The sequence below is a fragment of the Pectinophora gossypiella genome, chromosome Z, assembly GCF_024362695.1.
Source record: "Pectinophora gossypiella chromosome Z, ilPecGoss1.1, whole genome shotgun sequence".
In the NCBI taxonomy this organism is placed as follows: Eukaryota; Metazoa; Arthropoda; class Insecta; order Lepidoptera; family Gelechiidae; genus Pectinophora; species Pectinophora gossypiella.
In genome coordinates, this window is record NC_065433.1 from 10,644,974 (window position 1) to 10,933,331 (window position 288,358).

The 288,358-nt window shown below is 37.6% G+C and overlaps 19 protein-coding genes across 32 annotated transcripts; 9 read left to right on the top strand and 10 right to left on the bottom strand.

Moving 5' to 3' along the window:
- Positions 1–415: 415 nt before the first annotated feature.
- On the bottom strand, positions 416–1,396 carry LOC126379930 (prefoldin subunit 1). Its single transcript, XM_050028947.1, has one exon. It carries the CDS (start codon positions 1,285–1,287, stop codon positions 919–921), a length of 369 nt encoding a protein of 122 aa, XP_049884904.1. The 5' UTR covers positions 1,288–1,396; the 3' UTR covers positions 416–918.
- A 787-nt stretch (positions 1,397–2,183) lies between these two features.
- LOC126379925 (WW domain-containing adapter protein with coiled-coil homolog) lies at positions 2,184–11,170 on the top strand. The gene is made up of 10 exons (XM_050028939.1): positions 2,184–2,377; positions 2,489–2,522; positions 3,010–3,274; positions 3,738–4,058; positions 4,940–5,104; positions 5,183–5,340; positions 5,416–5,671; positions 5,904–6,049; positions 8,032–8,159; positions 8,296–11,170. The coding sequence occupies exons 1-10, from the start codon at positions 2,337–2,339 to the stop codon at positions 8,369–8,371; spliced, it is 1,590 nt and encodes a 529-aa protein (XP_049884896.1). The 5' UTR covers positions 2,184–2,336; the 3' UTR covers positions 8,372–11,170.
- A 3,449-nt stretch (positions 11,171–14,619) lies between these two features.
- Positions 14,620–63,135, bottom strand: LOC126379931 (dynein axonemal heavy chain 6). The gene is made up of 68 exons (XM_050028948.1): positions 62,985–63,135; positions 62,630–62,714; positions 62,330–62,417; positions 62,027–62,237; positions 61,772–61,913; positions 61,203–61,442; positions 60,800–61,017; positions 60,537–60,720; positions 59,880–60,451; positions 59,568–59,800; positions 58,904–59,052; positions 58,502–58,630; positions 58,169–58,275; positions 57,894–58,044; positions 56,957–57,166; positions 56,327–56,539; positions 55,719–55,865; positions 55,171–55,347; positions 54,607–54,861; positions 54,155–54,301; positions 53,604–53,857; positions 53,320–53,438; positions 52,831–53,004; positions 52,300–52,459; positions 51,741–51,886; positions 51,362–51,513; positions 50,317–50,509; positions 50,012–50,151; positions 49,165–49,350; positions 47,912–48,067; positions 47,052–47,279; positions 46,474–46,694; positions 46,032–46,243; positions 45,593–45,705; positions 45,057–45,199; positions 44,439–44,631; positions 43,764–43,987; positions 43,393–43,648; positions 42,876–43,066; positions 42,432–42,604; positions 41,613–41,796; positions 41,110–41,275; positions 40,695–40,856; positions 40,144–40,320; positions 39,574–39,770; positions 39,048–39,210; positions 38,813–38,895; positions 38,278–38,389; positions 37,114–37,239; positions 36,292–36,452; positions 35,611–35,752; positions 35,101–35,286; positions 34,587–34,759; positions 33,751–33,931; positions 33,284–33,463; positions 32,698–32,931; positions 32,459–32,605; positions 31,764–31,954; positions 20,576–20,777; positions 18,803–19,040; positions 18,408–18,608; positions 17,976–18,217; positions 17,590–17,880; positions 17,359–17,511; positions 16,156–16,353; positions 15,743–15,872; positions 15,525–15,632; positions 14,620–15,377 (listed from the first exon to the last, which is right to left on the bottom strand). The coding sequence occupies exons 1-68, from the start codon at positions 63,080–63,082 to the stop codon at positions 15,256–15,258; spliced, it is 12,240 nt and encodes a 4,079-aa protein (XP_049884905.1). The 5' UTR covers positions 63,083–63,135; the 3' UTR covers positions 14,620–15,255.
- Positions 22,304–29,058, top strand: LOC126379929 (uncharacterized oxidoreductase YtbE-like). Its single transcript, XM_050028946.1, has 6 exons — positions 22,304–22,419; positions 22,598–22,773; positions 24,647–24,727; positions 27,497–27,604; positions 27,814–28,100; positions 28,194–29,058. Exons 2-6 carry the CDS (start codon positions 22,692–22,694, stop codon positions 28,545–28,547), a joined length of 912 nt encoding a protein of 303 aa, XP_049884903.1. The 5' UTR covers positions 22,304–22,419; positions 22,598–22,691; the 3' UTR covers positions 28,548–29,058.
- Positions 63,136–76,900: 13,765 nt separating the features above from the next.
- On the top strand, positions 76,901–86,476 carry LOC126380036 (ras-GEF domain-containing family member 1B-like). The gene is made up of 12 exons (XM_050029137.1): positions 76,901–77,062; positions 79,358–79,612; positions 79,737–79,856; positions 79,971–80,228; positions 80,357–80,502; positions 80,632–80,776; positions 80,863–81,123; positions 81,306–81,449; positions 81,533–81,612; positions 81,872–81,973; positions 82,623–82,789; positions 83,464–86,476. The coding sequence occupies exons 2-12, from the start codon at positions 79,439–79,441 to the stop codon at positions 83,547–83,549; spliced, it is 1,683 nt and encodes a 560-aa protein (XP_049885094.1). The 5' UTR covers positions 76,901–77,062; positions 79,358–79,438; the 3' UTR covers positions 83,550–86,476.
- A 1,958-nt stretch (positions 86,477–88,434) lies between these two features.
- Positions 88,435–89,839, bottom strand: LOC126380039 (uncharacterized). Its single transcript, XM_050029142.1, has 2 exons — positions 89,174–89,839; positions 88,435–88,572 (listed from the first exon to the last, which is right to left on the bottom strand). Exons 1-2 carry the CDS (start codon positions 89,753–89,755, stop codon positions 88,561–88,563), a joined length of 594 nt encoding a protein of 197 aa, XP_049885099.1. The 5' UTR covers positions 89,756–89,839; the 3' UTR covers positions 88,435–88,560.
- A 5,938-nt stretch (positions 89,840–95,777) lies between these two features.
- On the bottom strand, positions 95,778–98,344 carry LOC126380034 (uncharacterized). The gene is made up of 3 exons (XM_050029136.1): positions 98,003–98,344; positions 97,762–97,896; positions 95,778–97,591 (listed from the first exon to the last, which is right to left on the bottom strand). The coding sequence occupies exons 1-3, from the start codon at positions 98,099–98,101 to the stop codon at positions 95,948–95,950; spliced, it is 1,878 nt and encodes a 625-aa protein (XP_049885093.1). The 5' UTR covers positions 98,102–98,344; the 3' UTR covers positions 95,778–95,947.
- Positions 98,345–98,477: 133 nt separating this feature from the next.
- LOC126380038 (uncharacterized) lies at positions 98,478–100,194 on the bottom strand. The gene is made up of 5 exons (XM_050029140.1): positions 100,101–100,194; positions 99,699–99,817; positions 99,530–99,610; positions 99,059–99,267; positions 98,478–98,984 (listed from the first exon to the last, which is right to left on the bottom strand). The coding sequence occupies exons 1-5, from the start codon at positions 100,110–100,112 to the stop codon at positions 98,596–98,598; spliced, it is 810 nt and encodes a 269-aa protein (XP_049885097.1). The 5' UTR covers positions 100,113–100,194; the 3' UTR covers positions 98,478–98,595.
- A 4-nt stretch (positions 100,195–100,198) lies between these two features.
- LOC126380037 (uncharacterized) lies at positions 100,199–108,934 on the top strand. 2 transcript variants are annotated; one of them, XM_050029138.1, is made up of 11 exons: positions 100,199–100,480; positions 100,561–100,739; positions 102,976–103,093; positions 103,305–103,478; positions 103,871–103,995; positions 104,202–104,399; positions 104,868–105,106; positions 105,459–105,671; positions 106,633–106,787; positions 107,341–107,424; positions 107,518–108,934. In XM_050029138.1, the coding sequence occupies exons 2-11, from the start codon at positions 100,692–100,694 to the stop codon at positions 107,547–107,549; spliced, it is 1,386 nt and encodes a 461-aa protein (XP_049885095.1). In that variant the 5' UTR covers positions 100,199–100,480; positions 100,561–100,691; the 3' UTR covers positions 107,550–108,934. The 2 variants fall into 2 exon arrangements, with proteins under 2 accessions (XP_049885095.1, XP_049885096.1); XM_050029139.1 differs by having other exon boundaries at positions 107,341–107,412.
- Positions 108,935–111,811: 2,877 nt separating this feature from the next.
- On the top strand, positions 111,812–115,986 carry LOC126380237 (uncharacterized). Its single transcript, XM_050029503.1, has 9 exons — positions 111,812–111,964; positions 112,332–112,464; positions 112,550–112,675; positions 113,295–113,434; positions 114,176–114,343; positions 114,465–114,502; positions 114,601–114,675; positions 114,796–114,885; positions 115,135–115,986. Exons 1-9 carry the CDS (start codon positions 111,875–111,877, stop codon positions 115,337–115,339), a joined length of 1,065 nt encoding a protein of 354 aa, XP_049885460.1. The 5' UTR covers positions 111,812–111,874; the 3' UTR covers positions 115,340–115,986.
- On the bottom strand, positions 115,710–130,896 carry LOC126380236 (ER degradation-enhancing alpha-mannosidase-like protein 3). The gene is made up of 10 exons (XM_050029502.1): positions 130,574–130,896; positions 129,854–130,000; positions 125,171–125,323; positions 124,451–124,604; positions 121,370–121,539; positions 119,501–119,722; positions 118,575–118,740; positions 117,746–118,134; positions 117,188–117,389; positions 115,710–117,097 (listed from the first exon to the last, which is right to left on the bottom strand). The coding sequence occupies exons 1-10, from the start codon at positions 130,672–130,674 to the stop codon at positions 116,252–116,254; spliced, it is 2,550 nt and encodes an 849-aa protein (XP_049885459.1). The 5' UTR covers positions 130,675–130,896; the 3' UTR covers positions 115,710–116,251.
- Positions 130,897–134,244: 3,348 nt separating this feature from the next.
- On the top strand, positions 134,245–144,258 carry LOC126380217 (MOG interacting and ectopic P-granules protein 1-like). 3 transcript variants are annotated; one of them, XM_050029474.1, is made up of 10 exons: positions 134,245–134,338; positions 134,445–134,577; positions 135,122–135,604; positions 135,794–136,793; positions 136,873–137,600; positions 137,694–137,948; positions 138,074–138,324; positions 138,405–138,525; positions 138,623–138,923; positions 140,717–144,258. In XM_050029474.1, the coding sequence occupies exons 3-9, from the start codon at positions 135,155–135,157 to the stop codon at positions 138,920–138,922; spliced, it is 3,105 nt and encodes a 1,034-aa protein (XP_049885431.1). In that variant the 5' UTR covers positions 134,245–134,338; positions 134,445–134,577; positions 135,122–135,154; the 3' UTR covers position 138,923; positions 140,717–144,258. The 3 variants fall into 3 exon arrangements, with proteins under 3 accessions (XP_049885431.1, XP_049885430.1, XP_049885432.1); XM_050029475.1 differs by having other exon boundaries at positions 134,309–134,327; XM_050029473.1 differs by having other exon boundaries at positions 134,290–134,577.
- A 2,798-nt stretch (positions 144,259–147,056) lies between these two features.
- Positions 147,057–149,824, top strand: LOC126380416 (uncharacterized). The gene is made up of 3 exons (XM_050029803.1): positions 147,057–147,164; positions 148,997–149,057; positions 149,136–149,824. The coding sequence occupies exons 1-3, from the start codon at positions 147,057–147,059 to the stop codon at positions 149,714–149,716; spliced, it is 750 nt and encodes a 249-aa protein (XP_049885760.1). The 3' UTR covers positions 149,717–149,824.
- A 1,680-nt stretch (positions 149,825–151,504) lies between these two features.
- On the bottom strand, positions 151,505–163,663 carry LOC126380273 (sodium/potassium/calcium exchanger 3-like). Its single transcript, XM_050029554.1, has 11 exons — positions 163,300–163,663; positions 162,939–163,084; positions 161,360–161,462; positions 157,806–157,993; positions 157,265–157,412; positions 156,282–156,383; positions 154,629–154,718; positions 154,060–154,275; positions 153,126–153,227; positions 152,724–152,845; positions 151,505–152,543 (listed from the first exon to the last, which is right to left on the bottom strand). Exons 1-11 carry the CDS (start codon positions 163,463–163,465, stop codon positions 152,331–152,333), a joined length of 1,596 nt encoding a protein of 531 aa, XP_049885511.1. The 5' UTR covers positions 163,466–163,663; the 3' UTR covers positions 151,505–152,330.
- Positions 163,664–164,888: 1,225 nt separating this feature from the next.
- LOC126380272 (sodium/potassium/calcium exchanger 5) lies at positions 164,889–177,378 on the top strand. Of its 2 annotated transcripts, none has more exons than XM_050029552.1 (10): positions 164,889–165,085; positions 170,745–170,927; positions 173,009–173,196; positions 175,002–175,188; positions 175,312–175,377; positions 175,455–175,786; positions 175,868–176,030; positions 176,132–176,233; positions 176,336–176,457; positions 176,639–177,378. In XM_050029552.1, exons 1-10 carry the CDS (start codon positions 165,067–165,069, stop codon positions 176,864–176,866), a joined length of 1,590 nt encoding a protein of 529 aa, XP_049885509.1. In that variant the 5' UTR covers positions 164,889–165,066; the 3' UTR covers positions 176,867–177,378. The 2 variants fall into 2 exon arrangements, with proteins under 2 accessions (XP_049885509.1, XP_049885510.1); XM_050029553.1 differs by lacking the exon at positions 164,889–165,085 and adding an exon at positions 165,307–165,439.
- Positions 177,379–187,283: 9,905 nt separating this feature from the next.
- On the bottom strand, positions 187,284–192,012 carry LOC126379725 (sodium-coupled monocarboxylate transporter 1-like). The gene is made up of 12 exons (XM_050028539.1): positions 191,690–192,012; positions 191,411–191,570; positions 191,212–191,329; positions 191,013–191,080; positions 190,620–190,774; positions 190,397–190,537; positions 189,801–190,019; positions 189,547–189,674; positions 188,922–189,064; positions 188,472–188,656; positions 187,833–187,953; positions 187,284–187,502 (listed from the first exon to the last, which is right to left on the bottom strand). Exons 1-12 carry the CDS (start codon positions 191,869–191,871, stop codon positions 187,332–187,334), a joined length of 1,791 nt encoding a protein of 596 aa, XP_049884496.1. The 5' UTR covers positions 191,872–192,012; the 3' UTR covers positions 187,284–187,331.
- A 212-nt stretch (positions 192,013–192,224) lies between these two features.
- Positions 192,225–209,636, bottom strand: LOC126379797 (voltage-gated potassium channel subunit beta-2). Of its 9 annotated transcripts, none has more exons than XM_050028686.1 (20): positions 209,487–209,636; positions 209,292–209,383; positions 208,698–208,799; positions 208,048–208,182; positions 206,565–206,676; positions 205,881–206,013; positions 204,974–205,039; positions 203,161–203,234; positions 201,339–201,572; positions 200,737–200,830; positions 200,036–200,163; positions 199,685–199,764; positions 199,465–199,597; positions 198,412–198,548; positions 197,514–197,610; positions 196,836–196,951; positions 196,186–196,319; positions 195,340–195,499; positions 194,607–194,673; positions 192,225–194,357 (listed from the first exon to the last, which is right to left on the bottom strand). In XM_050028686.1, the coding sequence occupies exons 2-18, from the start codon at positions 209,298–209,300 to the stop codon at positions 195,391–195,393; spliced, it is 1,893 nt and encodes a 630-aa protein (XP_049884643.1). In that variant the 5' UTR covers positions 209,301–209,383; positions 209,487–209,636; the 3' UTR covers positions 192,225–194,357; positions 194,607–194,673; positions 195,340–195,390. The 9 variants fall into 9 exon arrangements, with proteins under 9 accessions (XP_049884643.1, XP_049884642.1, XP_049884641.1 ...); XM_050028685.1 differs by having other exon boundaries at positions 200,036–200,184; XM_050028684.1 differs by having other exon boundaries at positions 200,737–200,863.
- A 1,339-nt stretch (positions 209,637–210,975) lies between these two features.
- On the top strand, positions 210,976–222,012 carry LOC126379793 (uncharacterized). The gene is made up of 10 exons (XM_050028680.1): positions 210,976–211,794; positions 213,549–213,689; positions 214,105–214,237; positions 214,368–214,530; positions 214,612–215,464; positions 215,798–215,942; positions 216,066–216,229; positions 217,941–218,065; positions 218,273–218,488; positions 218,598–222,012. The coding sequence occupies exons 1-10, from the start codon at positions 211,399–211,401 to the stop codon at positions 218,668–218,670; spliced, it is 2,409 nt and encodes an 802-aa protein (XP_049884637.1). The 5' UTR covers positions 210,976–211,398; the 3' UTR covers positions 218,671–222,012.
- A 362-nt stretch (positions 222,013–222,374) lies between these two features.
- Positions 222,375–231,564, bottom strand: LOC126379807 (secernin-2). Of its 2 annotated transcripts, none has more exons than XM_050028718.1 (7): positions 231,397–231,564; positions 228,562–228,729; positions 226,453–226,649; positions 225,489–225,795; positions 224,645–224,839; positions 223,496–223,630; positions 222,375–223,369 (listed from the first exon to the last, which is right to left on the bottom strand). In XM_050028718.1, exons 2-7 carry the CDS (start codon positions 228,721–228,723, stop codon positions 223,148–223,150), a joined length of 1,218 nt encoding a protein of 405 aa, XP_049884675.1. In that variant the 5' UTR covers positions 228,724–228,729; positions 231,397–231,564; the 3' UTR covers positions 222,375–223,147. The 2 variants fall into 2 exon arrangements, with proteins under 2 accessions (XP_049884675.1, XP_049884676.1); XM_050028719.1 differs by having other exon boundaries at positions 231,511–231,529.
- Between the last annotated feature and the right edge of the window lie 56,794 nt (positions 231,565–288,358).

Consider the following 288,358-nt stretch of genomic DNA (forward strand, 5'->3'; position numbering starts at 1 on the left):
CCATCATTTAATGAACTCTGATTGGATAAGAATCGGAGTAGTGCGTGCAGTAGGTAGTAATATTACATGGGCAATAAAGAATTTCATATAACATTAAAACAAAGTGTGGTGATAAGATTTATTTTATTTCTATACAAATGAGAATAAAATCAAAAGATAGGTTCAAAATCCATAAATATTCTATCTAAAGAATACATCATGAATACATACATTTTGTAATGTAGATTGTTGTAATTCTGAACTATGGCATGGTTAGTTTTAATTATTTATTAAAGTAACAAATTGTAACTTTTGCATTTAGCATTCATAGAGTCCAAAGAATAGACATTTGATATTGTTTAATATATTTATTATGCTGACCTCAAGGCTTATTAGTTACAAAATTTTATGGTTAATGAAATCAAAACTGATAGAAACAGTTTATCTATTGATGCTTATATTACAATTCAAATAAAGGTAACATGTATACTGTATAGTCATATGAGGAATTTTATGCATCAATTAAAACTTGAACCCAAAAATGAATTGAATCGAATCAAGTCTGTTTCGGTAATGGCTAATTTAAGTTATCATGTTAAAGATACAATTCTGAAGGATGCAGCTAACAACTGATGATACCATTGGTCAGCATGGGACCGATTCCGACATACGCGGCCAGTTGACGCCGAACAATGCAGACGCCAACGAATGTGTATGCCAGGATTGGTCTCATTATCTCATTACCTTTGGATAACCAGTAGTGCCTTTGTGGTCATCGGCCACATACTTTGGAATTGCACCTAAATACACAACTAACAATACTATAATACAATGCCATGAGACTAACTCGATTCACTTCATTCAATCAATCTTTAGGATTTAAAGGAAACTCCTCATTTACATTAAACACCAACAAATAAACAAACAAATTCTATACTATCAGTTAGTGTTCTTCGTTTCTTTTCGTTGCTGAACCATTTCTCTGATGTTGTCTTCAAACTCTTTCAAATTCTTTTCTAGATAATTTTTATTCTTATTTAGTTCATCCATGCGTGCTGTTAACTGGGCTTCTCGATTCTTTAGATTTGATTTGACTTCTTCCAAATCAGTGTAGAGAAACATTCTGCCGACGGATTCATAAGTTTTCGTGCCAGGTGGTAAATTATTCATCTCATATTCAGTAACACCTGCATGTTGGAGCACCCGTTTTAGGACACCAATTTGTGAATCTAATATTTGTAATTTCTTACTCTTGAGATGTAGTTCGTTGAAAGCCTTTCGTAATTCCATATCCACTGGTTTTGCCATTTTTATACCTTAGGGAATTACAATTTTGTGAAAACGAAAAGCAAAAGCAGACGGCACACACGACGGGCACTGGGCAGGTTATTCTTTTTCCTTTTATTCATTTCATCATATCATAGACAAACACTAAAATGACAGTTATGCAGGCTCACCACCATGCTAATATGTATGCATGCAATAGTGCTGTGCCATTTTTGTAGATGTGCGACTATTATTAATTTACATAATCTGGATAATTATATTATATTTGTTTTCATAATCGAATGTTTTAACTAATCGGTGTTACTATTGGTAATTTGCGTCCATGCCATTTTTGTTCTTTAATTATATTCGCCTTTCGCATCCACAATATTCATATTAGCAATTACTAATGGTTATAATAGTATCTTTCAAATGTATAGAGGCTACAGATAGACATGTTACTAAATACTTTAATATGATGCTAATGGCTAATGATGGCTAGGCTAACATCAAATCGCACAACCGCGTCGAAGTGATACAGCATTATCAGTATACCATAATAAAGATATCAAACAGTTTAACCAATATCAATATTTACAATAATATGTTAGCAGGCATGTCTCTATAAATACAGTACTTAACATTATACATCAATAATTTGTGTAGTATTTCTTTTTATTTGTCTGTGGAGACTGAAGAGTAAAGGCCTAATTACATTACGCGATCTATCACGCACGATGCATTGCATCAAATGTACGGCGAAAAGTTGGATTTACTCCGTCCACTCGATGCATTATTACGTCATTGATCCCGGCTCCATGTGCCCGATCAATTGTGTAATGTAATAGGGCCTTTAAAATATTTAGTTCACAAGTCAGTTCAGCTGAAATATGTCACCATAGACAAAAGTATTAGTAGTTGCGACTTTTTCTCTCTTTCGCGTCTCTATTGACTCTTTCTTCAGTGTCTTGCTTGAATGTGACATGGCGTCCATCAAGATATATCACGGCCTCTTGTAAAACTGTTTTCATGACAGTGGTCTCTTTTTGCATTTTATTACTGAGGCCGTAATAAATCGTACATTTGCATTGATGGTAATGCATGCAAGGAAACCTCAGCGAATAAGCGATGGGTATGATACATTTCAGATGCTTCGGCAGTAGTAATCTGTAGATGGCGGTCGCCGATTGATAGTTTTGATGTAATTTGGGCGACGGCAATAATATCATTTATCTGCTTTCAGGTACTTTGAGAAGCACCAGACCCATCCGTATCAGGTAAGCGTACTCGGGAAGTTTGCTCTTTTATAGAGTAATATCTGTACCATTTCCAGGGAAAATGGCTATCTCTGGCTTGAATTATGTACTTCTCGACGTAATAATTATTCTTGACTATGCTTTTCCTGTTTTTGTCATACGTATGCCATTAGTACAAGTTATAGTTACTCGTAAAATATCGTATTCAACTAGAAATAATAATGTTAATGCCCAGCACTAATGTAATTACATAGGTTGGTTTACTACATTAATATTGATGAACAATACAGTTTGTTATGTATACACCTACTTTTTGAAAATAATTTTCATATTAACCTGAAAATAATTAACAGATGTCAATAGTCATGAGATGTAGGTAAACATGCATAGCCTAACTATAATAGGCACTAACATTCTAACTTGTAGAATACAGAAAGGTTTTAGCTGATATTAGTTAAGCTGATATTATTAGTGGTGTTGATATGTATTATAATTGTTTTGTGCACAGAAATATTCCAATTCAAAGAGTGAGAGACGGGCTACTGGTGAATATGTTTCTTCTGACAACCGGTACACACCGCTCCGATCCCCCAATGGCAATGTGTCATCACATGGGCACACTGCACACACTGGTCACTCGGGGCATGGCCACCATCACTACAGTCATGTGGCAGATGACAGAGGATATGCGACATCTAGGAATTCTTACCTGCCAAAAGGTTCAGAAAAGGAGAGAGATAGAGACTACAAATCCTCTAGAAATAAGTACACAGGTGAGAGAACTAATTAAATTAATATATATTTTAACTTTCCTGTTGAAATTAATGACATGAATTCTGAATTTATAACCTTAGACTTACCTTGATACCTGTTACATTTATATTGACAATAGTATCTCTATGGTTGTAGTGGCAAAGCTGTGCAAATTTCTGTAGATTTATGTTATAAACATAACAAAATGCCTTAATAATAACTAACATAGGTGTGATTCTATGTTATGTTTTTGTACAAACAACATCATGTTTATGCTGACCTCAGCCTTAGCTATGTAATTTTGAAGTAATCAATTATTTTTCTTTCTATGAAACTGTTTTCATTGCTTATTTGAGCAGAGCGAGTGCTGTTTATAATACATTTATTTTACTGCTATGTTTATAGTGAACTTAAGCGAAGTATTCTTTGACAATAATTGTTTATTGTTATGAGAACAATATTATAATAAATATTTTTTTACAGTTTCAGATGGTGTCAGATCACCAAAGGAGAAACGTAGCAAAGATAGTGAAAGGGAGAGAAGTAATCATGAACGAACTGACTCTGATAAAAAGAGTAGGACTAGTGGCATGAACATTAGTGTTAGTAGGAGTAGTAAATATGACAAGAGAAGTGCCCCTTCATCTAGCGCGCCCTCTGGTAGTGAGTGGTCAGAACATATTAGTTCATCTGGAAAAATTTATTACTACAACTGTATTAGTGAGGTGTCACAGTGGGAGAAGCCTAGGGAATGGGATTCAAGAAGGACATCATCCAAAGATTCTACATATTCATCCAGAAGTAGTAAGTGTTTGGCAACTATTTTATTGATCTGATATCATATTGTTTTATTTCATGGTATGTCATTAGTTCACACAATGAAGACCAAAAACTGGGAAACATAATTTGTAAATAATTTGTGTAACAGTGAATTTTTGCATAGTTGTAGGGAATGCTGTTTTAAACAACATCTTAAAAATTCTGTATATATAAGTGGTGGGTTTTGGGGGTGTAGTCCCTTTTTTTAGGTTTTTGCCTCTATCTCAAATACATTTACAATGACTTCTATACAAATTTGGTCTTGGACATTATTCAATATAGTTATCCATTATAATAGCAGAAAGAGTGTGCCATTTGTATGACAATCTTTCAAGGCTGTCATTTATGTCCTGCAATAGGTTTCCAGTTGTAATTTTCCCTTAATATGTGTTACTATAGCAGATATCATAATAAGTAATTACAAAGTTCATAAAATAATACATAGAACATGTTCTCAACATTTTTGTTTTGGCTATCTCATAAAACGGCAGTAGAGATACAAGCATCAAGCTGAGCGCAATTATAAAGCAAATCCTAAAGTGAAAAAAATGATCTAGTGTTTGTTAGGCTTGTGCTACATATCCAAAACTGAAAGAAAAATTGAGATTTTTACGTAATTTCTGTCCCTTTGATAATTACATTGGTATAACTAGCTTTTAATTACCTTTACACTCTCCCTACCCACTAGCTTCACCCCCACCCTACAGCTATGCCAAAATTCACTTTTACACAATTTTTTTCCCCTATATTTCCTTCATTGGGTGAGCTGAGAAATGTTCTGTAATTTTATTGTTTAATTATAAATATGTACATATTCATAGTTCATTACAATTAAATATTTTTCAATACACTACTACTATGTTTAGATCAAGATAAAAGATCAAGTTCCCGGTCAGGGAGAAGAGAATCAGAAAAACCTAGTAAAAGAACAAATAGCACATCAGATAGGTATTGGAACAATAGTGGCAGAGAGGAAGATGGACATGATCGGACAAGATCAAAACATTCAATGGCAACACATGAGGGCAAAGGTATGTGTCAAAAAATATAGTATCATTCATATGCACAGAAAGGTATATTTCTAATGTATGTGTAATATATTCATTTAGATGGCCAGTCACTTCAGGATATGGACATATCTCCAGACAGGAGTACACCACTTTCTGAAAATTCTTATGGTGTTAGAGAAGCAAATTCTACAGCTCGCAACAATTCTGAGAGCAATACAGTTCCTCCAGTGGTTGTGTTGGATAACTCAAATCAAACGGTGTGTAAAGATTTATTATTCCTTAAGTAAATTTATGAAGAAAAGGAGATATTATTGTAATAACTGTGTGTACAGAGTGGTTCGCTGCTGGCCGCAGCGCTGCCTCGCATCGTGGCACCGCCAGCGACCACGGCGAACGTGCCGAGCGGACCGAGCGTGCCGGTGACGGCGCCGAATGTTGCGAACAACGGCGGCACGTCCCCGGCAGCGGACGCCAGCAGCGGCAACGACACGCCGCACCGCGACGCCGGCCCGCCCACGCCCACACACTCGGAGAATACGGACCCCCATGCGCCCCCGCTCCACCTCGATACAGCTCTACCTAGAAAAAGTGTGTAATCGTTCTACTTACCCTTTACTTCAGAGGCCACATTGTATCATGTCACACTCTCATCACCCATAAATATCATAAAGCTAATTTAACATTATCATTCTGAAATATGCGAATATTAAAACTGAAAATGAATTAATCGGTTTAGTTTTTGTGTAGCGCACAGGCTTATTAGTACAATTATACTCTATATTTCGGTAAAGTAATTAATGAATGTATGTGTTTGAAACAGTGGAATGCCTGGGTAGTTACTCGTCGGTGGTGGGCGGCACGCTGCATCACGCCCCGCCGATGCTGACGCCGTCGCTGGTGAACTACGTGCGGTCGGACCTCACCGCACACGTCACTGGCTGGCCAGCAGACATACTTGAAAAACAGGTATCTGTTTATATATAAAATCATGTCTGTCTAGATGTAACATCGTCTAATGAAGGATGTTTAAGTGCAAGTGATTTGCAAGTATTCTTGGGTGTATAACTTAATTCATCCAAGATATTTTAAATATACTTGTACATACGGCTACAGACGCTCTTAAATTGCTTAGCGACAGTCAGACCCAAAAGTCGTCTACTGACAAATCTGCAGCCAGTTTTGCATTAGAACGAAACCTGAGAAGCTGGTTATTATTTGAAGCAACTCTCTTGTCGTCATTCGAAAGTTATAATCCAAAAAAATATCTAAAAAGAATCTATGACAAATAAACTGTATTCTGCGTATACTTCATAAGAGCACACGCCAAAAATGTAGACAATAGGGATAGTTTCCAACTAGTCAAATCAGTCACTTTTTACTAATCGTCAAAACACGAAATTATTATGAAATTTGTATGAAAAAGTGTGACAAAATGTCTCACTCATTGTTACATTTTTCTTTATAAAAAATCATAAATTAAATAGAAAACTTTTTACACCTCTAGATCCGTCTTTATTTAGTAATCAGAATTTCATTTTTTTGGCTTTGACCTAGGGGTTTTCCATTTCAAATATTAGTCCGAAAATGTTTAGTTTCTCATAAGCTAAAATAAACTACAATGCGGGCAATGCTATAGTAACATAAGCTGTAGTGGCATGGGTTAGACATAACGACGCGACAAACGTAACGCTTATCTACGTCATGGTCGTATATATCTCGCGTATTTAACAATAGCGTCAAACTATTATTTTATCAACTGATTAACTTAAGACGACACGCGTGTTTTTCATACTTCTATTTCATTTTACTACTTCAATGCTGGCACAGCCAGCCATTACGTAGGTACTTTGATTGAATACTGAAAATAATATCTTAATAAGCTGAATTCAATTTCTCATTCATGTTCACCACTTTTTATAAATGCTTCTATACTGAAATAAATATAGAACAAGTTCAGCTGCTTCACAGGCATGGCGTAAAAACCATACATTTAGATTTTTTTCGCGCTTACGGGGAGAAGACGAACACAGCGTGGAAATGAGAAATCATGAGTCGTTGTTTAGGCAACTGCGTGTGTAGTTTAAAATTATATTTAAAAGAATAATTTGATAAATTTATGTTGATAATTGAAAAAGAAAATGTGTTATACATATTTATGTTGCATTCCCGTATGAATTGTAATATTATTTAGTATGTTGTAGATGTACTTTGTGTTACAAAATGGTTGTTTACATTAGGGCTTGATAAGCCGATACCGATGAGTATCGATATTAGATATATATGCAAAACTTTATTATGTGTATTTTGTTGTCTGTAGCATTTTATTGGATGGACTCTGTACGCGACCACGCTCATTTCCGCTTATAAACGTTTTGATTAATCGTCTACAACTGCACAAACAAAAGTTGGAATAAAACTTTCAGAGCCCCTGAATTTATCGCTGTTACTTGTATTGTAAGCTATATTGCTATTACACGCTTGTCGCGAATTTGATAGCAAAATAGATGGTGCACTCACCAATAGATGGTGGTGGTGGTTATTTGAGTGTACATAATGAAACTTTATAAATAAACAATATTTTTTGACGGTTTTACTTTGGTTGGTTAAAATTTGACTTTTGGTCAGGTTAGTTCCTCTAGTACGTCTAATAGATTACTACCTCAATATAGGAATTAGGAATGTTAAAAGTTATTGGGTGACATTGTCATATCATGATGTACATACATATCGATGATACCTACCTATACCGATATTATTTAATAACATAAGGAATGTAAACAACACTATACACATACACATTTATTTTATGGTAATGTCTTTATATTCGCATTATTGTATATCTTGTACATCCTAAATCTATGGTAAAAACCGACAGATGTTGATCCTTTCTAACATTATGGGTCATTATGGCGACCTATTTATAAATAATTTACTAAACGACTTTTCAGGCCAATAAATTCACGGAAGAGGCATACCAGTTGGGATGTCTCCAGTGCACCCGAGTGTCTGCTGAGCTGAAGTGCTCGCGATCGTTGGTCCGCCACACGGAGATACAGGCCACCTTACAGGAACAGAAGTGAGTGCTAACGATTGCTTGTGTATTATACATATACGACTTTGAGCGAAGTTTATTACGTACAGATGAAGCTTACAATGATATATTATGTGGTATAATATCGCGTGAGGCTACAAGTAGTTGTGCTTGCCGACAGAATAATGTACCTGCGACAGCAGATCTCGCGGCTGGAGGAGCTCAAGTCGCAGAACTCGTTCATGTCGGAGGACTAGGATCCGAGAGGGGGGTGAGGGCCGCTGCACCTGCGCACCGCAAGCCCTGCACCTCCAGCGTAAGCGCGCTGCATTTCCCACCCTCACGAGGGCAGTTTCACCCATCAATGCTATACGTTGTTCATTCCGTTCTTTTTCTATGTAATTTAGATCGAATGATTACTGCTGTGTTGTGTGATTTGATGTTAAATTTTAAGCATGTGTCATTTGCCAGAATTTGTCACTTTGAATTATGTATTTGTATCGGTCTATTTTTCATATTTCGTTTTACCAAATTTATTACATAAACAATTTGTAAGTTATTTTGTACATGATTATAGTTTGTGAGGATAACTATTAGGCTCAGCGCCGATTAAACGTAGTTTAAGAATAGCGATAAAGCCACTGACATCGAACTTTAAGGCTGAAGTCTGCCTGCACGAAACTGAGCAGAGTGGAGATTTTTATCAAACAATTAATAGTATTTTATTATTTTAGTATCTCTGCTCTGTTTAACTTCAGTGGATAGCGTAAGGCGGAAATGAGCGCAGATTTATCATATAAGACTTGTTGCAGCCATGCTGCGCCTCTCGGACCTATTTTAAGCGCAGGCGTGTGTAATCATTTGCGTGTCGTTTGCGATCGACGCCTAGGCTGATAAACACTAGTATTAACTAAAGACCCTACTTAATTTGACTGTTTGGCGGTGCCCTTGAGCAGCCAAACTTTATTATGTGTATTTTGTTGTCTGTAGAATTTTATTGGATGGACTCTGTACGCGACCCCGCTCATCTCCGCTTATAAACGTTTTGATTAATCGTCTACAACTGCACAAAATTTACAAAAGTTGGAAAAAGACTTTCAGAGCCCCTGAATTTATCGCTGTTACTTGTATTGTAAGCTATGTTGCTATTACTTGCTTGTCGCGAATTTGATAGCAAAATAGATGGTTATAGTCGGCGCTGAGGCTGACTGCAGTGAGCTGTAGGCGAGTCTCTGGTGTCGACAACTCGGCGTCGCGCCGTTACGTGGCTCAGCAACTCATGTTGCGCCGCAAATGTTGACGCTGAGAAGAAGGCTCTTGGAGTTCCTTCTCTTTCGTAAATATATTTTATCTTCTAATTAATAATGCATGTTTGTGTTTAAACTTCAAATGCAAAAGGGGCTTAACATCTTTTTCTACTCAGTTGAGACAGTTTATTAAGATAATAATGTTCATCGGTCAGTTTTAAGGGTAAAATGTTTGTAATGTGTTTATTATGGAGAATTAAATTATTCAACTAATACTTTGGTAGAAAACTATTGTTTTCACTAGTTCTTATATTAGGCATTACATAAAAACAGTTGTAGGAAAGGAACCATTAGTACGAGTAAATCACATTTACTATTGCTCTCATTTTTCATATACAACAGGGAAGATAATCTATCGCTACAAATATTCATTTTTGACCAATCGATGTATAAAGTTTGTAAAGATCCAGGTATTTTGTAATAATAATTATTATAGTAACCAGAAATTCTTGTAGCAATATTAGTTGATTTTTATTGGAAAATCATATAAGCTTAAATAATCTTTGATCACAATATTTTGCGTCCTTTGTGATTTGAGAAGTGCAACAGAAAGAAGCGAATCCCGAGCGAAGTCGTGTTCGTGTAATGAGTAAAATAGCAAATCATTAGTTAGGAAAAACCAACTCCGGTCTAGGTCTTTTTATTTTTCTAATAATTTAGGGATAATGTAAATTTAATTGAACTGCAAGAATTGGACACCAATTGTATAATATTATGTACCTACATCAAATTAACAGAAGTAAGTACTGTGATATTCATTCACTTTCACACATATTAAATAATAATAATAATATGTATGTGGGTCTGTGTGGAGATAATCTAATTTTGTAATTATTTAGGTGCACGCTGTTTATATAGATCACTTAATTTATATAATTTGGAGAGCAGTTGACGCCGGCGGCACGCTGGTTAGAATATTTCGTTTCATACACATAGAACTTTGTAGAAAAATTGGTTTGGATTTCATCACACCTGACTCAACTAACTATAAAACAACTAATTAAAAAAAATACCACGAAGCAACTTATATAAATTAGTTTTACATAGTTTTACACAATGTAGATGAGGACAGGCCGTATCTTAAATAAAATAATTCCCTTGGTCAACAGCCCATGAGGAATTAAAAATAATACTTACGATGTTTTGCTGCGTCTGTACTTTATTAATTCACCTTTGTTCATTATTAGTAGCGGAGCGGTAGCTCGAAGTTCATAGCCGGTTCTATACCTTTTCGCAGAAAAATATTTCGCTAATTTTAACCTCGCAAACAATTATATTTATTAGTTCATCAACTTCCATCATCCTGGAACATTCTTAATAGGCGTTATATTAATTATGTTTGGGCATCGTATGTTAGGATGGGCAGCGTAATAAAAATTAATATCCATACTGATAATCTGTCTGTCAATTTAGTTGGGGAATAAAACAGACAGCAAGCATTTTTACGCTAAACTTTGGTTGCCAAACAAAACATTTTTAGGGTAATTAATATTTTTGTATAGTTGATAGTTCGGCGAAAAGGCTAACATCGCCTCATCTCCAAGGGATAGTATAAAATACACTAAAGCACTCACACTTAATGAAATTTGGTTAGCAAGTAGTAATTAAATTTATATTGGCTTGCGTATTTTGTATGTTTATTGTATATTTATTTCCATAATATTAAATATTATTTTTATTATCTTACGCGTGGTAGTTTAATTAATTACTAACTGGAAGTTGTCGTAATTGTCCATTTTTATTTTAGTTATAAATGTCCGTATACACAACAGGACCCTTCGTCTGATTCGATCGACAACCAGAGTTTCACTTTCGTAATATTTAGTACCTTCCGAGTAGTGTAAGAAAAATAATAGTACCTTTACAGTTAAACAAAAAACTTGAATTAATTTCCAGCAGGACCCTCCGTGGTTTGAAGGTCTTCAGACCATTGGTGTATATCCCTGTATAGCGGTGCATTAGTACCTTCAGATTATCTTCGTTTTCTTTTAAAACAAATATTAGTTTATAAGAAATAAATCTACAAAATTTTTATACTGCCAGCAGGACCCTTTTTTGTTTTGGTGCTTTCAGTCCAGACATTCATATTTCCTAGCAGCAGTATATTAGTACTTTTCAAAAAAATATCGCTTAATTAAAAAAAAATGTATTAAAAAGTAATAAGACTGATTCTTTATCAGAGAAAATATTCTAACACTTTTATTTATGTGATGCAACCAATGAAATAAAAATCAGTTTTCATGTTATATTAGGTAGGTACGTAGTTTAATATCGTCAAAAAGGAAAACACAATGAAAATTATAACAAAAAATAAATTATATTTACAAAAATTTACATTAGGAATTATCAATCAAAATTACAATTACCAATCAAAATTACAATTACCAATAGAAATTATCAATCAAACGTTGTTCAGCGTGGGTTAATAAAGATCATAGTAGGAAAATTTACAATAAATATGAAAAAAACATCATCGCGTTTAATTTATTTTACATTTTACCTCACACGTGTATATAAAACACAATGTACTTGTATTTTTTCTGTGTAATCACTATTTTTTAACGAAGCGATATTTTTTTGAAAAGTACTAATATATTGCTGCTAGGAAATATGACTGTCTAGACTGAGAGCACCAAAACAAAAAAGGGTCCTGCTGGCAGTATAAAAATTTTGTAGATTTATTTCTTATAAACTAATATTTGTTTTAAAAGAAAACGAAGATAATCTGAAGGTACTAATGCACCGCTATACAGGGATATACACCAATGGTCTGAAGACCTTCAAACCACGGAGGGTCCTGCTGGAAATTAATTCAAGTTTTTTGTTTAACTGTAAAGGTACTATTATTTTTCTTACACTACTCGGAAGGTACTAAATATTACGAAAGTGAAACTCTGGTTGTCGATCGAATCAGACGAAGGGTCCTGTTGTGTATACGGACATTACCTATTATATTTATAATACAAACGTTAAATCACGCCGGCAATCGCTAATCGGGTGGGCAGAGTCAAGTGGGTAATCAGGATACCACTTGCAATTACTTTTGATTGAAATTCTAAGAATGGACCATATGGTGACATGTGAACAGCCCGTCGCCTATATGGTCCCTCATGTCGGAACTGATACAATCCTTCGGCCGGTTTTTACAACATACCAGAACGTCTACAGTGTGATCAATCTTCTTCTATCGTGTGGGTTGTGAGATGGATGACCAACCTCATGAACCCTGGTGTCAGGGTTATTATTGAACCGCCAAAGGCCCCTGACACGACACATGTAACGACTACTTACTTAGGAAGATAATCTAAGATTAAGAAGATTTTAGTTCAGAAGTGGAAATCGAACTCACGCCCACTTCTCTCCTAGACCTTGATTAGAGAGATGTATATATATATAATATATCAGTGCACGCTACTACAATACTATGACGTCATTTTCAAACTGCAGCGTGTCCTCGTTACATTAATATTTAATGTTTTAATAAAATAATGTGTCTATACCTCCTGGCGAATGACCATATCCTATGAGGTAATTAACTAACATGATTTTGTTTATTATTGGTTACTAATAATAAACATCAAGATGGCGGGATCACAGCTTGTTTTTAACAAGTTCACCAGCGCTTTCTAGCACTGTTAGTAATATTTAGCACATCGAAATTAAAGTTCCAGTTGAATGGAATGACTCTAGGCGTTTCGCTTATTTTAAATGCTGAATTTAACATTATATATTTGGATAATTCTGCCATGAAACAAAACCATAAGTACGAATAATGCTTTCGTAAACTTCATTTTAGCTAGTCCAATCGGTATTTTAATCAATGTAAAATTGACGATTGCTCCGCTGAACACCCAAAGTGTGCTCCTGGTGGTAGAACGGGTAAATTCTAATGCTCTGTTGTGCCCCTTTAGTGGTACAGAAGGGAAACTTTTGAGTTCCTGTCGTGCTCCTTTTAAGTTATGAACACATTGGAGGGACTACTAAAATGAAATAAGTACTTGAAATATTTGTTTTAAATGTATAATGTTAAGTATTTAAAAATAGTCATCATGTGTTCCATCCTTTGTAGGGGTAAAGTGGAACCATAAATATAACGACATAAGATGTGCTCCACCAAACCACCAAAGGAGCACTACGGATCATACAAAATTTACTCGTTCTACCACCAGGAGCACACTTTGGGTGTTCAGCGAAGCAGTCGTCGTAAAATTTAATGTTTATAAAAACCAATAATATGTTTATAAAATCGAATATCCGCATAACTACTTTGAAAGATGATTCTACAATAAAAACAGTATTATTAGTGTTTTTTGTTTCTAGGTATCGTATATTATTATAATAATATTTTAATGATGTGCATACAAATTTTAATTTCCCTATTTTACATATTTGACGGGATCAGTATACACGATAAATATTGTCCAAACTAAGCAGGCACGGCACCTAAATCATAAAGTTATCTACTAAATAAGCTAATTCCTAAATAGTCAAATCAGTTACTTTTTACTAAACGTTAAAATAAATTCGTATGGAAAAGCACACTGACATCATAGAAAAACGATAAAATGTCGGAGTTATTATTAGGTTTTTACTTAATGAATATTTATAAATAAGTTAAATAGAAAAAATAAAATGTTTTTCGTTAGTTTTAGATCTGTCTTTATTTAGTAATCAGAATTTTATAATTTTATCTAGAACCTAGTACATGATCCAATTGTAATATATGAAATATATATATATATATATATATATATATATATATATATATATATATATGTAGCAAGCAGTGATCCTACCATCTTATGTTTATTAGTAATAGAATATCGATTGTTCGATCTTCGACCCCAACTAACTAGTGCCACCTGCTTTGAGTTTTCTAGATTAGCTGCCATAATCAGATACTTGTCAGATGTGATGAAACTCAAACTTACACTCCAGTGTTTAGAAACGTGACGTTCAGAGCAATGTGCGGCGGTGGCTGTCCCTGGTGTGTAAGTCGGCAAATGTATAAAGTGCGACCGTGTAGTCGCCTCCACACAGGGCTCATGGATTTTTATAAATTTTCTTTCCATGTTCTACATAACGTCATAACTTTGTTTTCTGATAATTGTTCGAAATACGAAGATTTAACCAGTTTAAATAAATCAGTTTCAAATAACACCATTGGTATTAATTGTTCCATTTTAAAATAAAACTGCTTCTTTATAATAATGACTTATATTTTTTAAAAAGGTAACGCACGCGCATGTAACGTGCATGTATACATACATGCCGCAGATATCATACATACATTAAGCATGAACATACAGTATCGTTTTAACAAATATATAACACTGGCAAATAATTTTATTATAATTTATAAGTTGTAATAAAAACTGATCATTTTATTGATTTTATTTAAACGGATCAAAAATAAAATAAACTAAAACAGCTTTAAATAATAATTACAAATATAATAATGTGCATTCACTACGACATGCGTTTTGCATGGTGATATTCTTGTATTTTATTTTTCGTACGATTTATGAATATTAAATGACGTACGCAAGTGAATGTAAAACTATATGTACCTTAACATAATACTTTGATGATCGATTCAAACGACACTGCAAGTACACAGCTAATTGAAAAATTTGTCTTTACAGAGTAAAGTTTGATTAGATTAGGAACACGATGGCAAATTGCTTGTTCCTTTGCTTAATTGCGTATTCCACAGTGGTAACCATGGTCGTGCCTACACGCCGCGTACATATTGCATTTGTCACTACAACAAAACTGACTTCAGGGTAGGTATAACATTTTCACCACACCACACACTTATTTTTGGAAAACTATTAATCAGTAATCATGGTCAAAAGTGCAGTGCCGCGAATAATCCAGAAGTCAGAAGGCTTGACAGTATTGAGCAGCACCGGCAAAACGAAGTTCGTACTGTGTCCCGTCGTAGACAGTATACCTAATAAAATTAAAAAGGGCCTAGATAATTTATCTATAAAATCGTAAGTATAATATATGGATGTAAATAACTAGATAATGCGCAAGTTACATCACTAAAGAAATAAAGAGAAATTGTTCCAAAAATATGTGAACTTGGATGACATACCCGCACGTTCAGATGTCTTATACAAAGGTGCGTTGTAGCGTGGGTCAGGGCTTGGCAACTCCAGCACAGGTCGGAACCATATCACCGGCAAGGGAGGATTCATTTGACCTAATGTCAATGAGAAAATAATAATTATAGAACACATACTTCAAACAGACCCACAAGTAATCGTAAGACAACATGATAAAGACATCATGGGGATGGGTACAACAAGATACCTGGTAAGGCGTCCACCAGCATATTCGAGCCCATATCCCAGCGGCCCGCGTCGATGAACAGTCCATGAATGTTAACACCGTCTTCTGGTACAGCTAGTGTCCCGTAAACGTTGGGTTCCTTGTCATCGTCCTAAGGAGCAATAGACTAATATTTTACAACTCGTTGAGAATAAAGGCTCGTTATAATTTGTACGAGTGATTGTGTTTCTCCAACTACGTATTTGGCAAAGTGGCAAATAATATGTCGTGCGATGTGGAGCGAAATCGCTCAATGTCTTCTGGGGCACATGTCGTTCGAGTGGGGACAAGGTTTAATGATTAATAATAAGATGGTAATTTAATAAAGTTAAGCTCGGAGTTGCACATGAACTTGACGGCTTACGTTTGGCTTTAAGTAAGAGAGTGTATTGTACCTTGGTTTTCCTCTTATTGTACTTATATACGTCTTCTTGCAAGAGTATCATAGATATCGGCGTGAAGTCGAACATGAGAGCATCGATGGGGACGTGGTAGCGGCGCGCGTAAGACTGCAACGAACCGGTGAGCAGGCCCTGCGGGAAGAACAATCCCGACACCCAGCTGCTCGGCTGCCCGCCCTCCACCAGCCACTTCTGCAACCATCACATTTTTTCTTACATACCTACATAAACCCACGAATGTAAGCCGTATTGAATTAGTCGCATCATAAACCTCACAATAGTCACAAATCAGGGAACATCTTCCAGATACTCTTATTTTTTACGTGACTGCGGCGAAGCAAAAAGGAGGGTTATGTGTTTAACCGCTATATATGTAGTATGTATTAAGTGTGCATGCGCATCTGTTCCGGCCGAACTTTTACACCACCTGTCAGAATTTAACAAATTAGGTATCACACGTGTGTTGATTGTCCGGTGGCTTAGAGAAACCAAGTCTGTTATAGGCTGTGTGACGTCACGCTAAATTCAATTTGGCGTGGACAAACTGAGGACGAAATATTTTTTATTATTATAGTGTGTTGGTGTCAAGTGAAAGGGCTTAATTTGCATATTTCAAATGTGTACATATTACTAGCTTTTATTTGCGGGTTTCCAAGTATTTACTCGATAATTACGTTGAATTTATAACATGGCTCCTCAGACATTCCGGATAAGTTTTATCTCCAAATCTTGCATATACTTAGGGAGCACGACATGTTAATAAATAAGACCCCGAAATATTTATGTTTTATCCCATTTACCTGATCCTATTTTTGTGTAAATTTCCGTTCCCGATTGTCCCGAAATTTTCCTTTTAGTTTCCCAATCTTTTAAAACTTGACATTGGCACAAAGCAGCACTAGTGCCATTACAAAAAAAGACCCCGAAATAATATAAATAAAAAAATAAGTCTACAAACTAAAACCAAACTACGTAAAACTCACAGAAAAATTACGCTCTAAAATTTGGAAGAATTTCAGAGAAATAAATCCTTGTTTCATACTTTTTAGACAGTGATTTTTCCGTGAGTTTTAGTTTTATTTTTTAAGTTCTGGACCGTGAACTGTTACACATGTCCACTACATGCAACAAATTACATGTTCATCCTTCTAGTACGTTTATATGTCTAGACTACTTAATTTGTGTATAATATCGTACCTCTATAAAGTCAATCCTGAGAACTAGGTCATGGATCCAGCTACCTAGTGATTTGAGGGAATTATAGCCCTTTTTATGCCACATAGCTGGTACTCTATTATTTATAAATGCCGTAAACACGTCTTCAATTGCTTCAGACATGACAACTATACCCTGGAGACAGAAATGATTCAAATGTGGATTAGTGTAGCGTCTTGCTCTATGATATTACTATAGTCCCATATTGCTTACCTTGATAGCTTTTTGCAGTTCATTTAGAGAACTGTGTATTATCCCGAGTAGAGTGTTGAATCTATCGGTTTCATGTATCAGCACGGTTGTGAGAGAATGCAATTGGCCCATGTCGTCGGGTATAAGAAGATCGCGATTTATTAGCGACTTGTCAATTTTGTGTGGTACAGTGACGCGAGTCTGGTCACAGACTCGCCACACGATCTGTTCCGGCGTGTCGCCCGAGCCCCCGCCGGACATACGTGGCTGCACCTCCACTATTGTTTGAACCAAGGAGTTTGTTTCTTTGTTCTGCCGATAAAACATGCTGATGAATTGTTTATATTTTGTATAGTAACTCTACACCACTCTGGGATAGATAAAGTTAATAACTCATAGAAAATTACCTCAAACGCTATATTTGCGTTGTCATGCATGCCGAAAACTTCAGGATCTTCTATGACAGGCAAGCTATCTACATACTCGCGATAGGCGTCAATTCGTTTCTCTCGGGGGCAGTAGTAAATGCCTGAATTTGAGTATGCATAGTCCTCCTCCAAGGTGGGTGGCGAAAAGAAAACCTTGAGTACAGTCGCCAGACATCGCTGGTCCCACATGTCGGTTACTCGGCCACCATACGTGATTTGGCCTTAAAATTTGAATTTGTTTAATTCATTTAATTTAAAATCATTTTAAAATTGTTTTATATAAGGTTGGGGTCTAAGACGCAAAACTGATTAGGGGGTTTTTTGACTGCCAGAAAAAGAGAACAGGCCAGTGTCAAGCGAACATATCTAAGTTCGTAAATGCTTAGACATTAACTTCAAATAGGTACTAACTGGTAATATATTCGAGCGCATCCCAAGGTATGTGTCCGCCCTCGCAGAACATCTGCAGGTTGAGCATGGCGCACTCGCGGTCGCTGTTGTTGAACTCGTAAGTAATGTTCCATCCCAGTGGACCAAACTTCTTGCGCTCCTGAATAATTGCATGGAAGACACAAATCCCAAACAACATAGTTCGCCAGTCCTGGCCGAGCACTGTTCAACAAAGAATGGCAAGTCCTGAATATAAATAATAAATTGCAATACATGGTCGGTTACAATTAGCATCAAAAGGCTACTACTATGCGACTATGAAAGAGAGTAGTGTTTCAAATACTACTTGTAACAAATTGTGTTCAATCTCAAAAAGTTATAAGTTTAGTAGTAGTAATCTTTAAAACGCTGCAAACCGTGATCTTCGAAGAAATCTTCATCCATTTCAATTAAAGCTCTTTTAACGTTCGCCTTGAGACCTTTAGGTGGTTCGTTAGTAACTTTCACAGAATTTTGTAAAACAAAGACTGGAAACTTTGGCGTCGGCATAGAACTCAAGAAGAGCCTGAACGACGCGTCTGGAGGGTGTTCACTTGACAGATTGATCACCATCAATTCTAAGCTCGACATCCAAGAAGCAGCCAAATGACAATTCTGTAAAAAAAAACATACTAAGCGGAGATCCAGTAATTACAACATCTAAACTATTAATTCACGAAATACAAGAGGTTGGAAAAGCCCTAACGCGCATTTTGTTGAGAACCTCGTCGCCGGTTCAACCCCACTCTCTTTTACTACTGCTCCTATGATAGCTCTAATGCTTTTCAAATTCCATAGCCACTTTACTGGCAATATATATTTTCACCTCCCCTAGGACATAGTTTAGTCTTCAACCGTATGGCGTCAGACGTAACACACACAGATGCGCTTGTACGATAACATCAATGTGTGGTGTCTGTGTAAAATGAGGTTGTTTGTATGAAGTGTCCGGGAGTGACTAAACTACTGAATTCGACTTTGGTACTTGAATTTATATTTGATTCACAGATACGTAATTGATATAAACTGGTTTTCAGGAATTGTGCAATTGCAATAGGCGCGCCCCCTATTACATGGTACAAATCTGCCACTTCATGTATAAAGACGCGATGCTATGTTGATAATTATGTAACTAGGGGAAGGCTGGGCAAAGTGAATACCCCGGGCAAAGCGAATACTCCCCACTACTCCTAAAATATTAGATGTTAATTCAACACACCACTACTGTTACGTCGGGCCATCTTGGTTTAATACGCGGCAAACATCGAAGCGAGGGGCCGCGTCGTGTCCCGTCCGCGGAGTGGAGATTTGTGTTTTCGTAAATAAAAGATTGATTTTACGCGGTAAGTACATTGATTAATTCTCCTATATTTCTATTTCTTGATTCTTAGGAATGTTTTAATTCAGTAGCATACCAAAATAGGTTTTTATGGTATATTTAACAGAAAGTCAGAATTATTAGTTTTTGCATGAAATGTGTTAACCTCAAAATTTACCTAGTGGGGCAAAGTGAGTAGGGCAAAGTGGATACCATATCCACTGATGACTTATTATCAAAAACGGTCTTTTACTTGTTTCAGATGATGAATAAATATAATAAAGAAACTGTTTTCACCGAAGATTAGGAAAATATATATAAAAGAAGACGGTAAACTAATTGAAAATTGGATTCGATGTGACATTTGTCAACAATGGTGTCACGAAAATTGTTCTGCTTTTGATGGCACTTAAGGGTATACCTGTGACAATTGCCAATCTTAATTTTATTATTTTATGGTCAATAAAAGTTATTGTTTCAGTTTATCAAAGTTATTTCTATATTTTCAGAGACTGATTATGGGTATTCACTTTGCCCAAGTGCTGTATCCGCTTTACCCGGGGTACCGGGCAAAGCGAATACAATCGTACTTTTTTTTATTTTAACTGCAGTTGATTATTGTTTAAATATTCTTGGTTACTGTTGTTGGTATTTGTAAGATCAATAAATAAAGACTAATTTGTGATAATTATTTTGTTTTTGTATTGTAAACCTTTTCTGCTATAACCTTAAATACCTTAAGGTATCCACTATGCCCGGCCTTCCCCTACTTACTTAACGGGACGAATAAGGTAGCTACTAAAAATGTATAATGTACCTACATGGTACATACCTGTAAGAAAACCCAATCGCCTTTTGGCTTCGCATTATTTATCATCTTTTCTGCAACTGGTCCTTGACCTTGGCCTAAAGAGATGCTGTGTACACGATCGCGCATTGCCATTTCGACAGCAAACTTTTGGAATGCGCCAAACGGATCAGAACCGGTGCTAAGGACGAACACGAGAGGTATATTCGCAGCCGTGTCAGCATATCTGGAAACAAATGCAACCAGTGGTTTAGGGGTTAGTGTGTTCGGCTAACTATCTGGAGGATATAGGTTCGGGTTCGATTCCCATGGGACATTGTCGAAATCAATTTATTTTTATTTGGAAACGGAAGACACGTTAAACCTTTGGCTTTAGTTACTATTAGTTACGTTTACGTCCTAATACGTTACATGCAATAGTTGTTAAATAATAGGGAAGTAGTTTTGATAAGTTTAAGGATAGGTGCGGTGCAGCATTTCAAGCTCCACTCATGAACAGTGTAGGTAACTCTAGAAGTATTTTAGATACACCGAATGATCTTGGTAGGTAGGTAGGGTGCAAAAATTAGGTAGGTAGGTCTATACCTACCTAATTTTGGAACACCGGCATAGAATAAAGAACAAATAAAGAATAATACCTATTACATCGGTGCTCCATTCTATTACTAAATCTAATATTAAATAAAAATATCCTAAATCTTTGGTCTTTTTGCAAATATCCAGTTAGGACTTTACCTATTGGCGACTGAAGTTTTAACTAAATATTTGCAAAACTACAAAAGATTCGGATATTTTTGAGTTCACGCACGCCATTGGTTCTTGGTTCACTATAATGAAATCAAGAATGATATTGACTTCCGGTGTTCGAAGAACTAACTTCAAATAACTACCCATAACAAAGACCAAGTACTTGCTTGGTCTTTGACCCATAATGTCAAGGAAGTCTGAAGAAAATCTGCAATTTCCCAGCTGCAAGGAGGGACTTTTCCAGGCTACGTTCTTCAAAAACAATATAGACGGCGCTGTACATATTTATATCCGTCTAAAAAATACGACGTAGTAAAAAATTATACTACGTCGCAAAAGCGCACTTTGAAATGACGTGCATTACATTCATATCAACATAAACATTACTTTTATCGCTTCACTTCAGATACCTAGGTATTTAAAGTTAAAAGTGAGTACGCGCTACTAATATGCTTCATTGTCAAGTATACTTCCCCTGAGACTGATGTCAGATTGATTGTGTAGTGTAACGATTGTTCTATATTGTAAATCTGCTGCCTATTATATTATATAAATGGCTAAATAGGTATATATACTATGCACGGTTAATAAACCGTAGCATGCTATAGGGACTTAGAATATTTCATAAGTATTTTACGACTAGATGAACCTTTGAGATGAACAGTTTATCTAGTTTAGTAGGTACCTACTTTATTTGAAAAAGGTCAGTGAATCTCATTGTAATTTAAGTGCCTGGTAATTTCACGATTTTCTAAAAATATTTCTGAGTAAAGTAGGTAGGTACCTAATTTTTTTCTTCAATTTCAATAATTATTGATGCGCCGCGCCACCAGATTGATGGTATAGGCTACCCATTATCTGTCAAATCAAAATAATCCGATGCAGTGTAGTCGGTTGTCCGTTTTTCGATAAAATACTTAGCTACATGTCTCTTTTTCTCTCGACAAACAGAACCGTATTAGAAAAAGACAGACATCGAATAACCAAAAAAGCTATAAGCTTGTGCAATAGTAGTTTACGGTTGCTCTTACTTAATCATGTACGTTACGTAGACGAAGTTACTACAACAACCCTAGACCTCAAATAGGTGTTCCGGCGAACTGTATTTAGGTCATATCTAGGTAATATAACGGGCTATCAATCGATGCAGCTAAAATCTGTGTCAGTCAGTCAATGTTAGTGATCGGTTGAGCTACACTTGTTTTTATGTTACGAATTTAAATAACTAACCCATTGAATTGACTATTTTAAAGTGTAAGGCACATTGTGCCTGTTTTAAGCTCCAAAGTTTTTTAAAAGCGTCAGGATACGGAGACGGCGAGTAATCCGGAAGCACCACGAGTGGCCCAGACCAGAAACGTCGCCTGTCCCCACCAGGCGTGAGCAAAAAAGGATGGCTGAAGCGCCCGCCATCGAGTCCTTCGGGACCATAAAATTTACCCTCAACAACGGCACGCACATGCCTGCTGTTGGATGTAAGTACCTACTTAATTGTTTTTTGTAATTTAGTCTCTTGCCTGCTACACATTTTTACTTACAAGTTTTAGGCTTAATATTCAATAAGGAAAATTATGTTCATATATCTATCCCTTTCTGTTTGATATTTAAAACATTTTGTGATAATTAATGAAATGAACAATCAATCTAGGTTCATTTAGTTCATCTTTGTGTGTGTTCAGCACATTTTGCTGTACAACTGATCTAACTTAACAGCTATCTAAACATATTAAAATGTTGAATAGGTTTATAGGTATAACTATTCAAGTGTTTTATTTCTTAATTTATATAAAATTATCAAACTTATTTTTACTTTTTGTTCATAAAACCATATTCCAACATCAAAATTGAACATGTAATTACTCAATAAAGTCATCGGTAGTCGAGTTTGAGTTTATTTCTCCACAGATTTGTATCATATTTCTTTTGTCTTATTTTGTGCAAACAAGTTTTTTGTTTTTTAATTATGATTTCTTCTTATTTAATTGATTATGGATAAGTTAAGAAAACATTCGGTATTTATGGAGATTTTTCTTTTGAACTAGGTATATTGATCTGCTACAACTACTCGTATTATTTACTTATCCAAAATTTGTTTTTAAATAATAAACATATGCTCTAGAACCAAGTTCAGAGTATGTGCAATAGCTTTACGTATTGTCAAAAACAACAAGCATGAACTGTTTCTAGTAGGATCCTTGTAGTAAGGTGAAGGATGATTGATATAAAACAATAGCCTTTTGAAGGTATGATGCTGCATTTTTATTTGGGTTTATGTAGATTCTCCTTAAGCAAAAACAATATTAAGCCTAGGCAGGCTTATAAGTTATTGGTGATGTATTGATAACTGTCACCATGAGGTATATCCATCTCGGGATGAATATAGAGTAGCTGCAGGATGTTCTTGAAATTCTGGCCACCCCACAGGGATACAGGTGTGACTTTAAGTATACGAAGGCTTTTTCCAGACTAGAAAATGTATCCATCATCAGATGAAAATGGAAGTTTTATGTCTATTTTTAAATGTTGCATTGATTTAAGCTCTGGGCCCAGATAATACCGGGAAAGGGGAGTGAAAAGTTACGCGCATGTACCTGGCACATGAAACGAAACTAATATTATGAATACAAGAGAATAAAAACTTTATAAGGTAGTAGAAGTACGAATGAGCTTGTTTTTGTTACTTTTATAGCTTTAATTTGACCACACTCTCCTGGAGTACCTACCTACCTATGTAGTATTATTGTTCAGTAATGCTATATAAATGCAACATAGTCAAGAGTAAGTTCAGCTAGTCTTATACATTAATGATTTAATTTGGTATTGAATTAGGCCATAAGGTTCATCATATCCAGCTTACGACATCGTATCAACAGTGGCTGCAAGTTGTCTTTGATTACTTGTGGCTCTGCCCACCCCATTAGGGATTACGGGCGTGAGTTTATGTATGTATGTATGTAATTAGGCACCTGATACTAGCACAAATATAAATTACACCCTTACCTTATTTTTCACCCTGTTGCTTGCCCTAGACCATTAAAGGAACCTGTTGTAAATCGTAACACGACATATCCCTTTGTCTCTTTCATACTAAGCTGTATACCAATGACCTATATCAAGTGATGTGCTATATTTCTGTCCTACTTAAAGACATTATAATCGTTTAGTCACAGAAAGTCCTTTTCGCAAAACGTGCGGCAGGCGCAATACGTCCTTTTCAAAGAATATACTTTATTAATAGTAGCTATGTCCTTTTATGAAATTGTGTTTTTCCCATAATTACCTTTTGTCAATAAATCATTTTTATGTTTTTATCTTTTTATATCTTTATGGTGATGTGTTTTGTTTCAGTGGGGACATACAGGGTGAGGCAAGAAACTGATATTATGAATGCCGTCGATTGGGCATTGGACGCAGGCTACAGAATGTTTGGCAAGCATTTATTATAATTAATTTATTTAACATTTGACCCTCCAGGTGATTAAGGAGAGTTGCCCAGCTATGGAACACATTTTTTTTTATTTATTTTCTTATAAAAACATATAAACTGTTAAAAAAATAGACTTCTAGCTTAACTACAAAGGAGATAATCGGATTTCGGCCCAGAAGTCAAAGTGCCGGCCAAAAAATAATTTTGCTATATTCCGTTAGACCTTATCCGTCTGAGTATTTATTACTATGGCACCAAAGCTGTAGGGTCAATATCTTCGGTTTTATTCGAATTAAAAGAACTGTGTTTTTCATACATTTTTGGTGAAAATGTAAAGTGCCGGCCCAGTAACAATAATGGTATACTGGGTGTTAGTGACATCGTAACGAATACTGAGGGGGTTGATTCAGACCATGATTCCCAGTTAAAATCAAGTGGAATTTACCGTCGCAAAATTCATGATTTTTTTTTAGTTTTTTAAAATTATTTTCAATTCTATACTTTTGCGATGGAAAATTCCACTTGATATTAACTCAGAATAATCTGATGAATCATCCCTCTCAGTATTCGTTACGATGACACTTACACCCCGTACAAGTACATACGGTAGCCATATAAGTAGGTATGGATGTTAGTGACACCGTAACGAATACCGAGGGGGATGGTTCAGACCATGATTCTGAGTTGATATCAAGTGGAATTTCGTGTCAAAAAATTCATAAAAATTTTTCTTTTCTTTTTAATTATTTTCCAATCCATACTTGCCTGAACCACCCCTTAAAGTTTTCGTTACGATGTCACTAACACCCTGTATATCCTTAGATCTTATCCATCTGAGCATTTATTACTATGGCACCAAAGCCGTAGCGTCAATATTTCTGGTTTTATTCGAATTAAAAAATAAACTTGTATTTTTCATACATTTTGGTGAAAATGTGAAGTGCCGGCCAAGAAACAATATTGGTATATCCCGTTAAAACTTATCCCTTTGACCATTTATTATTATGGCACCAAACGTCTATGACCATTATTTTGGCTTTTATTGGACTTTACGTTTTAGTTTCTAAGTGAAAAGTGCCGGTCAGCAAAAACACATGCCAAACTATCGAGAAGATACCTGTAAACATTATTCACTATGACAATAAACGTGTATGACCATTAGTTTGGCTGTTGTTGGATTTTTAAAATCTCGATTCTTGATTTATTTTGTTATAAAATAAAATATGACAGGCGCGTTATTTAAAGGATCGTCAGAATGTTTATTACTATGACATTAAACGTCTATGACCACTATTTTGAACTCAATTAGATTTCTCAAAAATCTGGAGTTTTCATAGATACCTACACTTTGGCGAAAAAAGTTTTATCTGGCGATAATGCAGGTAAAGGCGTAATATCGTGGTCGTCTTTGGACACATTTTTATTAATCAAAAATAGGTTTTCGTTTGACCACTATCTCACTTGATGGTGATACACGCTTTAGAAGCTTATTTTTTTTTTAAGAAAAGTGAGGCACGATGCTATGTCGGCCGAGTAGCACCAGGACATTGTGATCGGCATACATGCAAAGTACAACTGCCCGACTCCTGTCTTCCCTAACAGCTACTTCAGATGTCATGCCAAAATACGAGTTTCGTCACTAGATGGCAAGCATATCTTTGGAGGGTGGTAACCATCTACGGACAAGATGAATCAATACCATAATTCGACCTAAACTTATTCCGTAACGTTGAGTCGAATGCAAAAACTACAGCCAACGTCATATCTAAAATCAGATAGTATTAATATAGAAGTTCACCTAACAACACACAAAACAAAAACACAAAGTATTTATCTGACTAATAACTAGTCATAGGGAAAGCTCTACTTATTGTCATTGTTAAATTGTATATAAAAAAAGTTTTTTTTAAAAAGTCTAATAAAAGCCAAAGTCGATATTTGGTAATCTAGTAAAAAAATACGTTTCAAGTCGTTTACCAAAAGATTTGACTTATTTTGTTTCCCATTTGAACCAAAACGGAAAGAGAGACGAATAAAAGTCATAATAATGGTCAAAAATGTTTCGCGCCAGATTATTAAATGTTCTAAAGGTCCTTTGTAATCCGCCGTACCGCAAGTTTTGCCTAAAGCACTTTATTTTTAAACAAAACAAAAAAAATCAAGATTTTTAAAATACAATAAAAGGCAAACTAATGGTCATACACGTTTGGCGCTATAGAAAAAAATGTTAACAGGTATCTACTCGATACTCTCAACATGGTATTTTTGGTGGTCCGCACTTTTCACATTTGAACTAAAACGTAAATTCCAATAAAAGTCAAAATAATGGTCATAGATATTTGGTGTCATATTAAAAAATATTGAGAAGCAACTATTAGACAGATTTGACGTATTTAATTCGATGGCCGGCATTTTAACATATTAACCAAAACGGAAAGTCCAATAAACGTCAAAATAATGGTCATAGAAGTTTGGCGCCATACTAATAAATGTTCTAACGGTCCTTTGTAATTCGTCTGTATCCCTTTTATTCCCAACGGACATAATATTTTTTTTTACAAAATGTATGAAAAATCGAGATTTTTAAAATCCAATTAAAGCCAAACTAATGGTCATACACGTCTGGTGTCATAGTAAAAAATGTTCACAGCAATGTACTCGAAAGGTTCGACACATTTTTTTTCTCTGGCCGGCACTTTCGAATTTGGGCCGGCCAAAGTATGGAGAGCCGATGATCTCCTTAGATGTTTATATTGTATCTTTGGTTATAGATACGGCTGCTGTTTATGGCAATGAATGCCATTTGGGAGCAGCACTCCGAACGTTTTTGCCCAAGTACGGGCTGGATAGAGACGACATATTTGTTACAACAAAACTTTGTAAGTATTGAACCCTTCTATTTTACATTGAATGATCAAGTTAGTACAAACAGGGTGCAGCGTCAGTTTACGAACGTCTTCAGCAACCATCAAGCTCTGCGTTTGTAAACTGAAGACGCTCCGAATTATGCAAATTTCCAACGACGTAAACATTAATTACATAGGTGTGGTATAAGAAATTATTAAAATTAACAATATTATGTGCACAGCGCCATCGGAACACGGAGACAAGGAGATAACGGAAAAAGCTTACTTAAAGTCGCTGAAAAACTTGGGTCTCGACTATGTCGATCTATATTTGATTCACTTTCCTGGAACTGCTCGTCTGCGCTCTGACGATGGTAGGAACAAGGTGCTACGCGAGAGCACGTGGTCGAGCCTTGAGGAGATCTACGACGAGGGCAGGGTCAACGCCATCGGCGTCTCCAACTTTACCGTGCGCCACCTCTCTGAACTGCTGCTTACACACCACAGCGTCATACCAGCTGTTAACCAGGTAACTAATGAAATATACCTAGATAACAAACATTTTTGCCATAATGATTATTTTGTAGTTTAATATGTACAATACAATACGTAATTTTAACAGGTGGAATGGCATCCATATTACCACCAAGATGAGCTTCTTAAATACTGCAAGGAGAAAGAAATAGTGGTGCAAGGATATTGCCCTTTCGGTGGAGCATCAGCCGCAAATAAGACACTGCTCGAGGATCCAGTGGTCAAGAAGATCGCCAAGAAATTGAATGTCACCTGCGCCCAGGTATGTCTGGTGTGGGCGCTGCAGAAGGATGTGGCCGTTATTCCCAAGTCCTCCAATGCTGCGCGCATTAAAGAAAACATCTCTTTAAAATTCAGGATCCCAGAGGAGGATATGAAGGCTCTTGATGCCCTAGGAGAAAAAAACATTAAGTACGCCTGGGACCCGAGTATCGTAACTTAAACAATAACTTGTAAAGAACAACAGCTCCATATTATAAATTGTAACAACAGGGTGTAAAAAATAAAATCATTTACAGGAAGCAAATTATCTTTCGGGTCATAGATTTAGGAAGCATTGTGTGGTCGATAGACCATTCTAAATTACTATAAAGTTAATATTATCCGCCTATAGCGAATTTTCTATCATAAATTATAAACAAAAACTATTACCTTAGAGCAACACGGGGAAAGGAGTAGTCATAGGCAGGCGCTCTCTGTCTGTTTGCCCCCCATGCAAAAACTGGCAGAAAGTTTTCTAGGTATCTAGAAAAAACGCTGTGGCTACTTCCGTCTGATCCTCCGGAGACCCGTGTTTCTCTATGCTACTGACCCATGTCCATTTTTTCAAATGTATGAATGTTGAATATTGTTAAAGGATATTTTTAACTACACCTACATTTATTTACGACGTTAAGGTTGTGTGGAACTCTATTCTACGACAATTTAGGCGGTATACACGGGTATTTAGGTAACAAATACACTTCTCATCAAAAAAATCGAAACACTTCCGTTTTCATTGTTTCTGTCCGAATTTAACACAAAAAAGAATTCATACGATGAAAAAAAATACATAAATGTATAGCTGGCAGTTTGGCCATTACAGTAATAAGCGAAAATTCTAAATTCAAAATTAGAATTTCATTTGTTTATCTTATAAACGAAATGAATCACTGTTTTGAGACAAATGTGTGTTTAGGGTTGGAGTACATTTAGCGTTTAAAAACTAAAAATTGGCGCCTATCCTTAAACTTTTTGTTTTTTATTTCAATACTGTGACTTTGGGACGTCTGAAAAAAGGTTTTTTTTCTAAAACGTATGGATACTTCGCCCACAGAAGCCGCCCAAGTTGTGGCATTGCTGGATTCTGGCCTTAGTCAGCGTGTTGTGGCTGCAAGACTGCATGTAAGCCTGTCATCTGTTCATAGAGTCTATAAACGTTATCGGGAGACTGGTTTGTTCACGCGCCGTTCAGGATCTGGCAGGAATCGGGTCACTTCTGAGCGAGATGATCGATTTATTGTAACAACTTCTTTAAGAAATCGACGCCTTAACGCTTTTCAACTGCAGCAGCGGCTTCGTGTTGTACGAAGGGTGGCTGTAAGTGACTCTACAATTAGAAGAAGGTTGAAGGATCGTGGACTGGTACCGCATAAGCCAGCAAATGGGCCGAAATTAACTGCAGACCATCGAAGAGCGCGCCTTAACTTTGCACGTGAGCACCTAAATTGGTCATACCTACAGAACCGCCACCATAGCTGACCTTTTCTTCAATGCAGCATTGTGCATAGCGTTCTCCGTCTCTTCTGTAGACCTTGTTCCTTCCGTCGTTACCATACAGCATAATTTTACACTCATCAGAAAAGAGAACTTTGCTCCACTGTAGGTATGACCAATTTAGGTGCTCACGTGCAAAGTTAAGGCGCGCTCTTCGATGGTCTGCAGTTAATTTCGGCCCATTTGCTGGCTTATGCGGTACCAGTCCACGATCCTTCAACCTTCTTCTAATTGTAGAGTCACTTACAGCCACCCTTCGTACAACACGAAGCCGCTGCTGCAGTTGAAAAGCGTTAAGGCGTCGATTTCTTAAAGAAGTTGTTACAATAAATCGATCATCTCGCTCAGAAGTGACCCGATTCCTGCCAGATCCTGAACGGCGCGTGAACAAACCAGTCTCCCGATAACGTTTATAGACTCTATGAACAGATGACAGGCTTAGATGCAGTCTTGCAGCCACAACACGCTGACTAAGGCCAGAATCCAGCAATGCCACAACTTGGGCGGCTTCTGTGGGCGAAGTATCCATACGTTTTAGAAAAAAACCTTTTTTCAGACGTCCCAAAGTCACAGTATTGAAATAAAAAACAAAAAGTTTAAGGATAGGCGCCAATTTTTAGTTTTTAAACGCTAAATGTACTCCAACCCTAAACACACATTTGTCTCAAAACAGTGATTCATTTCGTTTATAAGATAAACAAATGAAATTCTAATTTTGAATTTAGAATTTTCGCTTATTACTGTAATGGCCAAACTGCCAGCTATACATTTATGTATTTTTTTTCATCGTATGAATTCTTTTTTGTGTTAAATTCGGACAGAAACAATGAAAACGGAAGTGTTTCGATTTTTTTGATGAGAAGTGTATATCAAAAACACGTGTGTGCTGTTGTCCTTCCATATTGTAATTTACTCTTAATGTTTACGTCGTCGATAGTATTAAAACCGTTTAAAGGTTGTTTAAACATGTTAAATGTTGTCAATATTAAATGTCTACTATATTGGTTGGTATTAAATTATAACAGGTTGGATTGTCTAGGTTTAAGCGATGTTGTGATCTTAGACTTAGACTATTACTATTTCTGCGCAGATAATTCTGGCATATATAAATAATTTTAAAATATTTTAAGCTTACGTGTTCGGTGCTCTGTCCAAAATTATATATTTGATTTAGTCGTATATACCTAATATAATTATGTATAAAAAAGATCATTCCACTATGTAATAAAAGTACCAAATTTAATACCTAAATGACGTTTTTCTGTTATGATGTTTGTCGTAAGTCATCGCCCGAGCGTTTACCTATCCCGTAATATTCCGGGGTCGCTTACCTTACCCGTAGCATGTTGCCCGCATATCGCGTGACGTCGTACATAATTACATAGGTATGTCAACTTAATTGGTTACGTAATAAATTCTATTGGTTATAGGCACAGCGACAGCGCGCGCGATATGCGAGTTATAGACATTCTATTTTTTTTACTGCTGCGAGCTCAGAACAAAAAGCTGCGACTATCAATGTGATATTCTAACCCGAAGGACCATCAGGCCCAATTGCAGGTTTTTTTTTATAATTATGGCTCAAATACACGTTAGATGGTAGAGCGAGATTCATACAAGGCACTCGGCGCGCCGGTTTAACACACACCGGACACTCCCATTTCATTTTACCGTGTGCTGCCTAAGGCATAAGTGCGAGCGAGACAGCAGGAAGACCCAGTCGGGGGTGATACGAAATTGCGCGTGGCGGAGAGTGACTATTCTATAGGTAGTACGTAGTATTATTCTTTATCCTAAGTCTCCGAAGTACCTGCTTCGAACAGAACCACTCCCGTGAGCTCGATAGATTTATTTGGCACCTTCCTGGGCGTAAAGACTTCAACCAATGCTAAATAGTACTCACAGTGTGTTCAGTTGTACAGTAGGACTCTCGATGAAGACCTGGCCCAGGCTAGTGCTCACATACTGAGCTATGGCAAATACTAATTTCTCCTCTCTGAGACATTTCACTATCATTAGCTTCTCGAACGGTGTCAGTATGGTATTCCAATCTTTTGTCAGTGGCTTGTTATTGGTCTTGTCCACGTGTATTTCCTATGATGAATAAAACATATTTCGTAGGTTACTCTTGTAATATATTTAATAGCAGACTAGCGAAATAGCCATTTGAAATTACTAGATATGTGCCGACTAGTCAGGACAGCCAACTAGTTGGCCGATATCATAGTCTGCATTGAATATAAAGATTAGCTTCAAAATGCTGAAAATACCAGAAATAATAGCTCAGCGAAAATTAATTTAAATTATAATTACAACAATCAGAATTAATAAATAGCTGATGTTCAATACGTTTTTTATAGTTCCATGTACATATCCGATGTTGACGTAGTTATATATCAATGTTTTGAAACTTCAGTAACAGTATTTTCTTTCAAATTACTGGGACAATTGGCCGACTAATCGGCCAAAACCGTAGACGGCACATTTCTACTAATTCGTTTTAGGAAAAAAATAAGCTCATTGCGATGGTGCTTGACAAGCACTCCTATTATAAGCAGGTAACTCTGCTGATAAAGAAATTATAAAAGATTTGCGTACCACACTAAAAGACCCCAGAGAAATGGGTATTTTTTTCAGGCAATCCTCGACTATGCCTTGAAAAGATTCATCACATTCCTCCAAATGGTGTGCTGCCAACCACATCTGATCGGTCATTGCTTCTAGGAGTGGCTTTTTCGGTGGTACCTTAAAAACAACATCAATTGATTAAGAAGTCGAGTCTTGTTGTCCCTGTATTGAGATCTTATAGCTTGTTTTAGAAACAAAATGTTACTTACCACTTTAGTGCCGGCGGCTCCGCGTAATATGAAATTCCATTGATCCTGCTTCACAAGTCCGGCGTCGATATAGATGGCCATATTTAGCAAGAAGCTGAACACCAGCTTATGCCTCTCGAAAAGGCCCCGCGACACGTTGCGGTACACCGACAGAGTGATCTCACGGTGCAGGATTTCCAACCTCTTTTCTAAACTTTCGGCCCTCTCGCTTTTCTCTATTACCAGATTAAATATCTAGAATTGTAAACATTAACATATCAATAGAAAATATTAACTATATATACTATTATTCATGGTGGTGAAAAGGTTGACGTTCAAAACGATAGAGGGGTCAATAGCTACTTAGAACATCCCCATGTATGTTCCACGATCATGTACGGTTTAGGAGATATGATTATATGACCCATTTTTACTTTTTTCAAGATTTTCTTCTACCTTACTTCTGAAAACATTATTTTGCCGCTATCTCTTTTATAATAGAGATCCCATCTCTTAAATTCTAGTAGGGGGAGACCACCGCGCGACATGGCTGTTAGATACTTATAGGGACATCATGAGTTGTGGTACAAATAAAGAGTGTTCGTGCCTGGTTGAAGTATTTGAGCGAGAACTGGTACATGGGGTCGATGTCAGCGAGCTGCGCCACAGCGAAGTAGAGCACCGCGCCGCGCGTGGCCACCGTGCGGTACTTCTCGCGCGCCGCTGATATGCTGATCTCCGTCGCTTCAGTCTCCTCCAGACGAGCGTTGATAATTTCCGCAGTTTCCTATCAGCATACTCATCATTGTGAAAACTCTATTTGAAATACAGGTGGTAAGGGATTATTATTAGTTGTTCCTGTAGCTGCGGAGTATCTAGAAGCGTCCTTCAAGACAACTTCTACTCAAACTTCTAGCAAATTCGGCTTTGCGTTGATGAGTCAGACATGCGAATAAGGCCTTCCTTTTTATAAAATTAGTAATACATGTGGCTTGGAAAGCATTGACTGCATCATCGGGAGCAGTGATTCAAACAGAAGCTTCATGCAATTTTTTAGGGATTTAACATTGGTACCTTGCTCTCATTGAGGGTCTCGATGAGTTCCTCGTCGTCGAGAATGTTCCCGGAGGAGGCGTACAGCATGCGCAAGATCTTGTCCTCGATCTCAAGCAACGTTGCCTTGTCCGTATTGATGCGCACGATCAGCTCCGTCCGTAGCAGCTCCAGGTCTGGCCGCTCTAGGCGCACCACGTCTCTGTTATAATCAGATACTCCAAAAATAAATCTAAGCTCACAATTATATTCCCAATCGAGAGAATAGAGCACATACGATACTGTATTTGAACATAGCTTCAACAAGGCCAAATTCAAAAGTGTAATGCCAATGTAATTGGGAAGTAGGTAATTGACCGAAACTGAAGAGTAGTAGCTCTCTTCGTTACCTGGCTGATGTGAAATGATCACGAGTTAATAATCAATTCCTTTCAAAGATTGTTTTGTTCATGTGCCAAAAGTACGTGATGCATTTCATTTTACTGTTATGTCTCCGTGCGTCAACTATGCGAGCTATGCTTAAACTGACCTATCTTGCAGTCCGCAACCGGCATTACCCTATAAGAAGTACGTGAAATGGTTCAGTACTGAGTTCAGTACCGTAAAGTGCTTTTAGAACTATTAAGACTATGAAACTACCAACTCTCAATACTAGGGTGAAATTAAATTTGTTCGGCCAAGTAGTAAATGTACTCCGAGGCGTTGGTGTGTGTTAGTAGCTAAGTTACGTAAAAAAAATTATGTAATAAAACTAGCATACTTTATGAAAGTTCGTATTTATTGGTAAGTGCAATGTGAAAAAGATTGACAAATTGCGAATGATAGCAAAGATGTGATTGAGAAAGAGATAGACTAACGCAAGGAGTTGGTCTTCTAATCCGGAGAGGGTGACGGTGAAGTTGACCAGGGTGACTTGGATGCAGATCTCGGGCAGGTAGTGGGGGTTGGCGAGCTTCGTGGTGAGGTACAGGCGGAAGTTGGTGTCGTACTCAATGTCGCTGTCGCCCAGATGTATCAGCAAACGCCCCGCCTGTACAAAGTCAACCAGTGAGAATAAGCACCACCGAACATTAGGGTATTTGACTGGATCAAAGATGAAAGAAGCCAATCAAAGAACAAAAATCAATTTCATTATAAATCCCGACTTGTTTTCGAATTTTATTTATGAATTAAAATGAGTTCGTTTGACCGCTTTTATTGATCACATCCCAGGGCAGTATTTCCATACAAACTCCAAAGAAAACGTTCGTTTTGACGTTTTGTAAAAAGTATCTCGAATACTGACTAGGCTATCAAGTAGTCTATTGTGGGCCTTCTTAATACTTATTAAAATATCGTTTTAATATTCTTCTTATAAAAGAAGCTAGGTACCTGAAGGAATGTTTGCTTGAGCAGGACAGGTGATAGCGTGGCCTCCACGGTTTCCCCGAGGTTTTCGATGAGCATCGGCCAGCCGAGTCGGATGCAGTTCTCTAACATCCGCAAGTAGGATGGGTCCGTGAACTTGATTATTTGCAGACCATTGTCCTTTTCCATATTTTTCACCCATCTGTTTGCCTGGATATTAAGTACAATACGTTTAGTGTAAGTTACTGAAAGAAATAGTTTTAGCACTAGGTGGTGACATGACTAAGGGCTCCCAAACTGAGGGTGCGAACATCATCTTAAAGCGTCGTCTGTGAGGATTATGTTTGGAAAAAGCGGTCCCTAGTGGGCCGATAGTAATAAGCGCTGAAATGACCTCAATATTTCAATAGCATACTACAACACGCCACCACACTAAGATCACGCTAGGGTTGATGAGGTTCGTCCATTGACTCACTCACAACCCACACGAGAGCAAAAAATATAAGATAGCGAAGCGTCAAGATATTGAGGTACCTGTTCTTGCGGGTCGATGGCGAGTGGCCAGCGGCCGGCCTTAGTCACCAGGATGCCGTTCTCAGTGGACACCGCGTCGCGCGGCAGCCCCTGCGAGTTCCACGTACGCACCGTGTACGAGTCCGCCATTATTGTTATCAAACTGAAATACAACATGCTTGCTTCTATGCTGGACTGTGTAAACTGTTGTAAAAACCAACAGAGGGATTGACCTTTCTCATATGATGAACGTCCACTATGGGCGGAACAATTGTACCATACGGTTTGTTAATCAATCTCAGGACAGGTGACTGTAAATTGTCTTCTGGTTACTTGTGGCTCTGCCCAACTCATTAGGGACTAAGGGCGTAATTCGAGATTATATTATATGAGTTGTCGTGACATTTAAACCCACTCGGACCTAAGAGCGGCATAAGGAGTAGCAGCGTGCCTGCGCGCCTTTTCAATGCTACAGCAACGGGTCTGCGCGCCGATACGAGAACACTGCCACGATCTCGGCGGAACAGTTGACAACGCCCTTTTCTCTTATTTTCCAAGTTATCAATAATTACTTTTACAGTCCGCTGATCGTTTTGTTAAAACACCAGAGTAATCTTGTGAGAGATAGGGCTCTAGTCTATTAGTATATTGCAGAATTTTGTGAATGTCGTTTTTGCAGTATATGTATTTAAACTAACTCACTCGAAAGTGTCAGAAGAAGGTATCTGAAGCTGGCGGCACTGCGTGACCCATTTCGTCTCGAGCTCGCGGCGGTAATGCGAAGGGAAGGCGCCGAAGTACGCGATACACCCGGCCGCTATTATTATATCCCCTGTCGTGCAGACCAGCAGCTCTGTCGCTCTCTGAATGAATATTTCAAATGATACCAAGGAAAAATTTTATAGAGTATGTTTTCTTAAAAAGTAAGTACTAAGTACTATAAGTTACGGATGTCCTACGTTGGAATAATAAGTGGTCCGTCAGAGCGTTTACACCGCCGTTGCGGTGGTGCAACAGTATTAGTCGCCCAAGGGTTTGTGTTGACTGTTGAGCCTTCCACATGGTGGTGCAGCGGCAGCGTTTTCCAACGGCAAATCCAATGGTGACAGCGGTACAATCAATTATAGCGTGCAGCGTCTCTCACTTGCGGTCTTTTACTATCATGTGGGTTGTGAGGTGGATTACTTTACCGTTACCCTGGTGTCAGTCAAAGGCCTCTGACACGGCTCACGTAACGACTACTTACTTCCATCAGTAAGTAGTAACCGGGTTCAACGGATCAACATCTTACTTTCGGACAATCACGTGATCAGCGTGTAATGTCCTAACCAAACTAGGGAACACAAAGTGATTTTTATGATATATCCCCACCGGGATTCGAACCCGGGACCTCCGGATCGTGAGTCCAATGTTCAACCACAGTGGCTGTCTCTCGCGGTGATCGGATGACTCCTGCACATCTCCGCTCGGGTCAGCTCCTCTACGCTGATTTTATTTCTGATTAGGATGAACAAGAGCCGGAACCTTGACGCTGTCTTCCCAGCGTGTCTGTTCGTCGGCGAGCGCCTGGGTCAGCTTGCCCGCGCGCAGCAACCGCGCCGCCGCCAGGTCCACGTCAGCCTGCAGCCGCTCGCGCTCCTCCTCCACTACCTGATAACACGCAACTCGCATTAAGCACCACAAATTTGTGACCATTGTAAAATAAGTATGTAATTTAATGGTGCATTATATATTTTGAGTCCCCGATACCGACCCCGCCGGCATGGTCGACGATTTCTCTTATTCAGCGCTTATCGCTATAAGCCTACTAGTGTCGATTAATTTTTCCAAATATAATCCTCTCCGAGTCGAGATCGCGCCTAAATGGCACATTCAGACCTGTTGCCTTAAATTTTATATTAAGTGGAGAGTCCTCAACGCTCTCAATTTGTCCCGCCAAGTAAATAATGCAAACAAAATAAGACACGTCAAAAAAAGTATTTTCTATATCTTTCCCAGAAGTAAGTTAAATTACCCCATTACGCGTAATTTCCAAAACCTTAGTGCAAAAAATCTTTCCAGTTGTTTGAGCTGCGAGTTGATATGCCAGCCAGTGTCTGTTGAAGAGAGCTCGTTTACATATAACCCTGCGAGTGTCAGTCATGCATATGGGCTAGAATGAACAGTCAACTTTGTATAAACATTGGTGCTAATTCCTGTAAACACCATCTAATTTTATTTTAGGTTATATCTGTCATTTTCTTATCCGCCGAAAAGGAAAGGGACGGGTAATCGACAAGCATAAAATTTATGGAACACACGTCAATTTTAAGCACAAATCTAAAACAACCGTCTAAAAATTCGCCCGGGTTATTCATTTATTTACTCATTCTTCCTAAAATTAAGAGCTGTCAATCATCCGTCCCTTTCCTTTTCGGCGGATAAGAAAATGACAGGTATAACTTAAAGTAAAATTAAAAGATGTCTGCAGGAATCGGGGCCAGTAAAGCGATAACAATTACTAGTAGTTGACTAAAATTAGAGTCAAGGAAAAAGTCGACGAGAATGAAACTAACGAAGGAAAATATTAAACATAATGACATCATTTTGTTGGCAACAATGTTTTTAACGGAAGCTTACTGTTTGCCCATATAGAGCTATATACTTTGAGCTGTTATTTATAAGATATGAAGGTAGCAAGAGTCATACCCGAAGCTGGTCCATCATTTTGGCGAGTTGCGCTTCGATAGCTTCGACTTCCTTCTGTTTAGCTCTCAATACTGCCATTACGTTCTTCAACGTATGAGCGGCTTCCTTGTGCCTGCACATTACAGATTTAATGATAATGCCAGTAAAAATACAAGTCACGTTATCTCACTATGATGCTCGATCTCGCATTCCTGCCTATCAAAATAATAAAATGTCTACACCATTTGTAATCGGTTAGGAACTTACCATATTCCTAAAAGTATCGCTTAGTCTAGTAACAGATAAGAGTGCTATCAAAAAGTTACACACACATACATAAACTCACGCCCATAATCCAAGGGTAGGCAGGGCAGAGCGACAAGTAAGCAAAGACGACTTGCAGCCTCTGTTGATACAGAAGTCCTAAGATGGAAATGATGAATTTGATGTTGAGAAGGGACCAGGCTATCGACCATAACAATACCCCACGTTAACCAGTTACTTGGCAGTTATATTATCAGACAATCTATCAGTGAGTAATAAACCTGAAACTTACGCTAGTATTTTTGGTTCTACCACTCTGAATACTTTTGCGTACATGTCTACGGCTTGTACCCACAGGACCATAGAACGGCAGACCTGAAAAGGCAATACAATCCTTTTGCATTAAACTACAGAGGAATAAAGAACTTGATTAACTTAATCTGTTGCTCTTTACATGGCAATGTTAACTCATAGTATGATTCTATACGGTATTTCCGTTCAAGTGCAAAATTAAAAAGGAAAGGTACCTTAGAAACCTTCACCACGGTGTCTGGGTTGAAATCTTTATGGGTAAGATAAACTTTTATTTTCTTGAGCGTCGCGTCTGGAATGTGGTCTTTATCGTACTCTTCTAAATTGCGGATAAAGTTTACGTCCGCTAATAACTTCTTAGTAGAGTCCCAATCAGGCCTGCGAAAGACAACAGCAAAGTTGTATTTATTTATGTTATTGTCATATGCAGTAACTTCCGATGACTTACAATGGGTTGTAAATAGGCGTTTAACCAACCCAACTCTGTGTTATTCCAATTTGCATACTGAAATTAACTCCTATAATTATCACCAATTCGTCTATTGCTCTGCGCTGAATCTAAAACGGTAAAACACTAAAACACTTGGACGAGTAAACATTTGACGCATGTGAAAAAAATACATTCAATACATGATAAGGTAGATTTTCCTTTGGCTATACGCACCAAGTACCTACTCGGTCGAGTGCAGAATCTCGTCGGTTTACTCGGTGCGTTCAACAAGGCAAAAAGATTAAGCTCACTTAGCCCCCAGTAGGATGCAGACAGGCTCCATGACGAAGCGCACGAGGGCTGGCGGCTTCTGGAAAGCCTTCAACTCGTTGATATCAGCCTTGTTCAGTGCCTTGAGTGCGTTTTGCGCGGCCTCCATCGCCGGCATCGCCAACGCCAGGTCCGCCTTCGCCTCATCGGCAATCTGCCTCACTTCTTCCGCTTTTATCTAATGGAATTTAAATGGTTATTATAGTGAAATGTAATGTGAGTGTGTATGTATGTATGTATGACATTAATGCTTGTTGAACCACTTTCTGATAACTGTAAAATAGCCGGTCTCTGAACTATTTCGGTAGATATTATTAAGTACTGCCGTTAGGTTATCGGGTAGAGAAAAAATAAACTACTGTGATCTACGTATTTACACATATTTAACTAACAAATTTGAATATTTTGTATTTATCATATGACTTTAGACACTTTCCTTCCAGGTTCCGGTACCAATGTAGGAAGGCTTTTGCCGAGCAGTAGGACACTTAAAGGGCACACAAGATAAGATCTATTTACACTTGTGTGCTCGCAACTAGTGGTGTGGTCACCTTGACTTCAGCCTCGTCCTTTAACACGGCCTTCTTGACGGCGTCGGCAGCCTTCTGCTCGATGCGCAGCTGGTTGACGAGGGCCACGCCCTCCTCCGCCTTCTTCGCCAGCACCGGCTCCATGTCGCGCACCTGCTGCTCCATCACACCCACCACGTCGTATGTCTCGTACAATTTCTTGAAATCAGATATAGTTTTTACAATTGACTCAATGATTGGGTCAGAAACCGTCTAAAATGAACTTTAAATCTACTAATTTTTATTTTTGACCTACATATGAATCGTCGTCCTCATGGACGACATTATTAATCACTTTTATTGGTACGTCATATGTATTTCTATACAAACTGAAAAGAAATGTGTATCATTTTGACGCTTTTTAAAATGATATAATTTGACTAAGTTGTCTTCTAACCCATAACACAACTACAAGAACGACGTTTGACCACTTTTTTTGATGACGTCACTTTATTATTTCCATACAAATAGTTTTGACGTTTCGGTAAAGTGTCTTGAGTGTCATCTAGTGTAGGTAGGGGGGTAATATTAACCCGTAACCCGCAGGAGATCCTGTCCCTGCCGCGGATGATCTCCTGCTGCTTCTTGTCCAACAGCTGCAGGTACAGCTTCAGCAGGTCGAGGTAGCTGCTCGGTGTCGTGTAGTAGTAGCGCCGCATCTCGTCGAACAACCGGTCCGTCATCACGTCCACGTCCTGCACAAACAATATCAATTCTAAGCATAACTAACTAGTAGTTAGGAAAATAAATAGATATAATCATTTTCCCTCTTCAATTAAAGCGAGATATCATTATGGAAAGACACCAAGAGTAAAAGAGAAATCTGACGTAATAACTTTCCCCTTACACTGTAGCGCATTCCCAAATAGCTTTACAGAACGTTCAGGCAAGTCGACGTTATCTAAAGCCGACCGGCACTTGACCGTAATGGGAAACAAAAGTAGCAACCTGATGCATGGAGACACAGAGTACGGAGATCTTGTCGATGATGTCCTGGTTCTGCAGCGGCTGCAGGCACTGCTGGGCCACCGACAGCAGCGCCATCGGCGGCCACTTGGTGAACCAGTCGATCGTGCAGCAGTTCACCAGCGACGGGAACATGCGGCAGCGACGCCTGTTGGTATACCAATCCGGTAATCATTTATTCTCATAAGTGCTTCAGGCCCATAGATAGCTTCTGTAAAATTATATACAAAATCGCATTCATTCTACGATATATGAAGCGGATGATCTTGAGAGTTTGGGCCGTTGAGCGAGCGCAATTTATCATACATTTTGTCGAGTGAGTAGAGTAATGTTGACTTATTATTAGTTGTCGCTGGGTTTTATTAAAATCTGCGGATCTTCTTTTATGACACGTACGCTGTGGTGGCCAATAATCTTACTACACTACTACAACGTGCAACGTGGGATTATGGACAAATCAGCTGTATAATATGTTGTGAACCTACCTGAAAGCCTCACCCACGGGGCTCATACAAACGCACAAATGCAGTTTGGAGCGCACGCGGTTTATGAAGAAATAGTACACGGCATCTCGATCCGACGGGTTGATTCCTGCTTTGGCTGCGTCATTCCGGCACCCGTTCTGAACTTGCTCGTACGTGTCGCCCTCAAACAGGTTAGGAACTTCGCCTAGAAAGACAAGGTTTTGTTAAAGCGGTTATTACACTAGCATCCTGCCGGATGCATCAAAGTCACGGGCTCGGCAATCGGGATCGTGTAGTCGAATAGCAAATTGATGGGCGTAACCATGGTAACCACGATCTCGAGCGAGTCTAATAGCGTCGATTTTTCCGATCTGGATGCGCGAGCCCGTGGCCTTGACGCATTGCGTAATAACCACTTAACTTTCAAAGCCTATTTTACAACTTTAGTTTGGATCTTCGTTTTTGCTAGATTATTTATTCAAGTTTATAACGTGTCTTTAGAAATCTGGTTATTGTATCGGTATGTCGTACGTCACGTAGCAAGAATTCGAAAGAGGACGTTTGCTTTACGGTTGGACGTGATGAATTGAAGGCCAGACCGCCTGCTGCAGTGAGGTGGTGCGTCAACGTGCCCACAATGTTGGCGATCTTGCTTAAAATTTGTAATACGAGTTGCTATTCCACACTAGAGAGAAACAGTCACAAACCCTCAATGAGTTCACCAATTTCTATCACTGTAGTCGAAATCTGCAAAGCGTCATTATAACAGTTGGACATCTTCAGAAAAATACCGTAAGAGGGCGCAGATTTTACTTATGTTTACTATGGGCTAAGTTTAACCTGAATTGAGCATGTTGTTGATGTCTTCGAGGAAGCCCTCCTTGACGATCTGCGTGTCGGTGAAGAGGAACACGGTGTCATCGCCAGCCATGCCGGCGCGAACATACATGACGCGCAAGTCGTCGTGGAACTCTGGTGTGTCGTAGTTGCGTTTCAACTCCAGTCCCATACATCTATGTAAATACGAGCATTGGACTTCTAAGGTCAATAGTTTTAAGCTTGATTATATTGTCACTTATTAGATAAAGTTGTAAAAAAATATATTTAACGGTACTGGTACGAATTACATCGAGGGCATGGACCAATAGCTACTAGATAGCGTTCGCTGCGCTTCAAGAGATCAAGAGATCAAGGCATTTTTCGGATTACACTTACTTATGTGTTAGTTGATAATGTTGAGTTAGTGGTCGAATAAGAAGTTATAATTATTAGATCCATACTAACTTGCACTCATTCACGTGTCCGGCGAGCGTGGCGACGCTGCGGCGGCCGGAACCCCCGGGGCCCACCATGAGGCAGTGGCCCCGCTCCGCTCGCAGCACTCGCGCAACCCGCACCACGTGTTCCACTGCGTCTTCAAACAACACCAGGTGCATCTCCGCCCGCGCCGTCGAATTGTACTCGTCTAGGTACTCCTACAATATAATGCAGACATACATAAATTCCCGACACTTTGCGACACAACCTTTAGTTTGGTTAGGATAGACATTGCGACGAAACAAAGCTTACATTAGAGTGTAGTCTGTAGAGTAGACTAGGTTTCGATCTCCAGTGAAACCTTCATCACAATTTGTTTTTTATTTTTTTGAAGGATAAATAACGCTCAAATTACCATATTTACCTTACAACCTATACGAAAGAATAGAAGATTGTGTGGGTGGATTCACAAGTAACTAAAACAGACAGAAAGGCCGCAAAACTGTACCCTCCTAAGGCAGCCGTGAAACCTGCAATGACTCACCTTCAGTACAACAATTAGCTTGAACAAGTCAGGCATCTCAGCGTAAACTCTGTTTTCTTTCGGCGTTGCAGAGTTGATGAAGTCTCCGAAGATAAGTCTCGGAGGCTTATCAATAATTGCGTCCTCTGGTAAATCGAGAATTGGTTGCCCGAAGTTCCTCTGACAGACGCTTTCCATAAGGTGAAGGAAGTAACTCTTGTCTTGGATGTTAATCAAACGGTCGTGGAACACTCGCATGCATTCGTGGTAAAATAATCTGGGGAAGGATGTGTCGTCATTAGGCACTTTTAACAAGGTCTGCAAGTTAGTGGAATCGAACTTTGAACTGTGTTTTCTTTGTTCATAGACAAGTTAAGTTGTAAAAACTCTACCTTAGCATAGCCTGCGGCAAACGCATGTAAGCGGCGTTGGCTTGCAGTACTCCCTGCATGGTCTTGGACAAATCTCGCAAGTTAAACACGTAGTGCGATTTGGCGGGCGTGGGGAGCAGCTCAGCACAGATCTTTAAGTAGATATCCACGGCCGCGTTCACAATCGGTTCTCCGAGCTGCGACACTTCCGTTACAAAGTCTTCCATGTGCCCTTTCAGAATTGCCTGAAGCAATGAAACGTCCTTTGTGAATTACATGATTTTATTTAGACCAGATTTTATCACTTTTAAGTAAAAAAAAATATGTTAGGGTACAAACTGAGGGTACAGCATTCAAGCGTTAGGTGATGTTACTTTTAAATGAAACTAAATATCGTCACTGTCTAGGTGGTCTAACAATTAACACGCTTAAATTGGGCTGACCAAAGACTTTTTGCATTTTATTCCTTGCACACAAAGCTGGGAAAGAAAACGGATGGGGCCCGAGATTTATGAATGAAACCGCGAACAAATCCTGCGCTCCGATTTCGAGGCTCACCACCAGTGAAAGAGAGGAGGCCTATATCGAGCAATGGGTGCATAGAAGTTGAGTCGATAGGTATTTATAGTTCTTGCGCTATGCACCATGCTATAAAACAAAAGGTATAGTCAATGAAGGTGATGATTTGGCGGGTACCTTAAAGATGACCTTCATGGCTTCAGCGTTGGGTGCGGGTATGTAGAACATGGCGAAGTGTCGCACGAAGCGGCCGGTGAGCGGGTTGCGGCCGCCACCAGGTGGCGCGCAGCCGCACGACAGCACCACGTCCAGGATACCTTTCCAGTACAACTTATCTCGGTCGTAGAACCCTCCGAAGTCCAGCAACTGTCTGTACGTTGTATAACCATGCATACATTTTGTTGTTATTATACTAATGGGGTGGGCAGAAGCACAAGTAACCATAAGACAACTTGCAGCAAGTTGATCAGTCTAGTGCTCAAATAATGGCCATTTGTGCCAAAAAGTCCACAATCTCTCTGTCGGTTAGATTGAGTATTTATAACGACCTACGTCCTGGTTTTCTGGGAAAACCCGATATATAAATAAATCTACGGTTTACAAACGTGCAATCGAAAAAGTTTCGCATTTCGGACGAACACGTTTTTTTAGAATAAGAATTCAGTTCCACATAGTAGATTCACTTTTGTCTGGCATGATAGATATGGTGCGATGGATTGGTTGGTAAATTGGCATTAGACCTTTTATTTATGTTAATTAAGGAAACAGTTACGAAGCATGTATAGATTATCGTACCTGAGCAATTCAATAGTTGGCTGGGCGCCGTAAACATCGAGTTTTGGCATGTTCACGTCGTCAATGAATACAATCACTTTCTTGTTCAACGGCGCGCCCAACGCTCTCTTCGGTCGTTTGTCGAGTCGGAATTCTATCATCTCCTGTTAAAATATTGTGTCATGCGTTTATGGAAAATAAATCCGTATTTTTTTCACACAACAACATGGAAACTGACACCAAAATTATAATCGTGGGTTGATTGAAGGAACAACGTTTATAACAGCAAGAAACTACATCGAATTTGTATAATGATTTATTTCTATAATGCTATTTCGTGAGTGAAATAGAGAATGTTATAGTGCTTTTGCTAAATCGTGATTTCCACAGGTAGTACCTATGTGGTAGCATTATATTTTGGCGATTCGATAGTAACCTTGATACCAGGGCGCAGGGTGGATCAAGTCGCTCTTTGACCTTGCAATCCACATGAGAGAGAAGAATAACCACCGACTGACTTACCCATTAGTACATAATTATAATATGTGTGTGTATACCTGAGTTCGTGAACTGCTAGTTTGCGCTGAAAAGTTCATAATGACAGGTATGAAAACCCCAGTGGAGGACATTTTCTTAAGACTTTCAGCTGCTATTACGGTTTTTCCGACACCTGAAAATTATCACATATAAGATGGCTCCATTGGATGGTAGCTCCATTGAATAGCTGCATTGAATCTATTTTTTTAAGTTTTGGCGAAATAAATGTGACCTAAGCTTTGTTCTTACTTAACTTTGTGAATGTAGAGGATCATCTGTTGTATCATCTATTGTTGATAAGAGATGTACACCTGCGTATGTAGCACAGGACTACATGAAACTAAGGTTTTATGTTAAGCCAATATTGCCAAATTATACCTAAAATGCTTAATTATTCGTAGTTCTTTCGTATGATACGGGAGAATTAATTACATACTTATGTAATAAAAATAAACGGACCAGTGTTTCCAGTGAACATGACAGGCTTGTTGACCGCGACAAGTTTCTCGAAGAGGTATCCGTAGCGGACGGTGTCGATGGTGGGCACCAGGGTCTCGAAGAATGGCTTATCGCAGTCATATACGAAGACGGGGATTATGTCCCCCCACGGCTTCAGCCGGCGCATCTTTGTGTCCATGTACATGTCGAAGAAGTTGAAGCCGACTGGATAACTGGAATATTAGCGTGCATTATTGAAAATGCCTCTATACGTAATTTCGGCGACGCGATAAACGAGTGATTGCGCATGAAATTTTTCTTTCATAGGGTGTGTGAAAGTGATGGACTATTTGTCGGCAATGGGGTGAACGAGCCTGTCTTAGAACGCTAATTAATAGCAAAATAGAGTATGAGTTGTCTCTACAGTGGAATGATTGAGATCAAATCAATCATCTTTACTCACTATTCGGCTTCTTCATATTCTTCGAACTGTCGTTTGATGACTTCTTCGAAAGGCCGTCTGTTGTTCTCGAAGATGTTTCCGCCAATAGACCACACGTAGCAGAATATGAAGCAGTAGGCGATGTACACCTTGACTGCTTGCTTGTCCTGGAACCGCTCGCCTGGCTCAGACAGCAGGGCGCCCAAAAGGAAACATAGAGCGTTTATTTTGCTTATGTCCACCTGAAAATATTTCTTTATCACTCTATTGCCTATGTCACTTGGGAGGTCAAAAACTCTAATTAACAAGCAATTCACCTAGAAAGCAATATTGTTATTTGGTATTAATTGACATGACACACTTTCATTGCGTACTTACCTACTTGTATATGCGCAAATGTCATAATGAAATATTGCTTTTTAGATGAATTTCTTTGATGTGGCCTTTTGTTCTGTATGTATAATCGTACCTTTCAAACTCAATAAAAAATCTTAGATTTCTCAAGCTTCTGATTGAAGAGGTTCTTCCAGACGCTCTCGACGAGACAGGAGGGTAAATAGGGCAGGTAGCCCCGGTAGCCAGAGTTGATGTAAACTTACCTGTTTAATTCCAACGCCGCAATGCTCATTGACGTAATCTACAGCCACATGCGTCATCCCAAACAGTTCGTAAAGGAACTCTGAGTTCTCCTGATTGAAGAGGTTCTTCTCGACGCCCTCGTCGAGCCAGGAACGCACAAAGGGCAGGTAGCCCAGGTCGCCGGGGTCAATGTACACCATGCCGCAGCGCGACACTGTCGCTGGCGAAGCCTGCGCTAGATCTGCCACCTGCAACACGGAATTACTATGTCGACAAAGATAAAACTAAAATACTAATATTGAAATAGTACTAAGTCTAAAATTCAATAACTACCCAAGTTAACGTTGACTTATTTAAGATTTTTTATTAATAATAACCTTAAGTTATTAATAATGTTTATTAAGATGTTTGTTTAGATATTAGAAATTGAGACTGGGTTTGACGTATTTGTTGACCAATTTGGAAATTTATATCCAACTGCACTCAACATGGCACTTTTGTATTTCTCTTTTCGTTGAGCTACGTGAGAGCAGACTAAAAAAAAACCTTTTCACTTTTTCTATTCTGGTCCCGTATCGTGTCATATATAATAATTATAATAGTTATTTAGAAATTATTACATTAATTAGACCAAATTAGACACTTGGCGTCAAAGGGGTTGCTAGCGACGTTTTTTCGTAAGGAGTATCAAAAAAATAATAAATACGAGTATGCACTATGAATTAAACATAACATATATGTTTTACATTGGATATTATTATAGCTTTTAATTCTTAATGTAATGTTTTTAAAAAAAGTAGTGTTTTGTTGAACAAAAATCCGGAAGTGTTTCGATTTTATTGATGAGAAGTTTGACTCGTAGTCGTAGGATATATATTACCTCAAACACCATGTGCACGTAAGGCGTTAACTTGATGCGCTCGGAGTTGGAGAGGCAGAGCATCTTGTTGTCATCGAGCACTGTGTTCATGTTCTCGATCCACACGGCATCCACCGGCCCGTCGCAAATCAGCCATTGATGGTCCGCCTTCTCGCACTAATAACGCAATATACCAAGAAAATTACGTAATGCTACAATAATACATATCACTTTCCAAACACTCCATACAAAAATCTCATTTTTACCGTGTAAACTAACCTAACCTAACGCGTAAGTGTGAGCAAGACAGACAGTCCGCGCGCTCCCTTTTAAGACTAAAATAAGACCCAGTTACGATCGATACCAACTGGTGCAGGGCGGAAAGTTAGTATTCTATAGGTACGCAGTATGATTCTTGAGGAGCTCGGTGGCGCAGCAGTAAAGGCGCTTGGTCTGCGATTGTTGAAGTTAAGCAACTTTCTCAAAGGCCGGTCAGAGGATGGGTGACCGAAAAAAAGTTTTAATTTCGAGCTCCTCCGTGCTTCGGAAGGCACGTTAAGCCGGTGATCCCGGCTGCATTAGCAGTCGTTAATAACCACCAATCCGCACTGGGCCCGCGTGATGGTTTAAGGCCGGATCTCCCTATCCAAACATAGGGAAGGACCATGCCCCAGCAGTGGGGACGTTAATGGGCTGATGATGATGATGATTCTTTGTTCTATGCTCGAGCCTCACCAGGATTAAAGTGTTCGCAACGGTTGTTTGGAGCTCTCAAAAAAGACTAAGTAGATTCTGATTTTGATTATTCATAAAAATAAAGACAGATTTGGTTTACTTTACTTCCTATTAAAACGGAAAGGTAGAACCGTTGTTAACTTAGCTATACGTTCGTGTACAGCGGTATTTAGGTTCAAATCCGTCAGAATTCAGATAGGTAATATAAGTCGTTATCATTATAACGTCTGTTAGCGCGTGGTGCTTCGTAACTCGTTCAGTTTGTATGAATCCAGTCGGCCGTCACCACCGCTGCCTCGTCTGGCATTGCAAATTTGTTGCGTAAAAGACAGGTACGGAGTGTATTTAAAATGAAAATAATCTTCTTCTATGTGTGGCTTGTGAGGTGAATTACCAACCCAATCAACCCCATAATTTATTTTTTATTAAAATAATAATTTTGGTGGTTTTACTCTCAATAATACATGTTTGTGCTATTTTCGTATTTGTTTCATTCTTTTTGTCCTGTCGTCAAATTAATCAAGCAATATCTAACGCACCTGTACAGCAGTCCTCAAACACAGCGGTAGGATGCCATCATGCCACTCCAGGGTTTGCAGGTTCACCTCGCCGTACAATTCTCCGATGGATAGACTCTTAGGGTTCATAATGTACATGTGCACTGGTTGATTCGTAGGGCCCGGGATCTCTTTCTCCCACATGCGAACGTATGTACCTCCAAGGACCTACGGAAAACAAAAACAAATGTATGTACTGCTGCACTATTCCAACAATCTCGCTGAGACTACAAAATGCCTCGAAAGAATATTGTTTTTTAGGAAGTGCTGATTTGAAAGTGCTCAACGATCATAGTTACGAGTTTAATTAGTCAAAATTATCGTCTTTACAATTTGACAAAGCCTCACTTAGCGTAAATAGACATTTTATAATATTGAAACATTTTGTTGCCTTCCATAGATAAATAAAGTTTATAGTAATTCTAGGCAAACTTATCATTATCTCCCTAGAATTATCCCGTTTTTCACAGGGTCCGCTTACCTAACCTGAAGATTTGACAGGTCCAGTTTTTTACAGAAGCGACTGACTGTCTAACCTTCCAACTCGCAAAGGGAAAATCAGCCCAATACAGGTTAGGTCACATACCTCCGAAAATGCATTTTTCGAGAATGTGGGTTTCCTCACGTGATGATCATTTAGGATCCAAACATGAATTCGAAAACAAATTCGACAATCAATCAATCATTGGTTTAGGCCTGTGCTGGATTCGAACTTGCGACCTCAAAGAGAAAGGCAAGCGTTCTAACAACTGGGCTACCACGGCTAATTCTGGGCAAACTAAACATGTTAATAGCAATAAAAATATATGTGTATTTAATAAATACTCACATGTAAGACGACTGTCTTGCCACCTCCGGTGGGCCCCACCAACATCACGCCCCACCGCACGATCATAGTCTCGTGGAATTGAATCACTTTGCGGATCTGAGCGGCTTCCACCTGAAGCTTCTTTTCAAGTAGTATTTCCGCTGTAAAATAAATAATGATTCTACAAAATCCTTACCATATCGTTATCGTCGAATTTGATATTGGTCGTATAAATAGCGACGACTAAGTCAGTTTAGATGACTGGTGATGATGATGTTCAGACATGCCTTAGATTTCCTGAGTTTCCGAGTGAGGGTTGCACTTACTGATACAGCCTATCATGACATCGTAGTCCCGGATGGGCAAACCGACGCCGGGGAACAGATCGGACAGGATCCCCGCGAACAGTATGGCGTCCGCGGCCAGGAACTTGGGCAGGTTGCTGTCGTTGAGCGCGCATAGCAGCGTCATCTCCTCGTGCTGGTCCGGACTTGCGCGCTTCAGCGCTCCCGCCATCACCTTCACAGAGCATTGTGCAATTATATCTTAAAGGGCTTACAAATCGTCGACTCGACGTGTCAAACGTCATCTGCAGATATTGACAACAAGTCGCTCATCCGGTGCAATAATATCATATTGCAAACTGAAAGTAAACTAACAACGACAGATTACGTCAGAGCTTCTGAGTAATGTGATGTTAATTTATTATCGTAATTTTTTTGCAATTATGACTTAGATGCTCTCGAGTATATATATCTAAGGGTAGCACTTTGGAAACGAATTTGCATCGTTCGTAAACTTACAAATACTGAGCTATGACAGTGTATGTACATTCATAGTACTTGGAAAGTTGAGAATGTTTCTGCGTTTTCGCACGAGGCGAATACGCACGAAGACGCGTCCAAAGCCCGACTGACCTAAGTCGTGCGTATTAACTACATATATCGTGTCAAGAGGGTTGTGTACGGGCGATGAGTCTAGTTGATTCGCAGGAGTTTTATTATCAATCGATTTACTACAAGCACTACACAAATTAAATTAAATTTTAGATTGTGTTTTTTATCTAGACGTCTAATGATCAACTTGTATTATTTACGTGCAATATTATCTCATCACAGACCATAATTTCAAATTAACGAACGAAGTGTAAAATGTAGTGTAAACTAATTAGTAACGGTGACCGTTCATTTAAAAATACTTTTATTGCAGGTATACAATTAACGTGATGTCAACGCAGCCATCTAGTTTAATTCGCCGTTTAATTAACAGCCAAGTCTTTTTCTAAACGGCTCCGTTCAACTAGCGGCGTCATACATACATATACATCTGGTGATAACGAATGCTACTAATACGACTCATGCGTTTACCAACCAGCACGCTTTTGACGGCTCGCATGCCAAAGTCGTAGTGGTCTTGCTTTGATAGTTGTTCGCTGGACAGTTTGTACATCTGAACCATTTTCTTCGCTAGTCCTCTTGACGATTCGAAACCCTCAGAGTAGAGAATAACCTCGGCAATGAGCGCTTTATAGAAAAAATACCGGTTAGACATTTTCTTTTTTAATGTTTTTTAAATGAAAATAATAGTCAGTTAAATAAATAGGATAGGGTGAAATGAGGTTTTAGCCACTGTGGTTGTGATAACAATAACTAATCCGATCACCAATCATACTGCATCCTTGTTATAACCATTTAAATAATCGACGTTAAAAAAGCTGATATGATGCAAATAATGACAAAAAGACACTCACCATAATCAGGTACCATCATAGAAATTGGTCTGAACAAGGCCTTTAAGTTGTCCGGCAGCTCTGTCCTACCCGCATAGCCAGGGTTCATAGTAATGAACGCGGCGCAAGTTCGCACTAGCTTGATCTCTCGCCCTTCAAACATGAATCTGTTGGAAAGTTAAGATACAATTTGAGTAAAACTTACGATGTATCCCAAAAAGCCCAAAACTTTCCATTAAGATTTGTAGTCAAACGCTAATTTAAATGTGTCGCAATCTTGTATGAGGGGCTAGGCAAGTGGCAAATGTTACTATTTCTACTAAACTCACTAACATATAACCCGCGCGAATCAAGACGACTCGCTGTCACGCATCGTCCTTGATGCAAAGTGGTTAATTTCATTCGTACGGATTATAACTGCGTTAGCATTTGTAGAAATATGGACATTTGTCACTTGACTAGGGGCTCTTGAAATAAGTGACGATGTTACCTAAGGAAAGCCTCTTTGGTCTAGTAAATACCTTCAGTTTACTGATGATACTACGAGTAAACACAAACAAATATTAGCTGTAAAGCTTACCGTGAGACTTTAGCAACTTTGGCGTTTCTGATGGTAATGAGTTGCTGCGCAATGACAGACAACACTTCAATGTCGATCCGGTTGAACTCATCGAAGCAGCACCAAGCGCCGGATGTTGCCAGACCAGAGAAGAAGCGACCCATCATCTTATAGTCCAGTCCTGAAACGCAAAAAAATATATCTCAAACAAATACCCTAATTAACATACTTAAAAAAGAGATGACTGTCCCGATGTCTGTTTGTGCCTATTAATAGGATCCTTGGGGGAGGCCTATGCCCAGCAGTGGGCGTCATATGGCTGATGATGATGATGATGATTTAACGGCTCAGGGAACGCACTATTTTCGGTAGTATTATAACAATCTGTTTGGCGCCATATATCCTATATGTATAACAGTAACAAACACCAATATCACAGGGCAGCTTGGTTTGAAACTAGAAAACACCTTAAATAAAATGTTTGACAAAACTGTATTATAATAGCATCACTCAGACAATAAAAATGTGAATTAATCAGTTTGACATGCTTACCTTCTGAGCAGTTGAACACGACGCATTGGATAGCTAGAGATTTGGCCAAGTCTTTAGTGGTCTCAGTTTTGCCAGTGCCAGCCGGCCCGGCGGGGGCACCGCCCAGATCCAACTGCAGCGCACCCATCAGGCACAAGTAGCAACGATCCGTCAGCGGGGTTATTACCAGGACACCTGAATATTATTTGTAGATATCACTTAAAAAATAAACAGAAACACTTTAACTCACGCACATCATCTCGGGCGGAACTTTAATTTGTTAAAACACAAACAGTGCTTTTATTATCAAACTGTAAGAAGTCCAAGCGAACGAACTCGCGGGCTGGAAGCTAGTAGAGTGACCAACAGGTAACGGGACACCCCTAAGATATGGCAGGGAAGATAAGTAAACATTCTAAGGTTTTGTATTCACTAATCATGAGTTAAGTACTATATTTCGTATTGCATTACAAAAACAACTTATAATACTTGCATTAACGATTCACTTACCTCCAGCGCCTAGATACTCGTGGCCGTAAATATACATCGCACTAGACATCCTAGCCACGCAGTTGTCTATATCATCTTCCCAATAATATCGAATCATCTTCAGCCATTCAAAGTCGTTTCTGTGGAAAGGACGACAGTGTGAAAAAGAACAGGGCCAGAGAGGAAAGATATCTGAGATCTAACGCTACATAAGACGTTTTTACGGCTAAAAGGCCAAAACACTCAATTATTTCCTAACATATAAGAAATTTATAGACCTAAAACAGTATAGGACAAATACTCACGCGTGGCGTACTTTCTTCGCAACCATGTGCGTTATGGTATCCCTGGCGTGAACGTCTACTGTAATGAGGGCACACAGCACCTTTCGGAACAGCGAAGTTAAGTCTTGACGTGTCAAAGCAGCGAGGTCGTTCAAGTCTATTATACATTTAGCTTCATAATTGATCAAACCCAAATCAATGCGCAACACCGCGTCAAGTTCCAATATCTGATGGACCCCTTTAGCCCACATAATTTGCGAGACGGTAAGTACTACCTGAAATAAAAGCGTATTTGTTTATTTTATCTGTAACATTGGCGTGGTACGTTGTCACTTATCTAAACCCCTCCAAATAAATTATGAACAAAATGGAAGGGACGCCTATGCTCAAGACAGACACTTCAGGCTGGATAATAAACCTTGATTACTAGACCTTACAGATTTCCAATAGGTAAAAAACATGGAAACTACTAAAAGTCATTATATATGTGTATGAACTCTGCCAATACCGAGTGAAGAAAGAAAGCCTGACTCCAGTTACGAATGGTTGACTTAAACTCAGATGTAACAAACCTGGTTGGGGTGTAGTTGAACCCACTCAACACGCGGGTGCGCGGTGTAGTCCTTCAGAGCAATCTTCATGCACCGCTTAACAGACGCGAACATTGCCTCTTCCACCTTTCCCAGCCAGTCCTCAACGTTCCCACGAGCCTTAAGACCCTAATATTATAAAACGGAAAATATTTTTTTGTTTTCAATATATGTCCATGACAATGCAGCCTGATCATACAAAACTGGCAGTTTCGTCTTGTCCTTAGTGCACAAGATACTACGTACACTAATAACCCTTTGACAGCCATGAACGTTTTACAGCTTCATTTGGTGACTTGGATCACCACTAGCGATTAGTATGTTAAAGCCAAGTCCATTGCAATCAGTATAGATGATTTACAGCATCCATGGCTGTGAAAGGTATGGTCAATAATAACCCTATAGAACAATTATCAGTGCTAAATATCTCGTACTTTGCCCAAGTTGACTCTCTCTGCTTCGGGAGATAGCATGGCTATGATGTCGGTAGTCAGTTCTTCTTGTCTCGCGGTTTTGGCCAGACGGGCTTGAAGCGCGTCTCTCGTGGCAAACGACATCTCCCTCTCGATGAGTGTGCCATCTTCCGTCATCACCATTTCGGTCTCAGGCAACTTTACGCCGAACTCCAATTTCGCGATCGCATCGAAACATTTGCGCAAATGTGGCTGCACGGCATGTGGGTTACGGGTCTATAATTGTAAACATAACATATTTTAATGTTGAGTTTGTCAAGACTGTCTTTCACATATTTTTTTGTCTGTTTCGTCTTTGTGTCTTAGTTGGTAAATAGTACTGGCAATGGGGAACGCGTTGATTCAATTTGTAGCATACTACATCCCTACTGTTACAGGGTATGATAGTAAGTTTACCGTCACCAACTGTATGTGATATATAGCCCGAAAAATGAAGTAAAATCTGTAGAACTGACAGACACGAAACAAACGCAGTTATTATTTCTAATGCAATATAATATGCCAGTTAATAAACAGGTGAATTACCTGAGCCAATATCTCCAACAATTCATCGTTGGACAGAAAGAAGAACCTCGGGAAAGCAACTCGCTTCGTTTCCAAGTACGCTTCAAGGCACTTCATAATCTGATCCAGCATTTCGTTATTTCTAACAAACTCCTCGTATAGACCTGGTTGGGTGGCTGCCGGCATTGCCAAAGGCACCTACGTGTTAAACGTAATAAACAATAAGTTAATATGTAAGTATACAAAAGGCGTTTAAAGATTTTGTGGTAATTATGGTAAATATTTATATAACTAGAAAAGCCACATGGAACAAAAACATGATTAAAAATTGATATATTTCCTATTCATAAGATACCTTTTCTCTAAAACTTTAGGTACCTAATGGAGTCAGCCTAAAACTGACTTTGCGCGCCATTGTTTCGAAATAACATTCTCAAACTCACGCTACTAAAGGCTATCAATATCTATCACCACGTAGTCGAGATTGATTATTTTTAATTATTTGCTTCTGAGCAATGGACTGTGTGGCATAGGTGATAAACTTTTAATAAATATGTATTAGTATAAACCTTGTGTAGTTTTCTCATAACGTCCTTCCATGACTTGTCGACCATCGTGAAGAGCCGAGTCTCATTGGGCAGTTGTCGCTGGATATCAGGGGCCGAGAATATTACCTCCAAGTACATCCACGTTTGCTGGCATTGAGTCCACTCTTCCTGTTAAGCAAAGCACCAGCAAATCAACGTTTTAAGGTACAATCTTGTAAAAGATGCGTCATTGTGGTATTCCAAATTCAGGTCTAGGAAATTGTTTGAAATAGGGAGTACAAACCAATACGTAACAAAAAGATGAAGGTTTAAGGATCACGATAGACTTTTTTGTATAATTTTTTTCGTGACTTATTGTAGATTTGCCTATTTACTTATTGTAGTATGGCCGGACAAACCCTATTGTAATGTATGCTGCCAAATACGATAATTAAAAAAATACTTAACACGTTCATTATCTGATGGGCATGTGAAAACCAGGGGATTTTTCACTGTCGCTATACAACATAATATCCATCTTAGAACTTCTTATCAAAAGTGGTTGAAAGTAGCCTTCTGGTTATTATGGCTCGTCCACCCCATAACCCGTAATCCCAGGCTTGAAAATATGTAAGTGAGTAAAGATTTACCAGCGTTTTGGCAAAGAGCTCGAGATGTTTGAACCACTCCTCGACCCTGCTCCTGATAGGGCCGCAGTTCCGAGAACTGAGGATGGTGCTGATGTGGATGTTGCTCTCGTCGAGCGCAGTCTGAACCTCCTCCAACCCTCCCAGCACGTACACGTCCCGCTGGTCCTTGTGCATTATCACAGGGAACTCCAGTGCAGCCCACAACTCTTCCACCTGTTCATTAGCAGAGTCACGGCCGGTTTCCACCAAAGCAGCGTGGAGAGGAGTCGAGCGGAGCAATGCGGAATAGATCAATTTCCGTACATGAGGGACCGAGAAAAGACAGTCTGTAGCTCTTTCCCTGGCGGTGATTAGCTGATATGCTCGTCTCTTCTCCACCCCGCTTTGTTGGAATACAGTACAAAAGGTTTACTTCACGGCTGTATTAAATAAAGTGCCTCTCTGAAAAAGGCAAACTAAAATACTTCTTGTATATTTACTAAGTACATTTGTGCCTCTATGTTTTTGCTTCAGAGGCAGGCATACGTTTAGAAGGAATTGAGGTAACATTTACCTGGATAGGGAACAGTAGAATAAGGGAGGACTTTCGGTCAGCAGTGGGACACAATAGGCAAGACAAAAAAGACTTGCCTTCTTAAGCAGGCCCTCAAGGCCGGCCTCCGAGCTGGCCTGGCCCGCTACTTCCATTAGTTCTTCCGCGTGCTGGAACGCCTTCAGTTCCTCGAACATCGCCAGGGTCAGCACCTGCTCCGGCGAGAACCTCGTTTTGAGGATCTCCTCGATGCGCACCCAATGGCGCGGCTTCAGCGCCGGGTTCCGAAGATATGACATCACTGGCAACTAAAACGTGAAATATTTTCTTGAGGGTTGAGGTGACGAGACACAAATAACACATTTTCTGTAGGAATAAAATTGAATAATATCTTACTCAGGTGAAACAAGGAACGAGGAAATTATTGCTCTGATCATATTGTTTCGATTGTTTATTAATTTATTAGTCTAGTACATTCTAATTCTTAAATTTAGGTGTTCAGATTTTCGTTGGCAGTCTGAACAAATTGCCTGTTTATTTTTGTTTATTATTTATAAATAACGTAACGACCACCACCACCACCTTAGGACTATGTATCAAAAGTGGCTGCATGTGGCTGTAGTATGCACAATACTAATATGTATGTACGTAACGAAATATTTGATTTCAACTGAATGCAAAGTTAACATTCATTGAATTCACTAACATAATAAGTAAACACAAATTGATAAAATAATGAAAGAAATCTCATTACATCTCCTTAGCCGTTAACCCGTTTTTCTCGGAGCCTACCAGTAAGTAATTACAGCTCCAGAATATGATAGAGGTAAATTGAAGATATATCAATAGGAAATTTGCCAATTGCAGTTTTGTTTAAAACTACGAGTATTACAAACCCCGATACGGAATCCCGCGATTGTTAAAATTAAAATATCGAAATCTCGAGAAAGAGTTTCGGGTTTGAAATCTCTACTTGTAGCATCAATCAAAGTTTTTATTTAACTAATCGCACATAAATTAAGTAGAGTTACCTACCTTTTCTTTGATAATATCTATAGTCCTCTTGCATTTTGGTACTATCTTATTTATCGGTAAACCTTTGTCTAGCTGATTAAATATTTTACCAAAGTTTATAGTTGTAGCTTGTATTTCATCAACATCTAATGTATTAAAAGGTGCATCAAACCTGAAAATAACAAGATTATTCGTCAACAAAAATAAATTAAGACATAGTAAAACCTGGTCCAGTACGATGACAAAATATACTAGAGCTGGGAAAAGGTGGGGTCTTAAAAGCTAGATTACATTACCAGGAATTGTACAAATCCAGCCACTGCTTAGATGACTTCCAAAGCATTTGTCTGAGTTTCACATCGTTTATTGCTTCATCTAGTTGTTCTAGTCTGGCAGGAGGGATCTAAAACATAATCAGATGTGCAAGTGTGAATATTCATCATCGTATAATACATAATCGCATCGCAATTGAACTGTCGCACTTTGGATAGGTTTTCCCTTCGTACGAATTCGCAAGAACAATCTCAATCTTCCTGTCATAGACAGTGTCATTAATACCCTGTGCACACGAGTCGAATCCAAAGTCCAAACATCCAAGCATCCAATATTATAAGGTATCCCAAGCTTACTTTGAATATCTTCTGCCATTCTCGTATTTGTTTATCCCTCGCAGCACAAGCCTGTAGCTTCTCCATCAATTCGTCCAAAGCCTCCAGAACCTTCTCCATATCCGATTTTTCATCGTAAAACCATGGCGCCTAGAAAAGATTACAATGTGAATGATATTGAATTCTACGAAACCATTAGTTAGATTGGCCTTCACTTTTGTAAATAATCGGACCTGTCAATAACAAACGATTAAACATTCGACAAACGTTTAATAGGACTAATAATACTGAATTAGGAGTATGTAGTCGGGCAACTGGATATACCATGTCAGAGGCCTTTGGCGGCTCAATAGGGTTGATGAGACGTCACTACGTACACGAGAGAAAAAGACAGGGTTAAAAGAAGAGAGTAGCAATACCAACCGCGACCTCTTCCCTGAGCGCGTTCACGTCGGTCATGAGGTCCATGATGTCCTTCCCGATCTGACTGGCAAACATGCCTGCGAGCTTACCGCGTGTCTCTAACCGGGCGTCCACGTTGGTTCGTAATGTACCCAACGCAACACTAAGTCCTGTATATTAAACATTTTCAAATCATAACTAGTTAACTTTAACAGTCATTAAAAGGTATTTTTAGTGCTATCCTGCGTGCATACCACACTGCTACAGCTTGTGAATGTTGAGCGCAACATGTTATGGCCGAAGAGGAGAAGCATGTAGTAAAGTAGCATTCCCATTCTGGTAGCCGTAGTAGAACGCTTGACTCTCACTTTCGCAGCTTCGAATCCCAGCATAGGCCTAAACCAATGATTTTCGAATTTGTTTCCGAATTCATGTTTGGATCATAAACGATTATCATGTGCTCAGCGGTAAAGGAAAATATCGTGAGGAAACCCACATTCCCAAAAAATGCATTTCGGAGGCATATGACCTAACTTATATTCTGCTGGGTTTCCCTTCGTGAGTTGGAAGGTCAGATAGATAGGCAGCCGCTTCTGTAAAAATACCGGACCTGTCAAATTTTCAGGTTAGGTAAGCGGACCCAATGATGATAATGATGAGTTTTGGAAACGAGGTAATAAGTAACCTAAATACTCAGATACGTCGTCGGGCGGTATGGGACAGTTGAATTCTCCCATCAGGTCGTACAACTCCCTAAGATATTCGAGGCGCTCCTCCAGGAAGGCGACGCGCGCTTCCAGTCCGTCCAACATAAAGTTGAAGGCCACCAGCTCAGCCGCCGTCTCCGGCTCCTTTGTGATATCATCCGTTATATTATCGATACCGTTCAGTATTTCCTCAATACAATCGTGTCCAATTCTGTAATTAAAATATCATTTTTTAGTCTTTTTCTCTCAAATGCAACAAACGACATCAACCAAAGGACTTATGTACTTACTCTGGTGTCACATTAACGACGACTTCAAACAATCGTCTCGGTTGCGGCCTGAACAACTCTTGGAATGGACACAAGCTCAAAAATATCAGTCCAAGCGGTTGATAAGGAATAACTTCTTCTATCACCGCAATTTGCTTCATCAACTTCTCACAAAGCTTTTTAAACTCATTAACATCTCTTTCTTTTTTAATATCTTCTACGTCTATCTCGTGAGCCTCCCTGTAATGGTCCATGAAACATTGCATGCGTGTCAAGAACATCCAGACGCATTCGTAACCATGACTATGAGCATATGGAATGAACTCGATGTCATCCAACATTTGCTTGTCTTGATTCATCAAGAAATACAAGTTAGGCGACTCCCCTGCGGACCATTCAACTAGCTTCCCCATTATTGTAGGCTGAACAAAAATTTGCAAAGTCTCTTCATTCAAAAAATTTTGAAAATTTCTGACATATTCATCCCAGTAAGTAGTCATCTTCTCCATGTATGTTGATATTATTTCTCCACTAGGATTTAGTTCCACTTCACCACTTGGCAATACATAGGCATCCACTTGGAACAAAGCCCACTACAAAAAGTATTTAAGCATTTTGTTATATTTAATAATTACTTAAAGTATAAAAAAATTACATCTTGTTTAATATACAACATACCTTGCATGTGTCTTCAGGGCGCGGTATCACTTCAAGTACTTCGTCGACAGCAGTCCCCTCTAGCAGCTCTTGCGGTGGAGTGTACTTCACGTGGATGCGTAACATGCCAGCCATCATTGCATTTGATCTCTTTGTTAGGCGATATAGCATGTAATTAGTCATGTAGTCAGTAACTTTTATAAAACTGTAAATATTGAATTAGTTATGAAGTTTTTATTTGTTTAAAACAACGCATTTCTAACATGTTCAAAGAAGAAAATTACCAAGCTAGTCTCTCGCAATATTTCCTTTTATTAGCTTTTTCTGTATAAGACATGCCTCCAGTGGGCTTACCCCTAATAATCTGAAATGGTGGAACATGGCGATCGTCATACGTAAACCCTTGTATATAGAGGGCAGTATGGCAAGCTTGTGTGATCACATCCAGCACTACAGAACGATATTCAGTTAACTTGTCTCTAATGTACTCAATACGTTTCATCTGTAAAGAACATGTTATATTATTTATTATATTATGCATAAATTCACGCCTGTGATTACAGGCTGAATGGAGAGAGCAGACCCAAAAGTAAATTCTTCTTACTTTTTAGCCACCTTGCAGCCACATTTGTTACATAGATATATCACAAAGTTACATTCTTATTAATTTATCAAACTTAATATTACCTGCACTTCATAGAAGTAGAAGAAAGCTGTATCCATATCTCTACTCAAATCGGCAAAGCTTTTCATGTACATTTCACAGACCATGGCCTGAATACTAAGTAAGGCTTTCCCTAGGACTGGTGTGAGTATGAACAGGTTCTTAAACAACTTCATTCGCATTTTGCTGTACTTTCTAAACACAATAGACTTTCTCCATACATAATATGCCTTCCAATAGCGGTATACTTTGAAAAATTTTATCTGAAAATAGAATGAAATATTTTTTGCTTATTTATCAAACAGAAGGGCATTTTAAAACTTAAATGGAGCTTCTACTCAAATTCATTGTCTCTGTGCATTTAAAAACTACTATTGTGTGAGTGTATATACATACTAGTAATCATGTGCAGGGCTAGGACTTGTGCTATCGCACAGATTCGCCAATTTCAAAGTACACTTCGCAAGCAAAACCACTAGCTGCGCAAACTCGCCATTTACCCTTCCGAAAGTTCGCGCTACCACCGCGCTCTTGCCCATCTAACCTATACTAAGTCAGGCCTTAGTACAATAACATTAGTATTCTAACTTACATCCGTAAGCTTCACGAAGATAGTGTATTCTTGTTCCCAATCTGCCAACTTGGTAAATACCATTTCATTTGTGTAGTGAGTCACTCCACATGGACTGATAGTTAAGTAGTTCTTCTTGTCAATTTGATCATAAGGTACAACCCTATTACAGAACATGTATCAATCATTTTACATTTATGTTGTTGTATCTACATTTACATTCCTATTACTGTTATAACAATTCTAACTAGGTATAAAGTTAAAATTTTGACTTACTTCAGATAATATGGAGTAAAATACACATTCTCTGGGCTTACAGCATATATCATATACAGAAAGCCTTGCTCTGGATGAGACCGAATGAAATCAATAACTTCCTTCTGGGATGATACCTCTGGCTTCGTTTTAAAAGGATCTATCTCAACTGGTTCAAGATTGAGGTCTGCCTCACTCACAGATACTCTGATTTTAATCCTTTTCTTTTTAGCTATTTACAAGAACATTATTTAGTTCCTAGCAACACATAAGAAATACTTGTTAAATTGCATTTAGTATATTATTACTATGTATTTTACTTACGCTCATCTTTCACTAATGCCTCTAGTTTTAAATGATCAGGCTTTCTCTCTTTTCTAAACCTTTCTTCTTGGGCAAAAGTAAAACCAGTCTGCAATCATTTTTTCAGTTAGATAAAATAAAGTAAATACAAACAAGAAACTACAAACAAACAACAACAAAAAAGTGCATTATACAAATAAATATAGTATGAATTATATAGACTGATTCATGCAACTTTCATCTTGTGTACATACACAAAAGTTTTTGTAATAGGTATTTAGTGGAAATTGAATTATTAACAAACTAACAAAATTAAATTACCAAAGGCTCAGGCTCCTTTTTAACATATTCAATTTTGTCAAGAAGTTTTCTGTGTGGTAAATGAAAAGGTATATCACGGGGTTTCCTGGAAATGGAGATGATGATACATTGGATAATTGGATTTAATGTTGGATGTCAAATACAGACATACATTCACCGCTTGTTTATTTTTTATAATATTGATAGGACTAAATTTCAAAAGATACAAAACAGAAGGGGGCAGTATGTTTGGAATAAATTCTTCATAAGTTTGAAGTACCTATACAGGTATTCATTTGGTATACAAATTGATTTACTTACTGGTAACGAGCATTTCAATGACGAAAACTGAATAGGTAACCATGCAGTAACCTACCTGCTATGGTACGTCGGGACAGGCCGTACATTTCTCTGCAAAGTTTCGATAGCCGGCAAAGTAGAGTATCTAAAACTTCGTCTAGCAGTTTCACCCATTCTTAATGTCTTAAGTTGACATTATGCATAATAAAGTAATAATATACATAGCATTAACAATAAAAATCCAGTATTGAAATTATTTTCATACACTGTTTATTAGTTTCCAAGGAAACAACTCTCCACAATTTTCAATAAATCCTGACAGCAAAACAAACAATTTTTAATTTTTTTTTTTTTGGTTATTTTGTCCGTAGGACAGGCAAAGGGATCATAGCCCATACAGCCAAGTCATGTGTTATATTTATTTATATATTTTTAGTTATAAAATTCATAGAAGGTTTAAACCAAGTCTGGCGTATTTTTACAAAATTAAGGCCGAAGCCAATTCTTAGCTTGATTTCAGAATTAAGGCCGAAGCCATGTCTTAGTTTGTTTTAAAAATTAAGGCCGAAGCCAAGTCTTATATTATTTTCAAATTAAGGCCGAAGCCAACTGCCAAGTCTTAGTTTGTTTTCAAATTAAGGCCGAAGCCAAGTCTTTAATTGTTTTCAAAATTAAGGCCGAAGCCAAGTCTTATATTGTTTTCAAATTAAGGCCGAAGCCAAGTCTTATATTGTTTTCAAAATTAAGGCCGAAGCCAAGTCTTAGTTTGTCTTCAAAATTAAGGCCGAAGCCAAGTCTTAGTTTGTTTTCAAAATTAAGGCCGAAACCATGTCTTATATTGTTTTCCAAATTAAGGCCGAAGCCAAGTCTTAGTTTGTTTTCAAAATTAAGGCCGAAGCCAAGTCACAAAATCATAAGTCAATAACAACTACAAGTAATCAAGAAAGGCAAAGGGTAAAATCCAAGACTAAAACACTAAAACAAAACAAAACGTATGTCGGCTGACATCTGTCAACACAACATTGAAACAAAAACAAAAGATACACAAAAGAAAAGAAAGTCAAAACGTAAAAAAGAACACAAATATATTCAAATTCAAGGTATTTCAAAGCAATAATCAAAAAGAAAGAAAGAATGTTTAGACAATCAAATATCTCCAAAAGTTGCTAAAACAAATTCATAGAGGGGCTTATAACAGTCCCTGTTTTTGAGAAGTTGCTGAAGGGAGAGCGGGATTTCTTCAGCTGTACGATATATGTTCAGGAGGCGGTCTATGAGAAGCAATCTGGGAAGAGTGAAACTACTGCAATCAAAGAAAAGATGTTGCAAAGTCTGATCAGCAGAGTTACAGAAATCACAAGTAGGTGATGTGAGAATTTTGATTCTATTTAAGTGGGCATTAAAACGGCAATGTCCTAGTCTAAGACGACATATAATTGAATAAAATTTTCTACCGGGGTACAGAGTACCTTTTGTAAACCATGGTGTTGATAAACTATTATTAATTTCGGCATACCATTTGCCTTTAGTTTGAATAATTTCCTGCCATGTTTCATTAAATTCATTTTTCAACTTTGTCCTGACAATAGCTACGATGTCAGAATCAGGAACTAAAACATTTTTAATGGGGTGAGACTGGGAACTATTTGTTATGGATCTGGCAAGAAAGTCTGCTTGCTCATTACCAACCACACCAATGTGTGACGGTGTCCAAGTCAATATTATATTTTTATTGTTTATTGACAGATTTTTATACACTTCTCATCAAAAAAATCGAAACACTTCCGTTTTCATTGTTTCTGTCCGAATTTAACACAAAAAAGAATTCATACGATGAAAAAAAATACATAAATGTATAGCTGGCAGTTTGGCCATTACAGTAATAAGCGAAAATTCTAAATTCAAAATTAGAATTTCATTTGTTTATCTTATAAACGAAATGAATCACTGTTTTGAGACAAATGTGTGTTTAGGGTTGGAGTACATTTAGCGTTTAAAAACTAAAAATTGGCGCCTATCCTTAAACTTTTTGTTTTTTATTTCAATACTCTGACTTTGGGACGTCTGAAAAAAGGTTTTTTTTCTAAAACGTATGGATACTTCGCCCACAGAAGCCGCCCAAGTTGTGGCATTGCTGGATTCTGGCCTTAGTCAGCGTGTTGTGGCTGCAAGACTGCATCTAAGCCTGTCATCTGTTCATAGAGTCTATAAACGTTATCGGGAGACTGGTTTGTTCACGCGCCGTTCAGGATCTGGCAGGAATCGGGTCACTTCTGAGCGAGATGATCGATTTATTGTAACAACTTCTTTAAAAAATCGACGCCTTAACGCTTTTCAACTGCAGCAGCGGCTTCGTGTTGTACGAAGGGTGGCTGTAAGTGACTCTACAATTAGAAGAAGGTTGAAGGATCGTGGACTGGTACCGCATAAGCCAGCAAATGGGCCGAAATTAACTGCAGACCATCGAAGAGCGCGCCTTAACTTTGCACGTGAGCACCTAAATTGGTCATACCTACAGTGGAGTAAAGTTCTCTTTTCTGATGAGTGTAAAATTATGCTGTATGGTAACGACGGAAGGAACAAGGTCTACAGAAGAGACGGAGAACGCTATGCACAATGCTGCATTGAAGAAAAGGTCAGCTATGGTGGCGGTTCGTGGACGGTTTGGGGAGGAATCAGCGCCGACGGTAAGACAGAGCTTGCTTTCGTGTCTGGGCCACGTCTGCCTGCACTAAACTGTCATCGGTACGTCGAAGAGTGTCTCGAGCCTCATGTGATGCCCTATGCACATTTTATTGGCAACGGCTTCATATTCATGCACGACAATGCTAGGGCTCACACCGCGGGCGTCGTACGAGATTATCTTAACGAAGTCGATATCTCTATTATGGAATGGCCAGCAAGAAGCCCGGACATGAATCCCATTGAACATCTGTGGGATGAATTAAAGAGACGAATTCGAGCAAGAGATCCTGCCCCAGAAACACTTAGCCAGCTGCAAGATGCAATCCAAGAGGAATGGGACAATATACCACAGCATGTGATCGTGACTCTCATCCGATCGATGAAGAACCGTATGGAAGCAGTAATTAGAGCTCGGGGAGGGAATACAAGTTATTAAATAACGTTTTTTAGCTTTTTTTTTCATTTACGTGTGTTGTTTTATCCATTTCCTTTATACTCCATACGGAATAAAAATGACTCATTTAACAAAATACGAAACCTATGAAAAATTCATTTAAATTTAGAACATTAACATTAAGATTTGATAAGCTCATATTACTCACTATTAAACGACATTTAACATTTATTCCTAAATGTACACATTTTTCTGATAATCCTGACAAAACGTAAACTTGCAAGGTGTTTCGATTTTTTTGATGAGAAGTGTATTTTTCCCTTATGTCATAGATTATGTAGTTGGTATTACTAGTAAGGTTGGGATTATTAAGAGCTTGAAGAACACTCATACAATCTGAAACTATTAGCCACTTGTTGCCATCCTGAGACTCAATATAATCTAAAGCTATTAGAATAGCCAAACATTCAGCTGTATAGCTACTGACAAATGAAGGCAGTTTATACCCATGTCCCCCCTTAGCATGGGCATCATAAATTGCAGCAGAAACAGATTTGCTATTTTTGGCACCGTCAGTATAAACCTGATGATGATCAGACCAACCATTCAAAAAAGAATATACCTCTTCCTTACATTTCAAAGATGAATTTATATCAATTTTCATTGGAAAGAATTTAGAATCAAAAGAGTTCTCATAGCAAGGCCATAAAGAACTTGAATACAAATTAAAATCTTTTTGTAAATTTATAATTTCAGGCAGAAGCTGCCCAAGGGAACCAAAATATGAGCTACTAATTCTTGAGGAAGAAGACTGCAACTTCAGAAGCAAAGGATGATTTTTAATAGAAGAAATTTTCAATAGAAACTTAAAGATGAGATATTTGAACCTGCTTAACAAAGGAGGTACATTACATTCCACCTGCATCGATATGATGGGGGTGGAGCACATTGCACCAAGAATAATTCGTAAACAACGATTCTGGATCTTTTCTAATTTTTCAACAAATTTATTTACACTAGAAAAGCAAAAAAAAGCATATTCAAAATGACTCCTTACAATAGATTTATAAAGAATCAATAAAATTTTGGGATCTGCACCCCAGTAGGTACCAGTTAAAGATTTTAATATATTACAGGATTTGGATGCACGAGTTGTTAAGCAATCGACATATTTTTCAAACTTAAAATTATGCTGAAATAAAACACCCAAAAACTTAACTGTATTATCAACAGGCAGCAATCTATTATTATAATAAAGTTTAACACTTGACGTTTTAACCATTTTTTTAGAAAAGATAACTACTTTACTTTTGTCAGTGCTGATCTCTAAACCAAGACTTTCAAAATAAGTCTGCAAGTTTAAGAGAGCAGCATTAAGTTTCCCTAGAATATCAGGCAACTCAGTACCAGAACAATACACAGCCAAGTCATCAGCAAATTGTAAATTTTGAGTTTCACTGCCTAAAACTAAATTTAATTTATGAATATACAGTATGAACAACAATGGGCTTAAAATCCCACCTTGAGATACTCCTTTGAAGGAATTTCTAGGACCAATTAACTGATTATCATGTTTAATAAAGATTTTTCGACCATGCAAGAAATTAAATATCCAATTAATTATTTTTCCAGGCAGCTGCAATGAAGACAGAACAGTTGTTAAAATATCCAAATTAACATTATTAAAAGCGCCAACAACATCGAAGAAAATACAACCCAAAATCTGATCACGAGACAGAGCATCACGGACATCCAGACAAAAGTGACTCAGGCTTTCCCGCGCCGACCGCCCTCGACGAAAGCCAAATTGATTAGCTGGTAAGATACTATTGCTTTCAATGAAGAATTCCAAACGCTGTTTAATCAGTTGTTCAGCTATTTTACCAACACAAGAACTTAGTGTTATAGGACGATATGAATCAGCATGGCTACTATCCTTTCCTGGTTTTAAAATAGGCACTATACAATCTGTCTTCCATTGTTCAGGGATTAAGCCGTTTTGCCACAGATAATTTAGTAAATTCAAGAATAATAACATACTGGATGGATTTAGTAATTTAAGCATTTTGTATGACACCCAATCCAGGCCACATGCTGTATCCTTACGAGATCTTAAGGCTGATTTTAATTCTTCAATAGAAAAGACTGTTGCCAGAAAAGAATTCGTGGAACTTAATAATATATTAAAGTGATTGTTGTCAGACAATTTTTCAGCTGTGTCAGGAGTATACTTGCGCAAAAACTGAAATACCCAGGCTTGACTAGAAAACTCACTGTGTGTTGAAAAGGTTTTATTAAATTTCCTAGTTTTAGACCAAATTAGTTTCATTGGTGTTAGCCTGGAAATAGATATACAAAAATTTTCCCATGACGATTTACGTTCCTGCTTTAATGTGCGTTTTTTAAGGGCTTGCGCTCGCTTGAAGTTAATAAAAGTATCGACACAAGGATTTAATTTAAATTCTAAATATGCTTGTTTACAATTATTTACAGTTTTAGTACATTTTTCGTTCCACCAGATTAGAGGGATTCGATTTTTAGTTCTATGTTTATTATTATGAGAAGTTGAGGGTGAATTAACTTTGGTAGTACTGCCAGACCTTGAACATACTACACATTCATTTATAGTAGAAATGATGATATTGCAGAAATTGTTATAGCTCTCAATTAAATTACAAACATCAATTTGAAATTCGGATAACAACTCATTTACACGTTTCTCATATAGCTCCCAATCTACCATTTTCAGGTTGGCGTGAGGCGGGATGTTCGCCGAAGAGTCTGTAGCAACTGAAGGAGAAGATGTAAAACAATACTTCGTCAAAGTGGGTAGATGATAGCTACCACCTAAGGGATCTGACATGACCTGCCATTCACATGACAAGGCCAGTGATGAGGAAACCAATGTTAAATCAAGGCCATTTGGCCGCCAACTAAGGGTACCTGTTGTCGTTGCACGTCCGTCATTCAAGAGAACCAAGTCATTCTCATCCATGGAGTCCAAGACGCTTCTGCCTCGTGTATCAATACTACCACACCCCCAAATGGTGTGATGTGCATTGAAATCGCCTGCTATAATCAACGGTTTTGGAATACTACGAATCAAATTGTCAAATCTACCTTTATTAAAGGTAGGGTTACAATTACCTGGACTGTAAAAACTAGCGATAGATATGTATTTTTGATCAATTTGAACCTGAACTACAACGTTTTGTAGTGAGTCATCAAAGAAAGTGTCTAATTTACGAAATACTAGACTTTTATGAATTAGAATGGCTACTCCATTGTGGTCATTGCCGCAATCATTACGGACAGTGGAGTACCCTTTAATATTAAAATTTGTACAAGATTTAAACCAAGTTTCACTAATAATAGATATATGTATTTTATTATCAAAGAGAAATTTTTCAAATTCATGTCTATTACTTAACAAACTCTGTGCGTTCCACTGCATTATATTTATTGTTTGGGCTGAGAATTTGAAGAATTTTTATTTTTATGCTGAATAGTTTCTTTTATTGTGTCTGTTATCATTTGAGAGCTAATACTTGTGTTGTTTACTTTGTTTAATGTAATAACTTTTATTATAGATTCTGTGAGCAAAGTTAATGCGTTTTTATTAGATAGAATTAAATTTATTAATTCCTGACTGTTTTCTGTTTTGCTGAGTGATGGAAAGTGTTTATTTTTATTGCTGAATAAATCTGAAAAAGGTGTCGGCATAACTTTATTTTTATTTTCAATTATTTTTTGTTTCTTTACAGGACATTGCCCCGAAATAGACAAGTGATTTCCCTGACAGTGGACACAGATAGCTTTGTCTGATGAAGAGGTGCACGATTTAAAATTGTGCTGGTCACCACAAATTGAACATCTTTCAGAGTTTTTACAGAATTTTCCCAAATGACCATATCTTAAACATCTGAAACACTGTTTTACCGGGGGGATGTAGGGTAAAACAGGGAACCTCCACATTTTAATAAAAACATAGTCTGGCAAAGAAGTCGACGCTGAAAATGTAATTGCGACCGATTGGGTGGGTTGTAGTTGGAACGACTCTCCAACTTTCTCCCTTCTCATAATTCGTCGTACACAGATTACTTTTTTACAATTTGTACCTAGACCCAGTTCGTTAAATATTTTTTTGTTTGTCATACTGGTAGGCACTGAGTTGATAACGCCAGTCATTTCAGTGGTACCAGCAGGTATCGTCGCTTTTAAATTTTGGTCTCTCAAGAATGTAGAGTTATCCAAAAAAGCATTTGCTAAATTTGGGCGATCAAAGACTACGCCAATTTTAAATTTATTTATTTTTTTGAGATATTTAATGCCTTTGACTACTCTGGTGAAACAAGTGCTTAAATTCATCATATCTCGTGTCCCAATCGGTTGTTCAGTGCTACTTTCGATAAATACAACAAATTCATAACCTGCTGCGCTATCTTCTGGATACCGGCGACTATAATCAGTCACTCGGTATGGAGCATATTTGTCTTCTTCAATCTCCGTGTCCATGATCCTTGGCGGGTCGGTAACGTCCGAGTCAGAAGACTCGGGCTCAACAACCTCACCTGGTTCATCCCGAGACTGGGGCTGCTGCTTGCCTCCTTTTGTTGCCGAATACTTCCGCTTTGCCGGCTGGCCAGGCATCTTGCCCGCCGCGCGGGTCCTTAGCGGACCGCCTCTGCTACGGTTTTTTATAAAAACTTACCAAACGATAAATATTTACATTCAGATATGAAATAACTATTTATACAATAACTTAAACTAAATAATTATGTACAAATTATGCAAATATCTACAAAATTTGGAAATAAAATTGAAATTAAAATCGAGAGCTTAAAAAATCCCGCCTAACTTGTTCGAAGGTTCCCGCCCTTTTTTCAAACAATTTTTTTTTTTTTTTTTTTTTTTTTTTGGCATGACGCGGTTTGCGTATTTGCCACCGACAAAACGAGGAAACATTTCATAAAAATAAAAGGAATTTAGTGAAACAGGAATTTAGGAAGAAGGATCAGAGGATGGGGATATATATTATAAGATAGGATTATAATTTTATATCATTAATACAGATAAATATGGATAAGAATTTATATATATCAAAGTTATTATATGAAAGAAGGATAGGGATACTAGTAGGTAAAGGGATATTTATAGAAAGTAAATTACGATATAAAAAATTAGTGTTATTTATAGGACAAGCAAGAAATATGTGGTTAACATCGGCAACGTCCAGCCCGCAGTCACATATAGCACAGTCTATTATACCAAATTTAGCGAGTTGAGCTGGGCTACAAGTGTGTCCTAACCGCATACGGATAAGACAACTTGTAGCCCTTTTACTAAATTTAAATCGGAAAAACCACGGTTTAGAAAGTAAGCTAGGTTGGATTAAAGCATAAAATTTGCCTTTGCTTTGACTACTTTTCTCCCATTCGTCTTTCCAGGCATCGTGGAGAAACGAAGCAGGAAGTGCCATTAAGTCATGGGAATAATTTTTGTAGGGCACCATGTCACCACACTCTATTGCATCCTTAGCCAGATGATCAGCTTTATCATTCCCACCAATGCCACAGTGACTGGGAACCCAAGCAAACACCACTGAAAAACCTAATAAATGGCACCTGTGAAGAAGCTTTCTGATTTCTATAATGATGGGATAAACTATTTTTGATTTAAAAGGAAATTTAGCCAAAGCCTGAAGAGCACTTAGTGAATCAGAGAAAATAATCGTTTCTTTAAGTTTGACAGTCAAAATATAATCAACGGCTTTAAACAGACCAAAACATTCTCCTGTAAATACTGAAGTTTCGGCAGGAAGTTTAATCTTTTGGACTATGTTAAATTGTTGATGGAAAACGCCAACACCAACACAGCCACTTTGACACTGTTTCGAGGCATCAGTAAAAATGTGGTGAAAATGAGACCAATCGCGTTCCTTGACAAAATTGAAAGAATGTTTCGCCTCTGGTTCATTCTTACTTATTCCAATATTGAGATGAATGGAAGGGGTTAATATTAGGGAAACGAAGCTGCTACAAAATAGAGGGTAAACTACAGTTTGATGAGTAGGAGCTTTAAGGTAAATAAACTTTTGATAACTTTTGACTAAACAAGGGATCGATTTATGTGCCCAATATGTTGTCGAGTTGACATCGTCAAACAGTTGTTCTAACTTAGACCGTAGAGGATGATTTACCAACTGAAAGGCTCTGAAAATAAATTTATCCGATTGATACTGTCGGCGTAAGAATAAAGGAGCATCATTACATTCAATTTGAAGACAATTAATGGGGCTAGATTTCATAGCTCCACAGATTATCCGTAACGCTTTAGACTGAATGACATCCAGCTTTTCGAATGCAGTGCTATTACCAGGAGCCAGTACAAAAGAGCCATAATCTATTACACTTCTAATGATAGCATTATACAAGAGCTTAAGAGTAAATGGATGGGCACCCCACCATACACCTGACAAACATCTTAAAATATTTAGATTACGTTCACATTTACCTACTATGAAATCACAGTGGGCCTTCCCTGTTAAGTGGGTATCCAAAACAACACCTAAAAACTTAACTTCATTCCTAACCGGGATAGAATAGCCATCATAGTAGACAAAGAAAGGAGGAGGAGCTCTCTTTCTGGTAAATACCATAACGGAACTCTTAGATGGGGCAATCTCAAGGCCATTTGAATCAAGCCATGTTTTAAGTCCAGAGAGAGCAGAGGATAAAGAAGAACACGCAACAGGTATATCACGATCTGTGCAATAAAGCAACAAATCGTCAGCGAATTGAAGGATACTTACCCTGTCCCCGATTGAGGATTCTAAATCGTGGGTGAAAATGTTATACAATAAAGGACTCAATACAGATCCCTGTGGTAATCCCTTCCATACTAGTCTTGTGGCTGAGTTAGAGTTATCAAGAGGCAAATTAATACACCTTTCAGATAATATATTATAAATAAAATTGGACAGAATATTTGGGACATTCAAAGTCCTAAGTTTAGACAAAAGAATTGATAAGTCAACACTATCATAAGCAGACTTAACATCTAAGAAAGCCGCTATGACGGAATGGTTAAGCGTAAAAGCTAATCTAATGTCAGTCACAAATATAGCAATGTTGTCAATCGTGCTTCTACCCCTTCTAAAACCAAACTGACTGCTACCCAACAACTTCCCATTTTCAATGTACCATTCAAGGCGTATCTTAACCAGATGCTCTGCAATCTTCATCAGAACTGAAGATAAAGCAATGGGGCGGTAATTGGTAGCCTCAGAAGGATCTTTATTTGGTTTGAGAATGGGGATTATTGTTTGGATCTTCCAAGCAGATGGGATATTACCAGTGATTAGAATTGAATTGATGAGTTCAAGAAAGTATGAAAGGGCCTTATCATTTAAATGACTCAAGAAGGAATACGGGATCCCATCGCAGCCCGGGGCAGAATCTTTTACCTGTGACAGAACACCCTTGAGCTCTTCAAGAGAAAAAAGACTGCCGATACCAAAAGTAGTCGGAGATATAGCCGGTAATATAATGTTCTGAGGCACAAAAGGAGGCGCCAGCCGATCCAAGAAAGGATCAACCAAAGAAGAAGGAAGGAAACCTGAATTAGTATCTCTGAAAGCAGATCTAAATCTTCTGATATTCTGCCACACTAGGGATGGCCGAGTATCAGGAGACAGAGCCAAGCAGAAATCCTTCCAACTTTCATACTTCTTTTTCTTAAATAACTTTCTAGTTTCTTTCATAATTATAGATAATGAATTAAAATTTTCATCTGTAGACAATTCACGGTATATTATTTCTGCTTCCTTTCTCCTTCTGATAGCTTCTGTGCAATCACTATCCCACCACGGAGGGGATGGAATGTAACCAGAGGGTCTGCTTTTTATTGGGAAAATTTCATCGGCGACTTCAATAAATGCTTTGGCAAATGCTTCAGCACATTGTGTTTCAGAGTCCTGATCAATTTTGGGAAGAGAGCAAATTCTACTTTCGAATATAGAACTAAAAGTAACCCAATCCGCGTTACTGAGATTATGTTTTAGAAAGGAAGAACGCTTAATACTAGGGGTCAACCGGAATGGAAATGTAAGAGATATGGGATAATGATCACTACCGTAAGTAGATGATAAGGGGCTCCAGCTAATTGTAGGGGCTAGAGACGGAGAGCAGATAGTAAGATCCGGAGCACTAAAACCTTGGGCAGGAGAAGTTCGACGGGTTTGAGAGCCATTATTTAATATACATAAATTGTGAGAATCTATAAGATCCAAAATATGGGGACCATAAGCATTTGGTGCAGTACTTCCCCAAGAGGGATGTTGGGCATTAAAGTCGCCTAATAAAACGAACGGCTTAGGTAAAATAGATATGATAGAATCTAGTTCACGAAAGACTGCGGAACAAGGTTTAGGTATATATATAGATACAAAACAAATATTATTTACAATAGCTGCAATCATAAACAAATTGGTACTATGAGAAGGAAGAATAAAATGAGAAAAATTAAGAGGATGACGAACAAGTAGAGCTACGCCGTCATGACCATCAGATCTATCTTCTCTGAGGCAAGCGTAACCTGAAATCTTAAATGTATATTCAGGTTTCAGCCAGGTTTCCTGTAAACCTATTATAAAAGGTTTATATTTATTTACAAGATGAACAAGTTCATTTTTTCTAGCATTAATGCTTAGACAATTCCACTGCAGTGCAATGGCCAACTGGTCCATTAACGGATGGTGTTTTAGAAAAAGTGTCAAGTAAAGACGCAGCGTTGGACGGTACATTATTGTTATTGACATTACATTGGGACAATAATTTAATAAGAGCCATAATTAAATCTGTGATTGACATTTCAGATGTATTATTATTTTGGATGATGGCACATCCATTGGAGGGTGCAGGCATATTCCTATCAGCAACCAAGGCAGCGTGAGCTACCTTGTCGTAGCCAACTCCGAGTTTAGGTAAAGATTTTCTTTCGGTAAAAACAGTTTTCTTGTACGAGAAATGATTATTGCTGCTGCTGGTATTGGAAGGTTGACTGTCATTTTCTATGGTACTACGAGAAGCCGAAGCCATAGGTGGCACGCTCGGAGATGACAATAAAGCATCCGCATACGATAACCGAGATATAGGCGGGTGAAGCTTAGCTGCTTCCAGATACGACAGGCAGTTCTTAGCCATAGATTCTTTTATGGACCTTTGTCTTTCAAATTCTAAACATTTTTTGCTATTTGCAAAGTGAGGACCTTTACATAAGCAACAATAAGCTTGTTCTTCTGACACTGCACAACTTGCTCCTGAATGTCCTTGACCGCATTTGTAACACCTTGGCCCAGAATGTGCACGACAGTTATCTTTGACATGACCAAAGCGGCAACAATTAAAACATTGTATTGTCGGGAAAATGTACAACTCTACAGGTAAAGAAGTATAACACATAAAAATGCGCTTGGGCAAAATTTGTCCGTCAAAAGTTACCACCACTGACTCAGTAGCTTTGAATTCAGCTTTACCTTCAGTAATTATTTTGCGTCGTATTCTTCTAATTTTTAATATTGGGCCGCAACCAATCGGAACATTAATGTTTGCCTGGACTTCATCATCTGACCACTCTGATGGCACACCACGTACAATACCAACCCGTGTAACGGAAAAGGAAGGAATGAAAACTTTGTAGTTTTGCTCTACTAAAGCTGGATTATTCAGAAATTGGTTGGCATCCATGTATTTTGAAAACGACAAAGAGAGCCGATTTCGGCCAATGCGTTTCAGGCTACCATTTATGATACTTGGCACAGAATGATTCTTAAGGAATTTGCCAAAAGTAACTGGATGCAGTGAAACACTGTCCTTGGGATCAGTTTGCTGTTTTTGAATGTGAACAATATAAGGAGCTGCATCGGATTGTACAAATTCTCCTCTTGAAATGGGATTTGTTAAAGACTTTTCAGGGTTGCTTAGGGATGGTTCCGGTTGTTGACTAGGAGATTGAGTGGTGGTGACGACAGGCCTGCTATGAGGAATTGTATGAGGAGCTATAAATTCAGTCGACTCTAAAGTAGTAGAACATTGGCACTCATCATCTCTATTAATCATGGTATTTCCGTGTTTGCGTTTATGTTTGCGACTTCGCTTATTGCAGTGACTACATACTGAAGTACGAGCAAGACGTTTACGAGATTTACACGTACTGCGGTCAACGGTCATGGAGCCATCAGTATCCATGCCCGTATCCACGCTAGACTCGTCATTTTGGGATATAGTTACAGTGTGGCTTACATAAGGTGGGTGACCAGACCCGCCCGGGTCTGGATCCCCCACGGGATCCATAAGAAAAATACAGTAAAAGACTTACCAAGAGTCCAGTATATATATGACACAGAAACTAAAGAAATAATAAAATATATACAAAAATAACAATTTATAGAACACTATACACAATATTTATTGATCCTACTGATCCAAACCTTACAGAAATCTACTAAAATTAGAAAATTAACACAAAAAGCCACAAAACACGACCGCCAAATTCGATGTTTCCCGCGCTTTTCAAACAATTTTTAAATAGTTGACATTTTGTTAAATGTTGCTATTTTAATTTGTTTCCTATAAATATTTTTTTCCAAAAGGTAACAAAATTCTACCTACTCGATTTGGCTCGATCAGATAAGAATAAAGACCTTTCGTTTTCTCGATTCATCATACGTCCAGCCGCTCAGCTAGCTCAAAAGAATAATAATAATTTTGAGTGCTTTCCAGAGCACTACGTATATTAGAAGCTATATTATGGAACATCATTTTCCGTATGGACCAAATTGAAAAACAATACATATGGACATCACTAGAAATAAATAACAAAAAAAGGAATATCACATCACTAGCTAAAGCAGATGTCGCTCGGTAGCTATGTATGTATTGGCGCTATTTTACGTCTAAAATAATTATAATTTGTTTGTAGTTTCTTGATTTTTAAAGAAGTGGAAGGTCTAAGTGCATCAATTGATGTTATACTAGTATTTAACGAAGCCGTTAATACATCAGGTTTTAGCAAAGGTAAATTAACCTTTGATCTGTGTGTGATAAGGATCCTGACTACCCCTCTCGTATGTGTGTGATTAGGATCCTGACCCATAGGACTGATACCTATTTTTACGTAATTATCCACTCTAATTCTATCGCAAAAGGTATAATGTTGTGTTTTGAACAAAATTGAATAAATGATCTATCATAGACAATCATCATTCGGATGAAATGTTCAATAGTTCCGCTAGAAAAATCGGTTGAAATTCCGTCTCGACCAGTGATACTTCAACTACCAAAAGTGAATACTAAAAGTGAAAAATAAGCTGAAAATTGTTAAAAAAGGTAAGTAAATGTTCAATTTTATTATTTTATATGTATTGTAGTGTCAATTTTTATAAATTATAAGTTCTCAAAGTGATTCACTTACGAATTATATTAGTTCAAAAGTAACCTACAGATCTCAAATAACTTTTCGTGTTTTTCTTTGAGTTATTCTAAACTTACGCCTTGTTTATATACCTCATATTTTATATTATTTTGAAGGAAATTTTATGGAGATTCTGAATATCAAATTGCTTTGTATGAATAATTCATAAATATTTACCAAAACGTAAATTATTGAAACCATTACTAAAAAGTGCACACACACACACGCAAGTAAAAATGGCCGACACTGTGTACGTACACATGTTTCAAATTTACTATGGCAAAACCGTTATTTCTGAAATACAACTTACAGGATGATCTTTTACTAACTTATTGTTTTTTTTTAGATAAAATGGATTTAACAAATCCTTCAGCTACGTCAACTTCACGGCCTCTTATCTTTCCAGGCGACGCCACAAGGATCACTGCACCCTTATTAGTGATAATACGGCTCTTATAAGAATAATATTTTGGTCATATAAACCATAATAAGAACAGTTGTTTTTGATTGTATATAAATAAATGATTTAACATGTAGATATCTATCTCTCAATCTAACTAAAGTGATATCTAAATAATAAAAAAAATACCTATTAGACATATTTCATTTTCACACCTTACCTGAACAAAAATAAAACATCCTATGTATGTGTCAGGATCCTAATCATACACAGAGTACCGTTCAACAAACGAGTCAGGATCCGTATCATACACAGACGACTGTTCAACAACCGAGTCAGGATCCGTATCATACACAGACGACTGTTCAAGAACCGAGTCAGGATCCTTATCGTACACAGACGACTGAGAGACGAAATACACTCACACAAGCGCAGATATTACTGACCGATTTTTTTGCCATTCCAAAATTTTTTGTCATATTGTTTTCATAAAATTGATCAATATAAAGCGATAAAAGTATGTAGTGTGATATGTCTTTACAAAGCTCTATTTTTCTAGTTTATGGTCATATCCTTTGATTTTGACTATGACTTTTGGCACAAACAATAATTGACTGCATAATATTGGTGCAAGTGAATTTTTGATCAAACTTCGTATTCAAGCAGCTCGTATTTTATTTACAAATAATTTCGAGGCTTGTGTTATTGTTCATAAACAAGGAAATATATCTAGCTTTAGTAATCAATCGCTTTATTATAACGTTCCATGCACAAAAAGTGAAATTTACATCATAAACTGAATGCTGGCGAAACTCGTAAAAATTTTGGAATGGCTTCCACAGACAGGGGGGTAATTTTTTGACAGCGCTGCCACAGACTAAAGGTTAAATCCACTCTTATTGGCGACGACTTTCACCTTTCTTTTTTTTTATTTATCACTAATGTCGATTTACGCATAATAATTTGCTGATACATAATATTTTAAACTAAAATTTGTTGAATAATCTTTCAATTGATTGAAACACTTTATAGAATTATATTATTGTATTGATCTATCATGTATAACTTGGATATGCGTTTTGATTAACAAGTGCACCTTATTATGACTTTAACGCCAGTGTTACGTTTCTGTGCATTGTTTGCGTTAATTAGCATTCTGCAATAAATTAACGGGTAAATGTTTACGTCTGCGAAACTAGCACCTTGCTCTTTAGCTCATATTACAATTATCATATTCCATACCAGGCTAGATCATAAGTTACTGGACACAGGCCTGCCCTCACCAACTTGACAGCAACAGGCTGGAAATTATTCCATCATAACATCATTTATTAGGTGATTGAATTTGATTTTATGGATATAAATGGGGAAAAAATCCAGGCAGTGCATTTATCAAATAAAGATCTTTCATTTCCAGTAGTTGGCATTGTAAGTACTATAAGTTAAATAATTTAAAATATCAATTGGAGTCAGAATGTCTGATTTGTTTTCTTTACAGATATTGCAAAGAGTTCCTTTATGTAAACACTACAGGACAAATTTAGGGTTTAGCCCTAACACAATTGCATTAAGGAATTGAATGGCTATGTATTATTACGCAAGTAAACTGAACGAGGCTTCATGTAGTGGCTGCAACATAAAAGTGCCGCCGGCACCAACAGAACCTGCACCGGCCCCACCGCCCCCGACCGATCATGCCCCTCTTCCTCCTAACCCAGCTCTCCTCCACGGCACTGGACTCTCCTACTATGATGTATGTTGGATTATTTTTCTCAATTAATGCTCATCTTTGTTATCATTTTCACATATTAATTTTGTGTATAATTATACTTAATCTTGTTTCTATTTTGTGTTTATTATTATATAACTATTTTCAGAATGATGACTACTATTCTATGGTCAGAGGCAACAAGTTCATATCTGAAACCACTTGTAAACACATTGTGATGAATGGTGGAATAAATTTTATTGCTGCACAGAAAGGAGACAATCCACAGGTACACTTCAGTTTAATGTGATGATTGTGTTTGTAAATTGTTTGTGTGTTTAATTGATTATTGTTTGTACAGTAGCAATAATTTCTACATATATTTTCATATTTTTTATTATAGTTGGCAGGTGTCCTATCACCGGGAGTAAAGGCACTTACAGCATTGCCTTATGTTAATTGTCCACCAGAGAAGCTTGATGTGGAATATAAAGATGGACAAATAGTCAGTGCCACTTTGGATGCTCTCGTAGATATGCTTCGACCTGGAGCAAGCAAATCTTTTACATTCACCTTCCTTCTATGTTCACGTCTTTTTGTTAAGCCACATGAATTGCTAAACAAATTGTGTAAACGATATTTCAAAAATTATGATAAGATTGTAAGTATAAAAAAATATATGATGATATTTATTAGTAATGGCTTGTAACCTTTATAATTAATGTAAAGTATGTATCTGAAGTTTGGGTATAAAAAAATTGCTCTAGATTATTATGTTTTATATTATAGGGAAAAACGGAAGTAAAAGATTTGGTTGAAAAGGAGTTGACAGACATGGTTGCCCTAGTCAGGGTGTTAAATCAATGGACTAGTATGTTTCCCTATGATTTTCGTGATGACAGAGTTATGGCACTGGTGCGGAGTATAACTCAAAGGTAAATAAGTTTGAAAAAAAAATTGTTATAAAGTAGAAATAGGTATAAATTCATGCATTAATATTACATTTACATAATTGAATGAATGTCATTCAAAAATATCTATTAAACGGAATTATTTGCTTGTAGATGTGCAGCTGAACACATGGCGTCGGTCAGAACAGAAGTATCAACGATGTTAGAAAAACTTCTAGATAAATTGACAGCTTTGGAGCAGTATGAAGAAACTCTAGTGGAAATACCGCAAGTGGCATCGGTTGATCAATTACCACAAGTAATAATTTTGAAGTTGTACACTTTCAATAAACATACAAAGTTGTAATATTATAATATGTATTGCTAACAATAATATTGTTTTAGGGAGATATTTTAACACTGGGATTGACACCTGCAGAATTAGCAAATCAGTTGACGATTGTGGAGCTCCACAAGTTATCATTTGTAGGCCCTGAAGAGTTTGTTCAGACATTCGCTCCAGTGCAACCTGCGCCACAAGCCCCAACTAATGGAAAAAACACAATTAATCTACATCATAATGAGGGCAAAAGCACAAGGAACTTGGAAGCTTATGCAGACTGGTTTAACAGGCTGAGCTACTTGGTGGCCACAGATATACTAAAAGTGAGTAAAATATGACTGAAAGGCGTTGCTTATTTGGTCTGCTCTGCTTTGTGTCTGTCACATGATATTTTTATTGCGACTGTTTTGTGTTTGTAATAAAGTGTTCTCTTGTGTTATACAGCTGTTGCCCTTAAGAAATTATTATATTGACTTATATGCATAACATTATTGAAAATTTGCAGGCTACAAAGAGCAAATACAGAGCGCGCGTAATAGAACAGTGGGTAATGACAGCGAGAGAGTGCTTCAATCTTGGGAATTTTAACTCCCTTATGGCTATCATCAGTGCATTGAACATGTCTCCAATATCAAGACTTAAGAAAACGGTAAAAATCATTCATTCATTTAATTGAGTTTACATTTTATATTTGTTGGGAACATGATTAAAGTAATATAATATTATATTCAGTGGAGCCGCACATCAGCAGTGTGTGGTCAGCAACTAAGGCAGCTGGAACTATGTGTGGAGCCCAGCGGAAATCACGCGAGGTAAGTTACGGTATGGTAGGATGGTCCTGATTTTTTGTGCTTATTTTATTTTGATTAAAAGTATAATATGTTCGTACTGAGTTATGAAGCCTCAAGCTACGCCTTCAAAGAAACGAACATTCTAGGATTCTTGGTACTGGCGGCTTGATCGCTTTGCTTGAAACGAGAAACCAGGTGACTTGAGGTTGTAGGCGCTCTGTGACTTTGACCTGTCAGTGTGGACGTAAGAAGTAGCCTAAAGCATTCAATTTGTGTGCAGGTATCGTGCAGCCCTGGCAGCCGCGCCTACTGAAACGGCTGTGCCGCTGTTGTCCGTCACTTGCAGGGATCTCCACTTTGCCAATCAAGGTTCTCCATCCAAGTGAGTACATACATACTTACGGTTCAAGGCCTGCTATTGCAGCTTGTGGAATGGTTCACCGCAAAGCCTCTCTTCTTTGCTGCACTCTTCTCTTTCCTGGGCTATCGTTTTTTAAGCTGCCAAGTGCGCCTCCAGTTCATCACGCTATCGGTTTCGCGGACCGCCAAGACGTCTGTTGACATTCGGAACCCAATCTATGGTCTTTCTTGGCCTTAGCACTTGAAGAAGCACCCAAGATGATTTTAAACTACACTTGATTTTTCACTTGATTTTTGTGGAATTCCGTGGTTTCTGCCTACCCCAACGGGAGATAGACCTAACTGTGTTTGTATGTATGTGTATCATAGGGAGAGAGGAGAGCCCTTAGTACTAAATTATACGAGTCCACATTTCGCCTGTTAACTAACGTCGGCGTGTAAAGCGGCCACACCAATGCATTTCTGGCAGGATCGCTACATAGATTTACCCGCCGTTCATTGCATAGTAACACAAACGCTAATAGTAGTTACGCGATATCAAAGACACAATGAATGTGGAAAGTTTCCTCATATAATATGATTGTTTTGTGCATATTACTGTCCCGGCTATGCTCCTGCGGCCTTTTTTTAAGTGTTTTAAACATTAAATAACTGCGTATATGCCGTGACAGGTTGCCGGGGAACCGCGTGAATTTCGAGAAGTGCACGCTGCTGGCGCGGCACGTGAACAGCCAGCTGGCGGCGCGGCGGCTGACGGGTGATGAGCCGCCGCCCCAGCCGCCCGCGCCGTTGCCCGCGCGCCGCTTGTTCGCCGACCGACCCGCGCTACGCGAAAACGGTAATTATAACATCCACTCCAAAACTATCCCGTAGCTTTTGAATAGTTATTATAATTATAACATTACTGCGTAAATTGCAATACATTTCAGATTTTCTAAAATGTAACGTAATGCTCACGAAATTAGTGAGAAATTAACTTCTATGTATGGTAGATAAAGAAAGTTAGAGATATTAATGTACTGGATGTTGGTAATATAAAAGTTAGTTATTACGTTCATTCCACATTCTACTAATTCTAGCATGTATAACCCTTTCACGGACAGAGACCATGGATCATTGATGGTTCATAATAGGTAGTATAAGAGTATGACAACTTTGAATCGAAACGTCATTAGACGTTCTGTCCTTGAAAGTGTTAATGATGGTAGACAGGTGGTGTAAGCCTTAAATCAATAATATGTCAATATTCCGCTTATATATTGGCTTGTGTGTAAAAGTACAATATTTATATGCTATTTACTAACATATGAAGCCGGCGTAACAAATCTTACAGCGGTATTATTGGCGTCATGAGATGCGCAGTGTGGAACGTTCTAGGTATTGAATTACAAATTTTCATATAACATGTGGCCTTTTCGTAAACAGACATTCAATTTGGATAGTTAGTTTCAATTTGTGTGTGTGCGTGTGTGTGTGTTGTGTCGTTTTTTTATTGGAATCTGTTTATTTCAGCGTTGGAGCTGATATCATTCGAGCGAGAGCCTCCCGTGGACCATTTGGAGAAAGAACGCTTGAAACGTCTTCGTGGGGCTACTTAAATGTAATGTAAACTCCCAGTAATTTACCCAGCTACTTTACTAACACAGGTAATAAGACACATACTTTCCCCTTGAAATAATATTTTTTGAAGACAGTTCTCAAAGACGAAACTCAAGACGGGTATAGTCATGAGTAATATCATGTACCCACTTTAGAACCCGCGCTATCAAATTTGACATTTAATGACACATGGTATCAAAGTGTATACATATTAGTACTCGTGACCGTACAGGATGTACAAATTTGTAACAACCTGTAAGTATTTGACAGATATCTAGTAGGACAGGGCCATAATATACACCTTTACGTATGCATTACTACCGGTTCTACTTACCGGTGATATTCGAAAATGCATTTTCCGCAAAAGTTCATCTAGGTAAGCATCTTAAGTTCAAAGTTAAATTAAATGTGATCTTCAGATGCATAAAAGTTTGTTCCCTGGCTTGTTTCTTCTTAAAATTACGCGCATATTATAAAATATGGGACGTAAAAATACGGAATTAAACCTTTTTTTCAATTGACTTCAAATAAGGAGGACAATTTGGTTGAATTTTTTTTTGAACAACGCAGCGTATACTTGTAATGTTTGTACTTAATATATCAGTCAAAAAATATTTCTAAGTGTCGTTTATATTGACCAATGCGCGGAGTATTTAGTGTGCGTTTAACGCGACTAACTCCTAAAATTTTGCGTTTGCGTTCACATTTCTTCGCTGTGCCACTAAAAAAAACCATTGTTGTGGACGTACCTTAAAATTTTTTTATGGTTATGTATGATGAAGCGATCCAAAATCAAGTTCCTTGTGAATGAACAGTATTTTTATTAATTTTAAAAACTACTTTGAATATATACCGTTGGAATATTTGTTGTTTGTAATCCAATGCTGATCTCATTAATTTTGAATTATATATCTATATATCTTCTACCTAATTTATGTCGTAATGTACATTTAAATGTGTGTGTGAGAAGTATGTTTATTTATTTTTTGGATAAGTTTTTAACTCAGTGTGTATCTGATAAAGCGGTGTGTGTTATTTGAGTAATAAAAAATAAGGAAATGAGATTATTGTGCACGTACACGTTATACTAACGTAAATCATATTCTGAGGAGAAATCAGTTGTTTGATAGTTCAAAAATTCTATAACACTTACTTATAATTAAAATCCCAGAGTCGTGTTTGTAATACCTGAATTAAATGTTTAAAATAGTTTATAATCAGTGTAAATGGTTACTACTGTGGCTCAAAACGCATTTGCGAACATTTGTCTGAAATTACTTTGCGAATGTTGTAGTTGGAAAAAAATATTTTTAATATACAATTGGTAGGTAAGTATATAATATTCATATCGGTGTGGTAAATAAATAATATACTTATATGGGTACAGTCTTCGATTTCATAGTATGGTTCAATAAGTATTTAAATCGTCCCTGAAGAATATTATTTATAATATTAATACTTAATATTTCACTTTACATGTTGTAAGCACTTACAAAGACGATGAATCCCACCAAAATATTATCTTAGGCAGTAAAATACCTTTTCCAACTTGTCACTATTTTTAAGCTTCAACTAATTGTACTTAGAGGAACATTTACTTACAGGCTTCTCATAATTATACCTACTGTGTTCAATCATTTTGCATTGAGATCAAAACTGATTGTGTTTTGTCAATCTAGGAAATACGTACAAACTTTGGTTGCCATGTTAGTTATACTTTCGGCTTCTACGGCTATGTTATTTAACGGTACTCGTTAGTACCAAAATCATAGACTTAACTAGGATTAAGATATATTTTTAATATTTATTTTATAGGAGTTCAGAAACTTCAGAGTCCCAAATACCACTGTACTTGGTGGAGTACTTTCCTGTCTCATATGACATACTTATTTCAAAAAGAAATATAAACAAAATTGTTAAGTATGAATAATAATACTTGAATAGTCACGATACAGTATCAGATTCAGTAGTCCATCTTTAATTATTTTTTGAGAAGGTTTTATTCAAAAAGGAATATTATATACATAATAGTAAGAAGTTTAATTTGGAAAACAAGTGCACGTACCGCCGGGGTCATGACGTCATCATATTTAGTTACTAGAAACCCTGTTACCTTGTAATGAATACATTCCACAACGTCTGACTGAAATTATTTTTAATTGTGATGGTTTAGCGTGAATCTCAGTTTTGTAAGCATAACTGTGAACAGTATTGGTTATTGCTTTAATATAATTAATTACGAAACCTAATAGTAAATTAAATCAAAAATAAGTATAATTAATGTAAAGAAATATTATTTATTTTTCGGAAAAGTTGGATTATAATTATAGGTAACTAAAATGTTAACGCGATTTTATCTACGGCATCATTTTGTCCTGTGATATTTATACCTGCATACAAGATTAATTTGTGTAACTTGTATTCACCATAGTAGTGTTCCAGATAGTTCGGATGTAATACAAATATATTTCGAAAAGATTAAAAATGATAAATATACTAGTTTAAGAGTTTACCTTAATTACTTAATGTAAAATCACTTATAATAAATATAAAATTATCTAAATGCTGCGAACAAGTATTTATTACTGAGTCATCGGAGATTAATTTCTGTACTAAAATAATATAATTGTCGTTAATAGTGACTAAATTTATTCTAAATTATAAAATAAGATATTTTTCTTCTAAATAATAAATATTTTATTTAATATTGAATGTCATGAATTTTTAACTTCAATTTTAAGCTCCGGAACACAATTTCTTATTTATATTAATTAGTAAATACTTACTTACTAAACCAATTGTTTAACAACAGTAAAACTATCCTTGCATGTTGCTGTTCATTCTTGATGTCAAAATATATAAATTAATATTTGTGCTGCTATAAACTTATTGTAATTGATTATGTCAATAAAATGTATCAATGAATATCAACAAATAAATGTTTTTTTTTTATACCAGCATTTAGATGTAAGTTTAGATTTGTAAAATGAAAGAAGGCGTTATCGACTCACTCAATGTATTTATCATTTTACCTTTAACCAACATCAATTGTAACCAAGTATTTAAAACAAATATTGGCAAATCATTACAACGCGACACACGTATGAACTATGTACATTTACTTACACAAAATTGCAAACTTATTTCCATCTTCAAACATCTACCTGTACTAACCATGGCTACACTTACATGATAATGTAATATTTTAATCCTCTAATATTATATTCCTGAGAAAAAAATCTAAAACATATTTAATAATATTTTTGGTGAATCACCGGACTGTCAGTACGTAATTTAAAAAAAATACTAGTATACCATATTACTAAAGTTAACATCTTATTGGGGTGCCATCTGCATTAGTTGGGATTTTTGGTTTACACACTTTTTTTCTACCATCTGCACCACTTACCATTGTACAGGTAAACGTGAAATATCCACATGAAGATGATTTAGTGTAATATGTGTGGGAGAATTGTTTACGTATGTTATTGTCACTATCTAGAGAACCCGTTACAGATTTCGTCAATGACATGTATCTATTATTGTCATCGGATTTTGGAGCAGTAGAGAGAGATCTCAAATCTTTAGGTTTCACATTTCTGCCATGAGGTGGAGGATACGTATATTTAACTTTTCCAGACCCTGGAGACAAAGAGACGGTTTGTGCTTGTGATGGTGAGTCTTTCGAGCCCACCACGTATGTCATGTCTTTAGACGCCACCGATTGAACACTGCCTGTGAAGCCAATAGGAATTACATATCCACCGGTCCCGGGTACTCGTTCTCCGGGCTGGTACACCCTAGTCTCATCTGGACGCTCAGAATTCCTTTGTGTTATCTCTGCATCGTGTCCGGTTAAAGAGCCAAGAACTATGTGTTGTGTGTTGCCACCAGTATTCTGTCGGAACTCTAGATCTTTTTTATCCGGTGTATGCAGTGACTGATGTGTCTCGCTGTCTTTTGTGTATTCATCGTAATTCGAATATTCGTTTTGTTCAACATCTCCACCATCAGCACCAAACCCGCTATCAGGGTAGTAATCATCGGCAGCGTTGTCATCTTTGCCGGTAGTATATTCGTAATCTATTCCATTTCTGCCGTAGTTAGATTGGAAAGATCGTCTACTTCCTACTGGTGTCACTATACTAGGTGTTTGAGCATCATCTTCTGGCTGATGGTGGTCAGAATGAGTGTGAGTTGAATACCTGCTTTCAGAATTATTCAAAGTTTCATTATCATTGTTTTCACTGGGCGTGTCTTTGGGTGCTGGTGTCACATCAGTGGGATTTTCAGTATTTATATCGATATTTTTTTCTTTTTCATCAAATACATCAATGCTGCTGAAAGGAAGGCGATTAGGAAATACCGCATCCTTATCTAAACTAGATCCTGCTTGGGCGGCGCCGCTATAAGAAATTCCATATTTAAAGGTACCCTCAAGATTTGATTGAGATTGACCTAACCGCCCACTTGATTGGGCTGATGCTGTACCTTTACCAACGAATGGTGTCTTAAGTAATTCATGAGACTTATCACCTTCTTTATACGGAGTAAATCCAATTTGAGCTTGGGAGGAGGTGCCACCGGGGCCACGAGCTTGCGCATCTGCCATTCCTCCTTTTACGCTTCCTTGAACTTGGGAATTGGAAGAATGCATAGAGCTTTTACTTTCTGCCATTGTCTGCAAAGATCCAGTTTCTGAACCGAGTTGAACAGACGCTTGAGATAAGTTATTTCGGCCCCTGCCTTGTGCATTACTCTTTGCGCCTATTTTGCTTCCTTCGACTTCGCTCAATGCTGCTTTGTTTTCATCGGAAATCTCTGCTTGCGCTGAAAATGAACCACTGCCGGTATAGGTACCTTGAACATTAGTTTGAGCATGTCCTTTTTCGTTTCCACCTCTAGATGTGGCACTGGCCGTAGTACCATTGCTGTTTTGAGAAACGCCTGCTTGTGCATCAGAGTCGTATCCATCCAAAGTGGCTGCAATTGAATTTGGGTCGAGAACATTCAGTGGTATACCTGAAACATATAAAACATTGCAAGAATAAGAATATAAAACACTATTGCACAGAAGAAGCCAAAAGTAGATTCAAAACAAATAACAAAAAAATACAAGTTATAAAACGCGGCTTATTGCTAAGGTAGTAATCTCTTTCAAGCAACCGTTAGGAATAGGATAAAGCGTAACGGGATGGACGGTGCCAACAATAAATATGAGTAAATACGTATACCTACATAAACTCAATTAAGAAGCAATACATAACAGACAGTCGATTATATAATAATAAATAAATGTATGTATATGTATATATTTCTTTTTTAAGTTAGAGAGGATAATAATGACAGTTATACAATATTTTATAACGAGGAGGATTAAAGAAGAGGAAGTCGTTATAAAAAAGGTGAGAGTTGAGAAAGTGCTATTTGACTTGCTCTTTAAAAGTATCTAACAAGTTAAATAAAAGGGTATAAAAACAAAAAAAACTTCAATTATTAAATAATTTAATTTTTATTGTACTTGGCCAGCCAAGTACAGCACTAGCTTGGCTAGCTAAGTCACTAGTGACTTGACTAGTCAAAAATAAAAGAAGTAAATAAAGTGCTGTACAACAATACACACCTTCACCTCCGCCGGTTTGTCCACCATTCCCGCCTGTTCCAACTCCATATTGACCACCGGGCCCACCACCAGTACCGGTTCCATATTGTCCAGCCGGCCCCCCACCAGTTCCTGTTCCGTATTGTCCACCGGGCCCGCCACCTGGTCCACCGCCAGTTCCTGTTCCATATTGATTTCCTGGGCCCCCACCAGTTCCTGTTCCGTATTGTCCACCGGGCCCGCCACCTGGTCCACCGCCAGTTCCGGTTCCATATTGACCTCCTGGGCCCCCACCAGTTCCTGTTCCGTATTGTCCACCGGGGCCACCACCTGGTCCACCTGGTCCACCGCCAGTTCCGGTTCCATATTGACCTCCTGGGCCCCCAACAGTTCCTGTTCCGTATTGTCCACTGGGCCCGCCACCTGCTCCACCTGGTCCACCGCCAGTTCCCGGTCCATATTGACCTCCTGGCCCCCCTTCACTTCCTGTTCCGTATTGGCCACCTGGTGCACCTCCAGTTCCGGTTCCATATTGACCTCCTGGCCCCCCTCCAGTTCCTGTTCCGTATTGGCCACCTGGTGCACGGCCAGTTCCGGTTCCATATTGACCTCCTGGTCCCCCTCCAGTTCCTGTTCCGTACTGTCCACCAGGTCCACCGCCAGTACCAGTTCCGTATTGTCCTCCTGGACCACCACCAGTTACAGTTCCGTACTGGCCACCAGGTCCTCCGCCAGTGCCAGTTCCGTACTGGCCACCAGGTCCTCCGCCAGTGCCAGTTCCGTATTGTCCTCCTGGCCCCCCACCAGTTCCAGTTCCGTATTGCCCATTAGGTCTGACGCCAGATCCGGTTCCATATTGTCCCTGTGGTCCGCCACCAGTTTCTGTTCCGTATTGTCCACCGGACCCGCCACCTGTTCCACCTGGTCCACCGCCAGTTCCGGTTCCATATTGACTTCCAGGCCCACCTCCAGTTCCAGTTCCGTACTGTCCACCAGGTCCACCGCCAGTTCCGGTTCCATATTGGCCAACTGGTCCACCACCAGTTCCGTATTGTCCACCAGGTCCACCGCCAATACCAGTTCCGTATTGTCCTCCTGGTCCACCGCCAGTTCCAATTCCGTATTGGCCACCAGGTCCACCGCCAGTACCAGTTCCGTATTGCCCTCCTGGTCCGCCGCCAGTTCCGGTTCCGTATTGTCCACCTGGTCCCTCACCTGTCCCGGTTCCGTATTGTCCACCGGGTCCTCCACCAGTTCCTGTTCCATATTGGCCAACAGGTAAGCCGCCAGTTCCACCTGGACCCCCGCCAGTTCCAGTTCCGTATTGTCCACCAGGTCCGATGCTGGTTCCGTGTTGTCCACCTGGTCCCCCACCTGTCCCAGTTGCGTATTGTTCACCTGGTCTCGGTCCTGTTCCAAACTGCCCACCTGGTCCTCCACTGTTACCATATTGTCCACCAGGGCCTCCCATTCCAATTCCGTATGGCGCGGGTTGACTTCCTGGGTTTAGTACGCAGCAAAAGTATGTCCCTCCATTAGGGCCGGGATAGGCTCCTGTAAACCTTGGAGTATCCTGATAACCGCTTTGATTCGTTACATACATAATTCCACCCGGACCCAATCCACCGGGCCATATAACATTACCATTTTGAATTCCCGGGATCCCTGGAACACCTGTTCGCCCTGGCTGATTTGGTCTTGAACCTGTATTATCAAGTCCGGTTCCGTAATGTATTCCTGGTCCGCCTGGTCCATACTGTACGCTTGGACCACCTCCAGTTCCCGTTCCATATTGTCCACCGCCTGTTCCCGTTCCGTATTGTCCACTGGGTCCTCCGCCAGTTCCGGTCTGATATTGACCTCCTGGCACTCCACTAGTTCCGTATTGTCCACCGGGTCCGCCACCTGTTCCGCCTGGTCCACCGCCAGTTCCAGTTCCGTATTGTCCACCAGGTCCGACGCCCGTTCCGTGTTGTCCGCCTGGTCCGCCACCAGTTCCGGTTCCATATTGTCCACCGGGTCCAGTACCAGTTCCGTATTGTACACCTGGTCCAACTCCAATTCCGGTTCCATATTGTCCATCTGGTCCAGTCTTGGTTCCATATTGTCCCCCTGGTACACCTCCAGTTCCGTATTGTCCACCAGGTCCAACTCCAGTTCCGGTTCCATATTGCCCGCCTGGCCCACCACCAGTTCCAGTTCCGTATTGTCCACCTGGTCCGACTTCAGTTCCGGTTCCATATTGCCCCCCTGGCCCACCACCAGTTCCAGTTCCGTATTGTCCACCTGGTCCGACTTCAGTTCCGGTTCCATATTGCCCCCCTGGCCCACCACTAGTTCCAGTTTCATATTGTCCACCTGGCCCGACTTTAGTTCCGGTTCCATATTGTCCACCTGGTCCAGTTCCCGTACCGTATTGTCCACCTGGTCCACTACCAGATTGCCCTCCAGTGCCTGTTCCGTATTGCCCACCTGGTCCCCCGCCACCTGCTATTCCGTAGTGTCCACCGGGTCCGCCGCCAGTTCCACCTGGACCACTGCCAGTTCCAGTACCGTATTGTCCAGTAGGTCCAACGCCAGTTCCACCTGGACCGCCACCAGTTCCAGTACCGTGTTGTCTACTAGGTCCAACGCCAGTTTCGGGTCCATATTGCCCAGATCCAGGTCCGTATTGACCACCTAGTCCACCAACAGTCCCGTGTTCTCCACCTGGACCACCAACAGTTCCGGTTCCGTAATGCCCACCTGGTCCAGTTCCATATTGTCCGCCTCCAGTTCCGCCTGGTACACCGCCAGTTCCGGTCTCGTATTGTCTACCTGGCCCACTTCCACTTCCTATACCTTGATTGGTCGGGAGTCCGTTATTTCCCTTCCCACCCAATTGATTCGGTCTATAATAATGGCTGTCATCAGAAAGTCCCTGTCGTTTTAAACTTTCCGCATCAGTGCCTCCGTAGCATTCATCACAACTTGGATCGTATATTGATTGACTTTGTGCTTGACCCATACCACTACTGCCACCTGAAATATAAACAAATGAATTCCAAAATACTATCACTTTCTACGTCGTTCCAAAGACTTTATTATAGGTTGGTTGATACTACTTACTGACGCTTGCTCTTGAAGAATCTGCATCAGAATGTGCCTCTGCCTTTCCATCGTCTTTACCAGTACCACGGTCTATAGCCAGATACTGGGATTGCGTCTGTCCCCTAAAACGACCTCGACGATTGACTTGTCGACGCGTCCTGTATATTTCTTTTAATCCTTTATTTCCTATAACTCTGTCACTAAGTTCTTCATCTTGTGTTATATTCAGAGACTTGCAGAAAATTTTCATTGAGCCACTTTCGTGTAGTAGTTTTACCTGTTGCAACATGGAAAAATGTTTTTAAACAATTACACTATTAGTTTGGTCACCCTGACACATTAAATATATTTGTCGTTCTATTTATGATAATAGTAATTGGGAAACGAAACAGGCCAAGGAAATAACAGCGACCTTGACAGCTACAAGTTATCACCTAAATTAGGATATATAAGCGATAAAGAAACGTTCCTCCGTAAACTTCGATTTAAAAATGACGTAGTGAAATTGTAGGTACTTTCTCAGGATTTTGTTGAGGGGGTTTACTTCAGTTAACCAGGTTAATTATATACTAATTAGGTTTTGCCTGCGGCTTCGCTCGCGTTAATTTTGGGGTAACACGGTCCCCCTATCCTGATTTAGAACACAGAAGAGAACTCGGAACAGAATATTATTGTAATACTCTCCATTTGGAGATAGAATGTAAAGATTCTGGGCATTGGACACACGCGAACATGCTACATACAATTGCAATTGTCCATGGGAGAAGCACGGCTGTTTGTCCTTGTGCTTTGTTAATCCTGAAAGCAAAACTAAGCTTATGAGGAAACTGTAGGCTTTTAAACTGGAACGGGAAACGTAGGAATAATTGGGATCCGTGGGATCATTACATTTTCAAACTTTCCTACGCCGGTTAAGATAGTGGCGCTGATAATGTTGCGGCCAAGTTATGTGACACCAAGTCTTGCTTGTCCCATTACATAGTCTCTGGCATCCAAATTTTGCATAAGTATGCTATTTATCATTCGAATGTAGATTTTTGCTCAAAGCTGACAGATCTCTAATAGTCACTCCGTTTTGCAGTGAAAAACCGACAAACAAACAGACACACACGCATACACTTTCCCATTTATAATATTATTATGTATAATTATTGGCATTTCGTGATTTGGCCAATTATTTTATGATGTGCCCAATATAAAGTTGGGCAAACCGATGGAGCAACGTATTTGCCGCGAGGAAAAGGACTGCGGCGCAAGTATGTTACTCTGTAGAGTGACCAAAGTAGCTATTGGCAAATAAAAAATAATATCTCTTTATTAAATTAATTTACCTATTTTTAAAATATTTACTTTGATTTTAATTAATTACGTAATTATCAGATAATTAATAAAAATAATAATAATTATTGTTGTTTTTGATGATATTAGGTTATTATATTTAATTACTAAAATTAATTGAATTATTATTTATCACTTTATTTACAGGTATTATTCAACTAATAATAAGAATATTTGTATTTACTTTAATGTAATACTTTGGTCATCTTCAGAATCGATCTGCCCGAACATAACCGGGCAAATCATTATGCTTTAGACAGATCTAGATCGGCCGAAATTATCAATCGGCCCACGACAAGCAAAGCACAGTTCATTCATAATATTCGGGTCAAAAAGTGCGAATACTATCTAAAACCTAAAATACCTTTAGGTACAAGTTGTAAAAGAAAATGTAACTTTTAAACCCATGACAGTATTTGTGGCTTTATTACATCCTATTGCCAGGTACTGCACACACATTTCTGGCGTCATTAAATATAAATTAATGAAATTAAAAAGAGTATAGAATAGAATTTAATTCAGTGGTCTTATAAGATGTTCAGATTTATGGACGCGCTTACATTAGAGTCATCTTATCCTTTAGATTCAACGCTGTCGTTCTACCACTATATTCTTTATTTTAGATGCGAAAGTTAGTTTGTTGCGCTTTCACGCTTTAACTACACAACTGATCATTATGTTTGGGGGTACGGAAAGGGATATTACACGGTACATTAACTACATTACAGGGAAGGACTTAGCCTACTTCCCGCGATAACCGAACATAATTGGATATTTTAAGTGCATATTGAGGAGTTTCTTGATGCGTTTTCACGCCTTACCTATTCAACCGATCATACACTTTCTCAGGGGTACAAAAAATGTCATAGGTACCTACTTTCCAAACGCGCAAAAAGAAACTGCCGGTTCTTGTTATTTAAATGCACGTTGTCAATGTACTGGTTCAGTCCAGAAGGATCTGTCTCTACAGGTAAAATAAATCTTTCTATCCAGTTAAAAGTAGCTGAAGTATAATTTTCGCTTCGGTTTAATACTTTTTTCATCCAAATTAAATGTTATATTTTGAAGTTCTCCTTATTATATTAGTATGTTATATTCATGTATATAATCTTAAATAGGTCACTAGAGTCTGAGGGTCACAAGCCAAGCACAATGTTAGTTACTCAGGGAGATACAAGTCGTAAATTGTTATAATTAGAACACTAAAATATCGCAATGCTTTGTTATGCTTGCTTGCTTGAGGTTTTAATTCGCAAAGCAAGTATATTATACAGGATCTAAACAGTTAAATGGTTAATCAATTTGAGATAAAATATCTTACCTTCATAACTTTTCTAGGCTTCGAATAGCTTAGACCACAGTATTTCACTTCCATACTTTTTAGTAATTTTGTAGATACACTTTCAATGTCTTCTGGATTTATCGACCATGATATACACACTTCAGTTGCTGGATTCTTACAAACAATGTACAACTGAAAAGTAATTAATAAAACAGTGCTTTATCGTTATACCATAGAACTTGTTACAATTAAGCGATTTAAGTAGAAAAGGGAATACTTATTGATTATTTAAATAATCTTTGTTATATAACCTTGGCGCATTGAAGCATGATGATGCACATAGAACCCTAAATTGTAAATTGAAGTTATAAAACATTTACCAGTTTCCGCTAGCTCAATGTTTTAAGCACTTAATGAAACATAATGGTAATTTTCAAAATTCATAGGTTTTCTTACTTGTGTCGATCGATGCGGTAGCGCAAAAGTTGTTGAAGAAAATAGTGCTAATAGAAGTAGAGCGCGGATTGTCAGCGTTTGGTGCGTAAGGCGCGACATGCGCGCGTGCGCGCGTGCTGGACGCATGCCGATGCGGAGCCGGTGGTGCGCGGCGACGCTCTGCTACTCTGCCGCCTCGCCTGCCGCACCGGCGCACTGTCCGCCATCTGACCCGCGCAACCCAAGATGAACTCGCACCAGATATAAGTTCACCCACCCAATTTCGGCGATAGCGACACATTTTTGCCGCTCTATGTGATACACAAGGAAGTTAAATCCATATGGTATATTACTGAAACGGCATTGCAAGAAGACCAATACTTAATTATTTATGATAAGTAGGAGACGATCGTTAAGTAGGTACATGTCATAATTATCAAGATAATCAATTAAAATGAAACAAGTGAATGAAACGACCGATGTTTATTTATGAAACTATAAAATAACAAGTAAAAAGCGATAAAACACTTCCTATTTTTATAATTTACCGGAAATAACGAATTGTCTAATGGGGTTCGATTGTTTTTCGCCAGTAGGCCTGAGCAGCTTTACTTACATAAATATATATAGATTCAAATAAAATTATCTACTTATAATCTCGTTATTTCTGAGCTTACATTGGAGTCCTTCTTTTTGTATGAATGGGTAGGATATATGAAATGTTGAGAATAATATCCAGAAGAGTGATTTTCTCCCGGGCTTTTGCTAACGCTTACTCTGCGATAATATTCTATGGATTCAGCACAATCACAAGCAAGACGACTTTCTGAACCGCTGCTTTCTAGTTGATACTTGGGGACAACGATTAAGCTTTCGGTGGATTTAGTGGGCGCGCAGTGGCTATGGCTTCTGCCGTACACAGAATAGTGATGCGGCGTGGCGTTCTGTCTACTCGCATGAGAATGTTTTTCAAGAGCATGATGTTGATAATCGTGATGGCTCTGCGTGCTACGGCCACTGTGACTCCGACCGTGGCTTTTGGAACGATTGGATTGTTTAGCGCTAGTGTCTAAGTAGCCGTATCCGAACCCGTAACCACCAAAGGCTTTAGTTGTCAAATTATCCCAAGATTTTGGTTTCACATGCTGATGTGAGCTTTGGTATTGTACTTTCGGTGAAGACTTAGTTTCACCTCGATCATTGTCCCAGAAAAGAGTGTCACTGCTGAGGGACGTACTATAGCTAGACGCAGAGTTGTCGCATTGAGCTGTGGCGTTACTTGTAGCATATGATTGTAGACTGCATTGGCTAGTTTGTGTAGACTCTGTAGTTAAGTAGCGATAACGACTTGAGCAATGTCCCGAAGAACATATTTTTTTCGTCCGTGTATGAGAGCAGTTGTCAGGTTTTTGTGTGGATTTATCCACTTGCTGACATTTTTCTTTTCTTTTATGTTCCTTCGAACATTCTTTCTTCCGTCGCACTTTCTTTCTAGAGTTAGGCACACAATGTGGATCACAGCAGGGGCTGGCGAGGTCGTAAGCATCTAAGCTGTTGGCGTCCTGGTTGTTATACGTGGGCATACAAGGAGCACAACCGTGACTATGGCTATTTCTGTGAGCCTTCGCATGTTTGGTGCTGCTACTGGACTTGCATGTTTCCGATGCCCGATGACACTCTCCAGAATTCTTCACAACGTAGTGGTGACAATCACGTCTATTTCTTGGCGAGCCCACTGTTATTACAAAACTACCTGTGCGTATATTTGGCTGTATGACACATGCCCCATACCGCGGATCAAGATATTGATACATGAATACATTGGCTTGGGGTGGTTTTGCGGCAGTGACATTTTCGCTCGATAAAGTAGGTCTACAATAGGCAGTGTTTACATTATCACCAACATTGTTTTCTTCATTATCTGAGATGACGTCGGATGGAGACGTTTTCTTCTTCTGCGACGGCAAGCTGTGGGTTTTCCAGTTTGTGTCGAAAAGTTGCCTTTCGCGCACGGTTAGTTGTTCGAGTTCACGCATTTTGGATTGCAGAGCTCGTTGTAGATTGATGTATTTGAGGTGAAGTTCTACTTTGCGTACGCAGTCTTCGAATATGACGACCATCCTCATGCGGGAGTCGCAGGCGGTGATAGCATCGACGATGGCAGCGTGGTCGGCGCGCTCCACGTCCGCACCATTGATGGCAAGTATGACGTCACCCTCGCGCATGCCGGCCGCCGCCGCCGGCCCCTCCGCATCCACGTGATCCACGTACGTGATCACCTCAATCTCTTGCTCCTACACACACAATCACACACATGTAACATCATATCAATGTCGTCAAAGTACACACAGCTAAGTTACAATAGGTAATTTAATGTTTTAATTGTACATTATAATTAGTAACGTTCTTTTGGTACAAGTAAGAATACATTAAATAATTCATGAAATATTATTTTATTATCTACCTTTTTATAATGTATTCCATAACTTTGAAGCGTGAACCCATAACTGCCGTTCTTCTTCTCCACGATGATGGTACGTCTCCGCCAGTCCTCTTCATTCTTCCCTCCAGCTCTTTCAGATTTTATAGACTCTCTTATCTACAGACAAAGAACACATTATATTAGTAAAAACCTATTTTATTGGCAGGTACCGAGGTAATCAGCATTTTGAAATGTAGTTGGGTATATGTATATTCAAACTCACAGAATTGTCGAGCGAGTCCTCCTTGCAGTCGTTGCTAAGGTGTTTCTTGCCGTTGCTCATACTGCTCGGACATCTTTCGTTCATCTTCGGCGAGCTCATCCCGCTCGTTCCTGAATCGGACTGCCAGACACTAGACCACCTCCATCGACGTATCTTGCTACACACTTTAACTATCAAGAATTCATTTTCTACGTTTTTATCTACAGGTAGTGGTATAAAAATGCTTTGTGAAATTTCTGTCGGGGGTGCGACAAATCATTAACCTAAATCCGCGCATGCGCGCTTTTCGCACATGCGTTCGCCGCGTGCTGAGGTGCTGAGGGTTGAAGTTATATCGGTAATTCTATATGGAGGTTATAGGTCATTACCCTCATACAAACCATGAATAATTTAAAAGGTTACTTTATAAATAGTCATATCGATATTACATTCGAACTTAACTATACAAATATTTTAATGAAAATAATACCATTGATAATATGACATGCATTTAATTTATTATTATAATACATATTTTGTAGGATTACAGAAAGTTATAAATAAAACTTGGTAACTAAGCAGTTAAGTTCTACCTAATATAATGAAATATATGATTAGTGTATTAACGTGCTGACCTTCGCGTAGTGGACGACGGACGTATTGGGTATTGGGACAGGAATCTCAGAAAAGTTGTTATTCAGTGTTAGAAGTGGAGGAATACTGATAGATTGGACACTCGCTTCTTTCGGTACCACCGTTGTGCCGGATACAATTTTAACCGCCTGCTCTACGTTATTTTTGTATGGTTTATTTAGCGATTTGTTATTATGAGAACCATCCTTTCTATATAGCTCGTCATTTTCTGTAGATCTCTCGTACAGTGTTTCCCATTCCGGGCGACTTTCGTCGAAATAATCGCTGTTGGGAATCGTCTTGGGGTTGTTTTCTGGTGCATCGCTATCGATAGATATTGATCTCGCCTGCCTGGTAGATTTGATAGGATCTAAAATATTATTGAGAATATAAAATATGTAAAGATTAATAAATTAAATAGATCGTAAAGTATCTTAAAATAACCTTGAGTGTTCAGGGGTGGGTTTTGCGCTGAGGCTAATTTCTCCAGATCGACCCAGGGCAGTGTGGCGGTGGAGTTGGCGTGCACAACCGTCGGAGCGACTCCCACCATTCTCTGCGCTGTCACGTTAGTTAGCAGAGGCGCGGGGATGCTGCTCAGGTCTATGCCGGAGCCGTTATTGTGGTAGAACGTGACAGCTTCTTGGTTACCGCTGGAATGGAAGTTTTGCCTCTTTAACTGGTTAGTTCTACATCCTACTTGTAGGAACATCGTGTTGCTGCAATACGTAACTATAAAGAGGCGGATGTGCTTGTATATACAAGCATATATTAAAAAGATGAATCATTTTTGTGACAACTATAGATTTCTATGCTCGTAACAGAGGAACTCGAAATTACCGCGAACTGAACTGCGCTGCATTTGCTGCATAACACAATCACTCACTACTACTCGGCCGAGATTTTACAACTTACATGAGATTCGTATTATTGAGTCCGTCATCAGTTTTGTTTGTGATAATTCCAACTTGGTATACCATGGCATGTATAACGTACCTGAAATGTTTGGTTTTTGTTCTGTAAGGTCGTAGTTATACTTAAATATGTTTTAATAGTTTAAGTGTATGTGTTTAACAGTACTTACATATCCTTATTTGGGTCAGATAAATTAGCGATACGTTCGTCATCGTTTGCTAGTATAATGTCTTTGTCAGTTGAATTCATAGCAACCGCAAAGCATGATAAGAGACTGACAAATACGATCTGTAAGTAACACGAAATCAAACAACACTAACATAAAAATATCTTGTGTCTTGTGTATCTGTTGCCACATAATACAAGTACATAATATACACACTGGGCAGCTTCTCATAATTATAAAAAAATATATATATAAAATCCACGTTGCTCCACTGCGGAGAAGACTTGGAGAAATCCGAGTTTATTCACTAATTCTTCGTCGTACTGGTGCTTAATAAATACACATAATATGTTATAATTTACATTATCTAGGTCAAAAAATAAAAAAAGGATTTGAAATACGAACCGTTAGTTCCATGGTGATCGCCAAAGTGAATGGAAACTTACCTGAAGTACATGTTTAAATACTCCGGTTGAATTAACAAATACATGGCATTATGTTAATTATTGCTAATCATAAAGGACTAGTCGAGATCTGCCATTAGATATAATAATAAACAGGGCTATATTTACACGAAGAACAATCGCACAAACAAAAATATTAGTAATTCCTGATGCTTGTATTTTCATCAATCAGTCTGACTATAATCTAGGTACCTATATGGTGAAAGAGCACCGGTCTTATCGAATACCGATTCTAGCCGCACAAGATATCTAACTTTACATTCCACCCAATAATATTACGAATAGAAAGCAAAAAATGGCATTATAATACTTAGAGCGAGCGTAAGTAAAATGTATACAGATAAATTTGGAGTGGTTGTGACGAGTCGTTATCTGTGAAGCAGGTGTGAGGTGTGTTTCAGTGAGATGGTGACCCGCGGGCGCCGACGCAGTCCGCCGCTGCTGCGCGCGCCTCCTCGCGTCTCGGGCAGCTGCTGCCGCTGCAGCCACCACTCTCACACCCCTCACTCTCACTTTCGTTAAGCTAGCAATCATGACCGCGATGAACAGAGCTATGGTCGTGGCCGGCATCATAACCGTGGTGAGTACTTCATTACAATATATTTATTTTTTCAATTAAATCCATAATTTACTTTCTAGTAACTTTAAAATTATAATAAGTAGTGTTTACTGGCATGCGTTTCTTAAAATGTGATCTCTTGCTCAGCGCAAGACCGTTAAGTTAAATGTTTCTTTTAAATATTCCAATCTAACGTAAGATTTTTGCTTGTGCGAATGATGTTCTTATCTAATGTAATTATTATGATACTAAATGCGCGACCTAAAACCCAATTTCTTGCGAAGATTGGTAGTCGGAATTTGGTCCATAGTAAAAATATCAGTTATTTTATCAGTCGAGAGTATGCTGTCAGTAATAGATAAGAGTAGGTACGTTATGATTGCCATGACTACAGCCGCTTACCCTCGTGCCGGCAGCGAGCACCACGCTACGTGCTGGTGCAAACTTCCTTCATCTTTCTTTATACTTTTCATCATCATTAGCGTATAATAATTATGCTTATAATAACGTCGAATTTTTTTATTCCAACTTAAAACTGTATAACTTAATTGTGTTTTGAATTAGATAGAACACATTAAAACGTTCGAGTAACATAATTATCAAAACATGCGTATTAATAATTCAAATATGCCTACCTAAATATGGCCCATATCATAAATTTAGCATACTTAGATAACTTCTCAACTGAGTAGAGTTGGTGAAATCTTTTACTTTCTTAAACGTTACAACTTTACAACGTAAATATGTATGTATTTGTTAGTGGCTTACTTAGTTTCTTTATAGCTTTGTACTTAGTTATGTAAAACACATACTATGTAATTCCTAGCCGCGTACGTTACAAAAATGTAAGTAAAGCAAAAAATAGTGGGTCGTTTTAGGGTTCCGTAGCGAATATATACGAAATTTCGCCATACTCTTTGCTTTGTACATGCTCCGTCATCTTTTATATTTTTTCATAAATTAAGTTCATAATTGGAGAAATAATAGTAGATCAAAGACATAACTAAAACTACTACTGGTTTTCAAATTGTTCGAAAGTTTTAACGCTTCTTTACATTAGTGTAGAAGGCTATGAGACCCTAATTTTAATGCACGGACACCACGCACTTAGCAATTTTTTATTATTCTAGTGGAACGAAGATAATCTTTAAAGTTTTGTATGTAAAGTTTCATCATAAAGAAGAATGGTATTTCGGAACAAATATCATCTCTACTGTTTCTTGGAGATCTTCTTCTTCTATCGTGTGGATTGTGAGGTAAATTACCATCCCCATCAACCCTGGTGTCAGGGTAATTACTGAGCCGCCATAGGCCCCTGACATGACTCATGTAACGACTACGTACTTACATCAGTAAGTAATAACCGGGACCAACGGCTTAACGTGCCTTCCGAAGCACGGATCTTTTTACTTTTTGGACAATCAGGTGATCAGCCTGTAATGTCCTAACCAAACTAGGGATCACAAAGTGATATTTGTGATTTGTCCCCACCGGGATTCGAACCCGGGACCTCCAGATCGTGAGCACAACGGTCAACCACTGGACCACGGAGGCCGTTATCTTGGAGATCAATGAACAAAATTAAAATAGGTACCTGTATAATTCAAGATACCTGACAATTACGATTGTTCTGTTATTTGTATGGAGAGCTAAATACATAAACATGAATATGGTATTTCATTCAGGAATAGCGTCAACGGCATTCTCTTTGAGATTATGTAGACTTTTGAAAGATTAAAATATTTCGTCGATTGGTTTAGTATCATCTTATCGTACTTTCGTCACAGCTAAGAGAATTTCCAGATATCTGACACATACTTACATTCTATCCCTATTACGAAATCTGTTATCGGGCAATTCTAATATCGGCGTGGGTCCTATGATTTGGTAGGTACCTATATTGCAAGTCCGCATATTGGTGAATGCCTGGGAAAACAAGATAAACAAGTAGGCACCAAGACACTGTTCAACTGTACGTTATCTATCTATCCCAATTTACTCATTACGGATCTGCGGTATAAGTGATCCATATTAGGTATATAGTGAAGGTATACACAAATTAAGTAATTTTTATTAATTTGTGTATACCTTCACTATATACATGGATCACTTATACCGCAGATCCGTAATGAGTAAATTGGGCCTAGTACACGATATTTGCATGAAAGTGTTTATAGTCCCTGCTATCTACTTTAAAAATGTTTAAATTATACGAAACTTAACATACCTAATTATAATAAATTATGTGTTTCTTCAGTTCCAGGCCGTTGGTCAAATAGTGTTCGCCTCGCTTGCATTGCTGCAATACTTTTGTGTCATCGATTTCCTAAGACAATTTCCAATTCTCATCTTCATTAAAATATTGTATTTTCATAGTAAGTATTAATACAATTAAACATTAATTTTTAATCAATACGTAAAAAATAACAATAAAAACTACACCAGTAGTTCTACAAATACATTTCTTTCATTTATTTGTTTCCTTTTTTTCATTTATTAAGTATATTTCTTTATACAATTTACCACAAGTACATTTGCTTATTTTACGAGTTAATATACGTCATTGATTTGTTACTGTACTTTCAGACCCTAGTACTTGTGCGGCGCGTATAAACATAGGCGAAGCGATAGACGGTATGCCGAACCCAGCGTTTGTGTTGTTGAGTCGGGAGCCCTTCACAGCCACCCGCACCTTCTACATCAACTCTGTAAGCCTGGCTGCAGGCGTCCTCTGGCTGATCACATGTTTTGGCATTATGAGTAAGTTTCGAGAATCAAAGATATTTTAGAACTACGATTAACAGTATGGCTGTATGGATCCGTGGTAGCCCAGTTGGTAGAACGCTTGCCTCTCACTTTGAGGTCGCAGGTTCGCATCCAGCACAGGCCTAACCGATGATTGACGAATTTGTTTTCGAATTTATGTTTGGATCATAAATATGATTGTCACGTGCTCGTGCACGTGCGGGATAATGTTAGGGAGATGATAATTAACAGTATGGCTGTGTTTAGTGAAAAGTTAAACTAACGTGAGGAATGGCGAAATTTCGCTCATATTCGGAACAAATGAAGAGTTACAGATCTCTGAAAACGATCTTTACATGTCACCTGCGAGTACTAACAATGTTGTTGACGTCGGTTCACTATTGCAGGAGGTGGTGCAGAGAATAAACAATCAAAACCCATACGATGGCCGTGGTTAATGCTCACCGTAGCGATCTGTGGATTAGATTTAGTGGCCACGGTTACTTACATTAATGACACATTTCATACAAAGGTAAGCGTGATTTGTGATAACTTGATAAAGTACCTATACCTACTTTGTTCTTATCAATGAATATTGTAGTGCTTTACTTTTATATTTTCTGTTTATGTTCTACTATGAGGGAATGAAATAAGAAAGATTATTGTCATCTTCGCTTTGTAGTACCTATAATGTATAATTCATTTTTAGTATAATAATATTTATGTCCTTTTGAACAGACTCTTTCGGAGTTGGTGGACTTCGCTGGTGGAATAACAAGTGGGACTGGCAATGTGGAGGTGGACACATCTCTGACCGCCTGGGTTATGGTCATTGTGTACTCAAGGTTCGCCGTGTTGTTCCTCTTGAACATGACTTTGATTGTCACCGTAGTTATCCACGTCAGCGCCAAACGCATCGTTGAGAACACTGGAGTTGTAAGTACCTTAACTATGACGTATTGAAATAGAAATACTCTTAAAAAAACTTCTTCTTCTTCTTCTTTCTTGAAGAGAGGAAAAACACTCTAGAGCAGTCCAATAATGGTCAGCTACCAATTAGCCAAAGATTAGTTATTATTTTAATAGATAGAAATCGCATACACAAATCTCGTTTTTACTGTGCCGAATTACACCGCGCGTGCGAGGGAGACAGACAGTCCGCGTGTGCCCCCTTGCTCATATACGGTTTACGGCTTAAATAGACCAAAGTGGCCCCATCGGGAGCATAAGGTAATCTACGCTCTTATTGGTGCAACCGGAGGTCCCATAGAATTCTAGTTTATAGAAGGTAGGAGATAGTAACATATTATGAATCAATGGGTACGAGAAACGGATTTATCACTGGCTACTGGTTAAAAGTCTTGATGAATATAGATAGCTGAAGTCTCTGCATGAATCTCTCAGCAGGTGGAGGCGGTTCGCACAGTAACCACAGACGCGAGCACGTCCGCGGACGTTTTGGATTCTGAGAGCGAACCGAGTGAGGTTCAACCACCCACGCCCAAGATACCGCGGCCAGGGCTCAGTCAGTCGTTCCGGGCGATGAAGGCCCGCCTGTTCCACAGGAACCGCTCCCCGGACCGCGCCAGGGTGGTCGCGCAACTTGAATCTGGACCCAACTCCCTCAACGCGTCGCCGGAAAGGTAAAAATGATTTTTAGTCTAGAATAAATAAATACACGAGCTCTCGTTCTCAAACTTATCTATGAAATTGAAACTGATCAAGATAACGATTGAAACGTATTCGTACATACAAATTGATTTTGGTTCAATCACACGGTTTAATATTTAGGCCGTTATTTAAATCTATCCTACTAACATTTCGTTCAAAGATTTAAGTCGATAAGTTTGGCGAAACCTTAACACTTTCAGGGACACAAGACCTGTAGATGATAGGTGTAGGCTATTTCCCGATTCCAAGTGTGATTACGTACAAAAATGAAAGGCAAATAACCCGTGGTTTGTGCTCCTGTGTGCAAAGAATACTATTTTGCAGATCACCTCCGGTGCAGCACGTGGATATAGACAAGAAGCGCGGCGTGAACTTCCCCGAGAACCTGCTGTCGCTGCCGCAGCGGCTGGAGAACATGATAGCTGAGCAGCAGCGGCGATTGGACAAGGCTGTGGTGGACACGTCTGGTCGGCACTCACCGCCCCGCGTCTCGCAGTCCCTGCCGCATATCGCGTCTACTTCGCAAGACACTCGCGGGTGCGCCATAGTTTTTAAATAAAAAACATAAATAGCCCATATTATTACATAAATACCTTATTCAACTGGAGGGGTATGGAGCGTGTTCCTTCTTAAAGCAACTTACAGACACTTTTGATATGAAGTCCGAAGATGAGTTTGATAAATCGTAGGTTATCTTCGTTTCAGTCAGTTCAGCGTGATGTACACAGGGTATAATATGCTGAAAATTGGCTCTAATTAATAACAACATGCAGTTAAAAAAGTGTACTGCTTTTGGTACATTTGCCAACCGTGTTGATCCTAGTAAAACTTACCTAAGTTGTGGTTATAAAATTGCCTTGTCTTTCTGAAAAATGAGCTTATCCTACGCGATTAGATAACTTAGCTCTTAACACTTTCAGTTTAGATTCGAGCATGTGGGATCAAGACTCTCTGGATGAGGACATAGGTATTTAAATTATTGTATATTTGTGTCATCGTGGATGTGGGTTCATGGAAATAAATTCATCAATTTCTGGGAACTTGCATACTTTCTTCATAGGCTCATTTATTTTTATGAGAGGTAATTGTTCATTTAGAATCATGTACTTAAAATATAGTTTTTACTAACTTGAATAAAGGATGCGGTTCTATCGATAATATGTATATTTTTTAAACTCTTCGTTTCATCGCCAACTTGTGTTGACTTGGGGCGTTGACGAATAAACGGACATCCTGGTTATCGGATTTACGCGTTGTTAATTTGGCGAGATGACTGGATCAAAAATAAATTATGAAATGCTAATCTAGACATATCTTTATCTTTTATCTTTAACCACTATATGACCGCGTTTATTATTATTTTTTATTCACATCACAACAATATATTCCATACATTTCTTTAGCAATTTGTTATTGGGGTATAAGTGTGTCTCTATCTCATTTAACTAGGTTATCTAGCGTATTTGAGTATTAATGTGTGAGTATTGTATGTGCGCAGGCGACGCGGCACGGCGGCGGAGCTCCAGGGGCAGCTACCCTGGGCGTACATCCCCGCCTCCGCACATCGCATGCGCGACCAACTCCCGCCTGATGAGGACCTACCCCCTGTCCCGTTACCAGACTATACCGCTATTCCGTCATTTAGAAAAGCTTGTAAGTATTTATCTCATTAACCTACATTACTTTAGTCATAACATAGGCTGGTGCCAGTGTGTGCAGAAATAGGACTCCTATTGTCCCCACTTTAGATGTTTTATTTTTGTATCGTATTTGTTAACTAAATATTACTAGAGGTTACAAATACTTCCCTACCCCTAAACCCATTAACTAACTTATTTTATTAAATATTCCGTGGGAAATAAAAAGAGAGTTTTGTTTTTTCCTGTTTGTGCAATAAAGTATTTGTTATGTTATGTTATGTTATGTTATGAGAATGGAAAAGAGTTCTTGTGATAGTGATGCAGCCATCGGTTTCAAAAAAGTACCTGAATGGAGAACTGAGACTTTTGTTTGTTGGTGTCTTTCAGAGCATAGGAATCCGAAGTCAATATCATTCGAGTTGCCGCAAAAATATTCTAGAATATTGTAACTTTTTTACAAATATCCAGTGAATTTTGTTGAACTTAACAAAAGATTTTAGGATATTTTTGCGGTGACCTGACTGATACTCGTATAAGGGTGAACAAATAAGAAGTGTTTGTTACAGCCGTACACCGCGCCGCTTCGAGTTTAAGTTCTCTAACGCAAAAGCGGGATGAGAAGTCGCAGTTACCACGTCGTAAGTACAAATGTATGCAAATTATAATATTGATACTAACAAGTAATTGCGAGATGACATAGAATCTTAAATTAAACAAAATTAAACAAATTGTTATATTTTCAGCTCCTCTTACGCAATCGGATGTGCTCTACTGAAAATACAACTTTCTGAAACGTAACAGATATCACTACGATGGAATATTCCTGATTATCCTTTATTTTTTGTGTACTATCTTTACCAAGGTGCCTACAGACAAAAGAACATTCACATTTTTCTGTGGACTAAATCATTGACCTACATTTGTTGTAATTACTTCACTTATAAGTAGGTATATTAAAAATAAGTTTTATATCTAAGTTTATGTTAGATAAGTAAGTACTTGACGAATTTAGTTAATTTAACTGGATGTATATGTGAGTAATATTAACTGCTAAAATGAATGAATTTTATGTGAAGGACGTGTGTATAATAATAATAATTGTTCTAATCGAAATGTTGATAATGTTAATAAACTAACTTTTTGTACTGATTAGGTGCTTCTTTTGAGTAAAAATGTCGGGAAGAATCAAAACTTGTGCAAAATTGTGATGATAGATACATGTTCTACCAATTACTAATTTTCACAAGTTTTCATTACATATTAAGCTAAATATATGTAGGTTAGTGTTAGGACGCTACACAGCCTGTCATTACAATCTTTCGACTCTCATTAGAATGAGATCTCGTTAAGGATTGTATTGACAAATGATTTATAAGACAAATATTTGAAGGGATCAGTCCCTCCAGGCGCACGTGCCCGTACTGTATTGTACAGTACACCTCACAGCGAGCATCCAGTACTCGTCCAGCATGCTTCTTCTGGAGTACGTTCTTTTGAGTTAGCAAAGAGTAACGTATGTTCGTTGTCTTCAGTCCTCTTTATTTTGTATAATAACATAAATAATTATTATAAATCAATGGATTGGATATTCTGCTATTCTAACGTCCTGTCAACCATGACATCTGTGAAACCGACGTACGGAAACATTGATGTAAAAGGAATGTTATTCAGGAATACTGTGTTGCCCATAGACTTACCAAATTAAGCCTGTAGAAGGAGCTTGCTGCGTGAGTAGTTGGTGAGTAGTTGGATGGTCGCTGTGAGGACTCGTACAATAGGATGCGGTTAGGAGGGCCTGGAGAGCCTCGTCCCGACATCAGACGTGTCAAAGAGCTGACTGCGCGGCATATAATGGCAACACAGTACTCCTAATGTTGGTTTCAAATTCAAATCAGGAATTCGATTTCGATAGAGATATATAATTGAGCCTTGTCTTGATTTCCTTGTTCTGTTGTTCTGAAGTCGTGTCAACGACGTCTGTCCATCATCGATTTCCCGATTTAAATTTGAAACCGTCATTAGGAATACTGTGTCGCCGTTACATGGCGGGCTACCTGCACTCTGACATTATGCTTAGTTTTAATCATGATTTTTCTGTACAAATCCGACAAACTTAAATAATTTTAAGATTTTAAATAAATACTCTGATTTAAGTTTATATTATGTTTAATTTATACTTATGTTATGCCGATGAGGTTAGACAAGAGCGCGTGTGTCGATCTGTTCCCAGTCGCGGATGAGTTGGTACAATGTCTGCGTTATAGAGAGTACTGATACCAAGTAGAAGATAATTGACAATTTTAAGTGGCTTTGCGATAGACTGGATTGTTTAAGGGCGACGTAGAGGGAGTGTATTTGGGAATGTATGCTGAAAAGCGTGTTGAGGAAGTTGATGATAGGGTATTCGCCGAGGGGTAGTATTTGTACGAACATGGTGACAGCGGAGAGAAAGGAGAGCACGGCGCCGCGCAGCAACGGGCCCGCCGACTTGGGCGTCACCACCTCCGACGTCGTGTACGTCGAGTACAGCAGGCTGCACAGCTTCCACGGCAGCAACAATATCAACCTGTGACATGCCCCACGTTCATATCACATAGATAAATATTAACTTGCGACATCATCATGCCTAACACTGTCCATCTTTCTACGTCTATCACAATCACCCAACCTTTCCACCCATTTGTAGCTAAATCCGACTACTCTATTACTTATTTGACCTTTACATGACAGCCGTCGGCTATCCGACACTTTTATAGCTATGTTTTAAACTACTGCGTCTTACAAAATGCACAAAAAGGCGGTACTGCGAGCAATCTACAAGGTGGGATTCCTTGTGATTGTCAAGAGTCTTACAATCGGCTGAATCGGGGGTTGTGCCCTTCACACAAAAAGTGGCCGTTATCTGGCTCGCAACGTTCTCTGTATCGCATCTTTGTGCGTTGGGCTTCAAGTAGAGTATATTATATTTAACATAAATACAAAAACATTACATGCTTCCCATGGTATGAATTTTAGTTGGTTCTTGCATTTTTGTATTATTTCTTTTTCCTGGTTGCCATTTTGTTGTACTTCCCAGCTTTTAGCCCATTTTCTCTAAGATGTTTTATGCCATTAGGTATATTTTGTACCTAATAATTACAATAAGCTTTGACTGTTGTTGTTATTTTTCCATTTTTGCAGTTTGGACAGTTGACAACTCAACCACAAATAATAGGCTGATATTTAAGATTTTTCCCAAAGTCAAACAGTCAAAGTCTGTTCGGAAGTAGAACTTACTCTAACGCCTTTGAAAAGTATTTTTTTTTTATTATTTCATTTTACTTATCGGGTAAAGTTTATGCACACATTCAGGCGTTCAACATTTATTGTTTGGTTCGGCCGACTTACTCGTAAGGGTCCAACGAAAATATTCTATCCTTTATACCGATAAGAATTGTAATTTCTTTTACTCAACAGCTGCGTAACCATAAGTAATGTGGGTATATAGTACGGAATAGAAGAAAGAGGATAGATAGGCCCTAATGCGCATTTTGTATGAGAATCGCTGTCGACTGTTCAACCCCGCTTTCTTTTACTGCAAACAGATAACGACGATAATTTACTGCTTCTCAAATTCCGTAGCCACTTTCCTGGCCGATCACATACAATATACATATATTGTATGTGATCGGCTGCAATTTTATCATTACTTTTCGTAAGATTTCGTAAGAGTTATAATGCACAAGACGACCTTTTAATATACTGTCGCGGAGCTCCTTGGGTCGTAAAGTTTGCAGACGAGTGGAGCGCAAAGTTGCAGTAAGAACTATTTGCTCATACTTGTATGGCGCGCATTTCGCGCTCACTTGGCCCTTCCAACCTCTTCTATTCCGTGGAGGGCTCTCATCCGTTTATGTTCTTAACAGTCTTGTAACTACCTACATTTTTCCTTGATTCTAGACTCGGTACTTCATACCTATCTGACCAAACGGAAGTAACAAAATGTACTTGGCGGAAGAATATGAAGAGAGTTCATAGCACGTGCTGTACAACTCTTATGTTTCACCGTGTAGTCCCGCGGCAATACCTACACTTTCCTCAAAAAGCTACAAAATTCGCGTCGTCTGGGAATCGACCAATGAATGAGTGAAGTTTAAAGCTTAATAAGTATTTTTCACCCAATCTAGATCCTATCAACAAGTATTTACACTCATCAGCACTTACCACTCATCTGTTAAGAATTCGCGTTGATAACGGACATACCTCACCGATATGCTACCAGTAACATATTCCATTCCATATAACCTACCTATCTTTTATTATTAATACCAAAATACCTATCTATTTCCGTAATGTAGGTATGCGATATCCAATAGAGTATATATTGATTATTGTCGAATGCTATGTTCGCTTACGTGAACAATAAATAACCGTTCGTGATCGAAGGGGGCTTTCAGTCGACCTTTTCTTTTTTGTGGGGCATACTAATACAAATCATGTACGCAAATATATTACAACATTCATATTTATAATAATTGATAGGCTCACTCCCTATTACATGGGTGCTACCTACATACATAGGTACTAAGTATACATTATGTCTATTCCTTCGGGGATACAGGTTAAGTTTATGTATGTTTTAAGTAAATGTTAAATTCATTATATAAAATCACGCCCGCGACGAAGGATCCTTAACAGGATGAGCAGAGCCATAATTTATGACATGATACTTTGCATTCACCCCCCCAAGATGATGACAAACATTCATGGGGCTAAGTAGGATATTTTCAATTTTAGTTACAGAGATGTGCGAAAGTAAATAAAAAAGCTACCTACACAGGCTTACTAAAGAGAACAGTCGATTGGTGTTCGCCGTCCTTCACCTAGGTCGATATAGATCGACTGTACATTTCTAATGTCTTAGGTTTTACATGCGGCAGTAGCCAGCAAGCTGGCGAATATGAGACGGTGGGTGTACAGTGTACGTAGCCATCGATAGATAACACGCGCACTAATACCGATAACAATTATCGTGATGTGATTAACACCGATACATCACAGTTCAGTCCTTTCATAAAGGAACAGTACCTCGATATGACGTGTGTTCAATAAATTAAAATAATGATGACCAAAATGGATAAATCTAATAAGAAGATCGACGTGCCTCCCTATTTGGTTCTTACGTCTATTCTGTCAGCCGGTTTGACCATAGTAAGTAATTATATGAAAACGATTCTTATTTGCTATTTATTTAGTTGTAATGTAAAACAATTAATCACTTCCTGTTTAAATTGATATGTTAATGACGACATAATAACTCAAGTATCTGTGTTACAAAATTGTGCTTTGCGAAGGTTTTCACCTAGAATACCTAGGTACACATGAATTCATATTATAGATTATAACACTGTGCAGTGTTCATATTCAATCTTGCGCATCTTAACATGCTAATATTTTATTTTCACAACAATGTTTATCATGATTTCGTTTGAAATATTTTAACACTAGGAATCTGTATACTTATAACGGACTAGTAACATAATATCTGTGTGTGTCCTCATCACCTTTATATTTTCAGGTGGTGTCTGTCATCTATATTGTTCTTAGCATCCTCGGGTTAGTGTACCGATTTATGTGTGATGTCGCCTCCCCAGAGACGACTGTTGGGTCGAAACACTTCATCAACATGATACTAAGAATTTATATACAAAGTACGTAGGTGTTCAAAGTTGCTGGCGTTGTCCACCGCGCCTTTATGCGTACGGTACTATAATGCGTTTGTTGTTTAATTTTCAGAAAATGACTGCGAATTAAAATTGAATTGGGATAACTTGACATCGGCGGATGCAGTTTTTGTGCTGAATATCGTCACCCTATGCGCAGCCGTGCTAAGTTTAATTGCGGCGATTGTTCTATTAACAAGTAACTATAATTTTGTTATAATCATGACCGCATAAAAGGGGTCGATTGCTCGCGTGCCTATTGAAGTAGGGGCTTTCCCAACACCAATGTCATAATCAATATTTCTTAATAAATGAGAAGGTAGGTACTATATTTTTAAATATGTGCTAGCAATAGTATTATATAGTATATTATTATGAGATATTTTACGGACATAAGATGTTCTGTATGTTTATATTCTTTAGCTTTTGAAGTAAGACTAACGACTTGGCATAGGCCCAGTCGCGGGAAACTTACTTATTTTGTGATTCAGTATCAGCATATAGGTACAGTCATGAGCAATATAATGTACCCACTTTAGGATTCTGTCGCACTAACATATTTGACATTTAGTGAGACTTACAGTTCAATTTGTCAAAGTTAATGTGACATGATACCAAAGTGTATACATAATGCTCGTGACCGTACATACAACACAGGTTTTACAGTAAGATATAAGCTAATTAGGTATTAATAATAGTGGCTGTGAACTATCTGCTATCTGTATATATAGTGGATCTGTCTATCTCTATATCTATAAAGATAATACATATTTCTTATGAGATAAAAGTTAGGTGTTAAAGCATAGTTCCTTTTTCAGTGGTTGAAAATAGGGACAAAGCGTCTCACATCCACCTGGCAGCATACGCGTATATAGGCGTGTGCGCAGCGTCACTGGTGGTGGACTTGACGTACGCCACTCACTATGGTATGGATTACACTGAGCTCTCTAACCAAATAGTAAGTATTTAATACCTTGTGTTTCTACCATTTTTGATGACTGATAACGGTTTTTGAAATACAAAAATTTCTTGATTACCCTACTAATCGTAACAGCATGTTTCACTGCCTTAAAAGTATATATCAAGGGTCCTCTTAAACACAATGAGACATCTGCACGGTCGATGAGCTGGTAACCAGTCAACTTACAGTTTATTATTACCATCTTGGGACTCCAAAACCAAATCATTGTCTGAATGTCATAAAAAAGTGACAAAATGATTACATTTTTCTTTATTATAATTCATAAATAAGTTAAATAGAAAAAGAACACGTTATCTGTCACCCTTAGATCTGCCTTTATTTAGTAATCAGAGTATCATAATTTATCTCTGACTTAGGAAACTCATCATCATTAATTTTATGAGGCACGCTCTTATCGTTGTAGCATTCTTCATGCTACTTTTTTTAGGAATTAAGGAAAAATAGAGCAGAGGTTTCACTCTTACCTTCTGCCCAACTTTTCTTCTTCTGACATAGGAAACTATCCAATTGTAAATTACAACAACAATTCGATGTGCATTGCGAAATGTGATATTATAAATATTTTGCAGCTTTATTTTATTAGTTACGCAACGAACACCAAATTGTCGTTTTAATTTACAATTGTAAGTTTGTAAGACAGGGAAAAAATGTAGGTAAGTTAAAAATCGAAGCTTTTTCGAGGCATACCAGATAGATATTTATTTTTTTTATTTCTAGAATGAAAGTACTCCAGGCCTGACTATGAACTACGACAGAGATATAGTGCGCCTGGGAGCGTTATTCCTCATGAGCCTGACCCTCAAAGGATTCATGGCTCACGCTGTCAACTTAGTGCTGCTCGTTCTGCTGCTTATTTACGTCACAGATTATCAACAAAGGGAAGAGGTACTACGAATGTTAATTACCTGCTTCTATTGTCCTCCAATAATACTAGCTCCAATCTTTTCTCAAAATATTGTATTACGTACGTACATTACACTAACGCTAATGATTCGTGTATTTTCAGCATTCCATCCACCGTCTGGGCGCATTAAATGCATATGAGTAAGTATTATAATAATTCAATACAAAGTTATCTTTATTGATCAGTTAATACAAATGTTTGTAATGAACATATTTGTATGTATTTTCTTCATCAACAGTCAACCCAGAAGACGACAGGACAGACAGGACTCCTGGCAACCAGAACCACAAATGTTTATGGGTTTACCAAGAGGGTGAGTAATCGCTAGATGACGATAGCGAGATCAGTGCCAAGATGGCCTGGTGATGAACCGAATGATAATTTGCAGAAAACGTGTGCTTACCGTCTTGAAACTAAATATTCTTTCTTGTAGTCCCCAAACAAATCCCGCGTTTGTTGACGACTCCAACTCGGTGGGTCCACGGCTCTCTATGCGGGAACCCTCCGTACCAGACTACATCAGGTACAGTATATTTTCATACATTTTTCTAACACACCATCATCCCCTCTTAACCTATCATCAGAACGCGGTTTAGAACGAACAGCATGGAATATTCTGTTTTTCTTTTCGTTTCGATTTAAATTATGTGCTTTTCATACAAATTGGCAGCAGTTTCGACGTGAAAAGACAGGCAGATAGAATTTATACTTGGTGGGCAAGGGTGATACTTGGTGGGTGGCAAGTATGTTTACGTAGCCGAATACTCAACAGGTCCGAGTCATGGCAGCCGGGTGCGAATGGTGCGCGGCCGTTCTCGTACCTGGAGGAAGCGCGGCGGCCGGCCGCGCGGCCGGTGTCGCCGGCGCCCGAGCCGCAGTGGCGCCGGGACTGGCCGCCGCCACCCGTGCCCGCGCCCGACTACAGCCCGCACGCGCCGCGGCGGCTCAAGTCTGCCCTCAAACCTTCTTATATGTAACCCCTATATCTTTACCTCCCTAGAATTATCCCGTTTCCACAGGATCTACTTATGGAATATTTTTTACAGAAATGACTGTCTATCTGAGCTAGAAGAATATGTAACCAAAAATACCTGAGGAATAACGTCCATGATAACCTTAGTACAAAACTGTAATATCAAAAAAAATTATCATTTGTCAATTTTGGATAAAAAAATTTAAATAAATTGTTTTACATGTGTATAACCAGTGTGAATCAATGCATCAAAAAACCTGATTCATATAATTAAAAGTACTTAAGTACGTATTATACCAATTAGAATAAATTTAGTCTAAAATCACATTACAGTTACGAAGTTACGTGTCTATATTAATAATAAAAATGCAAAGTAAACTAAAAACTAGTCATCCGACATTCCGAGATGCATTTATTTAATAATAATTTATCGGTATAAAAATGTATGTGTCAATATTTTTTTATAATTAATTATTTTAGCCGTTGGCTCGGAACACTGTTTTGTAACAGTGATAAGCCAAATACAACAAACCACACTGACAACATGCTGTAGCGTGAACATGAAATCTAGTAAGATTTTCAATATTTAAATATATATTAAGGACATGTGTTGTAAATAATTTGTAATAATAAAAGTGAAATTAAAAATGGTATCTTTTCTTAATTTATTATTATATAACCCAATTTTGATATAAAACTAAATAGACTATCAAATATCTCTTTTATGCATGTCAAAATATAATAGATTAAAAGTATGTTGAATTAAATTATACATCAGTGGCAGATATTGATAAAGGCACAAAAATTCTTGACCTTACTTTACACTTTACAATTATTATGTACATGTTTTATACATTTCATTTTGATTATTTAATAAAACTCTTTATATACAGTCATTGCTTCCGTTCCGACGATGTCAAACAACATCTGGTTCACTTTTATCTGTTTTCAGAGGTGGCACCGGGCCTTTCAATTCACTTTTCACTGAACTTAAACTTCTACTGTCTATTTTGTGATCTTCGTTTGTAAATTTATTAGTCGAAATATACACTTTTTCCGTAGGTTCTATATTACATGTTGATTTTTGTACCGCTTCTTCATTAGACAGCGACAATTCAAATTGTGCAACTAATTGGCTCAGTATTTTTTTAAGATGATCGAAGGACTCCTTGTCCGCGGGCGCCTCCGGTGCTTCAAGGAGGGTCTCGCAGGCGCCCTCCTCGCAGTTATTATCAAATTGCCTCTTTAACGATTTCATTTCACCCACAGTTACAATCAATTGTGGATCATCTTTTAGAGCATTTGTTAAATATGCCCCTTCTTGAGAAAATAGGAATACGGCTGGTATTTCGATGTCATCTTTACCGTCACCGGACATGGCGAACAGCGCGGTGTTCTCGTGCGTGGAGTCGGCGACGTTGTCCAGGACGATGGCGAGCTTGGCACCGGCAGCTTGCATGTTACGGACTTTTTGAGCAAACGTGCATTGTCCGCGTTTGGCGATGGCAAATTTGTCTTTGACGTCTTGCGAGTTCTGTATAGGGGAGCAGGCGTCGAGCGGGTCGACGTAGGCGAGCGTGCCGGCGTGCCGGTCGGCGGGGGTCACCTCCTTCCCGAAGTGCGCCGGCCCGCCCGCCACCAGCTTGTCCTTAACGCGAACGCCTACAGGGATCACACCGTTTTCCATGTCGCTCAGCGAGTTCCATTTAGACATCTCACGCATGAACGTCAGACCTTCCGCGGCGTCCTTTGCTGATTTAGCCTGCAATAACAGTTCAAACATTAACTATTGTCATCAACAGCCTAAACAGAACATATTCGCGCAGTTACAAAACAAACTAAAGATACATACTGTGGAGGTGGTGTAAAGCAGTTGCACTCTGCCGTCGGGCAGCGTGAGCACAGAGATGCCCATGTCAGCGAGCGCGTGGATCTGGCGCGGATCGTTAAGCGGACGAAGGCGCGCCGGCGGCCGCGCGGCCGTTGACCCCAACAGCTGACGCATCGGTTGCCGTACCTTCTCTGCTACCAGGGACGCCGTGTTCGGACATGTTCTACAACATATACAATATTTTTGTTAAGAGTTATAAACTAGTCGCACTGCTTTTCCAAACATGAAAGATCACTCACTCATCACGAAATCTCAGAAACGTGCTAGAAGTCTTCGCTGCCTTTTTCTGCCTAAAAAGTAGCATGGAGAGAAAAGCTATACCGACAAGAGCGTTGCTCTTAAATTAGTGATGACAGATTATTTAAAGAAATTAAAATGTATCTAACGATTTTTAAATAACTCACATAATAAGTACACTACCCGTGCAAAGCCGGAGTGGGACTCTAGTTTCTTATGAACGTTATATTTTTGGATCACAAAATGCATCAAATAAGTATTCATGAAAAACATATCACTCACTTTCTGTATTTATCTTCGTCATCGTCATCGAACTTCAGGTTGTAGAACGACGCGTTCTTCCCGTAGATTGCTAGTGACAGTGGCAAGAAGTGGGCTTCAGTGGTTAAAACGTAATCTTCTAATTTTACAGGTAAGTCTTTGTCTTCTCCGAACAGCATGTATAAGTACTTGAACGTCTCGGCTAGGACGAAGGAATCCATTCTATCCTCGTGTACGCGAGTTCTGACGTCATTGACGGCTGCGTACCCGCATGGGACGCGAGTATATTGTTGCAGGGCTTTGAGCACGGTCTTCCCGACTTGAAGGTAGTGGTCGTCTCCGGTAGCTCGGTGGAGGAAGTATGTCGACTCCAGGAATTCCGGCCTTAGAGGGTGTTGACCCCAGTGCACCTGCAATTGTTTTCAAAAGTTATAACGTGGTTTACGGTCTACTGCCCGAAACGCGTGCGTCTTCAACGAAACTTGCAGGTTGGTTAATTTGCTGCTTGACGTTAAAATAACGAATTTTTTTTTATTGTATTACTGACAGTACTGCGCGCTACATAGGTTATTGTTTAACAAAAACATTAATAAATTATTTAAGTATTCATAATATATTACTACAACTATCCAGTGTTTTATACTTGTTTATATATGTACATACATAATATATATTATGTACACACGTTAAGCGTTAGCCAACTTAAAAACGATCATGACCATAGACAGTGACAGTTCGACATAACAAAATTGACATGTCACTTTGTCAATATCTGTAAATGAATCCATCTCCATCTAACGAATCCATCCTATTGAATCCATCGATTGGGTGACGAATGGAGCGTGTGTACCTGGAAGTCAGAGGTGAAAGCCTCCGGGATGAAGGTGTGCCGCTGCATGACCTGGTAGAGCATCTCGTGCGTCTCGACTGCAGGCCGCACGTCGCCCAGCAGCACTTGCAGCCCCGGCCAGAACGCCAGCAGCGCGTCCATGAAGTTGCGCGACTGCAGGTGCGGCCTACACACATGATAACACTAGTTTTTATAGTCAATACAAATAACATTGCCAAATCTGGCAAATACTAACTTAATTTTGTTCTAAACTTAATTTAAATTTATTTTGACTCTTTTAAAACTAGCTAGCTCTCTCTTTCGTGGCTGAAGAGAAGAACCGCCGCAGGAAACTCTTCAACAACATGGTTTTGTTACCGACTTCAAAAAAGGAGGAGGTTCTCAATTCGACCGTATATATTTTTTTTACAATAAATCTTTTCTTGGTTCTTTTTTGGACTTAAGTAACTTTAGAACAAACGACAAAGCACTTGCTTAAATAAATGAATATCGGATTGACGTGGTTTTCGGTCAAGCAGTGATTCAGCCTACAATGAACTATCCAAACAAGAGGCAGTCTGACAAAGTGATGGCAATATTCCCGCTGAGAATCGAATCTAGTATCTTTAAATCGTCAGTCAAATGCTGGATCACGGAGACTATCTCTTTGAATAATAAGGTAAACCGCTGTTAAAGCTGTTAGTCGCTTATTATTAGGCAATAATTAATCAATAATTGGTTGTTATGACACTTGGATCCCAATGAGTATTTTATTTCTCTCATTCTATGAGTTTCCTTTACAAGAATCCAGCAAAGATGTATTATTTCACAATTAGCTACACATGGTCGACACGGCGCGCCACGATGTCGCTTAGTATGGTATGACACTAGCGATAAGCGTAAAGTCTGTTCGACTCTTAGTTTGATAAGAAAACGTACGTTCTTACCTGTGCATATGAACGGCCAGCATAACGGGACCTCTGCTGATGTACTTCATGACGGCGTTGTAGTGTCTGTTGAACCTGGCCAAGTATTTCTCGTCGCCAAGCAGGATGTATGCCTTAAGGCAATACTCGTAGTAGGAGTCTATACCTGCGCCCACGCCCGAGTCTTTCCTCACCCAGTCGCCTGAGTGAATATTTATCACTGTGCCCATAAGGTCTGACGTTCTGAGGACAAACAAAATATCTTTATGAGGAATGCCTGAGTATGACTACTCCTTGCCCCATGTTGCTTTAAGATAAAAGCACAAAATCATAACATTGACTTTCAGTTGAGATCATCATCACCAGCCCATTAACGTCCCCACTGCTGGGGCACAGGCCCTCCCTATGGATGTATAGGGAGATCGGGCCTTAAACCCCCACACGGGCCCAGTGCGGATTGGTGGTTATTAACGACTGCTAATGCAACCGGGACCAACGGTTTAACGTGCCTTCCGTAGCACGGAGGAGCACGAGATGTTTTTTTTTTGTGGTCGCCCATCCTATGACAAGCCTTTCCGAAAGTTGCTTAACTTCAACAATCGCAGAACGAGCGCGTTTACCGCTGCGCCACCGAGCTCCTCAAGTTGAGATTGTCCTTTAATTTAAATGCTTGGTCGTTAGAGGGGTAATAATAATGTTTAACGTCAATTAAACGCCATTTCAATTGTTCTTCATTCCATCGAACTGTACAGGGTGTTAGTGACATCGTAACGAAAACTTTAGAGGGATGATTGAGACCATGATTCTGAGTTGATATCAAGTGGAATTTTCCGTCGCAAAAGTATAGAATTGATATTAATTTAAAAAAATAAATAAAAAAGACATGAATATTGCGACGGGAAATTCCACTTGATATTAACTCAGGAATCACGGTCTTAATCATCCCCCTCAGTATTTGTTACGATGTTACTAACACCCTGTATGTAGTTTTTCCTTGTGTTTACGGTTAGAATCATAGTCATACAAACAAATACTACATTTTTGACGGATCTTTGGTATAACTAACTATAATTATATTAGGTACCTTTGGTATAAATAATATGTCAAAAAAAACCTTTTTATTTTTTTCCGTGACATTTGCAGTCAAGTAGACTACTTTTACATTATACGCGTACTTATACGCGTGTGAATATTTATTAGTGTCAATATACGTGTTGTTTTGTTAGCAAAGTATTTAATGTGGAATTTGGAGTCACAGCTGTATGACATAATAGAAACAAATACTGAGCTACTGACGATAGCGTCGTTGTGAACACTTACAAAATGAAAACAATTTACATCATTAGCTGAAAAGAATAATAATGTTTTTTTTTCTGCAATTTAGAGCGATTTGGGTAGTGAAAGTTTTAGACCCTGGTTTGATAACACTCGTCACGATATTCAAAAGTCCATAGGTTTTCTAAAATATAAGGACCTCGTTTAGTATGAACTGAGTGAGAGAGAATAACTGAGATCGATCGCATTTTATATAGGTACCTCTTTAAATAGCTTGATTAGAATGACAGCAGTTAATACGTTTTCGTTTTTCTTCGCCTTATGGTTGTCTCGCTTTAAGCGATAAGGCTGTCATTTGCCATGTGCCTAATTAAGAGCATTTTGTAATTATTTTTATTTTGGTACAATAAAGTATATTTGTATTTTCCTGGTATGTCTCTTTTACTCTGAGCTGCACCGGGCACGCTATCTTTCTGTCGTGTTGTCGGTTTAGTCGAGCTATATTTAATGAAATTGCTACCTTAACAATAAGGCCGAGTGATTATAATTGTTAGTTTCGAGTGCAATAAGAAGGAGAAGGGTTATGTATTGTATCAGTTATAGAATATAAAGTACCTGTGTCTAATTTTCCAGAGCCGGTCCATGGATTTGTGCGCCTTCTGTTCGTAAGCGGGGTTGCCAGTGAGGCGGGAGAGCGCGGCCAGCTCCAGAATCATGGTGCCGGCGCACGCCGTGCACGTCTCGCGCGACTCCGCCATGCCGCGCAACCCGTGCCGCAGGTTCACCTTTCCGCGCAAACAAACTCGTCAGCAATACAATAAAAATATCGTTTATTACATACTTACACTCGAAGAAATCGCGGTCGTAAATCCTAATGGGTGTGCACAGCCAAAAGTAATCAGTAGACAACTTGCAGTCATTTTTGACACGAAGTCCTAACATGGATACGATGTTGCTCAAACACACAGAATGGTGCATCGTGTTAGGAAGGATACAATCCCTCTGTCGATTTTTAAGACGTGGGCGGGAATATAAGCAGCGGATCGAATTCTAATTGTAGCTCGGTGAAGGATGGATATTTAGTTCATCTTGGGACGGATGTACCTCTGAGTACCTCAATTGGGATTAAGTCGTGATAATTCTAACATAGAAGCTCTCATTGCAACATGGAATCAATTAATTTATTGCATTACTATCAAACGTAGGAAACTAAAAAGGCCAGAATCTAAAAAGGCCACATATCGCCTAGAAGTATATTATACCCAATTAATATAAACACAGGAAGTAATCTTTTAGTAGATTTGTCATAACTGCTCATAACGATGAACAGAATTAGCTTTGATAACAATATGTTATTATTTTAAGCCAGTCATTATATTGAAAGTGACTCGTTAGTAACTGCATTCTTTATAATAAAATGCATTATTATCAGTAGTACTACCTAGTACCTAGGTGGGTAAGCACAATATTTTTATTGTCATTTAAAACTCAAATTGCCGTATCACTAAGGTACTTTGTTTTCTTACATAATAAATACAAACACCGTTTTACAGCGCGATCAAATTCAGAATGTTTCAAAAATAAGCCAGTTAGGTACATACCGCGAACAAATTGAGAATTTCTTAAAGAGAAGCCAGGTCAAGAGTACAAGTACTCTAAACCGGCAAGCATGCATGAAGCATTTTTGTAAGTGTGTAAATGGTGCGTCATGTAGTAAGTGCTATTCCGTGGTCTCTGCCTACCCAAATGGGAAATAAGCGTGATGTTGCGCATTTATGTGTATACATTTTATGCATTTTCCCTGTATATCGCTCTTATTCGTTATTAATGAAGTTTATAAAATTCCAATTTATCAATAGAATTGTGAGTAACAATATTTACTACCAAAATGTATTGTTACAGTTCTACCTCATACTAACATGGGATGTTTACAATCTTGCGTAGTAAGAACAATCGTTGTGGTATGCCCTGAGATACACTTCTAGCTTCCATCGCTCTTTATAAAACTGTTGTTTCCCTGGTCACGTTGAGGTAATTAATATGAATAATATGTTTACCATATAATAATAATATACCATACAATAATAATATGCCCAATAGTTTGTCCAATAATATCCTTATACTTGAACTTTATTACTATTTTTTTTTTATCCTGACACTAAGCAAAGTTTTGACAAACAATTAAGTTTTCGAATGAATACCAAACACCAATACAAAAATAATATTACATACTGTGTCATAGCAGGAAAGCCGAATGTGTTATGACTTATGATATGATCAATGCTGGCGATATTAAAATAGTGTCACTTCACAGTTGGCTCGACTAATATAGACGGCGATACGGCTAACCATCTTTCACGTTGGTCTAACAGAAAGCTCGGTGAGGCGTGGGTACTTAGTTTACCTAGTTGTGATAGATATACAGGGTGTTAGTGACATCGTAACGAAAACTTTGAGGGATGATTCAGACCATGATTCTGAGTTGATATCAAGTGGAATTTTCCGTCGCAAAAGTATGGATAGGAAAATAATTAAAAAAAAAACAAAAAAATTCATGATTTTTTTGACAGGAAATTCCGTGATATCAACTCAGAATCATGGTCTGAATCATCCCCCTCAATATTCGTTACGGTGTCACTAACACCCATACCTACTTGTATGGCTACCGTATGTACTTGTACGGGGTGTAAGTGACATCTTAACGAATACTGAGAGGGATGATTCGGCTAATTATTCTGAGTTAATATCAAGTGGAATTTTCCATCGCAAAAGTATTATATTTAAAAAAAAAAATAAAAAAAATACATGATTTTTGCGACGGAAAAATCCACTTGATATCAACTCAGAATCATGGTCTGAATCATCCCTCAAAGTTTTCGTTACGATGTCACTAACACCCTGTATATACTTTTGACTACCCCTATTGGGATATAGTCGTGAGCTTATGTGTTTATAGGCGTTTGGTAAACACGCCTGTCCCATACGGGTAAGCAGAAAGTCACAGATCTACGACAAGAGTATTTAGCATCGATTTAGAATAGTTTCCATAATATTGGAAGAAAATACTTTCAGTCGTTATTGTGGTCAGTGTTTTTCTTTTTTTGTTTAGTTCTGGAAATAAGTGCCTTTGCCCTGTGGTCAGATCTTATAGGCCAGATTATATTACATTGTACAGTTTTACGTAGTCGTAACCTAGGGTGGTATTAATAAACTAATCTCAGCTGAGACTGCCCTTAAGATCATGCTCAAGTTTCTGTTTTTATATGGAAACTGTCACATTGACATGATCTTGAGGGCAGTCTCGAACCTGAGATTAGTTTATTAATACCACCCCTAGCACCCGCATATAGTAAAGTGACAATTAAGCCAATAGAGTTGGTTTATATATATCTCAGCCTATTCGGGATAAATTAATATTTATCGCAATGCTACTGCTAATGCTGTGTGTTGGCAACATCCAACATTGTTTTTTTCTATTTTTTATGTATAAAATGGCAATACTTTTTATTCTACGATCGACTGCAACGTAACATGTAATTTTGAGCGCCTTTATTTGAAAATATAACGTGGTCAACCAAAAGTCGCCGTATTCTTTACTATCCTCTACACACCAGCCAGAGCACAATATCTGCGTGCGACAGAGTGTGTAGAATGAAGATGAAGAGTACTGTGGGTTAATGGACAGGCGCGTCTTACCCGGCCGTGCGGTATCCCCGTGGAGGTGTTGAAGGCGGGCAACAGCCTCCGCCCCAAGTCCTCCGCCATCGCCAGCAACTCTCCATTGTACCACTGCAGCGCCGGCACGTCGCTCTTCAGAGCCATCGCGAGCACGTGTGCTGACAGCAGACCCCTACAATCACCATGCAACCACAATTTGTTTCTTTTTATTATAGTTTATACATGATCTTACCGTGTGAGAAGAAAATACTCTTTTCTTCTCACAGATGAGAAGCCTCACCACAAGGCTAGAGTGAATAGGCATTTGCTAAGTGACTGTGTTCCTTAGGCTAACTCGTTGCCTATAAACAACAACCGACCGGTAAGCAACGAGGTGGTCTAAGGAACACACTCACCTAGCATATGCCTATTCACTACTAAGAAAATTCGAGTAGAATGGCGTACTACTTCGGGGGCCGAATATGAGGGCGATGCATCATCGTTGTTATGGTCTTCTCGCTGTCTGGAGCTAAATGTCTGTTCGAAACAGTTGACTCCCTTCCAACAGGCATGCGGACGTGAGAGTAGAGCGAATTTCCATGGAAGAGTTCCACCTCCTCTATTGCCGGATCGTATTTTGATAGCCGAACATTATTTTTCAGCAGGGGACCGGGGTATAAAAGCCACCAGGGAGCAGATGACAAGAGCAACAAAAACAGCTGAATAATATCTACCAATAAGATAAGCAGTTGTCCTTACCCGAGCATTCTGATATTCGTTTCGAATACGGAGACAATGATGTCGTGGTCGAAGGTAACATCATTGACCACAAGCTTTATCGCTCTGCTGAACTCCGAAAAGTCGCCCATAACAGCCAAGGTGTCTAAACTGTCCACCAGAGTAAGGGAGAAACTGAAACAAGGAACAAATTGTTGTATCGTATTTTTTTATATAAAATATTAATATACATACCTACCACTTATCAGGTTGGTCTAACAGAAATCTCGGTGAGGTGTGAGTAGTTAGTTCACCTTGCGATGGATGTACCCCTGACTACCCGAATTGAATATAGTCGTGAGTTTATGTTATGTTATTAATACAGGACTTCCATCAAATCAGATTCAAATTTTCTAAGACTCGCAGGTTGCATCAATGACTCATATTTGCACGTAATATCAATTGTGATTAATACTTGAATCCAAAACAATCTTTAGAGGATTGTAGGTACCTAAGTCCATCGAGATGCGACATTGTCACATTTGTAAGCCCTTCGTTTCACCAACGAATCAGGAACATCAAGAAATCGGGTCGATGGGGACGACATAAAATGGATTTTGACCGGATATATTTGGCAACTGGAACTACTTAGATCGTTTCCCTTTTGTCCCCCTTTTGTTATATAACATAACATAAACAGCCTATATAGGTACGTCCCACCGTTAGGCACAGGCCTGCCCTTAATCAACCGGAGGAATGGTTACGCTAATCCACTGCGGGTTGGTGGAGGTGTTTGGGCTCCGAAGCACGGGATCATCTGAGTTTTTCAGACAATCAGGTGATTCATGCCCGTAATGTCCTTACAAAACAAAGGACGGTCTCACAAAGTAATTTCGACAACGTACCCATTGAGAACCGAACCCTTTTATTATATCTTGTTGGGTTGAAGGAGATTCTATAAGGGCCCCTGGGTATCTGACTCCCGAACCGTAAAAACATAGCCTTAAGGATCACGTAACGCGCGAGGTGGTAAGCGGTGCCGGGTGGAAATTTCAATTCATTTAACAACGTTTTAGTATTGGTACGTAAAAAAGAAATAATATTATGCAGCTATTTAAAATATCATTAGCAATCCTTATCGCGTAGATAAAAATAAAACTAATACGTATTACCCTTGTTGGTGTTGTAGATAAGAAACATGTTTATTAACTAATTACAGGCTTTGCAGTTTTAGGCCACGAATCAATCTAATTAGGTAGGTACTTACATTTGTTGCTCTACATACCAATTTCTAACTATAATAATGCGAATACCAACCGTATTTTATTTGTGATGTTCTAGGCACTTAAACACACTTTATTTTTGGTATACGATGACGCATATGTATGCGTGTGCTTTGAAAAGCTAATTAACATAATAGTAACCTGCTTCTTGCTTATTACATGAATACAGTTATGATTAATCCAGGATTACAAGTACCTACTTAATTGTAATCCCGGAATAATATAAACATATTTCAAAACAAGTGTGGGTTTTGAAATGATAATTGGGTATCACCAGATGACCCTTTTAAAACAAAAATTAAAGAAATCTTTTCAGTTCTATTATGTGTTATTACGTGTTTACGTACCTACTTCCTCTAACAGGGAAACTTCTAGTGAGTTGCATCATAGAATAATTATCTCTAAGCAGGTATTTGTGAGGATCCTAGGTAGATAGGTAGGTATATTATTTTCTTCGTAATTTTGCGAAGTCTGTATCGGACATACCTAATAATCTACCATTTATGGTCAGTCACATATCTAGCGCGAGCAAACCAAAGCGTCTCAATGTTTGGATCTTGTAATTTAAATTAATATCCTAAGTAATACAGTTCATTCAATTATTTGTGTGGGGTTTTATTATAATTACCAGCGCTCCCTACACTGACGACCGATAACAACCACGAGGCCTGCGGCCTGCGACGATAGAGTACTGAAGACAATTCTCAAAAGGAAAAAAAAAAACAACTTCGCAATTAATTTGAAAAACGATCAAGAATATTTTTTATTTAATCTAAACAAACCTACAAAAAACGAGAAGAAATCTCAACGTAAACATTACTTCTAAGCTCACTTTTTGTTGCGTAGGTTTCTTGTTATTTTTAATCTCTTGTTATTTGCGAAAACCTATAATTGGCTTATTGTATAGTTATAATTGCGGTTGGTTTTCCGAAAAAAATAAAATAAATTATTGCAGTTGTAGGTATATCAATGTTTTTAATAAATTGATTTCTTTTCACGGATACGGCATGGTGCAGCGCCACTAACTTATTACAAAAGTAGAGACATAAACCCACGTCCGCCAGTCATCCTCACTGGGTAGACATGTACAACTTCCAGCCGTTAACAATTATAGGTATCTAAAGGTTTACGTTCAAAAATGTGGCAGAAGGGTTTAGGCTCCCAGAAACTCCCTTTGCACTATCATGTAACCTACTATGTCCATAGTAGGTTACCAGACCATCAAATCAGACAAAAGTTAACAACATGAACTAACTTATATGCATGGGATATTAAGCAACTTCGAATATAGGGACCATATTGTTTTTCTTGTCTCTGACTATGTATAAAAGTTATGTAACACCTCATGTTTGTATAACATTCCATGACAAATTACGTACAGAAAGGTGAAAATTTGTTTTGTATTTCTCATGGTTATGGTTATCAATGAGCAGATATTTTAGATTTGGAATTAAAAAATGTATTTTACTTTGGTGTGCTGGAACACAGTAAAGTGGTATACACTTAAAAGTATTAAAGTTTTTAATAATAAATCAAGATTTTTTTCCTATCCTGGATTATGCCACTATTGGGCAAAGACCTCCCCTTTGTGCTTCCACTTCTACATATTCTAAGCGATCTCTTTCGTTTCCGTCACAAACGTGTCTAGTTCACCATCGCTTTCTGGATCTGCCTTTGCGCCCAAGAGATGTCAACTCCGTAAAGTTGCTGACTAGTTGACGTTTTATGATTTCCGGAGGTCTCTTTTCGGAAAGTCTCTAATGAACCAGTAGGTCCTTCATGCGTTTTTGACGCACGTGAAACACGGAATTAATAACATAAGTTTTGAAACAATTGATTATTTTATTTTAAATATACACATTATTTAATTTTGTGAGTACTTTTTATTTATAACTAGATATTACTAAACACAATAACAAACACAAAATCAGATATGAGAATAAAATTGTTTCCTTTATTTAAATGTTCCATCCCTGCTTGGTAGCAATTAATCTTATCGTAGCATTAATACTTCACCAAGCAATTCGTAACAAGAAAAACTAATAAAACATGTGCAAAGCAATTTTACTACCATACAAATAATTCAGAATAGTTAAATCAATGAAATATACTTTATTGCACTCAAACAGAACATACAAACATTAGTAAAAGCAAATGTTTTAACTAATGGTCAACAGATGTTGACCACATCTCTATACATATCATTATAAAACTGTAACAGACCGATGACTGTACATTAAAGATATTGAAAATAACTAATATGGGTATTCTTTATTAGACAAATAGAATCCAAAATATCAAGTTTCGATTTTTCTCTGTTCTGTATGTTTGTGCCCGCATCACGCAAAAACTACTGCATAGAATTGAATGAAGTTTTCACCGATGTATTGTTAGAGGTCTAACTTAAAATATAAATATATAACATAAAAAAAACCTTAAAATATAGGTAGAAAGAAAGAAATTGAAGAGGCATTTTTTGTCATTTTTGCAGTTAGAATCCTATTATACAAAGGAATATCATCCATTAAAATAATGTAAAAGACAAGAGAATGTGTCTGAATGGACAATTATGAAGGAAAATAGGTTAAACTAGCTAATGAGTTTGTGTATATAGGTACTATGTTTACAAGGGATAGAAAATGTGGTAAAGATGTGGATAGAAGAGTGAAGTAGGAGGATGAAAATGTGAAGATCGCTGTTTACAATTAGTTTATTTATTGTATTTACAACTAGTCTAGTTGTACTTTAAATGTGGCATTACTGACCTAGGTACAATTTTTTTCCTATTGTCTACTTAGAGTCTTAGAGAAATGGTCGCCATAACAGGAAAAATCACATACATAAATGGCAAGAGTGGATAAGGCCAACAGTCATGAAGTAAGATAATTATAGTGAGAGGATTAACTCGTAGTTGTAACCCATACACATAGATAATCTCTAGGTCAACTTCTAGGATTTGGTAGGAATGATAATGACAAGTAACTGAACTAATTGGTTTTGACTTAATTACAGTTTTTAGATTGTTAATTGAAACTTGTGTTGGAATAATATAAAACTCTAGGGCTGTACGCCTAAAAGTAATAATTAACTTGCAGATTTGCACAACATTGAGTGAGTGCATTAATTGTAATTTACATAATATACACATAAACTCATGCAATATTCTTAATCCCTAATGTAATGGATCCTCAAGTAAATACAATTGTACCTCAGAAAGAAAGAAATTTCAAGGAACTAAAATGCCTACTACACTACTAAAATAGCATATAAGTGTAACAGAACTGAGAATGAGCTCAGCCTTATCAAACTAAGCATGAAAAATAGGTTATACCCCATTTTACTGCCCTTCAAACATTATAATCATACATGTTTTATACCCCAGGCCTTGGATAAAGAAGTACCTTACTCAGTTCTTGTTCTGACTATTGTAAAAATTACTTACTTTCCCAAGGCATCATCCATATCTCCTCGGCTTGGTGTGACTCCTTTCCATCTTCCTTTGCAACTAAGTGGCATGAGTTCATCAGCAGGATATGCATTGTCCATATATGCATTGTATGCATGGTAGAACATGTGCCGTGCCTCCTCTCTGCAAAACACAAACTGTTTTTAAAATATGACAAGTGACCTTATATAAGATTGTTTTAGTATAGAAATCATTTATTTTAGATATAAGTAGGTATTGGTACACAGTAGGAGTGAACATAGTAATTAAAACTTATTTCTAAAAAGGGATGTCAGGTCAGCAATATGTTGTAACACTCCGACATTGAGGGAGTGTCACAACGCTGATTTTCAGTGCCCCAAAAACACTAAGTCTAAACAATTATCAAAACACATTAAAATTAATAAACTGTGTTAATAAAGTGTGGATTATAATGCATGTAGAGGGTTTATTTGCGTGTGTTTGGTCCAAATACATAATATATACTACTGGTAGGTACCTGAAAAACCAACTGGTTAATACAATATTTAATTATTCAGAATCACCACTTCTGAGCTACCAAGTTATGTTTATTACAAGGCAAAAAGCATTAATTTTTTGAAATAACTAAGCACTGCACACCGTTTACCTACAAAATCTTTTATATTAATTCACATTATTATCATATGTACAAAACGTTTTGTATTGCTTAACACACTACATGAACGACTTAGATACCTTAGGTTCAATCGCTCAGTCTTCGACATCCGTGACGCCTTTTCTTCGGTCCTTACACATATTATTGTTAAAATAAAAACTAACAAAACTCGATATGCCATAATTTGATCACAATATTTTCGAATGACTAGCACTCAATAAATAAAAGTAAAGATAACAATCTTAGTCAAAATACAACTAAAAATAAGTGACAAAACTGGTGAAATTGAAAGAAATAAACTTGTAATGTCTGTTCAGTTTCACATTGCAAATAAATATATTTTCCCCACAGGAAAGACGAAAGTACAATATTGCCCTACTACAACACGACCATTATCGTATCGTCGTCATTTTTTTTTTTTTTTTTTTGTTTTGGTTTTCCCCGAAGGGTAAGGCAAAGGGAACTATGCCCATACAGCCATGTCTGACGTATTTTTTTTCTTGATGATTAATGAAATGATGAAAGGTGATGATGATGAAACCTAAGCCCCCACCCTCGGAGTAGACTCCTACTCCGAACCCCAAACGAATTAACTCAAAAGTCCGCATAAACTTTTGAGTTATGAAGCGGCTTCCCAGCACGAAGCGAAAATAGGCAGATACACTTTGTTTATTGAATACTCCAATATAATAACACTCGCGAATGTCTTCCAACTAACTTAATGCGATCATTAACCACAAAACACCACTTCGTATTAATTATTTAGATTACTCAATGAAGAAAGCAACTGTCCCGTTCCCGTTTCCCGCCGAAAAGCCCGTATCGTCGTCAGTAACAAGAACGTCAAGAACAAGCGGAACGTTCAAAAAATCAAACACGCACGCGTCGTTATGTCAAGTCAAGCATCTAGGTGGCCACTATACTGCCAAGCTCAATATTATTCAAAATCGATCCGTGATCAACATTATTCAGAGAAGAGTCTAGTCAGTCCCGAATTGAGGATAATATAAGCAATTTAATAGGCTAATTGAAAATTCATATACGTACAAGACAAAAATAAGGGGTAGCGAGATGCGCGCGATTTATATTTTTAAGATAGCGCAGACCACTTGCGCCTTATGGTATCTACCGTCATATTATTTCTTATACTATGCTACTATGTGAGAAGAGTATGTGAAGATTCGAGTCCGTCAAATAACGGATCCGAAGAGGCGTAAACGGCAGTGGCGGCGTAGTGCTCTATTTGTGTGGTAGCTTGTCATTCATCATCTATTCGATATGATTTAAATGATAATTTGTCTTTTAAAACGGAAAATTTTAAAATTATTAGTTTGGAAGTTTTGTTTTCAAATTGTTAAAAATATTTACATGCCTAGTTAAGGTTGAATACTATGATATACTATAATACTACACCATCTTTTGTAAATTGTATTCTGGCAAATAAAAATGATTGATTGATTGATCACTTTTTATTGTCGTCAATCATTTTCAGATGGGGTAGTTTTTGGAATACCAGCAGTCAATATCATTATCATAAACGCAAAAATATCTTAGAGTATTTTGTCTTTTTGTAAATATTCAGTTAGAACATATGTATGTCTCCAAATTACGTAAGTCCTAACTGGATTATTGCAAAAAGACCGAAGATTCTAGTGTGCGTCAAGCTAGCGGCCTCAAAAAAAAAATGGGCACGAAAAAATAATTTGACCATACCAAAAAATAGTACTCTTATTGAAAAAAATAGTACCTGTTGTAAAAAAATTAGTACCATCACGGTTCTGGATTTATAGCCATGTTTTATTGCACTTGCTAGCTTGACGGTGAGCGAAATTTGGCGAGAGTTAACGACAAGGTCTTTCGCTTTGATTTAAACGCCAAAAAATAGTACCGAAATAGTACTCACCCCCTGCAAAATACCGAAAGTAGTACTTCAACGGTTCCAAAGTTATAAAGGCAGTTCTTTGATCCCGCTAGCTTGACGTTTTGAAAATACCTATTATCTGGGGAACACTTGCATACTTCAGTATGTAACTAATGTCAATAAACTCGTATGAAATAGTACTCCCTACCATCATAATTTTGATCCGATTCTCTTTGTAGAAATGTTAAAAAATCATCATAACCTATGCCATACATTTGTTGTTGATACAGTCACGTAGACAATTACATAACCTCACAATTTATTCGTAAGTATTGCCATTTTGGAGGTCTACCCTACCATTTCTTTGCACTTCAGAGTGCTGCTATTACAAAAAATTCCTATTGCATACACCCATATGCACTAATTTTAATAGAAAATGGCTGCATGGGTCTAGTTCTTATCGAAAACAATCTGTGATTTTAATACATCATAATACATTTTTAATCTGCTGTTTTATTTTATAATTCATACCTTCATGTTGAATTTGTTACCGATCGAAGTGTTTGTTAATAAACAATTTGCAGTATTTGTAGAATAACTCAAAGAGTTTCAACAATGATATTACTTTCATCTGACAACCCTGGCACTTCACCAATTTTTACCCAAAAATGGGGAAAAATACTAAAATCTGACAACATTCTTGACCATGTGTAATAATTTTGTTCGCGACTGTACTTGTCTTGATAAATGTATGACATAGGTTATAATGACTTTCTGACATATTTCTACAAAGAGAATCAGGTCCAAATTATGATGGTAGGGAGTACTATTTCATACGAGTTTATTGACATTAGTTACAAACTGAAGTATGCAAGCATTCCCCAGATAATAGGTATTTTCAAAACGTCAAGCTAGCGGGATCAAAGAACTGCCTTTATAACTTTGGAACCGTTGAAGTACTACTTTCGGTATTTTGCAGGGGGTGAGTACTATTTCGGTACTATTTTTTGGCGTTTAAATCAAAGCGAAAGACCTTGTCGTTAACTCTCGCCAAATTTCGCTCACCGTTAAGCTAGCAAGTGCAATAAAACATGGCTATAAATCCAGAACCGTGATGGTACTAATTTTTTTACAACAGGTACTATTTTTTTCAATAAGAGTACTATTTTTTGGTATGGTCAAATTATTTTTTCGTGCCCATTTTTTTTTTGAGGCCGCTAGCTTGACGCACACAAGATTCTATTAATTAATATTTCCGCGAAAAACACAAGTATTAATTTTTGAACGTATACGTGGAGGGGGTGGTGGTGACTTGTGGTGACTGCATGCAGCCGTCAATTGGCCGTCTCTGGCGCTAGCTGTCAAAGTAAAGACGATTACTAACGTTATTTAATTTACATACTTATTCCACAGCAATAAGACCTGAAGTGTATCGAGCGCCCACTGCCTAGACCTTGCCATTCACATAACGATTAACTTACTTAGATTATAGAAAAGGAACTCCGCATTATAAAAAAATGGTTTGAAAAGATACAAAATATTTTACTCCATTATATTCATTCAATCCACTTCGTCTGCAGTTTGTAGGAAAGTTCAGTAGGTACTTTCTTGGTAGTCGAATCTCCAATCTGCTGTCAAGAGTTTGCTTATCACGGACAAAAAAAAAATCGGAGGGGTTCTTGTATCATACTTTTTAAAGTTTTGTTTTTAAACTTATATTTTATTTATATTATTTTGGGGTCTTATTTATTAAGATGACATGCTTCAATACATACATAAATATATAGCGGTCAAACACATAACTCTTCTTTTGGCTTTGCCGCAATCGGGTAAAAATAAGTCAGCACTTATAACATTACTTGAATTGGCTTTAACAAATAACCAATTTGATTCGCTACCACCGAAGTCACGTGACTCGTAGTCGTCGTCCGCCATATTGCTTTTTCAACGGTGGCAAGAAAGTGTTCGTGCTCGTAGGTGTACCGTTCGTAAAATTTTTGATTTATAAAATTATTCAACCTTCTAATTTTTAATGACTACTTGTAAAGTTTTAATTTAGAACTTTCGTTTTTATTTTACATTTGTTACAGTTTAGTGTGTATTATATTTATGGTAAAATTGGTGGAAGAAAATCTCACTGTAATAGGTTCCACCATTGAAATAACCAAGTAGCGGACGAGTACCAGAAAAGGCTCAACTACAACGCCCTACAGTCGGAACTGGGTAAAATGACTATAATTACTTTTTTTGCTTATTATTTAATGAAAATATACTTATGTTTGTTTGTTATCAATGAATTCCGTGCCGGCATTGATTGTTTACCTTCTAAACTTGGTAAAAAGCGATGTCAATATGCATCTTCATAAAATTTTATAACAGACTCGTGCTGTAAATAGTATTTTCATACACTATTGTCGTTTTTTAAAAATTATAGCGTGCTCAATCGAAAGATTGTTTTTTTTAGCTAATTGTTTTACGTAAACAAACTCTGTTAGGGGTGTTATTGTGCATATCCGTTTAGTATATGAAGCGTTGTAGTGATTTGACCTTTGATGTATTAGTATAGTACATTATGTACACGTAGGTCCACTGACTTGTACCATGGAACCGCCATTTTGATTGCTAGCGCCTTGTCTGGGGGAGGGGGGGCGACGGGGAGGGGGCGGTGTTCACTATAAAAAATATGACGCTCAGTCACTCTGTACCACTTCTCATGACCATCTTAGAATGAAAAACATAACCTAAAACATTGTTATTGTTTTGACAGGTTTTTTCACATGGATTCTTATTAAGTGAAATCATGAATGGAGGTGTAAATGGAACCATGGAAAACTCCATTGAAACATCAATTTCTAACCCAGAACTTAATGAGAAGGAAGTTTCCTCAGAAGAATGCTATCCTTTGAAGAGTGATAAAGGTGACACGGTAGAAGGAAATGAAAACCTGGAGTCCGAGCCCAATGAAAATTCATCTAGTAATAACCGGGATAAAGACGATGAGAGTCGTGGAGACCATCAAACAGATAAGTTAGATGAGAATGGGTTACAGGTTTCAAAGCAGGAAAATTGTTCTAATGACCTAATAGATAATCACAGTAGCCATAGTAATGAATCATACCCAGAGTCTCTGGCCAGCTCACAGGGGAAGTCTGACTCGACTGAGCAGCAAGCCACGCACAGTATAAATGAACAAAGTAAAGATAGAGATTCTGATAAGAATTACAATAAGACTGTTAATGCTCATGAGGAGGTAAGTTACCAATACTTACCATAAAAGTATATATTTCTAGTAACTAACTATTTTGTTTGATTTACTTAAGTTAGGTATTTGTCATTTAAGATTTTAAATTGTTGATAGTTACATAATACATACTAATGAATATTTATTATGAAAAATGATTTATAATATGATTTGAATAGTTGATATATTTTATTCCAGGAGACTCATGAAATTGAATCTGAAGATTCTTCTGATGAATATGGCTCTGTATTGTCTGAGGGGCCAAGAGCTGAGGATACTGTAAGCATTAATTCAGATTCAGATGAGGGAGAAGAGTCCTCACAGGATGGTCAAACAAAAAGCAATGATGTTATTATTTTAGAAACTGACAATAGATCTGAAAGCCAGAATGGAAATTCTCAAGGATCTACTAGCCCAGAAGTTCAAGAGGTACCCAGTGATGATGACTGTGTGTTAACTAATGATGAAAAATCTAATTCAAGTTCCACTGACAAACATCCACTAAGACGTAGTAGCAGAGGAGTTAAACGAAAAAATTATGATCTTGAAAATGGCGACGATGAATCTGATGTAGAAGAAGTGGAGTTGGAGGATCCTTTAAGTCGCAGATCTAAAGCTATTGTTATCAATGATACTAAGACTCTAGTTGAGATGGCAGCAAAAAAAAAGAAAATGAATCAAAACAGCCAGAAGAAAGAACCCACAATAGTGATCATTGATACCAACTCTGGAAAAAGTTCATCAACACAGGTGAAAAATGTAACTACTAATTCTATTAGTAATAATCCTCAGAGCTTATATCAAAGTATAATTGCGCGCGGCACGACAGTCACGCCTATAAGCAGCAAAAGTAGTTGTAACTCTCAGAGTTCACCACAGAACACACAAGCTGCAATACTGCCATCCTTGACAGATGACATGTTTGTTGTTGAGGCACCTTCATTTATAGTACCATATGTGTATGAAAAGCCTTCTGTAAAGCCTTTTAGAGAATTTGTAGATACTTTAGGCAAGGAATTGGAAGATGAGAGAGTTAAAGAGGAAAAAGCACGATTAGAAAAACAAACTCAAGAAAAAGAAGTAAAAAATAAACTCAGAAATGAGAGGAAAGAGAGGGGTGAAGAAGTTTCAGCATCTGAAGATGAATCAGAGAAAACTGAAGCTGCAGAGAAGAAAAAGAAAAAGGCTGAAAGAAAAGGTATGGTAGCATACCCTTATTGTTGTCTTACATTGTTATTTCGTAATGTTTTATTTAACCTCTCTTATTCTTTTTTCAGCAAAACGTTGTGGTGTAGATGAAGACGACCCATTGTGGGATGGAGAAACATCTTCTGATACTGAAGATGAGACATTAAGTGATGAAGATGCTGAAATTATCAAAGATAAGGCAGATTCAATTGAAGAAATCAAAGATATAACAGATTTAACTGTGTGCAATGGCAAATCAGATAATTATTTTGATTGTTCCCTTGGCAAGTTTTTTGTAAACATTGGATTAAGTCTAGTGCAAGAGTATGTCCAAAGTGATTTACTTAAACAACAAAATAGAAAACTTTATAGAGAAAAGAAATCAGGTCATAATACTAAAGAAACACAGAGTGCCATTGCCTCACTTACGAAAAATTTAGAATTTAGCAAAGAAAATAACGCACCATTTAGTTATACCCAGAAGAAATGTGAATTTTGTAGTTTTAAGACGGAGTCTGAATTAGTTTTAAATCATCACTTAGAAACGCCACATATGAAAAACAATGTATATAAGTGCAATTTTTGTGAATATGAGATTCGAAGTCCACATGATATTCTCATACATATGGAGACAGTACACAAAATTCGAGGGAAATTAGAGAGAGCTCCTGCTTATCATCAGTGTAGCAATTGTCCATTTGAAGATAATGGCAAGGGAAAACTTGCTCGCCATCAAATTGCTTGTGCAAAGAAATTCAAACCTGACCTCAATTTAGCTCCTCCTATAGAATGGGAACCTCCTGCAAAGATACCAAAGGTAGTAATACAATTCTTTTTAAGAAAATCTAAGTTATATTTCTTATTATAATAAGTAATTGATAAATCAATTGAGTACATTTATTTTTTATAGATCGCGAGAGCGCGCAACAACATGATGGGTTCTTATCAGAATTCGTTTAATCGTCAAATGAGTAATAACATGGTGAGGACGCCGATCAATATAGCTACTGTAATGGCCGGTGCAAGCGGTGGATATCGGCCGCGCGGGCGCTCGCCGCTGGCCGGACCGGCGCGCGCCGGCACCGTGCACGGCGCAGCCGCCGCCCGCTCCGCGCTCGGCAGGCCCAACGCGCCCTCAGCCATGCTGTCGAATGTCTATCCACTTGTGAGTATATCATCCAGGTTTATCATATTGTTTTATTATTATTATTTAGTCATGAATTAATATGTAAGTAAATAGCCGGCAAGCAAAGTTAAGCATAGGTAAGATATATTATTCTTATTTTTCAGAATAATGGAAAGTCCAAATCCATACACCAGCCATCTATTTCTATAACACCATTACCACGACAGCCGCAGCCTTCGGTTGCACAACCCACCTCACAATCCAAAAACACTTTCGTTATTTGTGAAATCTGTGACGGGTATATAAAGGACTTGGAACAGCTTAGGAACCATATGCAATGGATACATAAAGTGAAAATTCATCCCAAGATGATTTACAACAGGCCACCTCTTAATTGTCAAAAATGTCAATTTAGGTAAGTCTTTCTAAACCCACCTATGATTTTTTGTACTATTATTATTCGTATTATAATGTACAATTCGTATATTTTTGCAGATTCTTTACAGATCAAGGTTTAGAACGACATTTACTGGGATCACATGGCCTAGTTACCAGTTCCATGCAAGAAGCGGCAAACAAGGGGAATGATGCTGGTAGATGTCCAGTGTGTGGCAGGGTAAGTGTATAAATAGTTCATCATGGATTTGGTCCACATATTTAGTTTGGAGTGTTCCTGGTAACAGTACTTATTGATTCTTTTATGTTTGTTGTAGGTATATCAATGGAAGTTGTTGAACCATGTAGCGAGGGTCCACAACCTGACACTGAAGCCGGCACACCTCTCTTACAAATGTACGGTGTGTACGGCGACATTCGGCATGTACAAGCAGTTTGAGAACCACGTGTATTCGGCACACAGCGTGGTAGCCAAGCGCGTCATGGACAAGAACAAGGCGAGCGTGCCGGCCGCGCGGCCCAGCGGAGACTCGCTCCTCAAACCACTCAAGATCAACGACGAGATTACCATTATACCACAACCAATCAAACCTGCCACATCTACTAAAACAAAATAAGGTAAAATATATTCTAATGCAAACTCAAAAATATGATATGTTGACCTGATGTTTTGATTCTCTGCGATTATTTCATAACTGTTTACAAAAAAATATGTTGACAAAACATTAATTGATAGTTGTAACAGAAACGCGAGCTGTTTTCCGAAACTGGATATTAGAATGGCTCGCTTTCAGTTTTGCTTTTTGGTAAAATACTTTTTAATTAGCTGGCGACTTTATTTGCAGTGTATTGTAGATTTGCTTTCGATGGCATTTACTTTAGCCTGACAAATAGGAGGCGATGAACACTCAACTGTTAAAAAAGAGACAATATGCCTAAGAGTAAGCGTAAACTTCGTCTCGGGGCGTTGTCTGAGAGAATTATTTATAACCTTATTAACAGAAACATAATACTTGTAAAAGGAATTTAAAAGGGTTAGTTAATTATAGCAATTGATTCACAAGACGTTTTAAAAATATTGTTGAGAATACGAAAGGTTGCTAACTTGTAGTTTTCAAAATGCTGAGCATACCTACTTAAAATTATTTGTTTTGCTTATTTCTGCGTATGTACATAAATAAACAAGTCATTGTAATAAAGACACTTATATTTTGTGTAAAGCTGATGCGAACTTTTTAAAATATCGTTTTACTTGTTGAACTTGCGTAATGCGAACTTTAAAATTGTGATGCATGTCAGGGTTAAAGCATATTTGTTTTTCTATAGAACAGTCTCTGCTTACTCCAGTGGGAAGTAGACGTTTATGTATGTATGTGTTTGTTAAGACATTGGTTAAGACCAATAAACCTCTGACAATTATGGATAATCTTATATTCGTAGGTATAATACACGTAAACTATAGTGTAAACCAATGTTACGTAATTTTAATCAAAGCATGAAAAAATGCATCTTACAAGTACGACGTAACGTTCAACTCGATCCGGCCTCGGGAAATGGACCAATGTTATATTTTTTTGGGTGTTATCTAATCCCTTAAGTAAAAAACTAGGGTGTTTAAAAAGTAATAAGCCTTTGAAGAATTAATGGTAATACAAATTGATTTGATTATAAATGTTTATGCGAATTTATCTATGCTCTTGAATTGTATAGGTTAAATCAGCATTGATAAATATCAAAGATAATCACCCATCACATCACATGGGTTAGACAGAACATGGTCTTGCGTAGGTTGATGGATGAGCAGCACGGAACAATCAGCAGCCGTTTTCTTTACTTTCACGAGATTTAATGAAAATTGATTTTTAATGCGTTTACAATAAAGCTGTGCGAATATAACATTGCTTAAATGATAAAGTCAAACCTACACTTAAGCCTGTATATTAGATGTAGATGAGACAATATGTGACGCTCCTTAAGGTCCTATAGATGACTTGATAATAAAGTAATGGAGTATGTATGCCTTATCCATTTTCAAAACTCTATACGGTCGAATTGAGAACCTCCTCCTTTTTTGAAGTCTGTAAAAATCTATGATTCAAAGTGTAACTCCACTGAATAAATATATTTTTTAGTTTGAGTTTTACCTATGTTCAGTAGTAGGAAATATTATAAGCTTCAATGTACAAGAAGCTAACATCTTTGCGACTTTGTAATATTATATGCTTTAGTGATTTGCTTTGCTGGCTCGAATGATAATTATAATGCAGGCACAATGCCTTGTGTTTGGCTTTGTAAGATAGTTCAATGTGATATCAGTACAACGGCGAACGACGATGTATTGGAAGTGTAATGTACTTTTACAGTTTCTGTTGTTTAATTGTTGCAATTATAGAATGCGCGCGTTGTTACAGATAGAGCGCGCAGGCCGCCGTGCGCCGGCGCGGGCGCAGACGCCGGCCGACCCTTGCCAACGGCTTTTACTCTTTATGGACCGAAGCCAGCTCACACCTTTTTAAACATTAGTGTACATTCCAATATTTAACGTACCGTAAAATTCAACGTTATAGATATTAAGGCTTTTACTGATGTGTTAATAGGAACATAATAAAGTGAACCTCAAATAGTTCTCATATGTAGGGTTATTTGTAGAAGCACTTTCGAATTACTAGTTCCAAAGGAACTCAAGTCACTGCCCAGGCTTTTAAAGCCAGTGATATTATGTGTTATTTAAAATCTGATACTATGATCTATCTACGTTATAGTTAAGTACACACCAAAGTTGATATCTCTTAATGCGAGAATATACATGCCTATAGTAAGCACGCAAGTGTGAAAATAGTATTTCAGATATTCAACTTCATAATTTGGTTTTATCCTATTTTCTCCACCCACCGGCGACTTTTTGTCCGTGGTGCGTGTAAGGTGGCATGCAAATGTGCCAGCTACTGGCATGTGTAGTCACGCCTTTACTCGTCTATATCAAAAATATATTATACTACAATTCAATTATACAAGGCAGTGATGTACTGGGATCACCTTTACTAAAATTGTAAATGTTAATATAATTACAAATCTAGTAGATAATATTGAATTGGAATGTATACTAATCATTATTTTTAATATATTATTATTATTTGTAATATGGGTGTATTATGCCTGAAATACACAATTTTCATTTAATTTTACTATAGATAAACTTTCACTTTGCACTCATTGCTAACATACCTCAGGGAAAAGTGTTGATATAATATATTATGCATATTTTAACTTTTATGATGTAAGATATTGCAATGACATGTTCCGAAGCGATTTGAGTAGTGTATTTAGACAATTTGGTTTACATATACTGTGTGCAGTTATAATAAGTCTGCGTTATTGCCTTGTTTAAGGAATCCGTCTATAGATATTATTATAAATTAGTTATCCTTACCATGGGACGAACAATATGACATCGAATAGTTCTCGACTGAGGTTAACAGCTCGTAATTTATGTAACTGCCTCTTGCTTTTATCAAACCAGTGCCTACCCATGATTTAAATTGACTTTTGATGTGGGAAGAATTTCGAAATTATACAGGGTGGCCCATCAAAATGAAAAAATAGATAGAGGGGCTCATTAGCTACCAGAACCACCCCCATGTATGTTCAGCGATTATTTACCCATTTTGTACCTTTTTCTAGATTTTCTACCTTACTTCAGAAATCATCATTTTGTCGGTATCTTTTTCTTAATAATTCTTCGTCGTCTTGCAATATTGGAGGTCTAATTACTTAGTTTTTTGCCCATATTAAGAGTACTTTTTTTGGATGTTTCTAAAAGCCTATTAAATGGAGCAGTTTTTAGAAATACTTTCAGGGTCCATGACAATCTCATGTGTTTATTATTCTTCGGCGAAGTTTTAACAACTGTAACAATTTTGGTCGAATTCTCACTTTGACTTCCGATAACTTTTTTTTTATCTTTGATTTGACTTTCGATTTATCTTTGATTGAGCGGTACACAGCCTTAGGCATAGTTGTGAAGTAAAATAAAATATTAAGAAAGGGATAATGACAAAATGATTATTTCTGAAGTAAGGTAGAAAATCTAGAAAAAGGTACAAAATGGGTCATATCTCCTAAACCGTAAATAATTGCTGAACATACATGGGGGTGACTCTGGTAGCTAATGAGCCCCTCTATCTAATTTTTCATTTTGAACGTGAACTTCTGGGCCACCCTGTATATAATTGAATAGCCTACGCCGTACGAAGACGTAAATCGGGCTCTTTCAAAGTGTAAGCGAAGCTAGTTAAGTGAATAATGGTATAAACTCAACTTTAAAATCTTTACACATAGTTTATATTCCCTACACATTGTGAATAAAGTAATGATGTCGCGGGGTGACATAATTTTTATAGTTATGTTAATCAGGTTTAATTCCCATTTTACCTGTCGGCGAACTAAGTCAATTTGCTACCATTTCATGGCTATGTAATATAATTGTAAACTCTTGTTTGGGGCTATATTTACAAAACTCAAATCTTGATATATTGTATTTATTATAATTGTTACTACATGACAAAAGTACTGGGATTTAAATACAATTTTAATATTACGAAAATTACATTGCGTTTCTCTATGTTGTAACTTGTGAGAATATAACTTACCAGACCAGATACAGGAAATAATAACCTATAGACTATAAATGATTAGGATTAGTAACAATTTTAACACAGTTGATTTTATTATTATAATCTCTGGACGAATGCTCCTAGAGATATATCGATCCCTTTATTGACACGTTCACTGTGAACCACATGTGGGGCAATCAATTAGAAACTCATACATGCATGTCCCATATGTGGGGCTAATGTTCAGTTACACAGTGAACGTGTCAACAATATACTCGTACGGGCACTGTGCGTGCAGTGAAAATATAGATTTTATGATTTAATCATATTTATATCAAAATGCTTCAGATTTTTGTTTGCTGCCACACATTGATGATACCAAAGGTGTAATATTTCTGTAACGAAATCGTAATATTTTATTTATTGATGTTACTCATTGCTTATCTATCGTGAATATTTTATGTAAGTAAGTGCGACTAAAAGCGATCCACATTACTACACAATACTTCAGATTTCATGTACATTGCTTGTATACTTATTAAAAAAGAGAATCTGGCATAATACTATGCCGAATTGGCCACAATATTTTACTGGTGTGTGGAATGATCTTTGTGTTGTTTTCATTCGGATCCAGACAATGTAAAGGTACAGTTTTAAATAAAAATATAATTTTATTGTCTAAATTGTTAAGATGCATGTTACGTGTCATCTGCCGGAGCATCGACACGAGTGGACCGTGTCGTCTGTAACGCATTCCTGATCATTTAGATTACTTCTTTATAATATTGAAGGTGCGTGGTAAAATATTTATTGATTAAATTAAGATTTTTAAAATAGCGACTAGTTGAAAACTAATTTAAATAGTTTTATTGTATTTTCCTTTCGTTATTTGCGTATGCGTGTATGATTTTATTTGTATAGCGCAGAAATTCCTAACCGATGTGCCATGTTTCACACAGAATACACAGTACAACACTTAAGTTTACACAATATTATAGTATACCTACAAAATTAAAGTATACCTTAACCATTAACGGATAATTGTTTGTTAGTTTCGTTACCAGTTAGCTCATTTTTCTAATATGATCTGTATGATCACAGAATGGGATTATTAAAGGTATATTTATGAGGTAGACAACGGTTCACTTTGAATTATTTCTGCTAATGTGGAACTCCGCGTAAAGGTTGGGAAACACTGTGAGGGAACTAGATGACTTGGGTTTGAAATATTGCTGTTAATTTACGTACGTGAAAATGATTCAAAAGTTCTTTCTAACTCCTGTTATTTTGTAAATACTAGGTATCGTAAAATATTTGTAATAAAGATACCTTAGCATAAATTGTCGTTTCAATTATATACTGTTCGATGTATTTTGGTCGCAGTATAAGTCTTTCCATGTACCTATAAGTGCCCCTTATCCTGGCACTGCCACCATAAGAGATTACACAGAATGGTGTGTCGGACATATTATATTAATTGCATCATAAGACACACAAGGTTACTGGCGTAATAACATTTTTAGTCTTACCTAAAAATAAAAAAGAGTTTAAAAAAATACACCGACTTCAAATTCTGTTAAAACCTATTAAAGCAATATTATGAATATTTGTTTAATAAACAAAATCCTGATAAAAAGAAACTAGTAAGTACCTAGAATTTATTCAATGTTAACATTTACTGAATTGGGTCCTGGACTACATAATAGTCTAAATTAAATTAAAGTCCATATAAACATAAAAGCCTAATATCTATATTCTGATATATTTGGCGACAAATTTCGATAAATTCTAGACATTTTTTGAGTGAAATCAGACTTTTTCGCTAAGTCCTTAAGAAAAAAATGTGATGCTGGGGAAAGGCACTGTCACCAAATAATGCTTGTAACTTTGCACGGCCGTTACGGCAAATTTTGATATTTGGCGACAAATTCACGTCATTTTTACCGACTTCAAAAAAGGAGGAGGTTCTCAAATCGACCGTATATTTTTTTTTGGGTGAAAATACCTGCCTGTAGTAATTGAGATACAAAGAAAGTGACGCTGGAATAAGGATTTTGTGTGCGCTGTCACATAAAAATCTCAACTTTTGAACGGCGTGCCGAGGAGTTCTGATATTCGGCGACAAATTAGATATTTTACCCTTTGTTAGTGAAATCAGATCTTCGCAAAGTGCAGTAGGTAATAAAAAAGTGGTGCTGGGGAAATGTTTATCCTGGCACTACCACCAAACAATGGTTATAACTTTTTAACGGCAGACCGACAAATTTTGATAATTCCGTAATTTTTTCTGTGTAGCTGACTACAGCTTCAGAATTTTGTTTGCTGCTTCACATTGATGATACCAAATGTGTAATATTTCTGTAACGAAAGCGCACTGCCTTACCCCCAGATAATTGTTACATTGGTTAAAAATATTCACACCGTCAGTGGTGAGGATAGTCCGCGTCTGTCCTGCGCGTCGCATCTTTTGGTGTAAAATATAAACGAACGTTGCGTGATTTTAATGACACGGACTTTATTTTTTTTTATTTTAATGCAATGATAGCAATTACGTGTGATAAAGAACCTGCTAACAAGACATGCATTGAAATCACCGTTGCTTGTGGATTGGCGCGTGTTGTACGGGTCAATAAAACAATATAACTGCCTAATCAATAAATTTCTTTCTTTCTTCTTTCAAATTAGGATGAGTGTGGAATTAAGTTTAGTTTTGTAATTTTTCAATCACCACCAAATCCAAATTAGCTGAAATTCAGCATTTGTTTCATGGTGGAGTGGTAGTCATCGCGACTTCAACAACCACTGATATCAATACGCTGTGGATCTGGAGATGAAACCGGTAGATCACAGGAACTCTGTAAGGAAACGACGCAACCCACATATCATACGATCACGACCAATGTAGGTGTATGATCGAAGTTCACTAGTATATTGCCAATTGGGGTAGTCATAGGTACATTCATCGCAAGATGACTTCTCTCTTTATTTAAGAGCTGCGCTCTTGTCGGTGGAGTAATCGCCATTCCTCTCTTCTTCCCGCTAAAACCTTCACGGCCTGATACCTACGACACGACCTGCACCTTTTCTTTTATTTGTTTCATAAATGTTCTTCCTCTCTTTCCTTAAATTTTTCCTTCTATGATGTTTGTTATAAATGAATCGTGTCGTATCAGGTGGTCAATCATATTTCTTCTCCGGTTCTCTATAGAGCAAGATGACTTAAGATCCCACAATTCAGCGAGCTTTCGGTTAGACCAAGGTGATAGGCGGTGAGGCGTATCGTCTATAATGATTCGACCACTGTCTGTGAAAATGATAACTTATTGGTGCAAGTGCGGTACCGGGAATCGAACCGGTGTGGCGCTCCCAATTTCCTTGCCGATTACACATAGTGACGACGTAACCCCATTGTGTCTTAACTAAGTGCTTCTGTACCTAATCAAAACGTTTATTACCCCTTCATGTTAGACTTCTAATTGGTAGGAAAGTAGCAGTATACGTACTTTCCACATCATATTTTACCTTACCTGTCTACCCCGGAGAGTAACATTACAAAACAACTGTGCCATGAGAACTTCTCCATTACGAATGATGTACAGCACAACTCGTAATAAAGTACCGATTACTTATGTGAAAAAATATTCACTGTACTCAGGTACCTACTTTTTGTTTATTACGGTAGTTCTGTTTTTTCGGCATAAAGCAACCCGGACCTCCGCGGACCAGTTTTTGGGCATTGAATCTCCGTATGAAGTTTCAGGATCGACGAGTAACGATGGTCTACACAACACAAACTCCATACCTACTGCCGGTACATGTAAATTTGAATTCCATATCCCGAATCTAGCAATGAATTAAAATCAATAACCGTTGCTGAAAAGAAATACATTTGCTTATAATTGTTTCCTCATTATTTGTATGGTACCGCTATTTCGATTATTTATGTTAGTTAAGTTTATTAAATGGTATAATAATGACTTCCTTTCAAAGGTATACTACGCCGGCTCACGCTACGAAGAAAGGATGGAACATATCTAGTAAGTGAGGAAAAGTGGGAATGTCGGTTTGGTGGTGCGAGTGTGACTCGTGGTAGTGGGTTCAAGCAGCGACTGAGGAGAGAGCAGTCAGTTGTGTAAAGATGTGGCGGTGGGTGGTGTTGTGCCAGGCGTCGACGCTGCTCGTGGTCGACGGCACGCTCGATTTCAGGTTTTTCAACCAACGGCGGCAGTTTGCACCAACAACTCAGGTAAATACCTAAACCTAGATAGATAATATTTTAGATAACATTTTATAAAACTTTCTGACTACTATATTTTAATGGGGTATGTTTTGATGAAATAATGTAAATAAAATTGACGCGTTTGTGCAGATTACACTATATCTATCGCCCATAAAAATGTTCAACACATTCGTTATTCTGAATTTCACACAAAATTAAGTTTATCAAAATGAATGTGTTTTGTAAAAAATTGGGATAGGTACTTACTATTTTATTTTTGAATTCTAGATGAGAGTCAAATAAATAGGTTTCACATAATGTAATCTTATAAATTATCAATATCACTGCTGTTTTTATTAAAAAAGCGGTCGGTAACCTTTTGACAGACAAGAGCCCCATACAGGCAAATTGAGATAAAGGCGAACCGCTCTTGTCCATAACTTTGAATTGATAATAAGTAGGTAACTAGGTACAGATGTAATGTATTTATAACCATTATAGGCGATATTTTAGAATTATTTATAAAATATAGTTAATTTAGGACGTAGAACTACGTTAACAGCAAATGAGCAATGAATGACAAAGAAATGAGAAAAGTCTAACGAATATCTACTTCAAAGTGTTATAATTTTACCTACTTAATTGTACAAAATCTTGTGTGCTGTCTAAGTTTCTTATTGTAGACGTTTGTTTTCTTTGGAGCGTAAGTAATGTCAAAATAAGTAGATACTTAAGTACCTATATGCTGAATAAAGTAGAGTCGCCAGACTCCGAGACGCGCTGCTCAGAGCTAGGTACTCTTGGAAGCTTGCTCGCTTAAATTTTAATTAATAAACAGCTAAATTGCGTTGTCGACCTCAAATAACGCCAGTAAACTAAGCTTGGCTTTTTCATTCTAGGGTAAAACCCTAGAAAATCAAAAGCTCATACCTATATTTAATTGCACAGCGCCGCGTTTAGTCGATCGTCTTGTATATTTTAGCCAATTTCAGTTATACTAAGACGATAATTCGATATGTTGCGTGATTATTGAAATATGTGTTCTGCTTTGTAACAGAACATTACTTTGTGGTAATTGTAATTGATAACGAGTGTTTTAATTGCCGGCTGCTAACGTCCAGTACACGACAAGAAATCACGGACAAGTTCGCGATGCATACACTACTCATAGTGCTGCGATTTATAATATCAGATAATCGTTTCTGGCAGGAAAATATCGCTTCGCTGATTACGTTAATTATTATACACTTAGGTGTAAGCATCGTCTAATTGTTGCGGTTCTGTGCTGATCGGGCGATAAAATTAGACATCGACGTTAAACGATGCGATCTCAACTTGAAAACAAAAACAGCAATAAAGTTTTATGAACAAAACTTACCTAATTTTTGGTTTGATTTATATTTCTACTACCTGCCTAATGAATGTTGACATTTATTAAGAATCGCGTGACTCGAAATCAGCTAATTTATATCTAGGTACTTACAGTTTTTTAATTAAGTGGATTAATTGAAGTGGAGATGTTTTTAATCGAAAGTAGCAAAGAAGGGTACAGAAGTTGTATTTTTCGCGCATTAACGAAATACTAGATTCAGAGATAAAATATTATGATGTGATGACCCTAACTAGAATATGTTCTTGGATCTTCATTGTTTAGTTGTCATCGAGCGAACTTATGTGTGCAGCGAAAATGCATTGTTTACACAAATACACGCCCCAAGCGAGTTATTGAACTTACAGTGTACCTATACGTATTGTATTCTCGATATTGTTTTGTGTTGTACCTCTCGCAGCGATCGACTATGGTTTCATTTTGTTTATTTATTAAGTATAATTAATTTTACCATAATGGGTTGTTTCAGGTGAACTGCTTTGAATATACCTTGAATGCAGACGGCGGCTTCGGGAAGGCACTGGACAAAGGTGACTATTTATGCCTCTTTCCTACTTATTAAGGATAATACAAGTTCTTTTCCACATATTTTGTTTATTTCCGTATAGGATGGCGATTCCCGAAAAAGGCGACCACCGGCTTATTTACTGCAACTATAGCTCCAACATTTCCAACCGATCCGTTGCTTAACATCAACGAGATATCAAAGAGGATCGATCACCTGCTTCCTGACGGCCACGACATATTAAAGGAGCACGCTAAGTTAGTACAAGACATAAACAGTTTGAGACAAGTCGTGTTCGTTGCTCCGTTGGCAGGCGAAGATAACAGGGACTACGACGATACAATTTTTCATGAAATCATTGAGACTTCCACAACAACCACAGCCAGGCCGACCACCACGAAGCCGCTGAAACCTAGTAAACAGATACCGATCATCCTACTTGGCGGCGCGAGCCAGCGGCAGGTGGTCAAGAGCCAACCACTAAAGTTCCCGAAGCCTACAATTAATCTCGTTGGTACGTCCGTGTCTCCATTGGCAAAGCATCCATATCCATTTGTTATGCAAGCTAATTCAAGGAAGCCAGTCAAAGTTTGCATGACGACCCTGCCCATGGCTATGTACCCCACGACTACACGACGTCCCTCTCTTTGGCAGAGAATCCTCAATTCCCTCATACCCAGATAGCGTTAACGAGACTTTATTTGAAACATTGTGATATGTATTTAATACACACTTCTGTTCGTATCTTTGCGAATAAAATTATGTAAGTAATGTCGGTTACGTTCGACTACGATTGGTGTAACATTATTAATTCATTATATTTGTAAATAAAAGACTCATTGTTTTTTTACGAGACGGTATCGCGCCCGGAGGTGGCGTCTGCGCAGATGGCGCGCGCGTCGCGGTGCGTGCGCGGCACGGTGCGCCGTGTCGCCCCTCGCGTGCGCCATCTCTAATTATAGGCGTCGATTATGTATTGTCTATTTTTTACACTTTACGCGTCGGAATGGAAAAGTTGAACGTCTTATGTGTTATGATGAAATCATTTTTCAATATGGTTTATGTCATTAGCGCTTCATTTTCGTGTTGGAGTAATTTTTCGATTGCCTGTAGCGTTGTATCACGAATCGATTAATTAATACAGTTACTTATTTTGTATTGGAATATAAATCGATATGATTATCATAATTATGTATAGGTACCCTTGGGTTTAGGTATATCGGGCGCTATAATTTTCACTTTTGCCTTATTAGGGTCTGTAAGCACGTACTTATAAAGATAGACAATTAACTACTATGTACATAATTAATCTATCTTTTATTGCCTGTTTAGTTATATTTATTTCCTTTTTATGCGAGATCCTACTTACCTAAGTATTTCCGCTACGCGAGTTATCTACGCGACTACAGTGTAACGCCTACGCGTAGATACCTACTATTTTTTCATGTCCTTATTGTTTAATTACTTTGAAACCTCCATGATTTTTAGTATGCCCGTGAAGGTACCTAGATATTTATGTTGCTTTTATTTAGGTAAGTAAGTAAGTAATTATAAATTGTGTACTAACTAACTAGTTGGTGGTTGGTCAGGGAGCATTACACCTGTCGCTTTAATCAGACTTTTTCACTCCGTATATGGTGTTAGCAGGAAGTGTCGTTACTCCGCGATAGGCAGTAGTGGTCGCTGTTGGTACTACATAATATATATACTTGCTGACTGTCGTTTGCAAAGGTAAAAACTTGCAGCAGGAAAAGTGAATAATCGATTATATTAATTGACTGGTATATTACCGACCTGGAAACAAAATAAAAAATAAATAACATAACATAACATAAACATACATAAATAGCCTATATACGTCCCACTGCTGGGCACAGGCCTCCTCTCGATCAACCGGAGAGGGTATGGAGCATACTCCACCACGCTGCTCCACTGCGGGTTGGTGGAGGTGTTTTTACGGCTAATAGCCGGGACCAACGGCTTAACGTGCCCTCCGAAGCACGGAATCAACTTACTTTTCGGACAATCAGGTGATTCAAGCCTGAAAAGTCCTTGCCAAACAAAGGACAGTCTCACAAAGTGATTTCGACAATGTCCCCATCGGGAATCGAACCCGGACCTCCAGATCGTGAGCCTAACGCTCTAAAAAATAAATACCGTAAGTAATTAAATATGAGTACCTGGGTGAATATCAACATGTGCCAAGTTTGGTGGCGAACTTTCATATTATTTTTTCGTGAAAACTTGGGTTCCGACATGAAAAAGGATAGTTCTAGCTACGAGGTAACTTGTTCCTCGAGGTAAATTTTGATGTTCACCCACTTACGTCACTAATCGAGATTTTACTACCTAATTTGCTTATAAATTACATGGGTCGTTCCTAAAGTTATTTTATTATACTTACTTAAGTAATATTTTCTGTCCTTAACAGTTTTCTTCCCATCTTTCGGCAGGTTCTTTAAATAAGACAAGTTTTGAATCATACTTTTAATTTTAACTAAATACTACGTAGTATAAAGAAATCAGTATTCGAACACGGTCTCTAACATAAGGGCTCTTTCTCACTGGGACACCATCGTGGAGCCACTACGAATCCCGGAATCCCGGATAATTTCCCGCAGGTAGCGCAACGGTGCAACCTTTGGTGCCCTAGTGAGACAGGTCCTAACTCCCTGTCTGACATTTACTTGTAATAGATAAGGCTACAAAGGATTTGGGTTTCTTTCGATATATAGTTGATACGAAAAATCGACCTTATCTGTTCTGTGGTTGCTGTTGACAGGAAGTATTGTGATGCAATAGTTTTTTACCATCTCCCCTATTAATATTCTTGAGTACCTACTTACAATTGGTTTTATTGACCGGATGGTAGGTACTAGTTTCTTCGTCATGCAAATTCGTCGAAAGCGAATCCATTTGCAGCCTGATGTACCTAATTGTAATTTTTATGTATACTTACTTACCTAAATACGCTATGTATTGTACAATGTATATAATACTTAGCTAGCATGAGAATAACACTTACATAATTGTTTAAGTATACTTAGATAAAGACTTTCTTATAGGTATTGTGAATAGACCGTTAGCTAACGTGTGAAACTATAGCTACGACTAATAAATACTCATATCGACGGCCTTAATTTTTATCATCACGTGTGTGAAATTCAACGTTTTTACTTTTTAAAACCGTCGTAGAGTTCGCCGTCCGTTTCTGTATTGTTTTCGCGTACATCCAGGAAGTTAAGCCTTTATGGGTAGTAAGCGAGTTAATAGCGTCGGATGAACGACCCAAGGCTTTCTAATGCGGGCAAATGGGCAGGTTGACTTGGAAGAGGACGTTGAGTTCGATGAGCGAAGCCAGAACGAGGAATCCGACGTAGACGAGTGCACAGGTGCCGCCCACCTTCCAGTCCAGCTGGAACTTGTTCAGCACCAGTGCTCCATACAAGGTGAGCAGCGTCGACAGCAGCGATAGGGCGCTGTATGACAGCCCGCTTGAGTTTATTGAAACCTGTGAAGTACAAAATATATTATCTATAAGTACTTACTGTTACAAATGCGCTGTGCGTTTTTACTACATGTTCAAATATGTCATCCAATAATTCCGACTCGTTAACTCTTGTTCTTTTTGGGACATTTAAAAAAAACTACCTACTAGCAGCGGTAGGTACAAGTAGGTATTTGTACTTACCCAATGATTACCAGGCGTGGATGGGTAAAACAAGGACTTAATGAGCCAAGGCAGGCCCAGGCAGAGGAGGATGTCGAAGGTGTTGGACCCGATCGAGTTGCTGATGCCCATATTGCCGTGTCCTGGGGAACATTACATTAACAATTAAAAATAAACTTTTTAAAATCCTAAACAACATTTTAGATATCTGTCAAGTAGTAAACATACACCCTTATCAAATCAAACCAGTACCAAACATAGTGTCCTAATACATGATATATTTAACCGAAAAAAAATACATTACTTTATATTATATTTTCTATGACTTTTGAGCTATTTCTATTATAGTTTCTTGTAACACACCAGAGTACCTAACATATACTGGACAAAATGAAAGTATTAATAACTAGTATAAATAAATACCATGGTTAGTGACGAGCACACTGGAGACAGCTTCGGGCAAGCTGGTGCCGGCGGCTAGGATGGTCAGTCCAGTTATACTGTCCGGCACGTTCAAAGTATCACCTGGAAATTATGAGTATTCATTTACCAAATATCAAACAGTGTATGAAACTTAGAGATAGGTTTTCCGACAGTTGAGTAGGTAAGTGGTGAATGCAGGCTTTAAAAATAAAGAGACAAATCTTAAAATAACAATTACTAAAATTGGCCTTTAACGCGACTCCAGGTAATAACCTACAAAATGACGATTAAACGATATAGTTAGGTCCTTATTTATTATCTTACAGGCTTCTTTCGAAATCGCGATTTGTATACTATAATATTTCTAAATACATTAGTTATTGTTGGTCTTGTTGGCCTATCTCTTCTCTGTTATCTTTTGGATTTAGGTATTCCTGGATTAAGTACTTCTAAGTAGGTACATAATTTGTATAATATATGGATCTACGTCTATTATACAAATTATGTAGTTTGGTATACCCAAACGGTGACCACAAAGTGATTTTTGTAATATGTCCGTGATTCGGGCCGTGAGTCCAACGCTCAACCACTGGACTACGGAGGGCCGTTAAATACATTTAAACTCTATTGGTTAAATGTATGTATTCTTCGATGTGCTGGAAAATATTTCTATTTACTATAAGTTGAACCGTTTGCCTGCTTATGTGTAATTTATTTTATTACAAACTATGGCTCACCTTTTGTGCTGTCCTAAGTGCCCTAACACCTGCACTATTGAAAACCTGTACGAAGTCACTGACAATGCCGTAAGCGTGGCCAATTATTGGTCAGCAAAAATTTAGCTTCGATCGCCATCGACTCGCAAAGAAGATTTGTCTCCATGTTCTGATATTTTTAAACTGTTAAATAACACGCAGAAGAACTTAAAGCTTACCAATGACAGTGATGATCCAGGCGACTAGGTATGAGACTCCTCCGATCCAAGCGACGCACATGACGAAGGTGAGCGGGTACAGGCGCTGGTGCCGGCGGCAGTCGGGCACTGTCAGCCACAGGACCAGGCTGATCGGCCATGTGAGTACCCACAGGAACTTCTTCGCTCCCGACGTCTTCTCGTCCGGCCACGACCATACCGAACTCGCGCTGTCGTCTATTATTGAGAGAAGAATTTCATAAGAATGAATTTCCAGCTCAAATGTTATCAGTCGAATCACGTTTGAATTTGACTTGATTGTATTCATAAAATATTTTCTACATTGATGGTAAAAGTATCATTGATCGGCGATAACAAAAAAAACTGAGTCTAGTGGTTTGAGCGTTAGGCTCATGATCTGGTGGTCCGGGTTCGAATCCCGATGGGGACATTGTCGAAATCAGATTGTGAGACTGCCCTTCAATCCGCTGATTGTTCGAAAAAGTAAGATGATTTCGTGCTTTGGAAGGCACGTTAATTCTGGATAAAATCATGTAAGTACCTAGGTTAACAGTCGTAAACACTTATACCTGAGTCTGTGGATTCGTGTAGCTGGTTGGTATTGGTGTCAGGGTCGGGACGAGTCATGCGCCCCGCTGCGTCCAGCTGGCTTGTTTTCTCTAAGGTCATTCATAAACTTTCTTAACCAAACATAATGGTTCGATATAAAAAGCTAAATATATTCAGAATATTATAGTAGAAAAGTGTATTATCAGCTGGGTGTAAAGAGGCTTCCCCGAGTTAAGTATTTGCCGTTTAGCTAAAGACGTCATTGAGCAGTTTGAACATAATATTAATAGTATCTTGAAATAAAAATAAACAACTCAGTACCTACTGATTACGTAAATGTTGTACTACACGTGAATTTCCTCATCTACCGGAAAGGAATCGAGTTTAGTCCACCACGCTTGTTAGGTCTTGGTGGAAAATATTTTGGTTAAGTAGTGCTTTTTATAATACGACTTATTAATTCATAAAACACACAAATGCATACAGAATATCTGATAATACTTTATATGTATAGAGCATTTATAGAGAGCCGTGGTCGCCCAGTTGGTAGAACGTTTGCCTCTCATTTTGAGGTTGCAGGTTCGAATCCAACACAGTCCTAAACCAATGATTGTCGAATTTGTTTTCGAATTCATGTTTGGATCATAAATGATTATCACGTGCTCAGCAGTGAAGGAAAACATCGTTAGGAAACCCACATTTCCGAGGAATGCATTTTCGGAGGTATGTCACCTAACCTGTATTGGGATGGTTTTCTGCTGGGTTGGAAGGTCAGACAGATATCGATTCTGTAAAAATCTGGACCTGTTAAATCTTCAGGTTAGGTAAGCGGACCCTGTGGAAAACGGTATAATGCTAGGGAGATGATGACTTTATGTAGAGCCTCTGTGGTTTAGAGCTTAGTTAGAGAGTGCTTACTTTGTAAGACTGACCAGTCCGAACTATAGCATATGCTGCATTTGGGTGGAATACGCTCCCTTTTTTATCTTCGGTTGATTGATGGGCGACCTCTGTGCCAAGCAGTGGGACGTATTAGGCATTCTTTTTGTCGATTATACGTTTCCAATGTCTATTTAACGTCTAAATTTTAATTTAAATATCTAATAACGTAACATTTCATACTCATTGATTCGCATCCAGGCGATTCCGCAGGAAACTTAAATCAAGGTAAAAATGTAGTTGCTACTTACCAACTTTTATGTACATTTACTGTATTTTTCTTTTCAATATAATAAGACAACATAATCAAATAAACATAGAATGTTACTACCTATACATTATAATCTGTTAATGTTAAGTGTAGATATGTATAATTTGGTCAAACATACATTTTGCTGAAGACTACTCGTAAACATCTACCAACTTAAAATGTACTTAAAGAAATATCTAAACAAATCAAATATTCTTAATTGCACGCACATACTTTTACGAAACATTTTAAAAGTCATACACAAGAAAGATTACACCAAAACTGGCGGCCTTATTGCTCTTTACCACAATTTCGTCCAGGCGACCAGAGACAGGAAGTATTTATTGGTGCAACTTTAAGGACTACGTAAAATATAAATATTTTTAAGAAAAAATATAGGAACTATAAAATAAGTATTAATAGTAAGTATATGTAGTAGGTAGTAAGAAATACATTATATAGACATGTTTTAGTTAAAGCTTACCCTTTATAAGCAACGGTGTGACTTCGGTATACATTTTTGGCTTCTGGAACGAGCAACAACTGCTCTTGAAGAATGAGCCGAGCCGTCCATTGAAGACCATAGCTGAAAAAAAGGTCCAGATGTTTCAGGTTACGTACACATTAGTCCTAGCAGCCAAACCTAGTTGTTGTGGTTTTCAGAGCCTTGGTATAATTACTCGGGCTAGGGAACAAATACCTTGATTAATATCAGTTTGAGTGGGTCCTCTGCGCTGGTTCGTTCAGCTCCTCATCCTCCTGGGCCCTGTTTCATAAAACTTACAATTGTAAATGACAAAGACAATTTGATGTACATTGCGGAGTGTGTGCTCACAAATATTTTGCAGTTTCAAATTAGCTATGTAATGAACACCAAATTGTCGTTGTAATTTACAATTGTTAGTTTTATGAAACAGGCTTCTGGACATGTCGTAAAAAAGGATTGTGTTCTTATTGGCAGTTGGCCTGTCAAAGGTTAATCGCAACCATCATAGTCATATCAACAGTGTCTCTGCCCGCTTCACTAGGGAAAACTTTTATGTCACCATACATAAACTTGGCGCATCCCGCCCGAATGTTCTATTCGATCTATCTTCTCTCATTCGCTAAGGAGTTTTTTCAAAAGAGCGTACGAAACGTGTTATAAATTCGTATACATTAGGTTATGTAGATGGTATAAGTTCGTTCAAATAAAGTGCAATATCGGTTGTATAGTGTCGTTCTGGGCGCCATCCCACTTGCGTCAGACAGAGTACTGCGGGGCGGAAGGCAAGAGGGAAACCACTGCCGTATTTTTCCCTAAAAAAGTAGCATGGAAAATGCTGCACCGACAAGAGCGTGGCTCTTAAATTGATGATGATGAGTGTCGTTACACGCCGTCGCTTGTGACAAGATGCGCCGCGGACAGTTTTACAGAAATTTGTTGTCTATTTGTTATTCGAGGTGAATGGTTATGGTTGTTATTACCCAGTATGTAGAGCGTGTACATGAGGACGAGCAACAGCGCCTCGTGCCAGTAGATCCTGTCGTCCAGCAGCGACAGAATGAGCGCCACCACCGCCACCGCGTACATCAGGCAGTCGCGCGACACCGACCACCAGTCCAGCTCGATCACCTTTATTATATAATATTATCATTACAGTCTATTATTAACAGCGTCTGTGGTAACGATTGAGTCATTGTCGAAATCACTTTGTGAGGCTGTCTTTTGTTTGGCTAGGATATTCCAGGCTGAATCACCTTGTTGTTCGAAAAAGTACGATTATTTCGTGCTTCGGAAAGCACGTTAAGCCGTTGGTCCCGGCTACTAACTCACTGGATCAGCATGGTTGAGTATACCTCATATCCCCTCCGGTTGACCGAGAGGAGCATAGCTTTAGCAATAGTTTTTATAATCATCCTCTACATAAACGGTACCACATTAAATGTAGATCCTGAGTGTCAGGATGATTGCCACCACCGCCGGATATACTCGTGAGTTTCTTAGTTTATATTTAGAAAAACTGACCATGCCGGAGAAAAGCGCGCAGCAGGCAGGAACGGCCAGCACGTTGAAGACGGCGGAGCCGACGATGGCGCCGACCCCCAGGTCGCCCTCCGTAACGAAGGTGCCCACACAGTTGATGAACAGCTCCGGGCTGGAACTCGCCGCGGCCATGAACGTCGCCCCGGCTATGTCCGACGCCATATTCAGCCCTGCGAGTACAAACATGAAACTAAGTATATACTTTGCTTTTGGATTTGGTTGCATACAAGACGACTACGAGTAAGCCGGCCCTAAACGGGAGAAAGTCATCTTCTCTGCCCTCCAATAGAGCAATTCCAAGTTCAGCGTGTCTTTTTGAACTCTTGCCCAGGGATACGGGTGAAGACCTCAACCGTTGCAGAGGCGGAGATGAGAGCCATCGATTCGACAATGCAGGATGGAAGGGATGCAGGATGAAAATTTTTTGCTACTGCTTTCGCTTCTTGATACAACTTGTTGTTTAATCTTATAGTATGTAACTTATTTGTGACGTTTCTATATCCAACTTTTAAAGTTGTTAAGGCGTCATTTATAAATTGCTCTTTATTCTCCTTCTACAGCTAAATAGAGTAAAAGCTTAGTAAATAATGCATTGTTTGCTTAAGAAACTAAAAATAAGGTATCTTGGTATATTATTTTGACCACATCACTCGGTCGTATTCAAGTTAAAAAGTAATACACTTACTTAATATAAATGTTTTGTGTAAAGCTAGGGTCTCTATATACCCGTATGTTAACAACTAACGTTGGTAAAAAACAGACATGCAATGCAGAAGAGTATGAATTGTGGAACTTTTTCTCGTATCGTAATACTCGCAGTGTAATAGTGTTCTCATGAGAAAGTACACAATCAATTAGTTATTATCATCAGTGCGCGCGGAAATTGCGTAATGATGATTATACAAACGATACATACATAGAGGGAAATGACTATCCCCTTATAAAGTATCTGTGCACTTTGTAGAGCGCTAATGCGAAATTATTTTGCAACTAGCTTTTGCCCGCGACTCCGTCCGCGTGGCGTGTTATAAAAGTAAGATCTTTGTGTGTGTGGGAGAAAGGTTAAAAAATGCTTAAGTAATTTTATTATTTTTAAATGAGGTTACAGTATAAGTAGCTCAGTTAAATAATGAATTGTTATTAATTTCTAGATTATTTACAAATTATTTATTTACAAATTTCAAGCATCTAACTTATGCAGTTTAGATTTTTTCATACAATTTTTTTTACCCGCCAATTCCCATTTTTCAAAATACCGCCATAACTAAAATTTATATTTACTAAGGTATGCATGCATGCTTTTATTCGTAGCATGCATGCTAGATTGAAAACATCTATCTTACGCGGTTTAGATTTTATCATACAAATGTTTTTTCCCGCTAACTCCCGTTCCCGTGGGAATTTTGCAATATCCAGTTGCAACTAAGCTTTAAGTTAACTATGCTAACTATGGCCAAATTTCAAGCGTCTAACTTAAGCGGTTTAGAATTTTTATACAAAAGGGTTTTCCCGCTAATTCCTGTTCCCGTGGGAATTTCGAGAATTCCTTTCTTAGTGCACCTCTACGGTACCTAAGCTACGTCCCTTCCTAATTTCATGTGCCTACGTTTAGCCGTTTAGGCTGTGCGTTGATATGTCAGTCATTCAGTCAGTCAGTTTCTCCTTTTATATATTTACGTAGATATTTCCGTCATACATGATTTCTATATAACTTTAACCATTAAGGCTGCTCATGCGACGGAAGATTAAAAAATGGAGTAACTTCTCCCGTTTTCCCAAAATTTCCCTTCACTACTCTACTCCGATTGATTGTAGCGTGATGAAAAGTATACTATAACCTGCCCAGGAATATGAAGAATAATTGTACCAAGTTTCAATAAAATCCGTCCAGTAGTTTTTGTTTCTATAAGGAACATACAGACAGACAGACAGACAGACAGACAAAAATTTTACTGATTGCATTTTTGGCATCAGTATCGATCACTAATCACCCCCTGATAGTTATTTTGAAAATATATTTAATGTACAGAATTGACCTCTCTACAGATTTATTATAAGTAAGTATAGATAGATGATAAAACACAAAATGCCTATACGTATACCTAGGTGTAGAATCAAAACAATAATTGTAAAAATGGCCTTGGGGAAGTATATCTTTGATAATAATATCACATAATTGATTTTAATTTTACTTATCTAGTTATCTACTCTGAACCGCGTGCGTATATGAAGCGATTAATGAATGTGGAGGAAGCAAGAGAAGTGTCTCTGGATCGAAGCAAATGGAATTCTATATTCTCTGCTACCACTGCCCTATTTTTCCCTAAAAAAGTAGCATGCAAAATGCTGCACAGACAAAAGCGTGGCTCTTAAATTGATGATGTTGATTCTCTGCTTACCCCGGTGGCAAATAGGCCTGAGTTTATGTATGTATGTATTTAGTTACTGGTGGAATTATTTCTTTCGACGAAGCTGTTTGTAGTTTGAAACCTAGAAAACATCTTTATTATGCCTTTACCATTGCAACTTATCCGAGGTCCATACCTATGTGCGTACTTATAGGCAAAGTAAACATATATATATTATGGTAGATAAGTAAAGTGCCTACTAATAGTGACTCATTCGGTTACTCGTAACATTCCATCCAAGTTTTCAGTTAAAAATTATACGAGGAAAGCTGGAAGGAATAATGTTCGTCACCGTGAAGAGTTTTTGTTGCAAGAATTAGCATTCTTAATTAACTACAAATACTTCGCACGATAATTACAGTTAGCAAAAGGTTACACTTAATGAATAATAGATAATGTATAAATATGAAAAATAGCTTATATGTAGGTACACTATTTGCCTTCAAAATAATCAAATAAGGGTACGGACGTTCGTGAACTCGATGTCATCGTCAATTGACATTTGCAAGGAGTGAATTGTATGGTAAGTATGTCATCTAGTCCCTTACCTGTACCATTATCCGATATGTGATGATTTAAATCCGAAACTGGCTAAATATTCGTCTAATATGCCTCGAGAGTAAAAATCCTGAAGTATGTATATGTATATAATCATTATATTACATAACAATATTATTTAAGGTCTGTTTCTCCTGATAATTGTCTAATAGCGTATCCAGAACAAACTCTCTGGCTGATACCAGTGCGTATTGTGGATTGTGATGTGATATCAGGGGGGTTAAAATGGCCACATCGAAGCAATCCATCTAAGAAAGCAATATCGCAATTTGACATTTGCGCGCATAAAAGTAAGTGCGCAATGCAAACAAATGTCAAATAGCAATATTGCTTTCTTAGATGAATTGTAGATGAGTTGATGTGGCCAGACATATTTTTTTATTAAAATGGATTTGCTCTTGACTTCGTTCTTCCACGAGGAGAAGAAGAGATCGACGTTAGAACGAGCTTACCCAGAAAATGCAATGAAATTGACAGTTTGTCAATTTTATTATCCGGTCAGGTAGTTAACGCCAACCGGTGCAGATTACAATAAGTCGCGTCAAAAAGGCCTTTAGTAAAGATACTCACGTTCGCATATGATTTCAATGGCCGGTACAAAGTACTGTTCGCACACGCTGCCCAGCAAGAGGAAGCAGTAGACAGCTAGGACGCAGTGCACCACGATGAAGCCCTAAGGAGAACAACAAGCTAGATTCAATAACTCTCTTTTTGGTGTAGTCCGGTATCAATAAGTCATCACATTTCCCAAAAAATCATAGGCACACTTCGGGCTGTTTTTCTTTAAAATTATCCTATCAGTCTTAACCTTAGGTTCCCATACACCCACCTGGGTGACCTGTTTTATTTTTTTTTCCTCAGCGCTCCCAATTTGTTCGGCCAAGAAGTGAATTGAGTGGTTAACTGAGGTATCTATACTGCCAGCTATAATAATAGGCTAGTTTCCAACTACTCGAATCAGTTACTTTTTACTAAACGTCGAATCACGAAATTACTAAGGAAATTGTATGAAAAAGCACACTGTTACGTCATAGAAAAACGTGATATAATGACGCACTTATTATTACGTTTTTCTTGATTAAAATTCTTAAATAAGTTAAATTGGAAAAAGAAAATATTTTTTGTTAGTTTTAGATCTGTCTTTATTCAGTAATCAGAATTTCATAATTTGTCTTTTAGGTACCTTAGTACGTGCCCCATTGTAAAAAGAGATGTTTGCTTAATTTGTAAATTAAGAGTCGTCCGTACTCGTTTGTGATCAATCACTGTGTATTTCATGAGTTCAACAAAAATAATAAAAGTAGGACGTCAAACTTTTAACTGGTGTAAAGGGTGCAAATTCTTTTCAGTGAAGTGTATTTCCGGTGCGCAGACGCAACAACAGGAGACGTTATTCGCAAAGCGGGCACCGAGCATTATACATTAACTCATCTGTAATTCTTAGGTAGTAGGGATGAGCAGAGCCACAAGTTGTCAGATGACAATAGAACGAAATAATTCAATAAGCAAAAGCACTTGGGTATAAGCCTCCTTCTTTTTACGTCATCCACAGCTATCCTGTTTTTAAATAAGATAAGGTAATCCTATAAATAAAAAGGGCTGAAAGCACTTCAGCCTTTGTGTGCGTATGCGCTACACCTTGAAAACATAACATACATAAGTGATGAGTGCTCCAGCCGATTTCGGCTACGGCGACTGCTTCAACTCCGACGTTCATGTGCTCGCATGTGGCTTATATAGTCAATCTTATTGGAAAAGGTCCTCGCACATATTGGGCATGTGAGCACACTACTTAAATATGTATAAATAAACTATGTACTTAAATATGGTCGGTGGTCGGACTTTCAATTCATCGCGCTTGGCATCAAGCTCTAAGCGCCTTTGAAGTTCAAAGTCATGATCTTTGGTGTGAACCAAAGCTCTCTGTAAGTAATTAATGAGTTTCACTATTTTATTTCCTAGGGCTACTAAACCTGGGTTCTTTTTAGTAAGTGGTAACTTGCAAATTGAAGCGCCAGTCGTACGCGACAACCCACAACGTAGATAAAATGTCTTAACCCAGTTTAAAGTTTTAAAAACTTTATTAATGATAGATATAGTATCGCAGAGCTTAAGATCGACATATAGGTAAAAATAATTAGACACATACATGTTGTCTCTGTGAGCGCGTGAAGCCATCAGGAGGGAACTCAAGGATCGCGGCCGGAGTGCAGTTCCTCCCCTCCTTCGATACCAATCCTAGCAACCGCCGGGTACCTACATTACCATCCGTGTACCAGTATCGATCTTCTGTACCTGTGAAGATTAACCATTGTTGAAATATCCCTTTTTAAACAAAGATGTCACATATAATATTATATAGGTAATCGGATAGATGATTGTGGAGCAAGAGACTTCTCTTGCTTGAGTCAGGATCGAAACAAATGGAAATAGTCTCCGCTTACCCCGGTGGGAAATGTATGTATGTAGGTATCTTACGGAAATGTACACTTAAATAACGTTTTTGTTACCTAAATCTAAATGCGTCGTCTCGGATTTCAGCGGTGCTTCAGAAACAATCCCGCGCGAGTATAAAAAATATAACGTCGGAATCCCGAAAAAGAAAATCACTCTTAAAATCACTGCACCTCGAGCTTTGCACCGAAGCTGTCTAGTCCTTATCAACATGTTTGCCATTTAAAACAAATAGTAACTTGAATACTAATTTCGAAGATGAATTTAAATTACTGAACCACTAGAATTAAGTATAGAACCTTAAAAGTTTTGTCAAATAAAAAACTCGAATATTTCGCTGTATATACAGCACAATTGCATTGGAAGGGAAGATTTTGAAATTAACACATAAGTGGACATAGACGTGCAATGATGTCCGGGGCCGACGCAGGACTGTGCCGATCGGGGTTTAATTCAATACCCAAAGAAAATAATGATTTATCGGTAAAGTATTATTATTAGTGAGACTTACAAGTGTTTATCAGCTGTTATCGGTAACAATATAAATAAAATCGGCGCTCCGAAGTAGTATGGGTAGCCGTACACAAGAATGTCATGTTGACTTTGCGATCATTAGGTACCTGTTTTTTTTTTATTTCTACGTAAGTATGATATTTGGTGAATTGCTTTTATCACCATCAGCCACAGGTTCCAGGTTTAGATAAGTTTTTATGGTTTTGACACCTGGGTCGGTTTATTCACTTTACATTGGTCGTTCGGTTTAGATAAAGTAGCATTGACACACATTAATGTCAAATCATCAATGTGTTATATTTGTCACTAATTAATGTAACATCAAGGATCTGACAAGATCTAGAATACCCGATAAAAATATTCCACAAAAAATCGTTAATCTAAAGATTACAGATAGGTAGCCACTCGACGTAGTAAAGGAACTTTCCGTTGTTTGAAGAGGTGTATGTAGGACCCTACACTAATATCATTAAGTACATACAATTGATAATGTGATACCAATAAATGAGATATCTGTGAGGATGTTATTACAACTACATCATTTACTTAATGCAAGTTTAAGAAAAGGAAAATATTGAGAAGATCTCATTTTTTTTCGCTTGATTAGTCATAGTGATGATTGCATTTAGTTGCTAGGATTCGTGCTCGAATTTATTAATTAAGTGTAATTGTAGCGGTCGCGTGCCGAGTGCGCGGACGCAGGCGACGCGCGGCGCGGCGTGGTGGCGGCGCGGCGCGGGCGTGCAGGCAAGGGCCGATAAATTGACGTTTGACCTGACGGATTATTGAAATCACGGTCCGTACCGCCGCAACGGCTCCTGTTACGAATTAAGTACGATTAGATCTTGCATGACCCCATCATAAACTTTATATTTTGCGTCGTTCAAATGAATATGACATGAAAGGCAAAGGAAGGTTTTCATCAAAGGTCACAGAAGACTACAATATATTTATATTTTGCTTTTAATTACTACGGGTATACTCATAATATTCATATGTTTTCTTAAATGTTTAACTTAATAATACGTGTATCGGTCGGTGTGTGAAGCATGTATGGTAAGGTGATGAATGACGAAGGAGAGGCGAGTGCGGTGGAGCACGATGCTCGCTGGGAGTCACTCCCGCACTGCGCCCGAGCGCCGCCCGACGTACGTGTATTGTATGGAAATATATAATTGGCCCCGTATTCTTCTTTTGACGAGCTCTCCGGCGGGTCCATTATGTCCGTTTGAGCGCAAACGGCGGCATTCGGACGCCAGTGGCGACGTCCCCGGTCGCCTGCGTCGCGCTCCACTCAACACCACGTCAATATGAATACCTCCGAACGAGGTACGATCCATTCTCTTATATTTTTATGGACGGCGTGGATCAGGAGCTGGGCCATGGAGGTGATGGGAGTTGCAAGTTCCCGCCTGGGGCTGCCGGTCTGGTGAAGTGCACGCGTGCTCAGCAAGGTTACATCGAAGGAGGTCGGAAGTGCGTCCAATCCCGGTGAATGGCTAGGTCACTCACTATTGCGAAGTGAATTAAATAAAGCTGGGGAAGAAGATTATATCAGCCGTCCAGTGCCGGTGGTTGACTGTGATTGTAGTGGCACGTGTTCTGGGTGGCGCGGCCAGCGGCGGGCCTGCCTGGGAAGTAAGTATGGAAGATTGAAGCGCGCCATGCTGCACGACGCCTCAGGTATGATTCACTTCGTTTAGTTTTTCCATATTTCATCCGAATCTTTATGATTCTTATTAAATATTGAAACACCCTGTACATGTTACAAGGAGCAAGTTGATATTAATTTACTTAATGAAATCTATAGTAGGTATAAACCGTTAATAACTAGTCGTCAAACAATGCGCCTGCGATTGTGTGTTATCGAATCGTTTAATAAGTACAAGCGAGAGCCTGCTAAACTTGTGACAATTTAGATACAAACTCACAAAAACCGGGCGTGGTTAACGATCCCTCCACAATAGCTGCCGGCCTTTCTGGGTACACATTAGGGTCGATTATTGCATAAGTGCTCAAAATACCAGACCTCAATTGTAACAGCACGTTCCCTGAAAGACATAGTTGGGTTCGTGAGATATTATGTTTTTAAATTGTAGATTGTGTAAAGGTAACTTTTTATTTTTAATCGTGGGTTCAATTTTATAATTGGGAGTGCTGAAGTAAACAATGTGCACGATTTATGATGCGATCATGATTTGTGCTCGGCGGTACTTCTATAGTAGGTAATTGACTTCGACCTGCACTCATCGATACGTTTATTTTTAGCTCATAGTCAATAACGATCCTTGATCGTTAACTTCAATTAACCATAATTGTTTAGTCACTTGTGGCTTAAAATGTGTCGACAGTGGATAGACAAGCCGGCGTGGTTAGGTAAATGTGTTATCGTAGTGATTTACTGCGGCTGGGCCGGTGTTCCTAAAGTTATATGGGGAGGCATGAGCTCCGGCCCGGCGCCTCATCCGGTCGGTGCTCGCGCAAATTGTCAATTGGCCGTCGTCATCTCAGGGCTGTCAGCGAGCAAGGTTGAGCGCTGCCGATCTTCACGTGATTTGCCAGTGCCACTGCCAAAAATGACCTTATTCAAATGAACACACACAATAAAATGCATAGCTTTAAAATCAACAACAGTATACAAGTTACAACTTGGCACCGCAAGCAGTAATTACCTAACTTCTTCTACACGTCTCTTAGTCTAATTTATGTTGTGGATATTATTAGTACCAGTCATACAAATTGTGAGTATTTTCATGCCACCTAGGTACTCAAAATAAAGTTGTCTTGCCCTCGAAGCATCAGAGAGAGTAGCTAATCGAAAGACGAGTTATGCGACGTTAATGCGGACTTCCTGCCGTCTTTGATCTGTCAATTTTCTTCATAGTGCACTTGGAGACGTGCGAGTGTCTAAACGAGGCACGACACGCACAATTTGGCACATACCTATGTCATGAGCGTCCTGAGCACGGGCTTCATTGGTGGTCTCAGCGTATTTCTCAAATCAGTTAATCTGGTTAATGCCAGTTAGTGCAATTTGTCTGTTTATGGTTCTTGACTTTGCTGTGTTTTGAAATATTAGACGCCTGCTTGGTTGCGACAGTCTTGCTGATAACTTCTTGAAGTGCGTAGGACTTCCATTCGGTTATATTAATCAATTTAATCTACTTTTGTTTATAAGTGTTGCAATCTTAAGGTTGTTTTATAAGTGGTAGCTGCGATAGGTCAACGTATATCATTCAATAAATCCTCTTAGTTATATATCGTCCCAATATTTAATGATAATTGTTACATCTAACTTGTATAAAGTATAATTTAGGTACGGTTAAGTCATGTGTATACTCATTGAGAGCCCTAACCTTTCGCTTCGTGCAATAAAAACCTAACTAGCTAAGTACTTAATCAGGGAACCAGTACCTTAGGATTTTAAGAAGGCACACGCAGTGATGTGCTGTGGTTCAAATCAAGCATAGGCCTAAACCAATGATTGTCGAATTCGTTGCTCCGACCTCCTGGTCACACGACCTAACTAGTATTGGGCTGGTTTTCCCTTCGCGGATTGGAAGGTCAGACAGGCAGTCGCTTTTGTAAAAAACCGGATCTGTCAAATCTTCAGGTTGGGTAAGCGGACCCTGTGAAAAACTGGACAATGCTAGGGAGATGATGACACGCAGTGATGTGCCATCGTAACGTTGGAACATTACCGGCAGTAAAAAGGCACAAAAGTTATTTTAAAAAGAGCTTTAGTGTTGAGCTTTAAAGTAGATAGGATCAAAAGCATAATTGAAAAAAAGTAGTCAGTGTCCTTACTATTAAAGAGTTTTAACAACAGGAACATTGCCGGGAAACTATTCCTGCTGGGCACATGTAGATGTGAAATAAAACCCGCGTAGGTAGGTACTCTGCTGTGGTCTGCTCAAATGGTTGCATTTATTTTCCTAGCTTACCGAATGGTAGCAATGGTGGCGGTATTTCCTTTATCGTTCTTTAACTCTTTTGTTGCCCTAGGCACTATTGCTTAGCACTACCGGTGGAGTCATGGGAAATAAGATAAAAATTGAGAGTGCCTTGATATTGGCAATTAGGTAAGTGTTATCTACGCGTTGTATAAGGCAGATAGTAAATCAATTGACATCGATATAGGTTAACTAAGAGGTCGCTCGTTGTCATCGCTCTGTATTCTTATGAGATGTCCGGTTAACAAGTGCATTGTGCGGTTAGGGATCATTCTAGAAATTCGCGATCCTGAAATAAGCTACTGGGGTCAACGTTCACGGGATAGAAGCTCCATAAGCCCTCTTACATACATACATAAACTCACGCCTATTTCCCACCGGGGTAAGCAGAGACTATAGACTTCCATTTGCTTCGATTCTGACATACTTCTCTTGCTTCCTCCACATTCATCAATCGCTTCATACACGCACGCCGGTTCAGAGTAGATCGTAGTAAACCATTTCTAAGAACATCTCCAATTAAGTCAATGTAAATCCTTCTAGGTCGTCCTCTTCTAGGACACTGGGGAATTTAAGCCCTCGTAAACTGGGGAACTTAACCACGAAGGCTGTTGCAAACGATTATTTGCAAGAGCTTTAGATTACTTTAAATATCATCATCATCAGCCGTATGACGCCCACTGCTGGGCATAGGCCTCCCCCAAGGATCTCCACGACGATCGGTCCTGCTCTGCCCGCATCCAGCGGCTTCCCGCGACCTTCACCAGATCGTCGGTCCACCTTGTAGCGGGCCTACCCACTGAGCGTCGTCCGACACGTCGCCACTCCAGAACCTTTCCGCCCCATCGGCCATCGGTTCTCCTCGCTATGTGTCCTGCCCACTGCCACTTCAGCTTTGCAATTCTCCGAGCTATGTCGGTGACTTTAGTTCTCCTGCGGATCTCCTCATTTCTGATTCGATCGAGCAGGGAAATACCGAGCATAGTTCTCTCCATTGCCCGCTGAGCGACACCGAGCCTCCTCACGAGACCCATAGTAAGCGGCCACGTCTCACTGCCGTAGGTCATCACTGGCAACACTTTAAATATATGTCTACATTATTTTAAATGCCTTGTTTTTTTGTGTATTCCCCAGTGTTTCCAGTGTACCTACAAGCACATCCAACGTAATTGTTACATTACGAAATACGCATCTAAGCAATACCGTTGTTATAAATCTCTAATATTATAACAAACTTTCTGCTAGCTATTCCCGGTTTCAGTTATTGAGTAGGTAGGTTCTTTAAGTTGTTATTTTACATATAATAGCATTATATCATTAATTAATATGTATTGGTCAAGAGACTAGCATACCTCTGTCAATGTTAAGTGATCTTCACTTCAACATTCACGTGGAATGTCTTGGAGTAGTATTATACATATACAATATTAATTAACTATTTATCACGTCAAAAACATACTGAGACAGACTGCAGCACCTACTACCTACTTATGTATGTGATCTAGCAAGTAGTGGAGGAATGAAGTAAATCCTTATCATCATCATCATCAGCCCATTAACGTCCCCACTGCTGGGGCACGGGCCTTCCCTATGGATGGATGGGGAGATCGGACCTTACCATCACGCGGGCCCAGTGAGGATTGATGGTTATTAACGACTGCTAATACAGCCGGGACCAACGTGCCTTCCGAAGCACGGAGGAGCTCGAGATGAAAAACTTTTTTTGTGGTCACCCATCCTATGACCGGCCTTTGCGAAAGTTGCTTAACTTCAACAATCGCAGACCGAGAGCGTTTACCGCTGCGCCACCGAGCTTCTCGAGAAAAAAAAGTAAATCCTTAAGATAGTAAATTTATCCACCTGTCTGTAACCTAAGCACAGGGATAAATTAAAAGTCAAGGACGTAGTATCCGTGTCTGTGGTGTCCTAAATAATAAATGTTTCTTTCTTTCTTTCTTTCTTTCTTTAGTACTTGCCCTAGACGAATTTAGTGTAGGTAAGTACCTACTAAGTACCGCGATTACTGAAGTCCAGCTAGTTACTACTGTAGACTCTACGCTAACAGCTAAAGTGACTTCTTGGTGGACAGCAGGGTTTTTGGTAGGTATTACTACTGTCACGGAATCCAAAAGTAACGAACGGTTTTTTTGCACCTGCCCGAACATATGGAGAGAACATACATACACAATAATAGTAAAACCCGTAAATCATTAAGTAAGTACACAAGATTTGTATGAAAATCGTAACTCCTACAAGCTCACAAATCGTGATTTTCGCTTTTTAAAAAGTGATCGCAGTTTAGTCATTAATTTGAGTTCACAAGCGAGGGAGCGATGACACGCTGGCTATAAGCCGTCGCAGTCGCAACTTGCTATAATTAGGGAAGTCCAATAGACGTTTTCCTGGCACATTCGTGCAAGGGTTCCTCTATTTCATAGGTGATATACCAGTGATATGTGTGTTCCTATTTACGTTAAAAGCATACCAAAATTTTGCCGCCTTACCTAGCTACGCGCCGGCAGAATTTTCAGTTTTATATGACATTATTATTATAATCCCTATTGCAAAATATTCCTTGCGCGTACGATGCGGGAGAATTTTGATTCGTTCGTTATAAATTCTCTGTCTTATAAATTGTTTCTTCTCTCGTTATAAACTTTTAATTTTGTGTTTAATATCACAAAATAATTTAATTATAGTTTAAATACAAAAAACAATTAGCAGTAAAGCGTAAGGTTTTTCTTCAATAGGGTCTAAAAAATCTATGGCCAACTATCTCTGACTTACTTGTAGAGTTCGTGTTTGGAAGTTGTAAGTATCTCTGAAATTGAGCTACTGGGGGGTTGAAATGGCCACATCGAAGCAATTCATCTAAGAAATTAATATTGCTATTTGACATTTGTTTGCATTGCGCATTTACTTTTATATGCGCAAATGTCAAATTGCAATATTGCTACCACAATTTCCTCCCCTTCTACGGTAGTTACCGTAAAATTGTTTAAGCAAAGGTTTATTTATGTTGTTATGTGTTGCAGAGGTGTACACGCGCAACTGCACGCCGCCGGCCATCGATGACTTCCCTGCGGGTCTGTTCACGGAGCTGCAGCGCCAGCATGGGGCCATCGTGTTGCACGCCTTCATCTCCATCTATCTCTTTATCGCGCTCGCCGTCGTGTGCGACAAGTTCTTTGTCCCCGCAGTCGACAGGATATGTCACGGTATACGCACTTATACAGGTCGACAAGGATCTTCTGGCACTTGGATGACACTTAGGGCGCTGGTGTGCACCATCTCTTTACATTCTCCATTTATGACGTGTTACTATAGTACATCAATGTTCTAAAGGATGCGGTGGTAGACCCGATCATGATAACGTGCCAGAAGATCCTAGTCATTTAATTTATAATAATAAAAGTAAACCGACTTCCTGACTTCAAAGCCTGGCTAACAAATTATATTTTGTTTGATACGATGTTAGGATTTGAATTAAAATACAACCGAGTGACTTTCACAACATTCGAACCCTGCAGTAATACCCCACTGCGGGTACAACACTACAACATGCTGAAATTGCTGATCTCGACCGCGTTTCTTTGTGCCGCCTTCAGAATTGATCCTAACAATGTATTCAACAAAGTATTTCTTACTTTTTATTAGCCAGTTTAAGAAGTCGGTTTAATTTTTTTTAATTTAGTACTTTCTTCATTTACTTTATAAAGCTCGAGTAATGGTCCTATCACCAAAAATATTTACGGGTATCATTACTTTATAATCCGTTTAATCTGTTTGACACACCCTTGACATTCTTCTGATTCGAAACGGAAAGTTCCTATTAATTAGGAACTTTCTAGACATGACACAATCACCTTTTTTCTCATTGTTCGTGTACATAATTATTGAAAAATAAAATGTAATGGCAGAGAGATATTGGGATCAGCTTTCTATAAAATTATGTTGTTATCTATATTGCTTCTCTTTATTTAATAACAAAGTCATCATTTTATACCCAAAAACAAAGATAAAATATGCATGAATACATGTCTGAAATCCATGAAATTAGAAGGTTATACGTAGGCAGCTTTGGACAGCGCCATCTATAGTTTTATTGAGGAACGTGGCCTGGAGAGTCCCACTCTCTCTCTCTCTTTGGCATTTATTATTCCCATCTGATGGTGGGGTCTGCCTTCTTCGTACTTCTCTTCCACTTCGCTCTACCAGACGTGTCGTTCTCGGAGACATTGCAGATTCACAGGTCCTTTTTGACCACATCCGCCCATCTTGTTTTTGGTCGTGCTCTTGGTCTAAGCCCTGGTATGTTTAGATTGGCTGTAACGTAACCCTGGAAAGTCCCACATGTCGTAGAATTTTGACCATAACTTGAAAACTACCATACCGATCTAGATAAAACTTGCACAATTCCCTAAGTTGTTAATTCAATAAGAATTACTTGAATACGATTTCTAAATACTGAGAAATTTACACTCTTATAATCTCAACGTTACATTTTGACTAACATGTACGAATATTATGTAATTCGGGTCTTTTAAATAACATCCTTTTTTGAAGTCGGTTCATAGATGACTTCTAACGGCTTCATGTTGCATTCTAACACTGATAAGAACATTCTTCATACAAACGACATATCTACGAGATCACTGTTCTTCTTCCATAAAAATATTTTTTATAAAAAAAAATCCACATCTTTAAAATTACGGAGCTGATTTTGATGCAACTTGCGCTTTTCTCTAAGTTGGACGATACATAATCCAATAAAAAAAAATTCGATGAAATTCGATTTACGTATAGTTTCTGAGAAATACGTGGACAGAAATTACATACATTAATATGTATGTACCTGCGAAATTCGGCGCAAGTGTCAAACTCACTTAGGCGAATAAAATAACTAACGAATATTTTGTATTTTTTACAATATTCCTAATATTATTCATACATACGATTATTGATAGCCTCCTTTGTTTTGAAGTCGGTTTAACTAGAGGGTCAACAATTGCATACTTTGGAAAACTTTAATTTTACTAAAAGTAGTTTATTATAATCTGCAGGAAATAACTTATCTTGAACTTCAATTGGGTGGACTGGCTTGTAATGGTCTAGATATAATATAGTTCCCGATGGTACTCCATCTATTGCAGTTATACTTTTTAGTTCAATGACAATATTGAATTTATTTATTTTCCTTTGATTTGTACGTGGAATGTCTGTCTGTTTCTTTCTTCATTACAATAATCAAGAAGCCCAACACAATTAATAGTAAGTAACTAATAAACATTTCCCTCAGCGTTGAACATGACGAACGACGTCGCGGGCGCTACGTTCATGGCGGCCGCGACGTCTGCGCCGGAGTTGTTCGTCAACGTCATCGGCACATTCATCACCGAGGGAGACATCGGCGTCGGCACTATCGTAGGATCCGCCGTCTTTAACATTCTAGCTGTTGCTGCCTGCTGCGGTATAGGGGCTGGCATGGTGAGTGTTTAGTTGTCCAAATTGTAATGTATACTTACTTAGGGTGGTATTTATAGATGTAAGGTCAGTTTAAAACCATTTAAACCAATCCGTTTAAAATGAAAAAAAGCCATTTAAAACCGAAATCTACCATTTTTTTCGGTTTCAAACGGCTGCTTTTGATGACTATGTTTTTCTATGTAATTATTACTAAATTTTTTTGATTTTACCGAGTTAGGGATATAACGAAATACTTACGTATAAACTGTGTAAAGAATTTTAGAATGTGTAATAATATACTTAGCATGTTTAGTTCTAGTTGGTCCCTTGTGGGTACTTTCTATTGATATTCTATAAGCTAATTAAAACGAAATATGGCGTCAGATGATCAAAAATTGCCCGTAATGAAGTTTAAAACACAGTTCTTCTATTGTTGTAGGCGAGTTTTCAACAGTTTAAAACGATTTGTTTGGAGTTTAAAATGGCAACATTTTGTTTAAAACGTTTTAAATCGGTTGTTTTACATCTATAGTAGTACTTATTAATAAACTAATCTGAGCTGAGACTGTCCTTAACATCATGCTCAAGTCCCTGTTTTTATATAAAAACTGTCATATTGATATGATCTTGAGAGCAGTCTCGAAGCTGAGATTAGTTTATTTATACTACTCCTAGATACTAACGTAACTTAGGTGAGGAGTAAGGAGTCGTATTACTTTTTAATGCAATATCCCTAAACACCATAATAATATGGTTATGTAGCAAACATACTTAATAAAATACAAATAAATAACGTATCTAGTAAAAAACAAACCGACTTTAAAATCTGTCTCTAATAAAACGTAAGAAATAATATTTTGTTCAATATTAGAATGTCCTAAGATAATTAGATAATTAGAATGTCCAGAGAGGCAACGCTGCAAGCATATTGGGTACGTTCAGGCGGGGCTCGCTTTCTGGAGGGCTTTTTACGTTTGATATGAGTTTTTTTTATATATTTGTGTGTTTTGATGTATTTTAGTGTAGGTTTTTAATTTGACTGTTATATATTTTATTAGCATTGTAACTATAATTAAATTATTAAAGTACTTAAGTTATTAGAATGTTAAAAACTCTGAATTCGGCGCAACCTTTCCGCAGTTATCTGAAAACTGTGGTAACTTTACCTATGATGCTTTATATCTTTCTGTTTGCGCCTATTTCAGAATTTAGATTCTAGCATTGCACTCTCAAACTATGAAGTCGGCTTTTTTAATTAAGTACTTACTTTTTATTTTTCTACTGTACACTCGAGTAGGTACCACAAAAAATATTTTTACGTCTGTAACCAGGTACTTACCTACATTATGAAACATTCGAATACGACAGACCATGTTATAAGTACATAAATTGTTAAATTCCAACAATATTACATACATACGGGTCAAATTGATAAACCTTCTTTTTAAGTCGGTTAAATAGCAAAACCCAAGTGGATATAACTTTATCTTTTGTTACATGTCTCCTTTGTTTCTTAGGCGATCCTCACATGACGCGGATTTCGTAACGTGTTCGTGTGTTAGGCATCAACGGGTTACATACAAGTAAATGCGACCTTGACGACTGCTTTATCGTCAATCGTGTCGTGTGTAAATCGCCTTATTATATTTTTTTGGTGTACAAATGGTACAATGCTAGGTTTAAACCGATACGATACGCCTCCCCAGTTGTTTTAATAGAAAGCTCCGTGAGGTGTAGGTACTTAGTTCATCTCGCGATGGATGTACCTCTGATTACCCCAATTAGGATATTATATACTGCACTAAGTATAAAACCGTTTTTTTTAGGTAGTGCCGTTAGACTGGTGGCCTCTGACGCGGGATTGCCTCGCGTACGGCATCACTGTCTCCATCCTCATCTGCATAATGCATGATGAATACGTCATGTGGTACGAGGCCTTCCTACTGGTTCTGTTATACGGAGTCTACATTTGCATCATGTATTACGACAAATCTATACAGAGCTTTGCTAAAGGTACGTCAGCGACTTGGAGGCCCATGTTGCTTTATGGTCAGTGATTAACACTAAGTATACTTACTTACTTTCTTAAAGTTGTTGACTGAATATCACACATAAATATGTATTGTTTGTTTACAGGGAGTTGGAAATGTGTCAGGAATATGTTATCTAAAAAAGAAGAAAATCAAGATACATTCGATAACGGTTTGTAGCAATATCCTTAGTAAATAAAACTTATATTCCATTTGTTGACTATGTTGACTAATAAGAAATATTTTCAGATGTTAAAGACATTAAGCCCCCGTCATCGACGAATAAAAATGATTTGCCTTTAGATCATCATCAACATAATGGTAACATAAAGAATGTGGTATCCCAACATCCTGATGGAAACGAAAAAAGCATAACAGACGTAACTCTCCCAGAGAAAGGTGATGAAAACCTTAATAAAGTTGTTAACATTGAAATCGATTCCAAAACGAATGATAGTGAACCTGCGCGTCCGGATGAAGGTGTTAATCAAACAAGTGTAGATGAAACTAATAAAGAAAAGGTAGACGAATATGAGCATTCGCTTTGGAAGTGGCCTTCAGGTAGAAGCTGGCTTACAAAGGTAAATAATAAAAATAAAAATGCCAAAATAAACATTTGGTCGGCGGCATGTATCACAGTTTGGTGCAATTATTTTTTACAGACGACGTGGGTGGTAACTTGGCCGATTCATTTGGTATTTTTGTTTACAATACCCGATTGCGAGAAGCCACGTTTCAAAAACTGGTTCCCGTTGACGTTCATTATGTGCATCGTATGGATTGGATCACTATCGTACATAGTGGCGTGGATGATAACGATTATAGGTAAGGCAATATGTCATTAGTATGTCTGAACCCTATTTTCAATGTAGAGTAGCAAAACGATACATTAGGTGCTTATTTTATGTTGTCTACTTTTATTATAGGTGATACATTAATGATACCAGATTCTGTAATGGGAATAACATTTCTTGCTGCCGGCACATCTGTCCCGGAGGCTGTATCCAGTGTTATTGTAGCTAAACAAGGTAAGTGTTTTTATTTATTACTTATTTTAAATTTTTTCTGTTTTACATCTGTTCGTCTAAATTGAGTAACTATATTAATTTGTACGTTTTGACTCTATCTAGGTCACGGGTCAATGGGAATAAGCAATTCAATCGGATCGAATACTTTCGACATCCTATTGTGCTTGGGTTTGCCGTGGCTCATCAAGGCATCGCTAACACCAGCCGAACCAGGAAATTACTGGGTCAGAACTAAACTAGTATTCATTAAATTTAGTTTAAGCGACACTGTTAATGCGAATTTTATTAAATATCGTAGCTGGCGAAAGTTATCATGCTTGGCGAATTAATAAAGTACTGTATTTGTAACGCTGGCGATATATTATTGATAGTGTTAAATTGTAACATGTTGTTTGTTGTGAACAGGTGAAGATCAACTCGATGGGGTTGGAGTACTCGGCGATCTCACTGCTGTCGACATTGTTGATGCTGTACCTCACTTTCTGGTTCAACAAGTTCAAGCTGGACGCGGCGGTGGGGCGCGCCTGCCTCGCCATGTACGCCGTCTTCCTAGTGCTCGCCACGCTCATCGAGCTCAATGTCTTTTTCCCCGTCAACGTGCGCACGTGCAAGAGAACCGAACTCAAATCCTAGGCTAGTGTCTGGACCTGTAATGACCAAGTGCGAATGGCGGTCGTGGTGCCTCTTGTATATTGTTATGTTATGTGTGTCGCTAACAAGAGTGTCTGATGAGAATCTGATATTAAGTAACAGTAGTTCGACTTTGCATTACCTCCATGAATCTATAGGCAAAGTTAAACGTGTAGCTATGCTTTTTACCTGTATGGCACAAGAGCGCAAACGCACTTCTATTCGGTTGACTTCTTATATAACGAGAACATTACAGTTTATTTTTTATTTTAGTAAAGACTATGTGTACAAATTGCACATTTTGAACTCGCTCTAATAGATATAAACAAAAATTTATTTAAACCTTAATGAGAAGTTCTCAAAAATCCATCATGAATAGATATAAGTTCCGTGAATCTCGAAATACTATTAAGGTAGGATTATTTTCCTCCTTGCTTTATAATAAATAGTAAGTAATATTTTACGTTTGATGATATCGTACTTTTTCACTTTGAACTTTTACTAAAATATCAATAGACGAGTTGTTGTAAATACATTCTAATAAAATATGATGTAATGTAACAGTTTAAGTTTTATTAAATATATAAATTTTTACTTCTATTTCGAGTTTTATTTATTTATTTACTCAAACTGAAATCAAAAATTTAAATTATATTTATTTTACTATTAAGTACTTATATTTAAATAACTTGCCCTATTGCAGATATATGTATAGGGAACATACAACGACAACATAATAGTACAGGTCAGCTTATATATCTAAGGTCGTGTCCTGAGTAGTCCGCACGGTAGCGGCAGCGGAGGCGCGGCGCCACAGCCACACCACCATGCGGTACGCTCGTTATATTTACGAGGTACTTACGGAAAACTTACCGAACGTCTGTATCTATCTACGTATTTCTGATTAAGCTACTTAGCTTCTTCTGAGAGCAGAAAAGGATCTTTTCTGTTTAGCGCATCTCGGCAACTCATGCTCGTCGTGTAACGCACCGAACCCGATTTTCTTGAATTCTGTTTTGTCATTCCTGGTGCAATAAAATTCAATAGATTCAATGTCAATGTTTCTTTCGCAAAAAACATTTTTTGACAATGGTGACGCTTTAGAACAACACGGACTTCCCTGGTCCGCCGAAGGCCCATGTTGGGTGACGCCGAGTAGGTACGTTTTCTTCGTGTTACTTAACGTAAACGTAGTTAAAAAGACTAAATTTCATCATCACTTAAAAACAACATTATTTCGCGACGACACAGGATGACAAAGGTGTTGCAGGATTGTTTATCGTTGCATATAGTTGTTGCACCGCCGCCCCGGCGCTACCGCATCGACAAGTCAGGAAAGAGCCTAACATACTTAACAGGTTTCAGTGGAGATAACGATATCGCCATCACTCGCGCGAGTCTCTGGCACGCCAGTATTTCTTGCTCGCTGCAGTTGCGGCTACCGTGGTAGACCTGGCATGTTCCGTAGTTCCATTCCAATTCATCCTGAACAGCCGAGAGTATATCAGTTGTTCATAAACTTCAAACGTTTTGCTTTCCCAAGAATATGATTCCTTTAGATTATAAGTTTCTTTGTAGGACATCGCTTGACGTCGTACTAAAAAAACAAAGTTAAATTATCGAACAAATTTAAAAGTAGGTAAGTAAGTAATTACTAACTTGAAACTAGATTATTTTTGTAAGTATATGCCGACAAAACACTTTCATATTATACCTACTCTACTGAACTTGATCTACGTATATAGTAACCTGACTTAAAAAATTGTTCCCTTTTTACCGACTTCAAAAAAGGAAGAGGTTCTCAATTCGATCTCTTTTTATGTTTGTTCGGGGATAACTTAGCCATCTATGAACCGATTTTGATAATTCTTGTTCGAAAGGAGGATATTCCCAAGGTGGTCCCATGGTAAGAAAGTCAGGGTCTGATGATGACAGACCAGAGAAATCGAGGGTAATTTTCAGGACACGCGAACTGCTTTAGCAGCGAGAGAACCACGCGAAATCTAGTGTATACACACACACACATATATATATATATATATATATATATATATATATATATATATATATATATATATATATATATATATATATATATAATATATATATACAACTACACGTGTGTATGTGTGTGTGTGTGTAAACATGTTCATCTATACTTATAATAAATCTCTAGAGAGGTCAATTCTGTACATTAAATATTTTTTCAAAATAACTATCAGGGGGTGATAAGTGATCGATACTGATGCCAAAAATGCAATCAGTAAAATTTTTGTCTGTCTGTCTGTCTGTCTGTCTATCTGTCTGTCTGTCTGTCTGTCTGTATGTTCCTTATAGAAACAAAAACTACTGGACGGATTTTAATGAAACTTGGTACAATTATTCTTCACACTCCTGGACAGGTCATAGTATACTTTTCATCACGCTACAATCAATAGGAGCAGAGTAGTGAAGGGAAATCCTTTTGTATGAAAAACCTAAACCACTCAAGTTAGACGTTTGAAATTTGGCATGAAGGTACCTTAGATACCGTAGAGGTGCACTAAGAAAGGAATTCCCGAAATTCCTACGGGAACGGGAATTAGCGGGAAAATCCTTTTGTATGAAAAATCTAAACCACTCAAGTTAGACTTTTGAAATTTGGCATGCAGGTACCATAGGTACCGTAGAGGTGCACTAAGAAAGGAATTCCCAAAATTCTCACGGGAACGGGAATTAGCGGGAAATACCTTTTGTATGAAAAATCTAAACCACTCAAGTTAGACATTTGAAATTTAGCATGCAGATACCTTAGGTACCGTGGAGGTGCACTAAGAAAGGAATTCCCGAAATTCTCACGAGAACGGGAATTAGCGGGAAAATCCTTTTGTATGAAAAATCTAAACCATTCAAGTTAGACGTTTGAAATTTGTCATGCAGGTACCTTAGGTACCGTGGAGGTGCACTAAGAAAGGAATTCCCGAAATTCCCACGGAAACGGGAATTAACGGGAAAATCCTTTTGTATGAAAAATCTAAACCATTCAAGTAAGATGTTTAAAATTTGGTACGCAGGTACCTTAGACACCGTAGAGGTGTACTAAGAAAGGAATTCCCGAAATTCCCACGGGAACGGGAATTAGCGGGAAAATCCTTTTGTATGAAAAATCTAAACCACTCAAGTTAGACGTTTGAAATTTGGCATGCAGGTACTTTAGTAAACTTAAAGCTTAGTTGCAACAGGATATTACAAAATTCCCACGGGAACGGTAGTTAGCGGGAAAAAACATTTGTATGAAAAAATCAAATCTAAATAAAAGGAGAAACTGACTGACTCAGTGACTGACATATCAACGCATAGCCTGAACGGCTAAATGTAGGCATTTGAAATTTGGAAGGGACATAGCTTATGTACCGTAGAGGTGCACTAAGAAAGGAATTCCCGGAATTCCCACGGGAACGGAAATTAGCGGGAAAATCCTTTTGTATGAAAAATCTAAACCGCTTAAGTTAGACGCTTGAAATTTGGCATGCAGGTACCTTAGTTAACGTAAACCTTAGTTGCAACAGGATATTGCAAAATTCCCACGGAAACGGGAGTTAGCGGGAAAAAAACATTTGTATGAAAAAATCGAAACCGCGTAAGATAGATGTTTTCAATTCAATTCAATTAAATTATTTATTGCATTCCATGTAGTACAATGGGGTGTTACATAGGCATAGGAACTAAAACATGGACCCTGTAGGGCACAGCAACGTTGAAGGGAAGAGAGGAAGTGTGTATTAAAATTAAAACTCAATGAACAATCAATTAAAAAAAAATCAATTCAATCAATTGATTCAATCTAGCATGCATGCATACCTTAGTAAATATAAAGTTTATTTTTGGCTGTATTTTGAAAAATGGGAGTTATTGGGAAAAAAATTGTATGAAAAAATCTAAACTGCATAAGTTAGATGCTTGAAATTTGATATGCACTCCCACACACACAAAGATCTCTCTCTTATATAACACGCCACGCGGACGAAGTCGCGGGCAAAAGCTAGTAAATAATAATTGTGATCACTACTAATCATATATTATTATTATTATATATCAATATAAACCTGATAATCTGTCTGATGTCGTCAATCTCTGCATCCTAGCTCGGTCTAACCAACACGTAAAATCGTAAAAATAAATAAATTTACTTCGCACAAAGTAATAAGTAAGTACGTATTTTCAATTAGTTAATTAATTTTATAATTCTGAAGTCGGTGCCAAGTACTTAAATGCTATGTCAACAACCCCACTACAATATCAAATTACTATGTACTTACACACAATATAGTTAAATACCTATATCAAAGCAATTACAAAACAATGTCAAACAAATCACAAAACAATCAGTAAGTATTTGAAAAATATATGAATCGATACCTCGTTGTAGCATTTACTTGACATCGACTTCAGAATTATAAAATTAATTAACTACTTAATTGAAAATACGTACTTATTACTTTGTGCGAAGTAAATTTATTTATTGCTTTTAGTTTTGCGTTTGAAGTCGGGTTTTTTTTGTTAAAACTTTTATTTTTAGTTTAAATAAACGTACTTAGGTACTTACTTATGTTAATTTATTTTCTACAGTGGTACGAGAAGAAGGTGTATCGTACCAAGTAAATTACGATCACTTACTGTGGTCTATAAGTTGTTGCTTGTTTAGAATGTGTTCTGGGCCAAAAATTTTATCATCTTGAATTCTTCGAAGGAGTTTAAGGAAGTAGGCTGTCTTTTCTAATATCTTTGGTTCAATTGTAGCAGCGTAGGGCTGATGCGACTTTGTGGGCCTTGTTGCTCTAAAACCGATTATGGAAAATTAGGTAATAAGTCCGATTAAAGAAATTAAAAAGCACTTTTTAACACGTACTGATTTTATGATATAAGTATATTGTGTGTTCCGTTTGACGTCCGAAGTCCATTATGAGAGAGTAGATTGTGTCTTTCTTGCATTCAGCCGCTAGATGACGCTAGATATCCGTCACGTGACCGCGCTGCGGCAGCGCTCTCGGTGCTCTTTTTACCGACTTCAAAAAAGGAGGAGGTTCTCAATTCGACCGTATACCGTAGACCGTATTAGACAACATGGCTGACCTAATAGTTTCAGTTAAAGAACCAACGATAGCTAAAGCCAACTCCGACCGTGGTGCTAAAATTATATCTATGCAAAGATTTTACTCGCCCGACTAGAACGCCGTGCGTTACATGGACGTGCAAAAGAAATCCGTAGCTGCCCCTGCTTTTCTTGAGCTTCAATTTAACGAAGAGCTACGATGCTTATAAGAACCTCTCGCGCCTTTACGTTGGTATCGAATGGACCGTAGTTTTGCCGCGCTTTCTAACGTCTTTTTAGCCCAAAATGAATCTGTCAATTTCCGCTTTACAAATACTTAAATCGATTGGAGCTCAAAAACGGACACACAAGTCACGCCGTCGACCTTCTACGACAAACTTAAAAATCGATTTGGTAACGAATCAACCTACAAGAGTGTGTCTCATGACATACTTCAAATCATGTGCGGAAAGCGAGCAGAAGTATTGGAACAAAGACGCCAGTCCTTGTTAAAATGTTTAAAAGGGAAATACCTGCATGAAGACATGGATAAAATACCAAAAGAATATAATGTTCAACCCACAACTTTTAGCCGCATATTTGCATAAAATAGGAGGTATTGATAAATTAGAAAAATCCAAAGTCCAACGATCATATCCCAAAAAACAACTGGGCCATGAACCTCATCGCAAGGCAAGACATTTCATGTAAACCCAACTATACAAAACAGAGTCAGGAGTCAGAAAAATGAAACGAACAACAGGCGACAAATCGATTACTCCACCTCAAGGAAGAAGGGGGGGGGGGGGGGGGCAAGACAAGGGACGCAAAACGGGAAAAAGAGACAAATGACTTACTTAGTTTCACGGGAGGTTGTCTGAAGCATTATCTATGCAACTGGAAGGCTCTAAATCCACCAAAATCAATGATAAAAATGGTAACCGGCGCCCGAATCCCATTTAATCAGTCACCGCCCTTGATTCTACCGACTATAGACTCCTTGATAAAATTTCAAACCCCAGTCACTTCGCAGATGACGTCAGAGGTGCAAAAAATGGTTCAGGCAGGTATACTAAAGCCAGCCTCTCTGACCCCAACTTTCATCTCCCCACTCTTCCTTTCTGCCTGTCCAAGTAAGCCGGTCCTTTACCCAGTCGAATTACAAGTCGAACTAGAATGGTGGTTAAAAAACATAGATCAAAAGACCTCCATACACCCGGAACCACTACCAACAAATTACATGATCACGGACGCCTCGGACATAAAACGGGGAGCAGTGGTCAACAACAACCCGGTACAAGGAGTGTGGTCTCAGAACCAGTGGTCTTGGCACTGCAAAGAAACTCTTCTGGCAAGCTGACATGAAGAGCCGAGCACTCTCTCGCGCAATGAAAATATTGAATCTACAAACCAACCTAGTGGAAACGGTGACGGGGCTATCTCCAGCTCAAGCCGAGCACCTACAATTGGAAGCCTGGATCGTATCGGGGGTCCGGTGTCGGGTGACGGGTAGGACTCATTGTCGGCTCGTATCATCGTGCTGGAGAGCATCATAAAACATACACGTTCCAATCTAGGCAAAATGGTCAAATGGTGTCAACAAAACAATATAAATTGCCGGTCACCAGGCCCTCCTGATGTAGCCAGATATCTTAGATCACCTACATTTAAAATAAAAATTAGCCTACCGTACAATATTTGTGCACAAATCAGTGATCGCGTCCATAAGCGAAACCATGTCCAATGACAACATCTCATCTAGCCATATAGTTAAACATATCTTAAAAGCCGTGTCTTTAGCAAATCCTCCACGTCCCAAAGTTCCTGTATGGGATGCTAGAACTGTAATAAAGTATCTCAAGGATACGATCTCAAATATGTCCAGCTTATACGATATTTCTAGACGTACTGCAGCTATTCTTTTGTTGACATCGGGTCGACGAGTCCATGACCTTTCACTATTATGTTGAGACTTTGATAATTTCATAGACAATGGTGTCTCTATTACCCTACACCCACTGTTTGGCTCCAAAACAGACAGCTTTTCACACCAACAGTCAAGTTGGACATTATTAGCCTCACCAACTCAAAATATTAACCCGGTCTTTTGGCTTAGTTCTAAAGATCTTATAGGCACTGAAACAAGTTTGTTTATCACAACTAAGAGCCCATATAAACCAGCATCCCCAACCATCATAGGGGGCTGGGTGAAACGTTTGCTAGCAGTTGTCCCACCTGGTTCAGTTATATCGGCAGTTTCATCCCTAAACTGGATAGAAAATTACTATATTAACGATATACTTGCAAAAGCAAACTGGTCACATGAGAATACCTTTAAGAAATTGTGTTACAAGCCCATAAATACTCGTACGTCCACTAACGAGATCGCTAAAGAGAAATCTCTCTCCTAATATTTTTCTGTGACTGATTAATTTAAGCCGCATTGTGATTCGACATTAATGTTCAAATATTATTCTATATAATTCTATGGTTTCAATTATTCTCTAGACTTGATTATTTTCATGTATCGTGTAGCACATTATAATAAATCTGTATTAAATCACATTGTTGCATTTTTATACAAGCCACCAGGAGATAACAAACATATCTCTCATAATGGATTTCGGACGTCAAACGGAACATATAATATTAAATTTGAACCTTCCGTTAAAATTTATAGTAAACATAAACATAAAAATATATAATCGACGTACCGTACCTCACTAACTTGGTTTAAAGCTCGCAAACGCACAGTTCAAAGCGTATTTTGAAAATATACCTACCTACAAGTCTAAACGCAAGTTGGGGGATGGAACTGCTCACGTAAGTATAGTTTCGGTCTCCATATTCCAGTGGTGGTTGAGCGTTGGACTCAAAATCAAGGACATGGCTTCGATTCCCAGTGGGGACACGTGTAATTAAAAGCCACTTTGTGAGATTATCTCTGGTTTGGTCAGGACATTGCAATAACCGATTGTCCGATGAAATAAGATGACTCCGTGCTGATCAGAGGGCACGTGATCAGAGGCCGTTACTATATGAGCTATGTCAGGGCAGCTTTATAAAACCCAGAGTTTATGGGATACAATATCCAACTTGGAACATACTTCAGATAAAACGCCCAGCCCCAGCAGGTTTTGTATAAGTCTTCTTCTCATCGTGTGTGTTGTGAGGTGGAATACCAGCCTCATCGACCTTGGTATCAGGGTTTGAGCCGCCAAAGGCCCCTGTAACGATTACTCACTTACATCGGTAAATAGTAACCGGAACCAACGGCTTAACGTGCCTTCCGAAGCACGTTTGCATAAGTGTAAGTATATATTTTATTTTTTTACGTTAAAAGTGGAAAGTATTACGTTACAGTTACAATAAGTAGTAAAGTAAGGTTACCTATAATAACAAATCAAACCTACCTACCTAGGGCGCTTCGTGTCGACATTTCGCTCATAAAATAAGGGAGACGGTTTTTTCAATAAGTTCGGCTGTTTTACAAATACATCAATATTTTTTCGGTCATTTGGTTTAAATGTTGGCGACAACCATCTGGGAAGCCAACTAAGATAGTATGGCAATTTATCTGTATCTCTGTAGTCTCTGTCGCGATCAGTCTAAAAACAGAAAACAATTAAAACACTTTACCAACTCATCAAAAATAATAGGTATAAGCTAGAGCTATCCCCACACACACAAAAGACAGAACACACAGAAGTAATAAAGGCTTATAAAGATAACTAATAGGTAATACTTACTATTAAAATGACTTGGTATTTATTGGGTTTATTCGGCGCTTGAACATGTAATGTTAACATTGACCATATTACTGAAAAAAAGACATGCGTCGTGCGTGATTTGTGAATGTAGAACGATTGCGCTCAGATGTCGCAATACTGTTATATCGAGCATCGAAAGTCTTAAGAACATTTCGCAACTTCGGCACAAATGCTGCCCTGAACCCACATACTGAAGGAATGCCTGAACCCATACACCTACTCCTCGCCGGCTATGATTAAGTCTCCATATAGGAGGCAAACCTATTTCCATTAACCGGGCGTTAATTCTGGAAACCACGTGATATCAATTACTTATCTATGATCCAAGGGTTGGTAGGTAAATATGATAATTATGTATTTTTAAACTAACATGTTTAGGGTACAATTTCTAGTCGACTATTACGACATGCTGTGGGAGAGGATGCAGCCGTTGCTTTATTTTTTCTCAAGTAGCGGGGCGTAAATGTTTAGGTAAGTTATTTTTGCTACATGAACGTAATTTTAGGTATACTCACTGAAACAAAACACTGGCGTTTCTGTCTTTATTAATTTCATACTGAACTTGTTATAAAATCTATTCGAATCTTTGTACTTATTTGAATGAATATTTCCTTTACAAAGCATTTGATTAGAATGTATAAGCGTAACAAAACATAGGGTCGTATAAAAAATATTAGTTATCTGAGAATTTAACAGCCGTCAAAGAATACATTTTCCTGATAAGTCTCTTTCGCACTATGCAAATATACAATTGAAATACATTACTTGCTGCACCAGATAGGCTCAATTACACAGGTACGAGAAGCTTATCTAGGTGCAAGGCAATTGACGGATTTCTTAGACGACCATAAGGTGAGAAAAGTAAAAAAAATATAAGAGGCTAACTTTTGAAAATTTCGGAATGCTCCATACAAAATTCCACCCTATATTTTAGGGAAATGGGGGGTTAAAAAGAGACAATAATAGCTTATGTCACTCTCCAACCCTTCAATTATCTCCACTTAAAAAAAACACGTCAATACGTCGCTCCGTTTTGCCGTGAAAGACGGACAAACAAACAGACAGACACACGCATACACTTTCCCCCTTTATATTATTAGTATGGATGAAGGCTGCAAGACCGTGTAAGTGATATATTGGTATCCATAAACGACTGTTCTGCCGGCATATACGTAGTCATATAATAATACTAGGTGAGTAAACAAGGGACACTGCGCCTACGCCTAGCTCCACTACGACTTTGGAGCGATCTTTATCTCATCCTCACGATGGGGGTTGTTATTTTACTATTTACTCTCCATCAGAGACATTTACATCTTTATCAGATGATTCAAACGGCGTTTCTATTACTACTACTCTACTATTACTACTACTATTGTTACTATTTACTCTATTTAAGCCGTAAGTTCTGTGTCTTGCTCTCACGCACTAGGTTTGCCGAAGAACGATTTTTGTCAGAGTGGTATTTATTTCTACATCTGTTTATTTCTTAATATTAAAATAGTCCTTATCATAGTTACTTATTATTCAATTTTCTTCTATGTTTAAATTCGACTCAAATATTTCGAATTGAGGCAAGTAAAATTAGGAAAATGTTTATTATTTTTGTGTCGTATTAATATTTTGTTTAACTGGATGGCTGGTAGTGGTTGACGGAGTTAGCGGTGCGCGCGCGCAGGTTCTCGAGCTCACGCGCGTGTATCTCGATGTTGTGCTGCGTGAGGCGCGGGCGGCGGCAGTGTGGGTTCTGCTCCGGCAGCCAGCGGTGGATCAGCGGTGTCAGCAGGTCCCGGTGAACCTGCTCAGTCACCAAAACATTTTAATAATTTTAAACGCATGTCCAAGATGTTTGTGTACTACCTCCTGCCTAAAGAATTACGTCAAAATGCTTAATCAGTGTTTATAGGATCTTCTGTTTTTTCACCCGTATCTAGATAGAGTCCATACTACATACCTATTATGTAGGTATTTAATACCTTTTATTTAGCTATGTAATCGGTATGCATGTTATGTTTGTAAGTATATGGGATTCTCTATTTTCTCTTAACTTCTCCAATTGCTTGACTTAACCAGGATCCCAAAAAGCAGGACATTTTATTCATCTTAATCATTGCTATTATTTTCTTACCATAGCTGGTTCGTTAGGTTGAGTGAAGTATGAGACTATAGATCCGACGATGATACACACGACCATTCCCACAAATGTGTAATATAAGTAGCTCAGTCTGTACAGGAAGAATATCCCAGATCTGTGAACACAGGTAAAATGTCACTCAGAATTAATTCAATTACAACCAATCTTCTTCTTATCGTGTGGGTTGTGAGGTGGAATACCAACCTACCAAGGGACCAACGGCTTAACGTGCCTTCCGAAACACGGATCATCTTACTTTCGGACAATCAGGTGATCAGCCTGTAATGTTCAAACCAAATTAGGGTACACAAAGTGTCATATCCCCATTTAAACGCGGTAAGAACCCGTTATTATGTGCTTTAATTACACAAAGTGATTCTTGTGATTTGTCGCCACCGGGATTCGAACCCGAACTGATGTAAGTACGTAGTCGCTACATGAGTCGTATCAGGGGTCTATGGCGGCTCAATAATAACCCTGTCACCTGATAGGGTTGGTAATCCACCTCGCAATCCACACGATAGAAGAAGACTAGAGATGTAAAAATGTAGTACAACTGGAAAGCTGTCATTTTCGATTGCAAAAGTGTTTGCTTAAAGACCTTCTAGAAGAATGCAATGCTAAATATATTACCGATCAAACTCAACGGCGTTGTAAGAGGTAGGCGTGGTAGTAGCTGCTGTGAAGTTTGCGGGACAACCAGCGACAGACACAGGCTTAGGGACGATAATGATGTCCCCTCTTATCATCGCTGCTTGTGTGCCCAAGGATATCCAGCCTACCAGCAGAGTAGACGTAGCGCCACCTACTAAGGCGCCCTGAAAAATTTACCAATAAATACTCGCAGCCTGCTGCCAAAGTTCAAAAATTGCTACTTTGAAATTGTTAATAAATTATCGTCGTCTCACGTCTACTGAAGACTTTATATCAGCGCGAAAAAATCTAAGTCTATGGTATTAGCAGCCTCTGTGTGACGAGCAGCGCAGCAGTTTCAATCATGACTACGAAACGAACGAAGTGTAAGTATAGGTATAGTCCAAATAGATAATAAATAAGTGCGTTTTTCAACATCAGTTTACTTACTGTGGCGTTAATCCAAGGTAAAAATAGACCCATGGAAAACAATCCTAGTAAACTGCCAGCGGTGATTCCCGCCAAGCTTTTGCCAGCTTGAATTAGGGCTCCCATGTGCTCCACAAGGAACACTAGAGCTACACATGCCGCCCCTGAAAAATATGATGATTTATTTATGATATACTTACAATAATACACATTATGAGATATATTTATATATACAGTAAACAAGTTCTATAAACTTATAAGTTACCTAAAGTGCTTCTATTTTAGAAAACTACTATCCTATATATCGTTTTTTGTGTGCGTAAGTACATTGATAGGCTAAAAGGGTCAAAGTCAAATAATAAAATGCTAATCTACAGATAGAAACCGGTTTACGATGGATAACAATCAATCTCATTTTATAATAGAAATTAGCTAAGTTTTCTTTTTGACTGATTATCTAACGAATTTTAATCTTTACATATTACACAGAAATGCATCGTTACGACGTTTCGTAAACGGTATCTCATTTGAATTATTAGTACGGTAAGTACTTTAGCAAGTTGCTTGATACTGATCGTATACTAGGGTAAGTATGGTAAGTAACTTAAAGCTCTTACATGCGATTTATAATTATAATGTAACTAACCTATAATAACAACTATAATTTTCATAATAAAACTGGCTGTTTTTTCGGAAATAGGTTTGTTGTAAGCTGGTCTGATGAGATCCTCAAAGATTACTCCACACATAGAGTTTAGGCCGGTTGACATGGAGCTGCAACAGAATTTATGTTTGTACTTACCTACTTACTTACGTGGTCAAAAAGTTAAGCCTACATTCCTTTTTATGAAAATAAGTACGTAATTAAAAAAATATAAATGTGAAAAGACGCAGCTGTACCTCAATGCGGCGCTAAACACGCCACTCATGAAGATACCTGGCAGAGCCGGAATCGATCCAGTTATAGTCATCACGAAGTATGGCAACAACTGATCGCTCTTCCGTATTGCCCCGGTGGACAGCGGGTCGCAGCTCGCGAATGTCGCGTAAATAACCAACCCTGTGTAGCAGCACAGGGACACGATGATAAAAATCCCAGCTGCCATTATGAAGATAGTTCTGCAAATAAGCTGCTTTTAGGTACTATAAGCTTAAGAAGGTATTCAGAGATGTAAGTAGCTACATTATGATATTATATGTTTACTAAGCCTGTAGGAGCTGATGTACACGTAAACTAAGAGCTGGCAGCCGCGCCAGAAATTCATTATTTTATAAAAGCTGAAAGGCCATCTATTTTGCTCTTTCTTTCTTTATGTTTCTATATCTTTTTCTCTTTCGTTTCCGTGTGTGCAATTAAGTATTTGTTATAACATTCTGTCTGGCGGCTGCTGGCGCTTAGGCTGTTGGGGTGGTGGTGCGAAAGTGGCAACTATTTGCACAATAGAAATCACTAAAAACACTAAAAGAGTAGTGTATTAAATCTGAAGAATACGTACATTCGAGCTCTTTTCAAAGACGATAAAGCAAGACACCGTTGTACCATAGCTTGATTGACAGAACAAGACGCAAGCCAACTAAAGTAGTTTCCAAAAACTGTCGACCAAAATGTGTGCCGTATAGTTGGATCTGGATCCATACTGGAAAATTAAATATCCCTAATAAATCCGATTCATTTACAAAAGCTCTTAATTCAAATAGTTACGTATAAAATATATTTACTTGAAAAAGTCTAATCTATCGCCTTCTTTATTTATTCTAAAAACCTCATTTATACCACCAAGACGCCATGTTCCATAAGCCAGAACAAAAATGACACCAAAATACATAAGTATGGTTTGCAACGTGTCCGTCCACACGACAGCCTTCAGTCCTCCCTGGAATACCAATTTAGTATTAGAACCGAGGGGTACGGGCTACCGTGCGTGACACAATGTGTAAGAACAAAATAATTGGTGCAATCTTGCTGTCTGATTTACTTGACCTCGATCTGGGGCAGCTTTGTCGTTCTTCAAAATAAAACTGAGTGTAGCAATTTATTACACGCTAGGGGATAAAATAAGGTCAATAGAGGACGGTGCATGATGTACGAGATACTAGATCACAAGTACTTACCAGAGTCGTGTAGAATATGCAAACCACACACACGATTGGGGTAATCAAATGCAAATTGATACCAGTCACTGAAAAGAATATAGTACTGAAATGTGTAGGCATTACAAAACATAAATAAAAAAGTAAGTAACCTACTTTGCATATCAACAAAGATGTTACGGCCGACATTTATTATAACATTATAAGGAGAAAAAAATACCTTGACTAAATGCTAAAGCTGGCACGTAGATCACAATCGGTATGTAAAGCATCATTTTGATTATAAATATTGCAGATCCTAATAATCGGACGTTTTGATTAAACCTTAACCGTAAATACTGAAAAATAACCTGAGTATTAGTTTGGATTCAAGATTTAAATTTATATTTTAATGGTTCATAAAAAAAGAAGTGAAGTACCTCATACGTGGAAGTTATTTGTAAATTGTAGAATACGGGCAGGTAAACAATAGCGATAGTAAGTGAAACCGCCCACTCGGACAACACGATAGTCCACAGCTGAGTTCCGTACGTGTACATCTCGGCAGGAAGCCCCAGTAATGATATACCGGAAATGTAACTGGAAGAAGCAACGAAATCATTCGGTGTAGTCTATTTTTATAAACATGCGCACGTAAATTAATTCGCAAGCGCGATTTTTATTGAACCCATGTGTTGTAAGAGTAAGGTGACAAGTACCTGGCTATTAAAGACATGGAAATGGGGAACATTCCCATGGTCTTTCCTCCCATGAGGTACTCAGCGGTGGTGTTCTGTTTCTTGGCAGCGAAGAAAGCGAAGTACACGCCGATGAGGGCGGAGAGGAGCAGCATGGCCCCGAACACGAGGTAGTCCAGCCAGTCGAAGTAAACCAGCGTCATGTTGGCGGGTGCCGCTAGAGCGCACGATCACCTCGCGCGTCCGTCCACTGTGACACTTAAACTCCATCTCGGTGTACAATAGACATTTACCGAGCGGAACAGGCAGCTGGGACGTTGCTATATTTATTCTTGGAAGGATCTCGCGGACAGGCTCATTGGAGGGATGAGGCTGACTAATTGGCTAGTTACCGGTGCCGAGGCCCGCACCGCGACGCCGCCGCGCCGCCGGCGCCGCCGCCTCTGCCATAATCTCCACTCCACGATAATCGCATCGACGACCCACAGCGGTAAGCATGCCGCTTCACTACTTCGCCATTATATGAAAGTGAGGTCAATCAATGCAAACTAGGGTATCATAAGTAATGATTTTAATGGTTATTTTATTTATATTTAATACATATTTCTGGCTTAAACGTTACAAACAATAAATCTTAGCTATGATCGCTTAGCAAGGATGTATTTATGCGTGTGGTAAATGTACGCTAATGATATGACGTGAAAATTTAACAACTATTTATTTATGTACATAAATATTATAATTTTGCCAAATAGGTAATTTTCCAGCACTAAATCCAGGTACATTCTATTAAATAACACAAACTATTTATATTACACGTTGAACACCTTTAAAAACATTATATATATTTTGTAAGTACCTACGTATAACATTTTTTTATTAAAATCTTTGTGATCGTAGAAATAAAGAATACATTGTATTTATATAATTTTTAAGATACTTAGCTATAAATGTCCGAAATGAAAATTTACTGTACATAGTGGTAATATAGGTACTTCCTTATGCAATGTAAACATGATTAACTCTAGTTAAAGAATGGATGTCACAGCACTCACTGAATTACTTGCTAGTTACATCGTCGACTGACTGGCTCAGTTAGTAGAACTACCAAGTCACCCGTAGGTGCGAGCTTCAAGGCATGCGCCCGACACCGACATCTTTATAATGTCATTCAGGTACTAGTATAGCCAACAGTTCACTTATCACCAACTGCTACTCTATGCCGTAACAGGTACTCGACTCTGATTACAATGAATTCATACACTTTTTAATTTTTTTAATACTTAACAATAATAAATAACGAATATATATATTTTTCAAATTTAAATAATGGTAAATATTAACACTTCTGTACAACATTAAACCGTCTACTATTAATACAATGACAAATACTGTAATTTGTAATTCCTGAGAAACTTGGTGTCGTAATTTACCTTAAGCTATTAAGTAACTGCTTGGTGTTATATGTATATAATTTTGATTAGTTTCATTTAGTTTGATTTATTTTATATATATATTGCTTCTCAATTGCAAATTGTACGATCAAAAGCTGTAAGAAAATATATTATTATTTCATTTCACACCATCGATATTTCTAACTGCTATAGGTACGAGATGTACTAACTAGTTGATCATTCACGTGTGGTACTTGCGACAAAAGATGACAATGATACGATTGCCGTGTCGAAATCAGCCCATTGTGCTCCGACCCTACATCCCGAACCATTACAATATAATGAAATGTATGACTCTTATAAAAATATACATTATTTGCCTTTAACTAAGCGGCACTAATCTGCTACGCTTTCATGAAAAGTTGCATCCAAAAACCTTTAAAATGCAACTATGCAACAATAACTTTATAAAACTTCATTACAAATAAGTAGATTTGAGCCCGTTTAAATGCGTACAAGTTGGAATTTTGATTCAGACATGAGTTTTAAGCCAGAAGATGCATAAGAATGATGCGATTCTGAGGAAGCAATGTTCACACAAGCAAAACAGTTTTATACCTATAAAAAACCGCTTCACAGTTAGTACTTCTAAAGGAATCATTTAAAAATAATTTATCGGACAGTTGTCGGGTCTAAAATCGACCTCTACAGTAATATAATTTTCTACATGAAATTACCAAATACTCTCCTAATAGGTTTGCTCAGCGCTTTTAAGAGTACTCACTTCTATCTACCTACTTCAAGACAATGAGAAATTGTATAACTGAGTTTTAGCTTTCTACGAAAAGGAGATGATGCATCCCTCGCGTGACTTGTGAGTTGGGCGGTATTTCGATCACGAATGTTACGCAAATCTTCGTTTGAAGATGCCGTTATTTCCTTACGCTATGCACTGCCTATTGTAACATCTATGTTTTCGTAACATCCATTATAAGTTAAACGTGTAAGAACGTTTAGCATCACAGCTCTCTTTAATCGTACTCTTAGTGAGTTTTTGGTGGGGAGGGTTGCTGGACCCTGGGTTTATATGTCGGCGGGTGAAGCGAGATCGAGCCTGGAGCGGCGGCGGTCCCGGCCGATGGACAGCTGCCCGGAGGAGGAGCGCTGCAGCGAGGCGGAGCGCGGTCGTGCTGTGTCTGACTTGGACTTTTTAACCTTGCTGCCGCCGCTCGCCGGCTGCTTACCCTTCAGCGAGGACACTGATACCACCACGTCTGTGGATACTCCGTCTTGCTCTGCAACCATACATTACACTGCTTACCAAAAACTCTATAAACTAGGTTATGAATGTGAGTTCTTAGATAGGCACTCTTTTTTATATCACAGAAAATACCTAGTAAGTATGTATGTTGTAATCGATCAAGAGAGTAATTATAATGATTTATAAGAAAAACTTTCTCAAAATAATGAAAATAGGTTTAGTGTCAAAGGGATACGAACAGAAAAAAATTACATAAGGGCAGGTAATGTCAGATAAGGCTTACCTGTACGTTTAATTACTTCTCCGGCGTTATTCAAAAAGAATTTAGGCTTGTTCTCCTTAAGTGATTCCTGAAAAGTCGAAATATTTAGTAAATTACTTATATTCTGTGGTTAGTCTGCTAACGTAACATACCTACTAAGTATATATATACTTATAATAATTATGACTAAGGTTAGACTTTACTTGAAAGTCTAGTTTTGCTTTCACACTGCTGCTTAACCACTCGTCCTAGAATTTCACTTCGCTTTTTCTAAAACTAGAGTGAATAGGTATTTACTAGGTAAACATGTACCAGCTTAGGCCACATCATTATTTACCATCAGGTGAGATTGTGGTTAAATGCAAGCTTATTTAATACCGAATAAAAAAAAAAAACAAAACAAAAGAAACATTGTACTTACATGGAAATAGTCTACACAACATAGAGTTAGGACCTAACATTACACATTCTTCCTGAGGAAGTCGTAAAAGACAACTAGAATGTTAAACTATTCAAACTACTTAAGACATTTATATGTCCTTGTATCCAATACTACGGAAAAGACACGTTCTAAAAATTATGAAACAAGAAAAGATTTTTCTGAAATTCTTCCGAATAGTGATGTTTATTAGGAGACAGCCGTGGTCGTGAGTTTGAGTTTGATACATACATACACACATACATAGCGGCCAAACCCATGACCCTCCTTTTTGCTTCTACGTAATCGGGAAATAATATAATAGGTGATTCTTACCTTTGATTTACTAGATTTGGAAGCAGAGTCAGTGCTTCCGCGCCACCACGGTCACTGAATCTCACAAAAGGCCCGCCCGGACTCCTTACCGGGGGTGGAAGCCTCGCCTTCGGCGCCTTCGCCCTCGGGCTTCGGTGATCCCGCGCCCGATGTGCCGCCTCTGTTACATGTCATAATATACAGAACATTTTACGGGAACGAAAATAAGTTGGCATCTTAGGACTTTGCAGTAAAAGTAGGGTTGGAGAGAAGAATTGGTAGGTGTCACAAGTTGCTGAAAGGTGTCTTATAGTGATTTACTATCGTGACTTTGTGTAATATTGTATGTGTGCAGTATTTAAATTCAAATGATGCATTTTCCAGGGTACGTTCCTAAAAAAATAGATGGACGCTGTGCAGAGTTTCATGGATAATTTAACAGACAAATGCATCTTTAATCTTTGTTTTTGGGTATAAATGATTATAAGGCACTGTTGTGCCGGAGTGTAATAACAAGGACAATAATAATGGGTGGACGATGTGTTTATCTTCCACCCTTCAATAATCTGATCAAAATAAAGGGAAGCAATATAGGTAGCAACATCATTCTACATCATATCTGATCCGACTATCAAGTAACAATTATTTTTATGTATACCTCTAACCCTTACATTATATTTTGAATAATTATGTACCCAAAAAATGAGAAGATAGGTTATTATCACGCTAAATCTATATACAACGCCATTTGTGTTATTTTTGGGGAATGTAGCCTGGTTAAACTCTTCGAAGGCACATAATTAGTTTGATTGTAAGTTGTTTCGCTAGGTAACATAAGGTATTGTGATTTATTAAGGCTATACTAACGGCATATCGATGCGAACTGTGTTGTTCTGCTGGTTGCGCATAGCGAGCGTGGAGACCATGGGCGGCCGCTGCGGCTTGTTGGCCAGCAGTCGCTCTATTTCGCCCATTACCGATGGCGTCAGCTGAGGCACGATCTGTCCAAATACAACCATTACAAAACTACTCAAAAAATCACTCTTCACTTCACTTCATGCTTTTGAAGAGTTTCTTGCGTCCTAACACGACAGTTTCCGTGGTCTAGTGGTTAGGACGTGGGCTCATGATCTGGAGGTCCGGGTTCTGTTCCCGATATGGACATTATCTAATCACTTTGTGAGACTGACCTTTGTTTGATAAGGACATCCCAAGCGGAACCCAGGAATTTCTTAAAAAGTCACCAACGTCTCTCAATAAGAACGAACTATAAAGCAATTTTACTGATGAAATACTTAGCACTGGAAAAATACAGTCTATTTTTCACATTAATAATAATTTTATTATTATTATTCCTGGCCTAGTCCATCCCATAAAGTGTTACACGTTTAAAATATTTGTAAGTACTTAATAGAAGTTCTGTCTTGCATTTGTAATCATTTGATTTTACCCAAGGGTACCCAAACGTTTTAAAATTATACGAAATTATACATACTTACATGTAATAAAAATGTTACCTGCAAAGCATGAATATTTTCCTTGAACTGTTCCACGCTAGTAGCACCGAGGAGGAGACAATTAACTGACTCGTTTTTGAGGCACCATGCAACAGCTAGTTGACTCATGGAACAATCTGTAGATGACCAAGAATAGAATAGAATATGTTTATTTATCAAAAACTTAAACATGTATACATTACTGGCGGACCCCGCACTAGGGAAACCCTGTATCGCGGAGGTCCTGAACATTTGTTATTACCAAACACTTTTAAATAAACCGGTGAGCTAGCCTTTCATAAAAGTACTATTATAACATATTAATGTACAATTTAGAATAAAAAAAGTTACATTTTATATGGCACATTTGGCGACAAAGAAGAAGTAGGCACATATTTTTGCCTGGTTTCAATTTTGGTGACTTTGGTGGCATTTTACATAAATAACCTATATACATCCCATTGCTGGGCATAGGCCTCCCCTCAATCAACCGGAGGTGGTAGGGTGGCATTTTACGCCGTCAAAATTGAAATCAGACCACCAAAATGGAAATTGGATTATAATAATTGTAATGTTTTGATTCTTTTAGAATAGTTTTGAAGTTTAAGTTCGGAATGAAACGGCTATCGTTAATAAAGAGTAAGTATTTTTTTATTTCTCCATACTTCCCCGAAGCTACTAAAATGGAAATAGGCTTACTCAGTGAATTTGCTAGGTTGGAGAGGTCGCGCAACTTGTCGCCGTAGGTGCGTGGCTCTTCTCCCGTCACTTGGTCTTTGCTGCCCGAGCTCCTCATCTAACCATTATATTAAAAATCTTAGTGTCAAATTCTCAATTCATCAAAGAAGTACGTATCCTTAGCTATCACAACCAGGGGCTTACCAAGCTAAGTTCCCTAAAAAAGTATATATGGCGCTGTTCATATTTAACATGATAGGTAATTACCTATTTTCTCAGTGTTCGAGGTAGGTACATAATTATTCAAAAATATAATCTAATGGCAGAGGTATATATAAACATAATTGTTGCTTGATATTTGGATCAGATACATATATAATTACGATGCTACCTCTAAATTGCTTCTCTTTATTTTGATCAGAATAATAATGGGTGGAAGATGTGTTGTGTCTGGGTGTAACAACTAGGCTCATCATCTATACCCAAAAACTCAGATAAAAAGATGCACATGTCTGTTATCCTTGAAATTAGGAGGTTAAACGGAGGGACATCTTTACAGCGCCATCTGTATTCTTATTGGGGAACGTCGATTTTATAGCGGACTCTTCTTTCTTATTTATGTCTTAGTCTTAATAAGCTTAAGGACCGGAAATAACGGCTTAAGAAATAAATCTTCTCTTCTGTGCTCTAAAACAATACGACGCAGTGACAGAGATAAGGACAAATCAGTAAGGCATGTTTATATAATAAATCAAAGATGATGGGTCGAAGGTATCCAGAGACGTGAACGTCACGAAGGCATGCAAAGGGCGTAAGACCGCCGTAAGAGGAGAAGAGGAGAGAATGCTTACATGTAAACCTGGATAAATGACGGGTCAGAATGATGGTGACTTGTTAAATATTAACAAGATATGCTTACCTCAGGCACTGCCAGGTCTTCCTCGCACCAGCTAAACGTGCTATATTTCCTGTTGAATCGGGACTTGGCGAACAGCCCGGTGATCTCCTCACGGCCTAGTCCTTTGCCTGTGGTGATTGCTGACCACACCATCATACCTATGAGTATCATCACAGATAAAGTATGGCGATTTATACACGCTTCTATACGCTTGAAGGACATAATATACGATCCCAACGACGCGATTACTCAAGCCATAGAGGCAGCCAATTAGCTCGCGACACCAAACACTGCAGGCCCCGATACTGACCCCGCCGGCGTGGTCGACGATTTCTCTCAATCAGCGCTTATCCCTATTGGGTCGATAGCGATGTATGGTAGCTGTTGTCTTAAACGTTGTAAGGTGAGAGCCTTCAGCGCTCCCCATTTGTCCGGCCTGGGTTCTATTCCCGGTGGGGACATATCACAAAAAATACTTTGTGGTCCCGAGTTTGGTTAGGACATTGCAGGCTGATCACCTGATTGTCCGAAAGTAAGATGATCCGTGCTTCGTAAGGCACGTTAAGCCGTTGGTCCCGGTCACTACATACTGTTATAGTAGTCATTACATAAGCCATGTTAGGGGCCTTTGGCGGCGCAATAGTAACCCTGACACCAGGTTTGATGAGGTTGGTACTCCACCTCACAACCTACACGATAGAAGAAGATTTGATCGGCCAAGTAGTTAATGCCATCTAGTATCTGCGGCAAATCTACAATAAGTCACGTCAAAAAAATAAAAAAGTGGTGGATGCAGGAATAGCCAGGCACCAAACGCCACATTTGAAACTTCTTTAAACATGCAGATTTTTTTTACTGTTAATAGCTGGTTAGTTGGCGGGGCGCATCCCCGTAGATAAAATCCTTTGCTACACGGATGGATGCCGGCGGCTGTGCTGTATCTGTATCACGCGTTGTTCGCGGATATTCGTTGCATTGTGACATTCAATCGCCTGTGTTCACCCTGTTCTACCTCATTTGTAAAACCCGTTAAGTTGTTATCGAGATGTCATTCAACAAATAAGAAGTACTCACCAACACCAATCTTATGGTACAGCTCAGGCATGTAAAGCTCTGCCTTCTCCCTGCAGAACATGTGGTACTCTGTCTGTTCCACTATGGGGGTGATGCAGTTGAACTGTCTGCAGTTTGTGTACGCATCCATTATCTAAAATACATCCCAAATATTAGATATAGCTAATATACTTAGATATTATCGTTTTAAGTATTCTAGTTTATAATGGTCGTAACTTACTTCTGTAGGTGACCAGCGAGCTGTACCCCAATACATAACCCATCCTTGATTTATGACAAAGTTCATAGCACGTACTAATTCTAAAAAAAGATTCAACTTTAACAATATTGCGTCAAACTTGATATTCACAGCAATGAAGTAGCCAGATACCGATAGGACTCCTTCAACTTACCTACCTATAGAATGTCAAACTTACTTAAAAACACAGCGATATGCTAAACATAAGCATTACAAAAGCTTTTATAAACCAATTTTCTAATTCTCTATATTCCGACGTCAATATAAGTAGTCGTGAATGTCCTTTAGGTTTTTCCCAACGGTTCCCTAGTTAAATTATTGAAAGATACTGACCTTCCATAGGACATACAGGGTCAACCTTGTGCAAAAGCACTACGTCAATGTACTCCACTTGCAGCCGCGCCAGGGATGCTTTCACACTCTCCACAATGTGCTTACGAGAGAGTCCTCTCTCATCTGACCTGTTATTAGCATTAGCAAACCTAATAGATGGACGTCAACGCATTAGGGTCTAGTCAGCTAATAGCGTAAACAAAAGCTTCAAGTGGGTATTGTGAATTCAGCTGCTGAATCTGTTAATAGCCATAAGCAAATCCAACTTATCCTTCACAATGTATACACCATTCAATTAACTAGATCAATCCGTCAGCTATATCGAACATGTAACGAGATTCATTAGTGTAAGACAAAGGTTGATTGCATGAATGATGATGACATTCACCTATGGTGCGTTGTCATGATGCACTATAAATTGAAACTAATTTCTGAAAACTCATTTATTAATAAATATATATTCACTATCAGTATATTACTCTCTATTAAAATGATTTAATTTAGTAAGTAAGTACCTAGAATTCATTATATTCAAAGAACATTGTTTGTCGTGCATCTATCGTGTTGTTTCTAGGTAGGTATACCATTCAATTAAGCACTTGAACATCAATCGTAGCCGTGCATAGTATATCGTTATTAATCAACCATTCCGTGGTAAATGTGATAATGACATAAATGTTAACATCAAGAGTATCACTCACTTGGTGCTCCAGTATATTTTAGTTGTGATTATGATACTTGTTCTTCTGACGTTCCTTTTCTTTAAAATCCTCCCGAGTTCCGCTTCACCTTTGGCTGTTTCCAATAACATAGTTTTTGGTTTAACTCCTAAATATTTGATACATGTTAAAATGTTATTTATGCTGTGTATTAATTAATTGAAGGAAAGTTAGGTTGAGTAAGGATGTTAAAGGTGTTAGTAAAATGATAGGTACAATCGACTAGAAAACATTTCGCTTTGCAATCATATTATTTAAATTATACCTATGAATACTAATAAATTAATCTACTAGTGAATATTACTCAAGATTTTAGATTCCTTCAAAGTTATACGTTAACCCTTTCATGGACGGAGACCATGGTTCATTGATGGTTCATAATAGGTAGTATGAGAGTATGACAATTTGGAATCGGAACGTCATTAGACGTTCTGTCCTTGAAAGTGTTAAATAAACACTAGGTATTCTTGCATGGTAGGCAGAGTGATAGTATTACACCTGCCGCAGCAAAATGGTCTATTACAAGAAAGAAGGTAAAAAGGTAGTAAGAAAGAATAGCGGATAGTGAAGGAAATACGACTAACCGCAATGAGCCTCAGAGAGATCAAAGAGATTAATTCCGTTTTCAAGGGCAGTCATGATGATGTCCTCAGCGTTGTCCTCGTTGAGCATGGTCCAAATGCCGAGCCCAATGTTAGGCACCCTCAGACCGGACTTGCCAAGGTTCTTGTAACGTAGTCCAGGAGTCACCACGGAAGGCATAGTTGTATGATTTCCCATATAAGTCGACATGTGTCTTGATATGGTTACTTCTCCGGCTGTAGGAATGGTACAATTGCAAAATTTGACATTAATTATCTAAAACGAATGAACCTTTCTGTAAAGTTCAGCTCAGCTTATACAAAGCTATGCGCTGTAAATATAGGTTGAAAAAAAATCGTCGACGCGAACTTTCACAAGCGGAACATTAAATGAATGAATTCCTAGACAGGAAGCTTCACGTAGCAACAGAAGAGACTGCATTTTAAGGGACTTCTTTATAAATGAGTACCTAATTATCCAATTTATTTATTTTGCTTTTCTATTCTATGGTTCAAATAAATCTCGTCCAGGCGAACGAATGAACAGAATTAAACGTATTAAGCACCTATTTTGTATGTTGAAAAATTTCAAATTATCCCATTCTCATAGGCATTCTAGTGCATTATGTACCTACATACGGTTAGTGTACGAGTCCGGGGTTGGACTACGTAGTAACTATTGTGCACCGCGAACAATAGTGCAATCAATACCCGCGCGACACTGAACTAACCTAAACTTCCTGTGCCCGCGCTAACTAGGTCTAGGTTACCTAACTGGAAGTCCTCATCTCTACAAACTACAAGTACAAATAATAACTGGAAGCTACCCCCTAACCCCTCCTCACCTTCCCGCATTACTATAATTGAACAACTTGACTATAAAAAAAACAGTTTCTTTGTTCCTACGTAATTACATAGTTTTGCAAATGTAAAAACAGAAGAGTATTAAACAATAGCTATTAAAATTAATATATAAAGAATACAGGTAATATAGATACGGTTTTCTATTTGCAATTCCTACTTTTTTTAATCTTAATGCAAATAATTATGACAGCAGATAAGTAGATATGTACGTAAATATTAGAAGTAAATAAAATCGGGGTAGTAAGTATCACATATATAGTTTATTCTATGATTCAAGGCTGGCGTCAGAATATTAAGACAATCAAATACTATGAACATGATGATGTTAGGACAATCGACTTTAGGACAATAAACATTGGGATATTCTACAGGTTATGGACTCGTAACGTTTCCAACTATCAAACACTAATGCCTGAAATCGCAGTGAAACATAACTGGCGAATTCAAAGAAAATCTATGCTAAAGGTTGTTACTACGTAGAATGTGATCTATTTACCGGGTGACCTAGAGCCTACATTAAATTAGGTCTAGGTTATTTCGCTGCCCTGTAGAAACTACGCGTAATAAATGGGTCAGGGTTGCTTATCCCCTTCTCTACATAAATGCTTATTTGTTATTGTACATCGAACGAGTCAAAATTTGCTATTAAATATTAGCCCTTTACTTGATGCATATTGGCTAGATTAATAAAAACACTGTGAATATATCCCTACTACTACATATGCCTTACATCAAACATCTACGGGAGGTACGAAGCAATCTAGAGCATGTCCTTTCTACCAAGGTTTCTTGAAAAATAGTTTTCGGAACCGCCTTTTTGAAAGGGTTCATGAAGTTGTCGCGTCATCGTCACTTTAAAAAAGGGAGGGAAACCTTTGCTAAACAATGGCAGGAAAATGACTATTATCGAAAGGTAACCATAATCAAATAGATAGGAATTTAACAAAAATATATCACTCACCTTGATCTAACATCTGCTGCGAATTCGCACTAAAATCGTCCATACAATCGAGAGACGCGATTGGGGCACGACATCTAAACAATAAAACATTACCGTGTTTAATTAAGTATACCTTTTTTTAAAACTATAATCCAATATGAATTCAAATGGACATTAAGGCAATTTTATTTTTTTCTTTGATAATTATCACCCATTGAACGGCGCTTATTAGATACTCTCGAAATTAATCAACTGCTGAAACTTCTTGATTTGACATCTTATAAACTTATTTAACTAATGTTGCATTCTCATTTCAAACTAGTTTTCTATAGATACGTATACTAATATGTAACTAAGTACCTAAAGTACCTACGTTTCTACTGGAACTGAAATATTTATGGGTTTAAAAAATCTAAATACTTCTAATTACGCTTAATAACAGTGTAATTAAAAAGGTACAATTATGTTTGCTACTGATGGTGGTGTCTACGATACCAATTCTATGCCTATGTCAATCACCTAGCTTCGTAGGTATACTCGTCTTTACATTATATTTTATTTTTATCGTTAATAAGACAACTATTCATTAAACTAAAACTATTCATTATTATTATGAATATAAGATATTTTTTTCACTTACTTACCTACGAGTATGTTGCTAATAGTTTTCTCTATATTAAGTTGTGTAAGTATTAACAAAGTGTATAAGGTAAGTGAAAGTTAAGATAACTAACTTCGATAGCAAAACTATGCATTAATATTATTGTGTTTTGTTAGGTTTGCTAAATATACTCACATAGAAAGCGCACGATACTGATAGTAAGGAAGTAAGGCACGACACAGTGATAAGCGACAGTGTGAGACAGCACTGTTACAGGATATTACTGTACCTGTGGTGCGGGGTCGGTCTTTGTTCCTCGGAGAACCAGTATGAGAAGCCAAGCGGCCGGTATCTTAAGCTTGCGATGTGTTACCAATCTCTTGTTGTGCCAAGATTGGCCATAAAGTTATAAATAATGTAATAGCGTTTGTGACCCACATCCTTGAAATGGTACATGAGTTTGCCGCGTGTAAGTTACGTCTGCCTACAGATACGTCGGTACCTACTCGCATGCGACGGTCGCGGTGCGCGATGCGGCGAGGTGCGCTCTCAGCTTTACTTGTTCCTTGGGGAGAAGACATAACCGACTGCACTGCCAGCTTGCACGTTACATACTCGCAGCGTACTAAGTGTACCTGCTCATTAACATCATTTGCTCCGTTAGATTGCGATCGAATTAGAGTTGATACGTCTTCTCCCGGGATGGCGTTCCTCAAGGGTCCAGTTACCGATAGATGGTGGGCATGGGGTTGGAGTCGACGCTGGCGCTGTCCGGCGGCCCCAACGGCGTGTGCGGCGTGCACCGGCTGACAGTAGACTCGCTGCGCGACATCTGCGAGCCGTCCTTGCCGCCAGCCTCGGGCCCCTTGCAATGCATCTCGTGCCGCCTCATTCCGCTCCTACGCTTAGCAACGGCATCTTAACTCCCTACAAACATCTTACAATGAAACGTTCATACGACTCCACGCGCCGCACGCGTGCCGACCCCCTTGGGAAAGGATACAGCGGGATCACTTAACACACTCAAGGACAGTAAAGTAAACATAGAGAAGCATGCATGCCCTAACGCTAACATCTAGTCCGCTAAAGAAATACGGAGACCTGTGATCCTCACTGAAATTAACATATAAGCACTGGACTAGTCACGATAAATCAAGAAGTTGTAGTATGTCAAACAGTTGTGTAGACACGCAAGGGAAGGTCACGTCGTCGGGACCGTCGAGGCGCACTCACCGGGTAAATGGAGAGGTTCTACGTACTGAACATTTGGTGCGGCGCGCTGCGGTTGCGGAGCGTAAACTGCGAAGTTGGTGGACTGTAATGCGGCGTGAGTGTACTGTGGGGTGCGAGGGATGCGCGGGGCCGCGGGGCCTAGGGCGCGGGGGAGGGTTGCGCAGGGTGCGCGGTGCACTGCCTGCCAGGTTGGCCGCACATGCGCCTCGTGTCTTGGTGCATATGTACCGATCTGACCTATTTCTAGACTCAGCAGTAAACCCCCAGACTTCTATTCAACACCGGAAGTCCTCCATTATTACAACGTTCTTAAATATTATTTATTGTATTTTCTAGTGAATTTAATAGTATCAATCATCATACATTGTCAATAGTGTTACGTAATACAAACAGGGTAGTACATAGTGTTTATGTTACTGTAAATTAATTAGGTATTTGTTAATTGTCTCTCCTTTCCTTGAAAATAAATGCCTGTTAATGTGTATCCTATTTTCCATTTTTGTAGATATACTCTAATTTGATTTAAATTTCATTACATCAATCATTCTATTGTTGTACCACTTCATTAACTCGTTTACAGATGTATGTAAGTAGATATATGTTTAGAAAGCCGTGATTTATTGATGTTTTATGTTTTTGTGCAACTGCGCATAAAATGGAGGTCGCTGTGTAGTATTATTTTTTCACATACTTAGGTATTAAAATATTTTAGTACTTAAATCCAAAGCAACCCTATTTGGGCTAAGTATCTTATTAGTTAAAGAAATAAAACTGATTTCCTCGCAAATTAAGGTTAACCTATATTGTTCGAGATTTTTATTTCTGTCCACTTTGTTGTTATGCGTATCGCTGTCGTGCTCTCGTCGTGTGGTGAGGTTTGAAGCTGTTGTTAAAGTATGGACCTTACCCAGGGCAAGAGGGGGCTCGGAAGAGGTCGAGGCGGCTGCGGGGGCTAACGTCGCTGGCTGAGGCGCGCCAGGCGCGACCCGGCTCCTCGCCGCACACTTCCTCGCAGCACACCTCGCTCTCCAGGGATTCTCCTGCAAGGGTGCCGCAGCTCATTCAAAACGTTTCAGGTTTTTAATTTTAATCCCATTTTCTTTAATGTGTTAGCAACATGACCGACAGTCAAGAAAATAATGTAATGACTGAATCTATCGTCAATTTACAGGATCTGGCTATCAATAGTTTTTACATTTTTGGTCCTAATTTTTCGGTACTATGATGTATATAGGGCATCATTAATATGTATTTGGTAAATAGGTAAAATCAGGTGTAGAAATATGTATATTGTTTTGTAATAGGGTCAATTTTCATATACTAAACTAGATAATTAGGTAAGTAACTAAGTACTTTATTTGATCATTGTATGGGTACCTCTCACAGGTCTAAATTTTATAGTGCAGCGTGCGGAAGCCAGGGGGAAAAGTAGAGTTCTACAGGGCAACAATATTGTGTGTATAGCGTTCTTCTTCTTCTTTTCGAGTCGACGGCAGACATCTTAGTACCCTCCCTATTATAGTGTTGTTATTTCAGTTTCGACCATTGTTGCTTTTAATACAAATGCATTCTATGAGCGTAAACCACGTACCTTGACAGGATCCAAGGCGAGAGAGGTTGATAAATATGCCATCGCCTTCGCTGATGCTCTGACTTGAGTGAGGTTTGCTCAACTGAGCGCTGCAAGCCTTCTTCAACACGCTCTACATAAGGGAAATAATAACAAGATATAATATCTAATAAGAAAATAAAAAAAAATATTTAGCTTTAATTTTTATACCTAATTTGATAAATTAATCATTTTCATACAATTAACTTCTATATTAAGTAACATTATTTTCTCACCGACTTCAAAAAAAGGATAATCTAAATTTGACTCCTATACGTACGAGTTAAACAGATATTCTGCAATGCCAAAAATATTACATAAGTACATACGTACATGTATGTATTCGTAATGTTAGTTTATGTGCGCTTCTAAGCTCGTGTGCTAAAGTTCGCAGGTATATATGTAGTACGAGTATGTATGTTTGTCCATGCATTTCTCAGAAACTATTAATCATATTGGAATAATTTAATTTCTTATTGGATGAAGTTGAAACTTAATTAACTTAGGGAATAGTGCAAGTTTCATCAAAATCATATAAGTAGTTTTGAAGTTATGGTCATAAAAACATTATTATGAAATTTTAGATATAGTGCATGAGGACATGCACTGCGTCAGGATGGACGAGTGTAAGGTCAATTTGAATCGAGTAAAATGTTCACAAGTCATTGCAACACTGGCCGAAATTAAAAATACAAAAAGAGAAGAAAAAGGCTGAGATTGTTTTTTGTTTTGGCGGAACAATGATCTCATTGATGTCTTTCGTATGAAGGAAGCCCTTATCAGTGTTAGTAGGTAACTTGAAGCTCTTGAGAGTGTGTATTGCAATAAATTATTCAACTTAGAGAATAGTGCAAGTTTCATCAAAATTGGTTTAGTAGTTTTAATGTTATGGTCATAGTATAAGTTAGTATCTTTATCATTAGTAATGGTTTAGTAAAGAAAATTGGAAAACTGTCAAGGGTGTGTCGGATTGTTATATTCGAGATTTTTAAAGAACGTAGGTGGTTACTATCATACTAATATTTTCAGGATTAGACTCGAATTTAAACTAAATAAAAAAAACCGACATCAAAAATTGACTATTTTTTTAAGTCAGATAGATGATATTTTCTTGAATACAATTTTAGAATCTAAATTCTGAAGTCGGCGCAAATAGAAATACCGTCAAGCTGCATGTAATAATTAATAAGTAAAAAAAGTGGTGCGTTTGCAGGGTTTACAGGTAACGAAGGATGTTTGTTAGTTACGCCGCCGACTTCAGAATTATTTCTTACTTTGTATTATACAGTTTCAATTCTTTTTTTTTAATTAAGTAAGTACTTACTTTTATAAATATTGGTGTACTTAATGGTTGTGTTTTTTTAAGTATGTTTGTTTTTAAGTTACGCATTAGTTAAAATATTAGATAAGGGACTTAATTCGAGTCCTTAGAGGATTCTGTTTTCAATCATTGTGTTATAACAACCCTGTAATGTTTGGTGGTGTCAGGGATGGAAGGACGACTGTAGCGCCATCTTGCCGCTTGTCGTTGCAGGTCGCACAGCCTGTGGTGCGACCATGACGTATTCATGCCCCGCAGCTCCTCCACGGCTTCAGCGACCTGTAGTGACACACTGAACTCATTGCGCATATTTAAATAGGTAAAGTAAAACTTGTAAGGCAAGCATAGACCTCCTATGACAAATAGACAACCATTCTCTGTAAAAAAGTGTCCGCGGCGCTATTTTTGACCAGTTAAAAGGGCGTGACACTGTACTACCGATATTGCTCTTTATTTGAACAGCCATAACATCTTAATTTGAGGGATCGAATTTATATTATCTACATGACTTAATGTATACGTATCTACAAGACAGTTCGGACGCTTTTTTCGAACAAGTCCCCTTAGCGAATGTGAGTCTATTTGTTTATAAGAAGTCAGTGAAGGCAAGGGAAACTGTACGTACGACTAATTGAGAGTCCTATTATTGAACCCTTCGCTTATGGAAGCAAATCGAAACAGAAAGTTTTGTTGCAAGCTGTGCTTTTGTATATATGGGTACGTGATGAGCATAGGGCGTGGTTGCGGGCAGTTAGGTTAATTAATACCTCTCAGTATCAATTCAGAGCAGGTACCTCTCGTTTTTGTTCCTCTTCAGCCTCGATGGCCCGTTGGTGTAGCAGATCAATATCCAGCTGTCGGACCTCCTCTGCTTCTCTCGCCTCGGCTTCCTTTTCCTAATATTATATATTATAATATAACTTAATTTTTATTTACGTACATGTTTTGTATTTATGTATTAAAGTAAATAAAAAAATAAACTGAATTTCCTACTAATATTATTAGTTATTAATTACTCTAGTCTTTTAATTTTATCTGACTGTGTTTACAGCTGTTAATTCTCAAGTGTTTTGCATTTATTTGAAGGAGGTGTCTTTAAATCTACGCGGGTCATTGATAAAAAATATGTTACTTAATCCGCATATGTCTGGTCATCCATGAAATTAGAAGTTTAAACGTATAAAAATATGTACAGCGCCATCTTCATTGTTTTTGAGGTACGTAGCCTGGAGAGTCCTTATTCAGATATTACAAGTAGGTACCTATTACGAAAAACAGACGATCTAATTGTAAAATAAATGTTATGTATCTAGGTAACATTCAAAATTATATTGGCTTTTCTTATATTAATGTATAAATAAATAGGTACATTTATTATAAAATATTACCTGTTGCATCTGACGCTCATATTCGATTTTCTGCTGTTCAAGTTCTTCCTCTGGTATTGGTGGGGTTTCATCTCCCGTGGAGTGCTTCGCCCCTGAACCAAATATAATAACGAATTCAGTGTTAAAATATAATTATATTTATAAATTATTCGTACGTTCACTCTATATTGCAACAATCATGTCTCTACATATTACCAGTTGGCGGATGATATCCGGCTGGTATCCAAAATTGGTGAGCCAGTTTTACACAATTCTAAAAACGTTTTAAGTATGATAATATAGATAGGTAATTCAAATTTGAGGTTTAATGCGATGTGCGATAGATACGAGGATCCGTACACTGGAGCACACATAAACTAGAGAATGTATTCATAGATGTTTATTTTCATGGTTACAGATTCACGTATATTTTATGTAGTTATGTGTGCTGCGAATTGGCTGAGAGCCAAAATCTTTACTCCATGTTTCTGAAGCGCGGTTTTATTTGAATTAATATTTATTAGAAATACATACTTAAAAACATCATTCATTCAAATAATAAAATTGCTATAGTATCTATTTTATATTTGACCATTAATGCTCACAAACGACGACACATTGTACGTTATCTTATTTATCATCAGGTATATAGGTAGCTACGTAGCTAGGTATAATGGTCTTGTAAGAAAAATGTAGGTGTGTGTTTGTTCGGCCTAATAATACAATGCCTTAAAAGCGTAAAACTCCAACTGAGTTGGTAGGTATTTACATTTTCATAAATTACCTACAAGTGGTTTTCGTCTATAAGTAAAAAGTTAAAATACATGCATACTTATTACGTTATGAAAAACTTTCAATTCATGTTAGATACCTATGTTCAGAAATGTTTTCACCTCTCTCAGTCAGTTGCAGAAACGCTTTATTATATTTTAAAGGAAAACACCATTTACAAAACAAAACAAAATTTAATGTTCCTTTAAAAAGTACCTAAAGAAATATCTAACTAAGACTACCTATCCATTTTTTGAGTTGCACAAAATCTCATTAGGTAGCGTTATTTACATTTTTAATGCCTGAGAAAAGAGTTTTAAAGTCATCTTTAGTGCAATTTTCCGTATTTTTTCCAATGCCGAGTTACCGTTAGTGATCGCAAAATGTCGCTAAAAAGTCAATTATCTTGTCTGTCCACAAAAAAAGTATTCAACGATGTCAAATAGGTACCATATTATTATATGATTAATTTCAATGTTTATTGATTACGATATTATAACAATTCAAATTTCCCACCAATCTTGCCACTAAAATATTTTTTTCCTTCAGTCTTGTAAGAGCCAGGCTAAGATCATAAGACCATGCTGCCAAAGCCAATTTTTCGTAACCATAAACTAAATTCATTTTATTATCTTTAAGGATAAAGAATGAACTCTCTTATGATTTTGTGGTTTATTACAATTTAACGAATTACAATTAATAAACATTAAATTACGTATAAAATATATGTTTTTTTCAACTAACATAAATAGTATCTAGTAGCAACGAAACAAATGCAGGATAGGAAACGGAAAACATAGGAAACAGGGAGCAACCGTTATTGATCAGGAATTTTAGTTCAAGTAAAGAGCGCATGGCAGAAAATAGTCTATGGTATAAACAGATGGCTGTCACAAAGTATTCACCCTGCTATTAGTAAAAAAAAGTAAAATGTCTACGGTTGACGCCTTGACGCTAGGGTTTATGAATTTTCTTGTAAATTTATATGCAATTTTTACAACAATTTCGTTTATTTAAGTGATGTAATTAAATTTTCCTTTAATAACTAGTTTAGACTTATTAATGTTTTGCTTCAGAACCTGTTTCCATGGAACTATAGGACAATTGCATTGCTATTATGCGTCTTTTATCATTTTGCATGTGCGTGAAAAGACATGTCAGAATATAGGAGATAAGTAATTTCCAGTTGTATCGACAATGTGATGCCGAATGAGAATGAACAGTAAATATATTATTACGTGTGCTGTGAACAGATGATCAATTTTGTGGTAATGAAACGAACAAAAGTGTAAGTGTCGGTACAATTTTTGACAGCCGGCAGGCTTGTCGTGTGACTTACAATCGGTTCCCAATAAAAATGAACAGTCGCAGTAGTGTAAATGAAACGAATTTGGTGAATTTCCCCACGGACCTGGCGACGCTTAGCCCATTGGACTCAAAAGACGGATTGTTGAGTTTTCCATTTGATCATATTTACGCCTGTCACTCTGAAAGCTCGGATCGCAGGCAAACACTACAGTTGGACAAGGAGGTGGAAATATCTACGCACTGTGTGATTCCTGACGATAAGGAACTACTGATAAATGCCAACACAGAGATATCTGACCTCACTGAACGGTTGGTGAAAGCAGAGAACGAGAATAAAAAACTTAAAGATCTTATTATATATCACCTGGACCTAATACAACAGCAAAACGATCTTATTACTAAGAGAGAAAAGGTCTACCAGGCTATCAAACAAGAGAATGATACAGTAAGTTATTAATCATTTTTACTTTATAGTTGCTATTTATGCCATTATTTATTTACCTAAATTGAGGATTGCATTATATTAATTGGAAATACAAACAAACAATAAACAATGTTATGTACAATAATTGCCTAAACAGTTTCTTGAATCAGTTTTTTTGTAATGCTAATAATTTTCAACTATCTGTGTTTCTTTCAACTATCTACATAACCTATAATAACATTATTAAGTCAATATAAATGACTATTGATAAATTTAATCATCATTGCTGTGCGCAAATTGTAAATAGCTAACATTTTCTGAACCTTTGTTTAGGCTGTTTCATGTTTTACTGGCTGTGGGTGTAAATCAAGAAACTACATAGAAATGTGTTTTTATGAACCGTTATAATTTAAAATAATATATAATAAGTATATTATTTAGCAGCGCTATTAACCCACACTGGAGCAATGTGGTGGAGCATGCTCTATACCCGCTCTGGTTGATTAAGAGGAGGCTTGTGCCCAGCAGTAGGACTTATATAGGCCATATATGTTTATATTTTGGATGTATATAATAAAACAATTTTCAAGGTTATGTTGTGCAATTATGTAGATGTCTGAGTTACTAGTTTGTGTTCTATGACTAAAACTGTGTTTTGCAATGCGAGATGAACAATATCAATATATTGTTTATACTGCATAACTATGAGTGTATGACCAAAATGGTCCAGTACTATGCCAATTTGAAATATTCTTAATGTACCTACATAAATATAATAATTTGAATTCACTGAATGAATTGATGGTACATGTAATTATCAGTTTACTTTAATATGGAGATCTTTACCAGAGAGGTCGATACCAAAGGACAGTGACTGGCATATAGCTCGAAGACATAATGATATGAGATTATTAAGAATGACAAGAGAGACTATTATGCAGTTACTAAAAAAAAGTAAAGTGAAGTGCAAAAGTATTTGAATTGTTAAGTAAAATAAGTTTAGTAGAGCATCATACATATTATAGAACCTTTTCTATATACCTGTTTTCCATATCTGTTGGTTGCAATCAATGTATGTTAACTACTTGTCTGTCTCGGGTGTCTGGTTCTCTGGTATCTCGACAGAGGAGATGTAGGGGATGGAACTATTCGTAGAACAGCACCGATTTTCTATTTTGATAGAAGATGACAGGGCATAATATATGGAGTAGAATTGTAATTATAAATATTTCTGTGCTTTGATTGAGATGATTATTACAAATTTCATATTCTTAAAAAAAAAAAACACATAATTTCAACCCATTTTTCGTTGTAATTTAAACCTGCTTGCTGCAAGTGAATAATGAAAATATTTGTGTGTGCGTAACAAAGAAAGGATCAACTAATCAAGAAGAGATCTATCTCAATAAATACAATGTAGGTAGAGGTAGATATAATGTGTCTAATACAAAATTACAAGTTGTTGAGGGTAGTCTAAAATAATCAACCTGCCTTAAAAAAATTAAGTCACTTAAATAAATTTGTATCACTGTGTTTTACTGGCTGGTTGTATAAATAGTAATAAAATATTGCATTGTTTGCTATTTTTTTTTGATGGAACTACGTATAATAATTAAGAAGTATTAGTTGTGCATTAACAACAAGAAAGTAAAATAACATTTAATCACAATTAAATATTTATTTCGTAGTTCTTGTAATTGATTCTCTTTTCTATGTTTTATCTATCTATCTTATGGATTGGCAATTGTAATAAGCATCTTGGTGATTGTTTGCAGCTTAAAGCTAGAGTGAATCGTGCGGATAAAAGATTACCTGTGAGTCAAAGACAAGGTATATCCACAACCCAAATAGTTCATGTGCCAACACCACCTGTCACTTCAACGGTAGTCAAGAGTGAGCCAGGAACCGCTTCGCAGGTATGATGCCACCACAGAGGGTAATTTAGCTCTATACATACTACCTATCATTATTTATCATGGAAAAACTTGGTATTTAATTTCTTAAGTGTTTTCTAATGTAATAATATGCATTTATAATTGTTATTATTTTCATGATACCATATTGCTGACATACAAAATGGTATACTTTTAGAATTTAATTATTTTAATTTTAATTACATTAACTAAACACGAAATTACATAAATAATTATCAAAAATAATGCTATTTACTGCACTCGTCAAAAAGCCCGCCCCTGACTAATCCAGGCGCGAAGGTGCCCATTACACTAGCCGCATTTCCTCGCATAGTTTTTAATACTGGCAATTACCAAATAATTCTAAGTGTTATTGTAAAATGTAGGTAGATACTCTAAAGCTATTGTTATTTTTCAGATAATGCTAAACAGCTTTACAGAGCTACTCTTGCCAGATAACAGATCAAATCCATACATTTTCGACAGTGATCTTAACAAAACCAAACCATTTGGACAGGAGCCTTTCGATCTTCCAAGATCTACAGAGACAGGTATAGGTTAATTAGCATTGTGTGTGTGCTGTGTATCAGGATTATCACGCAAAAAATGAGTTATAAAATACAAATAAGACATACCAGTTATTCAAAATATTTTAATGATTCTTTTGTTGTAAATTTTCAGATGTGTCAAGCTATTTAACAAGCGATCTTGGCGTATCGAGTATTTTGGACAGTAATTTGAATTGCGAAGACTACACAATGATTGAAAGCAAGCGTTCTTTTATCAAAAAAGACATAAAGACTGAACCACGCCCAGAGCCACTGTACACTGTTACATCCAATAGGTAAAGTGAATTTCAAATTAAAAAAGTAGGTATTTTGTTGACTTAAATTATCGATATTATGAAACTTAAATTTGATTTTAGTGGTGGCAATCCTGTGATCCAAAGAATACAAAGGAATAGGAGAAGAACTTCTACTCTTGGTAGTTTAAGTCGGATGTCAAAAAATCCAAAAGTGGATCCCGAACCCAGCAAAATGTTTGAAGATGATAAGAGTTTCGATCGCTCATTTAATGTGAACAAAAAATCTAAAATGATCAACACATATGGGAAGTCTCGGACAAGCACAAGTACGACAAAAACGCCGGGTCCGTTTACCACGTCCCTTTCGGACCGGTTCCAGTTGATTGACACCCCGCCCAGCGGTGAGGATCCCTATCAGCTCGGGGAAGCAGATCTCAGGGAACAATCCCCCATACCCAAGCTTATGCTACAGAAAACCAACCATGGCCGAATGAGAGTATGCACGGAGACTGGTGCAGAATCCACTACTACGTCTCGCCGCATTTACGACACTACCGATGATGACAAATTGAGTAGCAGGTTCAGGTACAACCTGCCCAATCCCTACATGCATCCCTCGGAATTGAAGTCTGACTCGCCTAAGACACTCATTGTTGAGGAACCTGATTTGGACATAGTCAAGACAGAAACTGAGATTGACTGGCGAATGTATAATCCAAACAAGCCGGGTAATGAAACAAGTCTCTGTGACTTTTCATACGGCGAGACTACGAGCAATTTAGAGTCGTCGATGTTACCCTCGTTGGATTCTGTAGAATTTGCGGATCTATTTTCAACGGATTCTCCATTGAATTTGGATAGTTTCACTGCGGATCCGGATTTTCCTCCTGTGCCGGCTGATAAACCTGCCAACGAGAAGTCCAAGAAACGAGGAGGTCGGACTACTAGTCTCGTAGGGCCTAATTTGCTCGAAGTAAGTATTACTAACACTCGACTGTTCTTATCTAACGATCTTAGAGCTCTGCGAAAGTCTTTCTCCGCCAAGCGAAACGATTGCTGTGCTGGCGATGCTCTGTCGTTAGTAGATTATAATATAAATAGAAATCATTATAAAAGTACTTATTATTTACGAATCTTCCTACATTTCATCCAAGTACTTTTAAATTGTCTTGTTGTAAGTTTTCATCTTACTTTTGTTTATAAACGTTCGTATTTTCCACGTAGCATCCGCAGCTTAGCAAACTTTTCTACGCCGTCCTTCATTGCTCGTGATTATCTCAACTAAAAATTTCCTTATGTTTTGTAGGAGGAGTCAGGTGAAATTAAACGAGGCACCGATAGCAAACGAGGCAGAAAACGTGCACTATCCACCACTGGGCTGTTGAAAAATATTAAACGTGAAAATGCCCCGAAACCAGGTGCACCTAAACCAAAGTTAGTTAAGGGTAAAGGTACGTACATTTCCTACTTTGTCATTCGCTAATCGTAACAATTACTTTTAAGCTTATACATTGTTTTAAGCTTTTAATGCATGGAAATATTATCATTCATTATGTACTTTTGATTGGTTGTAGCTCCCACTCGCGGCAAGAAGTCTCCTCTCCCAGGAATGGTGACCAAGGAGCCATACCACACTCTAGTAGGTGATCCGGATTTATCGTGGTACCTGGGCTTGGATCCTGACGTGAAACTGGAAGATGTTGAACCATCCGGCGATACAGCTGCTTCTACGGTCGAGGTAAGACGTTAGTCTGACCATAGAAAGATTCAAAATTAGACTTAATTTCGGTTTAGTCGATAAATGCCATATTCTGGAAATGACACACTAGTCTTAAAACGACAAATTCTATAAATGACAAAATCTGAAAACGCCACATTCTATTAATGACTTATTCTGCAAAAGACAGATTCTGGAAATGTCATATTCTATTATTGACAAATTCTACAAATGACACATTAACGTGAAATGTAGGTTCATGCGGATATGGTGCTAAATAACAAGTCATTCAATACTTAAAATATTATTATTTCTTGTTTAATCACTATAACTTAAATTTTACACAAATAAATCAGAAAAATAAACAAAATTAGACAGCCTCCGTGGTCTAGTGGTTAGAGCGTTAGGCTCACGATCTGGAGGTCCGGGTTCGATTCCTGATGGGGACATTGTCGAAATCACTTTGTGAGACTGTCCTTTGTTTGGTAAGGACTTTTCAGGCTTGAATCACCCGAAAAAGTAATTTGATTCCGTGCTTCGGAGGGCACGTTAAGTCCCGGCTATTAGCCGTAAAAAAACACCTCCACCAACCCGCATTGGAGCAGCGTGGTGGAGTATGCTCCATACCCCCTCCGGTTGATTGAGGGGAGGCCTGTGCCCAGCAGTGGGACGTATACATACAGGCTGTTTATGTAAACAGAATGTAGTAATTCTTTTTTGATTATAAAAAAAATAAAAAATAATTTATTCGAAAGTCAACGAAAAAATAGGAGAAATAAATACATACAGTTTGATAAAAAATATGCAAGGCTATTAAAGCAATTAAACAGAGGACAGATCAGCGTTGAACACTTTTTGAAAAAAACTAGGTATATACCTGCAACTCCTTCTTTAGAATGCCATTTTTTTTCAGTAAGTAAATTAATCATGAATCATTGTTACTTTTGTGATTTAATATCTAAAGATTTTTGACAATTAAAAAAAGAATTACTACATTCTGTTTACATAAACAGCCTATATTATACGTCCCACTGCTGGGCACAGGCCTCCCCTCAATCAACCGGAGGGGGTATGGAGCATACTCCACCACGCTGCTCCAATGCGGGTTGGTGGAGGTGTTTTTTTTACGGCTAATAGCCGGGACCAACGGCTTAACGTGCCCTCCGAAGCACGGAATCATCTTACTTTTTCGGGTGATTCAAGCCTGAAAAGTCCTTACCAAACAAAGGACAGTCTCACAAAGTGATTTCGACAATGTCCCCATCAGGAATCGAACCCGGACCTCCAGATCGTGAGCCTAACGCTCTAACCACTAGACCACGGAGGCTGTCTAATTTTGTTTATTTTTCTGATTTATTTGTGTAAAATTTAAGTTATAGTGATTAAACAAGAAATAATAATATTTTAAGTATTGAATGACTTGTTATTTAGCACCATATCCGCATGAACCTACATTTCACGTTAATGTGTCATTTGTAGAATTTGTCAATAATAGAATATGACATTTCCAGAATCTGTCTTTTGCAGAATAAGTCATTAATAGAATGTGGCGTTTTCAGATTTTGTCATTTATAGAATTTGTCGTTTTAAGACTAGTGTGTCATTTCCAGAATATGGCATTTATCGACTAAACCTTAATTTCTTTATAAGGTTCGAAATGTTGTTGAAACACAAGTAAAAGTAATGGAAGAAATGCAAATGTTACATTTAGGTTTCAACTTTGTAATTACAGGTGCCACGTTGGAGGGAGAAACCATACACGAGTTGCTACACGATGGAGGGGACAGAAAACTTAGACGACAAAGTTTTCGAGAAGCGACATCAAAAATTAGAAGCAGAAGAGCGGCGGCAACTTCGGTGAGATTTTATGTGATATTTCTGTAAACATTACTTTTATGAATGGAGAGGTAAAGCACAATGAGCCATAACTACTTAACCAATCCACATTGCCGCAGCGGTGTAAAACGGTTGAAGTGACTTTATATTCAGCAGTGGCCTTTATTACTGTTGATATTATTTTTGAATACGGTAGACTTTTTTATATAATATGCGGTTATTGTATAGTTGGCACATGCGGCGAATCCGCGAGCAGCGGCACGTGGAGCGGCTGCGGCAGCGGCAGCGGGATTCGTGGTGCGGCGGCGGCGGCTCGCCGGCGCACGCGCAGCCCGCCGTCTACACCGTGTGGCCGCAGCCGCAGCGTGACGTGCGCTTTATTGAGATCACCGACACGCTGCCTGTCATGGCGTTCGGCGAGATACTCCCCGCGCTGCCAGAGTCGTAAGTATCTCACAAAATTTGATTAAAATCCATGGGAGTTGATTTTAATCAAATTTTGAGAAGTTGAACAAAATGTGTAAACCTTTCCTCACCTATATTTTACTTTCAGGGATTTCGTGTTGCCATGGGTGCGAAGCTCAAAAGCCATGAAGAGATCGAAACGATCTAAAACACTGCACTAAACACAGGAGGCGGGGCAATTCAACAAAGAAAAATAAATATGTATTAGATTTTTCGCATAAGTTGCATTAAAAATGTCTAAAAAATAATAATACTATTTAGTCACAACGATTTAGTATGAGCTCAGAGACAGCTCCCAGTGTAATTGAAGCTCCTAGAACTAGAGAGCATTAGACGACCTTCGGTATTAGGTTATACACAGTGTACTGGGAATATAGATCCACACAATAAACAAGCAAGGCACCTGTCTGTGCGAGTGTACAACTACATAATTGGAAACCTTGTTGATCTTTTGAAGCGTTTGTTTGTGTCCGTACATGCTGATTAGGATTAAATCCATATTAGATTGAAGTTGAACAATAACTATGTCAGGAAGCGATAACGTCGCAGCCTTAAGTCGAATGTAAGGATATAAATGTTTGTGTAATAGTTGTAATAGTGATTACTTACCTTTTTCTATGCGCGTATAAAATAGCACCTGGTTAGAACAGACTGGCTTTCAAAAAAGTTGGTATTTACCCAAATATCAATGCTGCTTTGTCATCTTTGAGCTCTCTAAATCTTCTAACTCATAATTAATCTCTAGACACTGTATGTATGCTTTAATTTATAAAAAATGAATGGACTGAGTTGTAAATATTGCAGGTACGAGATATGAATTTATAAGGAACGAGGTTTGTAAATGCGAGTTGATTGTATGTTGTTTACCTTGTACTCATGTTAGACAAGTTAGGTGAATTGTTCGTGTCCAGATAGATGTACTTTTCTTCAGCTTGTATTCGGCAAACAAAATAATAATGTAGATTTTCAAGTGATTTTCCGCGTAATATTTGATTAATTCATTTCGTAACTAGATTTTTTATGCTATTAACATGAATTTTAATGACTGTTAATACACTGACACCGACCACCGAGTTTTATTATTTGTTGTTTTATAGTTTGCAAAATAACCATACCAAGTTTGATAGCTTCACGCCTATATCCCCGTAGAGGTAGGCAGAGGTGTATTACACCCACCCACTCCTCGCCAGGTATCTTTTAGTCCCATGTAATAGGGACGAAGTTTGACGCTTGAAATTATTATTTTTATTATTTATGGGTAATTTTTAACTGGCTATCAGGACAAATAGACGGACGGACAGACAAACAGCGTAGGCTTAGTAATAGGGTCCCGTTACGGTAGATGCGGTACCCTAAAAAGTTTGATAAATCTGTACCTATCTACTATCATACAACTGACTTTATAAACGATTTTGTACTATAAATTTATAAACGAATTGTTATTAATGTAACGAAACGGCTAATTGATGCATTCTTTGAAGTACCTTTTTTTTACCTCAAAATAGGGAGAAAAATATGTCTACTGGCTTTGTTTTTTGTAACTTTTAGTATGCGAGAGGGTGAAAAATGTGTTTTATTATTTTTTTCTGGTTGTCTTTATTACTCTGACAAGGCATATAGTATGCCAAAGTTGTAAGTGTTGTAAGTGTAAATATTCCATTATAAAGAATCTGAAGTTTGTCCTCTCTCAGGCTATTGGTGACGTAGCTAGTATAGAATGTGCCATCCATAAACATTTGAAATGATTAAATAATTTCGAATAAATAACCCGTCTTAAGAGAATCTAATTTTACGACTCATTTAAAAATTATTTTGACCATAACTATTATCATCATATGTTTCACAAATTTAGGGTAGTAATTGCCTGTTTTATTTAGCTGTTCATTTTGAATATCTGTAGATGGTACTTTCTGTACCTTCGGAATTAATCGTATATATTATATAGCATTATTTTTATAATTACTTGGTAAGATTCCACTGAAATTTGTAAATATTTGACTCTGCTGTTGAATAATTCTTTAAATGCGGTCTTATTGGTCGTCTTATTTTAATGATATTTTATTTAGGAAACTATGTAATAAGCGGTAATTTAATTAAATATTTGCCTTTTTGAATTTGTTTTAAATGACAGGAAACCTTAATTGTGTTAATTTAGTATTTATGACGAAAATGTATTGTTTGCATTTTTTATCTATTGACCGGCCACAAGTAGCACGAGCGTGAGTTTGACGCACTAATTACTTGGTGTTTTCTTGCTGTTTTATATTTACAGTACATCCTTTGTAATCATTTTTGTAAGACTGAATTGTTGCTTGCTTGGTGGTTATATTGTAAAAGCGTGAACATTTTCGAATATAATCTTATAACAAGTGAGAAAGTCATTTATAACTATTAAGAGAAAAGTCTTGTTTCCATACATGTAATATGTGAGAGATAATAATCCAGTTATTTATCGAGATGAGTAGGAATATTTAACTTTCGATAGCACGTTAAATCAGCATTAACAAATTGACTTACGCTGAACTAGTCTTAAGTTTCTGGCAATCAGCCTCGCAGCGGTATCTGTAGGTAGAGATTAATTAAACCGTATCTAATAAATTTACGAGTTTTCGCAAACAGATGCATTGGTTTGATTTGTCAATACCAGGGCGGCGACGCTCTTAACGAAGCACAAACACAACCGAGTCACTATTACATCACAAGACATACGAGAGTGATTCAAATCTTACTTGTGGCTGTAGCATAGGAAAATCAAACTTGTTTTAAGTATTATGTAGAATATGGTTGTTGTTAAAATGTTTAATATAATTATCTTATCCAAAACAATAAAATGTAGCGTTAGCAGTGCAACTCGATACGTATTCGAGAATAAATGTTATAATACCTATCAAGGTTTATTTATTGTAACGTGTCTATTAAGGGCTTACGCACTGTTTATCGTCATGAAATATCAAGATCTCATTAAAATAATGTTTATATTGGAATAATGATGCAGTAAAAATAGTTATATTGTCTGTGTGCTTCTAAATCGCCATTGTTCTCAATGCGGGTAGAAATGAATATACCCGAACACATTAACACAGCGTCTGTTAGCAGTTTGAACAAAAGAACATTGCATATCACTTAGACAAAAGATTTCCCCTAGTTATGATATTGTTCCAGCTAACAAGGCATTTAACTATAATTTATATTACATTTTTTCTATTATTAAAGCAGATCGTGAATAACATCGGACTTTGTTGTAGTATACTTTTTAAATTTCAAAGAAATTGTTGTAAATTAATGTAGTGTAGGTATTATCACGCATTTAATCTCAAAATTGTATGTTTCAGTGTACAAGCTAGTAGTGTGATTATAACACTATTAAAAGTAGGTAGCTTAATATTTATCTTCCCTAAACTATAAGAATCTTATTTCGATGTAATTACGAATTCATGTGATACTTCAGACTAAGTTGTATAAGTACACGGAAATAAAGGACCTTTGACTTTAGAACAGTGCAATATCGTTTTCTTTAATTCCCTTCCAGGTGGTTATATATACCCAAAACTGATGTTTATTATTTGATACCCAGTTTCAGTGGGAAAGATATAGGTACGAATCGTAATATTATTACTCCCGTCTCTCCATTTCTAACCCAGTAAACATACATTTCGGGCATCAGTGAAAAATTAAGTAGGTACTTTGATAAGTCATCATTTAAGCCATTTAAGCACCTACTGAAGTTCTTAGCTACAAATAGAAAACCTCTTATCTGCTGAGATACTTACCAGACAATAAATTTTACATTGCGTCTGGTCGACATCTGCGTTCTGGCATTCGAAAAGTTAATCATGTTTAGAAGTTTGGAAAATCAAACACGGTATTACGTATAATTTATTTATTTCGATTATAAAATGGAATTAATAATACATTCATGATTATATCGTTTTAAAACTTACAATTATAGTACAATAGTTTAAAATGTGAATAATTTGAATACTTTATGTGCATGGTTCTACTAGATAGTTACACTAATATTGCACAGTTATTTGTTTTTGAAAAGGATGAAGGGCTCTTTCAGTCTAGCGATTTTTAGTGGCGGAGTGATATCGCATCGAGCTCGCCGCGTCCCGCCTCGTACTCGCCGCGGTATCACTCCGCTGAGAAATCGGCGAGAAAAATCGCTAGTGTGAAACCAGCTTTTCCGAGTCTATAACGTATACCTATTATAGTACCTATCGATATTAAAATATGTGTACCTAATACAAAATGTAAACACTACAAGGTGCGCTACACATATCCAACATTTAAAGCTACCTACTTAGACGTGTTTTGCTTACTAAGCATACAACAATTTCAGCATAAATGGTTCTTTAGAACAAAAAATACACCCAAAATTCTTATAACCGTATGCAACCACATTTATCCCCTAATATACCTATAACCTTTTTAATCAATTCGGAACAGTTTTGACACTCAGTTGACCATTTATGGTACTAAATACAATATCGCAGTCTCACTTAGCACATACACTAAAATATATATATCCGTTATACGAACAAGAAGCGAACATACAAAGCTTTCTGTCGTTCTCGCAACCTTAGTTGGTTTGCATTGCAGCTATAAAATTAGTTTAAGAGGTATTTTCATAGTCCTTTACATTTTCGTTAGCATTCTGATTTCTGCGGACACGTAATCCTCCAACAGGTTGTCATATTGCTCGATGGTAGCGAGCCCGGATGTCACGTCTTCCAAAAAATCTGTCGATTTATTAATGGACTCTTCCTCCATTTCCCAAAATGCGTGTTTTAAATTATCCAGATTTACTTTTCCAATGTATTTGGCATGCACTTTATATAAGTAGTGCTCTCTTTTTGGCTACAAAAGAAGAAATTAATTTTAATAAAGATTATTTTATGAGTAAAACCAGCGACAACAACAGCTCGGTGTAGATACCTGTGGTATACACAAGAACAATTTTAAATAATAATGTATTACAAATACCTCGTTAGGGCTTATCAAGTGCGGCGACACCCTGGGGTTGGGAGTGAAGATAAATGGTTTAAATAAAGACACGGTGGGATCAGGCGTACCAGTGAACCAGTGGATCCCCAGGGTGTTGGGTCTGAGGAAAGAAACCTGAAAAGACCACAAGGAATTATCATCAATATAATGTTATCTTGGCCGATATTGAAGTTCCTATCTTCCAATGACGAACTAGCTTAATAATTTACTAATAAAGGGAACGTTTTCAGAACTAAATAACGTGGGTGAAAAAATGGGCATCCCGCTGATATTCAACCTCTTTGACGTGTGATTCAACTTAATTCTGTCGGGTTATTGGAAAATATAAAATTTTGGGAGGGTATATTAAATTTCTGCCGAAAATCGACGTGTTTTCAATAAATTTCATGGTTTTCGATTGCCCGTCCTTTCAGTACCTATAGTATAAGAAAATGACAGGTATCACTTAAAATAAAATTAGATGGTGTGCACTGGAATCACCATATTTTTTTTGACGTGACTTATTGTAGATTTGCCGCAGATGGCATTAACTACTTGGCCGGACAAATGGGGAGCGCTGAAGTCTCTCACCCGGTACAACGTTTAAGACAACAGGCCTGAGGGTGCCCAGTTGGGCGCGAACCTCGGCTCAGGGCGTCGTCTGAGAGGAAAAATATTTGAAAGAATTAATCGACCCTAGTGGGTCGATAGCGATAAGCGCTGAATGAGGGAAATCGTCGACCACGCCGGCGGGGTCGGTATCGGGGACCTGAAGTGTTTGGTGTCGCGAGCTGATTGGCTGCCTCTATGGCTAGAGTAATCGGGTCGTCGGGATCGTATATTACGTCCTTCGGACGCCGATACTTTTCAGTACCGTCCCTAAGCGGAATGTACTCGGAAACCCCAACTACCAGGAGATTTGGGTGGTGCAGAATCGAAAAAACGTTTGGAAGCTAATTTGAGCCATTGGACAATGGTTGGCAGACCTAGGTCAATGTGCAGATTTTCATTGCGAAGGAACCACGGAGCTCCCGTGGCTTTCCGCATTGAATCACCACCATAACATTATCATCATATTAACTTTTCGTTTTTACCCCATTGGTATTATTTGATTGTGTAAAACTACGGCGCCATGTCATGGATTCTTACCTGACTGCCCTGGGTAGGGAAAGTGTCTTCACAGCCTCGGCAGATGCGACTTTCTTTGTGTCGCAAAATATCGAACATGAATCTAACGTAGAACGGTATGTATGTAGCGCACTTCTCCTTTAGAAGTCTTTCTCCTTCCTTCTGCCTGGTCTCGTCACCGCCAGATGAAAAACATTCCGTGAAATTGAATTCGCCCTGACGAAAAATAGTAAACTTTAACAAACGAACGAAGAGTGACCGAGAATGTTCCACGCTAAGTAAAGTGACGGACAAGTTATAATTTATAGGTGCTGTATAACCTTGCTGTGCATACGTTACCAAACGGGGGCAAATGGTCTACTTTTTAGCGAGTTTTGACTCTATCCTGGGAGAAATGTTAATAGCACGAAACTTTATTCATTTAAATTTAGGTACTTCATTTTAAGAAACTTAAAAGAGAAGCGTCTAGTATAGAAAATGGTAGGTAACTGAAGGGTCGTCAATCACGTGCTTTTCTTTTATATTATGATTCCTGCCCTAAGATATTTAATGTGATACGTATATATACATACGATAATAAATTGTACCAAATCATTGCAGTGACTACTTTATCACACTTTTCCCAAAATTAAATTAGCAACGTTAAGCGGTGTAGTGACTATCGCACAATTAGTATATTTACACTCAACACTGATGAGATGTTCTTGTCGAATATGTTCCGATCTTTAAAAGATGAGAAGAAAGAGACATCAGAGTCTACCTAACTACACATTATATTTTGCTACATAAGTAATTTTTCGGCACAAATCATGGTTTGTGTAGTGTGGTGCAAAACATCGGTCGTATATAAACAAGCACTACATACCTTACCATCCCATAATCCCATGGCTTTCGCATTTTCTTTTAAATTTTCGGAGCTTTTATCTATTTTTGTGGTAATAGTCAAGCCGTTGGATATATTTCGGACGCCAGACTCGATTTTCTCCGCTGCCCACAGCCTTCCGCTAGTCTCTAAAACCCAAGCCTGGTCCGTATCAGCAATTAGGAATGAGTTGTGGTAGAAATGGCTGTCATCTAGTTCAGAGCATGGTCCACCTTGGCCATATTGTTCAAGAAGAGCAGTGATCTTATTCAAAGCATCTTCAGCTGAATTACCTCTCTCGAGACCCAAGCTATAACATAAGTTATTTTTAATTAATTTGCATGTTGAGCATTCCAGTTTGATATGTATAATTAATTTCAATTTTACCTATCTATGCAGTATAATCAATCACAAGATGTAGATAATCATCATCTCCCTAGCATTAAGTATCTCGTTGTTCACTGGGTCCGCTTACCTAACCTGAAGATTTGACAGGTCCGGTATTTTACAGAAGCGACTGCCCGTCTGACTTTCCAACCCGCGAAGGGAAAACGAAGAAGTTAGGCCACATACCTCCGAAAATGCATTTCTCGGGAATGTGTGTTTGGTCACGGTGTTTTTCTTCACCGCTGAGCATGTGATAATCGTTTATGATCCAAACATGATTTCGAAAACAAATTCGACAATCATTGGTTTAGGCCTATGCTGGATTCGAACCTGCGACTTCAAAGTGAGAGTCAAACGTTCTACTAACTAGGCTACCACGGCTCACACAAGATATACATAGCTATATATATATATAATCACACCAGCCCATTAACGTCCCCACTGCAGGGGCACGGGCCTTTCCTATGGATGGATAGGGAGATCGGGCCTTAAACCACCACGCGGGTCCAGTGCGGATTGGTGGTATATAATATTATTATATATAATAATATTATACTTAGTGTTCAAATAGTTTACCTACCGGACGAAATCCATCCCCAGCAGTCGCCGTTGGCGGGCGTCCCCGTCACCGTCGTTGTATTTAGTCCACACGGCTTCGTTGCCAATGACAACGCCTTTATCATTCGCCCCCATCTCAGCTCCCCACATCCAAGCTGGTTTACTTAGAATTATGGAATTCAACGGTTCTGTACTTTCATCAATTACTATGTAGGTGCACTGCAAAAATGTAAAACCTGGAGTTAATATAGGTGTATGTTGCTAGTGTGTGGCGAAAATACAAAATATAGGTAATATAACCTAGTAGTTGCAGTCGTAGTTTCGATTGATGAATGTGGAGGAAGCAAGAGAAATATGTCAGGATCAAAGCTAATGGAATTCCATAGTTTCTGCTTACCCTGTAGGAAATAGGTGTGAGTTTATGTTTGTGTATCCTACTGTGTATCACATAATTACGCTACATTGCTTAAATGGCCACAGTACGACTAGGATCTGGATTTTCAAGACAGACTTCCATCCATTTGTTTCCCTATTTTTATTTTTATTTTCCTAGCACGCACGTCTTTACAAGGCGAAAACCAATAAATAAGCTTACGAGCGGGGACAAGAACTATTATAATACAAGACATATTAACAAACTATGGCCCATCACCATGTTTGCTTTACCTGCAGTAGTCTTACCGTCAAATAAAAGATCAAAATGAATACGTAAGTCATGATCATCTACCTAGCATTATCCCGTTTTTCACAGGGTCCGCTTACCTAACCTGAAGATTTGATAAGTCCGGTTTTCGACATAAGACAACCTGTCTGACCTTCCAACCCGCGAAGAGAAAACCCATACCTCAGAAAATGCATTACTTGGGAATGTGGGTTTCCTCACGATGTTCTTCACCGCTGAGCACGTGATAATCATTTATGATCCAAACATGAATTCGAAAACAAATTCAACAATCATTGGTTTAGGCCTGAGCTGGATTCGAACCTGCGACCTCAAAGTGAGAGGCAAGCGTTCTACCAACTGGGCTACCACGGCTTCTATAAAACTCGGCTTCTAAATGAATACGTAAATAGGTATACAAAATGTGCGTTGATTTTTACAGGTTCCAAAGGTCACCTGAAGTTCCAGCTTACATAAGTTGGTAACATTAATCTTTCGAACGCCGGAACGCGGATCTCGACCAGACACAATGTAAAATCTATTGTGTCTGGTATCTCGGCATATGAGAGGTTAATAGGATAACTAGAATCAGAATATTTATGTGGTGACACTAATGATATTGACTTCCGGTGCTCTGAAATTCACTCATAAATGGTGGTGTCATTTGTTTTGATACAGGCTTAGAAGTCATTTACATTAAGTCGAAACGACTTTTATTTTTATTCATACAAGTATGTACATTCATTACCTATTGTAGTAGGTAGGTAGGTACACTAATTGATTGCAAAGGGCTTTTTTGCAAAATATTTAACATGAGTTTACCAATAGATAATATTAGAATAGATTCAAAGCGGAAGATTTGAAGAAGGAGAAGATATATATTAATGGTATCCATCAACAGTTCAGTGGTTCAGTTCTCTAACTAAACATGGATGTTAATACAAAAATTTTAACTCGAAGCAAATTGATTCGCTATCAGATTAACTTACCTAATACATACCATCATCATCATCATCACCAGCCCATTTATATTTATACCATTTATATTTAATTCGCGTAGCAGTGAATTAATATAAGTACATAGATTATGTATAGTTATTATAAACCTCATCATCATCAGCCCATTAACGTCCCCACTGCTGGGGCACGGGCCTTCCCTATGGATGGATAGGGAGAACGGGCCTTAAACCATCACGCGGGCCCAGTGCGGATTGATGGTTATTAACGACTGCTAATGCAGCCGGGACCAACGGCTTAACATGCCTTAAAACTTTTTTTTTGTGGTTACCCATCCTATGACCGGCCATTGCGAAAGTTGCTTAACTTTAACAATCGCAGACCGAGCGCGTTTACCGCTGCGCCACCGAGCTCCTCATTATTATTATTATAAACCTATTACATACTAAATGCTACATTTTTTATCATTTTGATTTTGCATTAGGTGTTACAGCTGACAGTAAGTTTATTCACCTTAAGCTTAGTTGGTTCTCTGAGCCCTCCTTTGTAAAAGACGACTTCTTGCACCTCATTCTGCGGCCGGTCAGAGTTCTTCCCGAAGATGACGGCTCCCTCCCTTGACAACGGTGGGAGCACAATAAAAGTATCACATGACCGCGGAGGCAGCATCGCCATGAATGACTGAAAATTAAACAACTAAATGAGGGACATTCATGGTTATGTTCACCAAAAACAATATAGATGGCGTTGTACAGATTTAACGCGACAGGTAATTACCTATTTTCTCATTGGTCTCGTATATAATTATTCAAAAATACAATGTAATGGCAAAAGCATATAAAAAATAATTGTTGCTTGATATTTGGATCATATTATGTATAGAATTACATTGCTTCTCTTTATTTTGATTAGAATAATAATGGGTGGAAGATGTAATTGTCCCTATAATTTATAGACAAAAACAATCATAAAAGATGCATAATGGCTACATGAAACAAATAAAAGAGAAGGTGCAGTCGTGTCGTATCGGGAGGTGAAGGTTTTGGCGGGAAGAAGAGAATAATCGCCATTACTCCACCGACAAGAGCGCAGCTCTTAAATAGAGAGAGAGAGAGAATGGCTACATTCCCAAAAAAAATCTAATTTCATGGATAACAGACATATGCATCTTTTATCATTGTTTTTGGGGTAAAAATGATGGATGACTCTTGTTATTACACCCATGCACATCTTCCACTCATTATTCTTACAAAATAAAGAGAAGCAATATAAGGAGCAACGTAATTCTATACTATATTTGAAATATCAATTTTATATACACCTCTGCCATTGCATTATATTTTTGAATAATTATATACCAGAACAATGAGAAAATAGGTAATTCGTTAAATCAGTGCAACACCAACTATATTGTTTATTGGAGAACATACCCTGGAAAGTCCCTCATAGACATCAAAATCGGAAAGCAAAGACTAACAAGCTACTTTTAGTACACATAGGATAATATTAACATTAGATTACTTATAATACAACATACATGATGGATTACCATATAGGCGATCGGCTGACTGATTGTCGCCATACTGTATACCACACATTTATCGGAGAACATTGTATCAAGTGTCTACAAGCTGTTTTCAGATTATTTGTGGTTCTGCCCACTTCTTTAGGGACATTGAGTGTGAGCTTATGTATGTAAGTATGATGTCTTAGCAAAGTAGGTTTATTGGCTTAGCAATCTTTAATATTATCTTTTTTTCGATGTAATTATCATGATAAACAATCGTAATATGTAAATAATTAGTATCCTATATGTATAGAATGCTATTAAGCACAATACAGTATATAGAAAGTAGTTGTAGTATTCTCTTACGCTTAATGGAACATCTTAGAGTTTAAATGCGGAAAACTGAGCCCCATTAACATGTAGTAATCTCTTGTATTAACAGAACCTATCTACCCATACATATGTTTATGGTTGCACAGTTGCATAATTAGATGATCTCTGAAAAATGCACTATTGGGAACCCTACCCTACTCTCTAGTAACGTGGTTGGTGCAGGTATGGTTTTAGGATCATTCTAATATGATAACTTTGGATAGTATGGTCTTAGTGTGTTAACTCACTCATACACAACTTCAATTACCAATGATGGTATGTAAGCATGCACAGTCAGGTTACTTTAAAATGGATCAAAGTTCACATTAGGTTATGTGGTTATGACCCTGTACTGCTGGCCAGAACAAAGATTCCAAAGTTACAGGGTCAGAACCTATAAAACCAAGTTTATTTTCTTCTAAGATCAAACACTGGTAAAAACATGCATGAAAATATATTGTCGAAAAGGAATGAGAGTGATAATCAACCATTTCATGAACTAAGCAAAATAGGCACCAGATGTTGGCCTATAATAACCAATTATGTACCCTGCCTAGGCTTATTTGGTAATATTTGAAGAACAATATTTCTGGTTGTTGCATATAAAATACAAAATAAACAAGCATATTTAGGCACTGTAAACAATAGTGAACATAGCACATTGTCCACTATGGGAAGAAAGTGACGATTACCAACGAGGGTGTTAGCCCAGGAGCTTAATACACACAAATTAGGAATCATACTTTCTCCCAAGTGATACAGAGTACTTTGTTTACTTATTGCGGCGAATACATGTACAACAATATGTAGAATCATACATGATTTTTTATTTTTTTTACATATGAACAGCCACACCACGCTGGCCCCACTTCTGTAATTTTGTTTTGTTGACTTTGGTATTTTGTGTTTATAAATTAGGTTTCTACTATTGTTGTCAAAAATTAAAAAAATAAATAGCAGGAGGTAAGTAATTTCCTTACATTTTTTCTTCCAGCTTAATAGTACGTAAGTAATGTCATACATTCTGTCCCTTTTCAAAAAAAGGAAGAAGGCTCTTACAGAGCAGGTGTAGTATAAACAGTATAATAATTACAGAACAAATAATTTTATTGAAGTTTTCTTTTGAAATTTGACTGGAAAAGAGTGAAAAGGAACTTAATAGCATCTGTTATTTAGAAACTTAGCGGAACCATTAAAATCTATTAGAATAGAGAACTTAGATTAATTCCACATTTCAGCTAGAAACAAACATGTAGCCAAACCCGGCGTTAGTGTACCCTTTAGGTACATATGCCTCCAATCACACAAAAAAAAACAAATTTCTTCCTCTTAAATAATACGAGATAATAGCTAAGATAAACGATGAAACTCTGAAATGTTAGTAGAGATGATAACAAGAATGTAATATGTTATTAATACCATTATATTTTTTATACAAAAGATATACTTAAATACCACAAAATACTCACTAAAGGTCAACACTGGCTTAATACAGAAATAGATTTAAGGATATTCACTATCGGTATGTGAAAATCAGAATAAATAATCTACTTTATCTAAGTATATTCAGAAACTCTACATACATTTACAAAAAAATGTCACAAAACGACCGAAGTCATGTAATGTCATACTAAAATGTCAAATTCAAGTTAGAGTCGGTACGCGCCACAAAAGAAGTCCCGCGGATTTTAATGGAACTAATTGACAAGTCATAATAATTCTATGTAGATACTGCGACACTAGCGCTGCGGTCGCGTGACTTTGGTGGCGAGAACTCTACTAGGGGTCTGAAAACTGAAACCTTTGTCTGAAAAACCCATAAATAAAATCAAATCAATATTTTTCACAGACTAAACAGAGAAACAGAGCCGGCCATAGTGTAACCGGAAATGGGATAATGATTTTTTCCCTAGGGTTGCCAGATTATTAGGTTTTCCTAAAATTGGTGCAAATGCAAAATGCTGAATAAAGTATTGAATGTCTGTGGTGGTTTCATGTCGAAAACACGAAGAAATGCCATAGAGCAATACGTACCTCCTCAGAACAATAACTAAAGCATAGAAGGAAGGCTAAAATAGCAACAGAACTCTATAATTCTGCTCTACTTTATCTTACGGAACCGGCGTAATGTTAGACAAAGACGCATATACAAAAATTGTTTCGTAATTTCGTAGGTTGTCACAAGTTTTTCATTGCCTAGTGTTGGGTTTCACTTTAGTAATATGTCGATAAAATTAAATTTACTTACAATTAATGTCGATAATTTTTTTTTTACAAGATTTCTTTTTGTAGGATGCAATTATCTTCTTCTTGATGAAAGGAGACTCTGTCTCTGATAGGTAAGTATCTAACCATTTTTGGATTATATTGTCTGGTTTATATTAGTTTGGAGCTGCAGCTCACATTCAGGAAGGAAAGAAAATAGCCAACTGTTATCGTTTCATCGGTAAGTATTTTGTAATATTCGAATTTATTTATGATGTCATCCGCCGTGCACTGGTGTCGATCGACGTGCCGTGCAAATTGGAACCGCCGCCGCCGGGTCTAAGCCGCACAGACGGTAAGAGGCCCGATGGGGTCACGCCATAGACATAGAAAAGAGTATGGACTGGAAATACCTACAGAAAAAACGTGCCACTCTGTAAACATAAAATGGCGGTCTTTACTAGGGCTACAAGCTGTTTCAATACTAGGATTACCATACTCGTACCTACTAGATATAGCATTATACTTAAAAAAATACGGCATACAAGTATTCATAAGAGAACAGAAAGGGAAAGTAAAAGGTAGGTAGGTGGTGTACTGTATCTTTCGTGTAAAACTTGTAAGTATTGTATGTTGTGTGCAATAAAGTATATTTGTATTTGTAAAGGAAGGTTTAGTCAAGATTTATCTAAGTCGCTTACACAAATCTATAACATTCATTACATTCTTTATTGGGCGCAGTTCGTATCAACCTGGAGTGTTGGAGTAGGAGTAAATAAGAACAGGAGGTAAAATGAAATATAAATTTGATCGTAAATCTGTTCATTTTCATTAGCAAGTATTTATTTCACACGTTATTAATTATGTACATTATATTTACAATAAATACAAATTTATTAATTTCTAAACAGTGTCAATTTGCTTAGAAACTGTCTTTGTGACACCCTGTCACATTGTTTTTTTTTTTTCATTAAGTCGTTTGATCTTGAGGCGGGACTTGTTCAGCTTTTCTTTTAAATTTTTCATCTCGTCTTCTTGAACTGACTGAAATAAAGTTTAATAATAATGTTAAAATAGTATATGTACAAAATAATCTATAAAAATAAAAGTAAAATATATCTGATTTAAGTGCATTGTGCAGCTGGTTGAATTATACACTCTATATATGTATATCATGTTAAAAATATAAAAAAAGAAAATTATTTGATATACCTTTTCATGTAAATCCAGTCGACACTTTTGGATTTAATATCTGAAATCAAAGATAATAATAATTTACTTATATAAAACGTGTACAACTCATAATTGTTTAGACATAAAACAACTACAGACTTAGTATATACTAAGTTTATTAAGTACATAATAATATGTAGTTGAATGATAGATAGTATAAACGTGTTGTGATAACATGATACAAATATCTTATCTATCTATCCAGCAGTGAGATGATGCAGGCTAGGCTGAAATTTAAATTTAAACACCATTTCATCTGTCTGATCTATAATGTTCAATGTAGGAATAGCATCGTCTCGAAGACGCCTCCACTTTGAATTAGGAACACACATAAATGAATCCGCAGTAAAATGTTTCGAGCAAATACGGCTGTACTTATTTGGAATCCAATTTCGTCTATTAATGCGAATTATCCATTCTTTCTCTTTGTTATCGTCTACAGGAAATCTAAAAATTAAAAGTATCGATAATTTTAGTACATCACTATGGACAATCAACATAACCTCAAATCAATTCCGTATTCATCGATGAAACGTATAATATAATGGATATCTCAAATATTTTATGCTACAAATCTATTCAGCAAAACATATTACTTTCCTAAAATTGTTCAGCAGTTCACATTTCACTAGAAAATTACAAAAAACTTACCGATGAAACGACAGAAGTTGTTGGCTATTTTCTTTTCTTCCTGAATGTGAGCTGCAGCCCCATACCACACAAGACATAATGTCACACAGTCGAGACACTCAATTATTTGATATAAATAAAAGTTTCTTTCCATTTATTTGGAAAAATATTGTTAAATTATCACTTAAAACAATCTGAACACAAGACACTCGTAAACACAGTTGACGCGACCGTGTCAAATAGTTCGGTAAATATAAGTAAAATCTTCTTATGTATGTTACTATGTATTTGGCCGAGTTAAAATGAGTCCAATAGGTCCAAATGACATTTCATGTTGTGACAACCTCGGAAAAAATGAAGCAAAGAGCGAATCATTTGTCCTTTTCTCACTCATAGTTTGTGTCGTAAGCTAGAAGAGAGCCGGTTTATAGTTTCTGAATTCTTATTTTAGCCTTCCTTCTATGCTTTAGTTATTGTTCTGAGCGTACCTCCATCTTTGAGAAAGGCCCTTTGAACGAGAAATCAGCTAAGAAATCAGAAACTCCCATTTGGTTTCGGAACGCAAGTTAGGGACACGTTCAAAAAATAGAACACATTGAACTCTACAAAAATATTATAATTTGTAATGCCATAATATTATAATATTATTATTATCGGTTAAAAATATAATTATTATTGTTGCTCTATATGGAGATGGTTAATGAAAAAAAACGGACGACGGACTGGTGATCAGCCTATCGTCTATTAATATAAATGGCCCGTCACTTCTATCTACGACACTCTTGGGATGGTAAAATTAGCCTTAACGCATTTTATTTACGTTTTTGGTGAAAAACCTATATTATTATTACCTACTCGTACTTGACTCTCACACAGTTCAATAAATTGTTAACAGGTGGCGCTACTATAATAATCTCCACGAACAATCCACGAATCACAGGAAGTAGGTACTTTTCACGGAAATTCGAAGCTGTCGTTTCCGGTTAGTTGACTAACCTTGTGTCGGTTCAAAACAAGTTAAATTATTTAAATTCTTCATAATTTGTTGTTGTACTTTCAGGAGATTTTTTTAATTCGCTTCAAGAAGATACCTACTTAAAGTTATCGTTTATCTTACTTAACACACTTTATATTTTCTCAGTTGGCTGTGGTACATAATAAAGGTCTGTGGTCAGAGTATGTTTATGTTGTGCAGATTAGTGATATCTGGTTTGCACGGTTTTATGGTACTTACCTACTAAGGCAGGTACTTACATCAATTTGTATATATGACGCCCGTAGATAAAAAAAACGATATTCATAACGTCGCTTTAACTAGTAAAAGTGTCTTTTTCCAAAATCAGATTTATTGTATCTCCAACAAAACCTCTCAAAAGAAATAACCTAGCTTCAAGGCCTTACGGGGTTTTATTTTACTAAGTATACGGCGACGATACGGACATGAAATAACTCGAAAGTAAAAAAGCCTATACTGTGCGTACGCAGCCAGGGGCAAGTCCGGCTCAGGAAGGGCAAAGAAACTTCAATGTAGTATGCAAATGGTTACAAATTGTATTACAGCAGTCCTGAGACAATGGATGGTCAGTCAGGTAGGTAATACAACCACTTGCTGATAAATGTCTGGGAACTTATCCGGCAGATTGTAGTACCGCTCGTCATGAGGTCGTCGCATTTGTTTGTTTCTCTTTGTTCTGCCTATACAGGGTGTTAGTGACACCGTAACAAAAGCTTTGGGGGAAGATTCAGTGGAATTTCCTGTGGCACAAGTATGGAACTGAAAATAATTAAAAAACACTAATCATTATTTTTTGACAGGAAATTCTACTTGATATCAAGTCAGAATCAAGGTCACTAACACCCTGTATATAATTTAGATTTTAGTCCAAGGTTGGGGAAATATAACTTCGCTAGGTTCTTCATCGTGGAATGAAGTCTATGACATGACGAAGAAAGAGTGGCGAGGGAATATGAATAGAGTATAATTTTATTGAGGAAGTAATTTTTTTTTGACGGTCTTATTGTAGATTTGCTTTATGCTTTATGCTTCAGATGATATTATTGGTCTTCTACTTGGTCGAACTAATGAGGAGCGCTAAGAACTCTCACCCGGTAATAAAAATAAGACACTGTTGTTTCCCTGAGGGCGTGTAGTTGGGTGCCAATCTCGGCTCAGGACGTCGTCTGAGAGACCTTAGTTAGTACTCACTAGTAACCCGATAGCGATAAGCGCTGAAAGAGGGAAAATGTCGACCACGCCAGCGAGGTTGTTATCGGGGTCTTGTTAAGTAATTGAAACCACGTGCCAAACATGCATAATATATACCAGAGTAAAACGAGAATAACGAAATCCCTCCTTATATATTTTAATCCCTTTTTTACGCCATAATCCTCCATAATTATTTCAGAGTGGATTTTATAATATTCTGAATTATACTCTATACTTACTTACTGGAATGGTATTTCTATGTTAAGTAAGTAGATTAAAATTGTGTTCACCTCAGTGGTAATGATTTCACTTTTTTAATTTTCTTTGCATATTCTGTGAAATATTCGACTTCCATGGAAACGTACATTTATCAAGTTAAATCCACACAAACTCATAGAAAACTCACGGAACGAGCTCTCTTCTCGGCATTCAACCGTTTCGAATGGTTTGGGAAAAAAAAACATTTTGTTAGATAGCCAGTTTAGTTTCAGCATTTCGTATGGTAGCTTCTCTTGAATACCGGTCCCCTATAGTGTTTACGGAATGTTCCCTGGCTGGCGACTCGTACCATAGACATAGGGTGGTATTAATAAACGAATCTCAGATGAGACTGCCCTCAAGATCATGCTCAAGTCTCTGTTTTTATATGAGAACTGTCACATTGACATGATCTTGAGGGTAGTCTCGAAGCTGAGATTAACTTATTAATACCATTGAAGGTCGCGGGAAGCCGCTGGATGCGGGCAGCGCAGGACCGATCGTCGTGGAGATCCTTGGGGGAGGCCTATGCCCAGCAGTGGGCGTCATACGGCTGATGATGACCATTACCATTGCGCTTACGCTATAACTGGGTCGTGCACTAGGTTAAAGATAAATTATGAAATTCTGATTACTAAATACAAACATATCTAAAACTAACGAAAATAATTCGTCTATTTAACTTATTTATGAATTTTATTCAAGGAAAACGTTATAAAAAGTCGACATTTTATCACGATTTTCTATGCGTCACAGTGTGCTTTTTCATACAATTTCCTTACTAATTTCGTGTTTATTTATTTATTTAGGTACACATACAGCAATGCATATTAAACTTCGTGTTTTGACGTTTAGTAAAAATCAATGAAATGACTGATTTGACTAGTTAGAAACTAGCCTACTGGGGGTTAAAAAGCCACATCGAAACAATTTACCTAAAAAAAGCACTAAATTGCAATTAGACATTTGTTACCATTGTCCACTTAATTTTTATATACATGCGCAAATGTCGAATTGCAATATTGTTTCATTAGATGAATAATAATTGCTTCGAGATGGCCTTTTTTTCAAGGGGGTTACCCCCTGGTTGTTGTTACTGAAATTTTAATTATCACAATTAATCATAATTTTAATGGCTACAATTTGACCATGACGTGTTTAAATAGGTAGGTACAAGAAAAAACCCATTGTTTCTGGAAATAGTTGATCGATCATCGGATCTTCTTCTATCGTGTGGGTTGTGAGGTGAATTACCAACCTCATCAATCCTGGCGTCAGGGTTATTATTGAGCCGGCAAAGGCCCCCTACATGGTTCATGTAACGATTACTCCCTTACCTACATCATTGACTAGTAACCGGGACCAACGGCTTAACGTGACTTCCGAAGCACGGATCATCTTACTTTTGGACAATCAGGTGATCAGTCTGTAATGTCCTAGCCAAACTAGGGATCACAAAGTATTTTTTCAAAGTTTTACAGCGGGACTCGAACCCGGGATCTCCAGATCTTCCAACGCTTAACCACTGGACCACAGAGGCCGTTACTGATTGATCATACTTACTATCGATAAAGCACTCTAGTTCATCGTGAATATTTCAAAAGACAATTACCTACTCAGTTTAACAATAAAGAAAAGTCACGTATTACTAAGTATACTTAGTTATTATTGTTCTGACTACTTATTTATGGAACAGTCAGTGCGGCTAGCTTGTAACTATTTCAAAAGCCAGTGTCTAGTCAAAAAATTCAAATTGAAAAAAGCAAGAACATCTGTTCAGTAGGTAAAATAGTTACACTTTGATTCCTCAATTTTTACATAACGAACATCTCATCCGCCTAAAACTACTGCAGTTTCCCTTACTTCTACTCAACCTTTATAGCCTTGGAAAAAGCAGTTGCAACAAAAACCTCGAAACAGGGCCCTAGACGTTCTTTAAAAATAAACATAAAATATTGATTATACAATTTAGTAATTTGGCTGCCTAATATCAGTTCCCAGACAGTTATCCACGCATTCATATCTTCTAAATTATCACTAACCTTACAATAACCTTTTCTCCATTATTTCTGTTCAAAAGTTCAAAGGTAAATTCTTGAATGTCAACGGGAATCTTATTGTAAAAGTGATCTTTACAGTCGATTGATTTGAAAAGCAGGTACCTACCTACCCACAGAGCAAATTGGGCCCCCGGCGGAGTAATAAGTACCACATGATCATTAAGTATATTAAGTGTCAGATTGGTATCGGTATAATGGGCAACGCATAATGGGCCATCTTAGAGTCTAAGTGTCTGCGGAAAACAGAACCCACTAACATGAGGTATCGGTATAATAAATAGTATGCTTTCAAGTTAAGTTAGTTCAGATGGTTATAAATAAGTTCTAAGTAATCATATTGCGTCCGTGTGCATTCCAATTGATTAAGTTATGTACGCTCTCGTCCTTGCTCCACGCATGTCCTGAAATCCCGTATTATCTATTAGCATCGTAATTTACACTGCGTTACCCATATCAGATTATTCTGCAGGCTGCCTCCCGCCATTTTAATTGGGATTAGGTACAGCGTGTGAGATACGCATATTGTCGCCTCACTGGGACGACAGCGTAAGGACTTAACAGAATATAATTTTTGCATGATGCATTTTGTTATAGTCGACATCGGCGTTAATATTTTTCCTAAGTAATAAATATACAATTAATTCACAAAGCTAAGTAAGTATGTAATAAAGCTAGTGATTTATACTATCTTGTTTGTATAGTTACCACTGTACCAATTTAACAATCTAAATAAATAAAAAGGAAAAGGATAGCGTTTCTAAGTATATAATGTAGATCTACCCAATCTTTGTTTACGGAAGTTCACAATTGTAAGGTGGAAGCTCATTACAATGAATGGAATGAAAGAATGGAAGGGAAGACAGGGGAGAACAACGGATGTAAATGGCTTAACCGAATAAATCTGAGCATTTCGCGTTAAACTGGTATTACCTCTTGTCGTCGTGTCCAACCTTTGTCCACCTGTTCGTATATTTTTGTACAAAAAAACCTTTTTTATTTTCTTGTCACCTTTAAGAAAAAAGTTCTTAATGTCTTTTATGTATAATATACAAAAACGTATAGGATTGTGCGGTGTTCTCTCAAAAAAAGCTCGGGCTTATGCAAAAACAAGCCGCACATTGAACGCTAATCAACAAACTTTTTCGGCTTTAATGAAAAAAATTTCAAACAGGTGTAAGGTAGGCGGCGAAGTGAATGTTTTTCATCAATTAATGTATTCGTAGCGCCCAAAGAAAGCCTGTGGCCATAAATCATTTATGCAAATAACAAACAACAATGAGCTAAAATATAGAGTGGTGTATGGAGCCCTAGGGCGGATGTACTACCGACTTCCCGCCGGTTTCTGACGGTTTTACCTCCCGTTTCCGTCGGCGGTCCCGGCGCCCCGGCTCGCGCACTCGGTAGCCGTGCCCGGCCCAGGAAGCGCTCCCGTGTCGTCTTCACTACAACACCCGACACTTACTACCTCAAATAAGCGCTCGACAGTAGCACACCATTCAAAACTGCAAAGTCACCAAAGCAATTCTTCATGATAATAATCTCAAAATTACAAAATTCATCGTTGACTGACTGGTTGTAGCGCTTCGTACGAGTAATCTTTGGCCCATAATGGACTTTTTAGTAAGCTCGATTATTTTTTACACCATCTATCATCACTAAGTTTTGGATTGAAGATTTGACACTCTTGACAGGACTCATTTAATCTTCCTAAGGGTTTGGTATACGCTCCACTGAACTTGGAGTCAATTTCACAATGAGCTGTAGACAAAGTAAAGGAAGATGGAAAGTAATTTGTGGAATTGAGACAGACAAGGATTAAATATTTATTTTAATAATTACGTTCATTATGGTTGCGGCAAAAACAGACGGCTTTAGTAAAAATGTTTTAGACAAACTGCCTTTGAGAGTTAATTACCCGAATGCAGCGATGCAGAAAGGAGGGTTATATGTTTGACCGCTATGCATGTGTGTATGCACGTCTGTTACCACCAAATTTCTAAACCATCTGTCATAATTTAACAAATGAGGTGTCACTAGAAGCGTCTTGAATGCGGCATAAATTAAAAATTCAATGTAGCGCCCTCTAGTGGACACTAGAGGACAAAAAAAAAAAAAAATAGGGACGAAAAACTTTTTTCCAATGGTGTTGGGTATCACATTTCAAAATGTACATATTATTAGTTTTGACCCGCGGGTTCGCTTGCATTTACTCGATAATTACGTTGAATTGACTAAATAACTGCTCAGACTGGTTCCGGATAGATTTTTTCTCCAAATCTTTCATAAAACACAATACATATTGGTAACATGTTAATATCTCAATAAATAAGACACCTAAATAATATACTTAAATAAAATAAACATCACTATTACGAAGAATTTCAGAGAAATATTTACTTATTTCATACTTTTTCCGTAGTCGGGTTTTAGTTTTTAAACTTTTATTTTTTTATTCTTATACTCTATATGTACGGGGCTCATAAAACTCCGGCCGCCCAGTGTGTGACTTAGTGTTCCGTGTATTAATTGTGTGGTGTTCGTGCATTTCCTTGGTGCAGTGCGGTGCACTCGTGAATACGACTCTCGTCGAGTATTTTAATGGTTTTTCGTGACAATTTCAAATTATTTTAATGAGCGCGGTTGAGCCGCGGCGTCCGTTTCTCTATTTCAAGAGCTCTTTCATTGACAAGGCGCTAAACGAGAAAAAGTTTTGAAAGAACACTTTTTTGGCTTTATTTTTTATTTGATTAAAAATACATTCTGGTTAATACAATTTTAAGGTAGGTATATGCTTTAATAAGGCCTACAAGTTAAAGAACTAAGATCAATAAACCCACTACGATAAATAAACCAATAATTACTTCATAATCACGTACGAGTATCTACATAAATAGATAAAAATACTCTGCGGTGTGCATGGTCGCCCTATAGTACGCAAGCGTCCCTCTCTTCGTTCCCCGCGTCCTTCGAATAAGGTGGCAATTTCGTGTTGCATTTCAAAAATATTAACTTTTCACATTAAATTATGTTATTTTTGTTTACGCTTCACTAACTTATTTAGGTATCTGAATGAAATATGACTCAACATCACACCTATTGATTTATCTAATGGTCTTTCGGAGACGAGTTTGTCAACAAGGCATATCCAAAATTATTTTTTTTGTTTCTCTATATACGTATATGTTTTGAGAATACTTAATGATAGAAATATTGAATTTCATTAAAGTTAATATAATAACATATTTTACGATAACTCATGTTAAGTTTGACTAGTTTGATAAATTGTTTTTGCTGTTTGTTGGAAAAGTTTTCGTAACACAAAGAAACCGAGAGGTTTAGTGTAAATGAACGGAATATTGTCTTATATCATCTCAGTTTATACTTACTTCCGACAGGCCTTAAAACGTAGATAGTTACATTTTAGTGGTTATTCGTCATTTTGGTGTTAGTGACATCAACGAGTTCTTAATATTATTAAACAGCACACGAAAGGTCAACAGTTAGATAAGTTTGTGTGTTCTCTTCACAATATTTAATGTTACAAAATACAAACACCGGGATTACTTCAAAACATTTGCGGTCTAAATTGAAAAATACCTACTTCAAATTAACGCGGCTAAAATGCCTATGTTCGAAATGCCTTAACATGTTAAAAACCTCATGATTGACACAAATTAGACACAGAGAAATTTCAAAATATTTAAACTATTGGCCGTAAAACACATCCACTAACCCGATCTAGAGTAGCTTGGTGGAGTATGCTCCATACCTCCTCCAGTTGACAGGTTGGTAAAGGGGAGGCTTGTGCTCAGCCTCTTAGCCATCATCATCATTATCATTAGCCCATTAACGTCCCCACTACTGGGGCACGGGCCTTCCCTATGGATGAATAGGGAAATCGGGCCTTTAACCACCACGCGGGCCCAGTGCGGATTGATGGTTATTAACGACTGCTAATGCAGCTGGGACCAACGGCTTAACGTGCTTTCCGAAGCACGGAGGAGCTCGAGATGAAAACATTTTTTTTGTGGTCACCCATCCTATGACCGGCCTTTGCGAAAGTTGCTTAACTTCAACAATCGCAGACCGAGCGCGTTTACCGCTGCGCCACCGAGCTCCTCTATTAGGCTATTTATGTTATTTAAAACTATTAACAACATAACACTATCAAAACATCTTTGGTCTTACTTCATTTAATGCGTAAACGCTCTGTTACATAAACTAAATAATCACTAAGTTGTTTAAATACTATAAATCGGTACAAATCCAAGAAATAAGGGCACCCAAGGCTAAAAAGCCCATAGTGCACCGAGCGGGGACTGTTGCGGTATATTGTTTCGGTACGGGGAGTGTCCTTTCTGTATAGGTACAGAATTTATGTACTCTTTATTTTATTTGGTATACTTTTAATAAGTTTTAAATGAAAACGTTGCAGCATTTTCCGGCCAAGTATTTAATGCCATCTGCGGCAAATCTACTTACAATAAGTCACGTCAAAAAAAAAAACAAAAAAAAGTTGCTGCATTAAATACATTTGAAAATGGAAATCCAGTCTCCTAGGGACACGCTAAGCCCATCATAGTGATTTAATATCGTCAACCCACGTGCACGTGATGCGGAATACACGCATTTTTATGTTTTATTGGTCACAGGTCTAAAAAAAGCTCTGTGAAGCGTAGTTCATCTTGCGATTGATGTATCTCTAGGTACCCCGATTGGGAATATTATGTTATGTTTAACATAAGTACCCGTCCGTATTTGTAAGTATAGCATAGAATGCTGTTCCACGGTATACGCAGGACAAAAAGTATTTAGCTAGCTTGATGAAAACAATTCTGACTCGGACGGGATTTGAACCCGCAGTTCTTTTCAAGCGGGAACCAGCGTGATAACAATTACACGCGTGTTAACCATGAGGACTTAGATCGAAAGAATTTCGCATGGACAAGAGGAGGACCCTGTGGTGTAATGGTTAACACGCTCGTCCCGGTCAAGAGCAGTGGGTTCAAGTCCCGTCCGAGCCAGATTTTTAAATTTAAATTTTCTCTTTGTGAGTTTCTCTAAGCACGGGAAAGATATAAATACAAAAATCGTTTAACCTCTCATCTGCTGAGATAAGAGGCACAATAGTTTTTACATTGTGTCTGGCCCTGATCAGTGTTTCCCGCATTCGAAAGGTTAAAAAGTTTTCGTTGAGATAGTTATAGGAAATTAATCATGTCTGGGCAAGAGTTAATGGCAGTCTGTACTGTTTTTAAACCTAGATTTAGATTCGGTTTCAGTCCGTCTACTTTATGACCCGACTGCGGCTCGTAATAGGGTAATGTTTTTAGTTTATAAGATTTTGGTTTGCAATTCGGCGAGCTTCCCATTAGCGCGAAACTCATCAGCATTTAGGTAGATAGATACAGTTCGCAATTGCTGTCCTAGTCCTAATAGTATAAAATTTCGTCTATAAAATTAAGTAAGTATGCAATTTTTATTTTGTTAGTGATACTCAGATGGATTTTTCGGAAAATGTGTAAAGTAATGTTTTACAACAATAAAATCGGGGAGGAGATTAAGAAAGTACGTAAAGAAAGAGTCACTATATTTTTAATATTTGCTAATAGGCATGTCGGCAAGAAGTAGTGTAAAAACGAAGTTAAAAAGTGTCCGAACTGTAAGGTGTAAACTAATAGGTCTGTTGAAAAGCCTAGGTCAGGTGGTATTGCGCTTATCTCAGCAGTAGAGAATGTGACCGGCTAACGAGCGTCCCGCCGCCGTTGCTCCGCAGATTTACTGTAAAACTCCCACCTAAGGGTGCGCTCCTACTGATTGAAAGATGCGTGGCGATAAGCGGAGCGGAGCTGTAGGTAATAAGTAATGACCAAGTCCGCTTAAGCGGAGAGAAAGGTTGAGCTATGATGCCGAGACGGGTCGACAAGAGAGTGCCTGTAAAGAGAGTAGGTACGTAAGAGCTTTCAGCACTCCACGTTTCTGCAACCTTCGAATGCCATCAGATGCTAATCTACAATAACTTAAGTCATCAGGGGTTACGACAAGTTTAGTCAACCTGCGAAGTTCATTAGAGTTTTTTTTTGACGTGACTTATTGTAGATTTGCCGCAGATGGCATTAACTACTTGGCCAGACAAATGGGGAGCACTGAAGGCCCTCACCTCAAGAAAATCTTAACTTTAAATATCTTATCTTTGCTATGCTTTTGCTGTGGCTGCAATTTCTTATTGAGTAAGCATTTAGGATTACAGGCATGTTTGTGAAATAAAGAATAGATTAGCACGTATGTACACACCAGACACTCCATACAAAAATCTCATATCTACCGTGTGCCGCGTAACGTGTAAGTGCGAACGACACAGTCAACGCGCTCCCTTTCACTCCTAAGGGTTACGGCCATTTAAGACTTAAGACTAAAGTATAAGATCCAGAGGGGGTGAGGTCGGCGCCCGATACGAATTGGTTACCGTTCTATACGTAGCCTCCGTGGTCTAATGGTTAGAGCTTTAGGCTCTCGATCTGGTGGTCCGGGTTCGATTCCCGATGGGGACATTGTCGGAATCACTTTGTGAGATTGTCCTTTGTTTGGTAAGGACTTTTCAGGCTTGAATAACCTGATTGTCCGAAAAAGTAAGATGATTCCGTGCTTCGGAGGGCACGTTAAGCCGTTGGTCCCGGCTATTAGCCGTAAAAACACCTCCACCAACCCGCAGTGGAGCAGCGTGGTGGAGTATGCTCCATACCCCCTCCGGTTGATTGAGGGGAGGCCTGTGCCCAGCAGTGGGACGTATATAGGCAGTTTATGTTATGTTATACGTAGTCTTTATGTAAAGTAAGTGGATCTTGCAGAGTTGGTTCGATGTTGAGTTACTTAAGTAAATAGGTTGCGGTTCCTCTACCCGCGCGCACCCGCGCCCCCGTTCAACGTAACTCCCGCTACCTACTGCACTGTCGTCGCCACGTTCACGGATACTTTCAAATTATTTATGACTCCCTTTTCGGACCGAGTTACGGCTAAGCTATGAGCCTTTTATGAGCGGTCACTAAGCATAAATATTACTTAATAAATTACCCTCCTGTCGTTTTAACGTTAAGGTAAACGAATATATATATTTAATGATACAAATAAAATTTATGTTTACAGCTTTCCCGAAGTTACATACTTCAACCGCTGCTGTCACGGTTACCATCACAATATGTATGAAAACACTTTATTCATGTTTTATTCTTTCATATTCAGAATTAGTAATAATTTCTCCGACGTTATTAAGTAATCTCAGTGAGATTTTTTGTTAAAGTCAATATTTTTAGGGTGTTGGCAGAAGAATCATCAGAGGCGGTGCCGTAAGCGTTGCGGTGCGGGGGGCGGGAGTTTGTATGAAACCGCATCCGTTTCGGATTTCTGTGTGAAAGCGGTCATTGAACTTTAAAGTTAGTCATAAGACAAAGAGTGTTCTTGCTATGTAGCAGCATAGGTATGAGAACACACAGCCCTTTTTTATACAGAAAGTTTGTGGTTTGCGTGGCTAACCGATCTGACCAATGGTATCATTCCGCGTGCGATCTGTATTTTATACAACTTTTGAACATAATTATCGTCACTGAAAAGGCGAAATTACGTAAGCGGCAAAAGACATTTCAAGAAAAAGCCGTTTAAAGTATTTTTCCTTTTTTATTTAAACTTTTTATCCATTTATCCAATTTAGATGACGTCAACGTAAGATTACGTTGTGTTTTCGATATCCATGTCTAGCAATAGATATCATAATATGGACTACTATTTTAGGATATTTTGGCGCTTATGTAATATTGCCTTTCCAGGGACGATATTTGTTGTCTGGTATTTCTATTGATTTATAACCAAAGCTGATTCTCGTATCCGCGCCGCGTGCGAATCTGACAATAAATTCAGAGGTATGCGGCGTCAACAGGATTCGAACTTGCGTCCAGAGCAACGTACGGTTACAAGGTACTTACTTGAAATGAATAAAGTACGTAAGACCACACCAGACAATAATACGTATTTTAATAAACCGATTTTGTTTGAGTGTTCCATTTATCAGCTTGTTATTGTTTATCGCAAAACAACAGAAATCGCAGACAAGATAATTAAACCTCTAATTGCTGCGTATAATTTTGGTTGTTAGCTGCTTAATTAGGTACCTACTTATTTACAATAATACGACGTGTAATGCAAACAAAGTAGAATTATGTATGAGGCTCGGAACGACACTCTCTTGGTCTTTTGTTAATTCCCAGCTCTAAATAGCTTTGAGCGGACCCAAATGTCCGGTGACGGGTTGTAATTGTCAGTTGACAATAGGGTGGTTTCCAACTAGTCAAATCAGTTACTTTTTATTAAACGTCAAAACACGAAATTACTATGGAATTTGTATGAAATAGCAACCTGTGACGTCATAGAAAACATGACAAAATGTCGCACTTATTATACACACATTACTTAATACGTTTTTCTTTATTAAAATTCATAAAGTTAAATAAAGAAAAGAAAACGTTTTGTGTCACCCTTAGACCTGTCTTTATTTAGTAATCATACTTAATTTCATAATTTATCTTTGACCTAGGAAACTATCCAATTGTGTCTACGAGCTGACTGATTCCGAGGCGAGGATCGGTGAGGAGAGACGAGGAATGGCGAGGAGTGCTTAGGAGTAGCGGCCTGGTGGCGGTTCCAGCATTCGGCCATCTACCTCGTTAAAAGGCGCTTCGCTCATCTGACAGTAACGATGATCGATGGCTTCGGGACTTCCCCTGTAATATCCGCCCCACCACCCTGCACAACAACCACCCCCGAACATCGCGCCGAGCCCATTGAGACCCAAAAATACAAAGTACTCATGTACTTACCGATCTAATCATCAAACTGCGAAGTTAAATTAAACTTTGATTTACGATATTATCTTGCCGCCAATAAGATTAACAATATAATAATTTTCGATTTTGTGAATAAACCTTGAGGGTTCAAGGTTATCACTAGGTGCTACGAGGGTTTTAATTTAAAAAAAAAATGGTATCAACCTGATTTTAAAACCTAGAAAGTTATAACTGATTAGGTACCTAATAAACATCTTATCTTATCTAGCCTAAAGCGTCCCACTGCTGGGCAAAGGCCTCCCTCCGGCCTAATATATAATATTAATATAATATTTCTATTGTGTATGCTTTACGAGAAGTACTTACTTACGGGCGTATAACTTCAAACTTATATTTTATAATTGTGTGTTTCTAAAGCAAGTACTTAGTTACTTATATTCTGAAGATATTTGTAAGTAAGCTTGGCGCTGCATAAAACATGACAAACACAATGTGTGGGTAGATACTTAAGTGTGGTTCGTACATTTCAACAGGGGTTGCTCATGATATACGAACACCAGATGGATCGAGTCTACTTGACTTTGCGTTTACCAAACATAATGGGACTAGTCCTAAAATAGCAGACCATGTTTACTCGTACTCGCCCTTATGTTTCAAGCATGTACATAAGGAACAAAATAATCCCGGTTTTGTCGCCATAACACCTTTTTTACTTCAGAAATCGTATGACAAAGGACTACTTATCAAAGCGTTTTACAGTGCAACGTTCCACATTGTTGCAATCTAGGAAAACTTACACAACCGCTACGAGGAAATGGTATAACGAAATACTTAGTATACATCGCGAGAGACTTATATAATAGATTAAACCTATATATTTTATTTATTTGTATTTGTATTATTATAATAATATAATTATAAACGCTTATTTTACACCTCTTAAAATATTTTGTTTCCTGACAGATAGTTTTTGTTTATTTCGTGATATGTGACGTCACAAGAAGCGTGTTTCGGGTCTTGTAGTAAGTACACAAATAAAAAATCGCAATCTTATAAAATAAAATTGGATAATAATAATTATCGTTAAATGATAAAACTACCATGTCTGATATATTTCATATTTTATTGTTACAACAACAGTCAGTAGCCAATTAACTATCAGTGCACTTGGTACTGTCTTATTAGGGCACTGTTAAGGCAAGACTGGTTGCTTAAGTTAGAGCACTATCAGGATAACCGTACTAAAAGCCGATTAGGGAGGTACTTACCGTGTTACCGTGTTTGGGCGATAACGGCCTCCACCGTCCAGTGGTTGAGCGTTCTGCTTACGATCCGGAGGTCCCGGGTTCGAATCCCGGTGGGGACAACTCACTTTGTGATTCCTAGTTTGGTTAGGACATAGCAGGCTATTCACCTGATTGTCCAGAAGTAAGATGATCCGTGCTTCGGAAGGCACGTTAAGCCGTTCGTCCCGGTTACTACTTACTGACGTAAGTACCGACTCGTAGTCGTTACTTGAGTCACGTCAGGGGCCATTGGCTACTCAATAATAACTCTGACATCAGGGTTGATGAGGTTGGTCATCCACCTCACAACCCATACGATAGAAGAAGAGACGGTCTTTTGGTTTGTTTCGATGGAACTAAGTAGGTACTTATTTATAATTGGAGTAACCAGCTGATTATATTATTATAAGACGCGACCGCTGGTGAATGGAATCGAATTAAAGTTTGTTACTAATATCTGAGTGTTGAGTTGTTTTACATCAAATTGAATCGCTGGCTTATACTGTTAAAACGGGTTAACTCAATCAAAGCGGCAACTTCGCGAGAATCCAATCATCTTTCGTGGTGTTAGCTTTAAATCAGTTCAACAATCCACTTGTAAAACTAAGGTTTATATTAAAATAATTATCAAGATACTCCATTTCGCATATCGTGGGACAAAATGGATTTAAAACAATTAGAAAGCTTATTTTAATCCATCGTACAGTACGTGGTGGATATCACGGAGTAGAAGAAAGATGATGAAAATGCCCTAACACGCATTTTGTATGAGAAACGCTGTTGTCGTTTCAACCCCACTCTCTTTTACTACTTACTATTCCTGCAAACCGATAACTACGATAGCTCTACTGTTCCAAAGCCACTTTACCGGTATTATATATGATAGGCTGCAATTTTATCACTACGTTTCTTAAGATACTTCATACAAAAGTATTTTTTTGATATATAGAGTCTGTATAAGGAGTCGATATTTGATTTTTACCCTGCAGGTTATAATGCACAAGACGCTTTTTAATATACTATCGCGGAGCTCTGAGCGTCATAAAGTTTGCGGATGAGTGGAGTGCAAAGTGGAAGTGTGAACTATTTGCTCATACTTGTATGTCGCGCGTTTCACGCTCACTTGGCCATTCCGTCTTCCTTCTATTCCGTGGTACATACCTACGTCGTTTCCGACATAGTGGATGTAGGAATTATGGGCGATAATTGCCAACACGCTTGTGATATGTCGTCAAACGAGAACTTAAACTCAGTGCACACAGAGGTAGTATCGAGAAAGTTCCGGGCTGAAGTAACTGTTGCCCGGTTATTTTGTGCGTCGGATAGGTATACGATGTGGTACGACTGGTACGACTAAACTACAGAAACTATACCGTCTCAGGAACGGATTTTGTATCGCCTTTATGTGCGCATTGCTCTTTAGCTTTATAATTAAGCCTGCAAAATTCTCCAAGATTGTCTCGGAAATCTCGAAAATTTATCAAGTTACTAATTAAGGTAATTCTATGGCAGTGATAACCATTTGAGAGATTTGTCTTAGCATGGATCCCAAATCTTGAATTTCGAAACACAAGATTCGAATTTTTTATTTTCGTATGTTACTTATTTGTATTGTTTTTTTTTTGTTTATTATTATATATTTATGTACTTTAGTCTTACAATTTAATATTATTTACATACTTAAATAATTTTTTTGACTTTAGTCTTACCTGTTTGAATCAACCTGAACAAAATGTTAGTAGTTAGCAGTAGTACTTATGATATCTCAAACAGTTTACTTTTATTTAATAAAATAAGAAGACAATATAATGTAACGTAATCTCTGAATCTCGTGGTCATAACCATATAGACCACAACATGACCCCAAATGGCACTACCTATCCCGATCACTGTTAATGAGTAAACTAAAATGATCCCAAAATAAAAACCCTATGGTTTTTTCATTTGTAATTTCTACTATGCCCAGTAATGTACCACGCTTGGGAGCGATGCCGCGAGTGAAATATTCCCTTTAAAAGGGAATGTTGTCATTTAACTGATGACTACAGCTCCTGTCGATTCCAATATCTAGCGATATTGAATTGTGTATAGGTACGGGCCCTATGAAAGTAATTAAAAAGTGCAACGGTTTACTTTGTGCTCGGTGTAGGCGTCGCGTCGTGACGTAGGAAACGGCTTTTTCAGAACAATTTTGGGACCTACATCACTTGGGACATGTTAACGAACAATCCAGTTTTGTTAACATATCCCAAAGGCTTATACTTATCAGATTTTTTCAAATATAGGTACTGCCACTACTATAGTAACACCAAGGTAGCTACTCATATCAGAGATTACTTACCGGAGTTTTTATAAAAAAAGCTCTTTTGAAATTCGATTATGCATATTTGACTCAGAGATATCCTCTATAACTTCTCCAAATCAGCAAAAAATATTTTAAATGTTATATTATCGTAAATCAGAAGTATTGTCCTCGCGTCTCTATATTATACATCAGTCATATCTGCTTTGCCGCCATTTTAATCTAGAAAATTCATCAAATGTCACTAGGTCTTTCACGCTTCCGATAACAAATTCAATAGAACGGATCTGATGCTGCGTCTGAAATATAATGTCCTTGTTTCTCTACCCTGTTCTGTTTTTCCAATACAAGATTATGTTTGCTATTGGTTGAATTAGAGAAACCCGCAGAGATTGAAGTTTGTTGAATAATTCTTCTGGAAACCTTGTAAATTATGAGTCTTTTGATATCTGAAAGCGTGTAGCTAAGTTCAATTTCCAAATATCAATAATACTAGACCGTGATCTGAAAGCTATTAGCTTAGCTTAAGGGTTATTAGTTTGCCATCAAAGTTGTGCGTTTAACAAAGTTTGCACAAAATGTGAAGTGGTTTGGGCTTGTGCACTGAAATCTATGAACTAAAGAGTTTTGAGGTAGGTAAGTACCTAATCATTTTTAATGGTTTAAAATCCCCGCAATTGTTTTTTATAAAGCGATGTCTCACAATGCCCTATGGTTCCCTTGATTTTAAACATTACCCTTCTTTTACTATGAAAATCGATTACTTACATTTTTGGCCAGTTCAAAACATTCATATTTTTTGTAATTATCCAGTCGTTATTTAGGCGAAGTACAGTCAGTCATGTTCGATGTTTAATTTTACAAAAAGAAAATCACTGGGGCGGACAATACAAATTACATAAAAAGTTCTAATATGATAAATTTTCTGGCGGCAAAAACGTGACCAAGATTAAGTTATAATGTCACTCGATATTTAAGCTTTTTCCCAGACTTTACTTAACCCAAATTATGCTCGACTTAAAAACGTCTCTCCGAATGATTAATTATTGGCTGCTGTATATTATGTAATTAACTTCAAGCTGTTCTTACATATAATTTTTTTGAATTATGAGTTGATGTTAATACGTAATACGGCCATTGGAAAAGTGTACATGGTATCTTAAAACGGTTATAAAAAAAATTGTTAGTTAAGTAATAATGATTTTCACAACAATATGTAAAGGAAAAAAATCTAAACTAAAATATATAAAAAAATAGTGAATTAGTAATGTTACTTTTCTAGAGAAGTCTGATAAATAAGAGTGATGTTTAAATCACGTCTAATGAGGCAAATTGATATTAAATGGGTATGTCTCGTATGTTGGTTGACTTTGAGTTTCTGTTATTGGTAGCGAGCTGGAGTGCTCTCGACACTGGTACAGTCGGCATAGAATGCGCTGCAATAATCAAGCCTCTCTGCCAGCTTCAATTATTAGCTAGCCATTTGCCTGTTATTACGTTGGAATTTCTGCTGCTAACCCTCCTCTATTCCCTGCTTCTCGAGCTGAAAGCGGCGCAATAACATTGTGGACCAAACCGGCCGAGGGAGACATTGTATTGTTGTAATACGAGTACAGCTTCCTCGTCTCGTAAATACTAGCGCGGAAATCAATGTCGCCGCTCCGGATTGCGGCTTTGTTTTTATTCTTGTCGCATTAAATCTGAATACCGTCTCCGTATTTAAATGGGATGCGCCTTATTCAGCCCTTACAACAATTATTTACCAAGGAGTTTAATATTTATTGGCGTTTAAAACAAACGTTTGTCGCGTTCTTAAACTTTTGATTATTCCTACTATTTTGTTTTTTTCTAACTAAAATTGTGTAAGCTTAAGTAAGATTATGTGACAAGGAAAAGTAACAGGGAATCCGTTTTCCTTTCTGCTGAAATTTGGCGCGAAAAACATTTCATAAAGGAATTTATTTAAAAATGGGATTAACTTAGACGCGCCTCCCCAAGAGTATTTAACTTCAATTCACCAGCAGTTTCTTTTTCGTGACAGCTTGTCGGAAGCGTTTTACGAGATACAATTTCATCCAATTTCAACCATAAAATCACCTTTGATTTCTTTCCGATTTCTTTCACGAGGAAAGGCATATTAATTTTCGGAAATCAATAATGCGAGCAGCAATGAGTTGTCGATTTTGTAAAGTCGATTAGTTCTTTGTGGTTACTTTGGTACCTTCGAGGAGGAGGCGGTGTATGACGTGGCATGACGTGACATGACGTGTCACGATGTCCCCGCGCTCGACTTTACGTCACGTGTCGTTCCCACATCCCACTGTTATTTATCAGAACCCTCTAGAAAATGTAAGGACTTGAAACATTTTCGTCGTAAAATCCGGTTTAACTTTATCTAAGAAATACGTATTAAATAATTAATAACTCCTGGTTTCAAAGGAAGCTCGGGTTAGTTTTGCCAAATTGTTTTGTAAATAGCTACGCGTCGAAAATTAAATGATCTCGTTAAGGGTTTTCGTGTGCTGTGGCAATTAACGATGTCATCGCTAACGAGCCGCGTAAGTCAGATAAGAAATGTTAATTCCTTCAAAGTGATTGGTACGCTAGGATTATTTTATTTAAAATCCTGCGTATTTCAGTGTCTTGTAAGAAACTGTTTTTAAAGAGAAGTACTCACAGGAGGAAGACTTAAAACATGTTGCGGTAAAGTTCGCCTCCTCTCAAGGTTATTCCGGTGAAAAACATTGCAGCAAATTCATGGCAGTAGGTATGTAGGTATCGCAGTAAATGGCAATTAACCATTCATTCCTTTGTGTTTTTAGAATTGGCTTTGGATAAACAAGATTGGAGAATGCTATACCGATAATAGCGAGGGTCTTTAGTTAATAATGAGTAATTTCCCTTGTAGTTTGTAAGTGAGATTAAATTAATTTTCAAAAGAAATTGTCGATGGTGATTATTTTTTTATATTTATGCGAAAAATTTATATACATATCTTTTAAGTAGGTACATGTGTATGTTTTAAAAACATAAATAGCCTATATACCTACTTACGTCCCACTGTAGAGCCCAGGCATATACTCCACTACTACATCAGGGCACGGGTTTGGATTAGTAGCCCGAGACTAACAGCTTAACGCGCCTTCCGAAGCGCGGAATCATCTTACTATTTTGGACAGTACTTACTTTTCTTCAGGTGATCCACCCCGCAAAGTCCTTACTAAACAAAGGATGGTCTCACAAAGTGATTTCGACAATGTCCTTATCGGGAATCGAACCCGGACCTTACAGATCGTGAGCCCAACGCTCTAACCACTAATGGTCTAGACCGGGTGCTGTTGAGGTGTTTTATGTTATTTTTTAATGCAACTAGGTATTTGTGTGAAAATAATTTATTTGTTAAAGTAATACATGCTAAAATTATTTATGCAAACGAAGCGTTGTGCAGCATTTTTTATTTGTTTTAGCTGAAAAAGCCTTATAATGGCTACTGTTAATTTTGAGCTCAACAATTCCAACGATTTTGTTAAATCTCACTTTTAATCACTTTTGTAAAAGCATGTTATGACAACTGGCCATGTGATTCGTATTTTTTTAAATTATTTCACTCACAACAATTACCTTTACAGGCTAGCCTAGTGCGTTTTTGTTATACTTATATAGTGTCTTCTACTATCGTGTGGGTTGAGAGGTGGATTACCAACCCTATCAACCCTAGTCAGGGTTGCTATTGAGCCGCCAAAGGCCCCTGACATGACTCATGTAACGACTACTGACTTACTTCTCAGTAAGTAGTAACCGGGACCTACGGCTTAACGTGCCTTCCGAAGTACTGGCCATATTTCTTTCGGACAATCATGTGATCAGCCTGTAACCAACCTAGGGGTGATCCCTAGTTTGGTTAAAGGACATTACAAAGTGATTTTCGTGATGTGCCCCATCGGGATTTGAACCCGGGACCTCCGGATCGTGAGGCCGACGCTCAAACCACTGGACCACGGAGGCTGTTATTTATACACTGCGATAGGGGTATTTATTTTTACTCATTTTTATCAAGTTTGAGTAGTGATCCGGTAAATTAATGAAAGCAAAAGAAATCTGTTTATTACAGCTAATACACTTTTTACTAGGAATGTTCTAGTATGCTTGATTCTTATTTCACAGATTTCGATTTACTATGGCTCATAATACCTGAGTTCTTGCGATTAATAAGTGGAATTACAAAATACCTTTGCTTTTTCTACGAACAAGAATCTTATTAAACTAGAGGAAACTCTTAAGAAATTTAAAGGCAGGTGAATCTAAGTAAGTAAGTACTTAAGTAATTCTCTTTTCTGAATTTCATTTATAAAAACGCGGAAACGCAGCCAGCTTTATCGGTACAGTTGCATCAGGGTGGTTAAAAAGGCTACATCAAAGCAATTCATCTAAAACAGCTATATTGCTATTTGACATTTGTTTGCACTGCGCACTTACCTTTACATACATATTATATGCGCAAATGTCAAACTGCAATATTGTTTTTTAGATGAATTGCTTCGATATGGCCTTTTAACCCCCCAGGTACGGTTGGAGGCGAGCTTTTTAAGTAAGGTTTACTTAGTTTATTTGCTTTAAATAGTACATCAATATTATAACCCCGTTATTGGGACTTCCTAGTAAGCCTCATTTAAAGGCCTGTGTCAGGAAGCCCCGCTCTTCCTAATCGGTATTACGACTTTGATAGTACATATAGGTATCTTTTTATTTCTTTTAACAAAAATAATCAACGTTCAAATAAAGATAAATACTTATGAGATAAGATGTGTGTGTGTGTGTTTGTGTATGTGATATAATTTTTATATGTTAGTATATAATTTGTTTTACTTTTAGTTTCATTTAATTTAATTTTTGTTTTGCTTTTATTCTTTATTTTTTGATTAGTCTTTTTCTTTTCTATGAGTAAGTAATTGTTTTGTATATGGTGTAAATAAAATTTAATATTTCAACTACTGTCTTAGTACCCATTGTAAGTGATGCAATGAGAAATAAGTATAATATTCGTCTGAGTTTTCTCTATAAAGTGAGTTAGGTACCTGTCTAACTTACCTACCTCTAAGAAGGACAATAAAGCCTTCTAATACTTACGTAGTATTATTTGAATTATTCAGTAAGTAGTATATTTACTTAGTATTACTATTACGTAATCTCTGGTAACAGATACTACATTAGTAAAGTAAATGGTACGCGTCCGTTTATCGTTGATATCTTGACGTGAATAGGTGTTATTATAATACGTGTCAAATTGTCAATATTAAGAAAAAGGCCAAAAATAATTTGTTTTTCTTTCGTTCATAATATAATAAGTAGGGTCAAGTTTTATAACATTTCAGATTAGGTACTACATAATCTTCTCTCGTGTGGGTTGTGAGGTGGATTACCAACCTCAACAACCCTGGTATCAGGGTTACTAATACACAATATAACACACACACACTACATCATATAACATAGCATCAAGAGTGTATCTCCAAAGGGGTAGAGGTATATAGATAGTATAGGAACCTGTGCCGAGGTTTCTCTTGCATCTTCTTTTCCCCGGCTATACAGGTTGTGAGAAGCTGCAGTAGTTTTAGGTGGATAAAGAAATTCGTTATGTAAAAAAAGACGATTCAAAGCGTAACACTCCATTAACAGGGCACAAATCTTGGAAACCTCGTGATATCCAGACATGAATTCAAATCATAAAGTTGAATTCAGTGGTTTAGAGACTCGATCCGTGATACCGTAGTATCACGTACCGTAGAATCCGTGATGCACATCGCGAAATGAACGCGTAATGTACATCGTAATGTACATTACGCGTTCCTCATCACGGATTCTTTTCAGGTTACTAGTCATAGGCATTTCTATGATATTTAATATTGATATATAAGAATACACTAGATAATGGAGTTAAGCAAACATTATAATGGGTTCAGTAATGTCCCCACCGCACCCCAAAATCACTTTGTGATCTCTAGTTTGATCAGGACATTACGGGCTGATCACCTGATTGTCCGAAAGTAAGACGATCCGTGCTTCGGGAGGCACGTTAAGCCGTTGGTCCCGGTTACTACTTATTGATGTAATTACGTAGTCGTCAGTGGGCCTTTGGCGGCTCAACAGTAACTCTGACACCAGGGTTGATGAGATGGTAATCCACCTCACAACTCACACGATAGAAGAACATGGGTTCAGTAAGAAACAAACTCTTGCTTGCTATAATTATTATAACATACTTAACAGTAAAGTATCTACGCGAAGATACTGGATTCATTTTTATTAATACTCAACTCAAAATGTAAGTATTACAGAAACATCTTTTTAAACTTTAATACTTTCACAAACTGATGTAAAATCGAAGGTTCGTATTCTTGAACCTCGAACGTTTCACTGTGTGCCTACCATAAGTAAATTGGAAAGAAGTTGTCCTACCATTGGCGTACACGACTTAATTTATAAAGTAATTCAAACCGGTTCAGTTTGTGTATTTGTTCTATTGAATTTCCACTATTTGACATTTTTACAGAAATCGTAGCAGGTGTTCATAAGGAAGCACCAACAGACTGTGTAAAATAGGTTTCAATACCTAATCACTGGTAGTGTAAAAAGGCCCTTTCAGTTGCATGTCTGATAGAGGCACAGCATCTCCCTCTCTGCGGTTTACACTGTACTCGGGATCTGGAATTACGGCTGTGTTTCACATCTGTCTAAAGCCGGCGCCTGACCTGATACCAAACAGGATTCTGAGCGGAAAATCATGGCTCTAATATGGCTCATATTCGTGTGAGTTATAGGTATAATGAGTGTTTCTTTTGACCACTTTTTCGGTCTTACATACAGAGCTTTTTAGAGTCTATGCATGTATTAACCTAATGAAAACAATACCATGGTGATTTTTCGTTCAGTTCTGTTATAATAATAAATTCTACTGTAAGTTTGAAGAATACTCTCTTAGCTGCAAACAAAGTATTATTTATAAATACTATAGAAATAATTAGTAAACGAATTTGTCTGCGGTTTAATACAAAATCTCTGCACCGGCCTGTTTGTCCCGCTTTTTCGGTTCTGTATGCAGCAAGCGGAGGCAATTAGGCTCACTAAGGTTATATATATTTACTGTGGCGTCAAGAGAGGGTCAGTAGTGACTCGAGCGAGAGTATTGGCAGTGTCGCACTCGAGGCGAAGTAAATCCAATTATAGACTGCCGGCCCTTCGAGTCCGACGAAAATATTGTTTTTGAATTAGGTTTCTTATAGTTTTGTAGTTATATCTTGTCTATTGACAGACTTGAGAAGGGTAAACCGTAGAGTACGTTTTATAAACGCGGATAGTAATAGATTGCTTGCGAAATTATTAATGAAAAGTTATTGTGTGTCTATTGGATGATCTGTCGACAAGATGAGTGGACAAATCCGTCGACGGCGTCAATAAATACGAGTCATGTCGAGCGTCGCTGTCTCGCGGGGCGGCGGCGGAGGCGTGGCGGGTGTCTATCGCTGCTACACGCCTTGTTGACTTGTCCAAACTGCCTTGTTGTGATGACCTCTACATTTTTCAAACTAAGCCTACGTATACTCATTTTTTTGGCAACCCTAAGAATTTGAGCATATTGTCGACAGAACCTATATATTTAAAATAGAACGGTAAAAGACATTTTCTCCGGGATCAGAACTCGTGTTCCGTCGGAGACTTGCTTGTATTTACAAAGGAGTTTTCATATGGCTTCATTATTGCACACGTCTGCAGGAAATATGATTTCGAGAAACGGAAAGTATGGAAAATCTTGTAGTTGCAACCTAAGGGGGGTAGCAGTTCCATCGGGGAAAAATTCTCGCAGAGCGAGATAGTCACCATCTCCTGAGCATATACAGGAAATAAACGAATGCATTGGCACACCGCATATTAATACATGTAAATTCTACTCAAGTATACTTACCAAAGTATTTTGCGGTCGAATTTGTACAAAACAAATAAAACGCAGGGTACCTCCTTTTACAAATTACCTATTTAACGTCATTAAGTCATTTTGTTGTCAGGTATTATGTAACCTATTATTAGTATAAGTAAAGGATTTTGCTATTCCAAATAATTTATCCGTTTATTGGAAAATCTGCTCTTAATGGTTGCCGCGTTCCTAGAATAAGACAATATAAAATACATTATCGGATAGTCTATACTCTATACTAGCGAATATTATGCCATTGCCTTTAGTGCGCCATGACAATGTCGGTTATTGTGTGAAGTACTATTATGTATGCTGTGGTTACGTGCATCTGAACTATGGAACATGACAAACACTAATATAGGCAACTTTCCTAACAAAATAAGACATTAATTCGTGGCTAATATGTACCAAATATGTTATTCACGTATTCGAGTGTAATTATTATACCTTTTGCGAGCGTGAGCCAGTCATTAGGTAGAGACACCTCGGGACGTCTGCTAATGCACGTTATACTCGGCTAAATTGTAATTCTCACTACACCACGCGCCGCTTTCATTCGACTTAGCTTACACAGATGCGCTAGTTATTTGCATATCATGCATGTTCTTCAGAATACTCCTAATGACATTGCTGTGCCTTCACGGATTAATGGATAAATGCAAAAACAGTTTTTTGAATATTGGATTTAATAAAATGTACGATAAAAAGAGGCCATGGTATTACGTAGATACATTAAGGAGACGGAGATCCGGCCACTCGCAATCGTATTTCGGAAGTCGTAAAATGTAATCTTCAATTTGTTTTAATAAATTAGATGTAATTTCGTAATATCTCGTAGCGTCTGAAATAACTGAAACATAATCTTAGCTGGTTACTTTTCATTTCAGACGTTTTCATAACAAGTCCTTGAAAAGTACGCAGAAGGTTTCTTAGGAGTTGCTTCGTTTTCAATCTTGTTTTCAAATGCAATGATTTCAATATTAAACACTCAGGGTGTCTACTTCGGGATCTTTATTTAAATATGTCGTAGGTTAGAAATTGTAAATGTTGCCCTTAATGCGATGGTTTACCCTTCGGGTTGGAAGGTCGGTCGGGCAGTCACTTCTGTAAAAAACTAGACCTGTCAATTCTTCAGGTTCAGTAAGCGGACTCGGTGAAAACAGGTTTAATGCTATGGTGATAATGTAGTTAGCCCTTAATTAGAAATTAAAATTTAGTGAATAACACTTTCAAGGAAAGTAAGTAATCATTTAAATGCTTATTAGAAGTCGTCGTGCTCGTAGTCTTGCTACATTGCTACGAGCTACGCGACGGAGTAATTAACTGACGTTTGTAACAATACCGTAGTATCTTTAGTAAATTGAGCACCGTTACAATGAATCGTTGTACTACCTAAAACAATAACATTTGTAGCGGGTCGTGAGTTATACATTTTGCAACAATTTGTAATTGTAACACTTGGCTTCTGTAGAAACGTTAATAAGTAACTATATTAGACTACAATCAATTTAATTATTGCTTTGAACTTAAAAACTTTCATAAAAAGGATGACAAACAAGCGATTGAAAAAGAGTGCTAATATGTTACTTCATTAATAATGTGCTTATTTTTACATTTGAGATCATTTTAAGAGAAGCTAAAATAACGTTCATTTACATGTGATTTATATTCACAATACGACTACGTAATCGGCGGTGACAATCGCCGGTTCATGCTCTGCCGATTAATATTGAAAAATATATATTGAACTGCTTTAATTAATAGTGCCCGTATTGTATTAACATAACATAGCGCGCCTGTATCCCCGAAGGGTTAAAAGGCGTATAGTATATACCTACTCGTAAGTGCAAATGTAGATTCAATAGAACCCGGAATTGTGTGGATCTTATTAATATAGTACGAGCCGAGCTGCATAAAAAATACACTTGTGGTTTTGTTTAGCTTGAAGGAGGTTATTGTTGTCGAAATGAATGTGCGTGTTGCGTACTTATATTTTCAACTTTTGTTTTCTTGCTCGCGACGAAGGCAGAGCACAAAGTCGACGAGAGTTGTGACAAAAACTTGAAGTACGAGTAATATGGAAAAACTTTTTGTAGAGGCTTCAAAGGCATCTTTTCGCTAAATAAATTGCCTCGTATTTTGGTTCACTCAAGCGTATTAGATGTTTTATTTCATTTGCAACGGAACAATGGTTTTTCGAGCCTAGCAAATTGTTTGGGTTGTGATTGTATCACTAAGTAAAGGTTCTTGTCTACGACACTATCAGTAAAAAGGGGTAAACAAATATTCAGGTATTTAAGTAGGCTGACTGCAGTCAGTCAGTGCTAATTCTCGCAGTTCTTTTTTCATTTTGTTGTAAAACATTGTATGGCGACAGACGCGAGATAATAAACAATGTTACTAGATCTTTTGAAATAAAACGGACAATATTAAGTATCTATTTTTCCTCTTTTTTGTGTTCTTGACCATCGCGTTAAGAAAAATAAATCAACCCAATACTTCCCAATAGCGGATTTATCTCGAGCGTTCTTCGTTCTTTAGCAGGCTACTCAGAGTCTACAGAGAAGTCTTCGAATTTTTAATTACATTATTTTACAAAAAAATGTAGCACTTAAGTAGGTTTTAGAAGAATACTTGTGTACTGAGCATAAAATTGATATTTTTACTACGATGTGTGGTTAGCACGAAGTTGCGAAGTGCGATGTAACACAGAAAATTGCCACTGATTTTTAAAAGACGTCTTACTTTGGTAGGCTTGTCTAAATTTGTAAACTTTTACAGCGGCCTGGTAATATCGCTAAATGTTCCAAGTTGCGATTTTTATTTGTTTTTGGCGCAAGCGGTTTCATAATGGGCGTCATTAATTTGGGCGTCGCCAATCCCGAACACTCTTGTCGGATCCTAGAAATTCTTTCCCGGGCTTGCCGCTCTCGGAATTTCACCGAAAACAACCCGTGCTACAGTTCCCCACTTAAATGTACACTGATAATATGAAAATACCTGATTTTAATTAAAGCTATCCGGTATTTTCATGTTCTCATTGCATTTCGACAAAACTCTACGGAAATTAACATTTCAACAAGATTAAATACCTATTCGTCCTTTGGCTCGATACATTAATTAGGAAATCCTAAAAAGGAAGAGAATTTTAGAAACTCATCTTATCGCAATTGTAGACACATTGAAATTCAAATGCAGTTTAACATAGGAGCTACGTTCAGTACACCGGCTTTCCGTATTAAAATGTGCATGCATCTGAATAAATTTGGCCACTAGGTCAGAGGTAGGAGCAATCAGGCCTGACAGAGGCAGGTACACGAGCACAGAACAGACAAACACTTCTAGATTTACTTCTGAATTCTAAATGAAATGTACCTACCTACGAGACTATTCCAAAGGCATTAAAGTAACCGAAATAATTTTCCTTAGACGCTACAATAATTGTAGATTAATAGTAAACATAAAATGTGATCAATAAATAATTAATTGAGCGTTTAATTAAACAAGTGGAACAGTAAAATTAATTATTGTGTAATTACCCAGCGAGCTCGTAATATAATGCAAATAATTATCGTTCTGATCAAAGAGATAACCTAATTCAAGTTATTTCGATTATTCACTAAATTAATGAAATGTCAACTATAGACAAAATATATGGCATTGCTAATTGATGGCGGTTGATGACAAAAAGTTGAAAACATTATATATCCAAGATTTTCTTGGTAGGTATAGTTTATAAAAATTAAAATACTCGGTATTATTTCAGGATACCTCTAGTGTAATAGTAGTTGAGAGATACTTTTGATGGAGGTGATAATTGACGTCGCGATAAGTATCTCGCGATTCACGCTGGCAGCTGCCAGTCTACCCGCATCGAGGTCTGGATAGGATGACTATCCTTTAATATTATTGAACATGTTCGGGGAAAAACCATATTTCAGAAAATATTAGAAGCAGGGAAATGAACGTGTGTAAATACTAGATACTATTTAGCAATCAGTTACATGTAAATAGGTAATACTTACCCAAAAGTATGAATAGTATGAATTAGAATTTAATACCACCTTCTACAAACGTACGTGCGCGCTCTAACATGAACTTGTTGATTGCCGTTCGAGTACTCATACGTCGATAACACTGAATGCGTTTAAAATATGTGGTTTTACTTGTGTAGACAAAACGGAATATCTGTAATAAAGCTGAAATTTCGCGAACGTCCATCAAAAGTGAAAAGGAATGGCTACCGTGGAAAGGCTGGTCATTTATCAAGTTTATCTAGATTTCACGCCGGACCGCATCATTTAACGCGCACAAAAATCTATAACGGCTACCAATTCACACGATTTATAAGGTGTGAAATAATCACTGTTGTCGTGTTTTCTAAGAAAATGTTTCAACAAGTAAAAAAATATCAACTTCTTTTTATATAAAGTACCTCAAAATGTTTACGTACTTATTACAAAATATTTCAATATTTTTCGTAAATTAAATCTCTATTTTAATAAATTATAGTCTTTTATTTCCAAACAAAACACAAAACTAACAAACAACTTAATTCTGAATAGGTTTAGTGTTAAATTTAAACCTAGAGGTACTTATTATCTATACCTACCATTTGTGCATTATTAGATGCTAAATAGGTTATTGGTAGGCGGTATCTCGCTATTTTTACACAGTGCATTAAGTTTCTCTTTTGTTCGCAGGTGCAACATTTTAGTACCTGACCTACTTTATCTAGATTTGTGTTTTAAAGGTAAACGGGTTGGGGGATTTAGTTATACAGCACAACATTCCTGAAATATATTATTAATTATTGTCTGTGCCAATGTTTTAAGTCCTTTCGAGAGTTTTTGCGTTTAAACATTTATTATAACTTGTGCAGACTCTCTGGTGCACTGAGGAAGTGTGTAGCGAAATATTTATGAACGAGTTAGTATAAAAACTTTAAATATATAATACAAAAATAATATATATCGAATAATAGATATCATGTGATTTTTAACAGGCGAATTATATCGAGGCGAATTAAATTTTCAAAAATAAATGTCTTTACAAAGTTGGGAGATACAAATAATGGTAACGCAATGATAACGTTAGGTTCGCTTAAAAATTGAATGTCACAATAATATACTTACAGGGTTTTAGTGACACAGTAACGGAAACTTTGAGGGATGATTCAGACCATGATTCTGAGTGGAAAAGTGGAATTTTCCATCACAAAAGTATAAAATTGGAAATATTAAAAAGGAATTGCTACGGAAAATTCCACTTCATATATCTCACAATCGTGAGCTGAAACATCTCCTTCAATATTCGGTACTGTGTCACTAACACCCTGTATTAGCTTGGTAAGCCATATGGTTCTCTTTTATGACATCCTGTCAACCACGAAGTGTGTCTGTTGAATACCCGATTGAATTTGAAACCTATAATGATTGTATGCTCAAACATTATTGAATTTAATTTTGAATTTCACATAATATTGATCATATTTTACTGAGATGATGAATAATTAACGATGGGTTTTCCCTGAATCCAAATTTCCTTATCAACATCTTGAAATTAACATATAATATATACCATAAGGATGTAAGTAAGTACTTATACTTATTTATATCGTCCTTCATACAAAAGATACCGATCACAAAAAGGAATATATTGAGGTACATCCTTTATACGACGCACATTTTTGTGCTACAATTGTATGGGAAATGTTTTTGTAGAATATAAATAGACAATCACCTTAGTTAATGAAGGTCATAGCTTAAACGTACTAACAAAAGTCTACTTACTACCTAATGATTTTCTCAATGTAACCTGTAGGCTTTCGCTTGGTAATTTCGACACGATTTTCCGTGGTCGCCTACAATGAGTATATGACGGAAGCTTCATATAAAAGATATCGATCACAAAAAGGAATATATTGAGGACATCCTTTATACGACGCACATTTTTGTGCTACAATTGTATGGGAAATGTTTTTGTAGAATATAAATAGACAATCACCTTAGTTAATGAAGGTCATAGCTTGAACGTACTAACAAAAGTCTACTTATTGCCTAATGATTTTCTCAATGTAACCTGTAGGCTTTCGCTTGGTAATTTCGACACGATTTTCCGTGGTCGCCTACAATGAGTATATGACGGAAGCTTCATATAAAAGATATCGATCACAAAAAGGAATATATTGAGGACATCCTTTATACGACGCACATTTTTGTGCTACAATTGTATGGGAAATGTTTTTGTAGAATATAAATAGACAATCACCTTAGTTAATGAAGGTCATAGCTTAAACGTACTAACAAAAGTCTACTTACTACCTAATGATTTTCTCAATGTAACCTGTAGGCTTTCGCTTGGTAATTTCGACACGATTTTCCGTGATCGCCGTACAATGAGTAATAACGTAATTTGTTCTGGTGGCTCCCTACACAATAAGGATATAGTCGAGGTGAGACCGTTGAGTATGTCTCTAGTATGTACTAGTACGACGAAAATTGATGCGTGAACATTTGTCCCTCGTCTTAGAACGGCAGCTTCACTCACAGGTAAAGGCCTACTCGTTTTACGAAATAGTGGGTTCCATGTCTGGCTAGTAACATGACTCAATAAAGAAATGGAGACTGCTTTCTCTACTAAGTATACTGTATTTCATTTTATGAGACACACACAGTTTTCTAATCAAAGCACAGGAAATGCTATTGCCCCGAGGCGCTGCGCTGTCGTATCCCCGGTGGCGTATCAATTCCCACTGACAGTTTTATTCACAATTTAAATTTTCAATGTACTTAATTCTTTATTACTACGGTTTATATCTATTAAAAAATGTGGCAAGTGCTTAGTTTGCAGTTTCAACTTTCCGACCTCAGGTTCGTAGCTGAAAGTAAACAATTGTTTTTCCCATTTTACCGACTATCACACGAAATTAGTGTATTAAGCCACATGTAAAAGTACCAAAAACACTAAAGACTACCGATATTAAAATGATTTTCAGTTTTAATTTTCTATGAGATTATCATGAGTATCTATTTGCCGTATTTCTTTTGATATAGTTTCACTAATTCTAAAATTGAAATCATTTTAGGTACAATGTAATATCAATGCATTGACGGGTCTTGTGCGATATTATTTTCAACGATCAATTTGTGAAATGGAAATTACGAATGCTGTTAATAATTATATACGAATGATGACCTTGACCTAAATTTTGAATTTATGTACGTAATAACTTTATATAGATAACAATATATAATCCATTCTCAATTACAATTCATCAACATAATACATAATTACACTAAGTACCTACCTACCTATGCAGTAGGTTTATTGTAATACACGAGAATGTCAAAATACCTATAATAATATAAGGTGTTCAATGAATATAATTCAGCACACTTTTTTATTTAACCAAAAATAAATAAATAATGGCCTCCGTGGTCCAGTAGTTGAGCGTTCGTTACGGTCCCGAGTTCGAATCCCGGTGGGTCTAATGTGGTGGGTAATATCACAAAAATTACTTTGTGATCCCTAGTTTGGCTAGGACATTACAGGCTGATCACCTGATTGTCCGAAAGTAAGAAGATCCGGGCTTCGGAAGGCTCGTTAAGGCGTTGGTCCCGGTTACTACTTACTGATGTAGTAATTAGTTGTTACATGAGTCATGCCAGGGTTCTTTGGCGGCTCAATAGTAACCCTGCCACCAGGGTTGATGAGGTTGGTAATCTACCTTACAACCCACACAAGAGAAGAAGACTTTATAAATTTATAAAACCAGGTCAGTTTTTAAGATCTCATACCTCAAAAAGAAAAACGGAAACCATCATTTTGTTGTCCTTAGCTATTGTATTATATGTGTTGCTAAAGGCGCAATATATCATTATATTATTGTATACGTATATTGTGGTATACTTAGTTGGTAAGTACCTACGATACGGAGATCCTTCGTACCTGCTTTAAATAGCAATTTCTCAGCTTAAAACCCTAAAAAATGATTAGTAACTTAAGTACAATGTCGCATGCTCGTGCAACGATGGGCATCATAAAGTGTCCGCCGTGTGGAGTGCTGCAGTGAACCGCTACAAACTTTCGGGACTTAAATTCGGTACAAGAGTTCCCGTTCTTGTGAAACGGATAGTTAAGCACCGTTCCAAAGTTTTCATCGCATCCCTGCGTAGATGCATTGTTGGTGCAGCAGAGAGTGCCCGCAATGAACTCGTGAGAACGGAGCAAATTAGCGGCGCAGTCAGCCGGCACCTACATAAAATTGTGGAAACTCCACGGAGAAATTCAAAACCAAGAAAAACTTTCCTCGCCGTTTTGGCAAACAAGACGTGTGGCTGAAAGTGGAACAACTCGAGGGTTGCTTTGCACTATTCCGACTTGCAACTAAATTGCGTTGTAGTCACTTGCAATCTCTATACTCTTTGATGTATAGAAACATACATCTTCTGAATTTTGGCACCGGTTCAAAGTGTGCCATTAAAAACTTTTTGTTCTTTATAATATCTTTGTATACCGTCTGTTGGCAGACTACAAACAAAATATGTAAAGTATTGCCTATTGACACTTAAATCTTCATCTAGGTACCTACTTAATTCGAAACATTGCGAAATGTTGTGTGGTTAATGTTTAAATTTACCTACGATCAGTAATTTTACCAGTAAGCATCCATAGTGCTGTAATAGCTGTTGGCGGTAAACTTGTTTTACCTACATTTCCCTTAAAAATATTCTAAAACAAGTGGTATTTTTCATTTAAATACGTACGCCAAAGTATAACCCGTGCGGTTAGCCCTTTTATTTCGTTTTACTTCACAGTCAATGCACATAATCTGCATTACTACCATAATCTTCTATCGTGTGGGTTGTGAGGTGGATTTTCAACCCCATCAACCCTGTTGGCAGGGTTATTATTGAGCCGCCAAAAGCCCCTTACATAGCTCATGACTACCACACCAAAAGTAGCTTAGTACACACAGTCGATAACGGTAATCGTTAACGATAAATCGGTTACGTAGTAACGTTATATGAAATTGACAAGTTACTTACCAGGTTACTGAACCTGTCAATAGTAATAGACAACAGGGGCTTTATATGAGGTTAACATGAACGTACAACCACAAAATCGTGGTGATCTATGCTCCACAAAGGTAAATTAGCAAATATTTAAATGTCATCACAAACAATTTAGGTACTTCTAATATAATACAGACTTAATTTTCGTTACTAAACATATTCTTGTACTCGTAATTATCAGTCTTCCTCCTTTCAACGAGCTGGTTAAAAAGGCAATTTCATAACAGTCTGCATAATTAACGAACACTCACTGAATATGAAAGTAACTTTTCCGAACGGTTTAACAAGAGGTTGAATATTTCAAGAGATCGCCAAATTGTCGTACTTTCGTGGACAAGGTTCTTATTGTTCGTTGTATAAATATATATTTACTTATATGACTATAGGTACCAATAATGAATCTATGAAGTATTACAATGTCGTCACTTTTAAATATTCACGCGCGCTTTGTACAATAATCTATTATTATAATCATATCGTTGCGTCATATTAAAACAAGGTAAACTATAATTGACTTATTTTCTACCTATATGTTTACCTTATTTTAACAGTATACCAAGCAACGACATGATTACGATAATACTGATGCTGATTCTTGTAGACATCATATAATTTTATTTTAAGTTATACCTGTCATTTTCCTATCCGCCGAAAAGGAAAGGGATGGGTAATCGACAGCTATAAAATTTATGGAACCCACGTCATTTTTAGACAGGAATTTTAAAAACCCTCCTAAATTTAAATAATAACCCGACAGAATTAAGTTGACAGTACTTGTCAAACGGGTTGCATACCAGCGAAATGCCTATTTTAGTCGCCCGGGTTATTTATTAATTTTTAAATTCACAGTTATCAATCATCCGTCCCTTTCCTTTTCGGCGGATAAGAAAATGACGGGTATAACTTAAAACAAAATTAGGAGGTGTCTGCAGGAATCGGGGCCAATGTTACATTTATGCTTCAATAAAATGTGATCGGAATTTTGACACCACCTTCATAATTCTAAGGTGCTCCTTTTAAGATTTGCCGAGTGACTGGTTGTGGTAATAGCCGAGCGACGCGAAGTAATCAATCACCGATGACGATCGACTAAAGGGGAGGTAGAGCAAAGTCGTTTCGCCATTACCGAAAAATGAGTAAAATATATATTATACTAGCTGGTACCCGCGACTTCGTCTGCGTACTTTTAATTTGAATATTAAGGATTATATAAAAGGAACGGTATAGCATGTGATTAAAAGAGAGTAAGTAGGTATATTTAAAAAAAAATAAAAAATATCTGTTTACAGTAGTTATAAAGTACCTATGTATTCCATTGAGTGGCAGAAATTACCTAGGAATATTTATCGGTCCCTTATGTCCAAGACACTTACAGGGGTCAGCGTCACGTTGTGTACAAAAATATTTTAAAATGACCTAATTTAAAACTTTTTTGTACACAACGTTTGCTATTTTGTTATTATTTGTTAAAATGTGGAGATTGTTTGGACTCGACACTCGCGAGCAGGCCACGTATACACCACGTGCGCTCCCCCACCACAAGACAGCGCCGTTGACTGCCGCCACACTTCGGCGAATGTGCGCGACGACGAACGACGACCGACGGCAGTGGCGGCGATGCAGAGTATTCGTTAAAAGGAACTTTATCTACAAAAGCCAATTTTTTTTTTAACTTGATACACCCAAAACTACTAAATATCATGTTCCTAGGTTCAGTGGTTAATATTTTGTATACAAAAAGTTTGGCTTCGTAGTTCCCGTTCCGAATCCGTTCCGTTCCGTTCGAATTTCGGAAAATCCGTTTGTTGAAAAACTCTGCACATCCTAAGAGACCTACGTACCAAGTTTCATGGTTTTATCTTCAAAAATGACGAATACCCATACAAACTTTCAACCCGTATTTCACCCCCATACTGGTAAAAATTTCAAAATGCTTGAACAAACGATTTTTTGTTTGTTATTTAGTGCCTAAACACAAAATTTAATATTTTTATCTTGAAAAATGACGAACCTCATAAAAAATTTCAACACCTATTTCATCGCCTCAAAGATCGAATTTTCAAAAACGCTTTAACAAATTGTTTTTTTATTTCTTATCAAGTTCCTAAATATAAAGTTTCGTGGTTTTATCCCCAAAAATGACGAACTCCCATACAAACTTTCAACCCTCATTTCACCCCCTCACTGGTCGAAATTTCAGCAACGCTAGAACAAATGTTTAATTATTTTTTATCAAGTGCTTAAATATAAAGTTTCATGGATTTATATTTTAAAATTAAAATATCCCATACAAACTTTCAACCCCTATTTCAATCTCTTCGTCCCTTCTTTTCGCAATAAAAATTATCCTATTTTCTTTCTCAGGGTCTAAAGATTGTCTGTGCCAAATTTAATCAAAATCGGTTGAGAGGTTTAAACGGGAAAGCGTAACAGACAGACAGACAGACAGAGTTACTTTCGCATTTATAATATTAGTAAGGATTATTTTCCCTCGTTGAATAGTAAACAAACTAAGTGTAGGTGTTATAATTTCGTTGACGAACTGATTACCTATCCGTTTCTTTGTCTAAAATGAGTATTACCTTATTACTATGATTGATTACTGGGCTTAAAGTTCGTATAAATGTCTATCGAATTACCTCCTCAAGTTTAAAGCGTAGCTAGTCATGTAGTACTATATTAATTATGTGGTGTAAGTAATTAGATTTAATCTGTATGTAATGTAACAGTCAGTTGAATAAAAAAACTTATACAAATCAGATCAATTAACTGGCGTAATGTAATTCTAGAAAGAGTTTTAATGCTAATAGATAGCTAGCTATAGCTATGTGTAGGTTCCTGTAGGAATGAGATATAACTGTTTAATAAAGACAGTTGCATCAAAATTTTATCATAAATTCCCTAAATTATGGCGCCTACCTACCCTCTAAGTTAGAAAAGTGATCAAATTACTAACTTGAAGTCACTCAGTTTAAAAAAAAAACATCGAAATCATTCCAGTAGCTATGGCGTCATGCGCTTCTTGACACGATCACGAAATCTAGATTTCCGCGGGAATGAGGTATTTTCCCGCCATAAAAAGTAGCCTGTGTCCGTGCCTAAGATCCTATCTTTAAATTAACCAAGTCTTATAAAATTCCGTTCAGACGTTAAGGCGTGAATGAGGCAAACTTTTAAAACAAACAATTAAAAATCACTAACCTAATTAGTTTTCTGTCTACTGCCTACGCCTTAAGTACGATAGCATAAATATTAATAGCCCATATTCTTTTTTAGGTTACAATCTATCACCTCGATAAAAATTTCATCGAAATCCGTTCAGCCGTTTAGGCATGATAGACAAAACTCCCAGCAAAAACAAAAAAAAAATCACTAACTCAATTCAGTTTTCTGCCTACTTCCTCCCCCCTAAGTACGATGACGTGATCAATTTGATCGTACAACCGTTTTTAGATAACCAACTATTACCTTACTAAATTTCATTAAAATCCGTTCAGCCGTTTAGACGTGAAAGAGCAAAAGTCCCAACAAAAACGACTACAAATCACTAAATTAATTTAGTTATCTGCCAACTGCCTACCCCCTAAGAACGATGGCGTGATTATTTATAGCCTATGACCATTTCTAGGTTATCATCTATCACCATACCAAATTTCATCAAAATCCGTTGAGCCGTTTAGGCGTGAAAGAGTAACAGACAGACAGACAGACAGACAGACAGACAGACAGACAGACAGAGTTACTTTCGCATTTATAATATTAGTATGGATTACCTTTACATGCTCGCTAACATGACACTTGTGGAAGATTTTACGAACACACAATTAAAGGTTATTTTAAATTGCTCGTCGACGTTTCTGCTAGTACCTACAAATAGTACTTGTATTGTATTTTTGTATTGTAGACGTACATGAAACGGTGCTTGAAGTGACAATAAATAAAAGGTTAGCAAACCTCATTGCAGTGTGACGAATCCACAAGAATATGAAAATAGTTCATAATAGGTACTTGCATACCTATCATGAACATTTCCAAATATTTTTTGTTTTTATAGCACTTAACCATGCTTAGGGAAACTCACAAAGAGAAAAAGCAAAGAGACAGGGAGGAGGTTCCGGTGGTGTAATGGTTAACATGCTCATCCCGGCTTGACAAGAGCTGCGGGTTCTCGTTATGCTTATTTAAGTACTGAACAAAATATGTTTGGTTCTATCAATACTCACTGTGTTATGATGTTGAGTAACTTAACGTCGAATAACTCTAAAGTAAGTAGTTTTAGAACAACTGCGTTTTGCCCGTATGACACATTTTTCCTCAATCCGAGACGGGCGCTGTTATTTATCACTGTATGGGATTTTATGCTAGATTCATTCGGTATGTTACACCATCATTTTAAAAAGCACTTTAGCAAAGAGAAATGTAAGCAAATGACGAAAAAGCGAGCACAAAAAAGAAAGACACATATGAAATATGTAAATTTTGTAGCTAACTTGAGACTGTAATTTTGATACATGCTTATTACAATGTACGCATTCATACCTACCTAAGTGCAACACATTTAATACAAGTAAAATGTTAATAACTTTGACATCAAAGTGAAATACTTTCTCAATATAAAATATACTCTTTAGAAACTCACAAGAAACTTAAGTTATATGAAATGGGTCTTTCGCAATAGATAGAACTTTGTTGTAAAGGACGAAAGGTCCATGTAGGAGGACTTCCATAAGAGACCCCCCACACTAGCGTCTTTCGAGCGTCGTCGTCGTGCCAGCGTCCGCGGAACGTCCACGCGACGTCGACGCCGCGGCAACGCGACGCCAGCGCTGGCCGGCTGCCGAACGCCGAGCGTGCGCGGCGCTGGCGTCGCGTAGCCGCGGCGTCAGTTCAACGTTTTTTGCGAACAAGTACAATGCACAACGCAATTGATTTGATTTGTAATTCTATTTGATTTGATTTGTATTTTGATTTGTAATTCTATTAATCAATCTGTGATTTAGTTTCTTGTAAGTTTTCTAAATAAAAACAATTTTTTTTTCGTGATTTAAAGATTGCGTTTTTACTTACCTCAATGTAATAATAAGCCTCTCTTCAGGTGACGCAGAAATCCTCAAATGGGTATCTTGATATTTTATATCGTTCTGTATCAATTGTAATAGTTCGTCAAATATTCGTTTTGGCATCCGTAAATAATCATAAAAGTGTTTTTTATTGTTTTTTATATGTTGACAATACAATACGAAATAATCGCTTTCCTGAACTCTAGCACTACACAGAGGATGTTCCCAATGTTGACGACGATGTTTCCTTTTTCGTTTGCGTAATTTTTGGATCAGTAATATCAACAGCAGTGTTTCTTCGTCGGAATCCATTTTCACACTGATTGTACGCGACAGGAGCCGCGGTTACGCGACGCTAGCGCAGCGCAGGCTGGGCGTTCGGTCGCCGGCCAGCGCTGGCGTCGCGTCGCCGCGGCGTCGACGTCGCGTGGACGTTCCGCGGACGCTGGCACGACGACGACGCTCGAAAGACGCTAGTGTGGGGGGTCTCTAAGACCTACAGTGAAATATCACATGAAAAATACTCTTATTCAAGAGAGTAAGAGAAATAAGCTTGGATAATATATCCAAGCCTCTATTTCAACCTAAAAACTATTAATATTTTTTAATCCCATTGATGATTTTTTATAAGTACTTAAGTACCTTATAGTATTAATTAAAAAATTCCAACGTGCCGAAACGCAAAACTGCTCGTATAGTGGAGGATAAGTTTATGTTCCGCATAAATGTTTTAGCTGGGATGTTTTATCCCGAAAGCTTTTAACTATAGGACGCCTACATTTTATCCACTGGATGAAAAACTTGGTCGAGTCTACCTTCGAGAATAGGCACATTATGTACACAAACCTTTCATTAGAAATTACTCATTTTAATCTCATCTCAATGATCAATTTCATGAGCACAATATGTCTCGTTTCAATTGAAAAACTATTCCAATCTTCATATTTCATTACATTTTTTCTTAGTGCGTGTTTATTTCTTATCGAGCCCTTTAATTTTATAAAAGTATCACTTATTTAAGTATCTCATTTGGAGGGCGGGCTCGGCGCCACACTTTGCTCATTCTCCTTTGTAAGATGCTGTGAGAATTCAGTAATTAACTTATGAGCATTATAAGTTAAAGAGACAGGCGGTGGAAGACGCCCTAATTACTCCCTGCTAAACATCCGAATACCTACTTAGATGTGCTCATTTACTTAACAAAGTCGACTCAAAGTCTGTCGTTTTCACTTCGATTGGTAACACTTTATCTGACTAGGATAAATTACACATACTTACCATGAAATGGAAAATTATTGTCATTTCATTAGCATACTATAATGTTCATTCGTGTAAAAAAAAACATAAATGCGCATTTTTGGATACCTTAGCTAGTTATTACCTAGGTCTAGTTAATTGCAATTTTATAGGACTATATGGGTACAATTATGTTCAATAAAACGCTGTGACCAACGATTCTATAATAATTCGAATTACACTGGTTATTATGTTGTAAAAATATAATATAATGTGTGCAGGCAAGGGATATAAGGAAAAAATAATAATAATCCATGCTGCTTATCATCCCGGGCATGGTCTAATGGGTCTGTCTAACATTAACTTTACTGCCAAATATTCTAAAAATATTTCATCGATGAAAATATTTTGAAACTTGTTATTACTTGTACTTATTACTGCGTACATAAAATACGTTTAGAAACGGTGCAATCTACTTAATGTAATTTAATGCTTATTTCTCTGATGTTGCCCATTACCACTTAAAAGATAAGCGAACTCACTTACGCGTTTTAAAACATTTAACGGAGAAAAAGAGAAACCATTGCAGCATGTTGATACTAAAGGTGCGAGTGTAATACAGCGCAGTGGTCACGGGATCCAAAGAGTTTAGACTAAATATTTCCACATGGTTTGAGTTGGATGCTATTTACGCTACCCGTCTTGCTTGTGGGTGCAAGAAAAGCAGATTGATATATTGTTCGGCAGCGTATACACCTCCCACGTATTACACCTACTTGAAGCATTGAAATATATTCATATAAAATATAAAAATATACTAGGTATTGAAATATACTCCGTACTCTCCCTGTTGATTGCTACCTAGAGAAATGCTTCTCTAGTAATTTATTTATTTCATTTAGTTAACTGACGACATAATAACAACCCTGTCGCCGAAGTTAGCAGTCTCCGTCGTCCAGTGGTTGAGCGTTGCGCTCACGATCCGGAGGACCCAGGGTCGAATACCGGCGGGATACATCAAAAAACACCTCGTGATCCCTAGTTTGGTTAGGTCAATACAGGCCGAATTGTCTGAATGGTCCTTACTTCGGATGGCACCGTTAAGAAGTCGGTTCCGGCTACTAGTTACTTAAGTATGTAGTCGTTGCATACATACATACTCGTACATAAACTCACGCCTATTTACCACCTGGGTAAGCAGAGACTATGGAATTCCATTTGCTGCGATCCTCACACACTTCACTTAATCGTTACATGAGCCATGTTAAAGGCCTTTGACGATGCAATAGGATATAACTAGTTGGCAAAGTCAGTCATCTACTTAATGAGTTACAAAACATACGATATAAGACTACTTTGTAGATATATAAGAGTACTCATAGCCTAACAACCCAACGGCCATACGACGTGTCCTATCAAATGTCCTATAATTTTTTCTCTGCATTCGGCGTTTATCGGGAGTATCGGAACAGGATCAAAAATGCAATTATTTCAGTGGAAAAAATATTGTATGTAGCGCGATTAAAATTGTGTTTGAACTGTACAAGCAAATGACAGACGCGAACTCAAACCACTCACCATAATGAGACTCGTCGTAGTGGGAATCGCCGTTCGGGGAGGCGCTGTCAATACAAAGTTCCCGTTGGTCAGATTAGTTTGACCATCAATCTGACCAGTGGGAAAAACTGGTAAGTAATTCCGTACCTAACTGATCTGGATTTAAACACTACTGACGTTCATCAACTACCAATCGGGAACGAATATGGCATTTAGACAAATACGCTCACGCGGTGATGGAAAGGTAAGAGAGGAAATATGTAATAAACAACCAATAGCAGCCGTTATATTGCGAAGCGGACTGCAGATGGGAAAATAACGAAATACTATCCACCGCGATTTGGGAAAACGGGCCTTAACTTTTCGAACGCCGGAACGCAGATCTCAAGCAGACACAACGTACAGTCTATTGTGTCTGGCATCTCCGCAGATGAGAGGTTAAGGCCCTTATAGCTGCCAATGACCTTGAGCATTCTGTCAAAATCGGAGAATTGTCAAAAAATTCTCAACCCACGCGAGCGAACATAGACGTCACGGAGTCGCTTATATATTTATTTTGTGAAAATATTATTCGTAAAAATGCCAAGCAACGCCATGTTAACTACGGTATAACAATCACGTTATAACTAAATTCTTACTAAACTAAAATATTTTTATCAAGATAAAAAACAATACAATTTGCCTAATCCGACCTATTTATATTTTATTATCCACTGATTAACGAGCCGAGGTCAAGTTAATTTTGAGGGTGGTAATCGGAAAGCGCAACAAAGGCTTCGCACACGGTCGTGTGCAGTCAGTTCATTCTTCGATATACAGGAATATTCGGCGGAGTGTACATTCGCTGAAAATACAAAGAAAAAATACGAATTTAGCCTGTAATACATTTCCACAAGACTAAGTGACGGGAAATCTATTGTTTTAAATAGAGTCGAGCTTTGACTGCCGGGCATTTTCTACTTGGATTTAAACGCCATTTAGAGTTCTAATTTAGAATTTACAAAATAATTAGATAATATATTTTAACAATTAGGTAATTCCCTCGCAAATGTGTTTTCATAATAGAAATATTTGAAATAAACTCTTTTGTTGTTTTGGAGATCATTTCATGCATAACTGACAAGTAAACTGTACCGACCACAGCCACCGGTATTTAGAACCAGCCATATTCTATACTTAACCCGCTCTCTGCTGTGGGGTCTTACGATAAGTAATATAGTAATATGCTGTTAATAAGTAAAAATAATGTAAGGAACTAAAGTAGCAGGACATCTAACGGTTACCCGCTCCCCCCGCCTTTTTTCAGTACTTATAAAATTAAAGCTGGGCGCGAATCTCGAGTCCAGGCACCAGCGTCGTCTGGGAGGATTACTTATATTTGAAAGAATCAATCGACCCTAATGAGCCGATAGCGGTAAATGTCAACTGCCTGTTGCTGGCCACCGATGACTGTGGTCTGTATCCCGTTTGCACCATCAGTTACTGCTGTTTTTTTATTAACACTTATTATCTTATTATTAGAATAATCTTTTACTTAAAGCGTACCTGCCTACATAAGTATTTACTCTGACGGTAGGTTAGATACTACAAATGCAATACAACTACTTATAGATACTACTTATATTATTTATTTTTGGTAAACTGTAGTCGCGGCAGTATCACGAATAGATATCGCAATGATTTTGATACTAATCATAGAGTTTGATCGGATTGTTTTCTCAATACTACAACAAACTATACCTTCCTAGAAGTTGCGATGTTCATTTATTTCTCGATAATGCAAAATACGTCCGAGTATACTGTAGGCCTTGTGAACCTATCTACCATTATAATACAGGGTTAGAACGTGATCAAAGATGTATACATATTAAGAGGATATTAAGGGCGCACCACTGTATTAAGAAGTACGATACAGATAAATTATTACTTCAATGCATTTTCCAGAATGAGTCGCGTGCCTGTTGGTCCGTACTCAATAATATATTTTATGTTGTTATTACTGGAGCTTGTGTATCGGAACGTACGAGACTTTTCTCGAAAGCTTTTATCTATAGGTAGGTAGGTGGTTGTGGGAGGTTACCTGGGAAAAACGACTAATGCATGGGGCAAGATATTATGTTTGGTATCCTCATTTATAAATAATAATTAATTCAAATCGCAATTATGTATCAACTTTATCTTTCCTCAGAATATTATTTTTTAACAATACAAAGACAAATTCAGAGCTAAACTCGATTTTTAATTTTACCACCTAGTACAATAAAACTTGTAAATAAAAGCAGAAAAGTTTGAAATACCGGCGGTGTTTGTGCATAGAAAACAATGTCTTCCGAAAGTACTGTGAATAGGGATTTACAGCAATTAAGTTGGATCGCTAAATTTACTAAAGGAACTAATTTAACTGACAAATGGGGTAAAATTGCACCTCGAGTGCACTGACTGCAAAAGCAGTGCTCAGTATTCAGCCACGTCTGCTATAATCAAGCTACTTCATTCCTTTTCCGAATTGCGGAAATATGCGTCGCTTCTGAAACGTTCATTATAATAATAACAGATAGAAGTCCTCTTTCGTTGCTGATCTTAAGAGATGGCTACTTAGAAGTCTATTCTACATATTTAGGAGAAACGTATTTTTATTGTAACAACAATCTATTGTTGTCTAAGTAGATGGGCGCGTCACTGAGTGTTACTTCTGCTACGAAATAGATACCGACTTCACAATAAACACGACAAATAAGCTCTGAATAATTAACATTTTCGCAATATTGTATCATAAAATTTACTCTTTTATTGGATCGAATAACCCGAACAACTTTATTAATGGGAAATTGTATATGCTGCAAAAACAAAACCCGAACCCTATCCAATTTTCATTTCCGACAGCAATCTTTATTGAGTTCCATTATTGCAGGAGCCAATGTAAGAGATTTAAAATTAAACTCTACTCCATTTTTTCACGATGTTATTGTACTCGTGAATTTTGTAGGCTTCGTTCTGAGGAATTTGTAATTTAGGACGGTTCAAAGGATATTTTCAAACAAAGTGTATCGCGTGATTATAGACTTCCACGGCACGGTGGCATAGAATAAAGTATAGAACTACGTACAGGGATAACCTTAACCTAAAAAAGATTGTATGCGCTCAGAGCACTGTGTTGAAGGTAGAAAAGCATGTCGTCGTTGCGTCGCTGTAAATAAAAAAGAGATTCAATATTTTTTAAACATTTAAATAGATCTTAAAAAATCAAATGTGAGGGGGAGGGAGTTGGCCACAATGAATTTGCAGTAGGAGGTACTTACTGTGGAATCACTCCCTCGAACGTTCGGTGAGGGGGTTAATTTAGGATCTCGCTCGCTACTCATTAATAATTTAATCGACAGACAATTGTCGCCATCGATACTGTTGCTTTCCCTTAGAGGTGGAGGTATTCTCTAATGGTTTTGATTTTGTTCGCAAGTACCCGTTGATTTGAACGGTTTTTAGGCGTTACTTAGAATAAAAAATTAACCTTCTGTCCGGCAACGCAGTTAGACAGTTGCTCGACTCTTATCAATTGTCCTGCACCTGCTGCTATCATTTGTTTATTCACTCTAAAATGGTAAAGTGTTAAAGCGTTTACGACGTCCTTCAGATTTATAGTTATGTTAATATAATAAGTATAGGTAAGTATCTACCATTGAATCTGTGGCTGTATTTTTTTAAATATAAAGTAAATTATACATAAGTATTTAGTTAATTATGAAGATGAAGTTTCCATCAAATAGTATGATTATAAAATGTTCACTTTTTCTTTACATGTTATCGAGCGAAAAATGAAGAAAATCTACCTAAATCTAATATTAAAACTAGAAAAGGGTTAGGAGTATCGCATATTGAGAACACGTAAAAAGTACTTGGTTGGGTTGATGCAAAAATAAAATGTGTGATATCTCAATTTTCTGACTGAAATGTTACCGCTTTGGTTCTTTTATTTCCTTTTTGTTCATTTGTAATGCGTTGTGTGCTGATATTAGCGGGGCAATACAAAAATTCACGTCGCGTTTCGCCTGGTTGAGCTGCCGTGGGCGCTCGCGGATAACGACGTTATCATATCGTTTGTTTAGCCGAGGTGTCGACTGCCGATGGAGTTTCAAACAGAGTTCACAAACACATTGACACACATATATACTAGTACAAAATTAGTATTATAAATGCGAATATAACTCAGTATATCTCCATAAAAAAATACTCAGTTGGAATTATGGCGTTGAAAGACTGCCAGTCTCCGACTGTCGATTCCCACAATGGCGAGAGTCTCTACGGCGAGGGGCTTGACGTCCCGTTTCTCTACAGTGCGTTCGCTTTATTCGAGCGAGTTTTGATATTACAGTTAACGCATATTTGGATATGAAACGACACACTACACGATATTTTTAATATTTGTTTCACGAAACGACTATGGTTGCAACCACAGCTAGCAGGGAGTACAGGGCACATTGACTCCACCAAAAAAATCTCAATATTTTGTAAACTGCTCACTGAATTTAAAATTGGTTTTCACATCCCGTGATATTATTGAACCTGAAATGAAACCCTACTCCATGTGATAGATGAGAAAGAAAGCGTCCCCACTTTACATGTAGAGAGGAAACCAAAACAATCTCTAAAACATAAAACCGAGTGACCACATCAAAAAAAGATAAAAAATATCGTAATTTAATAACCAGCTGCGCTCAGAATTAATTATTGGCAAAGCTTCCTGAGACAATTTAGTTTTTTTTTTGTAATAATATTTTGTTACAACGTCGTTAGGTACCCAGTGTTGGAAGATATAATCAATACTCTCAGGGTACTTATTCTTCAAATTGCTTTTTACATCAGCTAACTATACATAGCTGTAAATCTTATTAATATTATGAATGTTTTCGTTTCGTTTCCAATTTATTACTTACTTATTTATTACTTAGAAGTTAAAGGACGTAAGACTACTATAGGAAAACCAATATAACAATTTGGTAACAATGATTTGAAGTATAAAAGTGCTAGAACTCTTTGACGCTAGCTCGCGTCTTAGTCCGGAGTTTTAATTAGACTACCGCTTTATAGAAGGATTCTTTCTGTCTACTTTATGAACCTGTCCAGACGAATGCTAAGTTCTTAAAATGGAAACATTTTAATCAAAGAACCTGGAACTAATGCCAATAACTAACTGAAAAAAAAAAGGTGTTTAGGAAAGCGTTTTAAATCGGTTTAGAGATATATCGTGATGTTGCACGCATTTGCAAATGATGTTTTAATACACGTTGCATCATCTGTAGGTGAGCACTGTAACCAGTAATACCAAAGGCACACAAAGGGTAAAGCCGGCTGCAATGCCCATCTCTGAAAATTTACCACGGGCATAGAATAAACAATAATACTACGTAGAAGGGACAATCTCCGCCTCGCACCAATAGAAGCTTGGAGTGAGCTTGATTTACCTTATCCCCAGATGGGGATCATTTTAGTCCCTAGACCAGACCCCTAGGTCTAGTTAAGGTGTAAGGGAGCGCGCGTGGTTTGTCTTGCTCGCACGCACTTGGTAAGATGGCACACGATCCGAACGAAATTTTTGTATGGAGTGTCTAGGCTGTACCATAGGCGCTCGTGTTTAGGAATGCTCGGGTTGCTGTGTAGATTACAGACATGACAAGCAATCATACAACGTGCCCAGCACTCGTATCCACTCATTCATTGGCCAGAATGCCAATTTGCGGCCGGATTTACAGCATAAGGCAAATTCTAACGTACGGAAAGAGCTCATAGAGTCACGGTTGGATTGTCAGTCTGGTCGTATTAATTGGTTAGTGTTCGATAATAGCGCTGTGTATCAATTTGTCTGGGTTATGTACAGGGTGGCAAACAATTAGTTATAGAGGATGTAACGGTTACCGTTGTTCAACCGTCCAACTTACAAAGAATATTCGTTTAGGTAATACCATGGTGAATCTCCGGAAAGCTAACGTTTTAAGAAAACACGTTTTCAGGTACTTACAAGATTTCACTTTATAGTGTAATCTATGTAAGTAATTTATAGTGTAATCTGTCTAATTACACTACAAGGCGAATTCCATTTTTGAATAGGCTAGTTTCCAACTAGTCAAATCAGTTACTTTTACTGAACGTCAAAACACGACATTTCTACGGAATTTGTACGAAAAAGCACAATGTGACGTCATAGAAAAACGTAATAAAATGCCGGGATTATTATTACGCTTTTCTTGATTAAAATTCATAAATAAGTTAAGGAAATAGAAAAAATAAAATGATTTTCGGTACTTGATCAGAATTTCATATTTTATCTTGAACCAAGTAGGTACACGATTCGATTGAAAATTGTATTTTCCCTGGATGCCAAAAATATATTGTCAGTTCATAATTACTAAAATTAAAAAGAAGTAAATAGTCGGAAATGGCGAGTTGGTAGGCGTGTGTATAGCACAACAATGGTGCATGGCGACAGCTGGCAACCGCTGGCGAGGTTCATTTGCCCACTAACGGCCAGTGCGAACTTCCACGCACACTACTAAATTAGACCAATACCTCGCACAAATACCAAGCCCAAATTAACTTTACAAGAATGCTAATGTCAGCAAAAAGTGCCCTCTAGCGAAAGCTGACATTAGAATTAATGTAAACGTTTCAGAAACAGACGACTTTTTGTTATATCGTTTTGCAGATTTAGAAACAACTTTTAAAAAGTTTTGTAGCTGCGTGCTTATAATTATATGTCATTTTAAAGAGAATGGAAATAAAATACTGTAGGTAATTATTTAATGCTTTTCTTCTTCTCGTTTGGGTTGTAAAGTTGATGTCCAACATCAACTACTCTGATGTCATGTCTTACATGACTCAGTCTTATGTAAACCACACGTACCTCCATACGTATAATTAGTAAGTATCTGGAATTAACGGCTTAACATGCTTTCTGAAGAACGGATTAATTTAAATTTTCTGGTAGACACACCTGTCTGTGAATCACCATTCAGCCTCACAAAGACAATTTCACGAAATAAAATATCGTAACATCAATAAAAATTGCGTTTCACTAAAAGTTCAATATCAAAGAGAAGAGGTAAAGAGGGTATTCTCGAGGGTAAACACATGAAGAAGAACTGTCAAAGTTACGACCTACATCGACCTTATTATCTTAGGTTAGTGGTCGTAACCCGCAATACTTCTTTTTTTAAATTAACTGCTGATATAAAACAATACGGCTTCGAGGAGACTTTATGCTGAAACCAGCGGCGTGTTTGTATTACGAATGCGTAATAATGCAATGGCATTTTCCGACTTTAATGACCGAGAGCAGGTAGATGTGGGTACTTAGGGTCATTCCATCAGAGTCCGGGCCCGGAAGCTTGCATAATACATACTTATATGAAGCAAACAGATACTCGGTCCGCGTTTGCGAGGCGCACGTCAACTATTCATTAATAGAACGTACACATTTTATTTGCATTTCGAATACATGATGTGCAAATTCTTTCATAATCCTAATCAAGCGTATAGTTCAAAAGTTTTTCTTAAAACAATTAACGAACTAATGACATAAAGCAGATAAACCACTTACGACAATTTACATGTCATCAGACCCCTCTAGTACTTGCTGAAACGAAGCTAATTATATTGAAAAAAATATAATATAAATAAGTCCGTATTAGCTTAATACGAAATAATATATGTTTTATAGTGTACATAAAACAATGCAATGGATGTAAAGAAAAAATATATTAATCTTAAAATAGTCGTAAGTGAGAGTAAAAAGGTTCCATAAATGACAGACGTAATGTCAAGCAGTCGCCGTTCGGGGAGTCGCTGTCAACGCTACAATTCCACTTAGGTATGCCTGCATCATTAAAACTGCAGAAACTGCAATAGTAACATTAACATTAATGGTTACATCGATGGTTTCTACCTCACACAGCTAAGTAACCTACCTATATCTTGTACCATTGCTACCAGTGAGCAGGGAGAACGTAGGAAATTACTGATAATGGAAATACAAACTTTAACGTGTTATCCACCAAAATAGCTCCCGTGAATTTCTATTATTAACAAAACCTTTCACACACTTTTTTTTATCCCAGTTGAATACAAATAAGATTATTTTTTTGTGACTGCTTAAATTCGGGTTTATTATAGTTTAAAAAATCTTTCCATTAGAGCTAATTAAAACATATGGATAATGCCGCGGTATTATTTAATATTTCCAACCTGTTGTAGCTTTCTAAATGCTTTTTCTGTACATGTTAACTTTAGTACGTAGAATATAAGTAACTTAGTCACTAAAAACTCTACTAACCTATACAAGAAGGTATATAACTATCATTTTTATCATACGATTCTTTCCTCTCAGCTGGAAAACCTTAGCTCTGTTAAAACTGAATGGAGATTGCAGCAGATCTATTATTTCTCTCTCTAGTGCATTTCGTCTCGCTACACGATTCCTCGTCTTTACTTCAGTAGAGCCAGAATTATCCATGAAATATGAATGTTTCTGCCGATAGCCTTCAACAATTGAAGATCGATTTCGTTCGTAAAATTGGAAATATACTTCAGTAAAGGTACGCAAGTGCAATGGGCTACGACGGAGCGAGTCATGCAAAGCATACATACATGAATATTACCTACATTTCCAGTGTTACTTATTGATAACCTCCGGCCAAGTAGTTAATGCCATAAGCGGCAAATCTACGATAAGTCTCGCCAGAAAAATGTACTGGCAGACATAAACTACAAAATAACATATTTCCTAGCTGGCAGAGCTACGGAGAGTCAAGATAGAGCGAAACATACTTATAAAATTAAATTTCAATTCCATTTGCAGCGGATTTTTTTATTGAATAATCTGTTTTTCTTAACGTTTTACTGTAAAAAACCTTGTTATTTTCTAGCAGCCCTAACCTACTCGTAAGGCACCATAGTTCCCTCAATGGTTGGAAAAGTTTCGGTTCGGTGATATTGTTGTGACAAGCAACTCGCCGCCTCGTTGACGGCAAACCAGATGCTTACGCGGTCATTATCGGCAGCTGCTCTTTTGTTTGGTCATTTCCTCATCTTTTCCTAATAGGACATGAACAAAGAGAACATTTTTACTATCGCATGTGGAAACAATACTTTTTGCGGAACGACTTGTTGTGACAGAATCTAGCTAGGTATCAAATCATGGCAAGACAAATTTTATATGCTGTATAAAATACGGTTGTTGTACAAGGCGTAGAGCTATCCACTCGGGACGAAGGTCCTAAATGTGCGCTGTAAAAATGACCTGAAAATTAAAATATTTTACGATGGGATGAAAAACTGCCAGTGTAGATTGGACGGAGCCCATGTTCTAACTGAGGGCTGGAGACGTGATGTTAAAGCCGATGTTGAGATGAATCTGAAGCGAGGATTTGCGGCTTACATCGAATTAAGAGAGATTTCTACTCCGGAAAGGAGGCAGCTTCAGAAAGGGGCGGGAGTATAAGACTGCCCAGGGGAGGTGGTGAACAGAACCTCAACCGTTCAACAAACACAATTACGTTTCAACCGTGATCTCGCAGAGTACTTGAGCAGGAAAACCTATAATTGAGAGACCTTTCAGCCAGTCGGTGTGGTTTGACGTTTTAGATGTTTGCATAAAAAGAAATCGAGTCTTTTGAGGCTTTTCTTGCTCGGGTAAATTATTATTAACGTTAAGAGCAATGACACTTAAAAATTGTATTAGAGGAATAACAAAAGATATTATTACAAATTCCTACTATGGTTCAGGTGCTTATAAAATGATGTATACCTATTTTATTTGGAGAATGTTAAACGAAAGGTCAAGGATATCCGTTTTAATCTCGACTTGTTACTGGGCTGCGACACGCAAGGAAGGCAATATTACAATAATATTTTGTTATTATTTTTTTGGTCCGTAGAAATTAACATTTTTAGTAGCTTAAACTAAAACACATTTCTACGTAATTAGCACTACCGAAATATAAATAATAAACGATAATTTTAACTCTGAAACACAAATATTTTATTGTTCCCAAATTACGGTGTAAAAAATGTAGTAATTTTGAATTTCTGTTCAGAACTACAGAGTAGCGTAATGAAACATTAGCAATGCAATTAATAACAAATTACTTCACCAAACCAATACCGTACTCCAGGTAAAGCGGAACTTTATTCAATTTTGTTGAATTGTACTTACCTATTTATGAACGTTATTAATAAGTAAGTATTTATATTCCGCAACTGCATCAAATAACGATTACGGTTTATAGAGGTAGTTATGGTGAACGTGTAAGAGCCTATTGGACCCTTTGATTTCATTTATATACACCTTACTTCGCGAACGAACAGACTAAATTGCCATTCCTTCTATGTGTGGTCCGAATTATTGAATCATTTACGTGTTGTTTATGTTTCTACAGCTTTGATCCCTGATTTAAACCAACGAGTTATTCCATTTAAAAATAGTTATTCAATTTAGCTTTCTCCCTTTCAATCCATCCATAATTGTCGCTGTGTAATCATTATTAAATTGGTATAATTGGTCGGAAATTCGGTGGCATGTTTACATAAACTTGATGGTAGTAGGTACATATACAGAGTTGATATTACCGTTCACAGTTCATATATGACTTTTCAGGTAGTCCGGGATGGTTCCCCATAGAGGATACTTGAGCCACTTCTAATAACATTTTGAATATTCGCTCTCACGAATAAACGCGCGTCAATTCTTAGGCATTACTACAACTAGCAAAAATAATAAACACTCATAAATTTTAGTACTAAAAAGGAGAAATCTGCTACTACTAAAAAGAATAAATGTTTTACAATTTAAATAATACTTAAATAAAAAAGTTTATTTAGGTAAAACCTACGACACACATATAATATATATAAGTACATTTACAACATAAAAATATACACACATTAAATTACACATTAAATTTTATTAAATTAAATTAAATTAAAAATTATTTATTCATCACACACAAGTAATAAGTTTACAAAAGTTTGGAATAGCTTTGTATGATTGCCTCGAGTGTGTGATCTGGAGCCTAAGCTAGGGCGACCCTGTATTTCAGGACTCCAGGTCCCCACCCGCGAATCGCTTAACTAAAATAGGTGGTGTTTATGTTTTTGTTCCATGTTTGGAGCCTTTGTTATTATATTGCGTGATTATCATGTTATAAGTTTGTAGGTTATCGTGGTATAATCATTAGGTGCAGTAGATACGGCAGACTTGCTTAAGTAATTGAGTAGTTTCCTAGCTCAAAGATAAATTATGAAATTCTTATTACTAAATAAAGACAGGTGACAAAAACTTTTTTTTCTATTTTACTTACTTATGAATTTTAAAAAAGAAAAAATTTTTAATAATTGCGACATTTTGTCGCCTTTTTCTATGACGTTACAGGTTGCTTTTTCATAAAAATATTATTTTTACCATAGTAATTTCGTGTATTGACGTTTAGAAAAAACTAACTGATTTGACTAGTTGGAAACTACCCTAATGTAAGTACCATTTGTCATTGTCATTTGTGTGACTTTGTTACGATCCTAATTCTATGCTGATATTAAAAAATATATTGATTTTATGTTATAAAATGTTATTTTTTTAACTAGTACTTAATTAAACTTCTGAATATTTCAACTATCATAACAAAAATGAGAGCGTGACTGCAGCAATAAGCAAAATATGGAGCAAATATAAAATTAGTCACGTCAAAAAAAGAATGCGTGCTAATTCATAAGGATATAATGTTCACAGTTCTTGTTACGTTCTAGTCGTTGTTAGTAACTATCTGTACCTATTTTTATTTTTTGACGTAACTTATGGCATTAACTACTTGGCCGGACAAATGGGGAGCGCTGAAGGCTCTCACCCGGTACAACGTTTAAGACAACAAGCCTGAGGGTGCCCAGTTGGGCGCGAACCTCGGGCCAGGTCGTCGTCTGAGAGGAAAAATATTTGAAAGAATTAATCGACCCTAGTGGGTCGATAGCGATAAGCGCTGATTGAGGGAAATCGTCAAAAACAAACACTTTTACAACATCAAAAACTTTTACTCGCCCCATGCGACAGTATCCCACAAACGCAGATTACAGAAAGAAACTATGTGATAAGTCTGCAGGAAACAGAGCGAGATCAATCCGGCATCAGGGAACTCCGCATCTACACAGATGGTTCCAAAATGTCCTCAGGGACGGGTGCCGGAGTTTTCTCACTCGACTTAAACATTCAAAAATCAGTGGCTCTAGGAAAATACAGCTCCATTATTCAATGTGAATGTGTAGCCATAATTCAAGCCGCCAGCACAGTGAGGAAGAGAAAGGTCAAGGGTTATGACATCAGAATCCTCTCAGACAGCGCAGCTGTCTTACAAGCCCTAAACAGTGACAACATAACCTCAGGGCTAATATACGAGTGCCACAGAGAACTGCAGAAGATGGCTTTAACTAACAAGGTTACCCTGCAGTGGATTAAAGGGCACAGTGGATCGCTGGGTAATGAT

Coding starts and splice junctions, on each gene's coding strand:
- LOC126379930 (XM_050028947.1), bottom strand. CDS start 1,287: ATGGCAAAACCAGTGGATATGGAATTACGAAAGGCTTTCAACGAACTA.
- LOC126380236 (XM_050029502.1), bottom strand. CDS start 130,674: ATGGCATATCGAGTTTTGTTAGTTTTTATTTTAACAATAATATGTGTA. Junction 130,001..130,573: donor ACTGAGCGATTGAACCTAAG/GTATCTAAGTCG, acceptor TGTGTTTTGCAG/AGAGGAGGCACGGCACATGT. Junction 125,324..129,853: donor ATGGATGATGCCTTGGGAAA/GTAAGTAATTTT, acceptor TCCTTGTTTCAG/TTTCTCCCTTACTCTGGTGG.
- LOC126379725 (XM_050028539.1), bottom strand. CDS start 191,871: ATGACGCTGGTTTACTTCGACTGGCTGGACTACCTCGTGTTCGGGGCC. Junction 188,657..188,921: donor TACCTTGGATTAACGCCACA/GTAAGTAAACTG, acceptor TAAATTTTTCAG/GGCGCCTTAGTAGGTGGCGC. Junction 187,503..187,832: donor AACCTAACGAACCAGCTATG/GTAAGAAAATAA, acceptor GTGACTGAGCAG/GTTCACCGGGACCTGCTGAC.
- LOC126380416 (XM_050029803.1), top strand. CDS start 147,057: ATGTGGCGGTGGGTGGTGTTGTGCCAGGCGTCGACGCTGCTCGTGGTC. Junction 147,165..148,996: donor AGTTTGCACCAACAACTCAG/GTAAATACCTAA, acceptor GGGTTGTTTCAG/GTGAACTGCTTTGAATATAC. Junction 149,058..149,135: donor CGGGAAGGCACTGGACAAAG/GTGACTATTTAT, acceptor ATTTCCGTATAG/GATGGCGATTCCCGAAAAAG.
- LOC126379925 (XM_050028939.1), top strand. CDS start 2,337: ATGGTAATGCATGCAAGGAAACCTCAGCGAATAAGCGATGG. Junction 4,059..4,939: donor TACATATTCATCCAGAAGTA/GTAAGTGTTTGG, acceptor TACTATGTTTAG/ATCAAGATAAAAGATCAAGT. Junction 5,105..5,182: donor GGCAACACATGAGGGCAAAG/GTATGTGTCAAA, acceptor ATATTCATTTAG/ATGGCCAGTCACTTCAGGAT.
- LOC126379929 (XM_050028946.1), top strand. CDS start 22,692: ATGGCTGAAGCGCCCGCCATCGAGTCCTTCGGGACCATAAAATTTACC. Junction 22,774..24,646: donor GCACATGCCTGCTGTTGGAT/GTAAGTACCTAC, acceptor GTTTTGTTTCAG/TGGGGACATACAGGGTGAGG. Junction 24,728..27,496: donor CGCAGGCTACAGAATGTTTG/GCAAGCATTTAT, acceptor CTTTGGTTATAG/ATACGGCTGCTGTTTATGGC.
- LOC126379797 (XM_050028683.1), bottom strand. Junction 208,183..208,697: donor AAGAGGAACAAAAACGAGAG/GTACCTGCTCTG, acceptor GTGTCACTACAG/GTCGCTGAAGCCGTGGAGGA. Junction 206,677..208,047: donor ACACCACCAAACATTACAGG/GTTGTTATAACA, acceptor TCCCTTATGTAG/AGCGTGTTGAAGAAGGCTTG.
- LOC126380273 (XM_050029554.1), bottom strand. CDS start 163,465: ATGGCAAACATGTTGATAAGGACTAGACAGCTTCGGTGCAAAGCTCGA. Junction 163,085..163,299: donor GACGACGCATTTAGATTTAG/GTAACAAAAACG, acceptor TAATCTTCACAG/GTACAGAAGATCGATACTGG. Junction 153,228..154,059: donor CTGGATCATCACTGTCATTG/GTAAGCTTTAAG, acceptor CATAATTTCCAG/GTGATACTTTGAACGTGCCG.
- LOC126379931 (XM_050028948.1), bottom strand. CDS start 63,082: ATGGGTGAAACTGCTAGACGAAGTTTTAGATACTCTACTTTGCCGGCT. Junction 38,896..39,047: donor CCGTGGTGAAGGTTTCTAAG/GTACCTTTCCTT, acceptor TTGCCTTTTCAG/GTCTGCCGTTCTATGGTCCT. Junction 17,881..17,975: donor ACGCAAATATAGCGTTTGAG/GTAATTTTCTAT, acceptor TTTTATCGGCAG/AACAAAGAAACAAACTCCTT.
- LOC126380034 (XM_050029136.1), bottom strand. CDS start 98,101: ATGAGCTCGCCGAAGATGAACGAAAGATGTCCGAGCAGTATGAGCAAC. Junction 97,897..98,002: donor AGGACTCGCTCGACAATTCT/GTGAGTTTGAAT, acceptor CTTTGTCTGTAG/ATAAGAGAGTCTATAAAATC. Junction 97,592..97,761: donor ATGGAATACATTATAAAAAG/GTAGATAATAAA, acceptor TTGTGTGTGTAG/GAGCAAGAGATTGAGGTGAT.
- LOC126380036 (XM_050029137.1), top strand. CDS start 79,439: ATGGCTATGTATTATTACGCAAGTAAACTGAACGAGGCTTCATGTAGT. Junction 79,857..79,970: donor AGAAAGGAGACAATCCACAG/GTACACTTCAGT, acceptor TTTTTATTATAG/TTGGCAGGTGTCCTATCACC. Junction 81,974..82,622: donor AATCAAGGTTCTCCATCCAA/GTGAGTACATAC, acceptor ATGCCGTGACAG/GTTGCCGGGGAACCGCGTGA.
- LOC126380039 (XM_050029142.1), bottom strand. CDS start 89,755: ATGGAACCGGAACTGGCCGTGCACCAGGTGGCCAATACGGAACAGGAA.
- LOC126380217 (XM_050029474.1), top strand. CDS start 135,155: ATGAATGGAGGTGTAAATGGAACCATGGAAAACTCCATTGAAACATCA. Junction 135,605..135,793: donor CTGTTAATGCTCATGAGGAG/GTAAGTTACCAA, acceptor ATTTTATTCCAG/GAGACTCATGAAATTGAATC. Junction 136,794..136,872: donor GAAAAAGGCTGAAAGAAAAG/GTATGGTAGCAT, acceptor TTCTTTTTTCAG/CAAAACGTTGTGGTGTAGAT.
- LOC126380237 (XM_050029503.1), top strand. CDS start 111,875: ATGATGACCAAAATGGATAAATCTAATAAGAAGATCGACGTGCCTCCC. Junction 113,435..114,175: donor CTGAGCTCTCTAACCAAATA/GTAAGTATTTAA, acceptor TTTTATTTCTAG/AATGAAAGTACTCCAGGCCT. Junction 114,676..114,795: donor TTTATGGGTTTACCAAGAGG/GTGAGTAATCGC, acceptor TCTTTCTTGTAG/TCCCCAAACAAATCCCGCGT.
- LOC126379793 (XM_050028680.1), top strand. CDS start 211,399: ATGAACAGTCGCAGTAGTGTAAATGAAACGAATTTGGTGAATTTCCCC. Junction 215,465..215,797: donor TAGGGCCTAATTTGCTCGAA/GTAAGTATTACT, acceptor TATGTTTTGTAG/GAGGAGTCAGGTGAAATTAA. Junction 215,943..216,065: donor AAAGTTAGTTAAGGGTAAAG/GTACGTACATTT, acceptor GATTGGTTGTAG/CTCCCACTCGCGGCAAGAAG.
- LOC126380272 (XM_050029552.1), top strand. Junction 170,928..173,008: donor AGTCGACAGGATATGTCACG/GTATACGCACTT, acceptor CATTTCCCTCAG/CGTTGAACATGACGAACGAC. Junction 176,458..176,638: donor CCGAACCAGGAAATTACTGG/GTCAGAACTAAA, acceptor TGTTGTGAACAG/GTGAAGATCAACTCGATGGG.
- LOC126380037 (XM_050029138.1), top strand. CDS start 100,692: ATGACCGCGATGAACAGAGCTATGGTCGTGGCCGGCATCATAACCGTG. Junction 103,996..104,201: donor ATGACACATTTCATACAAAG/GTAAGCGTGATT, acceptor CCTTTTGAACAG/ACTCTTTCGGAGTTGGTGGA. Junction 105,672..106,632: donor ACTTCGCAAGACACTCGCGG/GTGCGCCATAGT, acceptor GTATGTGCGCAG/GCGACGCGGCACGGCGGCGG.
- LOC126380038 (XM_050029140.1), bottom strand. Junction 99,268..99,529: donor CTCAATAATACGAATCTCAT/GTAAGTTGTAAA, acceptor CTTCCATTCCAG/CGGTAACCAAGAAGCTGTCA. Junction 98,985..99,058: donor CCCACCCCTGAACACTCAAG/GTTATTTTAAGA, acceptor ATAATATTTTAG/ATCCTATCAAATCTACCAGG.
- LOC126379807 (XM_050028718.1), bottom strand. CDS start 228,723: ATGGCGATGCTGCCTCCGCGGTCATGTGATACTTTTATTGTGCTCCCA. Junction 226,650..228,561: donor GAGAACCAACTAAGCTTAAG/GTGAATAAACTT, acceptor ACATTTTTGCAG/TGCACCTACATAGTAATTGA. Junction 224,840..225,488: donor TGGGATTATGGGATGGTAAG/GTATGTAGTGCT, acceptor ATTTTTCGTCAG/GGCGAATTCAATTTCACGGA.